This window comes from Tamandua tetradactyla, chromosome 8 (genome assembly GCF_023851605.1).
Source record: "Tamandua tetradactyla isolate mTamTet1 chromosome 8, mTamTet1.pri, whole genome shotgun sequence".
Classification (NCBI taxonomy): domain Eukaryota; kingdom Metazoa; phylum Chordata; class Mammalia; order Pilosa; family Myrmecophagidae; genus Tamandua; species Tamandua tetradactyla.
The window spans coordinates 19,023,234-19,311,591 of record NC_135334.1 but is presented as its reverse complement, the minus strand read 5'-3'; the positions used below and the strand labels follow the sequence as shown (position 1 = coordinate 19,311,591).

At 42.5% G+C, this 288,358-nt stretch overlaps 1 protein-coding gene and 1 pseudogene across 3 annotated transcripts; both read left to right on the top strand.

Annotated features, from left to right (window-relative positions):
* Nucleotides 1-75,725: 75,725 nt before the first annotated feature.
* LOC143645036 (E3 ubiquitin-protein ligase RNF113A-like) lies at nt 75,726-76,921 on the top strand (annotated as a pseudogene).
* Nucleotides 76,922-93,792: 16,871 nt separating this feature from the next.
* On the top strand, nt 93,793-274,777 carry SORL1 (sortilin related receptor 1). 3 transcript variants are annotated; one of them, XM_077112638.1, is made up of 48 exons: nt 93,793-94,143; nt 111,127-111,243; nt 117,254-117,379; nt 124,505-124,666; nt 126,514-126,581; nt 131,452-131,632; nt 148,793-148,894; nt 149,858-150,027; nt 155,435-155,627; nt 158,158-158,266; nt 158,997-159,070; nt 165,005-165,093; nt 177,995-178,173; nt 179,606-179,792; nt 182,957-183,085; nt 184,642-184,727; nt 188,020-188,192; nt 189,198-189,329; nt 191,854-191,945; nt 194,143-194,389; nt 195,051-195,189; nt 200,543-200,716; nt 202,246-202,359; nt 205,937-206,059; nt 208,770-208,889; nt 215,703-215,828; nt 218,013-218,120; nt 219,767-219,898; nt 220,564-220,695; nt 221,343-221,477; nt 222,298-222,453; nt 224,856-225,002; nt 233,067-233,198; nt 233,831-233,957; nt 234,134-234,303; nt 235,254-235,366; nt 235,665-235,769; nt 236,579-236,651; nt 240,166-240,248; nt 241,490-241,586; nt 258,102-258,286; nt 261,462-261,581; nt 262,950-263,114; nt 264,251-264,425; nt 265,861-265,967; nt 268,439-268,631; nt 273,017-273,229; nt 274,633-274,777. In XM_077112638.1, the coding sequence occupies exons 1-48, from the start codon at nt 93,859-93,861 to the stop codon at nt 274,698-274,700; spliced, it is 6,633 nt and encodes a 2,210-aa protein (XP_076968753.1). In that variant the 5' UTR covers nt 93,793-93,858; the 3' UTR covers nt 274,701-274,777. The 3 variants fall into 3 exon arrangements, with proteins under 3 accessions (XP_076968753.1, XP_076968752.1, XP_076968754.1); XM_077112637.1 differs by having other exon boundaries at nt 158,149-158,266; XM_077112639.1 differs by lacking the exon at nt 93,793-94,143 and adding an exon at nt 99,377-99,479 and having other exon boundaries at nt 158,149-158,266.
* The last annotated feature ends 13,581 nt before the right edge of the window (nt 274,778-288,358 follow it).

The window sequence follows — 288,358 nt, the reverse complement described above, 5'->3', positions numbered from 1 at the left end:
ACCACTAACTAAGTCATTAAATAGTAAGAGCAAGGAAGTATTCAAAAGTGTCTGGGATCAGACAGTTTCTGCACTTAAACAGTGAGTTTAATTCATGTTTAAATTTTTATTCATTTAAAAAATGCCTGGAAATTAAGGCAAGAAGAGGAACACATGTCTAACTCATGTCCAATGAAAAGAATTATACACCTTCTGTGCGATTTCAGAAAGTCCCAGGATTAAGTATTTATAGCCAGAGAATCCTATAGTCACTAGGGGGAGAAAGTTGAGGAAGGGAAATTTTACAAGCAGTAGAAGAAGCATCAGCCAGATTATAAACTCCTCAGGGACAGAGACTGTGGCTCCCCCCCTCTTTTTATGCTCCTCCCTCTCCCTACTAGCACTGTACCCCCCAGCATGCACATGCACATACCATGCGTGCATGATTAGGTGCACACACATGCACACAGATGCATGTACACATGTCACATGCACATATGCGTGCACACACGGGTGTCTACATGCATGTACGTGCATGCGCATATCCTTCCACTTAGCAGCCAATCTCTGGTACATAAACTGTAACTCTGCCATCCCTTTCTAGGGTTTGGGATTTCTGACTGCTGCTCCCTGGAGAGAAGAAGCAAAGTGGGCAGGACTTGGGGAAATAAGAACTGAAACCTGTAAAGCTGTGAGGAAATTCTTTTCATCATCGGATTGTAACTTCTTGGTGGAAGGACAGCCAACTCGGGGCAAAGCAGCACATGTATTTAATGCTGACCTTAGATAACCCCCTCCTTCAGCACCATCATCCCTCACCTCCCCAAAGAGAGTTGCTAAGAGTTTTGTGCATTTTTCTCTCCCTTTCTGCCCTGGTTCTTCAAGTTAAAAATTGCAGCCCTGCGAGGAAAGGAGGGCACGCAAATAAGCTGGCTGCAGCTGATGAAAGGGACTCAGTAAATAAGGCGGTGTTTTCTTTGCCAAGTCACCATAAAAACGACACAGATTCCAAAGTATTTGGGATCTAACAGTAATTTTAGTCAAAAACATTTCCAATGTGCAAATAAAACTTTGGGAAAATACAAACAGAAAAAGTTTATCGCCACCCTGTGATAACCACTGTTAAAAATTCAGAGATTATGCTTTCTCGGGGTCTTGCCCTTTCTCTAACCATCTCTTCCCCTTTCTGCCTCTCTCCCCACCTCTTTCTCTGCCTGCTCTCTCTCTCTTGCAAAACTGTGATGGTAAAGAAATAGTAATCTGTAACTTGCTCTTTAGGTTTAGTCGTATATAAAAAAATGCATGGGTTTTATTTTTTCCATTTTTAAATGCACACAGCCATGAGAAGATGATTCCACTCAAAGCTCCTCAGCCAGGGCATGTGGCTGCGATTCTTTCATTCACAAATGTCCATGGAGTGCTTGTCAGGCACCAAGGCCTGTGCTGGGCCTGGATGTGATGAGAGATGAGGTCTCATGTCCTACAGGGAGGATGGATACTGAACAAGCAGCTACCAGTGGCAAACGTGACATAGAGGGAAGCACAGGGTTCCTGGGGGTACGTAATGTCAGTTTAGAACAGAAATTAATCGGCTCGGAACTGTTTTCCTAAAAGAAGAAGTTCCCAGAGCTCATTGGCATTGTCTCTGGGCCAGCTTACTGAGCCTTGCCTTCTTGCTGAGTCACGCCGTAGGTGAGAAGCACATACCTCCATTCAGGCTATTTTTATTATTAATGGCATTGCTATTATTATGATTATTATTGTGGTAACATACATAAAATGAAATTTGCCATTTTAACCATACAATTCAGTGGCGTTGATTACTTTCACAATGTCATGCTACCACTGCACCTTCCATTACTAATTTTTTTCATCATCCAAAAGAGAAATTCTTTACCCATTAAATAATAACTCACTCTTCTTCCCTCTCCTCAGTCCCTGGCAATTTATAATCTACTTTCTATCTTTACAAATTTGCTTATTTTTGATATTTCATCTAAGTGGAGTCATACAATATTAGTCCTTCTGTGTCTGGCTTATTTCACTTAGCATAATGTCATCAAGGTTCATCCATTTGTAGTGTATATCAGTAACTTCATTCCTTTTCATGGCTGAATAATATTCCATTGCAAATATATACAACAGTTTTTTATCCATTCTTCCATTGATGGACATTTATTTTGTTTCCACCTTTTAGCTAGTGTGCATAATGTTGTTTTGAGCACTTGTGTGAAAGTATCTGTTTGCGTCCCTTCTTTCAATTTTGGGGACTGTTCTAGTTTGCAAGCTGCCAGAATGAGATACACCAGAAATGGAATGGCTCTTAAAAAGGGGAGTTTATTAAGTTGCAAGTTTACAGTTATAGGGCTGTGAAAATGTCCAAATTAAAGAATATAGAAATGTCCAATTTAAGGCATCCAGGTTATCTTTCCCTGGTATCTTGGTTCAAGAAGTCTGATGATGTTTCAGGGTTTTTCACTCAGCTGCAAAGGCACATGGTGAACATGGTGGCATCTCTCCAGGCTTCTTGTTTCATGACGCTCCACCAGGGGCATTTTTTTCTTCATTTCCAAAGGTCTCTGGCTGTGTGGGCTCTTGTGGCTCTGAGGCTTTGTCCAAAATGGTTCCAATTTAAAGGGCTCCAGTAAGCAACCCCACCTTGAAATGGGTGCCAACACATTTCCATGGAAACCATCTAATCAATTTATCACCCACAATTGAGTGGGTCACATCTCCATGGATAATCATAAAGCTCCCACCCAGCAATATTGAATGAGGATTAAAAGACATGGCTTTTCTGGAGTACACCACAGATTCAAACGGGCAGAGGGGGTGTATGTCTAAGAGTAGAATTGCTGGGTCATATGGTTAGTCTATGTTTAAGTTTTTGAAGAACGATCAAAATGTTTTCTTCGGGAGCTGCACCATCTTACATCCCCATCAGCAATACACAAGAGTTCCAATTTCTCCATAGGCTTGCCAATACTGGTTTTCTGTTTTTAAAATAATAGCCACCCTCGTAGATGTGAAGTGGTATCTCATTATGGTTTTGATTTGTATTTCCCTGGTGGCTAATGATGCTGAGCACCTTTTCATATGTTTACTGAATATATAAGTATATTTTTTAATTGGGGGGGTTTGTCTTTTTGTTATTGAGTTGTAGCAGTTTATATATTCTGGATATTAAGCATTTATCATGTATGTGATTTCTAAATGAATTTTTTTCTCTTCTGTAGGTCCTCTTTTCACTTTCTTGATAATGTCCTTTGATGCATGGAAGTTTTTAATTTTGATGCAGTTCAATTTATCTATTTTTTTCTTTTGTTGCTCATACTTTTGGTGTCATCTCTAAGAATCGATTGTCAAATACAAGGTCCTGGCTGTGTTTTCTTCTAAGAGTTTTATAATTTTTACTCATATTTAGGTCATTGATCCCTTTTGAGTTACTTGTTTTATATGGTGTGAGGTAGGATTTTACTTTCATTCTTTGGCGTGTAGCTATTCAGTTTACCCTGTACCACTGATGGAGGAACTATTCTGTCCGCATGGAGCAGACTTAGCACCTCCTTGGCAAATACTATTAGATATGTACATTGCACTGTGTTTGGTCAAATGATTGCCCAAGTTCAGTGTGAGAAGAAATGGACCCTTTCCTACCCTGAAGAATTTACATAGGTGCACTTTTTAAATAAATGTAATTTGGCAAACTGTATTAAAAATAAAATTTTTTTAATTGACTGGACTTTGATCTAGTAATTCCTTACCAAAAGCTATCATAAGAAATTAGTGAATAATGTTAGAAAAAAGTTTATAGACCAAAAATTTTTTGTACTAGTGTTTATAATAGTGGGGGAAAGGCAATAACTTAAATGCTCATTGAAATAAAAAAGGTTATATAAATTGTAGTCAATTCTTAACAGTTTAATATTGTTCAATAAATAGTAATAGCTACCATTTGTTAAGTATTTACTGTGCTCCAGAACTTGTTCTAAGCTTTCAAAATATTGTTTTCAAACAATATGTAAGTAGGAGGGTACACGGGTGGTTCAGTGGTTAGAACGCTCACCTTTCATGCCGGAGACCCGGGTTTGATGCCCAGACAATGCACTCTCCCCACCCCCCCCAAAATATGTAAGTATGTGGGAAATGATTATTATATAATCCAGAAAACAAAGTGGGAGTCAACAAGATTTTATTTATAATATGATTTTTATTTGTAGTTTATTTATATGCACATACAATGAAAAAAGAACAGGATGCAAATGATGGTAGAATTATAAGTAACTTTTGTTGTTCTTGTTTTGCTTTATTTTGTTTTTCATGGGTAGGCACCGGGAACCGAACCCAGGTCTCCATCATGGCAGGCGAGAACTCTACCTGCTGAGCCACTGTGACCTGCCCTATAAGTAACTTTTAATTTCTTCTTTACTGTATTTCTAAATTTTCTGTGATAAAGCATGTGTCAGTCAAAAATGCTGATATCCTTGTGGTGGTATGAAGCTGTATGCACCCCAGAAAAATATGTTCTGAAGTCTAATCCATTCCTGTAGGTGTGAAACCATTGCAGGTAGAACCTTTTGATGAGACCACTTCAGATAAGGTGTGACCCATCTTATTCAGGGCGGATCTTAATCCTCTTACTAAAGCCCTTTAAAAACAGAAGGAATATAGAGAAAGAGAAAGCCACGTAAGCAAGAAACTGAAAGCAAGGAAACTCGGAAGAGAAGGGAAAAAGTAACCAGCAGACACCGCTGTGTGCCCTGCCGTGTAGCAGAGGAACAAAGGATCCCCGGCAGCTGGTCTTTGAGAAGAAAGCATCGCCTTGATGATGCTTTGATTTGGACATTTTCTCAGCCTCAGAACTGTAAGCTATTAAGTTCCCATTGTTCGAGCTGAACCATTTCAAGGTATCTGCTTTAAGCAGCCTAGGAAACTAAAACATCTTCTAAGATGTATTCTCTAAGAAACACACAAATGCTATTAATGAGTCCCTTCAAACAAATGATTAAACATGTCAGGAAATAAATATCAAAGGCCAGGATATATCCATATATATTGAGGATATATATGCAGTTGATAAAACTGCAGTGGCCTGTTCCTGAAGAGCAGTGAGTTTGCCAGATGGGCACCAGATCAGATTCCACCTACAGAGGTTGAAGTTATTCTGACAACATGGACTTAACATGGAACAAACATTCCATTGGAATTCAATAGATCTGGACTTCACTCCCAATCCTCCTACTTAGGTAGACAACTGGACCCAGGACAATTTATTTTACCTCCCAAATCCTCAGTTTTCTCATCCGTAAAATGTAAATAATAGCACCTACCTCACAGAGTGGCCCAGATCCTACGAAACTGTCTCTGCAAAGTGTCTGCCCTGGTGTTCAAGGGTTAACTCTGAAGGTCCCATGCCTAGGGTTTTACTATTGGGTTTGCTGCTGAGACACACACAGTCTGCACAGCCATTTGAGTGCGGGAGGGATTATGGTTAGCCAAGGGTTTCTTCTTATGGAGGGCAGCCGGGGCTGAGTTGCAAAATGACCTTGGAAAATTCATCTGAGAAAACAGCATGGGTCAGGAAACACAAAGCTGCATGAAACTGGCGGCTGTAGCCTCTATTTAAAGGAAGTATCCCCTTTTCTGATTGGAGGCATGATTCTGCAAGTGATCTTATGTCCTCAGCAACCATCACTCATGTCTGGCTAGAAGGAGCTGGTCACTGTCCAGGTCCCAGCCCAAAGGAGAGGGTGATGAACATTTTTCAGCTGGGCTGCCCTCTGTCTGGTGGAAGAATTGTAAACTCCTGGGTTGAGGAAACTCCTGAATGCCAGATACCCCTAAGGCAGAGGCCAGGGGCAACCACAAGGGACAAAGTTAATCACCACCCTCTCTGCTGTCCACCTCTAATAGGTCATGGAGGACAGAAAAACAGAGCAGTGAGCTCTCTTGACATAAGTGCTTTGTCCCTCCACCCCCACCATTTTTTCTTTGAAAGGGCCCGGCCCAGTCTCACACACAGCTGGATAGTTCAATAATCAAGGCTTTCTGAAGTAATGCTTTTTGGAAGATATATACCACGACTGCATGTGCGTGTATTTTTACAAAAAGAAAACCTGGGAAGTAAAAGATTCTGAGGCTTGCAAAGGGTATTGTTGTGGGTAATTAATCAATGGATAGAGATATACCAGGGCCTGGCCTTAAATATATCTGCTTTGACATTTTTTGGAAGATGTACCGAGTCCTTCCTTTCCTAATGTTTCTTCTTTGGAGGTTTAGCTGGGTTGAGAATAAGCAACACATCATACATACACTTAAACAAATCAGTGTCAGTGACTTGAACCAAGTTGCAATGCTGTCAACTCTTAAATTTGTGGTCCACTCTAGCACCTGATTTTTTTCTCCTACAAACTCCGCATTTGTGCAATTAAGTTGCCCTACCAACCTACATTTGTCCCAGTTGAGCATCAAAGTGGTGGTTTCTGACTTACCACTTCTTCAACTTAATGGGACCAATTGAACCACACAGAAAGCCCACATGGCTGCTGCCCTAGAATTATGGATTTGTGGGGTATTATCCCTAAAAATAATGAGCACTCATATCCACAGGGGCTTCATATGCAGAACAATAATTTCAAAACTGCAAATCAGCAGATGAACTCATGAAACAATTTAAAATGTGTGTTAATGTGGTTGTGTGTAAAATTAACAACCCTTTGATAGCTGAGCCATAAATACCCTCCTGAGGTCAACCCGGAAGACATGGAGGAAACTGTCTTTCCAGGGCAGTGTGCAGATGTGAGCAGGAAGGCGCTGGTGCCTGGAGTGACCCATCTTAAAATTAATATTGCATTAAATCAGCCCCATGTAAATGCTATTTTGTAAGAGCTTCCTGGACTGATTGTAGGAGCAATCACCGTTGGAAAACATGCTGAGCTGTGTCTTGGGACCATTCTCCCCACTTTGATTAGTCATTGCCAAATAACAATGCCAAAACCACCTTCTTAATAATAACTGCAGCTACCACTTACTGAGTGCTAACTTAGCACCGAGCTCTGTACTAAACTGTCTTGGTACAGTCCTTCCAACATCATGGTGAAGTGAATACTCTTATAGCCCATTTAACAGATATGGAAACTGATTCTGATTGTGACTGGCCAAAGTCACAGGCAGGTGGGTGAGCTGGAATTGCTACCTGGGTCTACTTCACTCCAACAGCTGCTCCCTTAATTGGCAATACACACTTCCTCATTACAAAGAGTCAGTGGTGGGCTTCCTTCATAGAACTGAGGGGGATGTTTCTCTAGTACATCGTAACCAAAGCCCAGAAATATTTCCAAACAACAGATCAGTATCTGTTCTTCTGATGGAGGGTTAGAGGTATCTGCATTTAAGTTCTATTCCCATTCCTATATTATGGGTTGAGTTGTGTCCCCCAGAACACATAGAACCCCTAACCACCAGTTCCAGTGAATGTGATCTTATTTGCAAATAGGTTCATTGCAAATGAATTTGTTAAGTTAAAATAAGGTCATACTGGGGGGTGCGACGGTGGCTTAGTGGCAGAATTCTCGCCTTCCATGCCAGACACCCGGGTTCGATTCCCAGTGCCTGCCCATGCAAAAAAAAAAAAAGAAAGAAAGAAAGAAAAGAAAAAAGAGGTCATAAAGAAGTAGGGTGGCCATATAATATGATTTGTGTCTTTATAAGAAGAGGAGATTTGGACACAGACAGACAGACTCCAGGAAGAAAGCCATGGAGGAGGCAGAGTGATGCATCTACAAGCCAAGGAAGACTAAGGATCAGTGGTAAACACCAGAAGCTAGAGGGTTAGGGAGGATTCTCCCCTACAGGTTTCAGATGGAGCAAGGCCCTTTCGATACCTTGATTTCAGACTTTCAGCCTCCAGAACTGTGAGAGAATAAATCTGTGTTGATTAAAGCCACCAAGTTTTTGGTACTTTTGTTATGGCAGCCATGGGCAACAGAACACAGGGAGAAAAAGTAGGAGCAGCCTCCTGTTGAAATGCAGCCAAGGAGTTGGGAAAGGTCTTAAGAAAATGGATCTCCCCATGGGATGACTGAGCTTCTGTTCACTGCCCCGTCTTTCTGAACTACCTGGGATCAGGGGAGAGGCCTCTGCAATCTCATCGCAAAGGGCTGGCATCATGGGAATGGGAAGTCACCCCTTGTTTCCCCCCAGGGGCCCTGGGGAAGGGACTGGGAGACAGTGGGGGCTACCTTGCTCAGGAGTGCCCCCAGGACCCTGGGGAGCAAAGACCTGGCTCTCATGCCACATCATGTCACAAGAGTCACACCAAAGCCAGCCTGTCTGCAGAGAATCAACATCCTTTCAGAAGCAACCAGAGACACAGCCAAGAAACAAGCCCCTTCCCTCTGAAAGGGGAAGAAAGAGAGGCAATGAGTTGGCAAGGAAGGGAAGCTCCTGGCAAAAATCATAACCCAGCTCCCAGTCAGAAGACAGAGAGAAAGAACTTTTAAAAAACATTGACAGAACTTATGCTCCTCTGTCTTTTCACAGATGAGATCCCCTGGCTGACCTTTCATGCCAGCTGGGGAATCGTACAGCACATTGAGCATGCAAATGGGGCTTGGACTGTAGCTCTGGGCTACTCCCTCCACTGCCTCCTCCAAGACCTCCCGTGGCCCCTGGGCCCTCCTCAGTCACACCAGAAAGCCCAAAATGAGCATAGCCGGCTGGTGTGAGAGGTGGAGTCAAGGAATAAGGTTCAATATCAGGATGGTTCTGAGGCCCATGTGCTAAAATCTGTTCTGGGGGCATGAGTTCTATTTGCCAAGGAGACCCCAACCTCACCCCATCCCACCCTACCTCCACCCCAGCTCCATGTAGACACAAATACTGGACACACAGCACTGGGGCTCAGACCTCTCTGCTCCTCCCCCTTTTAAAGACACATAAAGAGCATACGGCCTTACAGACCACCAGGCACATGTCTTCTTGTCCTTGGGTTGTACTTCTTTTTCAGTAGCCTGCCACATCTCCATCACCCCCCAAATGCAACACCATTCAACAATCTCTACGTTTTAGCCTAAACTGACTCTCATGGTCTGTCTCCAACTACTCCCAGCCCAGCCCATCTGGACAAGTCCCCATTTCCTGATCCCTTATCGAACTTGCCATGTCTTTGCTTGAGTCATTCACTCTGCCAGGCATGTGCCCTCCTCACCTCCTCTTATCCAATACAACCCCACCTACCTATCTTTCAGAGGCCAGCTCAGCTGCCACCCCTATGATTATGCTATTCTCCTCCATCACTCCAGCCAAGTTATCTATGAAATGTGGGCAGTAGCCCTCATGCGGCCCCTCCTACATACTAGTAGATAAAGCAGATTTGCAATATTTACAATACTGCAAGTTCATTGTAGTTAGGGACCATTTCTGCTACAGCTTTGTGTTCCTTACATCAGCTAATGCAACACAGGGTAGCTATTCCTTCTCACTATTCTATCCAACCCCACTCACCCACCCTTTACAGATGGTGTCTCACTACCCGCCAACAGTGTTCTTTCTGCCTTTCTTCCTGGTCTAGGTTGCCTCTGCAGATCCCAGCACATTCAGAAGCATATGTCAGGAGATCACCCTGTGGCACCACATGGGAGGAAGTGGAGTTGGGGAGATAGGTCAGGGTGTTATATGGACTTTAAAGCAGATTGTGCCCCATGGAATTGTGCAATGTGGCTTTATGGAAGAAAGCAAAAGCTTAAGGCTAGTTAAGAGGTTTATTCAACAATCCAGGCAAGATCTATTGCAACTCTGAACTAAAGTAAAGGTGTAAAGGCAGAGGAAAAAAGGAAGAAGAGAATAAATATGGGTGGCATTGTCAAGGGAGAAGCAATAAGACGTGAGAGTATATGACGTCTTATTTTTACCAACTTTTGATCTGTTCCCGCTTCTTCTCAGAACATAACACTAATTGATCTTCCCTTGAAGATGCATCTTTACTACTGCACCCCACGTGGCTTGGGTGAGACATATCCCTCAAACTGGCCAATGAGAACACTGTATACCTGTGAGTTTTGATTTGGGGTTGGGCATGTGACCTAAGCCAGGCCAATGAAAGCCTTATCTGGGATGTTTGCTACCAGGAAGGATAAACTTTTTCTGCCAAGATGGCTAAACTAGAGAGCTTTCTGAGAATGAAGACAAATGGACAAATGGAAAAAAACAAAACCAAAAGATAGAGACAGACTCTTACTAACCTCTTTGAAACTGTATCCTCTGTGCTTCAAATAACTTCTTAATTATATGAGCCCATATATTTTCTTTTGCCTTAAATCAGTGGGGTTAAACTTCTGGTACTTTTAACTGAGAGCCCTTACTAGCATAGGGACTGCCCAAATGTAGGACATAAAAGAAAGTGAAGAGTCAAAAATGGTGTTTGGGGATTTGGGGGGAAGGCAATGACCATCATCAATTGCCACAAACACAAAAGACAAAGAGGCAATGTAAATAAATATTTTGAAAGCAATATGCGGTGCAAGCTGGAACTTGTGTACACTATTCAACCAAAATTGGTATGTTTAGAGCCTATGTTTAGAGCCAAAAAAGAAGGTAGGGAAAAGGACCTAATTTTAGCAAACAATATCACTTAGTTGCTATTAGACTTCTGCCTTCTCCATCAAGTATCTTTATAGTACAAATATTGCCAAAAGTGAAATGAAGGTGAAGATATATGATCTCGTAAAAAAGAATGTTCTCACTAAAAATGTGTTCAGGTCCCCAGGCCTATTTGGATTACAGCTGCAATAGCCAAAGAACTCGCAGGTGTGGACTCGGCCGCACTCCTGATAACTGTTAAAAAATCATGCAGAATAGGAGATAATGCCAAAAGGCAACGTCCCAGCTTTCAGCAGAGAAAAAGTGTCGGCTTTTGCAAACCTCACACTGAAAGTCTAGTCACCAGTCTCCAGTAAAATTCCGGAGCTGATTATTAAACAGACGGACATGAACACTTAACTGAATGCAAAAAAAAAAAAAAGAAAAAAGAAAAAAATTGAATGCAGTTGTCACCAGAAACTAGTGTGAAAGCACATAAAAAAAAAAAAAAAAAAAAAAAACCAAACAAGGGATTTCAAACCAACATCATTTCCAAAGTCTTTCCCATGGCCTACAAGGCCTTTAGGATCTAGCCCCTGCTTAGCTCTCCTTCCTTGCCTCCCCCATTCCTCCACCCCCCACTCACCCCGACCCCCACCCACATGTACATCTCCACCCCAAACGTCCCCACCCCATGCACATCCCACACACATCCCCTCATGACCACCCCCCACCACCAGCACGCTCACATACACACACTTAAACACAGTCCCCTGCCCCAGCCATCCTAGCCTTCATTCAGTTCCTGGAATGCTCTAAGTTCATTCCTACTGCAGAGGCGCTTCTCAGTCTTCTTGCTACCTGGAACCATCTTCCCTCTGATTTTATCAGAGGCCAATTCTCATCTATTAGGTCTCATCTCAAATATTACCTTCTGCCTTGATTTCCCTAGGTCTGCCATAACAAGGTGCCACAAACCTGGTGGCTTAAATCACAGAAACTTGCAGTCTCACAGTTCTGGAGGCTAGAGGTCCTAATTCAAGGCGTTGGTAGGGCTGAGTTCCCTCTGAAATCTGTAGGAGAGAACCGTTCCTTACTTCTGCTGGCTCCTGGGGTTTGCCGGCCATCCTTGGGGTGTCTTGACTCGTAGCTGTAGTACTCCCATCTCTGCCTCCCCCTCCTTCACATGGCCTTCTCCCTGGTGCCTCTCCTGGTGTTGGTGTCTCCTGTTCCCTTCTGATGAGGACATCACTCACACTGCAAATGCAAAGTCATGCCATCGGCTGTTGATTTGAGGTCACTAGGATAAGCTACTTTCAGAAAGAAAAAGGAAAAGCAAGTTCAAATGATTGGATTTCACTGACTCTAAGTCATCAACTACTGTGAAATGCACCACTGTTTTTATATACACAACTAAAAAGGGGGAAAAAACCACTGCCAAATAAACAAAGATACACCATTGATTGTAAGCTGTCCCTCAATTTCATACATTTTAAAATGTGGGGAAAATGTGTGTGTCTTAGAACCAATGAAATACAGTATAAAGAGTCCAGAAAAAAGAAGGCGATAATACGCCTGATAGTGCTTTAAGGGGAGTAAAGCTTCTTCGTGGTGACTATGCATCGGTTCTGATATACTTCCCAGACAGAAGAAATCAATGTAGCCAATTAAAGAATGGAGAGAAATAATGACAAGGATAGTTCAAATTCATCTTTCTGTTTGAAATATAACACATTCTAACATTTGAATATGCAACACCTAATGATATATTACAAACCCAATAATGAAACTTAATGAGCAAGAGCCAGCCCAGCAGGAGTTATAATACTTTCCAACTTTCTCTCCTCTTCTCTCAACCTCTGTTTCCTTCCTCTTTGCCCCATGCCAAGTAGGGACAAGGTATTAGACAACATAATTTCTCCACCGAACCTGTTTCATTGAGCATGCCTCTCTCAACTGTAGCATCGGATAGTATAGGTTCTGTCCTCCGCTACATCTGAACCAATCCTGATCTAGTTGTGCAAGGATGTAATCATTCATTCGATGATTAGATATTGAGCCCCTAGTTTGAAACATGCCTATTTTATGGGAAGAGAATAAAGATGTGAAGGATGTAACCCCTATTTCTTCAGGTGGAGAAGCAAATAGAGCATGTCAGTAGTCAGCCTTCCACCCAGTGTTGTTAGGAGCCCTTATTTGCATCAACCTTGCCTTAATCCCAGCCACAGATACCCAAGCCATTCATCTGGACTCCTGCTTCCATTTCTCAGCTACCCTCCAGTGCATCCATTGACACTTTAGGCCAGGGTTGAGCTCCATCTCACTTAGTTGAGGTTCTACTGACAGGTCACACCTTATTTTCTCTGCAGCCAAACCTTATACCAGTCTCCAACTAAGATTACTCTCCTGATTTCTCCTTCCTCCCACCACCCCCATCCTGTCACTTGCGTGATTTTGATGTAACTGGGGTTTCCAAGGTCTCAGTGATCTGAGGATATAGATGGAATCACAGTATCCTTAATATCTTATTTCTGGTCTTGCTTACTACTATGGATTTGGGTTCCAATAGATTTTACGGAGTTTTTAATATTTCTTTCCATTTTCACTCATGGATTTCCTACACTCCAGTAATTGTTGGACCAGGAGACAGTCTAAGAAAGTGACCGGATGCCGAACTCTCCCTTTTGAACAATGCTTTTTCCAGTATCAAGCTGGTCATGCCCAATTATTTCCTCAGGAATAATTTCTCAATCTTGCCTCCTCTTGCAAATTGTCTTCAGAAAGTGTACCTGATGAATTAACCAAATTTTCTGAAGCATGTCAATTACCTTAACATAACAGAGGCATCACATCCTTTGGGACATTTACATTGCTTCAATTCAAGCTCAAATTTGCCAAATCCCCATTTATGCCATATGATCCCCCTGGTTATCCTCCAGAGAATGGGAGGGTGGAGACTATAGCCCTGCTTTGCCACAAAACTTTGCATCAGACTTTGGTTTTTATGACCCTACAGCTGGATTATTTATTCCTGAGGCCACCTGGTCCTCCCTCCATCTCACTCTCATTCTCATGGCCAGCTGGCCAGCTGCTGCAATCCTTGCAGGTTCCCTGTTCATTCATTGGACTTGTGGTAAGTCAAAGCTTCTCAGTCTTCCTGGCTCACATCTTCCCAGAAACATGAAGAAAAGTAAGTGCATTTGTGTACAAGATTTACTCTCCTAGCACAGAGAGAAAAACAAACAAAAACAGAAATAATGTACCATCAACCATAATCCAAGATTATAGATGCTTACTATCAAAAGTACTTTTGCTGTTAAGCTGTTTGCCTAGCAATGGTGCTGATCCATCCTCTCTCCCCCACCTTCTGGAAACAGATGAGGAGATGAACTGCAACTTCAGGTCAGAGCAAAATTAATTTACCTAGGGGAGAAGGCAGTAACTTTGTGTCATTAATTAACAGATCTTATGGTGTTCTAACTCATAAAGCTCAGAATTTTCAGTTACAAATTCAGAAACCATTTCAAGCTGGTTGAGGGAAAAAAAGGAATTTATTATAAAAACATATATAAGGTTTATACTGAACCAAGGGGCAGAGGAATGTCTTTGGAACCAGAGACGGGGAAAGCCATCTGTATTCTCTACCCATCTTTATTTTCGTTCTTTCTACAACTGATCTATTTTTTTAAATCGGTAGACCAGCTTTCTTGGTGCTTCAGTCTACTTGGTGGAAATGGTTCCTGAATCCGCAGGTTGTAGGTGCAGTCATTAGTTTCCTTTCAATCCCAACTCCTAATTCCTGGTACCTGGGCATGGACTCTGATTGGCTCAGTTTCTCTAACCAGTCACATAGGCATGGTAACAATGTCCAGGGAAGACTGGAAATAGTCGATACAGTCTTCCCTTGTTCTCTGTAGGGCTCAGATGCAAAGTTAGGGGACAAGTCTTATGACAGGCAGTATGCTGCACTTAGAATAGCCTCTTTTCTGGCTATCTCTCACGCAGGGTAAGTTTCCTAGCAGGAGATTCCCCAGTTCTTCAAGCAAATAGATTCCTAGTAGCACCTATAAACCACCTGCAAAGAGAATACCCATCATCTAAGTGGGCCTGACAACTGGAGTTGAGAAGGGGTCAGGTTAGAAGTAAAAAATGGTTCTTCAAATGCAAAGGATAATTTCTCTTTCTTCATAAAATAATATTTATTGCCTGCAGAGTTCGTTTTAGACTATTTCCCACTGTGTGTGAAGTTATTGGTTCTAGATTTGCAGAGTTCCAGTAAAAGCTTTCATTTAAAACGTTCTCTTGAACTCTGTGTTTATTTATTCTTGCATGGGCAGGCACCGGGAATCAAACCCAGGTCTCTGAAATGGCAGGCGAGAACTCTGCCACTGAGCCACCGATGCACCGCCCCTGAATGCTTTATTTTTAAATATTTTCAAACTTACAGGAAAGTTGCAAAAATCCTACAAAACCCATACAGAGAACCCCAACACACCCATCCCCCACTTCTCAGGTACTCAGATCTGCCAATTTTAACATTTTGCCACATTTGCTGTATCGTTCTATCCATCTATCAATCTATCTGTGAATCCATGTATACATATGTATACATCAACCCATCTATCAATTTTCTAAACATCTGAAAGCACCTGAGAGTAGGTTGTATACATCATGCTTCTTGCACACACAATATATGTACATTTCCTAAGAAATGTAGGATATAGGATATTCACTTATGTAACCAACTTTTAGCAGTTACCAATTTCAAGGACTTTAACAATGATATAAAACTTACAATCTATATTCCAATTTTTGCATATGTTCCAAAAATGTCCTTTTGGACCTTTTCTCCTCCATTATTAGATCCTGTCCAGAACCACGTATTGCATTAATTGTCATTATCTCTTTAGTTTGCTAGAGGATAACTTCTTAAAAGAATGGGTTTAATCGCCAAATGCTTCCTCACTATTTCCTTCTAGAGAATACAGTTTGGGGACAAAGAGTAGCATCCCTGGGTCTGAATCTTGGACACACATTTGCAGGTGAAACTTGGGCAAGTCGCTCAGCCTACCTGAACCATAGGCAATATGGTTGTAGTAGTTCCTTCCTCACCGAGTTTATAGGGTTAGATGAGGTCGGCCGTGCCCAGTGCTTAATATCCTGCTTGGCTCAGTGCTCAGCAGCTGTTCATGTGATAGCCACATTTGTCGTAGTACCTCTCGCTGACTCTCTGCAGCCCTAGTACTTTCTTGCATGATTCCCCATAACAAAAATCCTCAAACATCAGGTGCAGTTCTGTTATAAACACAAGATACCCCCTGAAATTATAGTTAGAAAAAAAACTGCCAGCACACAGTTAGCTTCCCTGTAAAAGTGTAAATACCACATGGCCCTAAAGCCTGCCACTTTGGCCTTTCTGCAGCTAAGCCGAGCACTCAGAATTGGGGAAGAAGTTTAGGATGCTTTGGAGAGAAAAGAAAGGAAAGCAAAATATTATTAGCATTCTAGTAAATCAATCACAGATGGCCTTCAAAAATTAACCCAAAAGCAGAATGCTCATTTTTCTGAAAGTGCCTGCCTTCTTGAAATATTCTGGAAATGGCTAAGAACATCTCCCATGTAAACGATCCAATATTTGCTGCTTCCGCTAGAAATGGAAAAAATAAAGGAGGGGGCTTTATTCTCTCAGTCTTTGCTGCTTCTACTTTCTCTGACAATGGTAGGATAGAAAATAAAAATTTTGCCAGATATGGTCTTGGGGACCCATCTCCCACCCTGGGAATCCACTCAAATCTGAGTATCTCTGCAGGAAGGTTTAGAGAGGAGTCTCTATGTCCAAGATGTGACTGCCACCCAAAGGATACCTGGGCTGCCTTCCCTCTCCTGCCTCCCAAGGCCAGTGTTCCTTTTCCACTGAGGGTTGGTTATTGTATAATTAATGAAAGTTAATGGACCTTGCAGATACTTTACCAGGGAGCCCAAAATTTAAACTCCCCACTGATTAAGATGGATTTTTCCCCCTTTTAATCACCCAGCTCTGGAAAATGTTTTTAAAGTTCATGGGGCCTCAGAGAATATCTTGGTTTATTAATCTCAACATCTGCACACTCTTCTCTCACCAAAGGGTCTCCTAGGGGAAAAAAAACAGCCCCTAGCTTTGCTTCTGTTCAGAACTTCCAATACATGGTTAAAAATCATAGCTAATGCTTCATGGAATAAATATTTCAAAACCACTAGCTTTCTGGCCTGCCAGATGGCTGCATTTCACACTTCCAACTGTGTCAGACTCCAAAAAACTCAGCGACTCAAATTTTGTGGTGGGATTTGTGATCCCGGAATAGGAGTTGCAACGGTAGGTGGATAGTATCGGAAAGGCTTTTCTAATATTATTTCTTTAATGGAGTGAGTCCCACTTGCTTTGGTGGAATAGAATAGCCTCATCCTAGGAATATTGTTCACAGGTAATTTAGCAACAAAGAGTTCCAATTATTCAACACATTCGGTGAAAGTTTTTTTTTTTGTATTTATATATACCTCCTCCACACTGCTTTCACCTCCACCCCAAATCCTGCATCAGCTCAGCCACCTTTATCTGCTCTTGCTCGCTGCAAAGGTAGACTCAGAGAACAGCAGAATTCAAGATAGATCAACACACTTAGATTTACTTATACATCAGACACAGATCTGTGCAAGAACCAAGTCGGACTGAAAGGCAAAGTATGTTCATTTCCTTCTAGATTCTCCATCTGATTTTTGTTAGGTCCATTTTAGTTGTTTCTCAGGATTAGACTAAAAATGGCTTTGGGATATGAGGCCATTGAAATCCCTTGTTGCTTTGTGTTTATTATTATTATTATTAATGTTGTTAGCATTGTTTTTTATTTTTTATTTTTTAGGTGCATGGTCCGGGAATCGAACCCAGGTCTCCCGCATTGAAGGCCAGCATTCTACCATTGACCCACCCCTGCGCCTCTTTTCTTTTTTTAGCATTGTTTATATCATTGAGTAATAGCTATTCTTTAAAGAAAAATGAGAAAATAAGAAAGTTAAAGAAGACAAAATTCAAAACACACACACACAAACCACATTGAAACTTAAAATACAGAGAAAACATTTTAACATTTTAATGTATTATTCCAGATTTTCTCAATATAATCATGTATACACATATATGCACTCATAAGGTATTTTGTTGTATCAGGTGTCTTAGTTTGCCGGGATTGCCATGACAAACCCCATAGAATCGTTTGGCTTAAACAACAGGAAATTATTGTCTTGCAGTTTTAGAAGTCCCACTTTGAGGTCTTGGCAGAACTTGCCTTCTCCTGGAGTCTTTAGAATTCTGGCAATCCTCTGCCATGTGGTGTTGTCTCTTTCCTTGTGTCTGCTCCTCCGATTTCTGCTGAGTCTGGTTTCTTTGGTGTCCAGTTCCCTTTGCTTATAAAAGGACTTCAGTCATACTGGATTAAGCCCCACTCGACCCCCATGTAGTTTGGGCACAGCTTTAACTTATAGTAACACCTACAAAGTTCCCATACAAAGGGGCTCACACAGGACGGGGGCTGCTTGGGAAGATATCTTTTGTGGGGGACACGATTCGATCACCAATGCCTGGTCTGTGCTTTATCTACTATTTGGGAACCTGCTTTCTGCCTTTTACAATATACTGTGGATATCCTTCCATGTCCAATCAAACCCTGCTACAGGCATGTGCACATGCAAACACACACACTGCCTCAGGATGGCATGCAAATACGAGGAGAGTCCACAGACGCCAAGTTCAGTTTAACTAAGAAAAGCAGGGGAGGGACCCCCCCTGGTTCCTGTGGGTGCTTCAAGTCTCAGCTCTGGTCCATTTTGACATGCAGATTGGACAGGAAGGTGAGAATGTTGACCCCACTGAAGGCAGCATGAGAAGATGCTGAGGCCAGGCCTGCTGTATTTGCAGGAAGGCAGGGAAGACTGACACTAAATTATAGGAGCATAAACTAGAGGAACGATTCCAAAGGAGCAATCCTTGCTCTCACGTATCTTAGGTAAAGCCTGGTTTCAGCTTAAAAACATAAATCAGGTGTGTGTCAGGGGTATGCTTTGTACCTTCTGCATGATTTTTCTGTAAACCTTCAACTGCTCTACTAAGAAAAAAAAAAACCATAAATCAGCAGAGTTGCGGATACCGCCTACCTTCCCAATTAGCATGAGAAATGTCATGTCCTTGGCAGCCCCCGCTGCCTCTCTCTCAGTCCTGGAAGTCAGTTGAGAGAGTTAGCAGCCGGGAGCTTCCTGTAGCCCTGCCAACCTGCCTTTCCCCAAACCCGAGGGGACTGTCACCGTCCTCATGTTCTCTGCCAACAAGCCTGGCAAGGGAGCTGCTCTCTGGGAAGTGCCATCTCTAAACAACCTACTCCCGTGCAACTCCTCACCTGTCAGGTAAGCTGAGCTGCAAGGGACCCTCACAAGCCCTGCTCGAGCCACCAGCCTTTGCACAGAAACTGCAGCGTTGATGGGATGCACTGAAGTCCTGCCTGCGCAACTCTGGGTGCTCCACACAGAGTACGGTACGAACCTGAGGAAATCAGCCGGGCATGCATTCATCAAGCGTTCACCCGAGACCTCGTGTTTGGGCACTTCTGGGACTGTCCCCCGGAGACGGGCAGAGCCCAGGAGGCGAGGCTGTCAGAACTGCATCCTGGGCACTGATTGCCAGAGCCCCAGGGCCCGGGTATGAGTCAGCTCCATCAATCTTCCCGGCAACTTCCCCAACCAGCATGGAGTTCGTAGAATAACCAGAGGTAGCCTGGCCTCCTGAGGAGACCCTTTCTCCACTCACCTAGAGAGCAGAGGAGCTGGCAAAGCCATCTTTTTGTTTATGTTGAATTTAGCTCTAGCAATCTATCTATGCATGGAGCCTCCCTGTTCCCTCCCCAGAGTGTGCGGTGGACCCGCCCGTTGGCTTTCTGCTGGAGTCCCAGGTCTGGTTCCACTCCAGACTGCCAGGATACCAGCCTGGTTAGCTACCACCCCAATCCTGCCAGCCGCCTCCCCTCCTCAGTGGACACAACAGCTGCAGCCCAGAATTCCCTTCCTCATCCTGGTCCTGATGGTAAATGAGGCTCACTCTGCTCACTCTGCTCAGCTTGTTCCGGGACTGACAACTGGAACAGCTGTCGGCCCTGAAGGCGGGGCTCCTAGTCAGTGCCTGTCCACCCCACCCAAGTCCCACTTGCATTTGGCCACTACCCCCGTCCTCCCAACATGTTACTGGTTGGGAATAAGACTAGCTGTGCCAGTTTGAAAGGACCCCCTTTCACCCCACCCTGACCAATAGCAATTGCAAGTCATGCACCCATGTTCAACACTCCATTGCACCCGACTCGAGCCCTCTAAGTCCACATCTGAGCTCCCCATCTGCATCCACTCTGCCTCACTGGCTCAAACCCATGTACTTTCTTCTGGTTTTCTCCATTCCTGTTAAATATAACACCCTAAACTCAGTCATCCAAGCAAGAAACCTAGGGGTTTTATGAAAGCCCTCCTATTTCCTCACCTCTCTCCCTTTTCTCATCTGTCACTATGTCCTGTTCATTCTCACTCTTAAGAAAGTTATTAAAGCTATCCTTCCTCCTTGAGCCAAATTCTTCAGTAGATTTCACCTAAGTGAAGTTGATCAGGGCAGGATTTGTTTCATCCTCCATAAGGTAACTTCCCAGCTTATCTGCTTCGGGAGTGCTCTCCACCTTTTCATGTGGTCCTAGGGAAGCTACCCATCAGGACAGCCTCCTCCCCCAAGACCCGGGGGTGGGCACTTGTGCCTATTGGGTACATGCCCAACGCCTCTGTTCCAAACACAGCCAGAGTTCTTCCATGAAATTTGACATATGGATGCTGTGAGAAAGAGAGTCTCTTTCCTTCATGGATAAAGAACTGTAAGGATATAAGCTTGATAGGACTATACAACACCAACAGTGAACCCTATTGTAAACAATGGATTGACTATTGTTAATGGTACAATTACAAAAATATTTTTTCACAAATTGCTCTGTAAACCTACAACTTCTCATAAACTTTTTAAAAAAACAATAGAGATTTGAGGTTTTCAGTAACCATCTTTCCTGCCATATGGGCATAATCTGTTTGCGGTATGAGAGTGTGATTAGCACACAAAGAGAAGAGAATCAAGAAAGTCAAGAAAAAAAGAGAAATTCAAGCTGAAGTTGTTCGGGTTCCTGAACACAGCTGTGCCTGAAGTTCTCATACTGTTGGCTTTTCCTATTATATCACTTCATACACGCACACACATCCCCACCTGGCTCGTTCCCCTTCCATCTGGACTAGCTGAACTTCACCCAGTCCCCAATTGATGGGTTTCATTTCCTGCCAGCCCATAAAATTATTCGAACAAGTCAAGCACATCCTCCTATGAGAACCAAGGAGTGCCTCACCCTGTTGTCACTACAAAGCCTGCCTCCCACAGCCCCTGCTGTTCACTCTGCTGCCGAGTTCATCACCTGTGTGGCCCTGCATGACATGTGGTGTCTACTTCCTTGCTGAGTGTACATGACTAATATAGACTGTTGTTGATCTCATCAAGTGTTGAGTCTCACCCGAGTCAAAGGTGGCAGGTCCTGTATCTTTTGACCATCTCATGTGATTCAGGGCAGGGGCACCTATCTTCACCAGTGGGATGGTTAGGAGGAGATCAGAGCAAGGTGGTTGGAGGAGCAGGACAGAGAATCCAGGCATTATGCTGGTGAGGGCATCAAGCCAGAGCTATAATGATTGTGAAGGGGCCTGAGAAGTGAGGGCTCCAATAGACACATCTAAAGAAATTCATGGTAAATAGGATTATCCCGATTCAAGGAGGAAGAGAGACTATGAAAAGCCTTTGCAACTTCCTGACTCTGATGGTGGAGTATTGGTGCACTGGAACACTTGCTAGTTTTGTAACTTTGAACGAGTCCACTACTTCTCTCAACTCTGGCTTCCTCATCCATAAAATGGCAATAGTAGCACCATAGAGTGTTGGAGGAATTGGGTGAAACAAATGATGGAAAGCACAGTGCCTGTCAAATAGTCAATTTTCATTATTGTTTTCTTTATTTGCAATGCTCAGTGAGTACTGGCATTGAGTAGACTCAAAATATTAGCAGAACCATGGGATTGACAACGCCTTCCTGGTTAAAAGTGGGGGAAAGAATTGGAATAAATAAGGTATCAGTGACTGAGATGGTTCACAAAAAGTCCAGAGGCTACTCTGGAGGCTACTCTTATGCAAGCTTTAGTTAGACATTGCTACTTATCATGAGTTGCAAAACCACAAACAAAACCATTCCTATCAACCCTAAAGAACACCTAGGTCTTTATCTGAGATGCTGCAAAGGTTCCATGCACTATGATTAGTTTCCAGAAAACTACAACCTCCAGATGGATTCCTAGGCCATATAAGTCCTGAAACCCAGAGGCCCCAGCCTCTCCAGAACATCAGCTATTTCCATCGCCCATCATTATACTGATAATTTCTTTTAGTCTCCGATGTCTTGGAGTAGCAAGAAGGAAAAGCCTACATTGTGGAATTGTAACCCATACCAAACTCTGAAATCTGTTTTATAACAAATTATCGTGGTGTGCTTTGAAATTTACTGCTTTATATATATATATTATATTTTTCACATTAGCAGAAGCTACAGATAAAAGCAAAGAACAATCATTCTTTAGTCAATAAACCTTTTGGGTACCTTCCAGGCACTATTGCCACCGATAAAATAACATGGGACAAATTGTTGTACTTTCTCCAGATTTTCTTAGACCTATCTAAAGCCAAGGAGAACTCCATAGGAAAATAAATGTCTAGAACTTAAATATTAAGTGTATGGATTTTCTTAATAATTTAATGGGTAGGACTTGTCTTAAAATACCAGGCCCTTCTGGGAGAAAACAATTAGATAGTGAATTACACTGTGGAAACAGGACTTCCAAAATTGATGGCCTTTCAACAAAATTCTTTCTGAAACGTAAGGAAGGAAAACAGGTTTTACTGTCAAAACACTTCCACCTTGTCTTAAGAGATTGGCATCCAATAAATATTCTAGCTACAATAATCTGAATTATTTGGTGCATCAAAATCCTCAGAGGTGTTCACACTTCCTAGTGTAGGTACAGGAGTCAAGGATATTGCTGCATTCTACTCATGTAGCAAGAGCATCTCCATTACTCAAGCAAATCCAGATACACTGGAGCTGAGAATAAGAGTGCTGGGGAAGGGTCAGGCACCAGAAGAGACCTAGGCCAAGGGTGCAGGCTCGATTCAGTTCAGTGCAGCAAACATTTACTGAGCATTCACTATGTGTGAGCTTTTGGGCTACTCTCTGAGAATAGAAAGATAAAAAGATAGATCTGGCCTTCACAGAGCTCAGCAACTGGTGCAGAGAGAGAGACTCACAGCATAGCATGATAAATCCATGCAATAAGAAAGGTAAATACAACTCATACTCCACACTCTCACTCTTCTAAATGCAGTTCACTTTCTTCAGTGGGTCACCCCTCCCCCACTTTACCTCAATCTTTACCCTCTTTTCTGTGCCTGGGACCTTCTTTCTTCCCATATTTGCCTGGCTAAATCATCTTTTAGGTCCAGCTTAGATACACTTAAGACCTTCCCTGATCCATGAGACTAAGTTCCCTGCTGTCTGTTCTAGAAACGTTTGCTCTAAATTCCATGGCTATAGGACTGTTATATTTACTACTGGATTCCCAAATCCTAGCCAACTGCTGGTGCAGTGCTGTAGGCAAAGAAGGAGCTTAAAAATATGTGTAGGATAAATGAATGAAGAACTAAACAGAGTATAGGACTGTCTCCTAATAGTCAGTGGGCCTGTCAATGCCATCTGTCATGATCAGGTTCATCTGTCAACTTGGCCAGGTGTTGGTGCCCAGTTGCCTGGTCAGGCAAGTGCCGGTCTGTCTGTTGCTATGAGGACATTTCAGGGACTTAAATCATGACCACATTGGTGGCATCCACAGCTGATTGCAACAGCTAAGGGGAGTGTCTTCTGCTATGAGGGACACTTAATATAATCACCAGAAGGCTTGTAAGGAGGATTCAGAAGAGATAATCACTCCAAGAGGAGGCCTCCAGGAAACAAAGCCCAAGTCCTGGGGAGCAAGGCATGGCATCAGGATCCCAGCTAGGTCTGGGAGGGATTGGGAAGGGGCATCAAGATCATGGCCAACTAGTCCTATGATACAGCCTCAGTGACAACAGCATGCAATTACTAGGAGCAATATGCTGAAAAGAGGTCTGAGAATGACTGGGCTTTGCAAGGAAGAGTCAGAGAATTAACATCACTGTCCGCCATGAGACAAGCCAAGGTATTCCTGAAATGTATTGCTATATCCACTGAAGTTGGGAGTTGCAAGGACAGTGTTTAGTTAGCAATTTGATCTGTAAACCTCTGAACACAGTGCTTAGCAGGTCATGGGCACAGAATTGGGGTTAGTTCCCCCACTCCATCCTTAGGAACTGGATGGGCTGAACCTAGTTGCAGAGGCCTGGGCCTGGGAAAGCAAGGGCTGAAGATGGCATGAGGCACACTCAGCACCCATAGCTTTTCTCCAAAGGAGCTCTCTCCTGCCCTTCACACACTACCTCACCTCCCCATAAGATTCAGTTGAGTACCCAAACCTCAACTTCTTCATTTGAAAGACAGGAACAGTGATGTCTTCATGGCTAGAAGGTGTGAAGATTAAATTGGTGTTAAAATGCTTGGCAAAATATCTATCATCCAGTTGGTGCTCTGTGAATGGCAGTTTAAAAGCTGTATCTAGCTGGTTTAAAAAGCACTCTTGCAGCTGCTGTGGAAACAGTTTGGCGGTTCCTCAGAACGTTAAACATGAAATTATCATGTGACCTGGCAATCCCACTTCCAGGGATATGCCCCAAAGAATAGAAAACAGGTTCTTGAACAGATATTTGCACAGCTGATGTTCATAGCAGCATTACTCATTATTGCCAAGAGGAGGAAACAGCCCAAATGTACATCAACTGACGAATAGATAGACAAAATGTGGCATGTCCACACGATGGAATATTATTCAGCCATAAAAAGGAATGAAGCTATGAGACACACTACAACATGGATGAACCTTGATAAAACATAATGTTGAGTGAAATAAGCCAGACCCCAAAAGACAAATATTGGATGACTCCACTTATATGAGAGAAATATCTAGAATCAGAAATTGATAAAGGCAGACAGTAGATTGCAGGTTACCAGGTCTGGGGCGCAAAAGGTGCAGAGATGGAGGATGAGTTTCCTCCCTCTCTGGGTGATGAGAAACTTTTAGTAATAGATGGCAGTGATGGTAGCATCACATTGTGAATGTAATTAACACCACTGAAGTGCACACTTAAGGGTGGTTAAAATGACAAATTTTATGTTTTACATATTACCACAAAATTTTTTTTCTTAAATGCAGTCTTTAACTTTGGAATCTCACTCCTTTTGTTCTGGATCTCTTCCACCCCTGGTGCACATCCTGTGCCTTTTCTCCCAAGTGCCTCTTCTTTCATGTTGCTAAAATTCCTCTTATGGGCCCAGGTGAGGTCTGTGACTCCCATATCACACCCATCCCCAAATTGCCTCTTGCCTTGCTCCCTTTTCAGAATTTCTTATATTCAGTGAAATTTATCGTAAGTACTAGGATTCTTTGATTTAATATCAAGGCCCAAGTACATTTTAAAAGAAGATACTTGCTGATCCAAACAAATATCTTGTTTTAGTTTCTTAGGCTGCTTAAAGCAGATATCATGAAATGTTTTGACTTGAACAATGGGAACTTATTAGCTTACAGTTTTGAGGCCAATAAAATGTCCAAATCAAGGCCTCATCAAGGAGATGCTTTCTGCCTGAAGACCAGCTGCTGATGATCTTATATTCCTCTGCCACATGGCAAGGCACACGGCGGCATCTGCTGGTTGGTTTCTCTCCCTTCTCTTCAGGTTTTGTTGCTTTCAGCTTCTTGCTAAGAAAGCGTTCATGGCTTTCTCTCTCTCTCTCTCAGTATTCACTTCATTTATAAAGAACTCAGTAAGAGGATTAAGACCCATCCTGAATGAGATGGGTTACACCTTTACTGAAGTAGCCTCATCAGAAGGTTCCCCTTACAATGGGCTCATACCCACAAGAATGGATTAGGTTTAAGATGGTGTTTTTCTTGGATACACACAACTCCAAACCATCACATCTCTTTTAGTGAAATTTTAGAAGCATAGACTGGGACAGACAGTGAATTTAGGCAGCAGGACTTTTGTGATCCATTTTAATTACACTCAGCAAGTTAGACCACACTTCCCAAACCTGTCTGGGCAGCAGAATCATCTGGAAAATACTGAGGAAAATTTAGATTCTTGGCTCTACCCCAAACTTTCTCACTCAGACTCTCCAAAGATGAAGAAGAAGACAAATATATCAGATGACAACTTCACTTGCTCTTAGGAGGCTGGGCTGAGTGGCACCTCTTCCTCTACCAGGTACCTGGGCTGCTAAGGCAGTGGGCACCTGATTTACAAGTTGAGAGAAGCATGGCAGCATCAGCCTAGTGGCCTGGCCAACCTCTTTCCCTTGCATCTCTTCTCGGTCTCCAACACCACTGCCTTGGTGATGAGAAAAGCTTTTCACCCATCATCATGACCTCCACTGCAGTGTTCACTCTAACCAAATAAAAGGAGGTGGTTTTATTGAATGCATTATGCTAAGTGTTACACTCATTATTTCACTGAGTCACCACATCATCACACCACATGGTTAGATGAGGATGTTACTATTATTACCCTCATTTTATAGACAAGGAACCCGAAACCCAAAGAAATGAAGTAATATGCCTAAGGGCATACAGCTAGTAAATAATATACACGAACCTGGGTCTCTATAAATTATCCTGTCTTCTTTGTATTGCAGATGGCTGTTTCATGATATGTGGGGAATTCTACTCATTCTTACTGTGAGGGCTGGAGATGGCTTAGCAGCTTGGAGACCTTTCCTCTAACAATAGGACTCCTTATAGACACAGTCCTGAGAGTCACAGGTCCTGTCTTCCTGGGCTTTTGAAACAAGGTGTTCAAAGTGGCTCCCTTCAGGCTCAACAGCCAGTCAGCAAGTTACTTGATTTCGTAACATGAGGCCTGGGTGCTAATTCTCCAACCCAGCAATCAGTTGAATGGCAGCAAACTGGAACAATTCATTAAGTAGACAGTTTGTAGTTCCCCTCCCCCTGCTCCGGTGAACTAATGTTTGAACTACCATTGTTTTAGTTTCTCTGAGCTGCTAGCACAAACTGGTTTTGGTCTAAGCAATAGGGATTTATTGGTTCACGGTTTGGAGGCTAGGAGAAGCCCCAAATCTAGTTATCGGCGAGATTTGCTTTCTCACCAATGAATGTAGCATTCCGGTGCTGGCTACCAGCAATCCTTGGGGTTCCTTAACTTTCTCGTCACATGGTGATATCTTTTCCTTTCTCTTCTATGTTCCCCCTGACTCCCTGTTTCTCCCTGCGGCCTTCTCAACCCTGGCTTCTAGTTTCTACAGCAATATGGATTAAGTCCTACCCTGCTTCAGTTGGCCATGCCCTAACTAAGTTAACATTCCTCCATAGGTCTTATTACAATGGTTCGCACCCAAATGATTGTAGATTAAGACCACAAACATGTCTATATTTGGGTGTATAATTCAATCTACCACATTGATAAAGATCTCAAAGAGATTATTGCATATCAACTATGCTTCTTACATGGTACTTCTCGACCTACGATGCACTTTAAAATCACCTGGGAAGATTTCTATAATACCAATGCCTGGGCCCTACTACCCAGATTTTCTGATTAAACTGGACTGGGATGTGACTGAGAGTCCCCAGGTGATTCTAATGGGCAACCCAGTTTAAGAGCTTTAGCTTTAGGGGGATACTGCCGGTTCCAGGCCAAGGCTCTCTTCAAAACTTTTCTAGGTGGTTTCCTGTCCACCTTGAGAATCTTAAGTAGCTTTTACCCAATGAGGGGGAGGCAACTGTTCATTTTGAAGAGATCTTGTTTCTTTTTCCCTTACCCATTGAAACAGAGAATCTCAGCAGATAGGCATCTTAGGAGGACAGAAATGCTCCAGCTGGAGACAAAACTATCTACCCCAGCAGTCATGACCGAGAAATCTCCGTTGAGGGCCAGAACTGGGAACCCCCTTTCTTAGCCAAAAGAATAAATATAGAAATGATAGACTTCGAAGGTTGGATTGTGGAAATCGATCCTCCTAGAAGGATGTCTTTGTCCACTCCAGAAAGAGAGCTGTTTCAAAGCTATTTAGAAAGGAGACTGCCACTATTCCCTGTACTCATTTCCCCATCTCTCAATACTTGGAGGCCAACAATTTTTTTTCGCATTGAATCCAAATCCCACCTACTGCCATTAAATTATAGTTTTCTCACTTGTCCTTGTCTGAAACAAAGGACAGCTGTTCTCACTTGCACAGTTCTCTTGAGCACTGATGGAACATTTAGTAGTAAAGGGTAAATACAGAACTGTCTGACCTTGGTTTTGAGTAAACCCTCAGGTAAAATTCTTCTCTGCCTCCTGGATCTTGATGAACTGACAGAGGGACATTTAAATTGAAGATCCTAGATTAAATCCCCAGAATAAATAATGGTAATTTGGGCTTGATTATCCTGTTTGGGCCCATCCTGTTTCCTCATTTATAGAATTCAGGTAAACTTTTTTTGAGTAAGGGCCACATCGATGAACAAATCATCCTCATTTGCATTCATTTCCACTGCTCTGCCACCTCCTCCACCAAAAGCTTCACCTGAATTTTGTGAACCAAAAGGAGAGAAAGATGAAGCTGGCTTGTGAACTGCCTGTTTCCTGTAACATAAGGAAATGAGGAAAATGGGAACAGTATAAAGCTGTTGTATTTAATGCCTGTGGATTTGTTCCAAAGCACAGGTTTATGGGTTAACACACTGAACAGTTAGTCATCTGAATATCTGAGGGGACTCACCTCAAGTAGAATGTTCCTATTTGTTTGTGGCTGTGTAGTTTGTGTTCACTGCTTCTCAGTGACTCCTGGCACTAGGAGGAAAAAAAAATCCAACCTGCTTTGTGACTAATCAGTTGAAGAGAAATCTAACCTGTTGGGCAGAAATTCTCACTTGTTTCCCCCTTGCCTTGCTGCCATGCTGCTTAGATATTAGTGTCTTCTTCTAGTTTTCCCCATTGGGACAGCTCTGTTCTCAATGTTGTCTTCCGCAAATTACCAAAATAGAATTTATGATTCATTGACCCAAATTGTGTTCCCACTGACAATATCTGCAGAGATTCAGCTTAGCAGTGGCCTGCTGACTTTACAGAAAGGATCCATCATTCTCTGGAATTCGCACACCAGAGCGAGAGGAGAGCAAATTGAGTCCTATCTTCTCGAAAGTCCTTGATGAAGAACATCCTGCTCTTGGCAATTCACTGCATATTTTCAGAAAGCTTTGAGAAAGTAGGATTGTTCAGATTTTTCTGCGAATTGCAGTCAAATCCCAAGGCATCTATGAGAGACCAGTCTATACGCACAGCGACCTTGTTTTCCAAAGCCACAACTCTGAGATGAAGGTCCCATGCTTATATTGTGATCTGAGTGCCATAAGGGATCCCAAACATTTCCTTCTGCAGATATGTACAGTGCACAGTAACCAGTCTCTATCTTTGATTTCTCTTGCTCATGATCTTAAAGAGGAAGCAAAATAATTTTTTAAATGAGGAAATAAAACATATTTTACATCTCCCTTAATGATTTTTGTTTTGATGGACTGGTGTCTCTGAATAAAATAAGGTACACATTAAAACCTAGGAGTTTATCAGTTTAAATCTGTTTAGCAGAGCTAGAGAGAATCCTTGCCCCCCCCCCCAAATGCAAGCATAAAAGATAGAGTGAGCGCACTGAACCCTGTCTCTCTCTCTCTGAATGCAGCTATAAAAACTGGGGAGAATGAATGGAGCAGTGGAAAGTAAGAGACAACAAGTAGATGGGGAAAGAAGACCAGAATTTGAAGCATCACAGAACTATGTGATTTTCATCCCTTTTACTCCCTTGTTCTCCCCTGGTCTGGACTCAAGGCAGCCTGAAAACTGGAACTGGGAACCCCTTATTGAAAGACAGTTCGAAGAGGAGTCCTCTCCTTCTGGCTCCAGGAACAGAAACGGAGAATCCTAACACGGAGATAGTGGGGAAGTGGCTTTTTTTCTTTTCTTTTTTTTCCCTCTCCATTTTGTGTGCTCCATCCCCCAGACAATCCTCTGGTGGTGGAGTTAATGGCAGCAGTGGGAGCCTGCAGGTACCTAAAACTCTGACGAAGGAGAGCATCCCTTTCTGATTGGAGGTGCAGAGGTCCCAAGAGGGTGGGGAAAACCCCATTGATTTTTTTGTCTCTCTGTCCTCCCATCACTTGGCCCAGATACAGGTGCATTCATGGAGGTACACAGCACAGTGGGATAACTGAAGGCCTAGTTTTCTGGCTGGAGACCCAGGGAATTGGGAAGTCCTGGGACATTACTTGGGAAAGTTGTTAATGAACTCCCAAGTTCACCCCCAAGCTGCACATACATGGATCTCACTCCAAACAGCATGCCACAGACTTTGAAAACTCATCTATAGGATAGACCATTGCCCATGTTTCCTACTGGCGTCTGAGTCAGGGTTACATGGGGCAGCTCTGAATAGCATTGCAAAGTCTTTGAATACTGAGCTGGCACTGGGCCTACAACACATAGTAGTATACTTGGAGTGTATGGCCAAACAGGGTGCCTACTGAAACAAAAATTCCAACAGTCCCCTTAGGACTTCAGCAAGACCCAGAGTATCATGACATACTGTTCAAAATGTCCAGAATGTAATCCAAAATTACTTGGCAAGAAAATTTCACCTTGCCCAGGAAAGCATGGGAAAGATGCCAACAGTAAGGTGACACCCATGTTAAAAATTCTCAGATGAAGATTTTAAAGCAGTTATTATAAAAATCCTCCAAGAAGTAAGATTGAACACTCTTAAACTGACTAGAAAAAGAAAATCTCAGGAAAGAAATAGCATATAAAAAAGAACCAAATGGAAGTTTTAGAATTGAAGATTAAATAACTAGAATATAAAACTACACTGGTTGGGCTTAGTAGCAGAATGCAAATGACAGAGGGAAAAAAAATCAATAAACTTGAAGACAGACCAATAGAAATAATCTAATCTGAACAACAGGGAGGAAAATGATTGAAAAATAATTAATGGAGTCTCAGGGATCTGTGGGATAATACTGAAATGTCTAACAATCTTGTCATTGAAATCCCAGAAAGAATGCAGCATGTTAAAAATATTTGATGAAATGGATGACAATTCTCAAATTTGGTGAAAGACATGAATGTATAGATTCAAGGAAAGTTCAGCAAACTCTAAAAAGAATAAACCCAAAGAATTTCATACCACGACACATCATAATCAAATTGCTAAAAACTAAAGACAAAGAAAAAACATGAAAGGAGCCATAAAGAAAGAGATGGAAAAAACAATTTAAAGAAAAATAAGGAGCAGAAATCAATGAAATTGAAGACAGAAAAAAAAATAGAGACAAATCAATGAAACCAATAAGTGGTTCTCTGAAAAAAAATCAGATGTTAGATATTTATAAACATTTAACAAGACTGATGAAGAAAAAAGTGAAGACACAAATTACTTGTATGAGGAATTAAAGAGGAGATATCAGTACAGACCCCACAGACATTAAAAGGATAATGAAGGACTATCACAAACAACACTATGCACATACATTCAGCCAACTACTGAAGCTCATTCGAGGTGAAAAATATCATTCCAGAATAACTGATGCACTTTCTTCAACAAGTCAAGGACATGAAAAAAAGGCAGGCGAAGGGAGGGGATTGTTCCAGTTTGAAAGATACTTAAGCGTAATTGCCAAATGCAAAGAAGGAAACTTGATTGGATGTTGATGGGGGGAAAAGCAGTTGTAAAACATTTTATTTTATTTTATTTTATTTTTTTTGCATGGGCAGGCACCAGGAATCAAACCCGGTTCTCCAGCATGGCAGGTGAGAATTCTGCCTGCTGAGCCACCATGGCCCATAAAACATTTTTGACACAAGTGGGAGAAAACTTTGATTCTGAACTAATTAATGTCTATGATGCTAAAAATTTATTGCTAATTTTGTTAGGCAATAATAACAGCATTGGTATAGTGAAGTAAAATGTCCTCGATTTTTGGAAATGTGTACTGAAGTGTTTAGCAGTGAGATATTAAGATTTTTGTATTTAAATATATATATATATATATATCAGCAAAAAAGAAGTAAATGTGGCAAAATATTAGCAATTGTTCAACCTAGATGGATATAGGAATGTTCCATTATATGAGTCTCTCTATTTTATAATAATTTTTAAATAAAAAATAATGAGCATATAGTAATGTCATCCATATTCTGAATTTACCTAGGGATGCTTGGGCCAGTTCTTCTTCTACCTTATGTTCGCTTAAAGGTCTCACGCATCCTTATAGTGAAAACACAGCTCCAGCTCTGACAGCACTGATAAATGATATGGATATTAACTGGAGATTTTGTATGGAGACAGAGACTGCAGTTACATGACACAAAACTTCCTTAAAATTTCTAGTTAAACATCCATCTCCTCTCCTCACTACCCTCCCCTCCTCTCCTCTCTCTCTCCCTATCTTTTAAACCTCTATTACCTGTGAAAATGTCCCTCTCTCCCTCTCCCCAAGTTCAGGCTCTAGAGAGAGACAACCGCTTCTGAGTTGTCTTTGACTCTCTCTCCTTTCTCCCTCTTCTGCATTTCCCTGAACCCTATTTCCTTGCACATCCAACTCAGAAGGACGGAAACTTGCCGTTTATGGAGCTCTTTACCACTAATCCCTGCACAGGTCTCTGCATGGGGAGACTCGGGTCATCAGACCCAGTTTGAAGTATAAGAAGCTCAGAATAGAGTTGCTTCCTGTTGACTTGAGTTTCACAAGGAATTGATTCCTAGAGAAAGAGGGTTTAGAGCAGTATTCTTTCATTCTCTTTGAAGGATTTATCTAAAATTCCTTAATCCATTAAGACATTTGCATGTAAATTCTTTGCCCATTTATTCCTTTATAAAAGTGATGTAATTTCTAAGCACAAAGGATTATTGCAAGTCATTGTGGGCAAATAGTCTAGTGCAGATCCAAGACATCAGAAAGTGCAAGAACATTACCAGGTCTCCACATTAGATGTTTTGAAATTCTAGTCATCACTAACCATCAGGGTGATGGGTGATCGATTGTCATTAATTTACTGCACATTTGTTGAGACTAACTATGTGCAAAGCACTAGTAGGACTTGGGAAAACTGTTTTTGACTTATAAAAGAGGATTTATTTGCACACTATATCCTGAAAAGCGAAATGCTATCACCTTTTTCTCTAGGCTCCTGGCTAGAGCTTGGCCTTACACCAGGAAATAAAACCCTTAGTGCATTTGCATAGAAGTAGGAACATTTGAAGAGGCAAGGTAGATAGAGCGGTTTCTCTGAGGATCCACCTCCAGAGCAAACAACTCCATTCCCGGCCAGAACAGAGGTCCCACCTGAGCTCCCAGAATGACCGAGAATATGGGATGAGCACAGCCGCCAATATGGAGGGATCTTCAATGGGAGTGGGGGGAAGCCTGATCCCCCCAGGTAAAGCAGAGCTGCCACGATTGACTCTAAGCTTTAAGACCAGACAATTGCCTTTGGGGGTGGAAGTTGTCTTGGCCCCATGCCCAACCCACCCCAACTGTGCCCTGGGTCTGTCCTACTTCCTTAAGAAAGCAGTCGCTCTTTCTTAGACAGGGCAGTCTCAGGCAAGCAATCCTTGCCTGCTTGGACACTGTGGCCCAGACTTCAATGTAATATCTGTCCTCAGATGAGCTTTCTTGCTAGTCTGACCAAGCTCAGTGTCCGGCCAGACCTCGCATTTCCCACCAAGAGAGCCACTGACCAGTAATAGACTAGTTTGTCAGTGAATATTAGGAGGAAGGGGGAAAATTAGATTGGTTCTCTCTCAGTATTACCCTACCATATGTTTCTCGGTAAATCACCAGTTTAGAGTCCTTTTCAGGATCCCCATCAGAAAGATAGAATCCACAGGAGGAATAGAGTTCACATCTGACTATTAAAAGCCAGAGATAATGTTATCTTTTCCATGTCTGAGCATCAGGCTGCTAGAGCTCAGAACATTTGGTGTGTCCATATATAGAGTCGGTAAGGTCTGAGCTTCCTGGTTTCTAAATGCAGTATGTTTTTCGCACTATTGTATTGGTAGAGTTCCCAGCCCTGACGATGCTTCCGAGTCACCTAGGGAGCTATTATAGATTCCGGAAAGTCTGATCCCATGGCTTTGATGAGGCGGGGTCCAGGAATCTGTTTTTAACAACATATATGATGTGATTCTGAGGCAACAGGTGCATGAGTTAGCTTTTGGAAACAATGGCTCTGGATAAATTAAGGGCTACTTTAATTTGGCCTCGATGAATCTAGATGGTGGCTGTGTCATTTAGGCTATTCTGGCTTGTTCTGGGATCCCTAGGGATCCTGATCTCATCACCATGTGTGTCATTGTTTGTTCAAGACCCCAGCTCTGCACGCCTCCAGTTCACGTTCTGGAGCAGAACATGTGGCAGGAATAAAGTAGCGCTAGTGGAAAAGCTAATGTGAAAAATTTCGTAAGCCCTAAAGGACCCTGTAACAACCTGGCATTTCCCCAAATCTTTTTGAACAGCCCTTTAAAACCACCAAAGCGCAGCACAGCTGACTGTTTTTAATCATATCATTCTGCTCACCAGCCCCCTTCCCCATCTCCCCATGATCCCATACGGCTTCCTCTAGAGCCCATTTAGAACTCAAAGGTCCACAAATGCTGGGCACATGCCAGGAGTTGCATCTTTGTGGAATTTTCTGTTTGTCTTTAACATTGCAAGGCTACAAACTAAGACAAAGACTCCAATCAGAAGATAATAGCACAGTCCTACTCAATCCATTTACAAGGCCAAATTTTGGAATTCATCACTGTGTCACAAGTCCTCTCAAGATGACAAAAGAATACAATGGCGAAAGAATGGAAACAAATTAAATGTCTAGCAGTAGGGGACTGAGTAAATCAACTATGATACATTCATACAATGGAAAACTACACAGCCCTAAAAAAAAAAGAATGAGAAAGTTTTTTATGCCCCAATTTGGAAAAATCTTTATTGGCATGTTGTTAATGGGAAACCAAAGTGTAGAATCAAGGGGAGAAATAATAACCATCTGCATTTATTTATATCTGATTACCTGTGCATTTTTGGAAGAATATATTAGAAAATAATACTGTTTCCATTTGAGATAAGCCAAGTGGCGGGTGGATTTAGTTCACATAATTCTTTTATATTTTTCGTAGTGCATTATTTATTCAAAACATTAAATTAAAAATATATGTACACATGGACCTTTTTTAAGTATCAATTCTGATGGTGTGAACACAGGTAATCCAAAATGGGAGCTAAACTTAAAATATTTTTATTTAATTTTAGCTTGATTTTTTTCGGTTTTGCAACTGATTCACCTCCCTAATCATGTTCTGTTCACCCTAATTTTAGCCCAAGTTTGAATTATATGAGCACACACCAGCTGGACAGTAGGAGGAAGCAGATAAGAAGCCAGTCTGGGAAAGAATATTTGCTTTGGGTGACTGATATGCAAATAATGAAGAGTCACCATGGTCTGCAGCCCAGTTGCCTCCTGGAGATGACAACATTGAAATCAAGACCCATGGAACTGAACTGGAATTTGCATTCTCTCTAACGGTCTGATTCAGTCTCAGATGATGACAGATTGAGTACAAAAATGTCCCCAATTATTCCTTCCTTGTATCATTGCCCTTACAATGTGACCTGCAGCTCTTCTTATCAAATGGCAAAATCTACTTCCCCACCCCTCCACCCAGGGCTGGCCTGCTACATGCCTTGGTCAATAAAATGAAGTGGAAGTAACATGTGTCATAACCAAGCCTGGACATCAACAGGATGCACCCATTTCTGCGCCTTTGCTTGGAACCTTGCACCAGACATGAGCCCAAACCTGAGTGAGCCTGCTAGGCCCAAGCTGAGGATGTGTGAGGGAGCCAAGTCCAGCAGAACCAATCAGCTGCCCTGCCAGCTGATCACAGACCCAGAGGGGAATCTGGGAGCAAAACTGCCCAGCTGAACTTTCCCACTGCTAGGAGTTAAATAAATGTCTATTGCATTAAGCCACTGGTTTTTTTAAAAATATATTTTTATGGAGAAATTGTCACAGACATACAGTCCGTACGTGCACAATAAATGGCTCATAAGAATCATTTTTAGAACATTTGCATCACTCCAGAAAAAGAAGTAAAAAGACGAAACTCATATATTCCATACCCCTTAACCTGCCCTCTCATTGACCACTAGTATCTCCATCTATCAAGTTTTTTACCCTTTATCCCCCCCCATCATTTATTTACTTATTTTTTGGTCTTTATTTTTTTTTACTCACCTGTTCATACCCTGAATAAAAGGAGCCTCAGACACAAAATTTTCACAATCACACAGTCTCAGTGTAAAAGCTATATAATCATACAGTTGTCTTCAAGAATCAAGGCTACTGGAACACAACTCAATGGTTTCAGGTACTTCCTTCCAGCCACTCCAATATACCATCAACTAAAAAGGGATATCTATACAATGCATGAAATAATCTCCAGGATAACCTCTCGACTATTTGAAATCTCTCAGCCACTGAAACTTTATTTTGTCTCATTTCTCTCTTTCCCCTTGTGGTCAAGAAGGCTTTCTCAATTCCATGATGCTAGATCCCGGCTCATCCTGGGAGTCCTGTCCCACATCACGAGGGAGATTTACCCCCCTGGTAATCATGTCCCATATAGGGGGGAGGGCAGAAGCCACTGGGTTTTGGGGTTGTTCCTTATATAACAGTATTGTGGCAGTAGATACCTGATATAGAATTCTTTTGCTGTTCTTGCCTCTTTCCTTTCCACTCTTTTCTCACAACCCATACCTCAGGCCCTATTAAAGAGCATCTATTGTGCATCGGATCATTAACGTACTGTCCTCACCTTGAGAAACTGACAGTTAATGTGGGGAAGCAAATAGGTGGGACCAGCACATGCACTGAGGAGTTTCACGAGCCCAAACTAAAGGTTAAGTAAAGCTCACTGCCAGTGACCTCCAAGCTGTTTTAAAGGGTGAAGGGGTTAATATCCACTATATATAAATAATTTCTACAATTCAACAACAGAAACATAAACAATTTAAAAATGGGCAAAGGACTTGTATAGACATTGCTCCAAAGAAGATACACAAATGGTCAATCAGCACATGAAAAGTTGCTCACTATCATTAGCCATTAGGGAAACGCAAAACTAAACCATGAGATTCCACTTCACACCTGCTAGGATGGCTATTATTTTAAACATGGTAAATAACAGGTATTGGAAAGAATGCTGAGAAATAGGAACCTTTGTACATTATAGGAGAGAAGGTAAAATGTTGCAGGTGTGATGGAAAACAGCTTGGCAGTTCCTCAGAAAGGTAAACATAGAATTACCATATGATCCCACATTCCCACTTCTATGTATATACCCCCAAAATTGAAAGCAGGAACTCAAACAGATACCTGTATGCCGATGTTTACAGTAGCATTATTCACAATAGCCACAAGGTGGAAACGCCCAAAGTGTCCATCAACAATTGAATAAATAAATAAAACATGATATATACATCCAATAGAACATTATTCACCCATAAAGAGAAATGAAGTTCTGATTCATACGACAGCATGGATGAACCTGAAAACGCATGCTGAGTGAAATAAGCCAGACACAAAATGATATTTGCATGATTCCACTTATATGAAATATGTAGAACAGGCAAATTCATAGAGACAGAAAGCAGCTGGAGGAATGGAGACAGAAAGGGGCTGGAGGAGCTAGGAGAAATTGGGATTTACTGATTCATGGGTGCAGAGTTTTCTATTCAGAGTGCTGAAAAAGTTTTTGCAACAGGTGGTGGTGACAGTAGTATAACGTTGTTAATGTAATTGATTCCACTGAATTGCATATTTGGAAGTGGCTAAAATGGGAAATTTTATATTATGTACATGTTACCATAAAAAGAAATAAAGAAAAAGGTTGTGCATGGAATTTCCAGGCAAATGGACGATATGGGGGAAGACACCGAAGCCTGTATGAGAGCCCTGCAAGCAGGGAAGTGTTTTCTCTTTTCTCACTTTTCTTCAATGTGGATCCCTTTTGCCTTCTAATCTCCATTCCCGCTCCCTACTCCCTCCTACCACTTCTTTCAAGCTCCCCCAGTTATATAGTTCCTAACAAATCCCCTATATTCTTGCTACTCAATGTGTGCTCTGCAGACCAGCAGCTGTGACACCACCAAAGAGCTTCTTAGAAATATCAACCCTCCAGCCCCACCTAAGAACTCCAGGATGAGAACCCACATTTTACCAAGATCCCAAGGTGGCTCCTGGGCCCACTGAAGTTTAAGGAGTGCTTCATTATAACAGTGGTTTAAGGAAAGAGCGAACAACTAATTAGCCACTGGGAGACTTTTAACAGTAAGTTTTGCAGAATAGAAATTCACCAGCAGAAGGTATATTGTTTGCACCAATTACACATTTAGAGTGCCTTCAAATGGAGTATGTAGCTGTTTTTCTTAAGGGCATGTCTTATCTCCCTAATGAGATTGTAGTCAAGGTCTCTGTTTCCTTGAATCACTGCTCCTGCAAGCCTAAGAGTGAATAGGAGATACTGAGACAACAGAGACAGAAACTTTTCTTTTGGAGTCTGCAATGATTGAATAAGAGCATAAGGTTCAGTATAAACTCTAACTCAGAGCATCAAGTCTTTCTTTTTCTGCTCCTTGCCATGGGGCATCCTTGACGCCAGTTTCTTGATGCTACCGAGCCTCAGTATCCCCATCTACAAAATGGGGTAACCCTAAGCTTTATGTTCATTGTAAGGATGGAAGATGATTTGTAGAGAATGCTCAGCATGTGGCCTGGCACAGAGTTGGCACTCAGCGAATGGGGGCTATTATGATAAATAGCAATAGGTGGCATAAAAGAGATATAAGCAAATACTCTGAGAGTCCAGAAAAGGGAGAGGTTGCATTTCATTGAGGGGATCAGTACAGGCCTCTTAGAAGAAATATTACTACAAATAGCAGGTAGGCATTAGACAGAAATAGTGGTGAGAGAGGCTTGTAAGTGAAGAAAATTAAATGATTAAACACATTCTCAGGGATAAGATCATATAAGGTATATTTAGAAAACCAAGAACTTGGCTGGTTTTTACCCCTGACTTCTGAATTTATTGGTAGGCACGGTCTTTTAAAAGTAAAACAATTAGATTGCTTTTTTCATATTTATACATTTAACAAGTTGCCTTTACTGTAAGGATAAAAATGATGGGAAATATGATCTCCCAGAAAATCTGGGCCATATGGTGACTTCCTGTGGTGGTTGTACACACAGATTCAGCCGTTGTGGTGGCTGCCTGCTGCCCAGACATAGTGGGGTGAACTTGGGACAGAGCCCCTGCTCCAGCACAAATGCCTCTGCTTCCTCTTGCTCCCACATTCCCGCCGCCACTAAAGAATGCAAAGAGTGTTTGCCAGATCGGGAATGCCCGGGAATGACAGCACCATTTTGCAAAGTAAAGAGTCTATTTGGGAAGATAATGGCAATACCCAGGCCAAGCCCACCGTGGGAGAACCTTGGCTCCTAATTAGCAAGTGCGGTGCATTTTAATGAGGATGCCTCAGTAGGCCGCTGGCACCTGCCTTGACTGCCAACAAATCCGGGGCAGAAGGAGTGTTGGCAGAGCGAACATGGAGCAGGTGAGGAGAACAAAACCGAGAAATGTGCTCATCCCTTGGAAACTCTAACCGTTAATCAGAATGATCTGATTTCCCCCATTATCCTGGCTGACATACCATTAGCTAATTCTCTGGGAGTATGGCTTTTAGAAGAGTTAAAGCTTGGGGAAACTAAGATAAGCAAATGCGTCAGTTTGAGCAACCTCAAAACTATTGCTGCCATGGGCAAGCAGAGACTTAAGGGGGATGGAAACCCAGAAACTTGCTGGTACAGAGAGTGAGCATTGCACACCCCTTGAAAGACATTTAGTTAATTACTAAGAGGCCTGTGGAGAAATCTGGTTCCTTTGTGTTTTTCTAGTTAAGCAAGAGAGCAGGAATGGCTCAGGTCTCCATAAATCCTTTGGTGGTGATTTGATGTCATCAAAGGCAATTTAAGCCAGAACTTCAAAGGAGGTTGTTGCTGGATGCTGATGCTATATATTGCTGATGAACCATGTACAGAAAGCAGAACTCCTCCGCATCCTTGCTCTTTCTGAATTCTTTCTTGAGAATGATCTTTGCCCTGGAAAGGGTGCAACGGCCTATCTCAGGTGGAATAGGTACTCCAAAATGCGTGAAGGAACTGTGAGAAGAAACTGATACCTTTCTTGACTTCCAGTCTTGAGCCCATGCCACCTGCACCCCAGAGGGCCAGGAGAGCACATAAGGGAGATGGCTGAACTGTAGAGATGGTTGTCGCTGATGCATCAGGGATTCCAAGAGAGGTGCTGGAAAACCGAATATTTTCAAAAATAGAAAGGATTCCTAGAACTACAGACCTGTGAATCTGACAGTGAGCCCAAGCAAGATGAACACTGGGATGTATAAAAGAATGTGCACAGCTTGAAAAGAAACAGGTGATCTTCAGAAATAGGTATATGGTCACTTAAAAAAAAAAAAGCTAAAAAGACATGGCAGAGACAGCTAATTATTTCCCCAACATCTATGCTCATCCTTTTCTATAGGAACAGAAACTGTAGAAGAAGAAATAACTACTATATTAACTTCCTATTGATGCTGTGACCAATGACCACAAACTTAAGTCTCTGAAAAACTTAGTGGCTTCACAACAACACAAATTTATTATTTTATAGTTCTGAAGCCTAAATGGGGTCCGTAGGACTGCTTTCTTTCTGGAGGCTCTAGAGGAGAAGCTGTTTCTTTACCTTTTCTAGCTTCTGGAGGTATGAGGCCCTTGATTCATTGCCTTTCCTCCATCTTCAAAGCCTTCAAAATATAGCTTCCTCAACTTTCCCGCTCTGTCTCTCTGACCTCTGCCCCCATCCTCTGCTTTCTCTTATTCTGACCTTCTTGCCTCTCTCTTATGTTAGGTCCACCCAGATAATCCTGGTTAATCTTCCCACCCTACCTTCTTTAAAGTTAGGCCCAACTGCGACGCAAGGGAACGTGTTCACCGGTTCTGAGAATAGGGCATAGACCTCTTTAGGAAGTCATTATTCAGCCGACCACAGCTACCCACAATAAAAACTAAATTTCCCAGCTTCACTTGCAGCTAAGTTTAGAACATGTGGCTAATTTCTGGAAATGGACATGAGCAAAAGTGATCCTGCCCTTTCTGAGTCATGCCCCTAAACTCTTTGCTGAAATGTGGTGAGTGGGCCATTTGCATTGTGCAGATGTGAGTTACACCTGGGGGTGGTTGAGCAGTAAGAACCTGTGCCCCCACATTTTCTGGTGCAGAGCTGCCCTGAGTTTTCACAGTCGTTTACATGTTTAAGTTCTGCAAACAGAATTATAGCCTACTAAATCCATTATTCTTGTAGACCAGGAGACTATAATTGAATAGGTGTTTGGGGGTTTCGGCAGCATTTATCATGGTTTCCTATGTTATCCCTGGGCTCAGTTATATTAGTTTTAATATGGGTTAAAGCCAGGAATCATTAGGTGGGTTTATAACCGCTTAAGTGACCATAAGGGATGGTATTCATCACTGCACAGTGGATGTAATGGTGTGGCCCTGTGATATTCTGTGTTATGTACAGGCCAGACCACAGTGGAAATATTTTGTTTTCTTCTGAGGGCCCCACTTGAAGAGGACTAGGGACATGTCAAGGGACAGCAAGCGCATGGTGATGGGCCTTGAAACCATGTCATGCAAAGAAGGTTGAGAAATCAGGAATAAAGACATGAAAGGGCTGTGCAGTTACTTATAGAGCATTTACTAGGGTCAGGTACAATTCCAAGTGACATGGGTAGAAATGATGAGAAAGACACATCTCCTAGCCCTTGTCTAACAGGGAAAAGGAGGCATTTGTAGAAGTGTATGCAAAGTGTCTGTTTCCCAGGGCTACCATAGCAAAGTGCCACAACTGGATGGTTTAAAACAACCGAAATTTATTGTCTCACATGCATGGAGGCTACTTATCTGCGATCTATAGGGAGGAATCCTTTTTTGCTTCTTCTTAGTTTCTGGGGGCTTGCTGGCAAGTCTTGGACTTCATACTCTGCCTCTCTCCCCACATGGTGTTCTCCCCTCTGTCTGTCTGTATCTAACTCTCCCCATCTTATGAGGACACCATTTTAATCCAGTTTGGCCTCATTTTGACTGATAAGCTCTTTAAAAGACCCTATTTCCAGAGAAGGTCACATTCACAGGACAGGGGGTTGCACTTGAACATGTCTTTGGGGATTGGGAGTATAATTCTACTTATTAGACAAAGTGCGCTGGTTTGAAGCTATTATATACCCCAGAAAAGCCATGTCCTTTAATCCTCATTCAATATTGCTGGATGGGACCTTTATGATTGTTTCCATGGAGATGTGACCCACCCAATTGTGGATGGTAATTTTTGATTAGATGGTTTCCATGGAGATGTGTTTCCACCCATTCAAGGTGGGGTTGCTTACTGGAGCCATTTAAGAGGGAACCATTTTGGAAAAAGCCTTAGAGTCACCAGAACCCATAGAGACAACAGAATGGACAGAGCCCCAGGGAAGCCATTAAAGAAGCCTGGAGAGAAGCTAGCAGACATCACCATGTGCCTTTCCAGCTGAGAGAGAGCCTTCTTAAACCAAGGTCTCTCTCCCTGGATGCCTTAGTTTGGACATTTTTATAGACTTGCCCTAATTTGGACATTTCATGGCCTTAGAACTGTAAACTTGCAACTTAATAAATTCCCCTTTTTAAAAAGCCATTCAATTTCTGGTACATTGCATTCTGGCAGCTCTAGTTTGTGGGGCTCTTTTGTTCATTTTTATTTGTTTAGGTTTTGTTGTGCTAGCAAAACATTTTTTCTTCCATCCTTGGGAAATTATGATTCATCCTAAAGTTGGGAAATGATGATCCAAAAGGGTTGGAAACATTGTTTAACTCCTCCAGCAAGAGATCAGCTTGTGTTTCTAGGAATTGGGTCCCTCTGCCATGTGAGGTCAAACAAGTTTTTGTTTTGGCCTCTTGAGTATTGTCAGCCCTCTCGTGCTATGGGTGGGCTGCAGCATGCAGGAAAAACAGGTGTTAAGCAACACCATATACCAATATGGTTTCAGATGAATACCAATGAGAAAAAATAAAAAAGTACTTCACAGGCAGAAAGACTATCGATTCCTCCTTGGTTCCCAGCTCATGGGGTGTTTATTTGTCTAGTTGATAGAACTCTGGGGACAGACAATAAAATGAGACATGATCTCTTATTGGCAATGACTACTCAGAGACCCTTGCCAGCAATCTGAGCTAAGCCTGCAAGTTTCTTAAGAGCAAGAGCTCACCAATGGAATTAGGAAAATGATAATTTCTTCAGAAAAAGAATTTTCAAGTGAACCTTAATGACATTTTCCAAGTCTACAAGTTTTATGCTGAATCCTGCTGGTATTCCACAAACATAACTTTAAAGGTCCTTATTACTTGAATACTTGCTATATTTCAAGATCTTTTCATGCAGCACGTTAGGTGGACAGTATATCTCTTCTGCAGAAGGGCAACTGCAGCTCAAAGTGGTAAGTGATGTGTGTGATGTCATTTGGATTGAGCTGGAATGTGAAGTTTTGTCTGGTTGCAATGCATGCGCTCTTTCCTTGATACTTCCCTGGTAACACAGTCATAGCAGCCCAGAAAATGATCTGAGTAGGAGTCTCTTTAAAGTTCCACAGTATCCAATGCATTATGGCCCACATAATTATTTTCACACACACCCCACCACCACCACCACCACCACTCCATGCCCTGATGACTGGGAGAAGCTTCCCATCAGGCATACACCCCTGGTCCACTTACCTGCACACATAGAGGGCTGCAAGGATCCCAAGGGCATGCAATCATCTTCTTGTGTCTGGTACTTTGTGCAAAACTCTACCTTTCTGCCACACAACCCCCGCAACTTTGGCTTGAACAAGCCAAGGATGGATAATTGTTCATGGTTCTTCTGAAAAATTGCTGTCTTGAACAAAGGGTGTCCAACTGATGGACAATTGTTCATCGGTCTTCTGAAGAATTGTTTTCTTCCTCCCAAGGGGCTGGAGGCTGGTATAGACTGTTGTGAGAGCACCTCAGGCTTTTTCTGTGTACGTGGAGTATTTATAGACCCTGAAAAGGCAGAAAAGGGGTAAAGAATCCCAGGTCTTGTATAGAGCCCAATGTTCTCTTTCTAAATGGAGAATTAAACTTGCTAGAGAAACCAAGTAGATATTTGCTGAATGAATGAATATTAGGTATCCATACCATATGTAACAACCAAAGGACAGTATCCATGATCTCTTACAAGCTGAGCCAAAGTCCAAAGTTCCAAAATAGAATAGGTAGTTAGAACTATGTGTCATTGAAGGAACTGGTTTCTTTAGCTATTGCATCCTTGTGATACTGATAACAACTCTGACTTCCCTTTGCTATCAAACCTTAGACAAGTCATTTAGCATCTCTCTGCCTCAGTTTACTTGGGTGCATAGGAGTCTGGCTGGTAATCACTAAGGCTTTTTTTTCTACCTGGGTTTTTAGGAGAAAGAAATGACAGAAAAAGAAAAAAAAAAAACCTCACTGAAAAAACCTTTTTTTATTAAACTAGAACAATTTAGAAAATTAAGCATGAACTTCTCGTTCAAACTTCTGATCTTTGGAAGCAAACTGGCAGAAATGATGGTTTTAAAACCAAGAACAAAATTAAGTCATTTTACAAAATTAAAGCCTTATTCTGAGTGACACATTAATAATGGAACAAGAGTGCTGAATAAATTGCATTAACTTTGTCACTTCATAACAATAGGACACCAAAGAGGTGATTAAATTTATCTCTCTGACACAAGTGATAACTCCAGACTAAAGGCAGAATTACATTGAGCAGAAAATGTTATCTTTCCCTTTCCTGTTTTAAAATGTTAGATAATAACACGTCATTAACAGATTCCTAAACTGGGGCTTATTGAGCTGGTCAAATTAAACCTCTCTTTTTAATTAATGCTCATTTTTAACAAAGTTATAAATGGACATAATAAAAAGAACAAAAACTCAAATGGTACTGAAAGAACAGCCTAGAAAAAGCCATCCCCCACTTGCCTGCCCCCTGCCCCCAGCCCCACGCCACAGATGCTATTGCTTTCAAATTTTAAACTGTGTCTTTTGATAGTTACCGCTGTACTTCTAAACAATCTGTTTATGCTGTTATATTTTTGTTTCACCAATTTTAGACACTTTTCTATTCATCTTTCTATTTTGTAAGATGAAGATTGCATGCCTTTTAACTCCTCCCTTATCACCTTTGTCATTATTGTTAATCTCAATTTTTGCTAAAACTGTATTCAATGATCACATTGGGCTTTGAAATATGCTCCCCTGGGAAGCCTTTGCTCATCACCCAGGAGCTGAACTATCATAGCGCTAATCTCGCATTCCTGAATTGTTTTGTTCGTGTTTATCCCAGAGCCTACCATATAGGTCAACAAATAGTTGTAGAATAATTGTAAACCAGAAATATCCAAGTAGGGGTTAAATAACTTAGAGATATCATAGCATGGACCTATACATTAGTTAGGGAAAGGGCCCATTCCATTTTAAATGCTTAAATGAAAATTTGCCCATTCCCTTTCTTGTAGCCTCCTGTTCTAGTTTGCTAGTTGCCGGAATGCAACACACCAGAGACAGATTGGATTTCAATAAAAGGGGATTTATTTCGTTAGTTCTTCAGAGGAAAGGCAGCTAACTTTTATCTGAGGTTCTTTCTTATGTGGGAAGGCTCAGGGTGATCTCTCTCCAGGCCTCTGGGTTCCAACAACTTTCCCCAGGGTGTTTTCTTTCTGCATCTCCAAAGGCCTGGGCTGAGCTGCGAGTGCGGAGATGAGGAATGCTGAGCTGCTTGGGCTGTGCTACTTTGAACTCTCTCATTTAAGCACCAGCCAATGAAGTCAAATGTCATTCGTTGCATCAGGCACGCCTCCTAGCCCAAGCAGATGTAATGAGCAACAGATGAGGTTCATGTACCATTGGCTCATGTCCACAGCAAAAGAACTAGGTGCCTTCACCTGGCCAAGTTGACAACTGAATCTACCACACCTCTTTAGCTTGGTCAACTCCAATTCATCCTCTAAGCGTATCCTTTTTTTCATCATGTCACTTTTATTAAGATATAATTCACATACCATACAACTTGCCCCTTTAAAGTGTACAACTCAATGTTTTTTAGTGTATTTACAGAATTGGGCAACCAACATCACAATAATTTTTCAAACATTTTCCTTACCGCAAGAAGAAACTTTGTACCTATTATCAGTCACTTCTCATTTTCCCTAAATCCACAGCACTAGGCAACCACAAATCTAGGTTTTGACTCTATAGATTTGCTTATTCTGGATGTTTCATTTAAATGGAATCATAAAATGTGGTTATGGATGACTGGCTTCTTTAATTAGCATGTTTTCAAGGTTCATCCAGGCCGTGCCACATAGCTGAACGATAGATATTCTATTGTATAGTTGCATGACATTTTATTTATCCATTCATAGGTTGAAAAACATTTGGGTGGTTTTCAGTTTCTGGCTATTACGAATAACGCTGCCATGGGGCATTCATTGGTATGTTTTTGTGTGGATATAAGTTTTCGGTTCTCTTGAGTATACAGGAGTACAATTGCTATATTATATGGTAACTCCATGCTTAACCTTTTATGGAACTTCAGACTGTTTTACAAAGTGACCACATCATTTTATATGTTCCCATCAGCTGTGTATTTCAATTCCATCAGACCCTCACCAAAACCCTGTTATTATCGAATCTGTTTTTGTTTTATTATAGCCATTTTATGTGTGTGTGTATTGTAAGGCCTGGCCCGGTAGCCTCTGGCTGGAAGGCCCCCACCTGAACTAAAACCCGTGAATATCTGGGCATACAGCTGTTCAAACTTGGCCAGTCAGGACCTGCCCTGACAAACAAAGGACCCCACTGCACACGGCCCGTAGCTATGCCCACTGCACACGGCCCGTAGCTATGCCCACTGCACATGGCCCGTAGCTATGCCCACTGCACACGGCCCGTAGCTATGCCCCCGGCCCTAAAGCGAGCAAAACTCCTAACCTACCACAGGAGGCCCCGTAAGCATCGTCAGCACCCCCACTAGCTAGCCTATATCTAGCCCCGCGGCTCCTAGAGGGGCACAACTTCCCCGGCCTGCACCCTGAGCACCTGGACCTGGGAACCTCGCCCCGGGACAATAAACTTTTTAAACTCGGACTCAGTTTCTCTGATTTCTCAATCGGCAACTGTCTAAAACCTGACATGTATAAGTGTGTATTTTAGGATTTTCTATCTATAAAATAATATCATCTATGAATAGAGACAGTTTTACTTTTTCCTATCCAATCTGGATGCTTTTAAATCTCAATTTCTTCCCTAATCACCTTGGCTAGACCCTGCAATATGAAGTAGAAGTAAACAGCTCCACTAGAAGTAGAGTGAACAGATGTCCTTGTTTTATTCCTGATATGAGGTGGGGGGAGGGTGTCTCTCAGGCTTCCATCATTAAATATGATATTAGTTATGGGTTTTTAGATGTCCATATCATACATCCTTAACAGATTGAGGAATATCTCTTTTACTCCTAGTTTGTTGAGTGTTTTTATTATGAAGGGGTGTTGGATTTTGTCCACGGTTTTTTTTGCATCAATTGAGATGATCATGTGTTTCTGCCTTTTATTCTATTGATATGATGTATCACATTAATATCTTGTCATATGTCAAACTAACCTTGCATTCATGGTACAAATTCCATTTGTTCATGGTGTATAATTTTTATATGTTAGTAGATTTGGTTTGGTGGCATGTTGTTGAGTATTTTTGCGTCAATATTCAGAAAAGATTTGAGTCAGTAGGGTTCTGTTCTTTAGATGTCTTTGTCTACTTTTGGTATCAGGGGCTCACAGGATCAATGACAAATCCCTCTGACACTCATAGGCCTTCAATTATCGGCTCCAAGCTCCCTTTCCAAGCTCACCTCCCACATCCCACATCCCCTACTCCCACCATGTATCCTACACTTCAGCCACACAGGATTTCTGGCAACTTTCCAATTTGGATTACGATTTTTTATTTTTACACCTTAGCTCATGATGCTCCCTTCGCTTAGATGACTCTTCACCCTGCCGCCAGGCATCCGTAGCTATGGAGAGGCTCCCAGTTCTAGAACTTAGCACAGTGTGGTGCCCTTAAAATGCTTAAGGTGTGGTAAGTAAGCTCCAAGATGAATAAGAAAAGAAAAGTGGTTCCTTGACACCAATCCCAGAGAAGAGGGTAAATGAATGCATTTGATTCTGAATAAAGACAAATGAGGTTAAAATGTATGTTTAAATAAGGCAGGCAAATCCTCTTAATTGGTAGGCCTTTTTAGAAACAAACCATCAGAATGAGCCAAATATATGATCATTCCAACTTGGGGGGTTTCCACAAAATTTAGTAATTTAGTGGGCATTCATTTGTTCCTTCTATTTATTCATTTACTTATAGAATTACAAATTTTTTTCAGTATACACAAGGTTAGGGAAGTTTTGAATTGATTTATAGACTGAAGTGTCCTCTTTTCTAACTAAAGGAGACCTTTGAAATTATTTAGATTACAAACCTCAAATCTATATTTTAAATTTGCCCAAGTAATGCAGGATTTTGCCATATATCCAGGGCTGGCTTTATGAGCATATGACTTGTGCAGTTCATTGCACAGGGCCACACATTTAAGAGGCCCCCACAATTGATTTAATGCTGTACTGTGGATGTCTTGAAATTCTTATTAATTTTTTAATAAGGGGCCCTGCATTGACATTTTGTACTGGACCCTGAACATTACATAGCCAGCCCTTCATAGATCATCCTTCATGCCCCATCATGCCCTCCCTTCTTGCCATCTCCAGCCGTAAAATAATCCCAGTGGACAGAAAGAGCTAGAAAGCATTGTATTTAGAACATCAGAGGTCACATCTTCTCATCCCTCTATTCTTTAGCTGTCCTTCAGTCCTCCCCTTCTGATTCCTCCTAGGAAAGTCTAGAGAAGGTTAAGTCAATCAAAGTTCCCCCTTTTCCAAATGAGGAAACCAAGATCCAAAGAGCAGGGTCCTCTAGCTACCACTTAGGTGTCCATTTCCAGATGTCTTACCTTTCTATTATACCAAACAACTAACAGATAGCATGAAAGTGAATGAAATCAGGCAAGTTAATGATCAGTCACTTCCAATATGTCAGGATGCAAGACACAGCCTCAGATAGAGGCTGGTTCTAACCTAGGTGGATCCCTTGCCTCCTGACCTCTCTCAACCAGCAACATCCCCACTCCATCCTCATTTCAACACCAGAGATTCTGAAGAATTTAGAGGGTTTTTGAGGTTATCTAACCCCATTCCTCACCCAGGAAAAGATAACTCCTAAGTCCTTGGAAATCTTACTTTTTAAGGGGAGGCCTGTTTCATTTTTGGCTCATTTTGGATATTAGATAGTATTTCTACAAGTAACAGAAATCTCACTTTCTACAAATTTGAACCATGGGAATTAATGTTCCTACTAAATGACACATATCTACTCAATTTCTCTCTCTATACAACAGCTTCTCAAATCATTGAAAATAGCTATTACATTCACTATCTATTCCCCAAGCTTGTGCTTTGTTTGTTTGTTTTATTTTTTGTTTTGTTTTTCTATTTGAATACCCAACTCTCTGCTGTGACCCATAAGTGATGCATTTCTAAATAATCCTTCTCTCTGGCCAACCATAGAGCCATTAAAAGATCATTAGGTTATAACAAAGATAAAAATAGGACAAGGCAAATGCATTATGGCTTTTTTTCCTGATTAAAAAACCAATAATAAAGCTCCTAGAGCAGAAAAACTCTGGCCCCGATTATAGGAAAAGAGTAGAGATATGAATCAAGGCTCCCGGCCATTGATTGTATACTATGAATGGACTGTATGTATGTGAAGATTTCTTAATCAAAATATATAAATTTTTAAAAAATAAAGTTTCCTGGTTGCAAGGGACAAAATCCATCTGGGACTTGCTTAAGCAAATAAGAAAATGCCTTGATTAGAAAACAAAGGCCCCTCTTCCTTTTCAGTTCCAGTTGTAAAAATTCCACAAAAAGGCTCTGGTTGGCCGGATTGGGTCATTGCCCATCCCTGGATCAGAGAGTCAGGTTGGGTGAGATGAGGAGAGAGTCCTTTGGAGCACATGGCAGGAGCTGGGGTTGGGGGTGTGTAGGGCAGAGCATTATAAGACTGGAGGTGAGTGCTCCTCCCAGAAGGAAAGGGTGCTGGACAAACAAAAATAAATGTGCCCTACAGTGGGCAAACCATACACTTGAAAAAAAACGTTAAGGATTATTATTGAAAGCAAAAGGAAAATAGAAAGAATTGCAATAATGGGAGAATGGAGTTGGCAAGACAGCAATAATGCTGACAAAAAAATTTTTAGTTGGCTAATGAGTAACATGTATATTTAAAATTTTAAGGGAGATAAGTCATGAGGAAACATTAAAATGTTGAGTGTATTAAATTTTCTATGACATGTACTAAATTTTCTATGAGTGAAATGTATTATTTTTTGGTGGAAAATAATTATAATTAAACAGATTTTATAACACGTTTCTAAAATCTGTACTAATGATATGAGTTAATATATTATGAAAGTGCTTTGAAAATTAAAACCGAAACAAGTTACGTAGCAGTTCCTCAAAAAGTTAAAGAATCGACTTCCGGAGAAGATGGCAGCTTAGTAAGGTGCGCGCATCTTAGTTCCTCCTCCAGAACAACTACTAAATAACTAGAAACAGTACAGAACAGCTCCCGGAGCCACGACAGAGACCGGACACACAGTGTACCCCAGTCTGGACCAGCTGGACCGGCTGCAAGACTTAGCTGCGGTGAGGTCCCCGAGCGGCACGCGCTTCCTCGGGCTACGGCAGCTGGCAGCCAACCCCCCTCCCTCCCTCCTTCCCGGTCCGGCTCAGAGAGGTGAGTTTCCCAAGCCGCGGCAGCTGGTGGCCAGCTCCCCTCCCTCACGGGAGGCTTCCCGGGCCGGCTGGGAGACTCGGATCAGCAGTTCCCCAAGCCGTGGTTCACGGCACCCCTCCCCCACAGGCGATTCCTGGAGGGAAAGGAAAGAGTCTCCAACAGTAGTAGAGACTGACCCAACCTAGCACCAAAAGTGGCATTAATGAACAACTTCTGACTACTAAAAATAGGCCCTCAGCTCAGGCAAAACTGATCAAGGCGGAAGTCGCCTATTGGGCTAACTGAAAAAGAGGAAAGGGGACGAAACAGAGCCTTCTGCGGCTGTTTCTATGGAGGTTTGGTTGCCTCTGGGCTCAGCGCTGGGATTACACAGGTTGCAACTGCCCCAAACGCAGACACAGGCTGCTTTCAGGGCTCTCTAACACCTGAACCTTCCCCGCGGGAGGGGTGAAACGCAACTCAGGTGGAATCCCTCTCTCAAGGAATTCAGATCCCAGTACTTCACAATTTGAAGCCATTAAAACCAGCCTACAACCTTTCCTCTGTCTCCACCACACACCCAGCAGCGAGAGTTTTCCAAAGTTAAAGGAGCCACAACATCTTTTGCTGGTGGGACCCGCAGACAGACAAACACCACATACTGGGAAGGATAAGAAAAACAGAGCCCAGAGACTTCACAGGAAAGTCTTTCAACCTGCTGGGTCCCACACTCAGAGAAATATGATTAAATGCCCAGACGCCAGCAAAAAATAACAAATCACACTAGGAAAATTGAAAATATGGCCCAGTCAAAGGAACAAACCAATAGCTCAAATGAGATACAGGAGCTGAGACAACTAATTCTGAATATATGAACAGAAATGGAAACCCTCTTCAAAAACCAAATCAATAAATTGAGGGAGGACATGAAGAAGGCAAGGGATCAACAAAAAGAAGAAATGGAAAGTCTGAAAAAACAAATCACAGAACTTATGGGAATGAAAGATACAGTAGAAGAGATGAAAAAAACAATGGAAACCTACAATGGTAGATTTCAAGAGACAGAGGTTAGAATTAGTGAACTGGAGGGTGGAACATCTGAAATCCAAAAAGAAACAGAAACTATAGGGAAAAGAATGGAAAAATTTGAGCAGGGGCTCAGGGAATTGAATGATAATATGAAGCGCACAAATATACGTGTTGTGGGTGTCCCAGAAGGAGAGGAGAAGGGAAAAGGAGGAGAAAAACTAATGGAAGAAATTATCACTGAAAATTTCCCAACTCTTATGAAAGACCTAAAATTACAGATCCAAGAAGTGCAGCGCACCCCAAAGAGAATAGATCCAAATAGGCGTTCTCCAAGACACTTACTGGTTAGAATGTCAGAGGTGAAAGAGAAAGAGAGGATCTTGAAAGCAGCAAGAGAAAACAATCCATCACATACAAGGGAAACCCAATAAGACTATATGTAGATTTCTCAGCAGAAACCATGGGGGCTAGAAAACAGTGGGATGATATATTTAAATTACTAAAAGAGAAAAACTGCCAACCAAGACTTCTATATCCAGCAAAATTGTCCTTCAAAAATGAGGGAGAAATTAAAACATTTTCAGACAAAAAGTCACTGAGAGAATTTGTGACCAAGAGACCAGCTCTGCAAGAAATACTAAAGGGAGCACTAGAGTCAGATACAAAAAGACAGAAGAGAGAGGTATGGAGAAGAGTGTAGAAAGAAGGAAAGTCAGATATGATATATATAATACAAAAGGCAAAATGGTAGAGGAAAGTATTACCCAAACAGTAATAACACTAAATGTTAATGGACTGAATTCCCCAATCAAAAGACATAGAATGGCAGAATGGATTTAAAAACAAGATCCTTCTATATGCTGTCTACAGGAAACACATCTTAGACCCAAAGATAAACATAGGTTGAAAGTGAAAGGTTGGGAAAACATATTTCATGCAAATAACAACCAGAAAAGAGCAGGAGTAGCTATACTAATATCCAACAAATTAGACTTCAAATGTAAAACAGTTAAAAGAGACAAAGAAGGATACCATCTACTAATAAAAGGAACAATTAAACAAGAAGACATAACAATCATAAATATTTATGCACCGAATCAGAATGCCCCAAAATATGTGAGGAATACACTGCAATTACTGAAAAAGGAAATAGACACATCTACCATAATAGTTGGAGACTTAAATTCCCCACTCTCATCAATGGACAGAACATCTAGATAGAGGATCAATAAAGAAACAGAGAATTTGAATATTACAATAAATGAGCTAGACTTAACAGACATTTATAAGACATTACACCCCACAACAGCAGGATACACCTTTTTCTCAAGTGCTCATGGATCATTCTCAAAGATAGACCATATGCTGGGTCACAAAGCAAGTCTCAACAAACTTAAAAAGATTGAAATCATACACAACACTTTCTCGGATCATAAAGGAATGAAGTTGGAAATCAATAATGGGCAGAGTGCCAGAAAATTCACAAATACGTGGAGGCTCAACAACACACTCTTAAACAACAAGTGGGTCAAGGAAGAAATTACAAGCGAAATTAGTAAATATCTAGAGGCAAATGAAAATGAAAACACAACATATCAAAACCTATGGGATGCAGCAAAGGCAGTGCTAAGAGGGAAATTTATTGCCTGAAATGCCTATATCAGAAAAGAAGAAAGGGCAAAAATTCGGGAATTAACTGCTCACTTGGAAGAACTGGAGAAAGAACAGCAAACTAACCCCAAAGCAAGCAAAAGGAAAGAAATAACAAAGATTAGAGCAGAAATAAATGAAATTGAGAACATGAAAACAATAGAGAAAATCAATGAGACCAGAAGTTGGTTTATGAGAAAATCAACAAGATTGATGGGCCCTTAGCAAGATTGACAAAAAGAAGAAGAGAGAGGACGCAAATAAATAAGATCAGAAATGGAAGAGGAGACATAACCACTAACCTCACAGAAATAAAGGAAGTAATAACAGGATACTATGAACAACTTTACGCTAATAAATACAACAATTTAGAGGAAATGGACGGGTTCCTGGAAAGGCATAAACAACCAACTTTGACTCAAGAAGAAATAGATGACCTCAACAAACCAATCACAAGTAAAGAAATTGAATCAGTCATTCAAAAGCTTCCCAAAAAGAAAAGTCCAGGACCAGATGGCTCACATGTGAATTCTACCAAACATTCCAGAAAGAATTAGTACCAACTCTCCTCAAACTCTTCAAAAAAATTGAAGTGGAGGGAAAGCTACCTAATTCATTCTATGAAGCCAACATCACCCTCATACCAAAACCAGGCAAAGATATTACAAAAAAAGAAAACTACACACCAATCTCTCTCTAATGAATACAGATGCAAAAATCCTCAACAAAATTCTAGCAAATCGAATCCAGCAACACATTAAAAGAATTATACATCATGACCAAGTAGGATTCATCCCAGGTATGCAAGGATGGTTCAACATAAGAAAATCAATTAATGTAATACACCATATCAACAATTCAAGCAGAAAAATCACATGATTACTCAACTGATGCAGAGAAGGCATTTGACAAGATTCAACATCATTTCCTGTTGAAAACACTTCAAAGGATAGGAATACAAGGGAACTTCCTTAAAATGATAGAGAGAACATATGAAAAACCCACAGCTAATATCATCCTCAATGGGGAAAATTTGAAAACTTTCCCCCTAAGATCAGGAACAAGACAAGGATGTCCATTATCACCACTATTATTCAACATCGTGTTGGAGGTTCTAGCCAGAGCAATTAGACAAGAAAAAGAAGTACAAGGCATCAAAATTGGAAAGGAAGAAGTAAAACTATCACTGTTTGCAGACGATATGATACTATACGTCGAAAACCTGGAAAAATCCACAACAAAACTACTAGAGCTAATAAATGAGTACAGCAAAGTAGCAGGTTACAAGATCAACATTCAAAAATCTGTAGTGTTTCTATACACTAGCAATGAACAAGCTGAGGGGGAAATCAAGAAACGAATTCTATTTACAATTGCAGCTAAAAGAATAAAATACTTAGGAATAAATTTAACTAAAGAGACAAAAAACCTATACAAAAAAAACTACAAAAAACTGTTAAAAGAAATCACAGAAGACCTAAATAGATGGAAGGGCATACCGTGTTCATGGATTGGAAGACTAAATATAGTTAAGATGTCAATCCTACCTAAATTGATTTACAGATTCAATGCAATACCAATCAAAATCCCAACAACTTATTTTTCAGAAATAGAAAAACCAATAAGCAAATTTATCTGGAAGGGCAGGGTGCCCTGAATTGCTAAAAGTATTTTGAGGAAAAAAAACAAAGCTGGAGGTCTCACGCTGCCTGACTTTAAGGCATATTATGAAGCCACAGTGGTCAAAACAGCATGGTACTGGCATAAAGATAGATATATCGACCAATGGAATCAAATAGAGTGCTCAGATATAGACCCTCTCATCTATGGACATTTGATCTTTGATAAGGCAGTCAAGCCAACTCACCTGGGACAGAACAGTGTCTTCAATAAATGGTGCCTAGAGAACTGGATATCCATATGCAAAAGAATGAAAGAGGACCCGTATCTCACACCCTATACAAAAGTTAACTCAAAATGGATCAAAGATCTAAACATTAGGTCTAAGACCATAAAACAGTTAGAGGAAAATGTAAGGAGATATCTCATGAAACTTACAATTGGAGGCGGTTTTATGGACCTTAAACCTAAAGCAAGAGCACTGAAGAAAGAAAGAAAGAAATAGGAGCTCCTCAAAATTGAACACTTTTGTGCATCAAAGAACTTCATCAAGAAAGCAGAAAGACAGCCTACACAATGGGAGACAATATTTGGAAACGACATATCAGAGAAAGGTCTAGTATCCAGAATTTATAAAGAGATTGTCCAACTCAACAGCAAAAAGACAGCCAACCCAATTACAAAATGGGAAAAAGACTTGAACAGACACCTACCAGAAGAGGAAATACAAATGGCCAAAAGGCACATGAAGAGATGCTCAATGTCCCTGGCCATTAGAGAAATGCAAATCAAAACCACAATGAGATATCATCTCACACCCACCAGAATGGCCATTATCAACAAAACAAAAAATGACAAGTGCTGGAGAGGATGTGGAGAAAGAGGCACACTTATCCACTGTTGGTGGGAATGTCAAATGGTGCAACCGCTGTGGAAGGCAGTTTGGCGGTTCCTCAAAAAGCTGAATATAGAATTGCCATACGACCCAGCAATACCATTGCTAGGTATCTACTCAAAGGACTTAAGGGCAAAGACACAAACGGACATTTGCACACCAATGTTTACAGCAGCATTATTCACAATTGCAAAGAGATGGAAACAGCCAAAATGTCCATCAACAGACGAGTGACTAAACAAACTGTGGTATATACATATGATGGAATATTATGCAGCTTTAAGACAGAATAAACTTATGAAGCATGTAATAACATGGATGGACCTAGAGAACATTATGCTGAGTGAGACTAGCCAAAAACTAAAGGACAAATACTGTATGGTCCCACTGATGTGAACCGACATTAGAGAATAAACTTGGAATATGTCATTGGTAACAGAGACCATCAGGAGTTAGAAATAGGGTAAGATAATTGGTAATTGGAACTGAAGGGATACAGACTGTGCAACAGGACTGGATACAAAAACTCAAAAATGGACAGCACAATACTACCTAATTGTAATGTAATTATGTTAAAACACTGAATGAAGGTGCATCTGAGCTATAGTTTTTTTGTGTTTTTTTTATTTTTTATTTTTATTTTTTCTCTCTATTATCATTTTTTTCTTTTTCTGTTGTCTTGCTATTTCTTTTTCTAAATCGATGCAAATGTACTAAGAAATGATGATCATACATCTATGTGATGATATTAAGAATTACTGATTGTATATGTAGAATGGAATGATTTCTAAATGTTGTGTTAGTTAATTTTTTTTTAATTAATAAAAAAAAAAGTTAAAGAATCACCATATTTCTCAGCAATTCCACTTCTAGGTACATAACCAAAATATTTTAAAGCAGGGACTCAAATAGATACTTGTAAGCCAATGTTCATAGCAATACCAAAAAGGTGGAAACACTCCAAATGTCCATCAATAGATTAATGGATAATCACAATGTAATACATACATGCAACAGAATATTATTCAGCCATAAAAGGGGATGAAGCTCTGATACATACCACAGCACAGATGAACCTTGAAAATAGTATGCTAAGTCAAATAAATCAGACACAAAATGATAAATATTGTATGGTTCCAGTTGTATGAAATGTCTACAACAAGCAAATTCATGGGAACAGTAGATTGGAAGTTACCAGAGGCCTAGGGGAAAGGAGGAATAGGGATTTCTTCTATTTTTTTTTTTTTTGCATTTTTTAAATTATGAAAAATAGCAGATATACCAAAAAGCAATAAATTTCCAAGCACACTGCAACAATTAGTTGTATAAGAGATTTCAGAGTATGGTATGGGTTACAGCTCCACAATGGTGGGTTTTTCCTTCTAACTGCTCTAAGACACTGAAGTCTAAAAAAAATATCAATATAATGATTCAGCAGTCACACTCATTTGTTAAATCCTATCTTCTCTGTTACAACTTCTCCTCCTCCTTTGATCCCTCCCCAATCTTTAGGGGTAGTTGGGCTATGGCTATTATAATTTTTTCATGTTGGAATGGGCTGTCGATAGGGATGGGGGTAGAAATAGTTGATGTACTGGAGAGGCTGAAGCCTCTGGGTTTCAGGATTTATCTGGCCTAGGAACCTATCTTAGAGATTATAGGTTTCTAGAAAGTAATCATAGTGGATGGAACCTTTGTAGAATCTCAGATAAAGCCCCAGGTGTTCTTTAGGGTTGGCTGGAATGGTTTTGGTTGGGGTTTCACAAACCATGATGAGTAGCAATGTCTAGCTGAAGCTTGTGTAAGAGTGACCTCCAGAGTAGAATCTGGACTGTATTTGAACTCTTTCAGCCACTGATACCTTATTTGTTACAATTCTTTTCCCCCTTTTGGTCAGGAAGACATTGTTGACACCACGGTGCTGGGGCCAGGCTCATCCCTGGGAGTCATGTCCCATGTCACCAGGGAAACTTTCATACCTGGGTGTCATGTCCCATGTAGGGAGGAGGGCCATGATTTCACTTGTAGAGTTGGGCTTAGATTGAGAGAGAGAGGCTACATCTCAGTCGCAAAAGAGGTCCTCTGAAAGTAACTCTTAGGCATACCAATAGGTAGGCCAAGCTTCCTCACTACATAAATAAGCTTCACAAGAGCAAGTCTCAAGATCAAGGGCTTGGCCTATTGACTTAAGAATCCCTAATATTTGAGATAGTATCAGGGGTTTCTCCAGTGGTAAAATTTAATAGTTCTATATATTTTTTCCCATCCCTCTAGGGACTTTGTCAATACTTCTTAATCAGCTGCTCTGGGATGTATCTGGGCATTACATTAAGCTGCATAGAATTACAAGCCCTCATTCCCATTCTGGGCTTCATTGGATTGTTTAAATGATCTATCCAGACATGTTGAGCTAGATTATGTGTTACAGAAAATTTAGGTTCTGGACAAAACAAACCTGTCTTCTTTTGGTCTCAAAGAGGAGGTGAAGTTCTAAAATACAATGTCTTCCCTACCCCTGTACTCTAATTTACCTTAGCCCCACCCTGATTGGCTTCGTTCTTACCTCTAACTGGAGCCTGTTCGCTTTTTCAACTTCTTTCACAGTTGTTGTAAGTGGCAATGCTGACTTTCAGACCTGCAGAACTCCTACTCTGAGTCTTAGGAGTCACACAGGTACCCAAATTTCCAGGGAAACACCAGCTAATACATATATATAGCATAGCCTCTCAAAATCTAGAAATAATTACCGTCCCAGACAGAGTGTGACTGCTATCACAGCTTACAATCTAGACCCCCATTTTCTTATAAATATTTTCTAAATGAGGCCATACAATATTTCCTCTTTAGCTTCTGGTCTGTTTTGCATCACATAATGTCCCACAGATTCATGCGCAACACTGCATGCCTCACAACGTCGGTTCTTCCTGTAGCACTACAATATTTGGTCACCACAGCTTGCCATTCTACTTCTCAGTGCATCCTTCAGCCACCTCCATGCATTGAGCATCATGTATAATGTTCAAAGTCAACCGTCCATCAGCACTGTCAATTTTACACAATTTTCATTGCTCCCAAGAGAAAAATAACTGATAAATGCACCCTCACCAAATAGAAAATCCAAACCTCCCCTTAATTCTTGTCACGCCGCCCTCAACCCCTTCACACTATTATTTACCCCTGGTATTGCTGTGGTACTGTTTCATGTTAGGCCATAGCCTGCACGAGTAGTTTCCCCCAATACCCCGATATGATAAGGGAGATATTTTTTAATGGTTACAGAGCTTCTGTTTGAGGTGATGTAAAAGTTTTAGTAATGGATGGCAGTGATGGTAGCACAACATTGTGAATGCAATTAATGCCATTGATTTAAAAATGGTTAAATTGACAAATTTTATGACATATATTTATGATATAAACATATATAAATATATGTTGCCACAATTTAAAAAAGGAACAACTCTACCCACCTATAAGTGGAAAAGAACTAACTGGCTGAGAGACCCTATCCATCTCCTGCCCTTGGCAAGATCCAAAGGAAGTGGCACACAGAGACCCTGCTGGAGGCAGGCACTCAGGCTGCATTTCTAATGCACTTGTTTTCTTGAATGCTGGAAAAACCCAGAGGAGGACACTTCATTTGGCCAATTAAAGAAAGGCCCTCACTGAGTGCCACCTCAGAGCCCACAGACCGCAGGCAGATGCATTAGTGGCTGCGCTGAGCCAAAGAGGTGGCTAAACTGTCAGCAAGCAGGGCCCCAGAGCGGTTCTCTGTTTCCCTGTGGTTTGAGTCTGTTGAGGGAACAGCCCGAATTCTACCACACAGGCCTGTAACAGTGTGCCAGGCAGGGAAGGAGGGGAAGTTAGCCAATACTGGATCCAGGCCATTCAACCTTCTAAGAAAATGTGCCAGCAAGGGGCAGGGGAAACCCTTGCCAAGAGAAAGCTTGCCTCTTGTGACTATTTCTCATGGAGACAATGCATTGGAAGACCAAACACTCCCACCGGCACAACACAAACGCTTCTTCCTCCCTCCAAGCCTAAGTAGAGCAGCTGCTTTAGCTGGGACCTGCAGAGCTGGATTAAGGAAGATCAGTAAGGCTACCCAATAGGTCATGTGACTGGGACCCTCTGGAGAGCTTGTCTTGTTCTCTCAGGGGGCTTTGGTTGTTCACCCCAAAAGGAAAAATGCCATTCAACATCGAACCTTTCGACATTTACTTTCTAAGGGGAAACATTGTAGGTATTTTAAAAATCAATCAATAAATATTTATTGGGCCACTACTTCCTACAAGGGACTATGCAAACTGCCGTAGGTTTCACTGAAGTGGTGGGATCAAGCTGTAAGAGTAACTGATTTACTGACAATCTACCCCAGTTTATCTAGCCAGTGGATATTGTCTTCTTCAGAACAATTACCTCAGGGGACAATACTCTTAATCCAGTGTTATTGGTATTGCTTGCAGCAGATTGAGTTATGTACCCCAGAAAAATAAATATTCTTAATCTGCATGCCTGTGGGTGTCAATCATTGCAAATAGGACTTCGTGATGATACGATTTTCAGTTAGGGTGTGGCCCAACTGAATGAGAGTGGGTCTTTAACTGGAACTGGAGGCCTTATCGAGAGGACCCAGGGCAGGCCACGGTGGCTCAGCAGGCAGAATTCTCACCTGCCATGCCGGAGACCTGGGTTCAATTCCCGGTGCCTGCCCATGTGAAAGAAAAAAAAAAAAAGAGGACCCAGAAGTCACAAAAGAGAGAAAAGGGAGAACATCGCCATGGGACAGGAAGCAGGAATTCAAGCCAAAGATCCCCAAGGATGGCCAGCTGCCACATCAGAATGCTAAAGATTTGGGGGAGAAAGCAAGCCTCGCTTATATCTTGATTTTGGAGCTCTAGTTTTTGAAATCATGAGTCAATACATTCCTATTTGCTGAGCCAACCCACTGTGCAATATTTCTGATGGCAGCTTTGACAAATTAAGACAGTATTTTTAGGAAATCTTTTCTTAGGTATCACTTTCAAAGTCTATCATACTTTTTTTTGAATAGTCTCAATGTTAGCAAAGATATTGAGAGTAGAGGCAAGACAAAATTATGGAATATATATATATTCTGATAAAAAAGAAATGAAATCCACCCAAAGATTCATATGTAAAACATTCAGAGCAGCTTCATTCATAATAGTCCAAAACTGGAAATAATCAAAATAACCATCAAGTGATAGATGGATAAACAAAATGTGGCATATCTATATAGTAAAATAGTATTCAGCCAAAAAAAAGGAATGAAATTTCTGGCACTTGCAACAACATGGATGAACCCATACAATCATAAATGAAAGATGTCAGATACAAAAGGACAAGTATTGTATGATACCATTTATAAGAAATGTCCAGAAAAGGCATATCTACATGGACAAAAAGTAGGTTAGTAGTTGCCTAGGGCTAAGGATGGGGACAGATGATAAAAATAAGATAAAATAAGATTGTGGTGATGGTTGCACAAATCTATACATTTGCTAAAAATTATTGTCATACATTTAAAATGGGTTAATTTTATTATACGTAACTTATACCTTAACAAACTTAAAAAAAAAAAAAAGAAGAAATGATGTGTGATGATTATAAGGTATCCAAACCGATTTTTGGGGTGACATGTGAAACAGCTCTAAATATATTAAATAGAGAAAGTTAGAAAACCACCCCCCAAAAAGTTTCAAAGACAGTTGAGCAATGGCAACACCTTGAGAATTCCCAGGCCAATTCTCATTGACAAACCCTCTGACAGCACTGCCTGATAGGGCTGTAATAATTACAGAGCTGATACCCTTCCCTGGTTTACAATCTAATGGGGAGATAAGACATAATAAAAGCTGTGGCATCTAGCAATCAATAAAGGAAAAATATATGAATGTCAAACTAGTTAAAGCACTTTTTAAAAAAATTAAAACGTAGGCTGATTGCAGCATAAGAAATAGTGAGGCTTTCTTTTTTCATGACTAATTTACAAAATCTCTATGTACAGGAGTAAGAAACAGCAGTTACGTACAGGAGTAAGAAACAGCAGTTATGAGTAGGGGAGAACGTCCCCAAATTAGGAGCATATTGTTGTGTTCCACCCCACCTCCCACCCCCACCCCCCAAAGATCGCTGCGGTAATGGACAAACTTCCACTCTCGCCCAGGAAAAGCAGCACCGTGAGTGATACTGAATATTCAAAGTCCTAGACAGATAGAAATAATTTGCAAGCAGTAGCCCAGATGAGTGATTGCGTTTTAGATTTCAGCTGACATAGGGCTGAAATCCGTTTCTGTTTGGCTTCAGCCTCATTTCCCTAGAGAGCTGAAGTTGGAAGCCTGAGGTTTTTCTTTAGGGGATGCACCGGTGATAGCTCTCTCCTTCTTCCCCTGTTTCCTGCTGTGAGATCTCTCCCCTGAAATCCAGAATGGTTTTCCGGTTGCAGTCTAAAAGATAAACCCCATGACCTGCATGAAGGGACTGCTACAGCAAGCTCCAAGCCAGGGTGTGGAAGTGGGATTAGGAATTAACAGGTCCAATTTGTATGACTTTGAAAGGCTTAGCACACAGGGAACTGGGCTTGTTAATTACTCAGATAAATGCTAGCCGACCTATAAAATGCAGGATTACGTTAAGATCTGCTTGCACCAGCAGTGTGGGGGGATGGAGGGACTCGGGCTGCGGTTACAGTTCTCCTGAGGGATGGAGCAACGCACGCTGATGTGTACTTGAAAACCAGGTCGCCTTTCCAGGTCACAGCGGGGCCTCTTAAGGGGCGTCTGGGGAATAAAGAGTGGGCGCTTAATGAAGGTAGTTGATGAGGAAGAAGGAGTTAGTTAGCACATTACAGTCAGTTGAAACCAAGTTTTGAATCAAAATACCAAGTTACCCATCACCAAGGAGGGAAGTCCAGGGGAGAAGCTATGGGGAGACAGGACCTGGGAAGCAGTCACTGCATGTGCTCACCATTATTGCCATCAGCGACCACCAATTTGCCAATCCATATGCTTCAGTAAGTCTGATAGGAGGACAGGCTTGACCTTTAAGTTCTAAAACTTTAGCTAATTAGTATGACATGCTATAACATGTGAGCATAGTTCATGCTATTCAGCTTTGGGATATAAATATTCACAGGGCACCAATTGTATCCATTTAATATAATTGCTAGTGTTTAGCGTAGACACTACAAAGATGTTTAAACAATATTATCTGATTTTACTGACTATAGAGGTCAGCAAGCACAACTGCAGAATTAGAAAAAAAAAGGAAACAATCTCTCACCTCAGTAAAATAAACTATGCTAGTCAAGAGTGCATCCCAGATCTGTCATATAAGTCAGCAGTAAAAAATATATATCTCCCTGGCAAACTAAGGCATGGAATCAAATCCCCATGTCGGTCACCTCTTCTCTAATTACCACTTAAGCGTGACTTAGCTGGATGAACCATACATAGCTCAGGAGGGAGCGTTAAAGCATAGACATTAACCATGATAACTTCTTAGCGGCACTAAAATAGAAAATGTATCTCCAAGATTAAGCAATTGCCCGCAGATATTTTAGATTTCCTTGGAGGATTGTCTGTGGCAAGGAGAATTGAAACAGTGCCCAAGGGCAAATGAAGTGGGAGCATCCAGTACCCTAGGGATGATGCTGAGGAGCATTGGTCCTCAGGAAAAGCAAATAAATGGTCTACCAAGACCCAGCCCGTATCTGTTTTCCAGGATTCTGAAGCCCTGAGTTATGAGAAAGATGGATCAGTCTGCTTGAACAAAGGAATCATGGCTTTAGGCATGACAAAGAGAAAATTAGGAAGGAACAAAGGGAAGGAAGAGACATTTGACTCAGGCAAAGAAAGGGAGGGAGACAGAGAGAGTTTTTGTGTGGGGGGGGGCATCTTATCCATCTCTATATATTCATAAACCTAGGATAGTTTCATACATGCAATAGAGGATCAATAAATATTGGATGGATGGATGAATGGGTGGGTGGATGAGATTTTTGGTAGTTGAAAAACCATGATACACAAAGATGGACACCTTCCTGTTTCCCTTAATCATGTCTCTTCTGTAACAGAATTTACCAGTTGCAGTGATTGTATCTCAAGCTCTTCAGTGATGAAATGACTGTTTAGACAGCATTTTATTGTAAGTACACACACACACTCATGACTTTATTTTGTTCTTGATCTGTTTCTTTTTTTATGCTTCACTTCAAAAAAGCCAGGAATGAACATTCTCCTCACTTAATAAGAATAGGGAGTGTGAGATGGTTAAGTTTATGTGTCAACTTGGCTAGGTGATGGTGCCCAGTTGTCTGGTCAAGCAAGCACTGGCCTATCTGTTGCTGTGAGGACATTTCATGGACTTAAATCATGAGCACATTGGTTGCAGACATCGCTGATTATATCTGCGGGGATTGTCTTCTGTAATGAGTGACAATCTAATCACCCAAGGGCTTTTAAGGAGAATTCAGAAAGGAGAATCTCTCTCTTGGCTTCAGCCAGCCAACCTCTCCTGGGGAGTTTGTCGAGGACCTCCATTGGAGCTGCCAGCTCATTGCCTGTCCTATAGATTTTGGACTCTTGCATCACCATGGTTGCATGAGACACTTTTATAAATCTCATATTTACAGATATTTCCTGTTGGTTCTGTTTCTCTTGAGAACCCTGAGTGTAAATAGGAATCTTTGGTGGGTACTCAACAAAGATAGCAACCTTGCAGTTGACTCCCTAACTCACTCACAGAATAGTCCCTAGTCCTTACAATGATTAACATGAGACCCTTATAAGACCTGACCCCACTACCTCTCTGATGTCATCTTATACTAAGTTCCCCCTTCATCTTGCTGCTCCAGCCACACAGACCTCCTTGCAGCATCTGCAACATACCAAGCAGAGCCTTTGAACTTACTATTCCTTTGCCTGGAAAATCCCCAGACATCCATGTGGCTTGCTTTCTCATTTCCTCAGTTTTCCTTTCAAATGTCACCTTATCAGAGAGGTTTGCCTAAGCACAATATATAAAAGAGCAAACCACCCCTCTACACACTCATATACCACTTAGTATATTATGAATTTGTTTTTGCCCCCCACCCAAGTAGAATATAGATTCCATGAAAGCAGGAATTTTGCTTTGCACTTATGCCATCCCTGGCCCAGAAGAGGGTCTGGCCTATGATAGGTGTCCAGTACATGTTGGTTGAATGAATGAATGACCCAAACAAAAACACACATTTCCTTTGTTCTCTTTCTCGTGTTTTCTTTGTTTTTTTTTTTTGCAGATCCATGTGCAGAATTCCCACTGGATAATAGAAACTGGCCACTAAAAGATACAAAGATCTATTCTGCAAGAAATTTACATTTCTCCTGATATTTCTCTCACTGTTAACCCTCACCTGAGTAAAGGCACCATCATTCAGAATTCTGGATGCCATCTGTGATTCCTTCCTCTCTTCTCCTAACCCCAACACTCAGTCCATCAAGATACACTCAATCCTGTGTTATTGACATCCAGAACATACATCGCTGTCCAAGTCTCCATACTAAGACACTATCTTCTTTCATTTAGTCACATAAGTGGTCTCTTCTCTCCTATTCTTCACCCATCCTCACCCCCATCTAATTTGTATATAGCAGCCAGAGAAGATCAGATAAATAATCTGCTAAAAGCCCTTCAATGGCTTCCCCCAATTCCCTAGCATAGTCCCCAGAACTCTGCATGGTCCAGCCCTGCTCATCTCTTCAAACTCATCCTGTGTCACACTCCCTTGCTCACTGTGCTCCAGATTTGTGAGGAGCTTGAGGTCATACTGGCCCAAAACTTTCCTCCTGACCTCTTTGTATGGCTGCTTCCTAAAGACAATTCTCTAGGCTCCAGCTCAAATGTCACCTTCTGAGAACCATTCACAGACCATTCTGTCTATTAAGTAGGTCTCCTCATGTTATTTTCTTTCCAACCACTCTGTTCCTTCAAGAACATTACAATTAGAAAATTTTTTAATTGTTTACTTACTCGTTTAATGTCCATACCCACAATTAAGCTGTAGCTACCTAAGCTGGTAATTGTTAATGTATTCCCAGTATCTTAGACATGTCATTCACATTTACAAATTTATAGAAAGACTGAAAGAAAATAATGGATGAATGAATGGAGGAATGGATGGGAATTAATGTGTTAACATCTGGCTCTTTTACTGTGACAAGAGCTTCTCTTGAATCTGGTAAGAATTGGTGAAAACAAAGAACAGGCAATACTTGTACTAACTCCTGAAGTGTATTTCACACAATGAGGAAGACTTGAAAATCTCTCTCCACAGAACCTGGCATAGAATGCTAGAACTAAAGGTAGGGTTGGCTGGTATCCACAGTATTTAAGTCCCTCTCGTTGACTAGAGCAGAAAACCAAGATTAAAGAAAGAGAATGGGTCAGCTGAGAGGAACACAGCTAATTTGTAACAGAATTATGATTAGAATTCCAGATTCCTCATTGTCTTGTTACCCATGTATTTCATCACTGCTCTGTGGATGTACTTGTCCTAGGCTCGTGAGGCTCAGGGCAAAACAGTGAGTCTCACAGTGTAGGTTAGCTTCTAACTCTTCCACCATCGATATCAGGCTGTGTGAAGTGTCGTCAGCTTACGGGATAAGTGTGTAAGGAGAGACTCCCCAAGCCTTGCCAATATTGGGTAATTATTGGGCAACCTACCAGTGGAAGCACCAATCCAGAAGGTGGAGGTTGAATGAAGAATGAAACCTAGAATCAGGAGCCTGGAGCCAAGGGTCAAGAATGAGAGTAGACCTTAGATATAATCCAATCCTTTTTTCCTGTCAGAACTGGAGGAGTTAGATGTATGAATTTTGGGACCGAGAAATGGGTAAAGTTGACAATCAGAAGGGGAGAGTGACAATACAAAAATGGGGATGGTGACAAACTAGGTTAAGAAACAGGATCCCCATGGGGCCACCCTTTCAATTGGGTCCTAAGGATTACCCCTCTGAGTATTGGGAACATCTTATCAGACCAGATAACTGGTGTCTTTCTCTCCTGGTGCCCTTTCTCATCTCCACATCTAGCAAGGAGTGCCTCTTGACTGTCTTCCTCTGATCTTCTAATTCTCTAATCAAATCCTACTTTTGGGAAAAAGTCAGTGTCCATGATATATGCCATAGCATGGGCAGAAAAAAAGGTTCGATGTCACCTCCCAAACCTCAGCTCGTTGGTAGTGTCTTTTAGAACCCTGGGTTGAGAATTCTGAGGCTTACCACAGGCTGAGTGGGAAACTCCGCTTGACAAGTTATATAATATCAACCACATGTGAGAGAATGAGCAGCGATGGTAGGTGTACTACGTGATTCTCATACCCGGCAGAGTTTATCGATTTAAATTCATTTAATATCTGTCCCAAGATTATTTGTAATGTTAATCTGGTATAAAAGACTTTGCTTCTGGAAAAGAATTTCAGATGTCAACAATAAACGGGAAAGCCATTTCACAGACTCAGTAGCTTCTTCTACAATCCCGTCACTAAAGCAATAAATATTTTTAAGGCTCTACAAGCATTCTTTTTTGTTTGTTTGTTTTGTTTCTACAGTTTTTTTTATTAATTAAAAAAATTAACAAAACATTTAGAAATCATTTCATTCTACATGTACAATCAGTAATTCTTAATATCATCACATAGTTGCATATTTATCATTTCTTAGTACATTTGCATCGATTTAGAAAAAGAAATAAAAAGAGAACAGAATAAGAATTAAAACGATAATAGAGAGAAAAAAAAACCTATACCTCACATGCAGCTTCATTCAATGTTTTAACATAATTGCATTACAATTAGGTAGTATTGTGCTGTCCATTTCTGAGTTTTTATATCCAGTCCTGTGGCACAGTCTGTATCCCTTCAGCTCCAATTACCCCTTCTCTTTTTTTTTTTTTAATTAACGGAAAAAAAGAAATTAACCCAACATTTAGAAATCATACCATTCTACATATGCAATCAGTAATTCTTAACATCATCACAGAGATGCATGATCATCGTTTCTTAGTACATTTGCATCGGTTTAGAAGAACTAGCAACGCAACCGAAAAAGATATAGAATGTTAATATAGAGGAAAAAAAAGTAATAATAGTAAAAACAAAACAAAACAAAACAAAAACCTGTAGCTCAGTTGCAGCTTCATTCAGTGTTTTAACATGATTACTTTACAATTAGGTATTATTGTGCTGTCCATTCTACAAGCATTCTTAAGTGCTTTTGAATAGATACGTTATTTAGTCATCATCTAAACCCTCAAGAATTTACTCGAAAAGTAAATTCACTTTTTCATACGAGGAAAATAAGCTTTTAAAAATATTACTCTTTTTCCCATTTACGGCTATTTACGCTAGTAAATAGCAAAGCTAGAACTTTACCTCAGCTCTGGCAATTTCCAGGATCTCTCACTACACCATTGAGTTCTTCCTTTGTCTTTCCTTAAAGCAGTTGTGGGGATGAAGGGGAGAGGGAGGGGTGATTACAAAGAAACGGAAGAGCCCTGTGCCCTAGAGACATCACCTAGAAAGGAAGAGATGCATTCACATTCCAAGACCTCTGAAACTTTAAAATACATATATGAACAAGAGGAGGTGACCCTAACTGGAACTGTAGCTACAAATGTTGGCTTAGACGATGAAAAAATATGTAATTAGAGCTGGGACTGATTAATCAAGGAAGACTTCCTAAAGGGAATGATTTCAGATTAGGGTTTTGAAAGTGAACAGATGCAAGGATTGGAGGTAGCGGCGTTTGGGGATGGGAAAGTGAGAATCTCATTTATAAATTTTTAGTTCTGGTTTTTCAGGTGGCTCAGATATGCAAATGTGTTTAAATAAGAGGAGCTGTGTAGAGAAATCACTTTTTATTTCTGTCGAGTAATTCCATCAGTTTCTGTTCAAATGGCTAAAACTACAGGGGCCCTTCAGAGGTTTTTTTTTTAAGGGCCGTTCAATTAAAATGATCTAATAAATGAATTTTAAAAGCTAAGGATCAGAGGAAGTGAGCCGAGGGCTGGCCCGGGGAGGAAGCAAAGCAGGCGAGCTCGGCTGCCGCCGGCCGGGGGCAGGGGCTTGGAGACATGGAGGAGGTCAGTGGCGGCAATGACCGGGTGCCGAACCTGCGGGGCGGGGGAAAGGGGGTGCATAGTCAAAAATATTATGACCCAGAACATGGAACGGATCCTGGCCCGAGGAGAAAACTTGGATCATCTCCGCAACAAGACCGAGGACCTGAAAGCCACATCCGAGCACTTCAAAACCACGTCGCAGAAGGTGGCGCGGCAGTTCTGGAGGTAGAACGTGCTGATTGCGCCCATTGCGTCATCGTTGCCTTCACCATCCCCTTCGCCTCCGTGCCTTCAGCCACTGCCGCCAGCCCTACCCAGGGAGCCCCTGGCAGCCACCCCCACTTCTCTTTGGGGCAGCCTTTCGTAGCGGGGGCCACGTGGGGCCCTTGCTCCCAACCTCCGCACCAGGAGGCTGCTCGGTCCTCCTGCTCCCTAACCTTAGGTGCCCCTGCCCCCCTGCTGCCTGACCCCCGGGGAGCACCTCTGGAGGTGGGAGGGAGCGCGACTGTGACTGTGTTTCCCGGGTCCTCAGGGTGGGCTGGAGAGGGCCCAGCATGGGGCTGGGAAACTGTTGGTGGCCGGTGGGCAACAAAGATCCGCCAATATCCCTAAAAAAAAAAAGAAAAGAAAGAAATCTAGGGGTCAGAAAATCTCCTTGTTGAAAAGAGGGGACCATCATGGAATTTTCACAGAGGAATTATTAACACTGTGCCTATGGTCTCTTTTCCTTCTGTCTTTTTTTACTTTACCCCAAGGGAGAAAGAAAGCAGATTGGGGAACTGAGAGTACAAAAGGATAAACACAGCTGAAAGAATGATATAATTTGTGCCGAGACCCTTTGTTTTTCTGTCTCTCAGGGCGTGTCTTTAGTTGCTATCTGGGGAGGTGGGAGGGTAAGCTGGGGAAGTGGTGCAGTGCAGTGACTCTCCAAGCGTTTTTTTTTTTTTTTTTTTTTTGGTCAAGATCGTCATCTGTGGGTGAGCAGCCTCATTATCTAACGGTCCATCATGAAGTGCAACGGGGCTGAGAGTGGCCGGGCAGAGGAGATGACACCCTGGCCCGCCCTAGATGCCACCAACCTCCTTTGCCCTCCATTTCCCAAACTGAATACAAACCCAACTTAAAAACAGCTTTATCTTGGGGAGTGTAGAAAAATGTTCAAGCCAAATGGAATTGGGGGCTGTAATGGACAGTTGCTACTTGTTTTCTGTCCCCCAGGCCTCTCTTCTGGGAAATGCCTTTTCCCTACACCATGTGAGCATTGTGGGTGGATGTCGCAGGCTTCCTAACCTCTCTTCCTGGGTACAGAAAGATGGGCCTGAGGCCTCAACAGGGTCCTCTTTAGGGCTGATATTGGCTGAAAGATAAGTTAGGCTGGATATGTTCTCTTTTCTCTGAGATTGTCACTTTTAGGGATGATATGAGCCAGGGACAACTGGTGACCGTCTTTGCTGTGATATGAAGAAAATATGCTTGTAGCCAACTGCCTATAGAACTAAGATGTGATGAAAAACACAGACCTTCTGTTGCGAGTTGAACCCCTGGATCCAGCTGTACCTGAAGTCAACTCACCTCTGGATCTCTTGGTTACATGAGCTAAGAAATTCCCTTTACACTTGAGCTAGTTTTAGTTTCTATTACTTGCATCCAAAAGACCCCTAACTAATATAGTGGAGGGGACAGCGAGAAGTTAAGCAATGGGCCTATTCTATGCAATGTGATCCTATGTACTAAATGCAAAAGGTAGGACCTTATTGCTTGGGTGTTTAGAGAGTTAGCTCTCTCCCTCTAACCCCTTTCTCCTGATTCCCCATTTAACTCCTTCTTCCCTTGGAATCTATCACCTTCCCTACAAAAATGGTCAAATTGTGGCCCCCTACTTTTTTTCTTGTAAATGGTACATTTTGCAGCCTCAGCCTTTGATGCAGCAGGGAGGGCAAGGCTCCGGGGTAAGGGTCTGTGGCTTCCCCAGGAAAGGGGGTGATTCAGGCACGGCCATGAGGACATGGGGAGCAAGTGGGAGAGCAATCTGTTCCTCCCTGGGCCATGTGCCTTAGTCCTAAATGCATCTCATGAATCCAGGGATTGATTTGGTCATAAAAACCTTCATATGGTCTAAATAAGAAATTCATATTTCCCTGTTGTCATAAATTTTACATTTTCTTGAGAGCAATAATCATGCCCTCATTTTGTTAAGAAAGCATTCATCCTCTCGCTACTCTGGGTTAAACCCAACATTCGTGGACAAAGACCCCTAAATTAATAGACAATAACTGGTTCCAGGCCTAGGTCACTCCTTCCTAGCCACTCCTTCCTCTCCTAAAGTTGCTGGGGTGCGGTAAGAATAGGGAAGTGGGGTTGGGAAGAAATGATTCAGTTGCTCTATCACAATGGTAAAAAGAAAAGTAAGATCTCATTCGGGAGCGTGAGAAATAAAATATTCAAGAAAATGTATTTAAAATAGGTTTTAACCCTAAGCTGAGCTGATGCTTAAAAATCATAACTTAATCATGCATGCTGTGATCGTTAGGTTCAGGTGTCAACTTGGCCAGGTGATGGTGTCTGGTTTTGTTGCTGTGGACTTGAATCATGAGCATGTGAAATTCATCTATGGCTGATTATATCTGCAGTCAGCAAAGGGGAGTGCCTTCCACAATGAGTGGTGTTTAATTTAATTAGCTGGAGGCTTAAGAGAGGGAGGTCAGAAGATTGCTCTGCAGCTCAGCATACCTCATGTCAGCACTCGCAGCTCAGCGCAGACGTTCGGAGTTGCAGAAAGGAATCGCTCTGGGGAAAGCCATCGGAACCCAGAAGCCTGGAGAGAAGGCCAGCAGACGTAGCATTGTGCCTTCCCATGTGACAGAAACTCAGATTGACAGCTAGATACCCCTCCTCCAAAGAACTGTAAATTTTTAACTAAACAGATCCCCTTATTAAAAATGGATCCATCTCTGGTGTGTTACATTCTGGCAGCTTTAGCAAACTAAAGCACATGTGCTCAGGAAGATTTTTGACTCAGGAAAAAAAAAAATTCAGGTTGAAGTTAAATGGTTCTCTAGATGGCTTTTTTCCATTTACACCTGGAAGAAAAGCCAAAGGTAGCATGGGATGTGACGGAGAATAATTAAAAGGTAGGAAGAAATAAGTCAAATTATATATATATTTATTAAATGTTACTGAGCTTTTAATAAACACATACAGATTTTAACTATGTGCAAGGTATTGTTCTAAGTATTTTAAAAACATTGTCATTTAACTCTTACACCAACCCATGAGATAATTTACTTTAAAGTATATCATCTTAACAACAAAAAACCAATGGCAATAATAATAGCTAGCATCCTTTCGAGTTCTCTTTATATACATTATCTCATTTAACCTTCACAACAACCAAAAGAACTAAGTACAATTATTATCACTATTATATGAATGAGAAAACCAAGGCTCAGAGAGGTTAGGTAACCTTCCAAAGGCCACACAGCTAATAAGTAGTAAATGTCGATCTCAATGTTTCTAACTTTAAAGGCTGTGCCCTGAATGACTACCCTTTGGCCTTATTATTTGGTTACTTTCAATATTTTACTGGTTCATATAGTTTTAGCATTCTATACACAAGTGGGTGAAAAAACAAGCAATTCTAACACCTATACATCTTTAACAAGAGGATTACCCAAATCCTAGCATCCATTTGAAAGCAGCTTGTTCAAATTGCAGGCCCAGTGCACAGGATAAAGCTAAGAGCTTCTGAAAATTCTCTTTGCAACAATCGAAACTAATAAAGTAAGAGGATAAACTCACAGGCAATATCTAAACTTGCCTGGGGGACAGTTATTCCGATCTTCATTCCGTCTGGCAAATGCTGATCGAATGCCAGGCTGTGATGGTAAACAGATGGCACATGCAAACTGGATATTTAAGGGGACTAGATATTTTAATAATGCTACATTTTATAAAGTGTGGGAAATATATAAAGGATAATGCAGTATCCTGGACTAATAACGGTGGAGAACTCCTTTCCACGCCTGGGCTTGAAGGGACAAAGGGAAGGAACTGTTGCTGGGACCCAGAGAAGGCAGCCAAATAGAAGAGGGATGTCTGGCGGGAGCTGGGGCTTTCAGTGGCTGTGTGGTCAGCCACAGTGACCGGGCTTACCAGGGGGGCGGTAACAGAGGGCCACAGGTTAGTTGGCTTCAACAACAGAAATTTACCATCTCATGATTTTTTCTTTTTTTGGCTGCTTGAAGCTGATCTTGTGATTTATTTATTTTTTTTTTATTAGGATCATTCCGTTCTATATATATAATCAGTAATTCACAATATCATCACATAGTTGCATATTCATCATCATGATCATTTCTTAGAACGTTTGTATCAATTCAGAAAAAGAAATAAAAAGACAACAGAAAAAAATCCCTACATACCATACCTCTTATCCCTCCCTTTCATTGATCTCTAGCATTTCAATCTAAATTTGTTTTAACATTTGTTCCCCCTATTATTTATTTTTATTCCATATGTTTTACTCGTCTGTTGATAAGGTGGATAAAAAGAGCATCAGCACAAGGTTTTCACAATCACACAGTCACATTGTGAAAGCTATATCATTATACAATCATTTTCGAGAAACATGGCTACTGGCACACAGCTCTACATTTTCAGGCAGGTCCCTCCAGCCTCTCCATTACGTCTTGACTAGCAGAACTCATGATTTTTGAGGGCTAGAAGTTTGAAAGCAAAGGGTCAGCAAGACCATGCTTCCTCTGAAAGGGAGAATTCCTGCCATGCCTCTGTCCTGGGGTCTGATGGGGGGCCAGCAATCCAGGGCATTCCTTGGCTTGTGGCAGCATAACTCAATCTCTGCCTCCTTCACATGGCTGACTTCTCCTGCTCCCCCTTCCCTCCTCCTCCTCCCCATCCTCCCTCCCACCTTCCCCTTTCCTTGCTTTCCTTCCCCCCCCCTCTCCTCCCTCTTCCTCTCCCCCCCTCCTCTTCTTCTCCCCCTGCCCCTGCACTTTCTCTCTATCTGTCTTACTAATGTGTCCAAATTTCTTCTTCTTATAAGGACACTAGACATATTGGATAGGACCCATCCTAATTCAGTGTGGTTTCATCTTTGGAGATCCTATTTACAAATAAGTTCACATTCACAGCACTGGGAGGGAGGACTTTAACGTGTCTTTTGGGGAGACAATTCAATCTATAACACTCGACAACCTGAAAGGCAGGAAACCTGGGCATTAAATACCTTGACCTCAGTTCTTTGCTACAGTATGATCTTCTGCCAGTGCCTCCAATTGGCCAAAGCCAACTGGAAGCCTTAGAGATCCTGAAGGTTAGAGATCCTGCTGCTGTGGTCCATGCAGCCCAGGCTCCTGGAGTGCAGAGCTGGGTGGAAAAGGATGGGAAGCACCTTAAGGGCAGATGGCAGATATCCAGGAAATGGCTAATGATACAGATCAATCCATGCACTTTGATAAAACTGAATTCCTGGACCTGCCAAATTAAGAACAAGCTCCACGATTGGGGGAGTCCCCATGACCTGTGTATGCCTGTACTAGCCAAAGTAGTTGGTCCGTTGGTTGGCCTGATCATTTTAAGCCCTTTCTGTCTTCCCATCATTTAAATGCAAACAGGCCTGTGCCCCAGTGTGGATAAGCCCGCAGCTTTGGTCTCTTTATGCTCTTCTTTAACCAGGTGGTTAAAGTGACTTATTGCAGAATGCTCAAGGGCCCTCAGGACTTCAAATCCAACTGAGTTCACACCGTGCTCTCTCCTCCGGGTGGCCCTGTTATTGCCAAATGCTTCTTCTTCTTTTTCTTGGGGAAGAAGTTGCACCATCTGATCTGTTTAACAGATGTCTGTCCTGGGTATGCGTGGACAGGTTACACGCTTACGCAAAGTCTAGAAGAACTGGTTCCTGTTTCTAAGCTTGTGCAAAAGTGATTGTGGGACAGCGGTGCTGCCTCTTGCTCCCCGAGTGGCGGGAGAGGCGGCCCGTGGGCGGGGGCGGGGCGGTGGCACCCATGCGTGTAAGGCCGGCTGTGGGGGTGTCCCAGGGCCGCTCGTCTGGGCCGAGCGGTGCACGCCGCGCCCGGCCTTCCGAGCATGGTGAGTTACCTGCCTCCTGGCGTGGTGGACTGTGGCACCGGCTAAAGAATTGCACAGAGAATACAAGCCATTGATAGGCCAGACCTATGTAAGCAGGGAGAAGAGTTGGTTGTTTTTGAGCAAATAGCATGTCCGGAGAGAACCGCCCCATTCAAAGCTGAGTAATAAGCAGAAAGGGCCCAGCATGGGGCATATGCATAGAAAATAAGGAAAGAAATGTGCCAAGCAAAAGTAGATTAAAGACATACTTTGGAAGAAGAATCACTTCAGGAATCAGACTAGAATTTTAGACACAAACTTCTTTCTCTCAAAAAATTTAAAGAGAGAAGAGGCCCCATGCGACCTAGCCATGCAGCTAGCTGTTTCAGAGCTCAAGACCCCCAAACGGCAGCACAGCTTTCCTCAGGAAGGAATACAGACCAGGTGTGCACCTTTCTCTTTAAAAAACCTGGATGTAAAGGCACCGCAGGCCGCAGAAAGCGCCGGGTCTGGGATGTAGAGCCAGAAGAAAGCAGCAACAGTCGTGAGGAAAGCAGCGCTGTGCTCCCAGGAGAAAGGAAGCGGGTGATCCGCAATCCAGTGATGCAGAAGACTCCTGGCAGCCATAAACAGAAGGAGGCTTATAGTAGTGAGGTGGAGAACGAGCCCGAGAGGCTTGGTGTGGCCGACAAGCCACCCTCTGTGTGAACCCCCTAGGGCCAGAGGATATGGAGCGAGAGGCTTGGTGTGGCCGACAAGCCACCCTCTGTGTGAACCCCCTAGGGCCAGAGGATATGGACCGAGAGGCTTGGTGTGGCCGACAAGCCCGCCCTCTGTGTGAAACCCCTAGGGCCAGAGGATATGGAGCGACTGCCGTCTCCGACCTGGACGCTGAGAAGGAGCATGATGCACAAGCCATCTTTGAGCATAGCCAGAAGATCCATAAGGGTCAGAGGGGCAAGGAAGATGACAAAATCTATCGAGGAATCAATAATTATCAGAAATGCATGAATTCCAAAGACACATTTGTGGGCACTGCCTCCTCCGGAACGGTAAGGAAGGGCCCCATCCGAGCTCCCGAGCATCTCCGTGCCACCGTGCTCCGGGATTACCAGTCCGACATCTGTAAGGACTACAGGGAGACTGGCCTCTGTGGCTTTGGAGACAGCTGCAAGTTCCTACATGATCGCTTGGATTACAAACATGAGCTGCAGATGGAACGTGAGCTTGATGAGGTCCACGGTGGTGCCTATGAGGATGAAAGTTAGGAAATGGGAAGTGATGATGAGGAAGTACCATTCAGCTGTTTCATCTGTTGCCAGACCTTCCAAAACCCAGTTGCCACCAAGTGCAGGCATGATTTCTGTGAGACCTGGGTATTGTAGCATTTCTCTGCCACCCTGCGTTGCTATGCCTGTGACCAGCAGACCAATGGTGCCTTCAATCCAGCAAAAGAAGGGATTGCCAAACGGGAGAAGCATCACGCTGTGGGAGAGAGTAGTGCTTCTGATTTCCATGAAGACCCCAATGTGGATCCAATTTCCATTATTTAGATTTCTCTTAATTCTCAAATCTCAAAATAAATATTTTATTGTTGTTTTGGAAATCTTAAAAAAAATTAAAGGGAACATCAGCTCAATAAGGTGACATAAAGAAGTAATTAAAAAAATTGAAGGGAACACAACAGGAGTATGTGAAAGTGAGCTGATATCCACAGGGAAAGAAATAGAAGGAAAAATAAAATTACTTAAGAAATGAAAACCATGTTAGAAGTTGCATCAGTGCATCTAAAATCTCTGACAGTCCCACGTTGGATAAGTTTGAGGAAATTAAACTTATTTAATTTAATTTAAAGATACATGTGGAAAAAAATAGACATTAGCTATTAGAGATAAGATGAAAACTATGGAAGTGATTTACCAGAGTCAAAGTCTGTGTTCCTGAATAAGAAGATAGAATAAATGGAAAAGAAGGAACATTCAGAAATGTAATATGAGTTTTTTCTTGATACAAAAGATCATATAATGATATAGATATAGGGGATTAAAATGAACTGGATGGAAGAAATTCTAAAGAGTCACTAGAATGAAGCCATATCTTGGTAACCTTCCTAAATCTGAAAGATAATGAAAGAATCTTACACATAATTAAGCCAGAAAAAACAAACAAACAGAAAAATAGACCACCAATAATGGAAAAAAATAAAATCAGCTCAGTTTTAGACTTTTCAGCAATATAATTTGCCAGAAGGTATACCAAGCTTAGCTGCTCAGGCAACACTGAACTACAGTTCATTATTATCAAGCACCACTTATTAAAGAGAATGCCCTGTCCCAGGTGAGTTGGCTTGACCACCTCATCAAAGATCAGTTGTGCATAGATGAGAGGGACTATGTCTGAACACTCTATTTGATTCCGTTGGTTAGTATATATATCTGTGTGCCAGGATCATGCTGCTTTGACCACTGTAGTTTCATAATATGCTTTAAAGTCAGGTAATGTGAGATGTTCTAGTTTGAAAGGATTTATGTACCCTAGAAAAGCCATGTTTTGATCCTAATCAATCTTGTGGGAGCAATGGTTTCTTCTAATCCCTATTCAGTACTGTAGGTTGGAAACTTGATTAGGTCATCTCCACAGAGATGTGACTCAATCATTTGTGGGTATTAAACTTGATTAGATGGAAGTATGTCTCCACCCATTCTATGTGGGTCTTAATTAGTTTACTGGGATGCTATAAAAGAGGAGACATTTTTGAAGAGAATGCCTTTTGAGAATGATGAGGAAGCCATAGCAGAGCCGAGCAGAGCCACAAAGCCAAGAGAACCACAGAGTCCACAAGCCAGTGACCTTTGGAGATTCTGAGAGAGCAGAGAAGGATGACAGGGTGCTGCAGAACCATGAAGCAGAGAGTCCACCAGCTTGCGACTTTTGGAGAGGAGGAAGAAAAATGCCTCCCAGGGAGCTTCTGAAAACAAGAGGCCTGGAGAGAAAGCCAGCAGATGCCGCCATGTTCACCATGTGCCTTTCCAGCTGAGATAGAAACCCTGAACTTCTCTGGCCTTCTTGAATCAAGGTTTCTTTCACTGGATGCCTTAGATTGTACAATTCTATAGACTTGTTTTAATTGGGACATTTTCTTGACCTTAGAACTGTAAACTTGTAACTTATTAAACTCCCCCTTTTAAAAGCCAAAAAAAAAAAAAAGTGATTGTGGTAGTTGTGGTTGCCTAGGCAACGGGAAGGTAGGCTGGAACTCATGTGTTTGTTCAGGCCATGGGGTGAGATGCGGGAAAGTGTCAACATGTTGACCCAGTTCATGGTTTCCTTTTTTCATCCTGGGCACAAATGATTCATTCATCCTTCTTTCCTTTTCTTGCATGTGATTTCCTGTGACTCACTTTGATTGGGATGTTTCGCGATAATGCTTTGCTCAGCTCTTTCCTCTCCAGGTAATACTTTCTGCTCTGCTTCTTTCCCTCTGCTCTGGTCTCTGTCAAAATATATTTGTCCTGAGTCCCATTTGCCTCTAATTGAAAAAAAAAAAGAAGAAGAGATTAAAGAAAAAAAAGCTTTATCAATTTACTGTTGATAACGTAGCGATACCAGTCTCAAGGTGTGGTCTAAGGCTCTGCAGAGTCATTTCCTAATTGGCTTTGGAGGAAGAAGAGGGGCAAGAGGAAGGACAAGACAGCAAAGCCTTGGACCGCCTCCTTGTCTGTCAAAACTATGTATCTGCCTCTTATCTGTTTTATGCATTGAGGTTCCATGTAAGTTTTTTTTTTGTATGCTGTATGGTTATTTTTTCTGTGTGAGTATCCTGTTATTGCAGCACCATTTGTTGAGTTTTTTTTGTTTGTTTTGCTTGTTAGTTTGTTTTCTGGGATGTGCATGGATGGGAATTGAACCTGGGTCTCCTGCATGGCAGACGAGAATTCTACCACTGAACTACCCTTGCATTAAAAAATAATAAAAACAAACTAGTTCTTCTGTTTGGAATAAAACATCTGTAAACCACTGGCTCGAAGAGTTAGTCCTTCCAGGATATTTTCTTTTTTTGACAGGGGGTTGGAAATGCCTTTATCACAAGTCAGCTAGGCAGAATGAGGCTTAGTGTTTATCAGGATAGGCTCTGGTGCCAGACCTCCTGTGTTCTCTCCAAGCTTGGCCACTTATTAGCTCTTAGAAAAGTGTTTTAACCTCTCTTTGTCCCAGATTACCCATATCTAAAATGCATAATAACAGCACCTACTTATATTGTGAGGATTCAATACAGTGGTGTGCCGAAGCTGATTGCACACATCTCTTCCTGACTCTGCATTCAGGGACGTCAACATCAGTAGCTAGGGATGGGTGATAGTATATTTATCCTATCTACATAGGCAAATACTACAAATCAAGGCTTTTTTTTTTGTCCCTGGGGTTGCTGGTGGCAAACTTTTCCCAGCACAGCACTGAATAAATGGCTTAAAACTCACAAAGCACTAAAAACAATACTTAGCAGATAGTGAGTGTTCAATTAGGTGCAACTACCACTATTATTCATTATTGTCATTTTCCTCCAGTGGCACCTTTTGGGAAGCTGTTTATTCAGGAATTGTCCTGGAAGCTTTTTCATCACTCTTTATTCCATACCTCTCAAAACTTCTATTAGGAGTGACAGATTGTCCTCTTGTTTTCTGAATGATCAATACTCAAGCATGAAAGTCCACATGGTTTTGCAGGGATTACAAAGGGGAATATGAAAGGAGGCATCTTAATTCCTGAACTACTTGTCATCCCCCCCGCCCCCCCCATTTCTCTAGGATCATAGCTTTACAACAGTACAATGGTCTTAGACATCTTAGGCTGCAACCCTGAATATACAGGTCAGGCTTTTGAGCAAGAAGGACCCACGTGCTGGATTTTAACGGGTTTTCTTTTGAAAGTAAGGATTTCCAATAACACAGTCACATGAACCAAAGAAGAGGAAGAGAGGAGGAAGGAGAAAGGACTTCCAAGTAGGTGCCAAAAGTGTTTGATGTCCTAAACTTATTTGACCTGGTTTTGGTTTCATTTAGACACAGTGACCAAGGGGAAGAAGACTATTGCAAAACCTCAACATAACATTGCTACAGTTTCCTACAAACCTATTTCCCATGTCTACCAGATTTGTTCCTTGCAGTTTTCCTTGGCTACACCACAGCTGCATTTTACAATATATTCTACAGCCTGTTGTAATGACACCTTAATGAGAATGAGCCCATTTCCCAAACTCTTTAAAGAACATTTGCTTCCTGACCCATGCATGCCCTCTCTCAATCTCCTTTCATCTGGCTCCAGAAATCTGAAGGTGCACCAGGATGTTTAAAGTTACTAACTTCTTAATGTAGCAGTTTCTGCATCCTCTTGCATCCACTGAATTCACAAGTGTAAATGGAGCCCTCAGCTCATCTACCAATGGTAAAAGAAGAGTAAGGAGGACTCAAGTAAATACAAAGAAGAATGTACCGACTGGAGCTATTAAAAGACACTGCAACTGGTTGCCAAGAAATGCTGTGGCTCCTTCTTCCTAGAAAGCCTATGAAAAACGTTGACATAGATTGTCAGTTTGGGCTGGTGGAGGTGCTTGGAACTAAACGATTTTTGGCAATTTTTTGCCTGGAGAGAATAGAGTCTAGGATTAAGAACATGGAGTTTGGAGTCAAACAGACCTGGAAGTGAGACCCAGTTCTTTTTCTTACTAGCAGAGAAATCTTGGACACACTACTTAACCTCTCTTCAGAGGGTTATAATGAAATGTAAATAAGATTAATGGATATAAAGAGGTTAGCATAGGATCCAGCACCATAGGAAGTATTCAGCGAATATTAGCTTATTAGCATTCTGTATTTAGCCTTGAGTTTTACGTATCCCTTTCTTTCAACTCCATGTCCATGGTACCCTTACAGATCCATCCTCCTGTAGCCACTGTTCTTTGTTTCTTCATATCCAGCCACAAATCTGAAAGTTTCCAATTCTATGCCAGTTTGGCAATCGCAACTAGTTCTCTCACCAGTCAGCTGGGTTTTGGAGCTTCCTACCTAACACCAAATAGCATAGCTCCCAGGGAAAAGTGTCCTCAGATCATGTTCTATCTTTCAGTCTCATGTGGGAGCTGATGAAGATGCTACCTGTGACAACCTGACTATTTCTTTTCATTCTGCAAACCTGGACTCACACACTAAGGAACCTAGGCAAGAGACAAGGCTAGATAGAGGTAGAAAAGAAAAAGAAATGAAAAAATTAAGGAGTTGTTTTTTAAAGTTTTTGGTAATGCAAATTTCCTTATCTATGCTGAATTCTGCAAAATAGAAAGTGGAGGCAGATTTTCCATTTACTGAAACACATGACTGGTCCAGCATCATGTATATGAAGCTCTTAAAGTCTGAGATTATATTTTTAAAATTACTTAATCTGAACTCTGAATATCTTTTTTAAAATTTTTATTGACAAACCAAAACAACATATAAGCATGAACATTCTTAACATACAAACATTCCATATATGGTGTACAATCAATGGTTTGCGATATCATCACATAGTAATATATTCATCACCATGATCATTTTTTAGAACATTTGCATCAGTCTAGAAAAAGAAAGTAAAAAAAAGAAAAAACTCATACATACCTACCCCAGACCCCTCCCTCTCATTGACCACTAATATTTCCATCTACCTAATATATTTTAACCTTTGTTCCCTCTATATTTTTCTATACCCCTTACCACTTCCTTTCATTGATCACTAGTACTTCAATCTACTCAATTTATTTTAACATTTTGAACTCTGAATAACTCGAGACCACCCGTAATATCTCTGACAAACATTCAGTCTGTCTTAAATGTTTCCAATGCCAGGGAGCCTACTACTGGGAGAGGTAACTAATTTCCTTCTTTTATTTATCTTATGTTCTTTTTTAATCGAGGTATAATGACATACATTAAAATGCACAAATCTTGAATGTACATAAGAATGTTGTCCAATATACTATGTATCCAGTGGCCTAATTAAAATGTGAAAAACTATTCTCAGCAAATTCCCCCATGCTCCTTTCCAGTTAATGACCCCTCCCCCACCCTCTCCCTGCCTTCTAGAGGCAACACTGTTCTGATTTCTATCCCTGTAGATTAGTGTCGTCTTTCCTGGACTTCACATAAATGGGGTCATTCAGTGTGTTCTATTCTGTGCCTGGCTGTTTTTGCTTAATGTAATATTGTTGAAATTCATCTATGTGGTATATTTTAATGGTTTGCTCCTTTTTATTGCTGGGCAATATACCACTTTATGGCTAGACCTCAACTTGTTTATCCAGTCTCCTCTTGATGGTCATTTGCTCCGTGTCCAACATTTGGCTATAAGAAATAAAGCTGCCATGAGCATCTTTATACAAGTCTTCTGGTAGACATGCGATTTCATTTCTTTTAGAATTTCCGAATCTTAAACTAGGTGAATATTTATAAGAATATGCCCGTTTTCCAAAGTAGTTTTTGCATTTCACACTTTCTCCAACAACGTTTAAAAGATCCAGTTGTGCCAAGCCTCCCTAACAGTTGGTATCATTAGAATTTTTCAATTTTAACTGTTTGAGTGGGTGTGTGGCTGTTTCCTATTGTGGTTTTGATTGGCATTTCCCTGGTGACCTGCAATGTTGAGAATCTTTCTATTGGCTTATTGGCCATACCTACATTCTCTTTCGTTGTCCAAGTCTTTTGCTTATTTTTCAAAGTTGAATTGTTTCTCTGTTTGTTATAAGTGTTCTTTATATATTCTGCTTGAGTCCTTTGTCATATATGAGGATAGATGTATGTATATATGTATATATATATATATATCACACATATATATGTATATAAACCATTATATATTTTTTCCAGTCTGTGATAGGTCTATTTTCTTAGCAATGTCTTTCAATAATCAAAACTTTTAAAATTTAATGAAGCATATTGAATCAATTTTTTCTTTTATGGTTGTGCTTTCTGTATTCTGTCAAGAAATCCTGTGCATCCAAAATTGTGAACATATTCTTTTAAGTTTTCTTCTAGAAGATTTATAGTTCAGCATTTACTTTCCAGTCTGTGCTCTATCTCAAATTAATTTTTGTGGATAATGTGAAGTAGGGGTTGAGATTCACTGATTCTACATAATATCCAGTTATTCGAGTGTCGTCTTTTAAACACATTTCCTTTCCTCACTGAAATTCATTGGTGCTTTTGTCAAAAGTCATTTGACTTTACATATGTGGTTCTATTTCTAGACTCTATTCTGTTCTACCTGTTTGTCTATTCTTATGCCCATACCATATTGTCTTCATTACTGTAGCTTTACAGTAAGTACTAAAATTATGTAGAATAAGTCCTTCAAGTTTGTCCTTTTTCAACTATATTTTGACCATTCTAGATCCCTTACATTTCTATATACATTTTATCAGTTCATCAATGCATTTCCTCGCTTAATAGCTCAATTGTTTGACATTTTTAAAATTTGAACTTCTCTTTTCTGGCTCTCCTGTAATGTCTTAGTTCTGTCTATAAAGTAATGTGAATAAGTCTACTTCCTCTTTCACACAGTTGGCAAGATGGCACTATGGAGAAAACTTACGCCTTGGGACCAGACTCCCAGGAGTTTGAATCCTGGCTCTAACGGTTTGTCTTCTACAAGGAACTTGAAGTCTCTGATCTTCAGCACCTTTGTAGAATGAAAATAATTCCCTCCACACAGGATTGCTATGAGATTTTGAGAGGGCACCTAGAAAGCACTGAGCCCAGTTCAGTTCTTGTCATAATAGGTATTTAAAAGAAAATTTAAAGGTAGTGTCTATTATTTTAAATGTTCAAAGATGATGGCGGAGCTATTCCCCTGCCAAAATCTTCTCATTTCTGGGTTAAGTATCCCTAGCATCTTCAACTTGTTCATAAAATATGATTTCTAGATATTGCTCCCACAAGTTAAATTTGAAATCTTTCAAAATCAATAAGACAAAGGGCATTGACCACAGAATGGACACAGGTCATGGGGCAGGATTAGGGTTTGAGAGGCCCCTAGTGGGCCAGGTACTAATTAATCTTTCAGTTACTGGATTCTGGGGGAAGTCCCCAGTGTCCTGGGGGGAAGGAAGGGTGGCTGAGTGAGTGGCGCAAAGGGGAGGTGGGGGGCCTCCATGGACAAGACCAGTAAGTATTTCCCAAGCATTTTAATGTTTTTGAGCTTTCTTGCTGATTCTCAGCCCTGCTCTCTTCATTACTGCTCTTTGATTGTGGATTGGATTGGGGGTGGTTTCCCAGTTCTGGTTTTCCCATCTTCGAATGAGAATCAACTGCTTGGTATTTAGGTAGACACATGAATGTTCAGGATAAAGCTTGTACTTCCCAATATCCCTTGCGGGTGGGTCCCTGAAACTAAATTCTGGCCAATGGGATGAGAGCAGAAGTGATGCTTCTGTACTCGGAGTTTGTGCCCTTTCTCCTTCCTGCTGGCTGGAACGTGAGAATATTCGGGTGAGCCAGCTTGGTGCACACAGAACGAGGAGACACTCTCCACCACGGGCAGAGCATATGCACAGATGCTTCCGGGAGAACGGCTGGGATACAAGCTTACACTCTTATGTGTGAAACAAATAAATTTCTGTTTTGTTTAAGCCACCATTATTTTGGTGACATAGAGCTGACACTTCATCCTAATTGCACTCATCCTGAAAACTTGTGTCCCGCTGCCCCAGGGCTCACTCCAGTTTTCCAAGAGGACGACTCTATGACCACAAGTTGCAAATTGACCTGGTCACTTTGATGGTGCCCAATCATTAGTTCTTTTTGATAGATAAGAGTGGCTGACCAGTTAGCGTAAATGAAGGTTAGTTGCTCTCTCATAACCTCACTGCCAGGTTTTAAGGACAACAAATGTCACACCAGATTCTGACACACATGCAGACATTTATTAAATCAGCATTTATGTGTAACAGGTCATGTGATGCTGCAGGTCTCAAGTACATCAATCCTACTTTACTTGATCATGCTTTACTCAATGCAAAGACCACATTCCAGAGGTTGCATTCAGTTGCATTTACGCTTGATAACAGGCAACCAGAATCCTCAGACCCAAGGACAGGACGTAGGATGAGTTAGAGATCAAGATTTGGTGGTCATCCCTGAGGGTAGAGGACTTGATATATGTGTGTCCATAAAATATTCTAGATATGCTTTAGATCTTGTATATTTATGAATTCACTATGAAAGCCCATTTCTAACAATCATTAAGCTAATTAACAAGCCGCTAATGAAAATCCATTTGTAATATTTGTTATGTTGATTAGTGAAAAATCTCTGTCATTGATTGAGATTAGGAGAACCCAGATCCTTGTAACAGTTGCCTCTGGAATGTGGGCTCTCTGATTATAATGCTACCCTGAGGTGTGAATTCCTGATAGTGCAATGTCTGTCCTAGGGTGCTATCCAGGCTAAAAGGGAACTATAACACAGTCCATGCTGAAGTATTCCAAATAAGTTACAGGCATCAGAATGCCACACCAGACAAGACCCTAAGGCAATGAAGGAGAATTCAATCCATAGCCTATTCTGCCCATCCATGCTGGAAGCTTATCTTTATCCATAGTTGTTACATTGTCTGTCATTGATTTGGAAATGCTTAAATATAAACAGCATGACGTGCGTGTGTATAAATTCACTTTAATACATGCTAGAGGCTCTGTAGTAATATTTATAGCATCTCCGTCAACTATGCACGCTCCGGAGGTGTCTCTACCAGGAACTTCAAATTTCATTATCAAACTCTGAATCAGAAGATTCATTAATTAGTGGAATATATATTAGAAGTAATTTTTTCATTGGTGGAATTAGTGCTGTTTTGCAGCTGTGGTTGCATGAACGAGATGTAAGAATCCAGAACCCTGGCAGGCTAACTCCTCCAGAACAGTGCCCGAGGTTTGGAGTTTCTCTGCTCTTTCATCCCTTCATTTGCTGGGAAACTCTGTTGCCTGATTTGCCCAGGAGTGGGGTGGATCCCAGCTTCAGACCCACTGCTTCATCTGCCTGGGATCAGGCCTTCACTGAAAGGGAGAGAGAAACGCCTGAGAGAAGGGCCTGCCTTGAGCCTCCTGTAAGCTGTGGGCCTGCTCCTGTGCCTGTTTGCTAATAAACGTTTGTACATGTGCATGGCAGAGTTGCCTGTGAGACTTATTTTATAACAACATATCACTGGGAGTGAGGTAGTAGGGCTGTATACCAACTTGAATAAAAAGCTGGCGATTGCTGAGTGGCCCAACTGACTTAGCAACAATATCTACCCTGAACTTTTCTCAATAACAATAGGTATCATTACTGAAGAAGTTTTACGCGCCAGGCATTGATCCAAGCACTTGGCATGTATAATCTCGTTTAATCCCTTAACCCTGGAGAGGTAGGTCATTCATTTTTCTTTAACTTTGCAGAGGCAGGTAATTCATCTTACAGATGGGACACCGAGGCTCTGACAAGGTACATGGGATCATCTCCTGGTCTGCTACAGAGCTAAGATGTAAATTTAGGTGAGCTGGCCTCCTGAATTTCCTGCCTCTAGTACCTTTCCCCACTGGCTCCCTGGGGCAGGTAAGGCCCACTTCAACCTCTTGTTAGGACTAGATGATTAAATGATTGTGGCAAGATGAAATCATAATGAGACAGAGGTATGGGGCAGGGGGTGGGGAGGGGAGAATGTGACCTGAGTGGGCCGGGGTATGAGGGTGCCATGCTGCCCTGCTGCTGGGAGGCCATAAGGCAGGGGACGGGGGCAGGAACCCCACACCGTGCCTAGCAGACTGTGAAGTATTCCATGGCGTCATTATCACAGAATAGCAGCCTTTTAGAATTAAGAATAGTCTTAATTTGCACTTCGTTGGGTTTTTCATTTACATAACGTTAGGATGCAAAGAAAATTCATACATGAAATCCACTGCTAATTTAGCATTGAAGTTCTTATTTAAATAACCACTGAAAGGAAATGGATTTTTCACCTAGCCCTCAGTTAGAGGGTGACTGGACAGTTTTCTAAACCCTTGCATTGTGTCAAACGCTGCATGAGAACGTATTTTCTTCTGAGAAGATCTGTGACCCAAACGCTGATCGCTATTTCAATCATTTATTTGGTATGGAGGGTTTAGTAGGATTTGTTTAAGGGCTCCGAGCAAGAGTATTCCTCTATGCAGGACCTCATTAAAAGCGCTGGCATTTGACAGCCCAGCGGGAAGGGGAATTAACAGGTGTTAATTCAGCTGGTGACACCATGTCCATTTTTAGTGTGATGGAATTAGAAATGGCAGACAGCGGGAGGTAAGATCCATAGCGCCCTGTGAAGGAATACATGCATGATGAACATGAACCACTGGGTGCTGGGTGCCGTACTGGGGATGAATACAAGTGGCAAGGTAAAGCACGTGCTAAGTCCTGGGGAAGGGGTGGTAAAGCAGCCCAGGATCCCCTGTGTGCCCAACACCTGCAAACCATTGGTCCAATGCCATGGTGGTGCCAAAATGAATGAGATGAGGTGCTCCACCCAAGGTTGTGGTTCTCCCTACAGTCCTCCCTGGGGTTCCCTTGTCCTTTGCCTTCCCAACCTCCTGCAGTGATCCCACAGCCCGTCTTCCCTCTCCACTCTTACATGGAAGACTTTCTTCATTCTCTTGAGACGCAGAAAATAATTCTTGCTTCCTTTGGACACAGAGCATTTATGCCTGCCCCATGCCCTGTATACACAGTTGAAATCACTGCTTAAGAGGTTTTGGTTTCCCAGTCGCCTTCTCCAAAGCCATCCATCATCTTTCTTTCCAAGCAGAGCTCCTTCTGTGTTCACGTATTTCTGCTATTTGTATGTTTATCTGTCTTCTCATTCTTCAAGTTCCTTGAAGGGCATGGCTGCATGTTTCCAGAGAATTGAAGTCACTAATGACTAGGCAATGCATAAACCTGTGTTGCTACGAAGAACTCATCTCTTGGCCAGGCTGACCCACCTGGGGCTGATAGGACCCTTGACTGTCTTTCTAGCATCTTCCAAGTGGACACTAGGATGCCAGCTTCAGTCTTCCAAGAAGGCTAATTCGGAATTGTTTCTCCTTACAGCACCAACTGCCAAAGGATGTGAGTTGCATGGATGGGAGTGGTGTAACAAGTCCATTGGTTTCAGTTCAGCAGGATCTAAGAGCCACCTTATTAAGTGCAAGATGGAGGAATAGGTCCAAAGACATAATTCTAACTTCCCGCCCTTCAAGAGCTTACAATTTATAAAATGCGGTGAGGACCAAAATAATTACTACAACGAAAGGCAGAACATGATCAACACCTACAGAGAGACACAGATGAAAGTCTCAGGGCAGGTGGCTTCTGGGGTGGTTGGAAGAAATCTGAGCAGAGGCCTTTTAGTTGATGAGTCAACAATGGACAAAGTAGGGAGCCTTTTATCCCCATCCTGGCAGGTGCAGGAGAATGGACGGAGGGGGGTGGGATTTTTATCAGGGAAAGAAGAGCCAAAAAGCAGCGAGCCAGCCAGTCTATTTTCCCAGGGGTCTGAGAGATTGCAGGGACATCTGTTGAAATAAAGCATCACATATTTAAGTTGAGTTGAGTCTGGCTTAGGTGGCTTAAGCCGAGCTTGTGCAGTTAATGCATTGCAATGGCCCAAAGGGAAGGCTGTACAAGCCTTTAATGTGCAATTATTAAGGGGTTTTCAAAGAACCTGCAGTTTAAGTTTCTCCCTAGACTCCCCCACACCGCCTCCCATCCTTTTTTGAACCGTGGAGGATATTCCTATTCTTCTACCTGCATTGCCAAGGAGTCAATTTCCAGGCAAACCATTGTCTTTACTTGTCGGGAGGTCTGTCCTTGTGTCTACATAATAATAGCTTCTCTAAGTTTTTCCTTCACATACTTTCTTGCCACAGAGATCGAAGACTGAGTTTCTAAGAGATCCAGGCAAGCTGCGCAGTGTAAATGGAAGTGAAATGTTAAGACCAGCCTCTAATTGAACCTCATTTGAAATCAGATGCCTCATTACAGTTTATCTTCCAGAAAAGTATAGGAACAGGATTTGACTTGTGAACTCGGTAACAGTAACGCTTTTCCCCTTTTGGCCTAAACTGTGGCCCAAGGAAAGACAAATTTAATATCTCGTAGGCTGGGTCCCTGGGGCGACTGGGTGGGTTTGCAGAGGGTTAAAGCAGGGGTGTTGAGAAAAGGCTGAGGACTCCCTCTTTTCCTTTCTTCCCTGGTTGTTACTGCCCCACCACACGCAGGACTTGAAATACAGGGTCTTCCCCTCTCTTCCTACAGGGGATATCAGGTGAGACAGAAAAAGTCAGAGAAACTGAGTTTGAATCTATGCTTTGCTGTATGACTTTGAGCAGTTAGATAATCTTCCTTTGAGCTTCAATTCTCATAATCTGTAAAATGGTAATAGCAATAATGCCTGCATTGGCCGACTTCAGAGCGTTGCTATGAAAAGAAATAAGATAATGCCATTATAATGCAATGCAAAATGTAAATCACTGTGTTTTGCCAAAGTAAGTTACTGTTATTTCTAGAACTTCCTCTTTGAATTTAATTTTGTCAAGAGTTACTTATTCTATTTTCTGGTGCATCTGTACCTTAAACCTCACCAATTATCTCAGACATTGCCTCAACTAGAGGAATTTTGGGCAACAGCAAGAGAAAGAGTTATTTCTTTGTGGCCAGTGATGTATTTCCTTCTTACCTTAACTGGTGAGGTAAATGGTGGTTATTTGGTTCAAGTATATGGCAGAGGGGATAAAATTCGCCACCCCAAGTGCCGGGGCATTTCTTTTTGGCTTCAGCAACTTGGGGACTGGTTTGTGAATGGGGGAGACTGGCTTTGGGAGAAAGAATTGATGGGGGCTGATGGTGGTAAGAAAAGATCTGAAATCTAACGACACTGGCCCCTTACCCATTGTCCAACGTGGGGCCAAAGGGAGGGATGCTGCCTCTTCCCTGCAAACCATATTCTCTAAGTATCATTGAGAGCCTACCACCTGCAAAGATTGTGCTGGGCATTGGGAATTGAAGACTGGTCTAAGCAGGGTAACTTTGTTCTCCTACTGCTTGGGCTGGTGTTGAACAGAAAGATGGAGTTAATTAAGATGTTACAAGGGAGGAAGTCTGGAAGGCTATGGAGGACTCAGAAGGAGGGGTGCGTTTTCACCTACGTGCTGAGGGAGCCTCTCTGAAATCAGGCCAGGGGCCTGGGAGGAGGGTGAACAGACAGATCCCAGCACACGGGAGGGCCACGAGGTGTGAGAGAGCCACAGAAAGAAGTTCTGTTAACCTTTTGGGATTTTTTTTTTCCCTCTTCTTCTCGTGGCTGTCCGTGCTGCTATTTTAAACCTGGCTCCATCTGGTTAAAAAATGTGGGACTCTGTGACCTCTTTGTTGGTTTTCCCTTCAGCCCTAGCCAGGGTGAATCTAGGATGGGCAGCAGGATGGAGGGGCCAATTTCAAGTCTGGCTAGAGGCTCAAGACGTTTTAATATGCCACTATGAGTCTGTCATTAAACTAGCAGGCACGCTGATTTTCATTGTGATGGTGGACAGAATCAAGGGCAAGACCACGCAAATAGGGGTGAAGAGGGCCCGAGATACTTTGCCTCCACTGTCTATACCACCCTCCCTTCCCCTCCAGCTTTGATGTTATTTTGGAGAAGTGGAGGATGAGGTGGCTTGTTTACAGCCCAGAGCCGGTTTTGAAACACCTCACACATTGCACAATTCAGCTCCAACCCTGTCCTGGGTGAACTTGCCTGCGGCTGCTCCTTCCTGGGGACCCTGCCATGCCTTGGAGGGGGTCCGAGAAGGGGTAGAGAGTGATCATGGCTACTGATGAAGAAGTCAAGGCCCAGAGAGGAGAGATGACAAGGACAAAAGTATTGTGACAGGAAAAACTTTACATGGACTGTAGGATTTCACAGTTTGAGTGGTTCATGTATGCAGCAACACCCCATTCAGAAAGTTGAAGGGAGCTCACCACAGGGGTGGAAAGGAAAAGCTTATATAGGGCCAATCCAGAAGCAAGTGAGGAAATGTATTGGTTGACTGATGTTAATTTCCTATTTTACATGGCTGGGGTTGGGGGTCCTACAGGGTGGGGAGCAGATACACATTGATTAACATGGTATTCTTGCCCATCCTAATGTGCTCTCTCTACCGTACTGAAACTGATTTATCAGCAGGTGCTGCTTATCTGCAGTTCTGCAGGGTGTTTTTCATTTTCTCAGAAAGTCCCTGCAGGTCAACTGTTTGGTCTTCCGGAAAATTCTTTATCAGAAAGGGGTGCCTTCTGGCAATGCCCAGTATAGATGGTCAATTTATTTTGTTGAACAGTGCCCAGTAACTTGGTGGCAAAACCAGCATTAGAACCTTCTTACGATACTGCCACCGGCTTAGAATACTGCTATCTGGGGCTCTCACAGTTTGCATAGCTATTTTATATACATTATCTCCTTTGTTACCCTCAGCAGCCCTGTGAGAGATGCACGGATTAAAATCCTCATTTTACAGGGGGTTGTTTGGGCAAGTCCCCATGGCTAGAAGACCAGTCTTCTGACTCAAAACTGAGTGAGCTTTCCACTGTACTCTATGCTTATGAAGCACATACAACCTTCAGGTTTGCGGATTATTCACTTGAGAATGGCTTGGGAGATGATTAGAGAGGAGGGCTTTCAAGAAGGAAACCAACCATGTTTGAGCATTCTTGCCCAGTCTGCAGCATCTGAGTTGCAAATAAAACTAAATAAAACAAATATCAGTAAGTAGCTAACCCTGCTCCACTAATCTTTCCATTCGAATGGCCATCTGCATCTCAAACTTGGGGTTTGCATGGAAAAGTGGCATCTTTAAAACCACATTTAAGGAATGTATACTTGTTTTCTACTGGGACTCTGATACCTGCTCTTCTTATAGAGAAGCTTCCCATTAACATTTATGCTGACAACAATAGCAATAACAATCACATCACCTACAGGGTTCTCTTGGGGACTAAAAGGGGGTGGACAAGTCAATGATTTGCTGCAGAGAACCTGAGACTGAGGTCCCCATAAATCTGGCAGGGGGTGGGGTAGGGTGGCTCAATGCCGGATTTAGGGAGGTGAGAAAAGGCTGTCTTGTTCTTGGCAGGTTGTAGGTGGTGCTGGGTAGGGGAAGGGATCTCTGTTAACTGGAAAGTGCTAGAATGACCAGGAGTAGGAAACAAACTACTGTGGCTTGTTGGGAACAAGGAGCACCTTCCGTAAATTGAACTGAGTCCCCCTCCCCTCTCTAAATCAAGGGCTTGTATGCAACCATGGAAGCCTTGCTCTTTTTTTTTTTTTTTTAGAAAAAGCAGGATCTGAGTCCAGAGTGCAATGAAATAGAAATAGAGGAGGAGGCTGCAATAGACAGGCTTTGGGTGCACCCAGTAACCTGAAAAAATATTTGCCCTGGGTGTGTGTTAGTGGTTCCAACGACAGAAGTTTTATTTCCTTGTAGTTTAAAGATAGTCAGGATCTCCAAGTGTGTCTGGGCTCCCCAGTTTTGAAGTCTTTGGTATCTGCCCCTTCTTGCCAGCAGTGGCAAGTTTTACAACAGTGGCTGGCTGAAGGGACTGGTGAATGTTTCCATTAGATTGCTAAAGGTAGGGCAGTTCAGTATCCAGTCACTTTGGAGGGGTGGCCAGCAAGCCACAGTGCTGGGGCCCTGAGTCAGGCACAGGTTTCCATGGTGCAAGGACACACTGTATACCGGTATAATTATCCAGGTGCTGCAAATCCCTTCTCAGATTTACCCTCGCTTTTACTGCCTCTGTGCAAGGGGTATGTTTACTTTGCGTTTGGGGTGAAGAGAATTTAGGTTGTTCAAAGGTGGTTCTTGGTTGCATCCTCTATTCAGATAGGTTTGGGTGCCTAGAGTAATTGAAACTGTGTGAGTTGCACCATCGGGCTGGCTCGTCTGGACTCTAATTTGCCCACTGTGTGTGCCCGGAGGTAATTTCTTTTTGGCTCTCGCATCTTCATTAGAGGTGGAGTTGGGGCGCGACAGGGGGCTGTGCAGCCGGGAAAAGGGCCTGGCCACGGCGTAGGACGACCTCGACACGACCCTGGCTAGGAGGCCACAAACTCCAGGTAAAACCAACGCGCCCCGCGCAACTCTGAATCCCTGTGGGGTGAACGACGAAGTGCGTCCACCGGGAAGGAGACGCACCCTCGCCGGCGTTCGCTGCCTTGACTTCCCCATCCCTCGGGCTGGGGAGGGGCCGGGCTGGCGAGCGGAAAAAGTCCCACGTGACGGCGCCGCGCCGAGCGCTGAGCGGGACCCGGCGGCGGCGGCAGCGGCGGCGGCCTCGAGCCCCAGGAGCGGTGCGCGCGCCCAGGCCCAGCCCGCGTCCCTGCCTCGCGCTGCACATTCTCTCCTGGCGGCGGCGCCACCTGCGGTAGCGTTCGCCCGAACATGGCGACAGCGAGCAGCAGGAGGGAGTCGCGACTCCCCTTCCTCTTCACCCTGGTTGCGCTGCTGCTGCCCGGGGCTCTCGGCGAGGTCTGGACACAGAGACTGCACGGCGGCAGCGCGCTCTTGCCCCAGGACCGGGGCTTCCTCGTGGTGCCGGGAGACCCGCGCGGGCTGCGGCTGTGGGAGCGCGGGGATGCCCGCCGGGCGATCCGGGTGGACGAGAAGCCCCTCCGGAGGAGACGGAGCGCTGCCCAGCAGCCAGAGCCCATCAAGGTGTACGGACAGGTGAGAAGCGTTTTAACCTTCCTTCCTCCGGCCCTTTCCTCAACCCTGCACTTCCTCTCCCCCGCATCCATCCTTTGCAGTCGCCTCCCAGGTGCAGGCACCGCTGGGGACTTCCCGGCTTGCACTTGTTCCCCCCCCCCCCCCCCCGCATAAGTACAGCCGTCGGCACTTAAATTACATTAATCTTGCCTTCTTCCTGTCGGTTTTTGGCAAACGTTCCAGGTAACTCATGGGATGCAGTGCCTATTTCTCCGGCACTATTCCGGCAGGTATAGGAGAGGTGCAGCTTCATTTTACCTCTAGATAAAAAAACAAAAAACAAAAAAACGGGCTTTCTGTAGTATATCATCAGTTGGCAGTGAAAGCGAGCGCCCTGCGGTTGCAGCACACTTACACAGAACACCGAGAGGAGGGGGTTTCCACACTTAGCATTTTCAACCACAATAAAGGTGGGCAAACCTAAAAGCATGTCGACCCTCTTGGAATAGCAAAAGCAAGAGAGAGCTAGAGAGAGAGAGAGAGAGAGTGAGAGTGTGTGTGTGTAAGGACTGAATCTTGTGTGTGTGGGGGGGTGGGGGGCACCGAAGCCTACCTCTTTCACCCCCCACCTTTCAAGGTATTGACGATTTTGGACAGGAATATACCCTGTGGCACCTGGGATTTGAAAATACTGCAAGAGTTTTGGGGATGTTATGATCCAGTATGTTATTTATTTCTATCCAGGCAATGAGTTTATTAGATCATAAGTAACATTAATTTCACTTTTATGTCCGGACTTACTGCTAGAAATTGCAAACTGACTTTGTAGATTAGTTTTAGCATTGGCAAAATTAATTTGGCTGCTTTATTGCCTCATGATCCTTTCTGTCCTGCAGTTAAGATTGACATCAGCCAAACTGGAAGGTCTGTGGGGAACAAAAGCAGGGACAGGAGGAGGTGGTCAGTGTGCACATTTGCTCCAGTCAAATTGTCCCCATTTAACGTAGAAATTAAAAGGTTGGGATGAGCTCTGCTGCTCTTCACTTGTTTTTGCCTTAGCCATTTCTTTACAGAACATACAGAGTCAAATGTTAAACCCTTGGAGCCTGGAAGACCCTTATAAACCACCCCACACTATTGTGTCATTTTGTTGAAGAGAACGAAGCTGGGAAAGGCGAGGTGACAACCCCAAGGTCACACTGGCAGGATTGCCTGCTTTTTTAGTTTTTGTCTGCATCCTCTGTGAAGTCTCCGTGACCTTTGGGTGATCAAATAGTGACCCTGTTTTATACAATGCTCCTTAAAGATCTCCTTCCTAAAACAATATATCTGGTTTAAAAGGGGTGGCGGAGGGATGGAGGTTGAGTGGGTGAAAGTAATTGACTTTTTCATCCATCTTACGCTCCTGGGCAAGAGTGTGTGTGCCTGTGGGCACGGATTGCTGGGGCCGGCTGCTGCTTGGTTCCCTCCAGGGCCCAGTTCCTTGTTCCCCCCACCCCCACCCCCATCTGAAACTTCTTTTTTGTGTTGAGAAGAAGTCAGCAAGGTCCTTGCTCTCTACGGGGCAGCATCAGGCTTGTGGAGGGTGGGGAGGAAGGAAGAGAGAATCCCTTGTTCTTTGAGTCTTCCTGGTCAGCCTAGCTTTGCTGCAGGCTTAAATCAGCTTTCTTCGGGCTGGGAGTGGAAAGGGGTGGGAGATACGGCTTCCCAGGGCTCAGGTCCCCTGCTGCTGTAGAATTGGCACACAGGTGCTACTTCTTCCTTGAGTTTGGTTTGTGCAAGCTCTTGGGGATTTGTGGCAAGTTCAAGATGAACTCTGTTCTCATGGGAAGTGACTCCAAAAACCTCGGCTTTTAAGCTTCTGGGCTAGCCAGATTTTTAGATTCAGTGGGAGGATGGAGAAAGAAGTAAGCAGCCCGATTCCTTCCTAAGGGAGAATTCTTCCCCAAGGGTGAAGACAGCTTTTTTTCTCCGTTGTGACTGCTTTCCTAAGCCATTGTTCTCTGTTGCCCTGAGGTTAATAAAAACCACTGCATTTGAATGCTTAAGCATTTGAGTTAGATAGAAGGAAGAACTTCTGGGTATTGGCTTTTCTTCCACAAGCTTTATGTGGTGCAGACCATTCTGGATGTAGGTACAGGAATCAGGGACTGAAGGGCCGTGGGGCAGCCCTCTTGCTTCTCTGGAGTAGGTCACATCTAGTTTGGAATGATCGTTCTAGCTGGGGCAACTGCTTGCCTCTGCTTTCCCTGGGACAGACCCTGGGACAGACCCTGGGACAGACCCAGTCATCCCTGCTGGTTTTGAGTAGCGCCCTCTTCACTCTCAAAGGTGTCAGGACGTAATTTATATGGCCATTCTGCTTGTAGTGCAAAGCCAAACTCCACTTTACTCTCCCCCTCCTCCTTTTTAACTTTTAAACCTGAGGATTGCAGCGTTTATCTGCAGAATTGCTTGAACTGAGTGTGGTTCTGTACAGAAGTATGGGTACAGATAGTGGGGTGGGAATATGATTTCATCCCTGCTTTCAGAAAACTTACAGTTTAAGGAGAAGGTAAAGCAGATGCAGATACAGGCATGTAAACGTAGCAGACAGGAACCAATATGCACAGACACAACAAACCAGCCACAACTCAGCTGTTTATTAGCAGGCTGGATGGTATGGGAGGGCTTTGGGAAGATGGTGTGATAGGACTTGGTGGGGGGGTGGGGGGGGTGGGGGGGGTGGGGGGGGTGGGGGGGTGTCTCAGGGCTCAGATACCCTGCAGCTTCTTGCCCTCTGACCTTTGGGGGAGGCTAAGAGAATGGCTGACAGTGCTGATTAGGGCTGGAAGCGGAGCTGCCTGAATGAAGAAGCTCTACAAGGCTATTTTAAGGCCACCAACTTCAGGGACAGGAGGGAGTCAGGCTTTCGCAGGAAGGAGATACCTGCACCCACGAAAAAGGTCATCTGTGTATTATAGGCTGTGCCCATTCTTTTCCCCACTGTTTGCTAACCTATGCTTGATTTCTAGGGCCCTGTTTTGAGAGAGGCTACTTTCTGCTATGATTACTTAGAGGCATGTTTGTAATCACAAAATATCAGTCATAGTGGTGAAATAATAATTTGACATCAGATATTAGGACCGTTTTGCCTAAGTTCAAAGTTTGGAAGCCAAGTCACTTCTGAAAAAGGCCAAGCCCAAGAAGAGGGATTATGTAATACTTGTCACACTGATTGTCTTCCTGATTGCATGCCAGGTCCATGCCTCCGTGCCATCACATTTCCTCTTTCCCCTCTGCCTGAAATGGTCTCTCCCCTCTCCTGTCCTGGCCTGGAAAAACCCTGTTCCGTTCTTCAAAGTCCAGTACTGAGGTTACCTCCTTGTATTCCCAGACTCTGCTGGGGAAGTTCTTTGGAGCTTGGTCCGTGGCATTTATTGCTCTATGTTATATAATTTGCTTTCTGAAGGCATGGATCAGATCTATCTCTCCTATCTTCCCCTTAATGAATATTTGTGGGAGAGACCTGGGGGTAGGAAGAACATTAAAATGATATAAAAGGTACTTAGAAGGGGAACTGTGGTGAACCCACAAATAGGTAGTGGGAATTGGCTCCTTTGAGAAGCCCTGATTTTCCGGTCTTTCCTGGGAGTGATTTGAAATGGGGAGCTGGGTTTCTGTTGTACAGACTCCCACCTTGTAGGGCTGTCATACTGGTTTGTGCTAATGGTATTGTTGTGGGAGAAGATCCTGTGGAATGAAGCGCCAAGCCTCACGGGACTTACAGGTTTATTTTCCTTCCAACAAACTACAAACTCTCTGTTCATAATTTGGGCATCTTAGAGGACAGGGAGTATTCAGTGTCCTGATTTGAGACTGAAAATAAAGTGTCTGTTACAGCCCAGGCCCTGGGGACAAAGGGCCTCCTTTAGGGTGGAATCCTGTTTGGCTTTAGATCTCCTTTGAGTAGATGATACGCTTGCTTGGGGAAGAATTGACTGGCTGATCCTGAAGTTTGGCCACTCGATCTGTATGCTCCCAAGAGATGAGAAGGCCAAGAGGCAAAGCATTTGCCGTTTCAAATTGGCTTCTATTGAAGGTGAAGGATTGCTTGGATTTGGCTTGATAAGGGCTGTGACCTTGAAAAATTCCTCCTGGTTCCACTTGGCATCTCTTCTTATTGCAGGTGGTTCTGTGCCCAGCCTCTGGCCGCTCTTGTGGTTCATAAATAGCGTGCATGTCTTGGAGGGTGGAGGGTGAAGGTTTTAAGAGGTGGAAGGAATAGGAGGAAAGGAGACTGAGAGAAGTGAAGAGCTGAACATGAAAGGGATGAAAGGAAGAGCCATCCAATCCCATTTGGTAGGTAATACATGTCTGTGAAACAAAATCTGTACAAAAGTTTCCAGAGTGACAAGTACATTCCCCTTCTCTGATGTTCCTTATTCAACCAGCGCCCCTTCCCCATTGACAACCGGTATCGTCACCTTTTTAATATATATCCTGCTAGAAATGGCCTATGCATATGTAACATTTGTGTACGTAAAATCTGAAACTTGAGTTATCAGTGGCTTTCTGTTGTCTATAACCCCTGAGATCATGAATAATGATAATAACTCCAGTTCTTACTATATATGTATTTATAGTATTAGGACTGTGACGTGTCATGGTATAAAATAGGTTATTTTGCTACTCTTTCCCAGGGTCGGGGAAAAGAAGACCCACTCTCCTTTCCCTTTGAGGCTTCCTGCGGGCCAGGAGAGCAGCATTAGATAACTCTCTTCTGGACAGTCCTCCAGAGGCATAGAGCCTGGATTTGCCGGGATGTCTTAGAAAGTAGAGGTCATGGGTTTTAACTCATATTCCTTTGAAGAGTGTTTTCTTTATGTTCTGTAAAATGAAGTTAACAGCGTGTTTCATAAATTGCTTTGAGACCTAGGATCCAGGAGGCAGCTCCTAAGAGCTGCTAACATCCCAGAGCAGCAGGTGTGTGTGTTGCAGAAACGTTTCATTGTCAGATGGTGGCCTGTTCCTCTTAGATGGCAGCCACCTCTGTGGCGGTGTTTAATCCCAGGGCAGAGAGGGATGGAGCCAGCCTTCCACCCTCCAATGGAACAGAAGGACACGGGGGCATTCTGATAACTGGGGAGCAGGAAATAAAAAAAAATAATGAATTTTCCATCACTATATATTTAGTTAGTATTTTTTTTTAAGTGTCAATTTACCTTTGTAACTCAATTTTGCTTAGGCCAGTGTTAAAATGAGTTTGCCTTCTCCCAGCAGAAACCAGCTGATATGGGAAGTGGCCAGCAGAAATTTGCTCGGGGAAAACCGGTTTGGAGTTTTGACAATAATTCGTGACAATAATTCAGATACAGGTAATTGAGAGGCGATTGCATAGAAATATATTTAAAAGCTGAGGTATTACTTTGACTTCTCCATTTATCTGGATCTAGATTTGGTTTGGATATTCGGTCTGGGCTGTAGTGGATGGGGGTGGGGGGCAGTCCCCATTCTGATACACACAGGATCTTCTTATGCATTTCCAGGTCTACCAGAATCCATTGGCAGATGGCATATTCAGTCCAGCCACGTAGATGATGCAAAAAAAATCAATCTCCCTAGGTTCAAAATGAGCTGCAGTTAATTTCAACCTAATTTATTGGTTTATTAACCTGTGAACCTTGGGTCTTCGAAGAAGTGGCGCAGGCAGCCTTCTAACACTGAAGTAGCTGATGGTGCTAAAAACCAGGGAAGGTGGGGTAGGCTGGTGACGGAGGTGCCTCTTAGGGCTTCAGCCTATGTTGCTGTGTGACGTGAGGAATACTTTGTATATTTCATTAGAATAGAACTGCATAACCACCATGCCCACAGCAGTGAATTAAAAGTAATTACAGAATTCTATTATCCACTGGGTAATTGCCCTAATCATGGTGACAGCCAGGGCCATATCACTGGCTGTTAACCGAGAGCTGGAAGGTCCTACTTTGCTGGCCTCATGACAATCCTCGAATAGAAGGCTAGCCAGTAGAATTTGCTGGCATGTTGGAAATGTTTCTTGAGTGCACTGCCCAGTATGAGAGAGCCACTTGCCATTTGTGACCACTGAGCCCTTGAAATGTGGCTAGCGTGACTATGGAACTGAGTTTTCTTTCATTGAATTTTTCCAATTTTTTTTTTTGTTGTTGTTGGGTGCATGGTCCAGGAATCGAACCCAGGTCTCCTGCATGGAAGGTGAGCATTCTACCACTGAACCACCCGTGCACCCTCTTTCATTGAATTTTTTTGTTTTTTTAGGTGCATGGTCTGTGAAACGAACCCTCATTTAATTTTAACTAAAGTTTAAGTAGCCATGTTTGGCTGTGGCTACTGGATTAGAAAACACAGGTCTCCTTTTTCCAGTGGTGAAGCAACCATTTGTTCCATCACAAACAGGGGAAGGAGAGCAGGAGCCAGATTTGAGGGCTATAGGTGGCTGCTGACTGCCAAGTTAAATGCGGAGACAATGGCCTTTCTTTCCTTGGTAGGAAAGCCTCAGAGGACACTGGAGGGTTGAGTATGTACCTCGCAGTCTCCTCTATAAGGGAATGTTCTGGACAGTTGCCGCCGTCCATCAGCACCTCGGGTGATGGAGGCACTCTGGAGAGCTAACCAAACCTCTGTGCCTTCACTTCTGATTTGGCCTTGCATGGTCCCCTCATACCCGGCCTTGGCTGAAGTTCGTGCAAATCTTGCATGTGCTGTTTAGCAATGAAAGATGTAAACAGTGCCTTAACTGTGGGGCCATCTCCCCCACCCCTGCTCCTTTGCTTCCTGTGCTCTTGTTGACTTACCTCCGTCTTGCTGCGTCTGTCTTTCGTCCCTTCAACCCTTCAGGCTGGCGCGAAGACAAACAATACGGGCGTGTGGTCTTCATTAGAAGCCCTCCACCCCCCTGCTCCCCCACCCCTGCCTGCCTGGCTGGCCCTTTAATGTAGCATGCCACTGCAGCCGCTGCCGCTCCAGGCTTTTGGCCTGGAAAATCAGGACCCTTCACAATGATTTATCTCCAGTCCCTGGAATTAGATTAAAAACACAGCTACGAATTCTCAGAAAGGCAGGCTGATGTGATTACGTCCCAAATCTGAGTGGCACACGAGGGCAATAAAAAGATGTATGCATATAAATGCGTTTGGTGCCGTGTTGGAGCTCATGTTCTATTTGTTATCCGTTTTTGTTTTTGATTTTAAATGAAGGATGGAACTGATATCACTTCTTTTGTTTAGGGAAGTCTGTTGAGTAGAAACCCTCTTCCCCCCAAAAAACTGGGGTTGGAGGAGAGGGGGAACTTTGAGAAGGAACATGGCTAGGGAAATAGTTATGGTGAAATAAATGTGAGTTTTGAGCCAGAGAGTGGGTCCTGCCTGAGTTGGGATTTAATATGTTTGTGTGTTCAGAGGGTGGGCTTCCTTTGGTGGGCTGTGGAGATGAAGGCATAGTGTCCTGATAAGATTTTTAACTCTTTGGAAACCTCTGTGCCCTGGGCAAAGTTTGGGTGGTCTGAGAGCTTGGGCTTAAAGCAGCCCCAGTAGACAGGCTGCTTCAGGGTCTGAACCCAAGGAGATAGGAAGTGGGGGCCCATAAGATGAGGGGCTTTACCCGAAGCTGTGGGGTCTGGCATCCAGGGAGTGAGGGACCCTGCTTCTCTGCGAGCCCAGGAGATGCATGGGAGATGGGTCCTTGTGGGGCTTTGGAAGGAGCTGACAAGAGAGTGAGGTTACTGGGGAGTTGGCGAGCAGCCTGCGAAACTGGAGTGCTTGGAAGAGATTGGATGCTATAGACCTGTGCTCGATTAATGGAGCAACATGAGACTGTCTACCTGTGTCTTCCCTCATCTGTATATATTTAGTCCCCTGAAATGCTCTCACCGTGTAGTAAAAGAAAAAAAAAATCACAGTTAACTGTGCCCGTGGTTTGCTGAATTTGGCAGGGTGTGCTGACAGCGGTGGTGATGGGAGGTTACCCCAGGAACAAGGCCAAGGCATTGAAATGAAGGAGTGGATGTGGGAGATTGGTTAGAGGTGAAGGAGCTATCAAAGCAAAGTTGGGGGAGTACAGCCGTCTCAGGGGTGGGTCTGGGGGCTTCCTCCTGGGGCCTTGACCCCCTGGCAGCTCTTGCCTCTCTGTTGGGTGGTTTGGGCTTGCTTTCCGGTTCTCTCCACTAGCCTTGTCCAGAGCTTCTCTCACAGTGACGTAAAGAAGGCACATGTCAGGTCTCGAGGCTTTGGTTCTGGGATGCAGCGTTTAAATGAATGTCCTTGGCGATGAGGGAAGTGCTATAAAACAGTCTGCCCGCGCCACTGGAGCCTTGGGGGGCAGAGATCGAATGTCCCCCACGTCTCTGAGCTCAGCTAGGAAATGAGGGACAGACTCCCCAAGAGCTGGACTTAGGTGCCATTCTGAGCTTGACTCAGGCATGTGGTGTTTTGTCATTTTTCACTCATAGGCCTCTGTGCTCTGACCCTGGTGATGCTGCTCATGTTAGTTTAAGTGGTGCTGTTTTGTAAAGATTGACTTGTTTTGTAGAGGCATATTTGGTAATAGTAAGAAGTAATATTTCAGCATTTTGAAGTTTATGAAATATATTTTTGTGCAGTATCTCCTTTGGTTCTTAACAATAGTCCTGTAACGGTGGGAAGATAAGAAATCTTCAGGCTCCGAAAGGTGAAATGACTAACCCAAAGCCATCCGGCTTGGAAATTATAGAGGCCAAGACTTCTGAGTTATTTCACTTGTACTGTGGTCCATTTGCCTCCCATAAATAATACAGAGAAAGCCTTGCTTTCAGGCAGAGGTGCACAACCTTTTTGTGGCAAAGAACCACCCCCTCCCCCCCACAAAAGAATCTCCTGGAATTCCACCCTCCTCTTGGCTCTTGGTATTCTGGTTGCATTGCTTTTCTCTTAACTCTCAGATGCTCCAGATCCCTTCCATTCCTTGCCTTTGCTATTTTCTTCTCCAGGTTTGCCTTGCTCTTCTCTGCCCCACTTCCCTACACCTTTTCTCCCTATCCTTCTGCGATATAGGTCAGGTCTTCAGCAAAGCTCACTCTCTCTCTTGCCCTTGAGGTATGTCCTTTGTTTAACAACTGTAATTTAATTATTTGTGGAAGTAGTTGCTTAATGTTCATTTCTCCTACTACTTTAAGGGCCATGAGACAGGATTTAGGCCTGTCTACTCTTTTCCTAACACCAACCACCATATCTGGTATATAGTAAGTGCTCAATAAATATTTATTGAATGAACAAGGTGAAGGGCTATTTAGGGCAAGGTTGCAGAGCCAAACAGGAGAGTAAGGGAGAATGAGGGGTCTGGACCCAACCTGAAGGGCTCATAGAAATAGCTTTGGGTACATACGTCAGCTCAGCTTAGGGTGCTTGGCAGCTGGTTAGCGCTGTTGGGAGGGTGCTGCGGTGCTCCTTCTGCCTGTGCCCTGTGCTGGGGCCCTGCCTTTTCAGCCAGTGTGGAACCCCACCCCTGAATCTCTCTGTGGTCATACCTCATCTGCGAAATGTGGAAATTGACATAGACTTTTTAAAAAGATTTTTTATTGTGAAATATAACTATATACAGAAAAGCGATACATTTCAAAGTACATTTTAAACAAGGAGTTTTAGAACACATTTCAAAGTCTGGTATGGGTTACAGTCCCACAATTGACATAGATGTTCTTGAGATCCTTTCTGGCCCTGATATTTTGCTGTCTTTCTTACTTAACAACTGATAAGTAAGGGGTGATTACTTTTACAACAAAGAGATTCCTTTTAATAGAGGAGACCTCCTGAAACAGCAAAGCTTTAGTACCTGCTAGATGACAAAGCAGGTTCATGAGGAGGAAGGAATGGCTGCAAGTGGTAGAAGGTAACAGGTTCTATCTACCAAGAATCAATCAGAAAAGATGGGTCTTGGAAATGATACTGCAAGTCAATGAGGATATGGTCGTCTCCCTTTTGATGAAAAAGAAAGGAAAAGGCATAATTTTTACCTATAGGGAGTACAGGGCTCCAATGATGTGATTATAGTGTAATGCTAGGGTTTTAGTCCAAAGCTGTTCTCAGAATTGATGCTTCAGCTCCATAAAGCAGTTGTCCATCCCTTTATTTCCCCATCTGTAAAATGGGCAGACAATTTTATGCTACTACTTCTGTTTATCAGCAGTGTAGTTAATGAGCATCTTGAGCAAACCCAAAGTCAAATGAGCGAGCTGAGATGGCACAAGCAGGGGCTCTCTGCAGGGAACTCATAAACTAGATTTCACCTCTCCTTCCCAGGTGGAGAGTCCAGGGAGGCTAATGAGATTGCTAAATATAGCAAGGACACCCTGGTCTTGAAAGGAGACACCGCAGGGTGATTTTGTATACCTAACATTTAGGTTCTGCAAATGGCAGGTTTGAGAAAACCTTGTTATTCTTGGACGTCGAGAGCCTGCCTTTGGTTTCCTCAGGCCATCGTAAAGTTCAGAGGATTTAGCGGCTGCTGCCCTCGTCACAGTTGAAGGACAGGATATTTGTTTTATACTTCATTGTAGAATTTAAAAAATGCCTCTTTGTATTTCCCTGCCACTGAAAGAGAGAAGTGAACCAGACCACTTTATTTGTCCTCCTTGAACCTGCGTTCTGGCAGGAAGCTGTGCCAGAGCAGTGAGGGCTGCAGGCTGGGGCGGGGGTGGTTGCGGGATATCCTGATCTTTGGGTTTGACCAGTTGGAAAAAAATCATGGCACAGGAAATGAATGGAAATGATATGTGACCCACCCCCTTAAGGGTCTCCACTTACCTGGATAAGCCTCCAATGACTGTACAGAATTTGGTTATTTTATTATGAAGCTCTTATTATCAGTTTTGACTTACAAAACTAATTTCCTCCGAGAAGAAGGGCTGTGCGCCCTCAACAGGTAAGAGACGATTAAAGAATCGCAAAGGGTGCCTGGCACCTAGTAGGCCTTGATGCAGATGTAATTATAATTAGTAAGCACATGTGTGAGCTGTCAGCACTCCTGTAAGATAAGCAGCGTGTCTTCCCTTAGGTTTACAGCCACTGGGCGTTTCGGTTGGGTGGCTGCAGTTTCTTCCCCTCACTCTGTATGATATAATAGGAGGGAAGACATTTCACCTTTTTGGATGGCCGGTCCATGCTGGGGGGAACACTTGAGAGAGGCCCTGTGCAGTGATTTGGATCTGTTTGAAAACTATCCAGAGGTGTGTAAGGGGGTGGGTGGCGGTGATTTTCCCCAGCTGGAAGCGGGCACCAGCCCCCAGCCCGTGGCGATTCCTCCAGCTGGGGACCGCGCCATGCCGGGTGCAGACCTCAGCCTGCCTCCTCTGTGACCCGTTCTAGCTGCATATTTTGGTGGCAAGAAGAATAGAGATGAGATGAAAGAAGCCCTTCTTAAGAGTGGGAGCTCACGTGTAGGGGAGCGGCACTTGGCAAGTATCATGTTCTTTACAGGTCTGAGAGTTTTAAATAAATTAAATGAAATTCACGTGACATAAAATTAATGGTCCTAGGGTGGGCCACAGTGGCCCAGCAGGCAGAGTTCTCTCCTGCCATGCCAGAGACCCGGGTTTGATTCCCAGTGCCTGCAGAAAAAAAAATTGTACTGTTCTGAAGTGAATATTTGGTGGCATTTATGACATTCACAGTGTTGTGCAACCACCACCTCTCTCTCGTTTCAAAACATTTCCGTCACTCCACAACCCCCTTTCCTATTAAGCAGTTGCCCCCCACTCCCTCCTTCCCCAACTCCTGACAATCTGCTTTCCGTTTCTATAGATTTACCTGGTTTCTGGATATTTCATACAAATGGAGTCATGATGTATAGCCTTTGCATCTGGCTTCTTTACTCAACGTCACGTTTCTGAGGTTCATATACTCTGTACCATGCATCAGTGGGTCATAGAGTTTTTTTAAACTTTTTTTGTTGTATAGTATAACATATATACAAAGCAAGGAAAGGAAAAAGCATTAGTTTTCAAAGCACATTTCAACTAGTAGTTACAGGAGAGATTCCAGAGTTTGTCATGGGCTACCATATGATCCTCTCATATTTTTCCTTCTAGCTGCTCCAGAATATAGGAGGCGAGGGCTTAAATATTTTTTTTATCATCACAATCTTTTTTAGTGAAAAATAACATATATACAAAAAAGCAATAAATCTCAAAGCATGGCATAGAAATTAATTGTAGAACAGATTTCAGAGTTTGGTATGGGTTACACTGCAACAATTTTAGGTCTTTATTTCTAGCTGCTGTAAGAGACTGAAAACTAAAAGAAATATCAATTTAATGATTCAGCAGTCATATTCATTTGTTAAACCCTACCTGCTTTGTATAACTCCACCATCACCTCTGATCTTTCTCCCACTGTTTAGGGGTATTTGGGCTGTGTCCATTCTAAGCGGATCATAGAGTTTTAACAACCACCCCAAATACCAAAAGACAACACACACCCCAAACCCCACCCCACGCCCCCCAAAAAGCAAGTTTCTTTGGACTATTGTTGCTGAGTCCCATCTCCTACCAGGAGGCAGGGGCAGGACTAGATTCATCGTTCCCCAGATAGGCTGCATTTGAGACACCTCGGTTGTGTCGTTTAAAAATGCTGATTCCTGGGCCGTGGGCAGAGGGGTTCTGAACCAGGTCCTGGCGGGGCCTCTCAGGTGAGAACGCCTGCACCAGGTGACCTCTGGGCAGCTATTCCAGCTCCAGGATTTTTTTTGACTCTCTGACCAGATGAGCCCTGCTGCACCTGAGACACCATTTGTTATTTCGGATGCAGTTCCTGTGTGCAGAGATGTCTCTGGCATGTGATTTTTTTCTCCTGTTTGCCTTCCGAGGGGAGGCACTTGGCCCCCTCCCTGTTGCTTTTACAGTTCCAATTAAATGTGTCTCATTTATCAAGCTCCAGCTACTCCCTCCCTGTGAGCTAGAGGAGGCGAGAAGGAAGGTCGCTCAGGCCCCGGGGCTGTGGTTATAACTGACTGCACTTCAGTGTTACCTTCCTGGAAAAGCCACCTTCCTAGGCCAGCATCTTCTGGGTCCTCCCACCCTACCTCCTTCCGTAGCTGTTTATGGGTCTGGGGTGAGCCTGGCCGATGAGAGAGATCTGGGAGCCTGCAGCAGCCCCAAGGGGGCCAGTGACGGTGCTAGCTCCAGGGGGAAATCTCTGCGGATGGGAGAAGAAACAAACAGACCCGAAACCTCTGATTAAACGGGGAAGGATCTAGCCGGGGCTGGGTGGGAGACCTGTGGGTCCTTCCCGATCGCCAGAGCTGCCTTGGATCCTCTCCTCTCTCGGTCTCCTCCCATGGAGAGCTAACAGGAGACCCCTGCTTTGATGTCTTCTTCCTCTCTTTATTGTGGAAGATAGTGGTGCTGGAGGTGGCGGGGGTGAGGGTATGGGGGGGGTGGGGGGGTATGGGGGGGTGGGAGATGGAGAGAGAAAGGTGAGAGGGAAGATCTCATTTCTTCATGTTCATAGGATTTGTGGCCCTCCAGCCTGCCTGCTGGCCCTGCTTCCCTCTGGCTGCATGCTCCCCAGGCCGACTTTGGCTTGTGCTGGGGTGGGGTAGGGTGGGGTGCGGGGGGATGGGCATCTGGGCTGCTTCTGGATCAGCTGTGACTCACCCCCCCCCCCCCCCCGTGGCTCCGGCTCACCGGGGATCGCTCATGTGACCAGGATGTGTGTGCTCATGCTGAAATCGTGCCAGTCTTGGGAGCGGAGCTGTTGGTGTGAGTGCGGAATAGCCCTCTTACAAGCCATTTTCTTGCCAGGGATTGCCACTCTCCCCCACCCCCACCCCCACCACGGACTGTTGGAATTAAAGGGGCATCTAATTAAAAAAAAGTTTTTGAAAATGATTTCCAAAGGTGCTTCACCCAACCTTGCCTTCTTGGCCGGCTTTCTTTGTTGAAAACAAAACCAAACAAAAAAAGCCCTTGGCTATGTCAGTGCTTGCCCTTTGTGCTCCTCTCATCCTTTCCCCTCCGCTAGGATTGGTTGAGGGAGTCTCGTACATCTCGTTTGCTCTGAGTAGAAAGACTCCAGCAAGTCGTGTTCAGAACTCCTTCCCGCTCTGATCTCTGAGAGCTTTGTAACCAGTTCAAAGTATTATCTGATCCTTACCCGCCGCTGGAATGTCCATTTTGACAGGTCGTCTTGGAGGATGCTTGAGTTGAGTGCTGGCGGGGCGGGCGTTTTCATCCCAGACCCTGGATGAACGTGGGTGGTTCTTTCAGGTACCTTTATTGTACTGACATTTGCAGAACTGTCTGTTTATTCCTTTCTAGTTCTGAGGGTGAGGATGCTTTTGGAGGGGGAGAAGACTTCTGGCCTGAGGCAGCTGTGCTGGTGGGCGTCTGAGCCACAGATGCTTGCAGAGTTTTGCAGATTCTTCCCAGAACTTGAACTGGAAGGAAGGAGGGGGACAAGGGAAGGCTGGAGAAAGGCTTCAGCGGCTGGTGGAGATTCCCTTAGCTGTTTCTCTCTGTAGATTCTTAGTTAAATTATTTATTTTGGGTTTTTTTTTAATTGTTTTTGGTTTGTTTTTAAATTTACACTGTCCCATGGATGAGTTTAGCTAACTGGGAATGGAAAGGGACGTTTTTGGAATGTCATCTTTTCCTTAAAAACACACACACACACACACACACAAACCATGGTTCTTTTTTTCTTGAAAGAGGGCTCATTTTAAATATTTTTTCAAGAGTTTGGATTCTGGGTTAAATTAGATGCAGGTACTTCAAACCCAAAGCAAATAGTTAAGGATTAACCCGTTGGTCATTCTCTCTGCCAAGTTGTGGGCACAGGTGTTTCCCCTCTTCCTTGCAACATCTGAGAGCACCTCAAGGCGTGGGTGGGGAAAATCAGGGTGAGTGAGGAGAGAGGAGCTGTGGGGAGGGAAGGGTTTTGTGCTGCAGAGCTTTGAGAAGACAGAAAGACAGCTCAGAGGGCAGTTGGCCGAGGCTTGAAGTTTGCAGCAGTCCCAGATGAAATGTGCAGACTGTAACGTTTGGGGACTTTTTAAAATTTCCTTTTACATGTCCCAGAAGATTGTTGTGGTTGAGAAGGCTGGTGCAAAGGCTTCTCTTGGACAGGCATTCTTGATGTAGGGGGGTTTTTGGTCCTGATTCTGAATTACCCCTGCCCTCAAAATTTTCATATGTAAGGCCAATAGTTTGCTGTCCATGGAGAGAAGATGAAACGTGTGGCTTGGTTGGTCTAAAATGGTGGTGCCTGAACTGGTGACTGTAAGTGAAATAAGAGAAATAAAGGCAATGTAGTTAGTTTTTCATGAAGAAAGATAACTTAAAACAAAGACATATTCTTTATTTTAGGTTATTTCCTTCCATAGTTTAAGGTGTTAACATGTCCTTTCTTTAAAAAAAGATGGTGATTTTAGATAGTGGTTTTATCTGTCAGTAGGGCTCACTGCATAACAGATGACACCTGAAAGCTCAGTGGTGGAACCCAGTAAAAATAAAACTCCTAATTGTGAGAAATTAAAAATGAGTGTTACTCCAGTATTTACAGCAACATTATTCACGATAGTCAAAAGGTGAAAACAACCAAGTGTCTTTAACTGATGAATGGAAACACAAAATATGATGTCTCCTTTTCATGGAATATTGTTCGGCTATAAAAAGGAATGACGTTCTGGTGATGCAATAGCATGGATAAACCTTGAAAACATTATGGCAAGTGAAAAAAAAAACCCACAAAAGAACAAATATTGTATGATTGCACTTATATAAATATTGAGGATAGGCAGAAAGTAGATTAGAGGTTACCGGGAGCTGGTAGGAGGGTAGGTATGGGGAGTTATTTCTTAATGGGTAAAGAATTTCTGTTTGGGGCGAGGAACGAGTTTTGGTAGTAGAGGGCAGTAATGATAGCATAACATTGTAAAAATAATTAATGCCACTGAATGCTACATTGAAAAATGGTAAAAATGGCAAATTTTATGTTCGTGCGCGCACACACACACACACACACACACACACACAGGTGTGATAGGTTAGCGCAGCCTCCTTTCATCCTGTAGCTGTGCTCTCGACAGGGATCAGTGAATAGAGCCAGCAGATGGGAAGATAAAGCTGGATGGTGGCTGGCAGTTTCGTGGTGGTCCGGGCTGGTCGTGGCTCTGATGACCTTCCCTCGCCTGTCATCAGCTGGGACTCAGTCCCAGGGCCACCCCTCCCTGCGGGAAAGCCTGGGGAATGGGTCTGGCTGTGTGTTCAGAAGGAAGAGCAAACAGATTAGTCAAGCTCTGACTCAGTGATTTTGCTAATGCCCTACCTGCCAAAATAGAAATTGTCAACCAGTCATCTGTGGTCCCTCCTTATTTATTTATATTTAATTAGGCTATGAAATCTAGAAGTCAGGTAACTACTGTTAGTAATAATCCAAAGGTCATTTTTTTGGGGTCCTGGGAAGTATTTCCTTACTTGGGTAAGCTCACAAATAAAACTGCACAGTGATATTTTCTTTATTTCTCATTATCAGCTAAGGGAGAGCAAGGTTGCCTCTAGGCCAGAGAAAGCACCGACTTGAACAAAGGTTTCAAAAGTGTGTGTTCTTTCTGTCCTTTGCTTTTTTTTTTCCCAAATGAGGGAGATATTTCAGTGTTTTTGGCTTAAACCTTCAGTGTTTATGTCACATGTGCAGAGGAAGGATGAGGAAAACGTGATTTTTGTGGTGTCACAGAGGACAAGAATAAGTAAAATAATTGGTTGTGCTAATGAGAGCCTGTGTGGAAGATTTTCTGCAGTCTAGTTGAATCCAAAATAGCAGGGATCAGGTGTTTCTTCTTGGGGAAGTTGAACTTGGTGGGATGTACTTGGAAGAAAAATAGTCCACCCTGGCTCAGTCCTTCAGATCTAAGAATCTTAGCCATTTCCACATGACCAAGGGAAAGAGGGTTTTGATTTAGGATGTTTGTGGCTGTCACTCGTGATTCTAATTCCTGTGTTGGTCTGACCTCTTTCAGGTTAGTCTGAATGATTCCCACAATCAGATGGTGGTACACTGGGCTGGAGAGAAAAGCAACGTGATTGTGGCCTTAGCACGGGACAGCCTGGCATTGGCAAGGCCTAAGAGCAGTGACGTAAGTATTTGTATAACCCTGGGCACGCCTCTGTGCCATTAGCCTGCCTTTTTCTGACCTGCTGGGGTTATCGTGCCAGAAAAAATAGTGGGTAAGTGGAAAATAGACTGGACAAATTATAGGACAGGGAAGCAAATCTAGGGAATAATACATCCTTTATTTGCTGAACACAGAGTGGTGGAGACAGTGTGGCAAACAGATTCATATAATGCAGGATTACTTTTGTGAAGTGGTAGATATGATCATGGTTCATTGTGTCTGCTCAACCAAATACCAGGCATGCATTCCTGGGCAGAGCTGCTTGCCTGCAGCAGCGCCAGGTGGAAGCTTAAGTGGTTTGTCCCATATGCTGATTTCTTGTAACTTGTTAGAGTTGGGTGAGTTGTTGAATCTGATTCATTTCTATTTTTAATTTCCATAGTCAGCTTTTTGTGATATTCAGTGGTTTGCTGCTTTGAAGACCTAAGACCAAGGGTTACAAACCCGAGAAGCTGGTCAGGTAGACATAAAGGGCTGAAGGCACCTCTGACTTTACAACACTCACCAATTTTAATCCCATTTGGGAGAATGGGAAATATGCCATTTTTCCAATTTTGAAAGATCATACAGGTTCAAGATGTATTTCACCTCTATCTTAATTGGGATGTGATGATTGATACTTGGTCCTGGTGTTGGAGAGATGCCAGGATGGAAAGGACTTTGGCAAACTGAGAACATTTGTGGAGGGGCTGTTCCTACTTGGCCTCGATGCTTTTGTCATTCAGAAAGGAAGACCCAGCATGGCCAGATCTTCTAAGTTTTTGAGAAAAGCCCAGAAGTCAGGATTTTTATGTGAAAATTCTGAGTCTTAAAAGTTGTCAGCTAATGTGTAGCTTTGTAAAACACTGTGTGGGCCAAGTAAAATGCATGGGGGCCAGAGCTGACCCTTGAATTCCAAGTCTGCAAACTCTGCTCACACCTTCTCCTTGAATCAGGGATCTAACATCAGGACCGGGTTGGGCTGTGGACAGAAAAACATATGTAGAGCTTGGTTGCTCTACACCCTGGCTGGAGGAAACCACTGGATATATTTGTGAACACTTTCACATCAGCCTTACGGATCTAGCTGTGCACAAGTGGGTGCTGAGCCATGGTGTATGGGAACCCCCTGCAGCAGGCAGCCAGTCTGGGTGTCATACTCTGGAGTGGGGTAGACTTGTTTTGGGTGAAGACTTTGGCCCATTTATAAATATGATTAGGGCATGCAAGTGACAGGTGTAGCCACAGACCGCAGCTTCTGAATGCCTGTTGGCCTGTGAGAGGGTCTTTGTAGGCTCCTGTTGTATGTATTTAGAATAGTCACTGCCAGCAGGCATCCCTTTTGAGCACAGGAGACAGCTCTATCCTATGCCATATTGTGAAATCCTCCTTAGAGCTTTTATACATTAAAAAAATTCTTTGTCCAGATTATATATATATATATATATATATGCAAATTAGGTCTGTAATTTTTTTCTTTTCTTCATAGCTATTATTTCCATAGTTTTGCTGGGAAAGCAGGAGCCTGGAGACATTAAGTGACTTGTCTGAGGTCACTCAGCCTGTCTGTGGGGTAGTTGGAGGTGATCAGAGTTACCTAATTATTACTCAGTAGGTGAGGATGTGGTTTTGCTAGGGTGATCAACCTGTGGCGGGGTTAGCAGTAAAAGTCCCACATTCCAGGACCCCCCCTCATCGCTGGGCAAACCAGGATGGCTGGTCACTCTGAGGATTGCCAGTCTACCCCAACCCAACTCTTACTCTCTCTGAATATTTGAGTGGATCTTACTAAGAGCCTACTGAGCATTTCAAGTTGTAAGCTGTTCTGGAACGAAATGTGTGGTAAGATTATAATGGGAAGGAAACAATGTCCAGGGGTAATGAATAGAGATGGCAGAAATTTCCTCCGCTATGCAGGCTACATTCCAGAGTTGGCAGTTGAGATGTTCTGATGTGAAAAGTTAATGCAAAAATAAATGATGACTCAGAGGCAGGAGTTGGTGGTGCTGAAGTCATAACAATCCAGATTTTCTTTAAAGAAAACTGGAAGCATGGTTCCTAAGGCTCCTACAGCAGTCCAGAGGGATAAGAACTTGTGCAAATAAGGAAATGTGTGAATGTTGGAGAATGGCCAAGGTCATGCATATTGAGCATATAAAAAGGAATGGATCTGGAGGCTGGAATCTCAGAACATTTGCTCTTAGAATAAAGAATTAATAATTGTTGCCTTCTGAATTTGTTTTGCTGGTCTGATTCCATGAAGAACTTCTCCTGCAGGTCTGATCTTTTTCTGTGATAAAAGTCTGGTAGATGAAAAGAAGTAATAGATGTTATTTATCTCGGCCCTTCATGATTCACTGTTTCTGTCCTCATGAGACATATTTTTACGCAGTGCTCAGTTGCAACAAAATTGGCTGAAGAGTGATCCAGAGATAGTGTCTACCAGAAGATCAGAATCAGCCCGGGACAGCGGCATGAGTGATGGGCCTCACTTGTCTGGTACCCAGAGTGGTGCATCATTGTGATTGGTGCTCCTGCAGCACAGGCCTGCTCACCAAGGGGAGGCTGTTCTCTGGGTGGTGGTGAAGAGCCATGCCTCTGAACTCTGCGTTTGAACCCTGGCTCCACCATTTGTTAGCCGTCTGACCTTGGGCCACGTTATTTACCTTCTCTTGGTCTTCTCGTCTATCAGTAACATAATATTTATAAAACCCAAGTGTGCTGATCTGTGGATCAGTAGCCTGGGTGTTTTCTGGGAGCTGGTTAGAATTGCAGAATCTCAGGTTCTGAATGAGAATGTGCATTTTAACAAGCATCCCGGGTGAGTTGTAGTAACGTTGAAGTTTGGGAAGCATTGGTGCAAAGTACTTAGCACGGTTTTAGAGGTAGATGTTTTTGGTACATTGCAGTTCTTTTTCCCCTCCTTCCCTTCCACTTCTCCCATCCTCTCCCCCCTCACCCCACCCCACAACTTCTCTTTCTCCTCTGTGTTGTTATCATTATATGGCTTTGAAATACAGAAGAGAGAATTTAAAACACTCTTCTTTGAAGGACCATCTTTATAGGTGAGAAAATGATCTGACTAGCAACTTTGGGCAGTTTAGTAGCTCCTCCCCTAGTTGTTTTTTGTTCTTTTGAATGTAGTGTCATATTCAGGTCAGAGAGAACTAACTGGTATAGAAACCTGTTTCTGGAGAGGAAAAACAAACTGCAGGAGAACAAGATGAGTGAGTACAGGGTATTTGTCCAAATTCCCCTGGAGATCACAGTGGACAGTGAGTTGGCAGCCTAATGCTGCCATGAAAAAAGGGGACCCATACCAGGATGTACAAATGGGGGTGCAGTATGAAAACATGGAGCCTGCAGCCTTCTGCCTTCCTGAACCCTGGCAGAGACCTTTCCTTGGCTTAGTCACTGTAAAGGAAAGTGGATTACTGTGCACCAGTCCTGGGTATGACCTTTGTCCTTTGGAGCATATAGTCTGTGTGAATCAAATAGAAATCAGAATTACAAGGATCGGATAAAAATATAGCATTAGAATTGTTCAGCTTGGAAAAGATAAGGTGATGAGCAATTTATGACACCTTCAGGCATAGGATGAACTCTTACATACTTATTCTTCATTTCTGTTAATTATAAGACACAAAGAGATGAGTTTCATTTATAGGCTAGTATTAATGAAGAGGGTTTTGGTAGTGGGGGTTGCTTTACCTCCGAGTGTAAGGTAGCGTGGGGAGGGGTAAGAATCCCTGAGAGTCTCGGTACTTTGATAAGGTAGGTCATTTCTTCCTTCCATCCAGAATTCTTTTCCAGTGCCTGGCCTGATATATTCAGTGGATGACTTCCTCTTTAACAGAGAAACATAAATATGTAGAAGAGAGCGTTTGCTAGAAGATGTCTTGCAAAAAATGGAAAGAAAACTGGATTTGAAATTAGAAGAACCTATCAGAGTTTCCATCTCTTAAATGGAAATAATTATTTATTCATCAACTCACTTGTTCATTCAATTCACTGTCGTTCATTTCCTTAACACATTCCTTTACTCAGGCTTTGGTTTATCATGATATTTATTCATTCCACATATCCTCATTGAATGCCCCTATGCCTCAGGTATACTGAAGGAGGCAAAGGGGAGACAACTCAGGGGTTTTCAAGATGAAGAAAGAAGAGAATAGTGTAGAGATAAAATTCTATCCTAATGTAAATTTATTATCATCTTTTTGCCTCTGAGGAGGCAAATTACATTGGCTTATCATACTCTGGGATGTTAGAGCTGGAAAGGACGTGAGTTCCTTTTTGGAGAAGCCATTGGTTTGCTCCATGTGACTTCAGAATCTAACAGCACCTCTTAACATTCTTTCTTGGCCAGGGGATTGGAAGTGAGAATCCTCCATTTCTTATCTACTCAAATTATTTGTGAACTCTAAATTTCTGAAGTTGCTTTTGTGTTCCTGTTTAGCCATCAGGAAAACTCACTATGCGAGTGCATGTAGTCCTAATAGCATTTCTTCTGCTCTGACCTGAATCCAGGCTGAGGGTCTGCCTTCACCCTTCTAACCTTGATACCTAATAAATATTAATACCTCTCATTTCTCTCAGTTTTCTTTGTACATACCTTGTGTGGTTCATTGTCGACAGGGGATATTTCCTGCCCACTGTGGCTGAGGACCACACCCTTGATTAAAAGTCTTTGTGGGATGGGTGCCTGGTTTGGGACCTGGCTCATTTGAACCTCAAAACATACTTATTGTTGAATCAGTGGGCAAGGATGCTAATACACTTTCAGGGGTTGGTCCAGTAGTCCCCATCCTTCTTGGGATTCACTTCTCATTTTTCTTTAATGCTTTTCCCACTTCTCTTTCCTACGCATCATTTAAAAAGTAACTAATCAGTTATTATAATTATTATATTCGTCTATCAGACTTGTTTGTAGCCCAGCGATTACATGCATTATATTTCACAGAGGGTGGAGCCTAGGTACCACACATCTGACGACTTCCACTCTACTGCCCATTACCTAGGCGGTAATACCTTTTGAGACCGTGGGCTTTGGAGGCTGGCAGCCTGGTTCAGAAACCCACGTGCTACCTACTTTCTGTGTTACTTTGGGCAAGTAACTCATTTCATAAGCCCTTTTTACCTCCTCTGTGCAATGATTTTAATAACTGCATCTCTCATGTAGTGGGAAAGTTACCTGAGCTGACCCATTTGGAGAGGCTAGTACAGTATCTGGTGCATGGCGAGTACTCGGTGAACAGATGATTGTTATGTTTTATTACTGTGGCTGCCGGATCGTTGGAAATGAAGCGCAGTAGAGGGCTAAGAGCTTCTGGCTTGCTCGTGGGCTCGTGCTCTGATTCCCATACTACAGAACCATTTAAAACATCGGAGCTGGAGAAGGGACTTCCCATACCTTAGATCTAACCTCGGTGCATATTTAATCACTTCGCCCTTTTTCTTTGTCATCTCTGGGCCTCCCCAGTGGAGACCCATGAGGCTGTTTTGTTCTGTTCCTATGGACTGGCGAAAACAGCCCTCCCCGGCAGAGGAATGAAGCGTTTCAGGTTCTCTTTTGGGGACATTTCCACAGATGGCAAAACAAATCCTCCATCCCGTTCCCCTCAGGCGCCCACATTCTCTCGGCCTCTGGATCTCATTTGTTAAACACTTTACCCAGCTGTGGTGAGCAGGGGGTCAGCGTTTCCTTCAGTCAGCTTCCTGCCCTAGGGACTTGCCTTGGCTCGGCAGAGAGGCCCCTGTGTCCCAGTCGGTGGTGGGTGTGTGCAGCGCTTCTGAGCCTTCTGTCCCGCATGTGCCTAGGGACAGGCAGAGAGCTGCCCTGCCTCTGCCTCTGGTATCAGGATATTAGGGACCTCAGGGATGCATGGTCAGTTCCCTGGGCAGGACTTTTGCCAGCTGAGGCAGCCTAGGAGATCTTTCTGCCGGAGTCCTCACAAACTCTCTTCTTTTTTCCCCCTCTGCTGTATTCCAGGTTTACGTATCTTATGACTATGGAAAATCATTCAAGAAAATTTCCGAGAAATTAAACTTCGGCCTGGGAAATAGCAGTGAAGCCGTTATCGCCCAGTTCTACCACAGTCCAGCGGACAACAAGCGCGTAAGGAAGCTGCTACTGGCAATTCTTGGGACTTTACGGGACTGTATTTTGGGAAGGTTGCTGGGACTGTATTTTGGGAAGGTTGCTGCGTTATCCGAGGGGCTGGGAGACACATCTGTTTATGATCTTTGTGCCATGATTGGTAGCCGGTGACTGCTTCTTGCTGACGTTAGGGTTTGTGACAGAGCCCCACTCTTAGGGGTGGGACCTTGCATGATGAGAGAGGACACTACTGCCCAGGTGGGATTTCTATCACAGCAATGACAGGGTAAAAAAACCACGGCAATGCTGCCAACTAATAAAGTGCCTGGTAGGTGGCAACAGAGGGACCGAGTGCATTGGGACTTTGTACTTGTGCAGAGGCTGAGCTCCTGGATTCATTGGCCTTATGCGTGTGTGTGTATGTGCACACATGTGTATGTGTCTGTGTTTGTGCGTCTGTGTGCTTTTGCATGTGTGCATGCCTCCTTCTCCCCACTCTGAACTTATACTGGTACAGAAAAGAAAAACAAAGCAGCAGATACTGCAGTGCTCCTGATTTGTTTTTCCGGCTGGCTAGCCTGGGAGCTTTGTTTTCACAGTAGACCCTGGACAGACTGGATTTGGGGGGAGCATTGATGAGATTGCCCTCTGCCCTGAAGGAATTGGAAGGGGTAGGGCAAGCATTAGGAGGCCCACAAAGCTTTCCTGCCCATTCCATAGCCTTTAACTGGGGTATTTGCATTTGGTTACTTTCCTGCCCTTATGTTGCCTAGCTGTTTTCTAGGGGAGAATGGCTGCTTTTAAGAATGCTGAAAAACTCCTTAGTAGCCAAAGCTCTGCAGGGTAAGGGCAGCTGCTATTTTCCATTCATCCATAAAGGAGCAAGAGCGCAAGATCTGCAAGGTCCTCTTGTCAGGTCGTGATGGCTCACTTCTCAGCTACCCATGGTCATCTGGCAGGGGCTGTATTCAAAATACTTAGTGACTAATGTGGCATGGTCCAGCCCAAGCCCAGTGCTGGAGGCCCCCCTCGCTGGACTGAGCATTATTAACCTTTTAGTTGCTGGATTGCAGGGAGGTCCTAGGAAAGGCGATTTGGACCACCAAGGCTTTTGGGAGACGGAGTGGCCACGGATGCCCAATGGGCTTCAGGGTGCAGAAGCAATTTTTATTTTAAACAAACAACCAAAGTAGTCGTTACCATTGCATACTGATAAAATATCAGCCCTGCCTTATGCTCTCAGAGCAGATAGGCAATTAGGAACAAACACTCTCTCCTACCTGATTCTAGGGTGATAGAGCAGCATTTTTCCCCCTGAGATGAAAAGTAGGGAAAAGGTGTTGGAAGGATTTGGCCATGTAGACATTGTTTGCATGGGGCTGCTCTGATCTGGTCCTCGGGGCCCCAGACCTGGATGGACCCCACTGACCATTTGCTCTTAGTTCTTCTGAGGGAGAGCATCCTCTGGTGTCCAGTTTGATAAGGGCTAGATCTGTAGAATGCTCTGCCTCTCAAGAATCCAACGACACTTGCATTACTCACTTTCTCATGCTTTACCTAAATATTTATTACTGTGGTTATTTTTATACATTGCCCCAGAGCTAACTCTTGCTGAAGCTGTAACTGAAAGTATGTTGGTTGCTCGGATACTAGGTCCTGAAACTGCCCAGATGCCCCTTCCCACTTCCGAGAGTCTACCTTTTCAGTTTGGTTTACCTCTCCCCTCCTTCTGCCCTCCCCTAGAGTACACAGATGTCTAAGCAGTTTCCGTCTTCCTGCTTGTTGTGGGTTGTGGTGAGCAGTTTCTAATACCCTATGTCTGAAGAGTCAGAAGGTAGGGGAGATGCTGTGATGGTTTGCAGGAGGCTGTTTAGTACAAGCAGAGGGTTAGGGGCCTTTGGAGCATTAGGTCTGGAGAAGGAGTAGGATGGGGCTGTTGAGGTAACAAGGAAGATTAAATGGGGAAGATGGCATTCAAGAAATTTTAGGTGCGGCAGGATGAGATGGGAGCAGGCGTATTTGCAGCATAGGTGCTGTCCTCCTTGAAGAAGGATTCATCTAAGGCTCCTCATGGTTGAGGTAGACACATTTTGGAGGTGGTAGAGATGGAGAGTCAAGAGCACAGTGAGGGGTTGCTGCTTTGAGAACTTGCCGACAGTTGGGTCTTGGGCCTGGGGCAGGCCAAGTGAGGTTAAGGAGGCAGCATTCTCTGTAGAGTTTCTAATTCCCCAGAGAAGGCTCATGCCCCTGCCTAGCCTTCTCAGGAAGGAAATGGTAACTCTCTTGAGCGGATTATCTATGTTATTTTTTTTGTCTTTGTCTCCTGGATGCAGACTGCCCCACCAGACCTACCAGTTCCTGAGAAAAATCACACAAGGTTGGTGCCTTGCTGTCGACACCAAGGTGCTGGGCTCAAGCCAGTCCCCTGTACAAAATGTTAGGTGGGCTGAGGAGCCCAATTGGAAATGGTTGCTGTGAATGTTACACAGCTGCTCTGCAAGACTATGATGTCATGGTCTGAACGTGTGTGTGCCGCTGGAAGGGGCAAAAGAGTGCGTGTCAGATGACCATCACATGGCTTTGCCTTGTGAAGGAGATGGGATGGGGATTGCTGGTTGCAGGGTCATGTGAGTTTTGGGGTCTATTTTAGCACTCGACATCAGTCCTACTTAGATCGTCTTGTGCCCCTGTGTGCTACCTCCTTGAACCACTGTGCAGCCCTGGCTACCTGGCCATTCCTCTAGACTTGTAGGGCCACCAGTTGAATCAGACAATGTCTGAGTATGTCTAGGGCTCTTTTAAAAAGGTCACTGAATGCACACTTAGGCTTTATAACTTAGCAGAAGTGAGAGCTGACCCTGCTTTTTTCCAGGCAGAGGTTGTGTCTTAGTGTCCTTGGTTGCTTGAGCAAATACCATGCAATGGGTTGGCTTAAAGAATGAGAATTTATTGGCTCATGGTTTTGAGGCCAGAAAAGAGTCTAAGTCAAGGCGTCATAAGGTGGTGCTTTCTCCCCAAAGACTGTGGCCTTCTGGGGCTGGCTGCCAGTGAGTCTTGGTCCTGGGCCCTTGTCACGTGGCAGTGCACATGGAGGCCTCTCTTGGCTTCTCAGTTCTCTTCTGGTGCCCATTGAATTTCAGCTTCTTCTTTCCTGTAACTTTCTTTTTTCTCTTTCTGAATTTCATTCTGCTTATAAAGGACTCCAGTAATATGATTAAGACCCATCCTGACTAAGTTGAACCACACCTTAACTGGAGTAACCTCATCAAAAGGTCCTCCTTACAATGGCTTCACCCCACAGGAATGGATTAAGTATAAGACCATGTTTTACTTGGGTGTATGTGGGCCCCAACCACCATAAGTTGGTTCTAGGTAAAATCATAAAAAAAATTCTTTTTCTTGCATGCACCCCCCCACCCTCCCTACCCCTCTTAGAGGTATATTTTCTTCGCCTCCTCCCCTGCCCTTCCTTCACTCATTGGACTCTGGTGTTCTGTACTCAAAACTGAACAAAGTCACTTTGGCTACCAGATAGATAAACCCCGTAGCTCAGTTTATCTTTCCAGAGGTATTTGCATTTTAAGAGGAAACAGAGCTCTAAGCCAAAAGGTGAAGCTCCTTGGGAACATGTGAGTCACAGCAAACAGGGCTGGGGAGGTCGCGGTGCACACCGACTCCTCTGAAATCAAATTGCACAGGTCATGTAGCACCCAATAGATCAACTCTGCAGCAAACCGGTGGAGTCAGCCTCGAGTAACCTTGACGCTGAGGTACCATTAGGGCCACACAAGCAGAGTGGGGGACATCCGGTGCCTTCCTAAGACGTGCGCATGTGCCATGGTTACACAACAGCATGACGCTCCCTGTGGCTAAGTGATGAATGAACCTGCAGATAGAGCTGTGGGAATTAAATGTGTTTGGATCAGAGAAGTGAGGGTTTGATGGGGTAATTAAGACTAGAAATGGAGCTTCGAAGATTGGCACAATTTCATAGATTGGAGCGGAGCGGGCGGGAGCCTGTGAGCAGGGAGAGGGGCTTGGTGCCAGAGACTTCCAGGTGCCGGCCTGTGGTTTGTGTGCAGGACAGTGAGGAGCTGCTTCCCAGGGGTGGAGGCTTTGCCCAAGGTGCTTGGCAAAAGCTGTCAGGCCTGGTCTGAGGATGGAGGAGATCGTCTCTCACCTCCAGGACTGTGGGGAGTCATGGGAGGAGTTTTGAGCATGGAAGTAAAAGAGGAGTGTCTTCGAGGAGAATGTATCTCCTGGCAATGTAGGTGAAGGATTGGAAGGGAAAGATGGAAAGACTGGAGAAGCTTCCAGAAAGGGGACCATTGTGCTCGCTTAAGCATGCATTTGCTCAAGTCGTTCAGCCAAACCTAATGTCACCCTCCAAGCATTTCCTACCCTGCTAGGTCCTAGAGGATGCAGTGATGATTAGAACTCAGGGCCCACCCCAAAGTGACCTCTACTCTCCCCAGGGGTATGGGCCACCCTAACAACACTGGGAATAAAAAGGAAGACATCGATTTTGAAAGATATTCTAAAGAACAACATAACAGGGTCAGTGGCTGGTTGAAGTTAAGACTGGAAGAAAGGGAATGGGGTAAAAATCAAACCCCAGTTTTGAGTCGTCGGACTGGGAGAATGGTGTAGTGTGCATGGAAACTGAAGAGTATGGAGGGAGACTTGGGTTTTGTGGGGAAGGGTGCTAAACAATTCATCTTTGGACGTGGTGCAACATCTTGCCACGTCAAAGTGGTGATGCCAAGAGGGTAAAGAAGTCATGGAGGTAGAGTGTCAGTGAGAAGTTGGAGTAAGACTAGAGATTTGAAAGTCATGGAATTTGGAAGGGTAAGCCAAGTTAGTAGAGCAAAGGATGAGAGTAGGGAGTGGAGGAAGGCAAAGGAGCCAATGCAGGAGAGACAAGGACAGAGGTAGGGGGGCAGGGACAGAGATTGTGCAGTGTCCCCCAAAGCAAGGAAGGAACATATGCTGAGTGTTTAAGGAGATTGAGAGAGGAGACACATACATGAGTCTTACAGCATAGTGTAAGTAAGACCTATGAGTTCAAGGCGGAAATGCCGCCTTTTTGTTTGAAGAGTTGAGTTAAGGGTTGATGATCCATTAAGGGGCTGGCTCTGGAACCAGGTGGCCTCTGGATGTAAGTGCTGCTTGCCAGCTGTGTCACCCTGTGCAGTCAACCTATTTAAGCTTCAGTTTCCTCATTAATAAAAAAGGGGGTGACAATCGTATCTAAAGCGTTGAGTTGCCCTGTGGATTAAATGAGATAAAGCACACAAAACTCTTAGTTCTGGGTCTGACTCATAGTGCATGCCCTGGAAAAATGTTAACTGTTCCGTAGGAAATATAATACAATCTATGACCGGACACATGATCTTTAGACTCTTAGATGTGAGGCTGCAGGAATCTGTGGAATTGGATTTCTGAAGAAATGTTTTCAAACTGAGAATACTCCTTTCCCCAAATTCCAAGATGGATTGGAAGTGTGAAGATAGTTGTTTCTAGAGAGCACCTTCATGCCAAAAATTATGCTCTTAGAGTCATCATTGTTTTTTATAACAGTGCATTTACTTATGATTGTTTTTGTGTTTCAAAATGTTTACTTGGCCTTTTCGGTTAGATTTAATTAGATTTCTGCATTAGAGGAAACAAAAGAGAGAGAGAGAACACACGCTACACACTCCTGAGAAACTTACAGTGTAGATACGGGGAGAAAGTGCACAAATGAAAAAAGAGTGAGGAACACATGAAAGCATCATGCGAACAAGTGCAAAGTACTGGTCCAGGCTGAGGCCTCACATGCTGAAAGGACTCCAGACAGAAAGATGGGTCTGGATTGGGTGGAATCAGTTAGGAAAAGTGTCTTGGGTTGATTCCTGTGTGTTGGTTTATTTCTAGGATTTAAATGACTGGGTCTTGGTGGAGCTGGGTTCCCCTTGTTTTGGTTTCTGTTCCACTGTCCCAACCTCTGAGTCACCCTGGTTCTCCTGGGAGCAGGAGCAGGCCACCAGGTTTCTCAAGCATGTTTTTTCATTGCCTGAGCTTTCCTTTAGGCTCTCTAAATTAGCATCAGGCCCATGCTCTATTATTTTTCCCCTGTTTGTGCCCAAACTCACACTGCCCTAAGCTGGGAGTGTTCTTTCCCTGTGGACATCTTGTCGGCCCCCTTCCAAAGCCCACCTCTTTCACTGAGTCATTTCTGATCTCCCAAGCTGGAACTGATCTCATCCGTGCTTTCATCGGATCCTGTCCATGAATTTTCATGTAACCATATTTTCCCTTGAGTTGTAGTTAGCCATGGATGTGCCTTTCTCTCACATTAGATTGCAGGTTCTTTGAAGGGAAGGATTCTGTTTTGTCACTGTGACATCCAGGGGTGAATATGCAATATGCTTTTGTTAAGTTGAATTGACTTAGTTCTCTGCTTTAGACTTCCCTCTTCTTTAAGCCACAGCCACTTTCTAGCTAAGCGTGGTCAAAGTCAGTCTCCCATGCAGAACAAAATAAGATAAGGAAGGTTTCTGCTTGCCAGAACACTTCCTGCTCTGCCCCATAGTGGGTCTGCCATGGTGCAGCTTGAGCCCCAGAGTGGCCCTGGCACCTCGTATAATTCTAAGAGGCAGAAGTTTCCTTCCTAGATGGATGTGATTTTAAGGATTTTCCTGGAAGAAGTGCCCTGTGTCTTTCTGCACAGAGGATGCAGGACAGCCATCCCATCGTGCATACTCTTTTCTCGGTTGAGCCAATCTGAGGAGTGAGACTTCTCTATCCTGTTAGCCAGTAGCCACCTTCTGATTGTGTTGAGTAGCTAACTCTCCAGGAAGTGAGATCGTTGAAGTTTGTTGAAAGAAAAAATAGAAAGGCTTGACTGGTTTCATTACATAGTTGAAGCAGACCAATCTATGGTTTCATTAGCTCCTCTCCCCATCTTTCCCTAGGCTTTATCTGGGTGTACCAGCACCTTTTCACTGCCAGAGATGGTGAGATACCGTTGTCTCCCCGTGAGCCCTGGTGCTTCTTTAGTGCTGGCCTGTCCCTGCTCTTCGTTCACCCTCATGCTGTTTTTGGGAAAGGTTGGGGGCACTGGCCAAGCCCTACACTGAGGTTATCTTTTTTCTCTTGCAGTATATCTTTGCAGATGCTTATGTCCAGTACCTCTGGATCACGTTTGACTTCTGCAGAACTGTCCAAGGCTTTTCCATCCCTTTCCGGGCGGCTGATCTCCTCCTACACAGTAAGGCCTCAGACCTCCTCCTGGGCTTCGACAGGTCTCACCCCAACAAGCAGGTAAGAGAGCTTTGTGGAACATGGTAGAGTGGGGACTCCTCCAGTTTCCTACCCTGTCTGGGTGGATTGCATGTCCTTTGAGTGACCTCCCCTTCTGCTCTCCCCACTCCTTCTCTTTCAAGCTTATCCTTTGTAGTTACCCTATCACTTACTGTGGGTGAGAAAAACTATATCCCCCTGGCACTGTCCATCGTATCCGAGCCAGGGATCGTCACCCAGTACTTGGCAGGTCCTGTTAGTTAAACATCAGGCCTTTCTAAGTGCGCATAAGCCTTTGTAGGTCTTGGGGTAAACCGAGGCCCTGGAATTTAATCAGAGAGAGCTAGTGAAGGGAAGTCTGAAGTCTGAGCACTGCTGGGACCTCTTGTCAAATTTCTGTTTCTGCCTTCCTTATCCTCCATTTAAATATCCTGTTGCCTACCATTTGTTTGACACTATCATTAACTTTAACATTTTTCCTTTGTGTGTGTGTGTATAATATAAATGTATGTGTTTTCCTCCTTTAATATGGGGTTAGGAGCAAAGAGGAATGGTTGGGGAGAGAACCTGACTAGGATTTATATCTCAAGGCTGAAATTTGCCAAGTCAAGAATATTGGTCTGGCACAAACCTATGAAACCTGCAAATCCTGTTTGATTGGATTGCTGATGAGCTTTGAATGTTTGTTTTTGTATGTGTGTGTGCAGTGGAACCTCGGAACATTTCTTTTTCTCTGCGGGTTGTTTAAGTAAAAACATGATCTGTTTACCTTTGCATGCCTTAGGGAGTAACCTAAGTCTGGGTTGGGTCAGTTTACCAGTGTAGGTGGATTCTTGTTATTTTGGGTTTCATACTAAATACATGGTTAAAGGCCAAAGGAACCCTCATGTGATATCTTTGGAAGTTGAGGGGTTTTGGCAAAGATCAGCAAGTTAATTATTCCTGGTCATTCCCCACATACTCAGTTGGTTCCTGTGGTAGTTAGATTCAGTTGTCAACTTGGCCAGGTGAAGGCACCTAGTTCTGTTGCTGTGGACATGAGCCAATGGTTCGTGAACCTCATCTGTTGCCGATTACATCTGCAGTCGGCTAGGAGGCGTGCCTGCTGCAATGAATGATGTTTGACTTAACTGTCTGGTGCTTAAATGAGAGAGCTCAACGTAGCACAGCCCAAGCAGCTCAACACACCTCATCTCAGCCCTCGCAGCTCAGCCCAGGCCTTTGGAGATGCAGAAAGAAATCACCCTGGGAAAAGTTGTTGGAACCCAGAGGCCTGGAGAGAAGGCCAGCAGAGATCACCTTGTGCCTTCCCATGTAAGAAAGAACCTCAGTTGAAAGTTAGCTGCCTTTCCTCTGAAGAACTAATGAAATAAATCCCCCTTTATTAAAAGTCAGTCCATCTCTGGTATGTTGCATTCTGGCAGCTGGCAAACTAGAACAATTCCTTTCACTTGGTCTTTGACCCTGTACTTAGCCGATATCTCCTCCGCTCTATTTTCAGTTTTTAAGGACCCTGTTTCCCAGGCAAGAAGTGGTCAGTGTAATCCTTTTGCTCTTACCATCACCTGGGGGGATAGGCTGAGTAAAATGTAATTTCTGCAGTCCACAAATGGAAGACAAGTTATAATCATTTTTCCTTACAGTTACTATTTAGAGTCTTAGTAACTCATGGAGAAGAATGCAAAGGTGGAAACTGTTCCTTCCGTCCCTGCCCTTTTTTGCTTTCAGAGTGACCTAGCTGGCTTTGGTGACCTTGCAGCTGGTTTTCCTAGACAGTATGTTACATAAGGCAGGATTTTAGTGGGTATGGGATGGTGAGGGGATCTGGGTTGCGTCACTAACACTTCTCAACACTTTGATCTTTGCAGCTGTGGAAATCGGATGATTTTGGCCAGACCTGGGTCATGATTCAGGAACACGTGAAGTCGTTTTCTTGGTAAGCTGGACCATCTAAGAAATGTTGTCTTCTGTCATCTCTGTTTTCCAGTCTTAGCTCCTTTATTGTGGACAAACCTGCACGCACTTGAAATGTGAAGCATTTGGTTTGGAAAACAAATTTTCCAGGTCCTAGAATTATAGCTTTAAGTATGATGAACTCACTGGGGGCAATGAGAAAGGAATATTATTTGTGAGAGAGTGATAGAGAGCTGCATTTTTCAGTTCAATGGGGAAGGTAGAGGTATCTTGGAGATCTTGCATGTATTAGAGTTTCTAAAGACCTTCATTTCACTTTGAGAGCATTATATCAGAAGTAGGCATTTTTCTCTATATAAAATACTTTCATTTTTCATTCATTTTATATATATATATATTTGAGTGTTGAATATAAAACATACTAGATACATTAGGGTATAAGAATTTGAATAATTTATATATATGGTCATTGAGAAAATTATAGTTTCAGAGGTAAGAAAAGGCATTCGTGAAAATAACGCATTATAAAAGAAGCACAGAAGTAAAAGGCATAGTCTGAGAAGCCAAAGGAGGGCCACAGTCCTTCCAGATGGGATCAGCTTCCTGGGGAGATTGCTGTTGGTCCAGGCTATGCACAACAGTAGGATACAGCCGAGGAATGGAGGACAGGGAGTCTGGGAGAGGAGTGGAAGGACCAAAGGATTGATGAGACATTGTGGTGCCAGGGTGGAGAACACCGAGTCTTATTTTTGGACACCTGTTGGGTTCAGTTTGGAAAGGAATTTGGCATGGAATGTGCAGTGCTTGGTGGAGGAATTTGGACTGAATTCTAAGGCAGTTGGGAGCCGTTGTAGGTTTTTTAGAAGGACAATGAAATAAACAGGGCTGGGCTTCCAGGAGTCCAGTTGTTTCTAGTTATACTTGCTTCTGATCATTTGCTGTTAGATGATGCAGTCTATATTCTTGAGTATATGATCTTGTATATGTGCAGGTGACTGTAGGATAGATCCTAGGAGAGGGCTTGCTGGATCAATGGGTCTATCTAACTTATACTCCATCCCTCTACATGGGTGACGAATAGACATTGCAAATTTGATTCCTCCCAAATTGACTCTTTATCATCACCTCCTTCAAAACACCTCCACCCATAATCTTCCCCATGTCCATTAATGGCAAATCCATTTTTCTATTTGCTCAGGCTGAAAAGTTTCGAGTCATCCTTGATTCCACGTTTGTTTCATCCTTCACATTCAATCTGTCAGGATGTCTTGCTGGCTCCACCATCAAAATATACCCAGAATCTCCTACTCCACAACCATTTTATTGCTCACCCCCTTACCTCATTCAAGTGTTTGCTCAAATAACACCTTCCAAATAAGGCCTACCGTGAACATCTTATTTAAAATTATAGCCACTCCCCTGCCTGTTCCCAATTGTCTGACCCAGCTGTATTCTTATTATACCTAATATTTCCAGTATTCCCTATTATCATACCTATTATTTGCCTGTCTCTCTTCAATAGAATGAAATCTCCACAAGGGCAGGTATTTTTATCAGTTCTGTGCACTGATATATTCCCAGTGAAGAAATTACTGAATTTTTTTAAACTTTGGTAGATATTATCAGATTTTCTATAGAAAGTGTTTAATTTTCTCAACACCATAGAATAATGTCTTTCCACAGCCTGTCCTCTAGGTAAGAAAAAGTATCTCAGTGTAATTATAGTTTGCATTTTTCTTACTATAAATGAGTTTGAACATCTTTTTATTGGTTCAAGTGTCATTTCTACTTAGTTTTTTTGTGTGACATCTTGACAGTCTTTTTGTTCTTGATTTATTTGAGGTTAGCCCCTTGTCTTTGATAGGAGATAGGTAAATATATGTGTGTACAATTACCTTTATAGTTCTGAGTTTGTCATTTGTCTTTTGACTTATTCCCCATTATGTATAATAACCAAACAAAGTTTAGTTGCTGTCCATGTTTCCTCTAGCTATTCCTTTGAAAAGAAGCATCTTTGTGTTGGTTTTGCTTCTTTAGTAAGTGAGAGCTGTGATGATGAATGGGCTGCAGGGGCCTTACAGCCAGGTATCTCCAGGCTCCAGCTGGCCTCCTTTTCGTAGAGAGCAGCTGTTTCTGACCCTTTTATTATTTTACTTGGTCAAATATTTGGTGGTCATGGTGAAATTACAAACCACAGTCTCCTTCACCCAAGGAATACCATTATAACTTCTGCTTTATTTGAAGTTTAAAGAGGCAGTTTGCTCTTTTACCTTGTTTGGGAACCATATACTAAAGGGACAACCAATTAGGATTAAATAAAGGAACTTCCAGTTTGGGAATTTGTGTGCTGTACCTTCTGCTTCAGTGCAGACATGCAGATATCTTAGGGGAAAGGACCGACCTATCTTATTTGAAACAGTTTCATGTCTAATGTCAGGGGATTTTAGGCTATTTTGGGGGTTGAATTTCCTTTGGGATCCCCAAATAAATGAGAATATCATCTCACCTCTCACAGAATGATGGTATAAAGTTGTTTAGCAATGAGTGGCAGCCCAGCAGCAGTGGGAATGAAGACGGCTGATGTTGCCCAGGGCTGCAGATTGGCAATGGATGGTGGCTTGGGGTAGGGGTGGGGTAGAGCGTGACTCAAGGATGCCTCTGGAGCATCACTAAAGGGTTGTGTGGAAGGCGGGTAAGGCCAGGTGGAAACTGTGCTCAGAGATGAAGCAAGGATCAGAATTTCTGAATGAGGGTAAAGAGAACAGGAAGCTGTTGTGAGTGAGCATAAGAAGTGGGAGGTCAAGTGACTGCAGAGAAGAGCTTGCAGGTGGAGTAGCTTTCAAAAGTGGGGGGTCCAGATATTGGAACTGTATATGGATTATGGAAGAGGAATGGGATGGAAGTCACAGATCTTTCTCTGTCAAGATGTTTGCTGCTGCTTTGGGGTAGGTGGAAATAATAGAGGTGAGCTGGGTCCCAAAATATCTGAATAAAAGTTCTTTCCCCTCCCCCCTTTTAAAAATACCAGGCAGCCTCATTCTGATTTGCATATCCTCTGGGCTAGAGGAAGCACTTTACGCAGTACTTCTAATTGTGGAAAAAGAGAGAACATGTCGCCACCCACGCCCTCACGCCTAGATGGTGAAGAAGGGTTGTGAACCGCTCAGACCAAGGCCGCTGGTCCTAGTAACCACCCTAGTAACACTCCAGATTGCAGGGCAAAATTCCAGTCTTCACCAGCTGTGAAAGGAGGCCCTTTTTCTCCCCACTGTGTCTTGTCTTCCTCCCTCCCTTCTTCCCTTCCTTTCCTTTTGTTTTCTTTTTGAGAGAATGCTCTTGACATCTCGAAGGACTTTTATTTCATTACCTGCATTATTCTGAGAGCCATTGTGAATATGGAACTGTACAAAGGAAAGTACACAAGCGAGCCCTTCTGTCTTTCCTTGGGTCATCACTTTGCATCCTCACTCTGAAGCTGTCTTTCCTGTTTATTTTCCTAATTATTTTTCCCACTTGCTTGCTTGGTCCTTTGCACTCCTTGTGAATGTTAGGAAACCTGGGGAGGGTGAGTCATCTCACCAAAGCTGCTATTAGGGTCTTGATGTGGAGGGACATGAGCCCCGAGATCCTCCTCCTCAGGAGCTGGACCTAGTCATTCTCCAGTCTTAGTTTGGAAGAGCTTTTGGTCCCAAAGCAGCAAGTACTGATTCAGCTAGGACCCCTGTGCAATGCAAAAGAAATATAGGACATGGCTTTTAAAGGCATCTGTCCTCTCTAGGAAGCTCACACAATCACAGTATATAGTGAACGATATACTACAGTGTATAAGAAGTGCTGCTGTGTAAAGTAATGAAACTGGTTCCAAAACCCACCCAACCAATCCACACCTTTGTTTGAAGTTAAATCTCGTATAAAAGGTGTATGGTATTGAAGGCTACTGAGGAGCACCACCTGTGTTGGGAGTAGGGATGAGCGCATGGGGAAAGACTCCCAGAAGAGGGGAGCTTGAACTTCACCTTGGAGGATGAGTGGGAGTTAAATGACAGATCAGAGTTGCACATGGGACACATCCCGAGGGAGAAATGAGCCCTTCATTTCTGAAGGACATTGAGGAGATCAATATGTGTAAGAAAGAGTTTGTGAAGTGTCTCACGGGAATTGAAGTTGCACCAGTATGGTGAACCCAGGTTGTACAGATCAGTGAACTCAACAGGGGACAGACAGAAAAAGAAAGGACTGGATCCTTTGGAAAGATCAGGCTCACAGATAGAGAAAGTGGTTTCCACTAGTGCTGTTCTTCTGGGAAAAGAATGTCTTGGGGGAAATAAGCAGTCTCCTTAATTCCTTGAGGTCCATAGCCTGAGGCCAGAAACCTCCTGCCAGCTTTAGGCAGTCTGTTGCTGACAGCAGTGTGGTTATTTGTTCTGAAACACTCCACCTTTTCTCTTAATTTTTTTCTTTTTTTTTTTTTTGGTGTGTGTGTGGGCGGGGGGTGTGGTGGTGGCAGGGTGCCTGGTCTGGGGACTGAGCCGGGTCTCCTGCATTGAAGGCGAGCATTCCACCACGGAACCACCTGTGCACCCCTCCACCTTTTCTTTTGCTTTTTCTCTTTTACTGCTTTTCTCAATCTTGGTGAGAGCTTGTCTGGAGCTAAACCCAGGATGCTTTGAAAAAAATAGCAGAAATGCAAAAAATGCTCTACCAATGGCAGTTACTCCTTTTCCTTTATCCCAAGCTAAGAAAGAAGCAAAGGGATAGGTTTGAGGCCCAGAGAGTACATTTGGAGGTCACTTTGCCAGCTCTAGATTCTAGCTGATTGCCCTTATGGTATAACCTCCATGCCTCAAATGATTAAACATGGAGATGATAATAACCGCTTTTTCTTCTCTCAGGGGAATTGATCCTTATGACAAGCCAAACACCATCTACGTTGAACGCCATGAACCTTCTGGCTACTCTACAGTTTTCCGTAGTACAGATTTCTTCCAGTCCAGGGAAAACCAGGAAGTGATCCTTGAAGAAGTGAAGGACTTTCAGCTTCGGGACAAGTACATGTTTGCCACAAAGGTGGTGGTAAGTTGAACAAGCCAAGAAATAAACTGCTTTTGATTCTTCTTTCTGGGGTTTGACATTTTGTGATAAAACAAATGAGTTTCCACAAGCAAAGGGTTTCAATGAATATGTTAGAGGGAGTGTGACGGAAAGATGCTGGGCATTTGTGAACAGTCTCAAAGAGCCTGAAAGGTCCTGGGAGGTTGGGGAACTGGAGAAGTTTAGAATAACGTCTCCAAATGTCTCTAGGTGCTAGGAATTTGGTTGCTTCCTGGCATCTAGGCATCTGTAACAAGCACATGTTTCTTTGAAATCCCTAGTTGAAAGAAAACAGAACTTGGTGATCTTTTTTTTTCCCTTTTCTTCCTACTGCCTGATTTCCTTTAAACGTAGGCCGATTTCTCTGAGATTTTTTGGACACGTTAATTTACATAGCTAATAGAATGTGTAGTCATTGGCTAGTGGGAGTGGGTGCTCTAAGAAAAGCAGTAATTAAGCTTCCAGCTGTCAGTAAGTAGCTTAACTCTCAGCCTTTGGGAAAATCCTCCCCTTGATTTGATGTGTAGGAGCCAGATGCTGAAATGGAGGGTTTCCTCGTTTAAAACCAGTGCTGATTATTTAACAGGACTTGCCTAGTAGCTGTGTCTAATTCCCTCTTTATCACTCTTGTATTAAGTTTAAAAAAAAAAGGCCTGGCTGAGACCTGGTTAGGCTGCCATTCTGAAGGGGCTATAACATGCTTCCTTAATGGTGACCCTTCCCTTTTTGACTACAGGCTCTGGTGAAGGCCTCTGGTAACTGGAAGATTGCTCTGCTCTCTGTCACTGTTAGCCTTTAGGGACTGAAATAAAATGTAATTGTTTTCCTCCAGCTTCTCATTTATTCATATGTGATTGGAAGCAGGTCAACTGTCTTGGTAGGATTCTTGGGTAGAAAGAGGCCTTCCTCCTCTGGGGAAAGCAGGGAGTAAAGTTTGAATGAAAGAGAAGATGTGGTTGGCTAAAAGCAAGGGAGGTTCCCCATCACATGTGTTGTAGTTTGCAAGTTGCTGGAATGCGATGTACCACAAATGGAGCGGCTTTTAAAAAGGAGAATTTATTAAGTTGCAAGTTTACATGTTCTAAAGCTGTGAAAATGTCCAAATTAAAGCAAGTCTATAGAAATGTCCAATAAAGCATCCAGGGAAAGATACCTTGGTTCAAGAAGGCCAACGACATTCAGTGATTCTCTTTCAACTGGAAAGACACCTGGCAAACATGGCGAGGTCTGCTAGCTTTCTCTCCAGGGTTCTTGTTTCATGAAGCTCCCCTGGGGGTGTTTTCCTTCATCATCTGCAAAGGTCTCTGACTGTGTGGGCTCTCGTGGCTCTGAGGCTTTTTCCAAAATGGTTCCCTTTTAAAGGGCTCCCGTAAGCAACCCCACCTTGAATGGGTGGAGATATATCTCCATGGAACCCATGGGGCTGAGAAATCAGGCCTAAGCATTGGTGTATTATGACATCAGGTTGAGAAATACTGAGTTACAATGTCACCTAAACCTCCAGTTTTCCAGTTTTCTTATCTTTTCTATTTTTGTTTCTTGGGCCTGAATTTGTTTGTATGATTTTAATTTGATAATTCTAAGACTCTGATTCCTAGATTTGTCCTTTTTGCCTGATTTGAGGCTGGGGAAGATAGCTGTTATGCATTTCTCTTAATCCCATTATTCCTATATCTCCCACCCAAGAATTTAAGTTTATCTCCAGTAGAGTTTAATGTGTCCTACATTCAGTCTAATAGCTATGTTTATTCTTCAGAGATAGCTGCTTTACACAGTATCTATGGTGAAATTTTAATTACTTCTGGCTGGTAGTAAGATCAGCCATCATGTCTGTTTTGATCATTGCTGATAGACTGCTCAGTGTCTTGTACAATGCATTGTACTTAGCAGATAGTTTTGTTTTGTTCTTGTCACAACTATGTCTTTAAGTGTTGTGTGTCCAAAGTTATAGATTCAGCATTACTTCTTATGCATTTGCATTTGAGAATCTGTAAGAAGTATAAAATCTACTTATATATCCAAACGCACTACAGTAGTTGTGGCATTTCTAATTCCCCATGTGGTTACCTTTACTGGAGATCTTTATTTCTTTAATCCACTTTGTTCTACTGTCTATTGTCCTTCCCTTTAGTGTTATTTGTAGGGCAAATCTAGTGGGTTGAACCTGCTCAGCTTTTTTTTTTTTTTTTTTTCACCTTGAAATGTTTTAATCTGTTCTCCAATTTTGAAAGACAGTATTACTGGATATAAAACTCTTAGTTAGCAATTTTTTTCTTTCTGCACTTTAAAAATTTCATCCCACTTCCTTCTTGCTTCCATGGTTTGTGATGGGAAATTGGTACTTAATCTTACTGGAGCACCTTTATACATGCCATGTTGTTTCTCTCTTGCAGCTTTTGAGATTCTCTGTTTTTGGCATTTACAAATGTGTTTGCTTGTGGCCGTCTTTGAATTTATCATGTTTGGGCTTCATTGGACTTTTTGGATTTGTATATTCATGTCTTTTGCTATATTTGGGAAGCTTTCTGCCATCATTTCTTTGGCTATTCCTTCTGTCCCTTTCTTTCTTCTCCTTCTGGAACTCTCATAATGTGTATATTGGTATGCTTGATGGTATCCCACAACTCTCTTGGGCTCTGTTCACTGTTCACTATTTTTCTTTCTCCTCCTCAACTCAAATAATTTTAGTGGTCTTATCTTTGAGTTCACTTTATCTTTCTTCTGGCAGCTCTAATCTTCTGTGGAACCCCTCTAGGGAATTTTAAATTTTAAATTTCTGTTTCTGTTATCTCTTTTTTTTTTTTTTTTTTTTTTTTTTTTTTTTTTTTACATGGGCAGGCACTGGGAATTGAACCCGGGTCCTCTGGCATGGCAGGCAACCATTCTTGCCTGCTGAGCCACCGTGGCCCTCCCTGTTTCTGTTGTCTTAAGCTCCAATTTCTTTACAATATTTCTATCTCTTTGGTGATATTTTCTTCATGTTCATCTGTTATTTTCCAGATTTCCTTTAGTTCTTTGTTCATGTTTTTGTTTGGCTTTTTGAGCAATTTAGGACCATTTATTCAAATTGTTCAGTATTCCAAAATCTGTTTTTCTTTGTTGATGGTTTCTGATGTTTTATCTTGTTCCTTTGAATGGACAGTCATTTCCTGTTTCTTTGTTTGCCTTCTAATCTTTTGTTTTGTTGCATACTACATTTTAATATTTTAATGTATTAACTTTGGAATTTAGTCCCCAAGCTGTTTTTAAATATACATCTACCTAATGATACAAAGAGATAACTTCGAATGTCAAACACTCAAGTCAAAGATACCTTTCACAGTCTTTGCACATTGACTCTATATTGGCTGATGCACTCCTTTGGAACTTCATCCTCCTACCAGCGAACTTAAAGATTAGTCCAATGTGAAAGTACAGGGTTTTCTCCAGTCTTTTCTGAACATGCTTCTTGGCCTAGGCATGTGCTTGTGACCCTATGAATTCCCCTATTGAAGGGATCCGAATGCCCCCTCTTCTTCCTTTGAAATAGTCTTTCCCTATCCTGGGTACTCTATTGTACATCTTAGAGCTGGTAATCCTTTACCACAGGCTACTGCATTTTGATTGTTTCAAACGCCGATTTAGCTGTCTGCAGGCTGCTCCTCTTCTGTGTGCAGGGCACATTCTGGGTAGTGAGGTAGAGGATATCCTGATTCAATCTTTTAGGCTAACACCAGATATATTGGCACAGACATACATGCACACCAGTCTATACAAAGGGGTTCCTTTGCTCTCTCTGGAATGGGACGAGGACCCACTATGACAGCACAGGTTGACTCGCAGTGATTGGGAGGAGGGGTTAGCAAGAGTGCCATGAGCTTTTCCTATTGTATTAAAGTTTTCTTTTTCTTGATTTGTCCTTTGCCCAATTACTGCAACCCTTTAATTGTTTTCTGGAGCCCTGAGGAAGATGGCTCTGCCGGTTTTTGCTAGTGGTTCATAGATTCAAGTGGAACCCTGGAATGTCTCATGCTGCCATCTTGGTTGACCAGAAAACTATTTCTTGTTTTTTGACATGAAGTGCACTTACTTGTCTTAACAGTCACATGAAAACAGTTGGGCTATTAAGGGAATAATGTGGTTGCAGAATTGACCCACATGAATTTGTTAATTTGGTAATACTCAACTGTTAGGTTCTTTCTGGTAATAACAGTAGTTACCAAAAGGTACAAGGTACAGGATTAACTACTCTCATACATCTACTACCAGACTGTCTTGAAATCCAGTCTCAGGCATTTCTTGCACAAATGTGTATCTGTAAGGAAGGAGCTGATCTGTGGGCTTGATAAATTGTCCTCTCTCCTTACAGATGATTCAGTCACACCTTGCATCATGTGGACATGATATTCTAGAGCCGAGATTGATAAACTGTAGCCTCTCCTGCCCCGATTTTGTAAATAGTTTTATGGAAACACAGCCATATGCATTTACTTATAGTTGGTCCATCCATGGCTACTTTTTTTTTTTTTTTTTGTTAAATGTTAAAATAAATTTAATAGATTGAAATGCTAGTGATCAATAAAAGGGAGGGGTGAGGGGTATGGTATGTATGAATTTTTCTCTGTTGTCTTTTTACTTCCCTTTCCGAATTGATGCAAATGTTCTAAGAAATTATCATGATGATGAATATACAACTGTGATGAAAAAAAGAAATCCTTGCCTAGCCCTAGATCCCAAAGGTTTTCTTCTATATTTTTTCTAAAGGCTTTATACTTTTACATTTTACATTTATAAAAACACTACAATGGTCCATGATCAATTTTAAGTTAATTTTTCTATAAGCTGTGAGACTTAGGTTGAGGTTGGCTTGTTTGTTTGGCCTGTGGATGTCCAGTTTCTCCAACACTATAATTTGAAAAGGCTTTATTTCGTCTATTAAATTGCTTTTGCACCTTTGAAAAAAATCATTTGGCCCTATTTGTGGGGAGCTATTTCTGTTCCCTGTTCTGTTTCATTGATCTGGATCTCCCTCTCCACCATTATCATCCAGTATTGATTAGTGTAGTACTAAGTCTTGAAATCATGCTGATTGATTTTAACAATTATTTTAGCTATTCTAGTTCCTTTGCCTATCCATATAACTTTTTTATTAATTAAAAAAAGAATTAACAAAACAATTAGAAATCATTCCATTCTACATGTACAATCAGTAATTCTTAATGACATCACATAGTTGCATATTCATTTCTTAGTACATTTGCATCGATTCAGAAAAAGAAACAAAAAGACAACAGAATAAGAATTAAAACATTAATAGAAAGAAAAAAAAACACAAAAAACCTATACCTCACATGCAGCTTCATTCAGTGTTTTAACATAATTGCATTACAATTGGGTAGTATTGTGCTGTCCATTTCTGAGTTTTTATATCCAGTCCTGTTGTAAAGTCTGTATCCCTTCAGCTCCAATTACCCCTTCTCTTTTTTTTTATTTTTTAAATTAACGGAAAAAAAGAAATTAACCCAACATTTAGAAATCATACCATTCTACATATGCAATCATTAATTCTTAACATCATCACATAGATGCATGATCATCATTTCTTAGTACATTTGCATCGGTTTAGAAAAACTAGCAACATAGCCGAAAAAGATATAGAATGTTAATATAGAGACAAAAATAAAAGTAATAATAGTAAAGTCAAAACAAAACAAAATAAAACAAAACAAAAACCTATAGCTCAGATGCAGCTTCATTCAGTGTTTAAACAAGATTACTTTACAATTAGGTATTATTGTGTTGTCCATTTTTGAGTTTTTGTATCTAGTCCTGTTGCACAGTCTGTATCCCTTCAACTCCAATTGCCCATTATCTTACCCTGTTTCTACCTCCTGCTGGACTCTGTTACCAATGACATATTCCAAATTTATTCTCGAATGTCTGTTCACATCAGTGGGACCATACAGTATTTGTCCTTTAGTTTTTGGCTAGACTCACTCAGCAACATGTTCTCTAGGTCCATCCATGTTATTACATGCTTCATAAGTTTATCCTGTCTTAAAGCTGCATAGTATTCCATTGTATGTATATACCACAGTTTGTTTAGCCACTCTTCTGTTGATGGAGATTTCGGCTGTTTCCATCTCTTTGCAATTGTAAATAACGCTGCTATAAACATTGGTGTGCAAATGTCCGTTTGTGTCTTTGCCCTTAAGTCCTTTGAGTAGATTCCCAGCAATGGTATTGCTGGGTCGTATGGCAATTCTATATTCAGCTTTTTGAGAAACCGCCAAACTGCCTTCCACAGTGGTTGCACCATTTGACATTCCCACCAACAGTGGATAAGTGTGCCTCTTTCTCCGCATCCTCTCCAGCACTTGTCATTTTCTGTTTTGTTGATAATGGCCATTCTGGTGGGTGTGAGATGATATCTCATTGTGGTTTTGATTTGCATTTCTCTAATGGCCAGGGACATTGAGCATCTCTTCATGTGCCTTTTGGCCATTTGTATTTCCTCTTCTGATAGGTGTCTGTTCAAGTCTTTTTCCCATTTTGTAATTGGGTTGGCTGTCTTTTTGTTGTTGAGATGAACAATCTCTTTATAAATTCTGGATACTAGACCTTTATCTGATATATCATTTCCAAATATTGTCTCCCATTGTGAAGGCTGTCTTTCTACTTTCTTGATGAAGTTCTTTGATGCACAAAAGTGTTTAATTTTGAGGAGCTCCCATTTATTTATTTCCTTCTTCAGTGTTCTTGCTTTAGGTTTAAGGTCCATAAAACCGCCTCCAGTTGTAAGATCCATAAGATATCTCCCAACATTTTCCTCTAACTGTTTTATGGTCTTAGACCTAATGTTTAGATCTTTGATCCATTTTGAGTTAACTTTTGTATAGGGTGTGAGAGATGGGTCTTCTTTCATTCTTTTGCATATGGATATCCAGTTCTCTAGGCACCATTTATTGAAGAGACTGTTCTGTCCCAGGTGAGTTGGCTTGACTGCCTTATCAAAGATCAAATGTCCATAGATGAGAGGGTCTATACCTGAGCACTCTATTCGATTCCATTGGTCGATATATCTATCTTTATGCCAATACCATGCTGTTTTGACCACTGTGGCTTCATAATATGCCTTAAAGTCCGGCATCGCTAGACCTCCAGCTTCGTTTTTTTCCCTCAAGATGTTTTTAGCAATTCGGGGCACCCTGCCCTTCCAGATCAATTTGCTTATTGGTTTTTCTATTTCTGAAAAATAAGTTGTAGGGATTTTGATTGGTATTGCATTGAATCTGTAAATCAATTTAGGTAGGATTGACATCTTAACTATATTTAGTCTTCCAATCCATGAACACGGTATGCCCTTCCATCTATTTAGGTCTTCTGTGATTTCTTTTAACAGTTTTTTGTAGTTTTCTTTATATAGGTTTTTTGTCTCTTTAGTTGAATTTATTCCTAGGTATTTTATTCTTTTAGTTGCAATTGTAAATGGGATTCGTTTCTTGATTTCCCCCTCAGCTTGTTCATACTAGTGTATAGAAATGCTACAGATTTTTGAATGTTGATCTTGTAACCTGCTACTTTGCTGTACTCATTTATTAGCTCTAGTAGTTTTGTTGTGGATTTTTCCGGGTTTTCGACGTATAGGATCATATCGTCTGCAAACAGTGATAGTTTTACTTCTTCCTTTCCAATTTTGATGCCTTGTATTTCTTTTTCTTGTCTAATTGCTCTGGCTAGAACCTCCAACACAATGTTGAATAATAGTGGTGATAGTGGACATCCTTGTCTTGTTCCTGATCTTAGGGGGAAAGTTTTCAATTTTTCCCCATTGAGGATGATATTAGCTGTGGGTTTTTCATATGTTCCCTCTATCATTTTAAGGAAGTTCCCTTGTATTCCTATCTTTTGAAGTGTTTTCAACAGGAAAGGATGTTGAATCTTGTCGAATGCCTTCTCTGCATCAATTGAGATGATCATGTGATTTTTCTGCTTTGATTTGTTGATATGGTGTATTACATTAATTGATTTTCTTATGTTGAACCATCCTTGCATACCTGGGATGAATCCTACTTGGTCATGATGTATAATTCTTTTAATGTGTTGTTGGATACGATTTGCTAGAATTTTTTGAGGATTTTTGCATCTATATTCATTAGAGAGATTGGTCTGTAGTTTTCTTTTTTTGTAATATCTTTGCCTGGTTTTGGTATGAGGGTGATGTTGGCTTCATAGAATGAATTAGGTAGTTTTCCCTCCACTTCGATTTTTTTGAAGAGTTTGAGGGGAATTGGTACTAATTCTTTCTGGAACATTTGGTAGAATTCACATGTGAAGCCATCTGGTCCTGGACTTTTCTTTTTAGGAAGCTTTTGAATGACTAATTCAATTTCTTTACTTGTGATTGGTTTGTTGAGGTCATCTATGTATTCTTGAGTCAAAGTTGGTTGTTCATGTCTTTCCAGGAACCCGTCCATTTCATTTAAATTGTATTTATTAGCGTAAAGTTGTTCATAGTATCCTGTTATTACCTCCTTTATTTCTGTGAGGTCAGTAGTTATGTCTCCTCTTCCATTTCTGATCTTATTTATTTGCATCCTCTCTCTTCTTCTTTTTGTCAATCTTGCTAAGGGCCCATCAATCTTATTGATTTTCTCATAGAACCAACTTCTGGTCTTATTGATTTTCTCTATTGTTTTCATGTTTTCAATTTCATTTATTTCTGCTCTGATCTTTGTTATTTCTTTCCTTTTGCTTGCTTTGGAATTAGTTTGCTGTTCTTTCTCCAGTTCTTCCAAGTGAGCAGTTAATTCCTGCATTTTTGCCTTTTCTTCTTTTCTGATATAGGCATTTAGGGCAATAAATTTCCCTCTTAGCACTGCCTTTGCTGCATCCCATAAGTTTTGATATGTTGTGTTTTCATTTTCATTTGCCTTGAGGTATTTACTAATTTCTCTTGCAATTTCTTCTTTGTTGAGCCTCCACGTATTTGTGAATTTTCTGGCATTCCGCCTATTATTGATTTCCAACTTCATTCCTTTATGATCCGAGAAAGTGTTGTGTATGATTTCAATCTTTTTAAATCTGTTAAGACTTGCTTTGTGACCCAGCATATGATCTATCTTTGAGAATGATCCATGAGCACTTGAAAAAAAGGTGTATCCTGCTGTTGTGGGATGTAATGTCCTATAAATGTCTGTTAAGTCTAGCTCCTTTATAGTAGTATTCAGATTCTCTATTTCTTTATTGATCCTCTGTCTAGATGTTCTGTCCATTGATGAGAGTGGGGAATTGAAGTCTCCAACTATTATGGTATTTGTGTCTATTTCCTTTTTCAGTGTTTGCAGTGTATTCCTCACGTATTTTGGGGCATTCTGGTTCAGTGCGTAAATATTTATGATTGTTATGTCTTCTTGTTTAATTGTTCCTTTTATTAGTATATAGTGTCCTTCTTTATCTCTTTTAACTGTTTTACATTTGAAGTCTAACTTGTTGGATATTAGTATAGCCACTCCTGCTATTTTCTGGTTGTTATTTGCATGAAATATCTTTTCCCAACCTTTCACTTTCAACCTATGTTTATCTTTGGGTCTAAGATGTGTTTCCTGTAGACAGCGTATAGAAGGATCCTGTTTTTTAATCCATTCTGCCATTCTATGTGTTTTGATTGGGGAATTCAGTCCATTAACATTTAGCCTTATTATTGTTTGGATAATATTTTCCTCTACCATTTTGCCTTTTGTATTATATATATCATATCTGACTTTCCTTCTTTCTACACTCTTCTCCATACCTCTCTCTTCTGTCTTTTCGGTTCTGACTCTAGTGCTCCCTTTAGTATTTCTTGCAGAGCTGGTCTCTTGGTCACAAATTCTCTCAGTGACCCTTTGTCTGAGAATGTTTTAATTTCTCCCTCATTTTTGAAGGACAATTTTGCTAGATATAGGAGTCTTGGTTGGCAGTTTTTCTCTTTTAGTAATTTAAATATATCATCCCACTGTCTTCTAGCCTCCATGGTTTCTGCTGAGAAATCTACACATAGTCTTATTGGGTTTCCCTTGTATGTGATGGATTGTTTTTCTCTTGCTGCTTTCAAGATCCTCTCTTTCTCTTTGACCTCTGACATTCTAACTAGTAAGTGTCTTGGAGAACGCCTATTTGGGTCTAATCTCTTTGGGGTGCGCTGCACTTCTTGGATCTGTAATTTTAGGTCTTTCATAAGAGTTGGGAAATTTTCAGTGAAAATTTCTTCCATTATTTTTTCTCCTCCTTTTCCCTTCTCTTCTCCTTCTGGGACACCCACAACACGTGTATTTGTGCGGTTCATATTGTCCTTGAGTTCCCTGATACCCTGTTCAAATTTTTCCATTCTCTTCCCGATAGTTTCTGTTTGTTTTTGGAATTCAGATCTTCCATCCTCCAAATCACTAATTCTATCTTCTGTCTCTTTGAATCTATCATTGTAGGTATCCATTGTTTTTTCCATCTTTTCTACTTTGTCCTTCACTTCCATAAGTTCTGTGATTTGTTTTTTCAGTTTTTCTATTTCTTCTTTATGTTCAGCCCATGTCTTCTTCTTGTCCTCCCTCAATTTATCGATTTCGTTTTTGAAGAGGTTTTCCATTTCTGTTCGTATATTCAGCATTAGTTGTCTCAGCTCCTGTATCTCATTTGAACTATTGATTTGTTCCTTTGACTGGGCCATATTTTCAATTATTTGAGCGTGATCCGTTATCTTCTGTTGGCGTCTGCGCATTTAGACAGATTTCCCTGGGTATTGAATCCAAAAGTTTGGAAGATTTTTCTGTGAAATCTCTGGGTTTTGTTTTTCTTATCCTGCCCAGTAGGTGGCGCTCGTGGCACACGTTTGTCTGCGGGTCCCACCAGTAAAAGGTGCTGTGGGACCTTTAACTTTGGAAAACTCTCGCCGTCCGGGAGGTTCGCTAGCCGAAGCGGCTTGGAAGGGTTCGAGCCGGCCCGGGGTCCAAATGCGGGGAGGGTTGCTGGCCGCCGCAGCCCGGGAAAGCGCCCGTCCGAATTTCCTCGTCGCCCGGGCGACAAGCGTGGCAGGAAGGCGCCAGCGGCAGGGGCCCGCCCGGGAGAGTGCACGTTCCCGGGGAGTCACGGGTTTGGAAGGGGCCTCCCCCACCCGTCACCGTTCTCCGCGGCCTGGGGATTTCCGATCCAATTCTCTCAGTTGGTCCGGGGGGCTGTGCATGGTGTGGGCGCCAGCCGCCGCGGTTTCAGGGGACCGCCTCTCCAATTCTCCCAGCCGGCCCGGGAAGGGGGAAGGGAGTGACTCCGGCCGCTTGCCGCCCCGTCCGGTGAAGCCCGCGCGCCTCGGTGATCTCACCCGAGCGGCTTCTCTCAGCCAGCCAGCCGTTCCAGGATGGGGTACGCTGTCTTTTTTATCTCTGTTATGGCTTTGGGCGCTGTTCTTTATCGTTTCTACTCCCTTAGTAGCTGTCCTGGAGAAGAAACTAAGATCCGCGCGTCTTACTAAGCCGCCATCTTCTCCGGAAGTCCCCATGGTACTTTTGTGGTTCAGTGGCAGAGTTGAACAGTTGTGACAGAGAACTTACGGCCTACAAAGACTTAAATATTTACTCTCTGGCCCTGCACAGAAGAATTTGCTAACCCCTGTTTTAGTAGCAGGATTTGGTTATTCTTTTCAGTTGGCATCAGGCTGCCGGAATCCTCTAGTGCAAGGGCTTTACCCCTAAAGGTACAGGTTACAGACCTCCCTAAGTTGTTATGCCCTGCCCGTTCTGGGGTGAAGTCTTTAAAATATTGTACCCATTTCAGGTTCTTTAATTCTGCTGATCGTCAAAGTGAGAACCCTTTCTCGCTTTCGCTATTCTGACTAACCAACCCCTAATTTCACTATTGAAAACTCAATTTCTAACCTGCATTATGCTAATTAAATCTCTAATGTTGATCAGAGATAGCAGCAAACTTAATAACTTCCTCAAGATTGTGGGCTTCCTGGTGACCAACTGAGAACTGAATTCCTGATTAGGAAAATTGACTAAGACAAAATGTGGACAAATAATTTTTATTATAATGATGCTTATGCTTATGCAAGGGTAAAGCTAGGTGTAAGCACCTTATGCTTACAACTCATACACAACAGTAAAGCCAAAAACTTTTGCACACGATGTTCATAGCAGCATTATTCACAGTTATTAAAATATGGAAACAACCCAACTTTCCATCAACAGGTGAATGGATACACAAAATGAGGTATATATACATACAATGGAATATTATTTGGCAGTTAGAAGTCATCAAGTCCTAAAGCATGCAACAACATGGATAAAGCTTGAGGACATTATGTTGAGTCAAGACACAAAAGGACAAATATTGTGTAATCTCAGTAATATGAACTAATTATAATATGTAAACTTATACACAGAGAATCTAGAATATGGGTTACCAGAGATAGAATGAGGCTGGCTAGAGAAGAGGGAGAGATTGCTTAAGATGTCCAGAATTTTTGGTTGAATTCAGACGAGTGGAAATGGATACAGATAGCACATTATTTAACTAACAGTGCTGAACTGTGTGTGGATGTAGTTGATGGGGAAGTTTAGAGTGATATATATCAGCAGAAGGAAAGTCAGAGGTTAAAACATGGAACTGTACAGCTCAGTAAATCTTGTGGTGGATGATGACTGTGGTTAACAATATAACTATAAAATATTTCTTCCATGAACTAGAATAAATGTACAAAACTATTGCAAGGAGTTAATAAGAAAGTGGTATATGGGGAAGAAGCACACAAATTGCGAACTATGGACTGTAGTTAACAGTAATGTCTTATTATTCTTTCATCACCAGTAACGAATGTACCACACCAATGCTAGGGATCAGTGATGGGGGTGGATAAAGGCTAGGGGATGGTTTTGATTTTCATGCTCTCTCTTTTTTTCTTTTTCTTTTTGGGTAATTAAGATGTCCTCCTAAAATTGATTGTGGTTATGAATGCATAATTATGTGATGATACTGTGAACTATTGATTGTATACTTTTGGGTAGATTGTGTGGTATGTGAATATATCTCAATAAAATTGCATTAGAGAAGAAAAAAAACAAAAACTACAGATTAAAATATGAAACCAATAAAATTTAACATTTTTATAATATCTGAATTGGGATATAATTTACATGCCATAAAAATCATTGTTTTAGAGTATACAGTTCAGTGGCTTTTAGTATAGTCAGAGTTTTGCAATCATTGCCACTACCTAGTTCCAGGACATTTTCATCACTCTAGAAAGAAACTGGTAACCATTAGCAGTCATTCCCCGTTCCCCTCTTCCCTACCCTCATGCAGCCACTAATCTACTTTCAATCTATGAATTTGTCTATACTGGACATTTTATAAAATGGGAATATATGATACATGGCCTTTTGTGACTGGCGTCTTTCATTTAGCATATGGTTTCAAGTGTCATTCATATTGTAGCCTTGGCATTACTTCATTCCTTTTTATGGCTGAATAATATTCCATTTTGTGTATATACCATTCATTTATCCATCCATCAGTTGATGAGAATTTGGGTTATTTCTACTTTGGTATATTATGAATAATGCTACTATGACCATCCACTTTCAGGTTTGTGTGTGAACATATGTTTTTAAATTCTCTTGGGTTTATATGCCCAGCAATGGATTGCTGAATCGTATGTTAATTCTGTGTTTAAATTTTTTGAGGAATTACCAGACTGTTTTCATAGAAATGTACCATTTTACATTTCTACCCGCAGTGTATTAGGGTTTAAATTTCTCTACATTCTCACTAGTAATTGCTATTGTCTGTCTTTTGAAGTGGTGTGAAGTGGTGTTGAAGTGGTGTGTCATTGTGGTTTTGATTTGCATTTCCCTAATGATAATGATGTTGAGCATCTTTGCCTGTGCTCTTTGGACATTTTAGATCTTCTTTGGAGAAATGTCTTTTCAAATCCTTGGTCCATTTTTTAAAACATTTTTATTATGAAATATGACACACATATTATATTAGCTAGCATTCGCTAGAGAGACAGAATCAGCAGGAGATATCTGTAAATATAAAATTTATAAAAGTGTCTCACATAACCATGGGGAAGTAGAGTCAAAGGTCTGTAGGGCAGGCTGCAAGCTGGCAGCTCCGATGAAGGTCCTCAGTGAACTCTCAGGAGAGGCTTGGCTGACTGGAGCAGGAAGAGTGATTGTCTCTTCTGAATCCCCCTTAAAAGCCACCAGGTGATTAGATTAAACATCACTCATTGCAGGAGACACTCCCCTTAGCTGATTGTTGATGCAGTCAGCTGGATGCAGCCCATGTGGTCATGATTTAAGTTCATGAAATGTCCTCATAGCAACAGACAGGCCAGCACTTGCCCGACCAGGCAACTGTGCCAAGTTGACACATGAACCTGACCATGACACACATAAAAAAAGCAATAAATTTCAGGATGCATTGTAACAAGTAGTTATAAAACAGATTTCAGTTTGGTATGGGTTACAATTCTGCAATTGTAGATTTTTCCTTCTAGCTGCTCCAAGACACTGGAGACTAAAAGAAATATCAATATAATGATTCAGCAGTCATACTCATATGTTAAATCCTATCTTCTCTGTTATAATTCCTCCTTCTCCTTTGACCCTTCTTCCAATCTTTAGGGGTATTTGGGCTCTGCCCTTTCTAAGTCTTTCATGTTGGAAAAGGGTGTCAGTAATATGGATGGGGGATGGAACTAGCTGATGTTCTTGGAGAGGTTGACCCCTCTGGGTTTCAGGAGTTACCTGGCCTAGGAACCCATTTGGAGGTTGTAGGTTTCTGGAAAGTAATCTTAGTACTTGAAGCTTTTGCAGAATCTCAGGTAGAGCTCTAGTTGTTCTTTTCCTTTGTCCTTTTTTAAATTGGGTTATTTGTCTTTGTATATTCTAGATAAAAGTCCCTATCAGATATATGGCTTGCAAATATCCTCCCCTTCTGTGGATTCCTTGATGGTGTCATTTGCAGGACAGAAGATTTGTTTAATTTGATGAAGTCCAGTTTATCTATTTTTTTCTTTTGATGCTTGGGCTTTTGGTGCTGTATCTAAGAAACTATTGTCAAAGCCAACCTTGTGAAAATTTACTCCTATGTTTTCTTTGAAGAATTTTTAGTTTTTCCCTTACATTTAGGTCTATGATCCATTTTGAGTTAATTTAAGGATATGGTGTGAAGTAGGGGTCCACTTTCATTCTTTTGCACATGGATACCTAGTTGTCTGAGCACCAGTTTTTCAAAAGACTATACTTCCTCCATTGAATTGTCTTGGCACACTTGTAAAAAATTAATTGACCTGAAATGTAAGTGTTTATTTCTGACTCTCAGTTCTATTCCATTGGCCTATATGTCTATCATATACTGTGTCCCAGGGTATCTGCTGGAACACTATCCTTTGAATGTTATAATTTTGCTGTAAACTATTTTTTCACTCAGATAAACCATTTTGTTATTTTAAATAGAGTCAATAATTTCTAATGGTCCCATACTGAGAGTAAGCCCCTGTCCTGGTTTTCAGGATATTGTTTTGGAAAGACAATCTTTTACACCTTTCTGCATGGATTCTTTACAACAAACTACTTTTAAAAGTATTAGTTCAATGATGGTTTGAATATGTATCCTGCACAATGAATGAAAAAATAACTTTGTATTCCATCAGCTTGTACCTCACATAGAATTTATTCGGCATACATGAGCATAAGGTATTTGTTTATTTGCTATATCACAATTAGGATAAATTGGTATATTCTCTACTCTGTAGGAATTTACAATCTATAAGGTAGCAACGTAGTTAAGGGTAAATGAAGCCAAACTAAACCTCACAGCAAACAGAGTTTATGTCTAATAGTTATTTTTGTGATTATGGTGCCATATTTCCTGATTGACGTACAGTGTCTACCATCATTGCCGAGTCATAGAGCTGAGAATAAACCATGTAGAGACTTTGTTGTAGTTTGTTTCCTTTTTTGAGTCAAGGACTCCTTAGCAAATATGTTAAAAGCCATGTACTGGGGGGTGCAAGGGTAGTTCAGTGGTAGAATTCTCACCTGCCATGCAGGAGACCCAGGCTTGATTCCCTGCCCATGCATTTCCCAAACAAACAAGCAAACAAACAAATGAAAAACCAAATAATAAAAAATTCAGCAAATGGTGCTGCAATAAGGGGATACTCACATGGAAAAAGAATGAAATGTGATCCCCGCCATACTGCATATTAAAAAAAAAAAAAGAAACAGCCATGTGCCTTCCCTAGCAACAGGAATGCAGTTTATTTCAAACCAGGACAGGGGCTTACTCTCAGTATGGGACCATTAGAAATTATTGAATCTATTTAAAATAACAAAATGGTTTATCTGAGTGAAAAAATAGTTTACAGAATACTTTACCTAAATGTTTAGGGAATTCCTGGGCCCTTTAAATGTGTCCAAAGAGGAGTCTTCATCCAAATAAGCTACTAACTTTATAGATGGGTAAACTGAGACCCGGAGAGATTTAATTATTTTCCTCAAGTGGTAGAGCTAGTTCAGTCTACTCTAAGAAGCAGTACATGTCATCAACATCATGACGATGGTATACCAAAGAAAATGTTTTCTAGCAAAAGACTTTAATTTTATTAATTAATGAAGAGTCCCTCGAGCCTTGACGCAAGCAAAATCCTTGGGACTGGAGTATCCTTGTGGTATTAACACAGAAGTAGAATAAATGCTGTGTGGTTAGGAAGCTGATCTCACCAGAGACGTGGTGTGGTGAGGTTTTGGTTTTTTCCCCACAGTCTCTCCAGCCTCACCCCACAACTTTCCTTTTTGCCCACTGTGGTTAAGCTCTGGCAGCCTCCACCCCCTTCTCCAAGCCCTCTTAGAATTCTCCCATCAAACCATCATCCTTCCTCCTTTTCTGATATTATATGGAGTCCCTGGTATATTATAGACCAGGCATCTAAGATAGAACAGCACAGTCCAAGCTGCCCAGTGATGGCAGATTTTGCAGAAATGTGAATTTGAGGCAACATTCTCTATTTTGTGTTTTTAGCAGAATTGGAATGGTCTGACTTGTCTGTTTCCTTTTTTTGCCTGTTTTGAGTGGCTGAAATGTGGCATGATTAATTTTTTTTCTCTTTCTTCTTGGCAGCATCTCTCGGGCAGTCAGCTGCAGTCTTCTGTCCAGCTCTGGGTGTCCTTTGGCCGGAAGCCCATGCGGGCAGCCCAGTTTGTCACCAGACATCCTATTACTGTGAGTAGGGTCACCTCGGGAGTGGGCAGAGGTGTTGCTGTCCCCATGCAGAGGTCAGAGGAAGGGTGTCCCCAGGATGTCCTACTCGGTCGTTTTCCAGAGAGTTCTTTGAAGGGACCCATTAGCTTTTGGCCTTTTGGTCTGCTGTATCCCTGTTCACTGTGTGAAATAATTCTGAACCCGGAGGCTTAATTTGCTTTAAGTGGAGAAGGATTGCAGAGAAGTTTGAAGCCAGAGAGCGTGGGCTCAGTGTGCTAGTACTGAAGGAACTGAAAGCTGGGTCACTGCAGTGGGTATCTATTAAGTAGCTGCTATATTGCTCACACATGACTAGTTTCCAAAAGGGGAGAAGATTTGGGTCCCACCTTTTAGAAACATACACATTGGAGAGACTGAACACTTAGTGAAGGATAAAACCGTATACAGGCAAATGCTTGAATATATAGTATGTATGACAGCATGGAGAGTGATATCAAGGAGAAGTGACACAGGAGGTGGCGTTTGAAGGTCCTGATGTTAGCAGTTAGTTTGGCAGAAAATTGGTAGCTCAGAGGGGCATGTGGTCCAGAACATGCTTTCTGTGAGTTCTGCCATTCTTCAGCCATGTTAGGGAAACTGAAAGAAAGTGAAATGCACATTAATCTGTATAGTACTTTGTAGTAATGAGAGGCATCACAGGAAAAAGAAGGAGATGTTATTAACTAAAATGAGGTTTTTTTGGTCATTTATGGAGTTCAGGGACCCATTCTTATTTTGCTCCCCATTTGCCAACCAAAGGGCCTGCTCCAGCAGCAGCCAGCTTTGGGTTCTCCAGTGGGAAAACCTTCAGAGCTTCCTTGCCAAGATCAGGGAGTTTTGTCAGCTCACTGGGACATTTGGAAGTCATTGCTTTAGTATGTCTAGGGAAAGCACATAGGGCTCTTATGTTTGGTGACATGCATTTTTTGGCTTTCGATTCCCAAGGAATATTACATCGCAGATGCCTCGGAGGACCAGGTGTTTGTGTGTGTCAGTCACAGTAACAACCGCACCAATTTGTACATCTCGGAGGCAGAGGGCCTGAAGTTCTCCCTGTCCCTGGAGAACGTGCTGTATTACAGCCCAGGAGGAGCTGGCAGTGACACCTTGGTGAGGTAAGGCGCTGTGGCCGTCAGCCCCCCTGGTTTAGAGCAGCTCGACCAGAAAACTCCAGTTCAGTGGTTTTCAACATTAACTGCCCATCTGGACTCCCTCGGGGAGTTTCAGAAACCCTGATGTGTGAGAGTTCGTAGTTTAATTGATTTGGCGTGCGGTCTGGGCATTGGAATTTAAAAAGCTCCCAGGAGATTCTCCTGTGCAGCCAAGATTGAGGACCTTTCCTCTAGGGGACGTTTCAGGTCACGTCCGCCCTGTTGCCCACTCGCTCCCATGGGCTCCCTTCATTCCGTGACCTGGCTTTGTAAGCTCTTGGCCACTTGTGTGAAAAAGTGCTTGGAGAAAATCATCAAATCAGAACGAGCTGGCATCCTTTTCCTGTTATGCCCCTCATGACAACAAAGTACAGTACAGCTGCCAAATGGCTCGGGTGAATTGGCATCTTTGCTCTTTTTTCTCATATGTAATTGCAGTGACTTCATTCTCTAGGAAAGACACCATTGTCATTGATCCTTTGTCAGTAAATCCCAATGCCGGGGCTGTTTTCCAGTCGCAGGGATGGGCTTTCTCTGCGCCACCACCCTGCCCCCCATCAAGGGGGCTGGGGGTTTTGGGTTCAGGAGGGAGGGGTAAATTCTGAGGGTCCTTCTGGTGCCATGAGTCCATTTCTTCTCCTTTGCTGTGTTACGGATCAGCCTTTTGTGAACTGTGGGGCTGTGCTAAGGATTCCTCTCTGCTTAGGGAAAGAACCATCCATATGAGACTGATGGATGGGTCTGGAATGAGGTCCTGCTGCCTTCCCTCATGCCATCAATTCATTCATTTGTCAGTTCATTCAGTCAGTACGCTACTGTTATTTGCCAGGTTCTAGTTACAGCACTGAAAGGACACATGCAGCAATGACAGATCCAAGCAAAGTCCTGGTTCCATGCAGCTTCTATTCTAGTTCAGAAAAAAGAGGATGCCAACAGATATGTAATCTGCCTGGTAATGGTGAGCACCAAGAAGTTAATATGGCAAATAATGGGACAGGGGATTACAAGGGTGTTTTTTTCATAAGCTGATTATGAAAGGCCACTCTGGGGAGTGATATCTGAGCAGGTACCTGAGTTCATGAGGATGATAGGGGGAAGAGCGTCCAATGTGGAGGGAATAGCAGGCATGGTGACTCTGAGTTGGGACTGTGCTGGTGTGTAGGAGTAGTGAGCAGGCCAGGGTGGTCCGCACAACCGAAGGAGGGGAAAGATGTAAGAGAAGATCCAAGAGAGCAGAGAGCTCAGATTGCAGAAGGCCTTCTAGAGTGTGGAAAGATCTTTGTTTTTCTTCTAAGCAAGAAGGAGGGTTTGACATCATCTGACCTGCCTGTTAATTTTTATTTAACATTGAAAAATTGTGAGTTGCCCCATATATAAAGAAAAGTGTATAAAATGTAAATACACAGTGTGGCAAATAATTGTTGGTGAACACCTGCGTGACTTATCTGTTTTAAGAAGTTATCCTTGATGCTGAGGGGAAATCAGACTCAAAGTTTTAGGGGGTCAAGGATGGAAGCAGAAGAGTAGTTCTCAAAGTATTGCAAAATTCCAGACTAGTGGGGGCTGATGGCAATAGGGAGCCGTGCAAATGGTTAGAATGGTCACGTTTTGGATCTATTTTAAAAGGAGAGCCAGCAGGAGTTGCTGATGGATTGGAGATGGGATGTGAGAAAAGAACAACCAAGCAATCTCCCCCCCCCCGCCCCCCGCTTGGCTGAGCAGCTGGGAGGGTGGTTGCCCCTGAGTGAGGGACGTCTGGGCCAAGGCCAGCAGTAGGGAAAAGGTGAAGAGAGTGGGCATATCAGGTTGGAGAACCCTATCAGATCTCCACGAGGAGACCTTTCTGCCTTGGGCTCTTATAGAGACTACTTCCAGTTTCTTCTTCAGAGGTACTGCTGTCTTTTATTCCGTAATTGAAAATAAATTGAAATCATGAGCAATGATCCTGCAGGCCTTCCACCTGACTCTTTTTAAAAATATGTTTTTTCCTGCCTTTGAGAGCCTCTGGTTATGGGTGAATAAGCCCCAATTTGCCAAAAGGTTTCCTGTGCTGCTCATTTGTTGGATATTCAGGATAGGACAGAGCAGGAGCTGGAGGCTGGAGAGCGGCTGTCCTGGAAGCAGCTGGCTCACTGCAGGGTCCCTGGCCATTAGACATCCCCACCCCCACACCCCCACAGCACTTTCTGAAGTAGTGAATGTCTCTCCTCTCCCTGTCTGAGCTTACGGTACCATTAGGAAATCGAAAATAAATTCACGCAAAGAATTATAGACCAGCATCCTTGCTCTACTTTCCTGTTTTTTTTTTCTTCAGGTTTTTCCCCCAGGACTAGAGATGCTTGTATTTGCACAGTTGAGTGCCCTTTTTGTCATCTGCATCTCCATCTCGGCAAGATGAAATGGGATAAGGGTGAATTAGCAGATTACATGGGCAGGCTGCTTTAAAATAAACCTCTGTGGTATTTGAAATAAGCTCTTCTTTGAAGTAAATGGGACAGTGTGGTGCCGAGAAACTGGTTCTAATTTACCTAGAGAAATGAGGAAAGAACTTTTAATGCAGGAGGAGCCTTGATGGTGATGTACCAAGTAGAAATCTTGTGGAAAGCAGTGTTTGGATGGTGGGTACTTGGAGGCACGATGTGCCGAAGAGATGTTGTCAGGACATCTGGAGGCAGCTTGAGGAGACCTGGCTCCCTGGCCCGGGCGTGGCTTGGGTTTTGTGTGTAGTGCAGCCGAGGGGAGCTGCCTGCCGAGTCTCACCCCAGGGGCACTCAGGGGAGCAGGGGAGAAGCTCTATGGGGAGGGCTAGTGGAGGGTAAAAATGGAAGAAAATGGATTCTCAGGGAGAATCTGAGACGGGGGACTTGTTGCCGGACACCTCAGGGAGGAAATGAAAGGATGGGCTAGGAACTAAGAGCAGAGGCATGTGTGAGGCACAGGAGGGTGAAGTCAAAGATAAAAACTCAGGAAACTGACCTGGGCTTGTCTCAGTGAGAGAAACTCAGACCTCCCGCATATCTGAAAGAACCCAATAAACCCAAGAACGGCCAACGCCACAGTGATAGATTCTAAAGCAGTGGAGTTGGGTGAGTAGAGAGCAGGACAGCGATTGGCCTTGAGGAGATTCCTGAGTAAGTTACTATAAATGACTAAAATAGACCTGAGGAAACCACATATCGGAGAATTTGCTCAACTCGGGTGTTTTACTTAAGATTTTGCCCAGTCTCTCAGTCTGCAGTACGTACTGTTTTCCGTCAGTGCTGCTCATTTCTTTTCCTGCCATGGGGGTGGTCGTATGCATCGTTCTGTCTGAGGTGGCAGGGCACTTACCCAGCTAAAGAGGATTTTATAGCAGGCAATGGAGAAAAGCAGTTTCCTGCCTTATTGCTTAGTCCAGAGAATGAGACCCCCCTAAATAAAGGGCACCCTTCCAATTTATTTATTTATATATGAAACATAACCACATACAAATGCAAACATTCTTACCATTTGATCATTCCATACTTGTTATATAATCAATAACTCACAATATCATCACATAGTTGTATATTCATCATCATGATCATTTCTTAGAACATTTGCATCAATTCAGAAAAAGAAATAAAGAGAAAAACAGAAAAAAATTCATACATGCCATACCCCTTACCCCTCCCTTTCATTGATCATTAGCATTTCAATCTATTAAATTTATTTTAACTTTTGTCCCCCTATTATTTATATATTTTTAATCCATGTTTTACTCGTCTGTCAATAAGGTAGATATAAAAGGAGCATCAGACACAAGGTTTTCACAATCACACAGTCACATTGCAAAAGCTATATCATTATACAATCTCTTCAAGAAACACGGCTACTGGAACACAGCTCTACATTTTCAGGCACTTCCCTCCAGCCTCTCCATTACACCTTAATTAAGAAGGTGATATCTATTTAATGCGTAAGAATAACCTCCAGGATAACCTCTCGACTCTGTTTGGAATCTCTCAGCCATTGACACTTTATTTTGTCTCATTTCGCTCTTCCCCATTTTGGTCGAGAAGGTTTTACCCTTCCAGTTTTAAAAGCCTCGGGTGGGTGATAGCTACCGTTTCTCCAGGTTTCATTCTGTCTGTAATCTGTGTGCCGTTTTAGTGTGGCACTGCTCTCTGGTGAACTCACGGCATCCTAGAGTAGCAGGTAAAGTCTTGAAGGGCTCCCTTCTCTGCTCCACTGTTCACAGGTATTACCTTAAGTTTTCTAGAGCCTTCTTTACTGTGTCCTGCTTCTCTGGGAAGGACTGCAGGATTCTTCTCGGCTTCCTGACAGAAACCCAGGGGGCCTCCATCTGAGCAGGGTATTGGATAATGAGGCTGTTAATGGTGGTTTAACCCTTAGCTGGCTTTCCACAGATTAGGTTAAATTGTAAGCCTCCTCCCTCTTCTATCCAAGGTTTAGCATTTCCTGATTGTCAACACTCACAGGAAATTTGGGGTCAGTTTTGATAATGAAGGAATAGATGTGACTCTCAGGTCATTTTTTTTTTTTTTTTGTACATAATGTTCTTGGACGTTTTATTCATAATGGCCTAAATAGGAAATAAGTAAATGTTCATCACAACAGATGGCTGAATAAATCAATTGTAAAATCCACACAGTGGGCTACCATTCAATATTTCAAAGAAATGAACTATTAATATATACGTGTATGAATTGTAAAAAGCCTTATGGTGAATAAAAGAAGCCAGACACTGAAAAGTACATCCATTTACATTAAGTTATAAAGCAGGTAAAACTAATATGTAGTGGCAGAAAGCAGATCATTGATTGCCTATTCTTTGAGAAGACAGGGATTGTCAGGTCAGCCTTTATATATTATGTTCACCAGCCCAAACCCCCTGCTAGGAGTTATTGATTAAGTAAGCATCTTGGCCCTCAAAGTTAAACAGCAATCACTTAAAAAAAAATAGCTGATTACTCAGCCATAGACATGACTGAAAAACCGATCCATGCTGCAGCATTGATGAACCTTGAAAACATTCTGCTAAGTGAAAGAAGCCTGGCACAGGAAGCCACATGTTACATGATTCCATTTATGTGAAATGTCCAGAATAGGTAAATCCGTAGAGACGGAAAGCAGATTAGTGATGGGGGTGGGGGGGAGACGGGGGGAAGGGAAGCGACTGCTTTTGGGCACAGGATTTCCTTTTGGGATGACGAAAAGGCTCTGCATCTAATAGTGGTGATGGTTGCACAACACTGTGCGATATATTTAATGCCACTGAATTGGTCATTTTAAAGTGATTAAGATGGCAAATTTTATGTTGTGTTATTTTCTACAATAAAGAAATCAAACAAATATCAATTCAAGCTCACTGCTGTTCACTCTCTTACAGGTATTTTGCACATGAACCGTTTGCTGACTTCCACCGAGTGGAAGGGCTACAAGGAGTGTACATCGCGACTCTGATTAATGGTTCTATGAACGAGGAGAACATGAGATCCGTCATCACCTTTGACAAAGGAGGCACCTGGGAATTTCTCCAGGCTCCAGGCTTCACGGGCTATGGAGAGAAAATCAATTGTGAGGTATAGATGCTTTAATCTTGTTTGGGATTTTAACACAAGGAGAACAGCTGTGGTCTGGAGTTGTCTCCTGCATGTAGTGTTTACTGGAAAGATGCAGGATCACACAGCATTCCATTCATATCGCATGGACCACGCTTTAATCTGTATTTCTACTGTTGTGGTTCCCAAACTTGGCACCAAGGTACCCTGGGGTGCTGTAGGGAACTCAACAGGAGTGCCTTCTGGTAGTTGAGCATTTTAAAGGCAGCACTGCTGTACTCGAAACTGTTGTATACCATGTGAAGTACTAGATTGGGTTCATTCCCGGTTTCAACATTAGATCATGCCATATTTCTTTTGATGACATCATATCTTTGGGAAGCTAACTTTTGAGCAGTTGGTATGATAAAAAGCAAACGAGAAAATAGTGGTGGTATAGGACTTGAGAGTGGCGGTATTCACTATGATCCCAAAGGCTGGGAGGTTGTGTAGTGCTCAAGAGGTGCACAGGTCCCATTAGTGATTAATTGTAGTTATTGAAGAATGAAATAAAAATTTTATTTTTTCTTTCAGTTTATGTATATACTAAGTCATTTGTACTTAACTATTTAAGAAAGAAATGTTAGTCTTTATTTTGGCCTGGGAATACTAAGAACATTCCTGGGACACCATCGCACCATGAACCAAGAAAAGTTTGGGAACCTCTGCCATAAGTTACTGTTTCTGTGGAGCTTCTTTCAAAATTCCATTCTGAATACAGCTCAGGGTTCTACGATTTTCCCTGACTATGGTAGCCTCTGAGAAGTTAAAAAGACTGACATGTGTTGTTTGGTCCCACTCTAAGTGTCCCCATAAGGCCCAGCAGTTCCTTCTTTTCCCTTTTGGAAGAATAGTCTGTGGACTGAGGTTCCTGTCTTTATGTAACACCCCCCCACCTCTGTTCCTCTTTCACCTCAGGGATTTAGGGCGTGTCAAGGAGAAGGGCAGAAGGAACACAGAAAAAAACCAAGTAGTATCGATTTTCAGAGAAACTGTAATATTGGACTGAGACCTGGTCTTTTGGATTTTTGAATTTTGTTTGTCCATTGGTGCAGTGCGTTCACTCACCCCGTATGCTGTATCTGAGGACCTTGGGAACGTTCTCTTGGGGTCCTTGCTTGGTAGCGCCCTCTAGTACCTAGAAGGTCTTCTTGATTATTCTTCCCTATTTGGAGACAGTTTTGAATTTTTTTTTGGGGGGGGGGGGGGGACATGGGCAGGCACCAGGAAGACAGTTTTGATTTTACCACATCCAATCTATTTTTGGAAAGAGGCAGGATATAAATAGTAATAGACAAACCCAAGGTGCTTCCCCAACGCTCAGTAGTGTCTTTTGGATCCCAGGGGTCTATATTTTCCTGGTGTGAAGGGGGTGAACATTTCTGAACGTGACGTGTGTATAATTCATGATTAAAATTCCAAGTTTTACTTCCCTCAGAGATCAGTTTATGAAGTAGAGGACAGTTCATCAGTTTTTTTAGTTTCTACTTCTGATTTTAGTTGGTGAAATGAATGTGCAGGAATCATTAAGATATGATTGCCTGAGGATACAGGAAAGCTTAAATGAATAGACTTCCTTGCAGGCAAAAAATGCTTTAGAAGAGGAGAGCTGGCAAATAAATTCTTGAGACCCAAACTCAGTTGCTCCACTTTTCATTTGCCAACCTGTAAAGCTAGCAAGAGGGATATGTATCAGAGAAGTCCTATTGTGACAAAAATAAATATACCTAGCAAGCCAGGCCATGCATATTACCTGTCCCATAAGTACACACAGAGTCCCCCACCCCATCCCCACTTCCCCTAGATCACTGGACACAGATTATTTGATAATCACTTTCTGGCCAGAAGAATCAGCATCCTCATGTAGCAAAAGGTCTTGTCCTTTTTATTTACAGAAGAACTGTTAAATCCTGAACATAAGTGATGATGGCCAGTTTGGATAATGTGAAGCTTTGCAACAGACACCTGCATCTTTGTCCAAATGCAGACTACTTTAAAAAAAAAAGTTAATAAGAATCCTTTGGGGCTTGTGTTTTGTATGCTGTATATCTTGGAGCTTATCAGTGAAATTTAATGACATCTGATTCTTGGTTTGACAGAGTTGCTTGAATCATATTGGAGTCAACTCTCCACTGACTTAGAAAATAAATACCATGAGACCATTTCATTTCCCATTTGTTCCAAGCCACTTGAGAAACTTTCTGGGTGATAACAGCCAGAGTGAAACCTTTCCTATCTACTGGGATTGACAGTGATTCCTAATTGCTGTTTTTTCAGAGCCTCAGAAGGAATTTTCAAGTTATTATTTCCCCCTTTTCTTTGGTGAGAGACCTTTCCATGGGTTCAAATTAGTGTCTTGATTTGAAAAGTGTGAGACAGTCAGGTTTTGAGCCTGGCTTCCCATGGACCAGGTTTCCTTCCTCTCTGTCCAGCTCCTGTGTTTACTGGGGACATCTAGACATCAGAACACGCCCTTATGGTGCCTGAAACTTTTGTTCTGCAGCTTTCTCAGGGCTGTTCCCTCCACCTGGCCCAGCGCCTGAGTCAGCTTCTCAACTTCCAACTCCGGAGAATGCCGATTCTCTCCAAGGAGTCGGCACCTGGCCTCATCATTGCCACAGGTAAGTTGGCTGCCCCTCAAGTTCCAGCTTTGGGGTCAAGCTGTCCCGTTACGTGCAGCCAGTCCTGGAAAGACCACTGCATCTCCTGTGGTAACCGCTGTCTGTGGCTTTGAGATGGGCCCTAGTTGTTAGATGGGATTTCTACTTGGGCCAGGGTATCATCGGATAGATTCTTTTTTGTGTGTGCTACTACAACACAATTAAAAAAAAAAAATCATTTAATTCCTCACTGTCAGAAGCGTGCTGGGTCCCCAGATCAGGTTCCCTTGAGCTTCCCCAGAACATAGCAGAGTCAGTCACAAGCCCCAGTTTTTTTGTTTTTAACAGGACATGATGCTCTCATTGGCTGATTAACTATTTTTTAAAAATATTTTCATTGTAAACCTTAAAAAATATACAAATATTCTTGACATACAAACATTCTGTACATGGTGTTCAATCAGTGGCCTGCAATATCATCATGTAGTGTGTATTCATCACCATGATCATTTTTTTTCAACATTTGCATCTCTCCAGCAAAAGAAATAAAAAAGAAAAAAGAAAAGACTCATCTATACACCATACCCCTTACCCCTCCCTCCCACTGACCACTAATATTTCAATTTGCAAATTTATTTTAACCTTTGTTCCCCTCATTATTTATTTTTTTATCCATCTTTTTTACTCATCTGATCTGACAGATTCTTGAAATTCTTGAAATTAAAAATGAATTATTCCTCTTGCATTTTAGGTTCGGTGGGAAAAAACTTGGCAAGCAAGACGAATGTGTACATCTCCAGCAGTGCCGGAGCCCGGTGGCGAGAGGTCAGGGGCTCCTTGGGTCTTGTTTGTGTGAGATCGGGAACTGTCCCTCAATATTTCAGGGGCGTGGATGGTCTGTGGTGGAAGCTGGTGATGAAAAGTGTGACTGTAAAGTAAAGAGAGGTGCCTGACGCCGCACACGAGAGTCAGCTGCACTGATTTCTATTCACACCTTGTAATGCGGACTCAGGATTTTGGTGATGATGTTACTTTTGACTTTTTTAAAAAAAAAAACGCAACTGTGAATTTTCCTAAATGTTCCAGGAAGGCAAAGACAGTGTGTCTTTTGCCTACTTCTTTATCCCCAGGACGTAAAAGTGCCTGGCATGGAGTGGGGCGCTCCGTAAATATTTGCTGAATACACCAACAAATTGCAGCGTAGATTCTGGTGGCATCTGTTCTTGAAACTGTTTTTTGATGTTATTGAAGTTGAGGTCAAGCACGTCCTCAGTAGGCTGTGCTGTAAAGCTTCTTTCACCTTGTTCTGGGCTATAGAAGAAGGCTTTTTTTTTTTTTGACTTGTGTTTGTATAGCTAGTTTAGATCCTCAGGCACTGGTTTTACCAATTCTGAAGGTAGAGCTAGTTCCTATTCCTGAAATGCTAATTCAGCCTTTCACATCCTAGAATTCCCAACTTTGTAAAAAATGTGTTTATAACCTCCCATGACTGATGTTCAGGGAAGTGCACCTGGTCGCGTTTGGTGGGGTTGCATTCTGGGGTGCTCTCCTGCAGGTGCAGGATGCCGGCAGCACAAAACTCTACAGATCACTTGGCGAGAATTCCTTGGGCTCCCTCCCCGGGTGAGCACCCCATCAGGATGCTGTGGGACTCTCAGGAGAGCTATCGTGGCCGACAACTCTCCTTACTCCCAGCCCAATGTGCAGTCTGTACGCGTTCCTATGCAGACATGGCTGTGGAAAGGAGCAATGCTATCTAGCGTCCATTTGGTTCCTTACAGTTTACAGAGATTTGTAAATACCTTATTCCATTTGTGGTTCATCCCTCCATCCCTCCAGCTGAGAGACCTGGGATGCAGACGCTCTGTGTGTGTGTGTGTGTGTGTGTATGTATGTCTGTGTGTATGTCTGTGTGTGCGTGTGAAAACTGAGGGCAGCACAGTGTGGTAGAGAACATGATTACACACATGAAGGAGTTCTTAAGGCCAGTGTAATAAAAAAAGTGCGAACCATTTGGAATTTTCAAGTCCTCCTCATACTGTCCCTCCAAGAACGATTAGGCAGCTACTCTCCGCTTCCTTGGAGCTGGATGTTCCTTTAGGAATTGGGTGTTCTCTCCTCTGCAGAGAGGCTGGTGGTTTGTTTGTACCTTCTGGTGGTGGTTGTAATCTGCGATGTGAACATCTGCAAGCCATTTCCTTCTGAGTAGAAAGCAGTGTCTTGTTCTTCATGCAGTGAAAATGGTCGTCCGGCTCCCGTGTGTGCTCGGTGCCTGCCAAGAAGCACGAGGGACCTTCTTTTAGGGGATAGCAGAGAACTTTCTAGGGGATCACAGGGATGAGCTGTGTCTGTGAATGGACTTCTCGCCCCTGTGGCAGCCTTCACTTCACAGGCACAGTCAGGTGTGTGAGCTGAGGGGATTGGGGTGTAGCAGTGGGAGAGCAGGTGGGAGGGAGTCAACAGAAGGCTGCCTGGAAAACCTGTGACCATAATTCTGGTTCCCTCTTTACTTGTGGATAGTTGTACAAATTCAGAGTTTCATTTTTGTGCCTTTTTTTTGCCTTAGCAAGTGTATTGAGGTATAATGGAAGTAGAGTCAACTGTACTTATTGTAAGTGAGCTATCTGATCAGAATTGACATGTTATACACCCAAGAAACCATCACATACATCATCAAATAAACATGTTCATTATTCCCAAAAGTTTCTTGTGCCCCTTGTTACTCACCCTTGTCCCTGTATATTTCTGTCACTGTAGATTATTCATTTGGCATCTTCTATAGTTTTATGAAAATGGTCTCTTTTTTTTATATTTTTATTTCTATTTCTATTATTTTTTTGGAGCAGTTGTAGGGAGCAGAGAAATCCTGTTGCAAGTGCAGATTTCCCATTCAGGCACCCTCATGTACATTTTTCCCTACTGGTAAACATTTTGTATTGGTGTGGTAACGTTGTTACAACTGATGAAGCAATATTATTATGATTATAACACTGTCCAGAGTTTACATTCAGGTTCACTCTTTGTGTTGAACAAATCTATGCGCTTTTGTTTGTTTTTTTACTTTTATTCTGATAACATATATACAACCTAAAATTCCCCTTTTTTTCTGCTTTCAGATATACAATTCAGAATGCTCATTACCTTGACAGTCTTGTGCCACATCACCCACATCCATTACCAAAACTTCTCCCTCATCCCAAACAGATACTGTATACCAATTAAGCAGTAACTCCTCATTGCCCATTTCAACCCTGGCCCCCGAAAACCTGTGTTCTAGTTTTTGACCATGAATTTGAATATTGTACATGTTTCATATAAGTGACATCATACAATATTTATCCTTTTGTGTCAGGCTGATTTCACCCCTAATGCCTTCAAGATTCATCCATGTTGTAGCATGCATCAGAACTTCATTTCTTTTCATGGCTAAGTAATAGTCCATTGTACTTGTATACCACATTTTGTTTATCCATTTTGTCTGCTGATAGACATTTAGGTTGCTTCCACCTCTTAGAGCTTCTCTTTATGCCCGGCTTTAGTCATTTACCTTGGTGATGATGAGATTTATCCATGTTGGTTCCATGTATCAATGGTTCCTTCCTTTTTATTGTTCATTAATATTCCATTGTAGGTATATACCATCATTTTGTCTGTCCATTCCCCTGCTAATGCAGATTCTTCTTTTCCCCTTCCCTCCATCCCCTACCCTCTTTCCTCTCTTCTTCCTTTCCTTTTCCCCCTCTCATTACAAAGGCTAGGACCTCCGTACCATGATGCCCAGAAGGAGTGAAATTGGACATCTCTGCCTTGTTTCCTGTCTTGGGGAGAAACATTTCAAGCTTTCATCATTAATTATGATGTTGGCTATAGATTTTTCATAGATGTACTTTATAAATGTTGGGAAACACCCTGTTATTCCAAATTGGTTGAGAGTTTTTAATCATGGTTGGGTGTTGAATTTTGTCAAATGCTATTTCTACATTTTTTAAAATGATGATGTGGATTTTCTTTATTATTCTCATATGGTGTGTTATGTTAATTAATTTCGAGTGTTAAACCAACCTTGAATTATTAGGTTAAACCATACTGGTTATCTTTTTTATATGTGGTTGGGTTTGACTTGATATTTTGTTAAGGATTTTTGCATTATTCAATGAGAGGTATTGGTCTGTGATTTTCTTTCTTTCTTTTTTTTAATGCCTTCATCAAATTTTGATGTTAGAGTTAGTGACATAAAATAAGTTGAGGAATGATCCTTCTTCATCTGACAGAGTTGGTGTAAGATTGATGTTATGTTTTTCTTAAGTAATTGAACAGGGTAACTGAGCTTGGAATTTTCTTCTTGAAAATGTCTTTGATAAATTGTGTGTCTCTGCTGATATAGGACTATTCAGATTTTCTGTTTCTTGTGTCAATTCTGGTGAGTTGTGTATTTTAAGAAATTTGTCCTTTCCTTTAAGTTGATGAATTTGTTGTCTTGAGGTTAGTCATGCTATTTTGTTATTATATTTTTATGCCTGTTGGATGTGCCATGATAGCCTCTTTTCATTCCTGATATTCATGATTTGTGTTTTTCCTCTTTTCTCCCAAATTAGTGTTGTTAGTAAGTTTGTCCATATTGTTGATCTTTCCAAAGAACCCACTTTTGGTTTTGTTAATTTTCTTTATTGTCTCTTTGTTTACTTTTTGTTTGATTTTTGCTCTTAACTATTACTTTTCCTTCTATTTACTTAGATTTTCCTTTACTATTCTTACTGTTGCTTCTTAAGGTAGAATCTCAGAATATTGATTTTAGGTTTTTCTAATATAATCACTTAAAGTTGTAAGTTTTCCTGTAAGTATTCTTTAGCATTGTGCTTCAAATGTAAATATGTTATATTTTTGTTGTCATTTAGTTCAGAATCTTTTTAATGTCTTTCTGTTTAAATTGAGATAAAATTTTCACACCATGAAGCTTCATCATCTTAAAGTCTACAGTTCAGTGATTTTTAGTATATTCAGCAAGTTATGCAATGATCATCAGTATCTAATTCCATTTTTGTTATCCTATAATGTCCCTTTTGAGTTGTGTCTCTGATACATTATTTTGAAAAGTGTTTACTTGGACTTTTCATAGGTCTTATAATTATTGGTTTCTAATTTATTTCTGTTGTAGTAAGAGAATATTCCTTGTATGATTTTAATCTCTTTAAATTTATTGGGACTTGCACTATGATCCAACATATGATCTATTTTTGTGAATGTATCACGTACACTAGAAAGAAATATGAATTCTGCAGTTGTTATAGGTAGTGTTCTGTAGATGCTGTATGAAGGTGGTTGATAGTGTTGTCTAAATCTTCTGTGTTCTCACTGATTTTTTTTGTGTGTGTCTAGTTCTCTAAATTGCCAAGAGTAGTAAAATCTCCTACTGTGATTGTGGATTGTCTATTTCTTCTTTAAATTCTGTCATTTTTTGTTCTATGTATTGTGAGGCTCTGCTACTAGAAACACACATTTATTATGATCTCTTCTGATATGTCCCTTTTATTGTTATGGAATGTCCCTCTTTAGGATGATACCCTATTTTTTTGGAAACCTATTTTATCTGATATTAAAATAGTTATTCCAACTTCCTGTGCTTATTTGCATAGTGTGTATTTCCCATTCCATTTACTTTCTACCTATCTGTATCTTTATATTTAGAGTATGTCTCTTATAGGTAGCATATAGTCGGGTCCTGTTTTTTTATCCATCCGTTAAGCTCTGCTTTTTAATTGAAATGTTTAGACCATTAACACTTAATGTAATTATTGATAATGATTGGATTTAGTACTAACATTTTACTGTTTTCTTTTTTATTCCTCTTCCTCTTTTTCCATCTCCTTTTGTATTATTTGTTATACTTTTTAGTATTCTGTTTTTATTTGTTATCTTTGAAATTATATCCCTTTGCATTTTAATCTAAGGATTACAATACAAGCACTTAATCTTTCAGTCTTCTTTGATTCAATATTGTACCACTTAATAGCCAATTTAGACACTTTTCAGCCATTGAAGTACCTTTTCCACCCGCACTCCCCATCATTATGTTGTAGTGGTATAGATTTCTAGATGATTTCATGAATTTTTTCCTTTTTCAGCAACTTTGGTATGATGTATCTAGGTGGAATTTTCTTTGAGTTTATAATTGTCTTGGTTCATTGGTGTCCTTGAATCTATAAATGTATGCTTTAACCAAATTTGGGTAAATTTCAGCCATTATTTCTTTAAACATATTTTTTTTGCCCCATACCAGGGGTCCACAACTGTAAGTGGCTTTTCCAGATTTTGAATTCCCTCTATAGGCTGTTTCTTTTGTTAGTTTCAGCAGCTTCAGGTAGCTTTTTTTTTGTTTTTGTTTTTGTTTTTGTATTTTTTCTGGAGTTTTTGGTACAGTCATCAGGAAGGATGGGCTCTAGTGGGGTTTCCACAGCCATGGGAGAGCTGAACTCCCCTTGGCTAGCTTTATATCCCTGGTTGGTGAGAATCAAGGTGTGGGTTGATGCTGACTTCGGCTCTTTACAGCCTGGCACTTTAACCTGAATCCTCGTTTCTTCATTTGGATGTGAGAACTGGCTCACCCTATCCTAGGACTGTGTGTAGCAGATGAGATATGAAAGTGAATGTGCTGTGTAAACTGCATAATTGTATTCAAGTGGCAGGCGCTTGCTGCCTTGTGTGTGTGTGTGAACAAATCACCCACCGCTGCAGGGGCTTCACCTCTGGTTTCCTCTCCAGGCACTTCCTGGACCTCATTACTATACCTGGGGAGACCATGGCGGCATCATCGTGGCTGTAGCCCAGGGCATGGAGACCAACGAGCTCAAGTAAGGGTCTCTTTTAACCTCATCCTGTCTTCCTAGAAATTTAAATTTATCATTGTAAATGGACTGTCTCTCTACAACACTAAGTTTTAATTCCTGCTGTCATTAGCCTCATTTGTGACTCAAGGAAATTGATTTAAACTTCCCTCATCTATAAAAGGGGAATAATAGCCCACTCTTTCTACCTCGAAGGCCAATAGTGAGCATCAAATGAATGAATCAATTGTACTGATTTGAAAAAATAAATTCCATATAAACATAAAGAATTAATAATGACTAAAAAATTAACTATAGAGACTCTTTAATTTCTTTGTGCAAGTGTGAGTGATATGCATAGAGATTGACACATAGAGCTACCGCTAGAACTTGATAGTCAATTGATTTTTAAAAATTGTTTATTTTGAGATAATTTCAAACTTACAGGAAAGTTTCAGACATAAGTACTATAGAGAACCTCCAATATGCCCCCACCCAGATACCCAGATTTGCCAACTTTTAACATTTTTCCATATTTATTTTATCATTCTCTCTCTTTCTGTATCTGTATCTGTTATCTCTCTATCTCTCACTTATTCCTCTGTCTTATCTATCATCTCTCTATCTTCTAAACCTTTGAGGATAGATTGCATGCATCATGTACCCTACCATTGACACTATTTCCTGAGAAGAAGAATATTTACTTTTGTAACCACATTAAGTATAATCGTCAAGTTAAAGAAACTCAACATTGGATATCCAATTGACTGTTCCTGTGATATGTTGTATTTTGAGGGTTCTTGTAGAGAATTACAGCTGGAAGGGACATTTGGAGTTAACTGCCCCATATTACAGATGAGAAAATCAAGGTTCAGCTAGGGGAAGTAACTTGCTCAAGGTAGCCCATTTTTGCTCTGCTAAGCAAAAATGTCAAGAATGTGTGTAACCTTCTACTTCCTTAGGTCCTAACTTCAGCAGGACCAGTCCCTTGATTGCTTTTTTCTGGGCTACTGGGCGACTGACTTTATGTCACAACAGAATGGCCCTCACTTCTCCCTGCTTTTGAGATGACCCTGCTGGATGGGTTACTGCAGAATGTGGAGAGGGCTGCTGTGAGCATCTTGTTTCATGCAAGGAGAAAAGCATTCCCTTCCTTTGCTCCTTTTAGAAACAAGCCCAGCAGCAGGGGAGAAGTGGGTGGTTTGGAAAAGGAGATCTCAGCAGCTGGCTTTTCCCCTGTGGTTAATTTGACATGTGCTGAACAGCCTGGCCTCAGAGAAGCAGCAAGAGGCAACATACTAGTGCTCAGTGTTTGCTGGCTCTTCTCTCTTCTGAGTGGCACCAGGGAGCTTCTTTAGGACCAAGAGTCAGACATGACCCTGTTTGAATGGAATAGGCTGTGTCCATATTTAGAGTGGCATTTACTCAGGCAAGGATAGTCACAAAACTCAGTGCTGTTCACATCAATGCTGTGGTTAATTTATCTATTAACTTATTAATTCCTATCTCACACATTCAGCAGGAACTCATGGGTGCCAGGTACTGTATATCCAGAGATAAACAGGATGCCCCGCTCTCCCTTCATTCTTCTGCTCTGTAGTGGTAAGAGAAATGAATAAACATTTCTTATGTTTTGGGACAAGACTATGTGGGAAATATACTTTGGAGACATAGTTTGGCTTCCTCAGAATACATTTCGTTCTGTGTACTGCATGAAGGGTTGAGAGTCGATTCTCGATTTTCCTTGTTTAACTTTTCTAAGATTAAATTTGCATCCCACACTGGCTTCTTTGAAGTAGTTGGTGTGATTCTAGTCCTCTTACACCATCTGTTGGTGCATATGTGCTCCAAGAACACAGCGTCATTGCTGTACTAGCTGCAGCAAAACATGATCGGCGAAAAGAAAGCTGCTGCCAGAAAATCTCACTGCCCTCCGCAGGCATTTTAAAGTAACTTTGGGCTGTGAATTTGGGAATGACAGACACTATGGTATCCCTCTATTGGTGTAGGTCACTCTGAGCTGCCTGTATGTTCAAATAAACATGTACTTGACATTTACATTTGCAAATGTAAAAATATGTCTGGGCCTCCTGTTGGCAGGTGCATGTGTCCCAAATGTCAGTCGGAGCTTGGCCTAAATCTGTGTCACCACCTGGCATTTAAGCAGAGTATTGGTCATGGAGGTTGTCTGCTTCTTCTGTGGTTTGCTTTTTTAAAAATTTTTTTTTATTATGATCATTCTGTTCTACATATATAATCAGGAATTCATAATATCATCACATAGTTGCATATTCATCATATGATCATTTCTTAGAACATTTGCCTCAATTCAGAAAAAGAAATAAAAAGACAACAGAAAAAATTCATACATACCATACACTTTACCCCTCCCTTTCATTAATCACTAACATTTCAATTTTAAAATTTGTTCCCCCTATTATTTATTTTTATTCCATTTGTTTTACTCATCTGTTGATAAGGTAGTTAAAAGGAGCATCAGACACAAGGTTTTCACAATCACAGTCACATTGTGAAAGCTATATCATTATATAGGCTATAGTTCCCTCCAGCCTCTCCATTACATCTTTTTTTGTTGTTGTTAATTTTTAATTTTTTTTAAATACCAAAAAAAACAGTAAACAAACGCAAACATTTGTAACTTTTGATCATTCCATTCTACATATATGATCAATAATTCACAATATCATCACATAGTTGCATATTCATCATCATGATCATTTCTTGAAACATTTGCATCTATTCAGAAAAAGAAAACAGAAAAATTCATACATACTATACCTCCCACCCCTCCCCCTCACCGATCACCAGGATTTCACTATAAATTTATTTTAACATTTATTCCCCTTGTTATTCATCTTTGTCCCATATGTTTTACTCACCTGTTAATAAGGTGGATAAAAGGAGCATCAGACACAAGGTTTTCACAATCACACAGTCACATTGTGAAAGCTGTATCATTATACAATCATCATCAAGAAACATGGCTACTGGAACACAGCTCTACATTTTCAGGCAGTTCCCTCCAGCCTCTCCACTACATTTTGACTAACAAGGTGATATCTATTTAATGCATAGGAATAACCTCCAGGATAACCTCTCGACTCTGTTTGGAATCTCTTAGCCATTGACACTTTATTTTGTCTCATTTCACTCTTTCCTCTTTTGGTTGAGAAGGTTTTCTCAATCCCCTGATTCTGAGTCTCAGCTTATTCAAGGATTTCTGTCCCATGTTGCCAGGAAGGTCCACACCCCTGGGAGTCATGTCCCATGTACACAGGGGAAGGGCAGTGAGTTTGCTTGTTGTGTTGGCTGGAGAGAGAGAGGCCACATCTGAGCAACAAAAGAGGTTCTTTTGGGGGTGACTCTTAGGCCTAATATTAAGTATTTGTGGAGATAAGTTTCATATGAACAAATCCCAAGATTGGGGGCTCATCTTGTTACTTTGGTTGTCCCCACTGCTTGTGAGAATATCAAAAATTCAACTTGGGGAAGTTGAATTTTCCCCTTTTCTTTCCATTCCCCCAAGGGGACTTTGCAAATACTTTTTTATTCACTGTTCAAATCACTCTGGGATTTATGGGGCATCACTCTGGACAAACCCACAAAATCTCATGCCCTATTCAAGGTTCCATGTATTTATGATGTTCAATTAAGCTGTCTACAAAGTTATATTAGGAAATGCACTAGTCAAAATGTAAATTTTGTACCAAATAAACATTTTTTGCTTTAGTCTCACACATAAGTTAAAGTTTTAAAATATTAATTACCATCTATTTTCAACACCCTGCAGTAATGACATTCTTATGTTCTTCCTCATGCAAAAGCATTTTTAAAATTTGTACATTTAGGCACCATCATTATGCACTCTAGGCATTCCTAGATTATACCATTTCAGTCTTTATCGTCTATCTTTCTTTCTGATTTCATTTGTGCCCCTAACCCTCCTCCCTCTATCATTCTCACTTTCAACTTCATTCAGTGTTTTAACATAAGGGTATTACAGTTAGGTAGTATTGTGCTGTCCATTTCTGAGTTTTTATGATCAGTCCTGTTGCACAATCTGTATCCCTTCAGCTCCAATTACCCAATATCTTATGTGGCTTGCTTTTGACCTGCCTCTGTGTATGATTGGCTTCATCCAAAGAGAAGCAGGAGATGATAATGAGGTACAATTAGTTCATCTCCTCAAACCACAATTCCAGTTTACCCTATTACCCCGGCATGTTCGGAGGCTGTTGTTGGTGAACGTGGATTTCTGCTGCTGGTCTGTGGCTTCAGACGCCTCTCCGTCTGGCCTGCCCAACTGCAGGGTCCTCTCTACTTGAGTCTCCTTGAGGCTTTTATTGGCTGTTCTGCTAAGCTGCCATTGATCATGTACTCATCCCTCCTGTTAGTTACCTTTTCATTATAGGTCTGAATTCCTTGACTCATTAGTAAGGTCTCTGTAGGCAAGTATTTCTCTTCTACCTAGGCTAGCAGGAGGCACACGGTAAATATTGGATCGATCAATAAGTAGGTCATGCACGCTTGATCCTCGGAGATTGCTTATTTGTTTACTAATTTGGTGCTGCCAATTGCATGGCTCCTGCTCTTGGGAACTGCTCTCACAGTGTCCACGTAAATGAGAGCCCCTGGAGCACAGGCACGAAGCGGTGCTCTGGACGGGTACAACTTGGTGGCCCCAGAAAAGTACCAGCAATGACCCAATCCACCTCCCCGTTTTTCCTATGAAGTAAAAGTGTGATTTGCTGTTCTTAGGTTGGGTCCCAAGCTGAAACTAGAGCATAATGCTGTTAGAAATCATTTCAGGTCAATTGCACAGACCTTTGTTGGACTTCTGTGAACCTGATACTGAGGGTGCAGAGGTGAGTGAGGAATTGTTCAGGAGCTGCCCTTAGTCGCTTTGTCCCTGTGATGTGTTTGAGCCAGCTGGAGAGAGAGGTGAGGGAGGGGAGGTGGGTGAAGGGCTTGTTTCCAAGAGAGCTTTCTGACCAGAGCTTACCCATCCTTACAGAGAATAGTCCAGTCACGTAGCTTCAGTAATTCTAAAACGAGGTTTAGAGGGAAAAGAGGTTGGAATAATTCTCAAAGTGAGAATTAAGGTTTGGTGTTTTTACGGTTCTTTTAAATTATTCATGTCTTTCTGTTGCTCATTAGCAACAGATAACTAAGCGTTGACAGTTATTCGTTTCAGCTTCTGCCTGCTTCTCCGCTGAGACTGTTACCTTTTTTATTGTTAATTGAAATTGAGAGCAAGCAGTGGAATGCTTTGTTTTGTTGTGTCTACCTGTCTGAAAGGAGTAAATAAGAGCCTGTGCTGGGATTCATTTATTCACTTGTTCAGCATGCCTTCACTGTGAACCTGCTTGTGGAACAAGTAGCAGCAGTTGCTTTTTCTCGCGCCTGATCGGTTTCCTCAGAGATGGGGCAAAGGGGACATCATGAGTGAGCACGGAATGTGCAGCTCTTCAGAGTTAATAGAATACAAATTGCAAGGTGGGTGGTGGTGAGGAATGAGGCTAGAGGTAGGTATATGGTTAGGAATCTAGAAGGCTTTGCATGCCATACCAAAGAGGTTAACTCTGTTTTTTATTGTTAAGTGAGAAGGAACCATGGAGATTTTTTAAATTTAAGTTTAAATTTTTATTGACATATATTATGTATTTATGTACCATGTCATCATCCAAAATATATAATCAGTGGATCACAGTATCATCGTATAGCTGTGCATTTATCATCACAATCAACTTTTTTCTTTTTTATGAAGAATAATATAATCAAAAAAGAAATAAATTTCAAAGCACATCACAACAATTAGTTGTAGAACAAATTTCAGAGTTTGGTATATTCCCCAATTTTAGGTTTTTACTTCTAGCTGCTCTAAGATACTGGAGACTAAAAGAAATATCAAATAGTGATTCAGCAGTCATACTCATTTGTTAAACCCTACCTTCTCTGTATAACTCCACCATCACCTTTGATGTTTCTTCCACTCTTTAGGGGTATTTGAGCTATGCCCATTCTAATTAATTCATGTTGGAAGGGGCTGTCAATAATATGGGATGGGGGATAGAACTGGTTGATGTTCTGGAGAGGCTGGCCCCTCTGCGTTTTAGGACTTAATCTGGTCCAGGGACCCATCTGAAGGTTGTAGGTTTCTGGAAAGTTATTCTAGTGCATGGAACCTCTGTAGAATCTTATATAATGCCCTAGGTGTTCTTTAGGATTAGCAGGAATGGTTTTGGTTGGGGTTTAGCAAGCTGTGATAGGTAGCAATGTCTTATTGAAGCTTGTGTAAGAGTGACTCCCAATGTAGCCTCTCGACACTATTTGAACTCTCTCAGCCGCTAATACCTTATGTGTTACATTTCTTTCCCCCTTTTGGTCAGGATGGCATTGTTAATCTTCTGGTGCCAGGGCCGGACTCATCCCTGGGAGTCATCTCCTACACCGCCAGGGAGACTTTCACCCCTTGATGTCATTTCCCATGTAGAGTGGAGGGCAATGATTTCACTTGCAGAGTTGGGCTTAGAGAGAGAGAGAGGCCACATCTGAGCAATACAGGAGGTCCTCCAGAAGTAACTCAGGCATACTTAAAGGTAGGCCAAGCTTCTCCACCACATACATAAGCTTTACAAGAGTAAGCCTCAAGGGCGGGCCACGGTGGCTCAACAGGTAAGAATGCTTGCCTGCCATGCCCGAGGACCCGGGTTCATTTCCCGGTGCCTGCCCATGTAAAAAAAAAAAAAAAGAGTAAGCCTCAAGATTGGGGCTTGGCCTATTGATTTTGGGTGTCCATAATGTTTGACACAGTATCAGGGGTTTCACTAGTGTTAAAGTTTAATAGTTTCATATTTTTTTCCCCATTCCTCAAGGGACTTGGCCAGTATTTTTTGATTATCTGCTTAATGTACCCTGGGATTTATCCAGACATTACATTAAGCTGTACAGAAGTAATGGCCCTTATTCTTATTCTGGGTTCCCTGTGTTTGGATTATTTAGATTATCTTTCCAGACAGGTTGAGTTAGATCATGTGCTATAGAAAATTTAGGTTCGGACAAAATAAACCTTTTTCTTTTGGTCTCAAAAAGCAGATGAAGTTCTACACTACAGACAATGTCTTCCTTACCCCTGTATTCTGAATTACCTTAATCCCAAGCGGATCAGCTTCATTCTTATCTCTAAACACCAGGTTATACATATAGATAACAGCCTCTCAGAATCCATGGAGAGTTTTAAATAGGAAACAAAATGGCTAGATTTGCATTAGGAAAGATGGTTCTGGCAAGATGGGAAGGATAACTCTAAGGAGCAAAACTGGAGACGGGGAACTCTGTAGGAAAATAGGTTGCCTAGTTTGAGAAATGATGGGGAAGATGATGATACCAACTCACAGAGAAGGGGCTATGGGATGTCCAAAGGAAAATGTCCAGCAGGAATCTGGGTTTCTTAAATTCCCGGTTCAACCGTCCACCACCTCCTGCAAGAGTTTTCTCTCTGCCATCTGTAGATAGATGACCATGCATTCTTTGCTTGACCAATTATGTGCGCTAGGTCTCAGAAGCTCCACTGTCCAGGTTCTTCTAACACCACAATGTTGGTGTCTCAAGATGTGGAGCCCAGATCTGACTAAGATGGCCTGAAAGATGCAGAGGACATTGGGATTAATTAATACCTACCTGATTCTGGATACTCTATTTCTATTAATAAATGCCTTAAGTTGCATTTGTGTTTTTTGGCAACCACCTCAAACCAACTATTTTTTTTTTTTTTTAAAGTTCAGGTATCATTTACTTACCATAAGATGCCTAGATCTTAAATATGTCATTTAATCTGTTCTGAAGGGTGCAGGTCAAGATGGAGGGATTTCTATCACCCCAGAAGATACCTTGTGCCCCTTCCCAGTTAATGCTCCTCCCCCCCCCCCCAGTAAACTTGGGGCAATTGCTGGTCTGATTTTATTTTTTCATCATATTTGTTTTACCTGTTCTAGAATTTCATATATATGGAATCCTACCATTGGTACTTTTTGTATTTAGCTGCTTTTAAGCAGTATCATTATTTTGAAATTTATCTATGTTGTAATATGTATCAGTAGTCTCAGTTCAATTTAATAAAAAACCCAGAGGATTCTTTTTTACAGATGTTTATTAAGATACCTAAGTTCTCCATCCTACATTTGAGCAGGGTTTTGAAATGAAGTGTAGAACTTTACTTTTAGTAAATTCTGCTCATTGTTTTGATGTAATGAAAGCATTTTGAGTCCTGTTTTTAGCATTTATTATACTGTCTGTAAATTAGCCTTGTGCCCTTTACAGATTTGATAGTGTTACCTCCCTGTCATTATCCAGATCATCCACTGATGTGAGGTCTCATTTTGGAATGAGCTCAAGCCATATGTTTGCACATTTGGGATTTGTTTGTTTCACCAGCAGTAAATCTTATCAAACTGTGTGGCCCACAAAGATTTTAATGACATAAAGAATTTTCTGTATCATTATATCTTCTGTAAGTCAATTATCTATATCTTCTGTAAATCAATAATTTCCATCAGAAAAAGCAATGAGATTGGTTTGTTGTGACTTGCCTGTGAAGCCATGCTGGTTCCCAGCCTTGACTTCATTCTTTCCTAAGTGTTCTCAAATCAGCTGTTTAATAATCCTTGCCCTCTTTGGGGAAATAGAACAATTTTCCCTTTTTCAATCTTCTTTCTGTCCTCATATGAATCATTTAGAGATTACTGAAATGGGCTCTGCAATCATATTTTTAAGTCTAATTCCCTGGAATATATTTTGTTTTGTACTCATTTTCTTTTAACCTCCCTGTTTTTTTTTCTGCTTTGTTCAGTTTGAAGATCATTCTCCTTGATAAAGATAAAAGCAAAATAGAAAGTTGCTTTTCTTTGACCAAAAAAAGGTCATCTCCTACTGTGTGTGCCATTGGCCATTAGAACAATGATCCTCTTCCTTTCTAATTCTATATAGAACTTACTAACTGACTTTTCTAGTTTGCTAGCTGCCAGAATGCAATATGCCCGAAATGGAATGGCTTTTAAAAAGTGGAATGTACTAAGTTGCTAGTTTACAATTCTAAGGCTGTGAAATTGTCCAAATTAAAGCAAGTCTATACAAATGTCCGATCTAAGGCATCCAGGGAAAGATACCTTGGTTCAAGAAGGCCGATGATGTTCAGCTTTTCTCTCTCAGCTGGAAGGGCATGCGGCAAACATGGCGGCATCTGCTAGCTTCTTCTCCAGGCCTCTTGCTTCATGAAGCTCCCTGGGAGGCATTTTCCTTCTTCATCTCCAAAGGTCGCTGGCTGGTGGACTCTGTGATTCTCTTGCCCTTCTGTCGTGGTTCTGTGGCTCTTTCCTCGTTCTCAAAAGGAACTCTCTCCAAACTGTCTCCTCTTTTATAGGATTCCAGTAAACTAATCAAGATCCACGTGGAATGGGTGGAGACGTGTCTCCATCTAATCAAGTTTATTACCCACAATTGATTGAGCCACATCTCCGTGGAGATAACCTAACCAATTTTCCAACCTATGTTACTGAATAGGGATTAGAAGAAACCGTTGCTCTCACAAGATTATTAGGATTAAAACATGTCTTTTCTAGGGTACATAAATACTTTCAGACCAGCACACTGACCCCACTCACCATTTAACCAAACCACTGATCTGCCAGTTATTTTGGTAAATTGAAGCATAATCCTTGTATCATTTTGAATTTGAGTTGTCTGGACTATTTTCATTTTTTGCCGCTCTTTCATTTTTTGCCCTTAGTTATGTGACTCTCTTCCCATCTTGAACATATTCTTTAAAAATCTAAATTTATCATGTATCTTTTTGTGCAGTTACACATTACTATTTTGAGTTGGGTATTTACCTCCTCTTTCACCAGTAAATGTATTTGTAGTCATATTCTGCAACCTTCCCATTCCTTTTAAGGGTTTTTGGCCATGGGATTATGTAATTTTTTTTACCCGAACATTTGGATTTTCCTTTCCTGAGATCTGAGGCCCTACATCTTCTTTCAAGACCATTAGGAGTACAAATTAACTTGATATTGTTTTCTTGCAATATTCTCATCTGTTCTAGTTTGCCAGCTGCCAGAATGCAACACACCGGAGACGGATTGGCTTTTAATAAAAGGGGATTTATTTTGTTAGTTCTTCAGAGGAAAGGTAGCTAACTTTCCACTGAGGTTCTTTCTTACGTGGAAGGCACAGGATGGTCTCTACTGGTCTTCTCTCCAGGCCCCTGGGTTCCAACAACTTTCCCCGGGGTGATTTCTTTCTCCATCTCCAAGGGCCCGGGCTGAGCTGCAAGTGCTGAGATGAGGAATGCGATCTTTCATTTAAGCACCAACCAATTAAGTCAAACGTCACTCATTGCAGCAGACACGCCTCCTAGCCGACTGCAGATGTAATTGACAACAGATGAGGTTCACGTACCGTTGGCTTATGTCCGCAGCAACAAGATTAGGTATGCTCACCTGGCCAAGTTGACAACTGAATCTAACTAACACACTCATCACTTTCACTTCACCAACATAAGTTCTCCTTTTGGGTCAGAATTAGGTCCAGAATAGATACTCCCTTAATTGTTGAGTTGGTAATGTGACTGCTCCTTCCTTGAAATTCTGAAAAGACAGTATTTTCTAAATGAGCAGTTTATTTCGAGATACAGGGTTGTGCTTGACCATGCAGCTGCTTGCTGGCTTCATTAATGGATTATTCTCAGAGTCTTCTGAGAACCTCTCAAGAAATGGGATGATTCACTTCTTGAGATTATGTTGAGTTTGGGGAGCTCTTAAATGGATTTAACTAGGTGGTGTACAATTAGATAGATTTCCAGAATTATAAAAGAACAAATGGACAGCTACCACCGTCACGTTTTGTTAGCAGGCCAAATCTGCTGGATCAGTTTGCTGTAAAAGAGGTTCTAAGCCTTTAACTGATCACCTAGTAAAAGGAGCTGATCAAATGAGTTAATTTATCCCCAGTCTGCTTCAAAACTAGCTTTAACCAAAAACATATCAGCCAGATGAGAATTTCTTCTTCTTTTAAAGATCTGTAGAAGGGATACTTAGCCTCCCATTGCCATTCATTATGTTGCTTAGTAACCCCACTACTTGCTTTAATGCATAGCCTTCTTGTAGAAGTATTGATTTTAGTAATCTCAATATGAGAGGAAGCATTTGGATTGAGTGATGTTGTGAAAAGGTTTATGTCGAGTATTACTCCTTAGAGAGTAAAACAAATCTCAGAAACATTGGGGAGGAGAAAAAAAAAAGGGAGTTTTATTTATAATTAGTATTTAAGAAACACCTGCTATCTCTGGGATCCTAAAGAAAGCTTGAATTGGATAATTTTTCATGCTGAGAACCTCACCAGCTCACTGGCTGATGAAGCAAGTATTGGGTAGGTTGTCTTCTTCTTCTTTTTAAAGATAGTACAGTTGCTTCAATGTTGCTCATTTTTTCAAGGACTTTCTTGTTCTGATACAGTCTGCATTGGGGATGCTGGTTATGTTATTTACATTCAACTCTTTACTTTTTTTTTTTTGCATGGGCAGGCACCGGGAATCGAACCCGTGTCTCTGGCATGGCAGGCGAGCACTCTGCCTGCTGAACCACTGTGGCCCGCCCAACTCTTTACTTTTTAAGTAATTTTTAAGACCAAAGAAAAGTTGGCAGAATGAATTCCTGTGTAACCTTCACCCAGGGTCACCAGTTCTTAACATTTTGCCAGTTTTCTTTACGTCTCTCAAACTATCTAACTTTTTTCTGTTGAATTGTTTGAAAGGAAGCTGCAGATATCATGTCCTTGTACAGCTAAATACTTAAATACGTATCCCTGTAAATAAGAGCGTTTTCCTATATAATCCCAGCGCCATTATGCTCCTAAGAAAATGAAAATGCACTCATTGATATTATTTATAGACGATATTTATATTTACTCAGTTGTCCCATATTATTTATACCTGCTTCACCCCCACCCCCAATCCAGGATTCAGTTAAGGTTTACCCATTGTGTTTGATTGTTACACCTGTGTAAATCTACAGCAATCCTTCTGCCTGTTTTGTTCGCTTGTTTCTCATGGCCTTGACTTTTTCGAAGACTCCAGACTACTTGTCATGTAGAATGTCACACATTCAGGATTTGTCCAAGTGTATAACATTTTACATAGATAATGTGTTATTATTCTCTATAGTCTATTTAAAGAGGTACAGAATATCAGATGGGCCCATTGTTGGTGATGCCAGATTTGGTTAAGATTGTGACCTTCACATCTTCACAGTACAAAAATATATCCCCCCCCGCTTAAGATAGTATTTAATGAATAATCAGTCTGTGGGTTCATACCTTTAGACCATGTGAATATCCTGGTCCCCACAAATCACCCACCCATTGGTTTTATTACCTAGTGATGATCTATGTCTGATTCAGGCATTACAGTGGGGGTTGCAAAATGGTGAGTCTTCTCATTCTGTTAGTTTTTTCATCTTTATTAGGTGGCTTTCTAACATAAGAAAAAAATTCTACTTTTCCCCTTTTCTCGTGCTCTCTTTTAGACTCATTAGATACCCATTGCATGCCCTGTTTTCATCCAGTGAAAATCTGTTATAATCTTTTTTTTCTTTCTTATGTTTGAGTTTTCCTAAATTTGGCCAGTTGGAGCTCCACCCAGCTGGCTCCTGTGTCCTTTTGAAATGACTGACCACATTAACGTCTGAGCACTTCCTTGCTTTCTGACATACTCTTAAACTTCCCCTATTTTAGCTCAGGATCGACCGTTTCTCCAAAGAGGCCTGGTTCCTTTTACTGGTGAATGTTATCTGGAAACCAAACCCTTGTCCTCGAGACTTTAACTGCAAGGACCCTCTTTCTTGCACTTGGGCAGATACAGCACCAATGAAGGGGAGACCTGGAGAACATCCGTCTTCTCTGAGAAGCCCGTGTTTGTGTATGGTCTCCTCACGGAGCCTGGGGAGAAGAGCACTGTCTTCACCATCTTCGGCTCTAACAAAGAGAGTGCCCACAGCTGGCTGATCCTCCAGGTCAATGCCACGGACGCCCTGGGTGAGCTGCTGCCTCGCTGACCATTTGTGTAAATATTTATTGACCTCCTGTGAGGTGCAGAGCCTCAGCTTCTGCACTTAGCAGAGCTTGTGATCCACTCAGGGAGATGGCACATGAATCAGTTAGCATGAAACCCAGGGGAGTAAAATGAAGGTTTACTTAGGCAATTTATCTTAGTAAGACTCTGCTCTGGTCTTTGCATCCTCATTTCCTTGTGCAGTCACTGGCACATGGTAGGTTTAAATGTATTTCTGTTGAACACATCAATGAGTGAATGACAAATATTCTTCCAAATCAGCAGTTCCAAGTTGACAAATTCAGCGAGTATCTCCTACATGTAACGCCGTGTGGCACATGATGCAGAATCCTCTCAAAACCATATAGGAGCAGCAAGATCTACTAGATTAGGCACAGGACTAGTAAGCAAGCAGGAAGAAAACCCCCCTTTTCCTACCACTCTGCCTTGGCTGACATTATTTCAACTGTCTGGAATGCCCCCTGTGCTCTCTCATTCCCACCTGTTCATACTCCACTAGTATCCAGTGCAGTTCCTGCCAATAGAAGACATCTCCCCCCAGAAGACATCTCCCCTCTTCTCTGTGCCTGGGGCTGTGCCTTATAAGTGTATGTGTATGTACCTCATCTCCCATCAACTGAATCACTAGGGGCCTTAAAACCAGGAATGTATTGTCATACATGTTTATGCTCTACCCACTGGACAGCCTGATAGCCCTAACCATAAGAGTGTGATAGATATTTGCTGATTTAAATGGAATTGAGTTGACATTGTTCACCAGCTTCAGGTAGAATTTAATCTGACTGTGGACACATCTATAAAAAAGACATAAAGTACCAGTATAGACATAGGTATACTCTGGCATTCCTATGGAAACTACTCAAGCTTTCAATGATCGTGGGTTGAGTGATCTCCCTGTGTTATCTTAGGCTTTCCCAGCCTCCTTCCAGGAAGACCCTGTGCTTTTTGAGTCATGAAGGTGAATTCTACTGCCCTTGGCCAACCACCTCATGTGTCCTTGGGCAGGGAACAGTGATCCTGAAAGATACCATCTATGAATTTCCCTGGGAGTTAACCCCCTCCCGCTACCCATTTCTAAAGGGAACAGCTGAATCTTCTAAGATAATTCAGAAGCTGAGACCAGGCTGATGGGCTGAAAGATGGTGTGCATCTTCTCAACTTTCTCACATGTGTTTCATTGTCATTTGCACTGGTGCTCTCTAGCCCCAGAGCCAGCTGACCAGAGATGCTCGTGCAACCCCAGAGCAGCCTCTGGGTGTATTGGGTCTGTGCCCTTGGTGAGCAGCAACAGGACGGTCAGAGTGTGGGAGGCTGGGCTGAGAGGGGTGGGTGGAAAGGGGGCCCCACAGAGACCCCCCCTATATAATGGGTCTTGTTGCATTTCTTTCTCCCCAGGGGTTCCCTGCACAGAGAATGACTACAAGCTCTGGTCCCCTTCAGATGAGCGTGGGAATGAGTGTTTGCTGGGACACAAGACCGTTTTCAAACGGAGGACGCCCCATGCCACCTGCTTTAACGGAGAAGACTTTGACAGGCCGGTGGTGGTGTCCAACTGCTCCTGCACCCGGGAGGACTATGAATGGTGGGTTCTTCGATGGTCAGTGATGGAGCCGGAGTTTCATTCGGTCAACAGTATGGGGCGCACTGGGTCAGGGTGCCTTCCCCCGAGGAAAGGAAGGGAATAGAAGGAAATACATTTGTTAGGAAGCATTGTTCATGGGCCATAACTGTGCTGGGTACTTTTCACCCTAGGTTATCCCGTTTAGTTTTTTCAGCCATGTACCCTGGTGTGGGGGTTAAAACCTCGGGAAGCCACAGTAACAGATAACTGTGGGAGACATGTCTATTTGGGTAATCCAGAGAGGGTATGTAGTGAAGGATCCGTTGGAGAACCTCCCTTTCTGTAAGAGCTAGAGGTGATTTATTTAGTGATCTGAAACAAGGGGATGTGAATATAAATTTCTACATAATCCGTTATGTGAAGTGAAATATTCAAGGCATGGTTGAGAATGTTAAAAGTACAAGAAACAACATGTGTGTGGAGAGCCCTGCCTCTCCCTAGTGCCTTGGGAGAGGCTGGGCTGTCTTTATTGTGATGATTGAGAGAAAGGGGGAGGTCTGTGATTTGCTGTTGGGGAATCAGGAAATTTCTGAAGCCAGCACAGTTTGAGATGGCCTACAGGAAGTACCTGGATATATGAAAAGAGAAGAATTCTAAGAAAAGATGTGGAGGCAGAAAAATGTTGTAGGTGGAGATTTCAGTATGTGGCCTTGTTGGGCGACTGAAGTGGCACAGTAAGTGGCCATGATTCTGAAAAGGTAGAACCCAGGAGGGAGGGGAAGAGACTTTGTAAAGCAGTAGGAGCTCTTTGAAGGCTTTTGAGAAGGATTGATAAGCAGAACAGAGCTTAGCTTTAGGAAGAGGATTCTGGCAGTGTAGTAATAGGATCTCAGAGCCCATGTACAATCCCTAGTGTCTGTAATTCAGTATGAACTGTGGTTCTTCCTTTGCCAGGGGTATCAGTAGAGCATAATAGTTAAACATAAAAACATCACTTGAAATTCAGTGTTGCTGAAACACAAAGGGACTAGATTTTGCTTTGGGCAGCTACACTTCTCATGACTAAAGCCAGAGCCCTGTGAGATGCTGGAAGAGGGATATATATATTCTTTATATATTTTATAGTTTGTATTTTCAACATTGTAGGCCATGCAGTCCCATCTACTCAATTATGCCCATGATGGTAGGAACCCAGCCGTCTGCCACTAGTGGGCACAGCTGTGATCTAATACAACTTCATTTGCGAAACCAGCCCACCAGATTTGGCCAACTCCTGTTCTAGACCAGTGCTTTAATGTGCATATAAATCACTTGAGATCTTGTTAAAATGCAAATTCCAACTCAGTAGTTCTGGAGATTTGCATTTCTAACAAGCTTCCAGGTGACACAGATAACTGCATATTCCTTCCTTGAAGTAAGTAGTAAGGTTTTTGATCAAGACACTCATTCTGTTTGAAACCTGTGTGGTCCCAAGAGGACAACAGAGATGCATTAATGGGGAAAACCCCAGAGCTATTTGACATTTCCAGTGAGCCATTTCAGTGCCCCTTTACCTTCTTCTGGTTTCCCTCACGTGCCCCTGAACTGTACTTCTGCTGAGAACGTTGGCTACCCTATCATTGGTCTTTTCTTTGCTAGAGCTGCTAGGAAGGAGCCAGCCTGACTGCTTGGCTCCTGGGAATGTTTAATGTGGCTGGACTATGGCAGGGAGCGGGTGGTAAGATGGTCTGAAGATGGACAGCAGGAGACAAAATGTCTGTCCATTTAGTTCGGTTCCTAAATGACAACCGCATTTGAAGGTAAGGTTACTCTGACAGTCTTTTCAGACCACACTGGGCAGCCAAGCTCTTAGCCTATACCTGATTTCAGGGGTGTTTTTTTTTGCATCTTTGTGCTTTTCCTCATTGCCCAAAAGTATGGCTTTCATGCTCTTGACTGCAACCCCTGGTACACAATACATTGTACATCACGATCCTCTGTCTACACACATATGTAGATACAGACACACAAACATAGTTGAAAGAATAGTTTTATGAAACTTTTGCTCTTAAGTGCGATGCATTTTGCAATGCTCTGTCCTTTGCAGGGGAGGGGAGAAAGCTGACCTGGACCTCCCAATTGCTCTCCCGGTCCACTAGGTGCTGGCTTACAGTTTGAAAAAGCCTGCTAAGAAGGATGCTTTGCTATTGGATGCAAATAAGTAATAAGCTATTATTTCCATCTATTCCCATTAATTGACTGAATGGCTCAGATCTATTTGATACAGAAATAAAACTGTTTCCTTTTGAATAGTTCTCTGCAGATTGTTTAATGTGAAGTATGATATAATATATACATAAGCACTTTGCCCTAAATCTGTCAATACTTTTCACTTCGTAAATGTGAAATGAATATTCACTGAATTGAATTAAATAGGGTAAATGAGGCCTTTCTGGCCAAGCAGATCAGTGAGAAAAATTCTTTTGAATTACAGAATTTACAGCTTGGGCGGGGCCTTGGACAGGGTATAGTGCAGCTGCCACGTTTTCAAGCTGAGTCAAGTAAGGTCTAGAGAAGTCAGGCAGTAAGTGGGAGGAACAGAGTGAGGCCCAAAATTCATGCTTCCTGTTCCAGGGTGCTGCCCGCTGAGTTCTGAGGGTCAGCAGAGATGTGGCCCCTGATCGAATACGTCCTTGTGGACCAAACCAGTGTGTCCAAGTTCAGGGTTGAGGTCCTCTGGTGATTTTAGGTAGTGTGTGTGTAGACATGGTCTTAATTCTCATTGAGTCTTTAGAAAAAAAATTAAAGTTTATTTCCATTTTAATTCTTCGAATTATGCCAAGGAGAAGTATCCTTAGGTGCTACTAATTCTTTAACACTTGCTAATCCCTTTTTCATAAAGAGAGGGCCAAAGTTTTGGGATAGAAAACTGGATGTAAAGCTAAAATGAATTAGTTTGTTTTTGACATAATGATTTGTATCGTTTTTGTCTATTTGTGGCATATGGTGCTGGCTTTCCGGTGGTGGTTTTGATAACGAGTTTCCTTTGGAAATGTATTTATTTTAGTGTAAAAAGGTGAGCATCCTTTGAAAGGACATGTTAAGGAAGTATGCAGGGCTGTAAAGTCCCAAGAGCAGACGCTGAGATGCCTGAAGTGTGGCATTGTTAAGATAACGACCTTAACAGACCCCAATTCTCTTCTCAGCGACTTTGGCTTCAAGATGAGCGAAGACTTGTCATTGGAGGTTTGTGTTCCCGACCCTGAGTTTTCTGGGAAATCCTATGCCCCTCCTGTGCCTTGTCTTGTGGGTTCTACTTACAGGAGGACAAGAGGGTACGTATCACCAAAGTTCCCAAGTTGTCATTTTATCTACTCCCTAAAGCTTTATGTAACTTACTGTTTTTTTTTTTTAATTTTTTTTCCTGCATGGGCAGGCACTGGGGATTGAACCCGGGCCTCTGGCATGGCAGGTGAGAACTCTGCCTGCTGAGCCACTGTGGCCCGCCCTGCAACTAACTTACTTTTAAGATGTGCCCCTTACTCCTTGTGAATCCGTTAAGAGTTAGTAGGTATAGTAGAACTTCTTTTGATAAATATCCCTTCTGCTTGTCTTTGCTTTTGTTTTTCGGGCAATTGCTCTCATATTGGCTTTTATTTCTCCAGAGCCCCTGAGTGTGGGAAGGAAGGGAGGGCAGGCCAGGCAGTACCTCCCCTCTTGACACCAAAGCCCACTGTGGTTATTTAAGTTGTCTGGGGTCTTCTGGCAATCTCCCTCCGATTTGGGGCTCTTTATTTTAGGTTCCTTAGTAAATCTGTGATTGTGTTAGACTATGTATTGGGACTGTATGGATTAAGCCTGATTTTCATAGTTTTAGGGTGTCATTTCTCCTTATTTCCACCTTGTATGTGCCTTGTTATACTCAGCAACACATTCTCAGTTATAAAAGGGAAGGAATGAGTCTTCCTCTCTACCTTAAGCTTTCCGACCTCCTTCCCTATGCCACCGTGTCTTTAGGGAGAATGTCTTAGTGGGATGTGGTCCTGGAAGGCACCTGCCCTTACCCTGATGCCTGGGACCAGGGATCCCAGCTGTGGTCTGTGTGGCCTCCACTTGACCTTGTAGCACCTCCCCAAGTAGTGTACTCCTGCCTCTTGGCTTTCCCTGGTGGAGCTGAAGACATCCTAAGGTCTTAGAGCTGAGTTTTGAAGCACAAGAGATGTTCTATTTTTCCTCATTCTCCAGAGGGAACTAGCTCATTAGGTATTGTTCCACAAGGCAGAGAATCTGTTCCGAAGAGGCAGATTTTGAGAATGATAGACCAGGTAGATACTAATACCTGACACTGGGGATGTTAAAGGAGATACTGAACGACCATCATTCAGGCACAGAAGGAAGCTATACATGGTGGGAGGGCATAGAGGGCTACCTGGGTTTCTTTTGTATTCTGATGTCTAGCTTTCCAAATTAGCAGGTTCCAAGGGGCATGGGCAATGTTTTAAATTCTGAGGTCTGCAAATTCACCAGCTCCCAATTAGGAGTGAAAAAAATTACAAGTCCATGAGCTGCTTTTGGCAACTCTGCGAGTATCTGAGGTCATAGGCTTCGGCCAGGACACACCTGTTGAGTCCTGTTGCAGAGGAGTCTGTTGAAGAGATAGAGTTAAAAATCTTGCCCAGGCCAGTGCCCCAAATTGTTCAGGCCTGCCTAATCTAATTATAAATGGAACTGATTCAGAATGACTACACATCCTCTTTCTAGTTCTGTAGGGAAATGAGTAGATGGAATCTATTTTTGCTGGATAGGAAATGTGTTCCACATTGGGATACCTTTGAGAATGATCATTCTTTGTTGTTTCTGACCTTCTGCTTTTGGGACCGGAATATGACAGCTACCGGAAGATTTCTGGGGATACTTGTAGTGGCGGTGATGTTGAGGCACGACTGGAAGGCGAACTGGTTCCCTGCCCCCTAGCAGGTAAGAGAGGTCATTTCTTTCCTTTGACTTCTTCACACTTCATTGATGCCTTATGATCTCACCTTTTTCTCTAAGTCTTGATATCTGTACAAAATTTCTGTATAGACTGATGTCTTTATAGGAATGGGAAATATTTCCTGTCAGCTCAGGTTTTTGAGGGAAACCACTTTGCTCGTTGAAAAGTATTGATTCAGCATCTTTTGTGTGCTAGGCAGTAGTGGAGGTGGTAGAGGATGCTGAGAACTGCCCGCAGGTCTTTTATATGATTCTTGATCTGTTTGTCAAGTGGACTATAAAGAGACTTGTGGCTTCTTAGGAAGTAGCTGAGCGGTCTATCTTAATTTTATAATAATAATTATAACTAATAGTTTAGTGGGATTTTATAGATATTATTGCATGTTTGCATATGTTGCCAATTTAATCCTTTTAACAACTTGTCAAAGCAGGTATTATCAACTCCATTTTTTTAAAAAATATAAAGAAACATGTTTAGAGGAGAGGAGAAAATGACTTATATAAGGTCACACATTTGGTAAGTGATAAAGTTAAAATGGAGACTTTAGGCCTATACTCTTTTTTTTTTTTTTATTAATTAAAAAAAATTAACTAACAACATTTAGAAATCATTCCATTCTACATATGCAATCTAGGCCTATACTCTTAATTGAATATCCCACAGAGGGCAGTGTCATCCCCTTTGTTTTAGATTATCATTGTGCTAGCTAATTAAGGAAAAGAAAAATCCTTTGGCTCTGTAAGTTATAGGGTACTCCAAAGCTTGTTTTAAGTTGATGTAGTTATGATGTAACATATTGAGGTATCTGTAATATTGACATGAAATTCTGGTAACTTAAAAAATAGTTACTCTCTTTGCGTCTTTTCTTTCTTCACTAATGTTTCAAGTTCTTACTCATTTAGGGCATCTTTATTTCCTCTGAGTGCTTCCTCCTGCTCATATCTCTCAGTAAAAGTAAATGATTGGAGCCGACATCCTTCAGCTTATGGTGTTGTTGTAACAACCATAAGTGTCAAGCGAATCCTGAAAGAAGCACACCTTTTTTTTGCAGGCAGGGGAAAACCGCCCTTTCATTTGTTCACTGCTTGCCAACCTGCCCTGGTGTTCTTCATGCTAAGCTCATTAGTCCCTTAATTTAATCTTCCATCATTACCAGAGTAATTAACATACCTCACTGTAGAGACTTAAAAAGAGCACAGCTTCAGCAGATTCCTGCAAATGAGCAGGAAATACTCAGATATTCCTCTCCAAGAGCTGTTTTGGAGGACTTGGGTTGATGAGGTTTGAGTGATTGCTGGTAAGGGGCTGGGAAAACATACTTCTGTAATAAATATTTCTGAAGATAATTCAGCTAGGGACAAAAAAGGTAAACAGTCTGTACTGGAGGAAGGCTACTCTGTCTTCTGGTAGAGGAAGACAGAACAGGGAATGAAGTGGAAAAATCTCATTTACAGTCTAGGATGACCCCTAAATATTTTTTTTCTCAAACTGGGTAGACTAGAAGGCAAGGGTGCAACTAGAGAAGAAGATGTTTTCATGGGACTAATGGGAGTCACAACATCTTTGCAAAGATGAGATAATCTAGGCATCTGGAAGAATTTTTACAATTCAGTAAGTTTTCTTCCTTTGTTCTTACTGTAATAACACAAATTACTAGATTATGCTCTCATCTGCTTGGGTTGGCCAAGAATCCTGTTTCTTTTCTAGATAACTTGCACGCTGACCCGTGGCTCCATGCCTAACCCTAAGGCTCTGCTATAAAGGCATTAGTTTCTTAGAAGAGAAGTCCAAACCCACAGAATGAGGGTTATAGACATTGGTGGGGAGCAATGTGGGTGCAAGGCTTGCTGCTGTGGCCGTACTCCCTGGGGTTCCATGAGGCACCTTCTATGGGGGTCCTTGATTTTGATACCATTTATCAGTTCAGCAGCTCCTTTGTATACCGTGCATCTTGACTATCCCCTTGCTGGGAATGACTGGGAAGATTTCCTTGAAATCCCAAAGGGATGATCAGTTATCATATGGTGTTTGCTTTGAGCCATTTGAAGTGAAGTGAGGCCAAAGGAAAAGAAGGCAAACTTACCTTCATTTAAAATTTCAGGTGGGTTTATTTTTTTTTGCGTTCTCTATATCAAATCCTTTATAAAGCAAGTTAACTCACTGAATAAATGAAGTGAGAGAAGAAAATAAACAAGCTAACTAATCCAGACCTCCTGCAAAGATATCTAGTCCCATATGCAATTTATCATCAAAACAGATAGTTTGGAAATGGATGTGATATGCTGTGCATTGGCTCTCCCTTGGAAGAATCTGGATGTTTTCCAGGTGCTTTCTTAAATGGAAGGGAGAGAGCACTAACTTTTCCAGTTACTAGCTGTGTCTAAAGTACTATAGGACTCTATCTTTACTTGTGAAAAATAGCAACATTAGTATCTATATCATGAGAGGCAGCCTGGTATAGTGGTTACAACATAGACTCTGGATCTAGACTGCCTGGATTTAAATCTTGATTCTGCCACTTACTCAACTGTGTGACCTTTGGCAAATTCACTTGACCTCTCTGGTCTCAGTTTTTTCATTTGTAAAATTGGCTTGATAATGGTTCCTACATCATACAGTTGTTATGAGGATTAATCAACGCCTCTAGGGCCTTACAATTACACTCTGTAAGCATTTGTTAAATAAGATGTTTGTGAAGATTGTGTTTGTGTAACGTTTTGGAAATAGTCAAGAGCGAATGTATTTTCATTGCTCTGAAAATCTGATAGGTTGAAAAAATTTTCATAGGTCATTGTGGACAATATTAAATGGGTGAACAAATACGTTAGAACACTTAGTAACAAGTCTTAAGGGACTAATGGTCTCTAGTCAACAAGCTGGACCACGGTATGAGAATGAATGAATTACGGTGCCATGTGCTATAGTCCTGGGATTTGGGAGAACATGCTGAGGGTGTAATTGGTTTGTCCTGTGTGACCAGGAAGACTTTGGATGTTGCAGCCTAGAGGAATCTAGATTAAAAACAAATGTTAGGGGGTGAAACACTTTGCAGATAATGAAACTGAGATAAGCAGAAGTTTAAGGAACTCGCCCAAGGCAGAAACAGGATTCCCTTGCAGGTACCCTGGCCTTTGATCCCGGGCCCCATCCATCTGACCCACACAACGTGCCAGTGCATCTGAGATGCATGTGGGAGAAAAAAGTAGGTCAGACATGCTAGGACCCGTTACGCATCCCCACGTCCAACCTCTCTGCTGCTTCTGTCCATCCGCACAGAGGAGAACGAGTTCATCCTGTATGCCACACGGAAGTCCATCCACCGCTACGACTTAGCCTCAGGGGTCACGGAGCAGCTGCCTCTCACTGGGCTGCGGGCAGCTGTGGCCCTGGACTTTGATTATGAGCGCAACTGCTTGTATTGGTCTGACCTGGCCTTGGACATCATCCAGGTGAGTCAGTCTGGGTTTGGGCCCGAGAGCATTGCCTGTGATGACCCAGTCCCGAGAATCTGTTCCTCCATTTAGAATGGCCCAAGGAGATGGTTAGTTAGAGCTATGTGTATGTTTTCACACATCACAGGGCTGACCCATGAGATGTTTCAGTTTCTCTTTCTGCTGTATTTCTTTCCCTGCCTACTTCTGTCCATGTAGTAAGGACAAAGCAAGTACCATGTCGCTTTTCCAGCTAGAAAGGTTTTAGGATTAGGAATCACTCCCATCACACCTACTGCCTCTTTAGCATCCTTTTTCCCAAGTCATGTAATAGTCACACTAGAATTATGATAGTTCACATAATTATCTTCTTTTGCTATTGTGAACAGAGACAAGAACCCAGAAATAAGCTAGAAAAATCCCTGGACAAGCCAGGTAGATATCCATGCATTCAAATGTATGCATTTTAGGGAGAACTATTTGATCTTTATTTGTTACCCATTTAATTCTTTGAAAGAAGCAATTCCAACAGAAATTTTTTTAGTGCCTGAGAGTGTTGGGATGGTGGATGGTGGTGACCATTGACTGAAGCTGCCCCAGCAGCTGTCCCCGAAAGCAGGAGCATCACAAGTGGGGAAAGGCTATAAAAAGCCGGCACAAGAACCTCAAAATGCCAGCATTTTGGCTTCATTTATTCGAAAAGCAAATTGACTCACTCATCTCAGTGATCTCCAGCCTGCTTGTAATACAGCACAGTCTAGCAACCAGTGTTCATAGTGATAATACAGAGTAAGATGGGTGGTTAAATTCTGTTTATTCTGCTTAAAATGGGAAACTGTTATACATCTTAGAACTGCTTCTACTAAAAAAAAAATGGCTTCGTTTATTTGGAAACTAATATGAAGCACGTTGTCCTTTGCCAAAGTCAAGCCTTGTAAATAAAGTGTTCTGAGGTAGGGGACTGATTTGGCAGGAGGTCATTTGAGCATTTCACAGCATTTATCGCTAATTTTCTCTCTCCAGCGCCTGTGTCTCAATGGAAGTACAGGGCAAGAGGTGATCGTCAATTCTGGCCTGGAGACCGTGGAAGCGTTGGCTTTGGAACCCCTCAGCCAGTTGCTTTACTGGGTGGATGCTGGCCTAAAAAAGATCGAGGTGCGTGTCTTTCTGGGCTGGCCTCATAAAGCAGGCAAGTGGAGCTCCTGACCTTCGAGCCAGATTTGACCCAGAGGCGGGAGCCAATGTGTTCAATGACTCTGGAAATTGTCGAGGAATTTCTAGGGAATGGGCTGGCCAAGGCTCTGGAGAAGCGAGGAAAGGGGGATATATCTTCTCAGGATGATCGTTCACTGCCAGGAAGGTCCCCGATGAGAACGCCATGCCCAGAACCTGTCGCGGAGATTTCTTTTAGATATCTGGAGGTTGGTTATTTTTCTTGGCCAGCGGAAGCATAGAGTAGTAACAATGATAACATTATAGTATTACTGCGTTGCTATAAGAGCCATGCTGAGGTGTATGATAGTCTGTTAGGTCACGGTGAGAGCCTTATCATTACTATCATAGCCATCATGAGCACACACCATGTGCCAAGCCCTGGCAGTACCTTTGCGTGAATTGTCTGATTCAGTCCTCACACCTTCTCTGTAAGGTGGGACTTGGCATTATTCCATTTCACCTATCTGGAACGTAGCTACCTGGTGTCCTGTCCTGCTCCTGTATACTCATGGCAACCTGAGGGTAATAAACAGCCTCTAAACCATCCAAATTGTTGTCTGAAGGAATAAAGACAGATTCAGGTCTCCTGCCTGTGATGCAGAGGCCCTGTGCCAGTGACTCTAGAGGCACCTCTCCACACCGACTCTGCAGGGAAGTGTGATGTGCTGCATTTATGGAATCAAACAACAGAAGCAGGGAGACGCCCAGAGCCAGGAGAAGTTGCCAGACAAAAGGCACGTCCTTGAGAGACAGACCTGAGGGTTCACTCTTATCTCTGTTAGCTAAGTGACTTCAGACAAGCTACTTATCTCTTCTAAGCTTCAGTTTCTTCATCCGTAAGATGAAGATTTGTTTCTTCACTCAGACTGTCATTCAACAGGTGCTTTTTGAAGGTATGCTATGTCAGGTATGGTTTTAGATTCTGATGATACCATGGCAGGCAAGAGAGTTCCTGCTCTGATAGCACTTAAAGTTTAGTGGAGGAAGGAAGAGACTAAGAAAATAAATAAATCTGTCCTGTTGGCAGTAAGTGCTGTGAACATAAAACAAGGCAGCATGATAGTGCAATTGTGATGTGTTTTAGTTTGCTAAAGCTGCTGGAATGCAACATACCAGAGATGGATCGGATTTTAATAGGGGAATTTATTTAGTTACAAATTTACGGTTCCTAGGAGGAAAGGCACCTTTCATCTGAGTTTCTCTGTCACACGGGAAGGCACCTAGCAGTGTCTACAGACCTTCTATCTTGGCCTCTGGGTTCCAAAAGTTTTCCCTGGAATGTGTCCTTTGCATCTCCAAACATCTGGTCTGAGCTGCTGTGCTCTTTCCTGACCTCCCTCTTTTAAGCTTCTGCTAATTAAATTAAATGCTAGTCATAGTGGAAGGCACCCACCTTAGCTGCTACGGATGTAATCAGCCATAAGTGAATTTCACATGCTGATGATTTAAGTCCACAGCAACAGAACTGGGCACCACCACCTGGCCATATTGACACCTGAACCTAACTACTGTGGTGTGATTGGGGTTGACGTTAGAAAACATGGTCAGGGAAGGCATCTTGCAGATATGACATTGGAGCTGAGCCCTGATTGAAGAGAGGATGGTAATAGCACTCTCCTTATAGGGGTGCTGAATGAAGTGAATGGAAAGGTGCAAAGTGCCTGACACTTCCTGAATACTGCGTAGGTGATCTTGTTATGACTATTTCTTTCCTTTCATTAATCACGTGTGGCCAGCACTTTGCTCGGTGCTTAGAGGATGCAGATAAAGCCAAAGACTCCACCTTCTCAAAGGCTTGTTGGGGACAGGTGTATAACAAATACTGTGTGTGCAAAATGATGTAAGATGAGCCAACAACAAGAGCTATAGATGCTTACTGATCAAGGTGGGTCAGAAGTGTTAGGAAAGGTGGTGAGCCTGGAGGTGAGTCTTAAAGGAAAGATACAGCTTGGTTAGAGAGAGTGGTGGGGAGGGCAGGCCAGTGAAGGCTTATGAAAAAGGCAGGCAGAGGTGAGGATGCATCACGCTGAAGTATCATGAGTATGAACTGACATGGGAGGAGGTAAGGTCAGAGAGAGAACGTGGGACCAGTCTGTGGCTACTCTTAACTGCAAGGCAGTGATGTGGAGGACTTGTTTTCTGGGCAGTGTAGAGCCACTGGGAGCTTTAGAGCATGGGCTAACATGGGTGGGTTAGATGTGGAGACACAGGTTGGGTTCTTACTTTGTGCAAATCATCGTGCCCCAGGAACCAGGGAGGTAGAAGTAGTTCTAGTTCCAGTGTCAGACCAAGCGAAACTTGGAGGCCAGGGAGGGTTTCCCAGGCTCAGTCTGGTACGGGGAGAGAGTCAGGTTTAGAGGGGATATTTTTTTGTAGGCAGAAAATAAGTAGGAGACTTTTTGCCATGTGGGTCTTTTAAAGAACTCAGATGCATCTTGGGTTATTTTTTCTCTTTTTTTGCCAGGTAGCTAACCCAGATGGCGACTTCCGACTCACCATCGTCAATTCCTCTGTGCTCGATAGGCCGAGAGCTCTGGTCCTTGTGCCCCAAGAGGGGTGAGTGTGGCCTCAGAAAGAAATCAGCATTGCATCAAATGCTGCAAGGCACAGGTTCTCGTGGGAAGGGAAACCACTGGGCACAAACTCTGTGTCTCATGATTGTGCTTGAAATAATCTATTAACTGAGATTTTAAAAATAATAACTTAGTCATTTTCATCAGGTAACCCCATTCCCCTTTTTTTCCGAATGTTTTTTATTGTGAAATATAACGTATATACAAAAAAGCCTTACATTTTGAAGTACGTTTTAACAAGTACTTGTAGAATAGATTTCAACGTTAGATATGGGTTACAGTTCCACAATTTCAGGTTTTTCCTTCTAGCTGCTCCAAGGCCCTGAAGAGTAAAAGAAATAGCAATATAATGATTCAGCAGTCATAGTCATTTGTAAATCACATCTTCTCTGTTATAACTCCATCTTCTCCTTTGACCCTTTTCCCAGTCATCAGGGGTATTTGGGCTCTGTCCATTCTAAGTTTTCAATGTTGGAAAGGGGCTGTCGATAATATAGGAGAGGGGGATGCAGCTGGTTGATGTTCTTGACGAGGACTAGGTTTTAGGACTTATCTGGCCCAGGGACCCATCTGGAGGTTGTAGGTTTCAGGAACGTAAACTCAGTGCGTGAAACTTTTGTAGAATCTCAGCTAGAGCCCTGGGTGTTTTTTAGCTTTAATAGGAATGGTTGGCATTTGGCAGATCTTGGCAGTGAGTAGCCTCCAGAACAGCCTCTCAACTCTATTTGAACTCCCTTAGCCACTTATTTTGTTATACTTTTTCCCCCCTTTTGGTCAGGATGGAATTGTTGATGCCACGGTGCCAGGGCCAGGCTCATCCCTGGGAGTTATGTCCCATGTTACCAGGGGGACTTTCACCCCTGGATGTCATGTCCCATGTAGGGGGGAGGGTAATGATTTTCCTTGCAGAGTTGAACTCCATTCCCTTTGTTATTTTTATTATTATTTTTTTACATGGACAGGCACCGGGAATTGAACCCGGGTCTCCAGCATGGCAGGCAAGAGCTCTGCCACTGAGCCACTGTTGCCCGCCCCCCCATTCCCTTTTTATTAGTAAGTTTCAGAATCTCTTTAAGCACCCAGATGTCTTGTATCTGTGGAGTGTTTCTCTGGAAAAGGTAATATTAAAAGAGAGTCTCTGTAGACATAATGCTATGGATAATGTGGGAATTCTTTATCTTGAGGTTTGTGCATGGTACAAACATTGAATCTGTTCCAACTCTTCCCCCCTCCCCCACAGTATGTGTAGATTTCTTTTTTTTTGTTTTTTCACACTAGCAGTTGGTGTGCCCTTGGGGAATGCAAAGGGGCTTTTTTATTAACTTATTAACTGAAGTGAACATAACTAAGAGGAAAATTCTGCATTAGCCTTTCTACCCTCTGTCTTCTCTCGTAGCATGTGTGATTGGGAATCAGTATTTATTAAAAGAAAATTATAAAAGTAATATATACCTGTAGTTAAAGCTACTAAAAGGGAACAGAAGTTTATGAAGAAAGTATGTTTCCTTCTTTCTCACTCTTAACTCTCACGCTCATACTTTCTAGTAGTAATTACTATTAATAGTTTCTTGTTTATCATTCAGAACATTTTTTTAATTCATGTGCAATCACATATCCTTAAAACACAACAGATAGTTTATTTACTAATCTGCGTCTTTCTTTTTTCTTAAACTTAGTGTGAGTTGGGGATCGTTTCATGTGAGCATATGTACGCTTCTTGTTATTTCTTTTAGGCTTCATAGTATTCTGTTGTATGTATCATAACGTATCACTTCTATGGATTAACATTAGGGTAATATATATATTATTAGGTTATATATTATGTATTAGGTTTATATATATTGTTAGGATGAATAGTACCATGCTTTGTACATTATCTTTCCATAATTCGATTATGTATTTAGCTTGATTCATAATATATTTTTTGCTAATATAAACAATAACGTACTTTGTACATTATCTTTACATAATTTGACTATATCCATCACATAAATTTCGGGAGAGGAATTTCTGTATCAAAGAATTAAGTGGTTTTAACGATTGCCGTTACTGATTATAATAATTATGCTGATACAGCTGGCCTGACTGTGCTAGGCGGGTTCCTTAGCTCCTGGGGTAGGACCTGAGCTCCCATTTCTCTAGTTCTGACGGGACGTGTATTCTCTCTTGATTTGGACCAGGATCATGTTCTGGTCTGACTGGGGAGACCTGAGGCCCGGCATCTATCGGAGCCACATGGATGGTTCCGCCGCCCGTCGTCTCGTGTCCGAGGATGTGAAGTGGCCCAACGGTGTCTCTGTGGATGGCCAGTGGATCTACTGGACGGACGCCTACCTGGACTGCATCGAGCGCATTACTTTCAGTGGCCAGCGGCGCTCAGTGATCCTGAACCACCTCCCCCACCCCTATGCCATCGCTGTCTTCAAGGTGAGCCTTTGGGTTCCCATCGCTGGGCAAGCTGTTAGAGGGGGTGTAGAGCATACCGAGACGAAGAGCCTGCTGCCTCTGGGTTTTTGCAGAGATGCTTGTCTAACTTCTGGAACACTGGCTTATTTCTGAATGCAAGACAGTTTTTCAGCCCATATGGAAGGCTGCCAGGCAGAGGTGCCAGGGGCCAGGCTACTGCCTCCTTCACATTTCAGAGGTCAAATGTTGAGGCTTCTTCATGTGAAAATTCCTGGTTTGCTCTTCAGTCTTGGTAACCTTGTCTGAACTGTATCTTGCCTCTCATGAGTCTTGCCCATTTCATTCTCTGTTGACCTAAGATGAATTCTGCACCGTCTCTATTACCTTTCACTGTTGTTTTCAGGCTAGAGGATAAAGTGGTCCTTCCTGACATCATAGAGCAGATTTCGAACTGGGGTCATGGCTAAATGTGAATGTCTGAGATAGAGTTTCTTTTGGGCAGTTCCTTCAGAGTTGATATTTGATGAAATTTGGATAAAGTTGCTAACTCTCACATTTAAGTGGAATCTTGATCAGGCTAATCGCGCAGCCTTTAAATGTCAGAGGTCCATTGCATAGGAGATCTCTCGTCTTTATGGAAGGTCCTGAAGAAAGCATTAATGAACACAGGTTTTCATTTCAGAATGAAATCTACTGGGATGACTGGTCACAGCTCAGCATATTCCGAGCTTCCAAATACACTGGGTCCCACATGGAGATCCTGGCAAGCCAGCTCACTGGGCTGATGGACATGAAGATTTTCTACAAGGGAAAGACCACCGGTGAGACAAAGTTGCCTCCTTCATCTCAAGGAAAGGGATCTCGGTCGGGCAAGGGCTGGGTGTGGGCCATCTCTGCTCAGAGCAGGGTCTGGCAGCCCTGCGTCCTTGTTGTCACAACAACATGCCCATTATTTAATTTCTTCCTAATGACATCTTAATTTCTTTTCTAATGATACACAAACAGCTGGAAGACAACATGTTTTTGCCTGCCTGGAGTGTCAGTGCTGGATGGGTAATTACAGCAGCCCCTGGTTCCTTCCTGATTGGTGGGGTGTCTTCTCTTGCAGCTGTAAGAGTCCCAGCATGTGGTAATCCTTATTTGGCTCACTTACAGGGATCAACACTGGGCAAGGTGCTCAGAGAAGAAGAATTGTCTCTCTCATTCTTATTCTCTCGCTGCCCAGATGACCTCTTGCTCATTGGACGCCTACCTACCATTGTGACGCCACACATATTTATGGGGTGATTAACCTAATTTATCCCCATCGTGAAAGTCTAAACCCTGTAGAGGAAGAGATCGTGTGTGTTTTTTTGGCTCAACCATTGTACGGGTGCCAAGAACAAAGGTGCTCAGTGCATATTTGTTGAATGAAGAAGGGCTGGAAAGGGAGGGAAGAGTGGAAAGTGCCTTTACATCATAAACTTCTTCAAGGTCCGTTGGCTTCAAGAACTATTGAGAGGCTTTAGCCTGATGGTTATAGAGTGGAGTCCTAGACTGGTCAGCAGAGAGACTTCTTCCTTGTTCAGCTCTCCTTTATCTTTATTTATCTCCCCGTCATATTATCGGTTCTAGAGGAAAGAGAGCAGGATGCCACCCTCAAGAATAGTCCTTTTAAGAAGTGTCTGTTTTATCTCAGCAGGATTAAATAGCACCCTGGGTCCGCTGACTTTCCTTTGTTGACAAACTGCTAGGTTTCCTGTTTTGAGCTAAAGTGTGGATATTGTTTTGCAGTTCTTGGCTGGTCCTGGGCTGAGAAAATTGACAGGGGACATGACATGGTTATTGATATCATTGTTTTCCTTTGGGGGCCGATGAAAACAGTATGTGTGAATGCCTTTAGGGAGCTGTAATGTATCCTGCTGGCGTAAGGCTGTGTGATTGTTATATCTTCACAGCTAACCCGTGAGGGCTGATACGATTATGATCTGTGACTTACAGATGAGGGAAGGAAATTGCAGATCTTCATGAGCTTTCCCAGAGTGCCCTCACTGGTTTAAGAGCTGGGCTTTTGCTCCAGTTCTGCCACTAACTGAAGAGGGCATTCTTTCTTAGAAGTGGTGCTAGTTTTTAAAATGGGAAGAGATGAATGAATCCTGCTCCTCAGCTCTGGTGACTCAAATCTCAGGCCCTTTGTTTTGGAGAGCATCCACCTCTGTTGATGCACACTGCTTGCCGGAGGGAATTTTCCAGCAGTTTTTATGCACTGGAAGAGCAGGTTTTCATGCTTACAAGTGCTTGCAAGCATGTGACGGGTGAGCATGTGACAGATTCTGAAACACTGTGTTCAGATGAAGGCGGCAATCTCTGGGCTCACTGCCCCCCAGTTTTCACTGGCTGCTTCATGCCAGCAGTTGCAACATAACTGATGGGCCCTGGGAAGCAGATGTGGTGCTGGGGAGTTCATGGCTGAACCTGTGCATATGTGGTCTCCTGGTGCTACACCTTAGGTGTGAAAGAGCTACCTTCATTTCAACTAGCCCCAATGATTCCGGGGGCCACAACGTGGTGTCTGGACACAGGAAAGGCTGGCTAAGAAGGGAGGTGCAAATTGGATTAGGGACTGTGCAGGGTCAGATATACCCATCTCTTTGGGCCAGTATCAGTCATTGCCCTCTTTGGGCTCGTTTCTCCAGCTACCTCTGGGATTCTCTCCTTTTCTTCTCTGAATGTGAGTGGGAATTTTCCAAGGCTGCGCCCTTCTGCCACCCCCCAGCCCCCACCCCCAGACACACATACGTGCACGTGGCCAGAAAAGCAAGTTTGTAATCTCTTGGACAGGCCTCTTTGGGTTAAATCAAAGCTTTTGCCGTGGCGTCTGGCCACCCACACTGTCTGTGTGTACTGCAGGCCTCAAAGACTTGCACTTCTTGGCTTCAACTTGCCTGCCTTTTTGGGCACTTGAGAGAGTGTTGCAATTTGACAGTGCATCTCGACAACCCCTCATGCCAATCAGTCTTTCTTATTTTCGCTGTCTGTTCCGATCACTCGGTGACCTTTCTGTTAGCCAAGTGTAAACCAATAATAATGAAAATAACTGTATTTATTCAGGGTTTACTGTGTCATAGGCACAGTGCTTTATGTGCATAAATCCATATATACTATTCTTATTCCCGTTTTATAGATGAGAACATGACAGTCAGAGGTTCAGGAATTTGTCTCCTTCCCTTATTTAGTGAGAGGTAAGAATTTGAACCATGACTTGGAACCTTGAACTTTAGTAAAATCCATTCGGCTCTTCTCCCTCTGTGATTTTCTGCTGTTGGAAGAACAGTGTTGCCTAAGTTATATGACATTGATGTATTGAGAAATACTAGATATTTTAAAAATATTTTTTCTATTAGAGCAATTGTAGTTTACAGAAAAATCATGCAGAAAATGCAGAGTTCCTGTATGCCTTCCCCTGCTATTATTAAATGCATTGCATTAGTGTGGTACTTTTGTTAAAAGTAAGAGGAGGATGTTATTATAATTGCACTGTCAACTGTGGTTCATTGTTTACCTTGGGGGTAACTGTGTTGTACATTTCTATGAGAAGTACTAGATTTTGGTGGATGCTGGTTTGCGATAAAAATGTTGTTCACTTGGAACATTGGTCAGTTTGGGATATTTGGTTGTAAATGGATGCATTTCTTGCCTTCTTACTTGGCTGATTTTTGAATAGCATCAGTGGAATTTATTCTTCATAAATACTGCTTTTCTTTAAGGAAGTTACTTTGAAAGACTTAATATGTTCATTTGATGATGCAGTGGCTTAAAATATTTTGGAGCTCTCAGAATTTTCTTTGAGGTGGCAGTAAGCACATGTTCATGAATATCTATGATGCGGGCAAATATTCGATATTTAGGATTTTAATTATTGCCAAGTATATAGGTATTGGAGTGCGAGAATCACATTTTTGGCTCCCAAACTAATTCTGGAGGTGTTTTCCAAAAAAGAATTAAGAAAATGTTCTGGATATGCCTAGCGGAGACATCATGGGACTGAATGCTTGACCACCCAAAGGGCCACCTTTGAAGATGTAGCTGTTGTACGTTCACTGCTCAGGTCGGGGTGATGGTCTTTGTGTTTCCGCCTCCCGTGCCCAGGACTGTTGGCCTTCTGTAGAAAGGTTCTGGGGCTGTATTCCCGTGGTTTTGGGGGCTTTGCTGCTTTCTCCTTCCGTTGCCTTTCAGTTTCTCTGTGACTCAGTGCTCCCGTTTTCTCTGCTGTGGCTTCCTACCAGCCTGCCGCCCCTGCTCTGCCTACCTATTGGGGTCAGTGACTTGGTCAGACTGCTTTGGGATCATCAGCTCCTGGCTTGGGGGTTGCCCCTGGCCACTGCCTCTTAGATTGCAGCGGGACATATCTTTGCCTAGGTCACCCTCCTGCAATGCAGCACGCCTGGTTGGGTCCTGTACTCTTGCCTTTTGTTTGGTTGGGTAGTAAAATTTACTCCGCTTGCAAAAACATTCATCACATCATTTCATAGGCACGACCTAGTGAAAATGTCATCCTGTAATTGAGTGTTTCAAAATAACAGCAGATTCTATTATTTTTCAGTTTCTTGGAACATTGAGTGAGATGCTGTCTTTGAATACAAAGAACAGGTTCCAGGTCCTTTTTGAGTTATTTTTCATTAGGGGTAGCTCTGTGTCAATTCTACATTCCCGCCTGTGGCCAAGTGTGTACATATTTGCTTGAAGGAGCAGTCTTTACCTGTGGAACAGATCAAATTCCAGTCAGCTGCTTATTCTTCTCTGCTAATCCAGCCTTTATGGCTGATGCAGTTATTTGTTGAAATTTGAATGCTTCTTCATAGCGCTTTCATGTGGATATCTATTTTATTTCTTTGGTAATACCTCATACTTTTTGTTCTTAGTGTCAAAGCAACACTGTTGCTATTCATCGTGGTTTTTATTTGTAGCGCTAATTAAAAACTGTTGAGTGGCCAGCACACCCAAAGCTGCTGAGTGTGCTTTCACACATATCAATGCAATGTCATGAACAAATTCCCTTTTTCAGCCAGCAGGCCAGGATAGGCATGGCATGACTAAAATTTTGGCTGGATGGAAACAGGTGCCTTAGATAGAGTGCTGGTATGTTTGGGGCCGGGTGGCGAGAAAGGGAGGGGACTTTGTGAGACAGTACAATTGAAGAAGTATTATCAAAGTTTTCTTACATTTTTTCCATTTTATGAAATATATGTCACAGTTTGTGTGACTTTTATGTCAGTTGATAGTTGGATCGTGTTCTCAGCTGTTGCAAAATGTTTTTTTATCCCCACCTGGGAAAGATGTAGCGGATAGGAAAGCTCCTTGCAGTAATGGATTTTATGGATTCTATCTGGCATATTCTTTGGTAAGCTAGGCCAGAGGAAAGATAGGAAATAGTGGGCTAGATCAACACTAATTAGCCTTTAGTTAGCTCTGTCCCGTGGCAATGGCTTGCGAGTCCTGAACTCAGCAACCATCCTCTGACATAAAGGAATTGCCAAGGGAGACCTGGATATTTGTCAAGGCCCAGCCATTACCCAGATGTATGTTCTAATTAGGGTTTTTTAGGTCACAAGGAACTGAAACCCATTTAATAGCTGGCTCAAGTAAAAAGGAAGATAGTAACGAACTCAAAGATAGTCAGTATAGCTGAGCTGTATGGGAACTGGAGCTGGGAATGCCAGGCCATCCATCATACCCTTCCCTCCTTTCTCTCTCCGTAGATTTGCTTTAGTTTTCTGACCCTCTCTGTGGGCTGACTGTCGGCATGCTCAGGCTTTGCTTCACCACAACTTTGAGTTGCATGAGTTTCTGGCTGTCCACGCCCCACCTCTTACACCCATGTGACGGGTCCTTTCTTCCAGCTCTAACTCCTCTGGTTCCTTTCCTGGTCTCTCAGTGTCCTGATTCCAGACTCTTGGGAGGAACATCTCATTTCCCTCGCTTGGCTCTGGGGTGACCTGGTCTAGCCGAGGCCTGGAAGCTGGTCATTGGTATACCATGGCCCTGCCGGTCAGGCCCCCCAAAGCTGGCCATATCCCCCCTGAGCATTGCGCCGTCTTGCCTCTACAATGAGGAGGTTGCATTGATGTCACCCTTCCATCAGATGCCTTGCGTTGTTGACTTACCTGCTTGCTGCTGTGTGTATCTTTTCTCCAGGAAGCAATGCCTGTGTGTCCAAGCCTTGCAGCCTGCTCTGCCTACCCAAGGCCAATAACAGTAAAAGCTGCAGGTGTCCTGAGGGCGTGTCAAGCCATGTCCTGCCATCTGGGGACCTCATATGTGACTGTCCTCAGGGTTATCAGCTCGAGAACAACACCTGTGTCAAAGAAGGTATGGCCCTCCTCCTTTTCTGCCCATCTGCATCCCTCCCCTCTTACCTCTTCCCTCCCAGTGCACTCTACTAGTTCACCTTTGGGTTATTTTTTTTTAAGTCCAACATAAAGATAAAATCTACTAGGTTCCTGCAGACATCCAAGTTCAGAGTCTAAGGCTCCTTCAGTCCTCTTCCAGAACAGACCTGAGCTGTTTATGCAAACATAATACTGGTGATTTTCCGTTTAAGTTCAATGACACCGGCCTCCCTCAGGGTCTGCCTTTCTGTTTTTCTGCTTTTCCTTTTCTCACCTGTCCTCCACATCTAGGATCTCTGACTTCTGCTTCCCGGCGACTTGGAAAAAGTAACTGGTTTGGTGTCTTCCGAGTCCACCTAATCTCAGGTGTCAGTGGTCCCCCTACCCCAGACATGCCCTGACATTTCATACCAGTGTTTGCAGAGGTTTTCTAGCATCTTTGCCTCCCACCGGTAACTGAGTGGCTGTAGCAGCCTCATCCACTCCCCCTTTGAATTTGAATGTGTGACTTTAAAAATTTGCCCTCTGAAGACCTGCTTAATTTTTCTTTCCTGGCTAAATCTTACCAGCCTCCTATTTCTGCCAGTGAGGTAAACCCTGAGAGGGGAGTCTCTGCTGGGAAACACCTGGATGAATGTCCACGAATCCCTGCATTTCCTTATTCACAAAATTACATTTGCTTTATCATCTTAATTTCCCTTCTTATGCAGCCTTGTAGTCCAGGGCAGCTAAATACATGACAGTAACCTCATAATCTTCCTTAAGACAATCCAGATGGAAAAGAGAGGTGCCTTTCCTTCTTGAACCTGGAGATGTTCTTGCAGGCTCTGGATGGCATCTTAAGGTGATCTGGAATGGAAGAGATAGCATCAACACCAGATTCCAGGAGAAGGGGGAAAAGCTAGTCCGTAGCCCCCATTAGAATGCTGTTGAGCTTCCAAATAAGAGGCCAATCACGCATCCTTGAGCTAGTTACCAAATAGTACATTTTCTCTGATTGAGAAATTAGGTCCGCTTCCTTTAAAGAAGTCATGGGGCAGGAAAAAAAATCATCAGTATGTAGAGAAAATCCTGGTAACCTATTTGTTGATAAATTGGTAAAAATTATGAATTGAATATATATATATATATATATAGGATATGTGTCTTTTAATACCATGTAGACACAGCGGGATGTTCCTTGTATAATTCATATTTTATAATGTTTACGTCTTGTCTTCTCTACACGATAAACCACACTGACATCATCACTCTCCTTTTTCAACATTGTCTCTACCTCAAGCACTCCTTTCAGCTCACCTTTTCATTAACTTTAATTAGAAGGGAAAGAAGGAGGCACCATCAGTTGACTCCTTCCCTGTAAGCACATGGGCTTGCTGCCCCTCGTCCCCCCTTGAGCAGCTGAGGTGTGTTATTTGGGGAAGGGAAGTGGAAACTCAGAGAGAAAGTCCCCTGGCCCCGCACTGAGAATAACGTTGGTGTTGTTTTCTCCCACCGGTCGGCGGCTAGAGAACACCTGTCTCCGCAGCCAGTACCGCTGCAGCAACGGGAACTGCATCAACAGCATCTGGTGGTGCGACTTTGACAATGACTGTGGGGATATGAGCGACGAGAGAAACTGCCGTGAGTCTCCCAGCATGGCGGGCTTGCCGAGAGGTTAAGTGCGGCTACTCAGAAGGCTGGGCAGTTCCCCTGGGCTCGGGCCTTCAGTGATGGTCACCAGGGATTGGTGACACCCAGCTCATGGGGCTTGGATAACAGAGAAAGCATGTTTCTATAACTAGTTATGCTTGTTCTTTAGATATATACTATTTGTTTTTATAAATACACATAAGTTCAGTACTCATTGCAAGAGTCTGATAAGTAAGTGTCACATGGCTGAAACTGAGCAGATTTAGGATCAGGGCAGTTGGTTCTAATCTTGGCTTTACTCCTGAAACAAAGCAGGTGACCTTGTGTGGGTGATGGGGATGGGTGGTTAGGAATGAGTGACCTGGGGCAGGTCACCAGGTGAAGATCTTTGATTTATAAATTCAGAGAACGAGACTGGTGTTATCAGGTGACATTGGCTGCAGGCTCAAGAGATTACTCTAATTGATCAGTGCTGATGCCTGGTTTGGCCTGGAATGTGGGGACGGTGGTACACGTGCCATAGAAATGGCCCCTTTGGGCTTTATCTAGTTTGAGCTCCAACGACTGAAATATATGACTCTGCTTAGCTGACTTTAAGGAAAGCAAGCAACTAGTTATAACGCACAGTTTATTTACCCCAAGTGTTAGCTACCCATCTTTTCCTCACTTAAGTTTTAATAGCGTGAAGGTCATCTTGTAAGGAGGCCCATCAGTAATCCATTCATACACTGGCCCAGTGAGTGTGTATTGAGAACTTTAGTTCCAGGCTCTGTGCTGGGCATGGGGCTCTAATGGGGATCAAGGTGGAAAGAGGTTTATAGTCTGATGGGGAGTCAGAAAAGGAAGTAGGCGATTACTGTCAAGAAGGGCATCCTAAGCAACCTTGGGCAGGTAGCAATGAAGAGCCCCAAACGGTGAGTGGGGGTGAGCCAGGCTGAGGTGGGGAGAACGTTTTAGGTGAGGGAGCAGCAGATGGGAAAGCCCAGAAGTCAGGGTGTGTGTGGCACGGACAGGCGTGAGGAGGCCTGGTGTGGGGCGTCAAGAGAGTGTGAATGGGGACAGGGGACGAGATGCAATTGGCTGGGTGGGACGCAGATGGGCAAGATCCTTCTGAGCTGGGTAGGAGATTGGGGTTATATCGGAAGAGCAGTCGAGAACCGGCACCACGACATGGTAAGATTTTGGCTATGGGAAGAATGAACTGGATGGGGAAAAAGACCAGAATTGCGAAAGTGAGAAACCAGGCAGAAGACTTTCTTTCACATGTTGGAAATCCAGAGGCTCGTTTATGAGTCTGTAGTGTGTGAACAGATGGGTGGTGGCTGCAGGTACTCTCCTGGCTCCTGGTGGGTGTGTTTAGCCAGTTGTCCGTGGGACCCGTGTGTGGCACACGTGCTGCTGCGCCCAGAAAGCAATCTGGGAGTCGATAAATTAAACTCATCTGGGGCCTGTAGTCCTCAGCATTGCCATTTGTGGTTTATTGGTGGTTATTTACCAAAACCTTTCCTTAATCCTTTTTTTCCCTTGGCTGCAGAGGCTGTCTTTCATACTGAGGGAAAAGAGCCCACCAAGTAGAGTCCTTTGCAGAAAGGACACTGGTGAAACCTCCACCCACCAGGGTCTAAGGAAGATGGGATATTTGTGGGAGAAGAGCCATGGCTCCTTAAATATATTAATACGTTTTAGTAACAGTATGGAAGCAGAGAGGAGAGTTGTATCACATCAGGAGATGGGAGGGGACACTTCTTAGAATGAATAAATGCAAGGAAGATTGCCCCGATATAATTGGGCATCCTGGAAGTGGACAGGTAACAAATTAGAGGACCTCATGTCCAACCAATAACTAGAGATATAAGACGTCTCAGCATTCCCCCTAGTGTCCTGGGGCTTTGGTTTCAACCAGATGGATGAACTGGGATCTCCTGTGGTTTCAGTGTTTTGAGAAAAGACATCCAGCCTCAGGGAACCTGCTCCCTGCCCAGCCCTGGGCTTTGTTGCTGACCCCACACAGAAATTTAAGTTTTTCCTCCAGAAGTGTGGACCCGATGCTGACTTTTTCCTGTTTTGGTATAAATGTCAGCTGAGATTGACCTTCCCGCAACCCTGAGACTTTTTTCTGCCCTCCTCCTGCTCGGTTCCACTTGGCTGAGGTCCCCACAGGCCAGGTGTGATGGGGGGTAAGGGACCCGTGCTTATTGTGTCTTCCCAGCATCCCTCATCCAGGACATTGGGTCTCGCCATCTCTACCGGCTCTGTGCACAGCTGCAGGGGGGGATGGACATGACGGGGTGCTCCGATGGAAGCTCAGTGAGGCATCCTGGAGGCTGCCAGGGGGGAGAAGATGGAGGGCAGTGAAGGGAGACACAGGAGGGGTGTTGTCAGATTTCCCTCCCTCTCAAACAGATTCGGCCAGTGGGTGGTTGTCAGGCACTCAGACTTTGACGTGAATTCCCTTCAGTCTTGTCATTTCTGCTTTCATCCGCTTCCTCCCACCAAGAGCTCAATTACAGTAAAGAAATGGAGCCTCAAGTAAGAGCTGCCGGAAGGTCTCTCCCAGCGGTGCTGCCTGGTTTCATCTCGCGGCACGCCCACGCCCTCTATCCCAGGATTCTGTGTTGTCAAATCACCCCTTACGCGTCCACCCTTCAGTGGCATCTGAGAAGTGCCCGTCTTGCCAAAGCCTCCCCAGGAGGCCCTTCCCCGGGTCCAAGGGATTCTGCTTCAGCCCAAGAAATGGCTATTTAGAAAGGGAGGAGATGCAGTTCTGTGTTCCTTCTGACACCAGAGGGGCACTGACATTCATTTCGAGTCTGTTATATTTAGTATCCTATTTAATAGGTCCTGGCCCCAGGCTTCTTTTCTTATTTATCTTTGTCATGATGCCGCAAAGTAGGTGTTGCCTTCATTTTTCTTCAGAGGCACAGAAGGGGGAGGGTAAATAGGTTGTGGGTCGGCAGAGTCAAGATTTAAATCTTTGTGTTTCCAACACTGACCATAAGCCCTCGGCCACGTGGCATTATCTTCATTTTAGTGTCAAGGACACTGAAGCTCAGGGAGGTTAAAAGGAATTACCCAGGGAAGAGGCAGAGGCAGGATTTGAAACTCAGTCTTGGACAGAAAGCAAAGTCCATGAACCTACTACAGAATTCGACCTCCACTCTCCCTTCATCAGGTTCACGAGGAAGCGCCAGCTTCTCGTGTGCACAATTGGCTTCCCTGCTGAAGGTATCTCTACCACTTATTTAGGAAGAAACCTTCATCTTTGCAAACCTGAAGGGCTCCTAGAAGGTAATCCAGCCCGTCACTCTCCAAGCCAGGCAGCAGTTTCTCATTTTCCCCAGCCTTGTTCAGGTCTGGACCCGTACCACGGGAATATATGCCCTTATTTCTCTTGGTTGTAAATTTCCAGTCCTCATGCAATGCATATCTTCCATGCACATGGATTTAATTTCTGTGGCGAATGATTAAACTCTGCTTCCTTTAATTTTCAAATTGGTTTTTCCGTGGCAGGTCTGTGCCGGGGGAGAATGCACTGTACCTAACGAGTATTTTGTCTCTCCCGTTTTAGCCACCACCATTTGCGATCTGGACACCCAGTTCCGTTGCCAGGAGTCTGGGACGTGCATCCCACTGTCCTATAAATGTGACCTTGAGGATGACTGTGGAGACAACAGCGATGAAAATCACTGTGGTGAGGATGTGATGCCCGTGAACTCTGTTCACACGTGTTCTCTGGGAAGTACGGTTCAGCGGAGCAGGTTGGAGATGGAGGGTTCCTAACAGGCATTTCAGGATGGATTATATCCCAGCTGTAGAACAACCCCACTCATATGGTGGGGTTGATTTATTTCCTTTTCCATTTAGTTCCTGGTGAGCTCATTGTTTGCTGTTTTTTCATGAAGATCCAGTTTCCTTGGAAACATCAGATCCCCAGTAAATGGTCAGAAGAGATGGAGCTTAGCTTCAGGCCCTATCTCTTATTTAGTTTTTGATCTGCCTGTGTTTTCTAATCTGTAAAATGGGTCATGGACTCGGCTTTGCCTTGGAGAGATGCTATGAGTATAGAATGTGATAGGAAGGAGGTTCCAAGGTTGTTGAACGGTATATAGAAGTGGCTCACACCTCTGAGTTGCTGCAGAAATAGCTTCCTGAAAACACATTGTACCTCCCTGAGTTGTGCCTTTTAACCAGTCTAATTTGCTAAACTCTGAAGTCAGCAGATAATATCAGCCTTGAATAAGTGTATCCTGAATGGAAATATTTTATATCTAGAAAAACTGTGTTAGAATAGTAAGGAATAATCAGGGTTCTCTAGTTCTATCTTCAACTTCCAGATTAAGTCACTGTCATCTGTACAGGTCGAGGGACTTATTTAAGGTGACACAATTAACTTATTGCAGACTGGAAAACCAGAATCCATTTCCCCTATTTTCTAATTCTGTCCCTTTTCTGTTGCACAAGGCTGTCGTGTCAGTTTCCTGAAGAACTAATCCCAATTAATAGACTCTGGTCCCAAACTTGCAGTGGCTGACTGTCTGCATCAGGACATTATGCAATACACAAAGCACACCGGATTGGAGGAACCAGGGGCATTAGGGGAAGTTAGAATGAGACAGATACCAGACATAGTGATGAGTGGGTGTGGCCCTGGCTAGCTCCCTCTTCCTGTCTCTGAGGCAGGTACTTATAAGCTGTGCTGCAGGCCTGCTTTATTGTGGGTTTGCAGTTTGTCTCATAGGGACTGAAATAAGGGGTGTAGGGGCTGCTCATCTTTTTTTTTTATTAGAGAGGCTGTTGGTTTACAGAAAAATTATGCAGCAAATGCAGTTTCCATAAACTTCCCCTGCCCCCCTTCTCCCACTCGCCCCCCACCCCCAATTTTCTTATTGTTAACACTTTGCATTGGTGTGGCCCCTTTGTTACAATTGATGAAACAATATTATTATAATTATACTATTCACTTTAGTCCACAGTTCCCATTAGGGTTCACTGTTGTACGGTCTTATGGCTTTTTATAAAATTTTTTTATTATAGTACCATATACACAACCTAAAATTTCCCTTTTTAATCACATTCAAATTTATAATTCAGTGGTGTTAATTACGGTCACAATGTTGTTCTCCCATTGCCACCATCTGTTACCAACACTTTTCATAGATACTCTGACCGTGATTGCTCCAGTGGCACACCCAGGGCCCCTTGCACGCAGAAGATGTACCCAGCCAGGCTCACGGAGGAACTTTTGGGGATCGGGGTTAGGTACTTTCCCTTCATCTTTGTGAAAATGTAAAGCATGAGAAAACATGTCCATGGGATTCACAACTGATTTCCTTTCATTCTCACTGTTTCCTCCCCAGCCCAGCCCAGGCAAGTCTGCTGAAGTACATAGCTGTGCTATACTGGGAAAGAAACTCCACAGAGTGACATGATTTTGGGGGTCCCTGGCTCACAACCTGGGCACCGGTTTGATTATTCAACCATTTTACACATCCCCCTCAGACCATCTGTTTCAGGCCCCTTTTTACTGATCAATCCTGAATCCACCCTAAGATCCCAGTCAGTCTGTTCTCAGGTCCAGTCTCTAGACTGTTCCCCCAGAAATTTCTGAATCACCAGCACAGCCGTCAACCTGCCTCTTAGGTCAGACAACTGGGGCATCCGCTCAGGGACCCATGCTTGGCTAATCCTATTTTCTGAGAATCCATAGAATTTAATTTGCAAGTTCTCTTTTAATGATATCCCAAGAGTCTGTGAAAGGCGTTGCTGGGGCAGCCTCCTTTCAGGTCTTGGTTGACTGCCTTGGTTCATTTGTCCCCAGACCCCAGCCTCCTGGAGACAGCACACCAGCCGGCATCCTGGAGCTCTCCTCACAGCCAGTTCTTAACTTGTGTTTCTTCTTTTTTGGAAGCTCAGCACTAATTGTGCTTTTCCTGAGCTGGGCATCTCAAATTGATCAGCACTCCCGGAGCTGCCATTACTTTTTTCTGAAGCCACAGACTCTGTTTCTAGAAGTCATTTGTTTCTTGAGAGTTCTACTCCCTAGCATCACTGGGCTCCTAGGTCATTGCTTCCCTTCCAGTAAGCATAGAAAATATTTGTGGTGTGCACTGGGAAAAATAGATTAGGCTGCTCTTGCCTAGAGACAACCAGCTGCAGGAGTTGGAGGGTTTGAGTATCTCAGCACAGCTGCAGTGCATGCATAGCCCATCACCTGCAAAAATCTCCAAGTTGATCTTACACCCCTGGTTAGAGATCTCTTCATCAGTGCTTTCTGGGTAATGAGTCCATCTCTAACCTTGATGAGCTTTGACACCAGAGACAGAATGCTGAGCTTTGGGGATCATTGTTTTGATGTTCTAGGGCAAACTTTTCTCCTTACATGTCTGTGCTCTCACCTGCAGAAACTCACCAGTGCAGTAGCGACGAATACAATTGCAGCTCTGGCATGTGCATCCGCTCCTCCTGGGTATGTGACGGGGACAACGACTGCAGGGACTGGTCTGATGAAGCCAACTGTACTGGTCAGTACTTCTTGGGCTCAGTAAGCAGTATTTATCTGCTAGTGTACTGGCTCACCTCGCAACCCTACATGGCTGTAGAAGCTAGACTCTGACAATTGGCTTGGGCCTTAGAAATGACTAGTTCAGTCCTTTGCAAAGAGCTGATCTACTGTAAGGTAAGGAGCTTATGCCACAGTGTAAATCAGCACATCTCTCTTCATTGAGAAAGCCTTGTTATGAAAAAATGCCAGCTGAACTGCACAGTGTCCTTAGTGGCAGAATTGATTTTCATTCTAGTTCAGGCTTCTCATTTCTTTAGAACACATTTCACAGATTGGTCCCTGGTCTGGGGGCCACACTGTGAGTAGCACTGAACTAGCTCCTGTTTTTCAAATGGAGCGTTAGGGAGTTTCCCGAACAATGAAGCTTTAAACTGCATGTGCACCTTTCTGCCATGGGCAATAAAGAGTAATGCCAAACGAATATAGGGCAGAGACAATGTTCTAATTCTTCGGTTGGGTGATGGGTGCACTCATTTTCATTGTATTATTTTTATGTATGAGTGAATGAATGAATGGGTGCCGTATGCATTATGGTGGTATGGGAAGTAGCAAGGAGTTGGGGGTATGCAGAGAAAAAAAACAACAACAAACAAATCCCACTATCAGATGAGTAGACCCTCTTTGCATCCTCTACTAGAAGCTATCATTTAGTTTTGCTTAAACCCCTCCAGTGCTGGGGGTAAAGATGTTTAGTTTGACCATTTTATGGTTGGGGTACATGTCTTTCTACCCCCTGATAATTCAGGCTGTGTTTTAACACTTGCTGTTAGTCGGCATCTCCATCATCTAGTGTGGATTGTCATTCTTGGCAGTTCTTAGAGTGACTTTTAATTCCCTGCTGCGGTCTTCCTTGCCTGCAGAGTACCCCAGCAGTCCCTACACTGCCTGGCATCTTGGAGCTCAAAGAATGTCACCTGATTTGTAAAAGCCAAAATAAAGAAGGTAGATTTGGTATTGCACCCCAGACTCAAATGATAACTTTGGGTTATGCTTCAGTGTAAATTGGGTTCCTGAAGGGCAGAAATGACCTTGATTTAACCCCTTTGCATTCTCTGCAGCATCCAGTACTCAGTAGAGCACATGCTCAGATAATCTTTGTTGACTGGATAATTTTACACAATTGTTTCCCTCCGTTCGTTTTGGTTTAGAGGTGACCATATGTGGTAAATGGATCCCCTCCTGGAAATTGTGCAGGAACATGCTTCTCCCTGTTTTATACGTATGCCCCCTCAGAAGGAGGGAAAGCCAAGGTCCATGGAAGAGCTGCCATCAGACCAGGAAACACAGAATGATGCTGTTTGGAAGCTTTGAGTTTGGGTAGATAATTAGTTGATGAATTAAAGGAAAGTGCTTCGACGTTTCAGTTTGTAGATTGCAATGTGATTGAATATCTTGTTAGTACAACCGTGCTAGTCGAACTTGTGTTTCAGCAGCATATGCCAGGCCTCCACAATGAATTAACAACTCAGTTTCTATAAGCAGCTTTCTCATAAACTTCTGTTTGCATCTCTGGTTTACTCCTGGCAAGCTAACTGGGGAAAATGTATAGTCTTTGCTGCCCCTTGTTTTAATCGCTGTTCTTCCAAACCTTTTGAAGATGATTGTCCTTATCTGTCCCCAAATAGTTGAAGGTCAGATGTGAGCTCATTAAGTTGTGTGGCATGAGGCTTCATTTCCTCTCTTAATAAATTAAGTTATTACCGCAAAGCCAGAGAAAATAGGCCAGGGCCAGCTGACCTTCCATTGGCCTCAGCAATCTTGCACTCTCTGTGTCTCACATTATTTTTATTTATTTATTTTTGCTCTTCCCCTCCCCACTTTTGCTTTCTAGGGGGCGGTTTGAATCTTCTTTGTTCCCCTCCACCCTCCATTGGTTTTGAAGTTATGTGTTTGATTTCTGTCTTTCAGCTTTTACCTTTAAACATTTTATGTATGTTCTTAATATCTCTCCCCTCTTCTAGACAATGTGCGGACTTTAGAATGCTTTCATTTCCAAGTTATTGCTATTCAGTAATATCGTATTTAGTAATGTACTATTTGATATTTTAGTTTGATGTTTTTTTTTTTTTTTTTAAAGAGAGAGGGAGGAAGGGAAGGAAAGACAGAGAGAAGGAAGGAAGGAAGGGAGGAAGAAAGGGAAACATCTTTTAAACATTTTCTTGTTTTATTGTATTTTGTTTGTTTGTCTGGTTTTTACATGGGCTGGGGCCGGGAATCGAACCGAGGTCCTCCGGCATGGCAGGCAAGCACTTTGCCCGCTGAGCCACCGCGGCCCGCCCAGTTTGATGTTTTTAAAATCTTGAAATTAGTCATTATTATTTTTTAATAACTAAACATATTTATAGGTACCTACATTTTTACCAGCTCCCTTTGCTTCTTGTGTCCGATTCCTTCTCTGGATGTACATCCTTCAGGTATTCTTGCAGCAGGAGTCTGTGAGTGGGAGATTCTTGACTTTTTAATAGTAAAAGCAATCTCCATTTTATCCTCAGTCCTGAATTCAGGTGGTTCTGGATTTCTAGGTTTGTAGTAATTTTCCGTAAGTATTTTGGTAGAATTATTCTGTTTCATTCTGACTTTTCCTGTGCCAATTTGCATTCTGCTGTCAGATCATCTGGTAGAATGACAACAGGAAGGTGTTATTTTCTCTGAAATTTTCTTTAGGATTTTTTTTTTGTCTTTTTTGTTTGTTTTACTACCTAGGTATGAAATTATTTTTACTCATCCTGCCTGGGGCTTGTTTTCTTTCTAAAATCTGATGATTTATGTTTTTCATCAATTCTGAGAAATTATAGCCACTATCTTTTCTGTTTGCTACTTTGGTCTTGTCTTCTGTAATTACTGTCAGACATTTGTTGAATCATCTCTTACTCTTTATGTCTCCTGTTTTAATATTTACTCTTTATGACTGTGTACTAGAATCTGAGTTACTGCCTCAGATTTATCTTCCAGTTCAATAATTCTCTTTTCACTGGAATCTAATCTGCTATTTTCACATCCATTGAGATATTTTTATTTCCATGACTATATATTTTTTATATCTAGAATTTCCATGTGGTTCTTTTTGAAATCTGTCTTTTATTTCTCAGTATCCTTCTTTCATGTTTTATGTTTCTTTTTTAGTCAGTCATTCAAATTGCTTTTAATTAGCATTGCTTCCTAACAGTCCAATGCTTTGTCAGAAATGAGGCAGTGCTTACCTTGTTATAGTAATTAATTCATATATCCTGTCCTACTTATGTTTAGTTAATGCTTTTGTTTAGGTATTTCAGTGGTACTTGCTGAGTCCAAGTCAAAGAGGAAGTCATAGGATAATGGCCTGTATTAAATATTCTGGTTACTTGGTTCTACCTTATTCGCCCTGCCATTGCTTTTTTTTAAGTATTTTTATTGAGAAATCTTCACGCACATACTGTCCATATATGGTGTACAGTCAACGGCTCACAATATCATCACCATGATCATTTTTAGAACATTTGCATCACTCCAGAAAAAAGAAATAAAAAGAAAAACTCATACATACCATACCCCTTACCCTTCCATCTCATTGACCACTAATATTTCCATCTACCCGATTTATTTTACTCCTTATCCCCCCTATTAATTTATTTTTAATCCATATTTTTTACTCAACTATCCATCCCCTACATTAAAGGAGCATCAGACACAGGGTTTTCACAATCACATCGTCAATTGTAAATGTTATATCTTTATACAATCATGTTCAAGAATCAGAGCTACTGGAACACAGCTCAGCTGTTTCAGGTACTTCCCTCCAGCCACTCCAATACACCGTTAACTAAAAAGGGATATCTATATAATGCAAAAGAATAACCTCCAGGATAGCCTCTTGACTCTGTTTGAAATCTCTCAGCCACTGAAACTTTATTTTGTCTCATTTCTCTCTTCCTCCTTTTGGTCAAGAAGGCTTTCTCAATCCCTTGATGCCAGGTCTTGGTTTATCCCAGGATTTCTGACCCACATTGCCAGGGACATTTACACCCCTGGGAATCATGTCTATGTAAGAGGGAGGGCAGTGAGTTCACCTGCTAAGTTGGCTTAGAGAGAGAGGTCACATTTGAGCAACAAAAGAGGTTCTCTGGGGGTGAATTTTAGGCCTGATTTTAAGTAGGCTTAACCTATCCTTTTCAGGAATAAGTTTCATAGGGGCGAACCCTAAGATTGAGGGCTAGGCCTATTGGTTTGATTGTCCCCACTGCTTGCAAGAATATCAGAAATTCTCCAAATGGGGAAGTTGAATATTTGCCCCTTACCCCAAGGGGACTTTTACAAATACTTCTTTATTCTTTGCCCAAATTATTCTAGGATATATCAGGGCATCACCCTAACCTGGACAAACCAACAAAGCTCACGCCTGATTAAAGATTCCATGTACTTACGGTATTCAACTAAACTGACCATACAAGTTAAATTGGGGAATGCACTACCCAAAATATGAATTTTGCACCCAATAAACATCTCTCCCTTTAGTCTCACACAGAAGTTGAAGCTTTAAAATATATAAACCGTATTATCTTTCACCCTGTATTCTGATTTACTTTAGTCCTACCCAAATCAGCTTCATTCATATGTCTACTCGAAGTATGATCACTTTTTCAACTTTTTAGATAGTTCCTGTGTGGGATACTGCTGACTTTCAGAGGTTCAGAACTGTCCCTCTGAGTCTTAGGTTCCATAGAAGTACCCAAAGTTGCTGTTGCCCTGCCATTCTTTAGTCATCATGCATTTTCTTTCCTGGAATTCTATTTTTTTTGGTGGGGGGTGGGGCGGGGAGCGGTGCAGGGTCCAGGAATCAAACCCGGGTTTCCCACATGGAAGGCAAGCATTCTTTCTTTCCTTGAATTCTTTATTCCGGATTACAGTCAATCTCTTCCATCCCTGTACTTAAGAAAATATGTTTACTGATCACTCTATGTTGGAGATCTAGTAAGTTACCCAGAAGCCAGAAAAAAATCTAGAAACAGAGCAGATGGTGAAAAGCAAAGCCTCAGAGTTGTGCATTCTGGTCATACCCTGCCAATGAAATGGTGCAGACCAAATGGTCTTCCTGACTTCAGCTTCCGTGATAGGGCCTGAAGAGCTCAGCCATTCCTCTCAAAATTGTCACTTGGAAACTTCATTAGCACTCTAAAATTGGTTTCAATGAAAAATGAAATGCATAGGCTGAATAATAACAATTAGATGAGGATGGCAGTCAGTCTAGGCAACTTCATTTTATAAGAGAGCACAAAGCTTAGGTGAGGAATTTTTCAAAAGGCTTTCAGACGTGGAATCAGAAGTATTCTAGAGGATAACTGTTGTTGAGGCAAAAGCTCGTGTAACATGATTGTGCATTTATTCCTCTTATTGGAGATAAGTATTTTAAAAAGATGTTTAATGGATTCCAAGTACCAAAGGTTGTAAAATATTGAAACTTCCTGTAGGCTTATTTACATGCTACCAAATACTGACTCGATATTCAGAGAGTTAAGAAGATGCAGATAATGGCCCACCACTTGTTTTAAAGTGGTTTGAAAAAGCAGGTTCTGTGTGCTTCCCACCATTTCAAAAACAGCCTCAAATTCAGTAGAAATGTTAGTAGTCATTGTAAGCCAATTTCCTGAAACCTTGGGTAGCTTTTTGCCGACTGTCTCAATTGAGTAAATAATTATAGTTTGCATTCAACAACCCACTCTTGTTTGTTTTGCCTTCTTCTGTTGTGAAGAAGTTACACCAGCAGAGAGCCCATCTATCTAGGTTATGTTATTCTATGCCTGTTGTAAACAAGGCCAGTACTGGCTTTCGTTTAACAAAGAACAGACATAAAAACAGCTTTCTGTTTAAGAGCAGGAAGGGGAAATCTGATGGAGAAAACAGTCTGGAGTGTTGGTTGGATTTGAGGCAGATATTATGCATTTGAACTCATCTTTGACCGAGGTTTTGAGTTGTTTCTAAATGACTTCCAGGTGGCCTTGGTCCTTGTATACAAATGAAGCTGTTCATTTAGAACAGTGACTCTCTGTTTCACTGGCCCTTTTTTTCTGGTAATGATTGCAATGGATGCCATGTAGGTTGGCTCTAAATATTGCTCTTGACTCTGCAACAAGTCAGGAAATTCTGGGTTTCTGGAGCCTGCTTTCTTTGCCATTTTGGACAAATCTTTTATGCTCTTTGGGCCTGAGGTTTGAAATTGGATAGTTATTTAGAATTAGAAAGTCATGGCCTTTCAAAGCTTAGAAGGGTCCTTAAATAGCAGTAAACAGATGATGAAATCAAGGTCCTCACACAGTGGCTGGACTGAGTTTCCTGAGCCTGTGTGGCTGTCCGTATCTCACAGGCTCCGGAGATGCAAGAGGATTTGTGTGAGAAGGTAAAGTAGCAAGGTATGGAGGAAGTTCAGGCTTGGGAGCCGATGGGCCTGTTACTTAATTGTCTGTGTGAACGTGGGCAGGTTTCTCAGTGTCTCTAAGCCTGCTTCCCATCTGTTGAAAGGGGAATTAATACTTACTTCAGGCTGTTGTGGAGATTAAATGATTTTTTTGACATGTGTACCCGTGCCTGTGCAGTGACCTGTATACCTTTAGGAAGCATCACTGTGCCTTGAGGTCAGCCCCAGGTGCTTATATCCTGGCCGAGGAGAAACTGAGACACTCTGTTCACACCTTATGATCTCAAGTCTTTTCAAGGCAGCCAGCACTTTGATAGTGGTGAGGGGGTGGGGGCAAGGGGGAGAAGGGTGGCCATGACAAGCTGTCTTCTTGTTTCCCGGCAGCCATCTATCACACCTGCGAGGCCTCCAACTTCCAGTGCCACAATGGCCACTGCATTCCCCAGCGCTGGGCGTGTGATGGCGACATGGACTGCCAGGATGGCTCTGATGAGGATCCCGTCAACTGCGGTAAATGCCGATGCCCCCCACCCCGCCCCCTCCCACCCAGCTCTTCCCCAGGAAAGGAGGCGACAGATGGGCCAGGAAATCAAACGCTGTTATACTGTATCTGTGTACCCCCTCGGACCCCTGAGGCCACCCTGCCCAGCTGCTTCCTGCAGCATATAGGGGTGCATTCCGTAGTCTTCATTCCCAGACAGGCAGGTTGCCTTATTGCTTTTCCATCCCAACCTTAAAAAAAAAAAAAGAAATGGAAATCAAATAACTCACCCAGACTGCCCACGACAGTCATACTTCCGATGACCAGAAATGAGCCAACTGTTCCTGTACAGGCGGCATGTTTAATGACCAAGAGTTACCTGTTATGGTCCTTTGGAAAATGGCTCCATACCGCAATGATAGAGCTCGTTTAGGAAGAATTCTCAGTTATTTAATCACCTTTATACTAGAAAATAACCATAAAATAGCACCCATACAAACAAAATAAACCAAGTGCATCTTGACATCAAATATTTATTTGGTTCTCTATCCTTTTCTTATCCTGTTGCCATAAATGCCACATTTTCTTGGGGTTTTAGTCATTGTCTATATGTTGTTCTATATTCTCCTCCTTTCATCTTCCAGTATTAAATATAGATGTTTCCACATATCTGTATTTATTGTACTTGGCATTTTTATGAAGGATGCATATTCATCTTAAATTACTATAACCTAGTTTACTTATTCACTTCCTGGTTGGGAATTTGGATGTTTTTAGTTTTATTCTGTTATACAAAGTGAAACTATTTGTGTCCTTGCAAATATTTGGAAGACTGGTTTGTCTCTTGAGTTATTTCCTGGGTTCTGTTCCTCAATACAGAACTGCTGGGTCAAAGGTTCTGATCAGTTTTTGATTCTCATTTTTCCGGAATTCATTTCTAAAGGGTTACACGAAATGCATCTCTTCCATTAATCTATTACGTGCTTCCCCAAGTCTCCTTCTATACCATTTTATCTTTTTAGTGTTCACTAATTTAATGGGCATAAATTTTTCTTGTGTAATTTTAATTATACTGTTTTAAAAACTTTTTATGCATATAATGTTTCTCCATGTACCCAGTACTTAGTTACGATTTCTCTTTGTTTGTTGCACTTTGACTAATTGCCTTGAAACGATGACTTTTTACAGGATTAAGACACATTTAGTTGCCTTACACCATTGTGCCAAGAGTCGGGTTTGTGAAGGCTGTGCCTGCCCCGTGTGGGCTGGTCTTTAAGCCTTGTATCTGGTTGTAATTCTCTGTTCAGTTGACAGGAGGAACTAAAGCTTAGAATTCTGAGTTAGTCATCAAGAGACCTTAGACCTAATTACATTTCCCTAGGACCTCTTTGCAGAAAACCTCAGACTCTCTAACATTTCTAGGACTTGCTTTCTCCAAAGGGACTTTGAGTTTAGAATTCTGGAAGAATTAAGGTGGTGATTGATGTAAAACTGATTTGGAAGAGCAGAGGTAGATTTTATAATCAGGACTGATGTCCTCATTTCTCCATTCACCAAGACTTTTCTTTTTAAAAAACAAAATTAGATATACTTAATTTTTTGAGTAGGTAATACATTCATGGGTTCAAAACAGAAAAAATATGAAAAGTATTCAGTACAACAATTTTCTCCCTATCTGCCCAGTCCTCCTGCCTTCCTTTCAGAAAGCTATAGTAGTGTATACTTTCAGAGATGTTTTGTGCATATACAGACACATCTAAATATACTGTGCATTTTCCTATTTTACACAAATAATATTATACCACGCACACTGTTCTGTACCTATTTTTTTCAGTTAACAGTGTACCCAGGACTGTTCATACCTAGAGATCTTCAGTTTTTTCACAGTTATCCAACAAGCCAGAGTGCAGTAACTTGCTGAATAGTTCTCTGTGGATAGACTCATAGGCAGTTTTCAAGCTATTACAACCAGGGTTGCCACAAAATATCTTGTATATAAATTATTTTTCTTTTGTGTAAGTAGAATACATTTTCAGAATTGGAACTGCTAGGTCAAAAAAAAAATATATATATATATATATATATATGTCTGTAATTTTGATAGCTATTGCTGAATTGCCCTCGTTGGGCCTGGTCCACATTTATTTCCCGCCCGCCCCCTAGCCACGTGTCTCCTCACAGCCCTTCTTCTCTTTCATTGAATCACATTTCAGAGAAGAAGTGTAATGGGTTCCGCTGCCCAAATGGCACTTGCATCCCATCCAGCAAACACTGCGATGGTCTGCACGACTGCTCGGACGGCTCCGATGAGCAGTTCTGTGGTGAGTCCCCCCTCCCCCCAGCCCTGACCGCAGGAAGCACCGAGGCCTAGGCGGGTTGAGTGAATGGCCTCTGTTGGCCTAAACCCCTTCATGTCCTCCCTCCCTAGCTGCCTATGGGTAGGTTGGGCTGAGCCCAGCCTCGAGTGCTCGGCTCGGACTCTGAGGGTGATCGTGGCAGGTGGACATGGTTTGGGTAAAGGAAACCAGCAGTGAAGGGGTGGTGTGGTGATTGTGGAATTCTGGTTTATGTATTGTTGAATGTTACTGTTTAGTTTCACTATGTTCTATGAAGGGACTCATTGTTCCGAATTGGACAATTGTTTCTCCTATTTTATTGGTTTCATTAGTAATGTTGATTATTACTCAGGAAGCATATTTAGACCAGGTGAATCTGTTTATCCCCCTTTTTATTAGACTCAGAAAGATTGTTTTCGGTCAGTAGTTCTCAACCTTGTTGGTATGTTAGAATCTCCTTGGGAGCTTTAAATGATCCTGATACCTGGGTCTCTCCCTGGAAATCAGTTTAGGGTGTGGTCTAGCATTAGAATTATTTTTAAGTTGTCTTTTTAAGAGTGATTGTAAAACTGATTCCAGGCTGAGGACCAGTGCATTAGGGCAGGGTTGGCAAACTGGCCTGCAGGCAGATCTGGTCTAGAGTCACCACCATTCATACACATACTGTCCTTGGCTGCTTTTATGCTGCAGCGTCAGAGCTGAGTAGATGCAGGAGAGGCTGTGTATCAGTCAGAACACTCAAGAGAAATGGAATCAACAGGTTCTGTGCATATATATATATATATGTATATATATGTGTGTGTGTGTGAAGAGACCTTATTATGAGGAATTTGCTCAGGTGACCACAGGGCTCGCAAGTCTGAACTCTGTGGGACAGGCTGCTGCAGGCTGGAAACTCCCGATAAAGATGACGTTGAAATCCTTCGTTCATATTCCCCTAGGGAAGCTGGCTGGCTGGAAATTCCAGCAAAAAACAATGTTGAAGTTGAGGCAGAAATTCTTCGGGCCTCTAAAATTCTCAATTCTGGTATTGAAGATCCCCAACTGATTAGATGGGGAGACTCCCCACAATGCTGAGGGCAGTCTTATTTGTTAATTGTAGATGCGATCAACTAATTATAGATGCACATCCCATCTATGAAATACCCTCACAGTGACACACAGGTGTGCTTGATAAACTACTGGGCACCATAACCTAGTCAAGTTGATACGTGAAAGTAACCATCACAGACAATTTGGCTTGCCAAACCCAAAGTATTTACTCTCTGGTCCTTTATAAAGCCAACCATGTCAGTATTTTATTGATGGTGATTAAGATCATGGGTTTTGATTCCAGTTTAGACTCCCCCTTACCAGCAGTGTGCTCTTGGCACATTACTTAATGCTGCCAAACCCTTGTTTCCTCATCACCTGGACAGTAATATTTCTTACAGTGCTGCCTTGGTGACTTGCTGGTACATTCTGTGTCAACTGTGTTAGCTTAGGACTGAGAGCATAGCAAGTGCTCAATAAATAGCAGTTGCTGTTTGCCTGGACACACACCTATTCTGAAAACCAATCGCTCAGGGCTGAGGAGTGCTCAGGCAGCCAGAGTGCTCATGGCCTTTTCTCCTCCCTGGGGATGCTTCCAGAACCCCTCTGTACACACTTCATGGACTTTGTGTGCAAGAACCGCCAGCAGTGCCTGTTCCAGTCTATGGTGTGCGATGGCATCATCCAGTGCCGTGATGGATCCGACGAGGATGCGACCTTCGCGGGGTGCTGTAAGTGGGACAGGCAGGGGAGGGGATACACCACCCCTGGAGAAACTGCAAGGGGACTGGGACACCATGGAGGTATACCTCCATCTAGAGCGCAGGTCTTGATTGAGTGTTCCATCTTGCCTTTTCTGGGAGAGATCTCCTTTTGAGGCTTAAGTATTAATGTTTTTCATTGTTTGTGTGTGCACTGAGGTGAGGTTGGAGCATGACGGAGAACTTGGCTCCGTGTTCCCGGAGCTGGGGCCTCCCGTGCCGTTGCTGTATTGAACAGCACACCCGTCATGCTCTAAGCCTGCACACATGGCTTTCAGGGTCCTGTCTGCACTTTAGCCACTTTGCATACTCTATTTTACTGTCTGTTCCTCCACTAGAATGTAAGCTTCATGAGTGCAGGAGGTTTGTTTCATTTGCTACTATAGCTCTATTCCTAGAACACTTGAGTCCCCGCATACAGTAGGTGCTCAATAAATATTTGTGAAATGGTGTCATTACCCAAATGTGTACCCTTTTAAGTTTAGTTGAGCCTTTTGGTGACAAGGAATCCTGAAGTTGGAAAATCTCTTGGAAAGGGCGCTTGCCCTCTCTTCTCATTTCTGAGCGACGCTACTATTTAGAGCTTTTCAGTATGGAGTTAATCTGGGTTTTATGGATGTTTGTTCCTCCTCTAGCCCAAGACCCGGAATTCCACAAGGTTTGTGATGAGTTCAGCTTCCAGTGTCAGAATGGAGTGTGCATCAGCTTGATTTGGAAATGCGACGGGACGGATGATTGTGGCGATTACTCCGATGAAGCCAGCTGTGGTAAGGAGACTTCAAACCTGCGTCCTCTCATCTCCCCTCTTCAACTTAGAACATCCAGCTTGGATGGCGGACAGAGGCTCCCTAGACCACTCACGTGCAGGCGTTTACTTCTTCCTCGCCAGTAATTGCTGCCAGTTCTTGTATCCCAGTGTGAGGCAGTGAGTCTTGAAGCTGGATCTTGGCACATAGTAGGTGCTGGGGAAATGTTTATTCCACTTCCTTTTCATTCCCCAGTTGGGAAGATTACATTATGTATAAGAAATATGGTAGGTCAGAAATGATGGTGAATGCTTTGGAATGTGACACCCCCCCGCTAAAAGTGACAGCACAACGTAATAGAGCTGTCCTTAGCCAGCAGGCTATTATCACTAGGTAGGCTATCCCATGGGTCCAATGTCAGAATTAAACTCAAGTGACCGTTCACAGGATATAGACGTTTAGGGCAGAGAAAAAGGAATTGGGGGCCTGGAAAATGGGGACTTTGCTTGAGTTTGTGGATGTAACTTTGATTCATCGGCTCTGAGGAGCTGACTTGCCTTTCTGTGGTAGGGAAGTGCAGGTTAGCCTGGGGTTTGGGTGTAGAGGTTGGAACTTTGCGGTCACATCTGTGTAGGGAAAATGACCGATGGTGTGGTTGGCCTCCTCAGAAAACCCCACAGAAGCCCCAACCTGCTCCCGCTACTTCCAGTTCCAGTGCCAGAACGGCCACTGCATCCCAAACAGGTGGAAATGCGATGGCGAGAATGACTGCAGGGATTGGTCCGACGAAAAGGACTGTGGAGGTAAGAGGGGCTGGGGCTCCCGATGCCTCCCAGATGCACACCTTTCTGGACAGAATTATTTTGTTTCTTCAGTGCCTGACTTCTCCCTTCATTTTATTTTATTTTTTTTGGAGGGGGTATAACTCTCTGAGTTCATTTCCATCCCACCTCGGTCAGTTTCTCCTGTTCCCAGAATTATTCATGCTATATTTTGCAAGGTGCAGTGAAAGCTCCCTGTAGAACCTTGCTGCTGCAAGTGTTGTCCAGCAGTGCTCACATCTCCTTGGGGGGAGGGGTGTTAGAAATATGGAATCTCAGGCCCCACCCCAAACCCCTCGAGTCAGATTGTGCATTTAACAAGATACCCTGGTGATGTGCGTGCAGGGATGCATTTGAGAGGCTGTCATGTGGAAGGCATGCTGGTCCCTTTCCTTTCTGCTATTTTCATCTCAATGCCGTGGTTTGGGGTAGCTGCAGTTGAGTTGTCCAAAATAATTTAGCCTCAGAAGGAATTCTCCCAGCTGTCCTCTGCCCTTCCAAGTCCCCTGCCCTTTCCATCAGCCTGCAGGAACCTCTGCAAAAGCAAATTCATCTTGATATTAGCCTACATCAAGTAGAGTAGAGGAGGCAAATCTGTCCCTAAAAGAGTAAAGGGTAATATCTATTCTCAGCCCCAATATAAATGATTTTTAGATAAGCTATGGCTCAGAACCCTGCCTGTCCCTTGAATGGTGCAGCTAAAACTGAGACTTCTGCTGCAGATTTAGGACATATTATGGGCTGATATCAAGCTATTGTAACATTTTATCTTTGCGTTTCCCTGTTTGGTGTTTTTCCTTAGATTCACATGTTCTTCCCTCCCCTACTCCTGGGCCTGCCACCTGTCTGCCCAATTACTTCCGCTGCAGCAGTGGGGCCTGCGTGATGGACAGCTGGGTGTGTGATGGGTACCGAGATTGTATGGATGGCTCGGATGAGGAGGCCTGCCCCTCTCCCGGTGAGTCCTGACCCCAGCCCTCTCCCGTGGTGCCTGCTGCTCATGGAGAAGACCTGAGTGGATGCCCCGGGTGCAGACTCAGTCTAAAAAGAAACACATGTGTACCACCCTCTGGGTGCTCTGTGCTCTGCAGCCAGCCTGCTTCTCACCAACAGTGCACCTCCAGAGCAGGGAGCCATCAGGGCTTCTCCCGGATCGCAGGGCCATGGAAAGTTGGAACTGGAATATCTCAACTTCTATAATAACTACTACCCTGATCTTCCTGCAAGCAAAGACCAGCCACTGTGCTTCCCGCCACTGCTGGAGTTGGGCTACTTTTGCTACTTCCCCAGCGGGAGATTACAACTGGGGAGGATTTTTGTGTGTCTGTTAAGCTCTCAGGGGAGTAAGTCCAATTTTCCTACTTGCTCGCCGCGTGGCCCAGTGCTGCTATAAAAAGGGTAAGCACTGCCATCTAGTGGCTGGACATAGAGAGGCAACTGAAGGTGTCTGCAGCAGCCGTATTGCCCGAGATGGGCGGTAGACCTGTAAGCCCATTTTAGTTCATGCCCCGAACTGCATGCAGAAGAGAGCTGAGGACACTGGGTCCCTTTCTGTGAAGGATTCTATTTTTGAACTCAGTTATAGTAAGAGAATAAACTGTTGTTTGCTGAGATTTGCACAGTCCTTTTACCCCACAGACTTCTTGGTTAACAGTCTAATTTTCCTCCTTTAAGATTATTTTCATCCCACTGCTTCCCTGCTTAAAAGGATCAGTGGTTTCCTCTTCTCCAGAAGATCACATCTTGACCCTTGATTCCTATTTTCAAGACCTTGTGTGAGCTGATCCCTCCCCACATTCCTTCTTACATTAGTCAAGCTGAACTCCTCATAGCTCTGGACAGACTTGTTTCTTTGCTGCTTGTGCTCCTTCACCTGGGTTTTTGCTCTTATCAGAAATTTCTCTCTTTCTCCTTTGAGTTTCCCTGTCTGTGACACCCGTCTTCTATCAGGGCAAAGGGAAGCGAGGCTTTTGTAGCTTCAGAGGCCTCGAGACACCAATATTTCTCAAAGTATGGCACAAAGGCCACCCTTAATGGAATTGCTTGATGTTTATAAAAAACGCAGAATCAGAATGTCAGGGTGGAGCCCAGGAGTTCCCCGTATGACTCTTGGATTCATTAAAGTTTGAGGTTCCTGCTCTAAGCAAGTGGTTCACAATTATCCCTTTAATTCTAGCTTCCATGGGCTTTCACTGACTCCTTTAGCCGATGTCAGTCTCTTTTCTGGTCTCATTGAACTTAGCTGTTGTTCCTTTGATTCTTAATTATGCCCTGCCATATAGTGCTTCCTGATTATTTCTCACACATACGTTTTTCTTCCCATTATGGTTGTGTGGATCTCGTGTTTGGGGATCATGCAGCATACCACTTTGGAATCCCTAACTGTGCCTGTCACAATAATAGGCATCCTGGAAATGCTTCTCAAGTTTAAATGAATCGTAAGCAACACAAAACCTTTTGTTTTCTCTCCTTCCCCCCAAAAGGCCCATGTGTCCATTTGATAACTTGATTATCTTTCTCTCAAAACTGATTTTGGCTATGAGAACTAATAAATGATCCCTCCTGGGCATGGGTCTGGTCCTGGCACCATGGGAACAACGGTGCCTTCTGGGCCAAGGGAGATAAAGAGATGTAATGAAATAAGTCATCAGGGGCCAAGAAAGATCAGATGGAGTTCAGAGGCTATTCTGGAGGCAGCTCTTATACAAGCTTCAGTTAGATAGTGCTGATTGCCGTGGTTTGCTAACCCCCAACCCTCACTCCTGTTGACCCTTGAGAACATCTAGGGCTAGAACTGAGACTCTTTAAAGGTTTCATGTACTAGGTTTGCTTTCCTGGAACCTGTAATTCTCAGAGGGTTCCTGGATCGGATGGGTCCTGAGACCCAGAGTGACCGGCCTCTCCAAGATTATCAATCAATAACACCCCTTATCCTGTAGTGTCGACACCCTTTCTCAACATGAAAAAGTCAGAACGGGCATTGCCCAAAGGTCCTTATAGATTGGGAGAAGGACAGAGGAGAAGGAGGAGGCGTAACCGAGAATAGGATTTGGCAGATGAGATGAGTATGGCTGCTGAATCACAGCGTTTTGAAGCAGCTGGAAGGAAAAATCTGAGATGGAGGAATGATAGCCCACGACAGACTCTGGGATCTGTTCTGTAACTACTTTTGAAAATTGTTGCTTTTTTCTTCCTTTGCATTGTATATATGTTATATTTTACAATAAAAAATATTAAAAAATATAAACAAATAATCCCGTCAACATCCCCAAAGCACCAAGATCAGTGCATTGAATTGGTTTTGGAAGTTGCCCAGCCCTTTTGTTACGAAAAGGTCAATTAAAAATATCTCTTTCCTAGCAAATGTCACTACCACCTCCTCCACCCGGCTTGGGCAGTGTGATCGATTTGAGTTTGAGTGCCGGCAGCCCAAGAAGTGCATCCCCAACTGGAAGCGCTGTGACGGTCACCGGGACTGCCAGGATGGCCAGGACGAGGACAACTGCCGTGAGTATTCGAGGGGCACTTGGCCCCTGGGGCGGATTTTCGGAAACATGATGTCCGTGGCTTATGCTTCACTTCTGGACCTGCGCGCTCAAGCGTGTGATTCTGTGCACTCAGGTGTGACCAGTTTTTTACTAGACTCTCACACAGGAGCTTTGCCACTGGATCCATGTCTTTGTGATAAGTCACATTCTTTTTAAGAAGTTGGCTGCATGTTAAATACCAGGAGCATTTCCAATTGGAATACTCACTGAACGACTGAGGAAAATATCTTAAATAGGTTTTTTTGTTTGTACTACTGTAGACGTGTTCAATTGTGTGCTGGTTCTTTTGGGAAAATTTAGTGAACATCTGCTGGGTGTAGAGGCTGTACTATTGAAAGAATTGCATCCAGCACCCAGATAAGAATTTCTGTCTCACCTCTTAGGGTGATTCTTGTTGGTAAGATGGAATTTATACACTGGAAACACATGGAGGCTAGTGAGAAGGCCGTCTGAGCCAAGTGTGAAAGGAGACACGCATTGTGTATGTGCTGGGAATGGGCAGTTGTCACGCGCAGTGGGTCCCAGTCTTGGTGTCCGCTCCTCTGGTAGACCCAGGGGGAATCTGTGAAGTAGGAATGTGCAGCAGTGTGATGGAAGGGGATATAGCCCTGCCAGACTGGACCATCGAATGGCTCTCTTGAGGCAGGGTGTGACAGCAGATGACCTGTAGGTTGGAACACAGAGACAAGGTCATGCCTGGTACTCTCACGTGGACCAGTCAGCTCGTTTGGATGCTGGCTGCAAGCTGAGTCCACTTCTGCCCCGATGGGTCCTGCTGTGATGTGCAGGCCCAGGGCTGACCCTGCACCACCACCATCAGAGTGGACCACGGCTGTCATTGGGTGGCCCCTGCTTTAGGGTTTGCCCCTCCATCCTGATGATTTGTTCAGCTCCGTAAAGCAGGCAGCAGATGCTCTAACCACTTAACCTTTTATTGTCAAAGTGGGTGTTTCTCACATGCTGATCTATTTCTGTCCTGGTGATGGTGGAGGAAAACGGCAATGTCCTTTTCACCTCTCTGCTGAGAGCCTTGCTCCAGCCCTAACCTCAGGCAGCAAACAGCTCTATTCCTCCTCTTTATCCCTGTCCTGGCCCCACTTGTTTCTCTTAAAATACAGTCTCTACTCGGAAATTTTATAGAGACAGTGTGGGATCTAATGTTGATAGGGTTAACAATCCCCCTATTCCTGTAATTCAGTAGTTTTGACATTTACGTGATTTAGAAGGAGCACATGGAAGAGGGCGTATAAAAAAGTATAAACTTGGGGGCTTCACCTGGGACCAGTTGAAGCAGAAGTGATGGGGGAGGGGTACTTGGGAATCCATACTTCTTTAGAAATATCCTTACTGATTCTTAGGATCAGGAAATATAGCTCAGCCCTACATGTTTCACCAGCGAGGCTTGGGAGGAAAGGAAACACGAATAGGCTATGCCTTGTACTGTAGCCTGGTTCTCCATAAGGCTCCTGTCTGCTTAAGAGGAAAGGGTGTGTGCCCCATAACATCTCCGGTAGGGTTAAACAGATGTTTTGGTCACACATGACATGGCACAGATCAGGTTGCAGGAGATACAGATTCTAGTGGGAGGACCGAGTCAGTAGGTATGACAGAGGTGGTATGGCCAACCCTAGAAGTGTATTGATGGAACGACAGTTGTTCAGGGGTGGGCATGCCCAGCGTTCTTGAGATGGGGTCTGGCGTCCAGCAAAGGCATCAGAGCTGCTGACCCTGGCAAGGTTTTCGTGGAGAATGGTGGGGCAGCTGGAAGATGATGTGTGCCCTGGTCATGAGGAAGTGGCTTACACAAAGGCTCAGAGGCATGAGACAACTCCGGAGAGTGGCTGTGGATGGGGCGGTGAGCGTGTGCAGAGAAGTACGCAGGGGACTAGTGTAGGGCCACCACGCGTGGACTTTATCCTCCTGGCATGGGGAGCCATTGCAGAGTTTTAGGGAGAGGGGCTTTTTGTATTTTAGATCATTTGGACTTTATCATTTGGGGAGGGGGAGGAGACCTTGGGGACCAGAGTAGTTGGGGGAGACTGTGGTGGGAGTGGAGGTTGAAAGGGGGGAAGGGCACGTGGTATTTTGGAGGTAATGGTAACAGAATCCAGTGATTCATTGGCCTTGGGGGTCAGAAAGGAGAAGAGTGGAGGTTTTTCCTCTGGCTGACTGGGTGATGGATGGTCATGCTGCCAGCTAAGCTGGGTGGTGCTGAAGGTGAGGATTTGCACGTTTCCTTGCAGGGAGATGGGTGGGGAGGGATGGTCATGGGTTCATTCATTGGCATGGTGAGTGACTTAGATTTCTTCAGGGAAACAGAACTGACAGGAAAGGTAAATATATGTATATAAATGTATATATATGTGTGTGTGTTTGTGTGTGTGTGTATGTGTATATGTATGTATATAAACATTACAAGATTCATTGAAGGAATTGGCTCACGTAACCATGGGGATTGGCAAATCTGAATTCATTAGACCACAAGTTGGGAACTCCAGTAAAAGTTTCTGTGAATCCCTTAGGAGAAGCTGGCTGCCCGAAGCAGCTTTTTTCTGACTGCTGAAATCATCAGTTTCCTGTTAAGATCTTCACCTGCTTGGATGGGAGTATTTGCTGAAGGCCATCTCCTGTTTTGATTGTAGATGTAATCGCCTAGAGACACAATTAGCTGGCAAATGATTTAAACTCAGAAGCATCCTGAGAGTAACAATCTGATCAGGACTTGTTTGACCAAACACTTGGATGCTATAACCTGGCCATGTTGACAGATGAACTTAACAGTCCTCAGAGGGTCAGTGGGTCTGAGGTAGCACAACCATGCTGGTGGGGAGGAGGGCAGATCAGAAACTAGAGGAGGCATTTTCTTCCTCTTCATTTCACAACGTCTCTGTCCTTCTTGGTGATTGTCACCCTTACTTCATTAGTGAATCTTTGCCAGTGTTTGCACTTCTACTGTTTTCTCTCTGTATGTAGCTATAGGCTTTGGGTGACAAATTTCGTTGGATCCAGATATGCTCTGACTCGAGAAAAATCATCTTGGCCAAGAATTTAACTTCAGGAACAAAGTCCATGTATTTCCAAATGTGTAGTTTTTTTTGTCCTAATGTTTGCTTTTCTCCAGTTCAAGGGGCCCCCAGGGTTCCTTTCATCTCTTTAACTGTCAGTGCTGCTTTTGTTTTGGCTGTTGGAATGATTTTCCCTTGTCTAGAAGTTAGGGGATTTGATAAGTTGCTACCTTAGAGGTCTTTGTTCAAGAAATACCCCTTTAAGTCTTTGAGTCTTTCTATTTTCTCAATTTCCAAGCTAAGGTGGTTTTTTGTTTTGTTTTGCTTGCTTGTCATTTAGTTTAGAAACACCAAATACTTGCTGCCCGAAATCAGGAATTGTGTAGATTCAAATGTATTGGGGGCGTGTGGGGAGGGGTGTGTATCAATCCCTCTGTATTTGTATATGTGATACTTGTTATCTGGAACTCATAAACCAAAAGGATTCACATAAGTTACTTTCTTACTACTTATATTTTCCAATCTTATAAGTAAATAAACTAAACTAATTCAGATAGGAATATTTTTTATTTCTTGGTTTATATTACCACATTACAACCCTTTCCCATATCTTTGTTACTTCTATATTTGTAGGGTTAAGCTTTTCTTTTTATCAAAATTAATGAAGGTTTTGCTCCCACTTGTTATTGTGATTTGGATTGGCAGTTGGAGTTCATCTTCAATGTCATTAATTCTTTGGCTGAGTGTCAATTTCATTTTAAATTTCTTTAGTGTGTAACGGGGAGCTGTAGCCTGCTCAATCTTTAGCAGATCTTTCCCGCTTGTCCCATTGCCTTGCATATAATTTCTCAGTTACATATGTACATATTTACTTGTTTTCTGACTTTTTCCCTCAACAGAAGGTAAGTTCAGTGTGGGCAGAACTTTGTTTTATATATTCCCATATTCTCAGACTCTGCAACAGAACCTGATAGTAGGTCTTCAGTAAATGATTATTGGATGGATGGATGGATGATGAATAGAGGGTTGAATTCTGTCTTGGACAAGGCAGACCATTATAGTGATGGTTCGCAAGCCTTTTTTTAATACCCAAAAGCCCTCTCACCCTTTCCTCCCAAAGAAAAATCATTTTTGACTGAGCAGAGATGAGGGATTTTAGTTTCACACTCAACTTCGATATTTCCCTTCTCCCCATTGAAAGTTCCTGTATTAGAAAACTCTTTTAAGAAAGTGAAGTATATGGGCAGGCCATGGTGGCTCAGCAGACAGAGTTCTCACCTGCCATGCTGGAGACCTGGGTTTGACTTCTGGTGCCTGCCCATGTAAAAAAAAGAAAAAAAAAGAAGTATGTTCCTCCATCTTAGAGACTCATGCAAAGTCTTAATTCGTCTTTCACATGAAAACTCGTCAGTTGTTAAAACATTCCGCCCCTCTACCCTTTATCTTTTCATCTCTAGGAAAATATCTTAGATCCTTTATCAATTTCTCTTGATTATCTTGGCTCTCTCATGTGAATATTTTCCAGTTTATCTGCTTTCAGCTTGATGCATGCTTTGCAGAAGAGGATTCAGGTACAAAATAGGATTCCCTGGCCTATTTTGATGACCAATGTAGAGCTTGTAAAAAGTATACATAGTCAGTTCCATGTTTCTCAGTCGGTAACTTGGGGGCAAGTCCTAGGATTCCAGTTTTTAGAAGTTCCCCAGAAGACTGTTAAGAATCCCTGCTGTAGATTCTTTACTCTCAGATTGTTATAATGGTCTAGTGGTCTCTTTGGCATTTTCTTTTGGTATTGATATCCTGGGGATGTAACTTTCAGGGTCTGCTTAAATGAATTTATTAAATCCATTTTAGATTAAAGGGTTTCAGTCTAGAATTCATGTATGGATAATATTGATAGGAAATTGTATCACTACTGTATGGAAAAATTGGGTGTATATATTTCAATGGCAGGGGGCATCAAGAGCTAGGAAAGGGTTATAGCTTGAGTCCCAGTGGAGAAATTATAGTTTGAACTCAGAAAATCAAAACATAACCCCCAATATAAGATGTGGGCAAATACAGAGGTTAGAATGTGTATTCGTTTTTTCTTTTCACTGGTGATATCAAAATACCACAAACTCAGTGGCCTAGAACAGCACACATTTACTGTTTTGGTTTGCTTATACTGCTGGAATGCCGTAGACCAGAGATGGAAAGGCTTTTAAAAAGGGAATTTATTAAGTTACGTGTTTACACTTCTAAGGCCATGAAAATGCCCAAACTAAGGCATCCAGAGAAAGAAACCTTGACTCAAGAAAGGTTGATGTCTGCCATGTAGGAAGGCACGTGGCTGGCATCTGCCAGCCCTTGTTCTTTGTTACATTGCTTCCAGCTTCTGATGCCAGTGGTTTCCTCTCTAAGTGTCTGTGGGCCTTTACTTAGCTCCTCCACAACTCTGTATTCTGGCTTGCTTAGCATCTCATGGGAAAGCACATGGCGACGTCTGCTGGGCTGTGAATCTCCAACGTTTGCTTGGATCTCCAAGCATCCACATCTGTGTGTCTGCTCTCTCTGTCAGCACTCCTGGCATTTCCAGATGTCTGTGTCTCTGTCGGCTCGGTTCCTGTCTAGCTTCTGTCAGCTTTCTCAGCTCCTGGCGACTCCTAGGGCTCCTGCATTTCCAGACATTTGTCTGCATCTGCATCTGAGGTTTCACCAAAATATTTCCCGTTTTTTAAAGGACTTCAATAAACTAATCAAGACCCATCTTGAATGGGCCAGTCACATCTCCATCTAATCAAGAGGCCACACCCACAATTGGGCATGCTGCATCTCCATGGAGTAATCTAGTTAAAAGGGTTCCACCCTACAGTATTGAATCCGGATTGAAGGACATGGCTTTTCTGGGGTACACAACACTTTCAAACTAGCAAATTTACCCAAATAGATACCTGTACACTGATGTTCAAGGCAGCATTATTCACAGTAGTCTGAAGATGGAAATAACCCACTTCATCAACCCAAGAATGAATAAACAAAATGTAGTCTATCCATATGATGGATTATTATTCAGCCACAAAAAGGGATGAGGTTCTGATGCACAGTACAACAGGGAGGAACCTTGAAGACGTGATGCTGAATGAAATAAGCCAGACATATAAGGGCAAATATTGTATGATTCCACCTATATGAAATATTCACCATGAGCAAATTCTTAGAGATAGAAAGTAGATTAGAGGTTACTGGGTTGAATGGAGGGAGAGTGAGGAGGAGCCTAATGGGTACAGAGTTTCCCTTTGGGGTGGTGAAAAAGTTTTGGAGATGGATGTTGGTGATGGTAGCACACCATTGTAATTGTAACTAATAACACTGAATTGTACACTAAAAATGGTTAAAATGGCAAATTTTATATCTATGCTGCCACAATTAAAAAAAAACAAACTCATACATTTATTATCATACAGTCTATAGGTCAGAAGCCTGACAAGGGTCTCCCTGAGCTAAAATCAAGTTGTCAGCAGGGCTGCATTGCTCCCCATGGACTCTGGCAATGGTTAGTTTCCTTGCCTTTTCCAGCTTCTAAAGGCAGCCCATATGTAGCTCCTTTTCTCCATTTTTATAGCCAGCAACATTGGTTCTCTTTTATCCTTTTTTGTCTTAGCATTTTTCTTTCTTCATAGTTTTCTTTCCTGACCACAACTGAGATGCTTTCTCTGCTTTTAAGAACCTGTGTGAGGGGTTCCAAGGATGCTCAGTGGTAGAATTCTCGCCTGCCATGTGGGAGAGCCTGGCTTTGATGCCCGATCCATGTACTTCCCAAACAAACAGAGAAACCAAGAAAAACAAACAAACAAACAAATTCAACAAATGGTGCTGCAATAACAGGATAGTCACATGGAAAAGGAGTGAAATGTGATCCCGCCATAGAGCATACGAAAGCAAAAAACAAGAGAACCTATGTGATTAGATCAGACCTGCCTGTATAACCCAGGATACTCTTTTCATGTCAAGATCCTTCACTTATTCACTCCGGAAATCCCTTTTGCTGTAGGTAAAACATAGGTAGCATATGAACAGATTCCAGGGATTAGGGACATGGACCGCTTTGGTTTAGAGTAGAAAGATTCATTTTAGACCCTCCTGGCTGGTGAGTTGGGTTTCTGGTGTAGCCGTTTCCTTGGAGCTGCCATCCTTGTGCAGGATTGGCCGAGGACTGGGCAGGTGGGACCCCTGACTGGCTTGGATCACAGGTTTGCTTTCTTTAGCCATTCCCTTTTTTCTGTCTTTTTAGGATCATTTGCACTATAGTGTCTTAACTTCCTTTCTGGATCCCTCATCCCGTCTTCCTGTTTCAGAAATGAGACCATCAAACTATGGTTAATAACCCAGCCATAGGATTGCATAACCCTTCACTTCCCAAAATTCTTTATTTGCATCATCTTGTTTTATGTAAAAATGCTTTGAAAACCTGTACAATTAAAAATACTATTGTAAGGGAGGCATAGATGTTATCATTTAGCTATTACATTATTACCCAAACTGGAGTGTCATGGCAAGCCGCAAAATGGCGGTGATCGTAGGATCTGTAGTAATACTGTCAGGTCACAGGTACAGTTTGTTAATTCACACTGTGAGTCGGGTGCTTTCTCAGGTGTTCAATCTCAGACCTTTACAGACACAATGGCCACGGAATTATTAACCCAATTTTATGTAAAGGAGCTGAGCTTTGGAGATATTAAGCAGTCTGCTCAAGCTCACACAGGGCAAGGGTTTGAACCCAGGTTTGTTTAACCCAAAGCTCTTGCTCTTCTTGAAGGCTGATTCCAACTCTTAATGTTAGATATGATGGTATCAAGTTCCGTCCTAAATCTCCTCCAGCCTCATTCCAGAGGCATATTTAAAGCAGAAGCCGATGAGTTCTGGGAAGCCAAACCGCTTTTCCTGATCATGAGTGAAGACTGAGGTCCCCCTTTAGGACCATTGCTTTTCGACCTGGCCACTCCCCTGTGGGTTTATGAAGGTTCTCTGTGTTTCAGCCACACACAGCACCCTGACGTGCATGAGCGTGGAGTTCAAGTGCGAGGATGGCGAGACGTGCATTGTCCTCTCTGAGCGCTGCGACGGCTTCCTGGATTGCTCGGACGAGAGTGACGAGCGGAACTGCAGTGGTGAGTTCTGGGTTCTGCGCTGGTCATCTGGGCCATGCCCTCCCTTTACCTGTCCTGTAAACACACCTCCAGCTAGAACCCTTTGCCACTGTTGCTCACTTTGAAAATGAAATCGATTGGTGCCCAACTTCTGTCCATTGAGTGAGGTGAGGTTAGCCTGACTGTGTTGTGACTTACAGCCAACCTCCTTCCCATTAGCAAAAGGCCAATCTTAGGTTTGTTTTAAATGGACTTCCCATCCCATGTTGGTGCACTGGCACCCTCACAGAGCCTCGGGCTTTGTGGTAAGGTTAACTAAGTCACTTCTGGCTATAGTTCATTTAGAAACAGATCCTGCCATGGCATTGTTCTTGGACTTAGCATTTTGTATTGAGAAACAGACTTCAAGGGTCACAGGCAGGAAGGAGGTGAAAAGCAAGGAAAGATTAGGAGGGCCAAGTAACTTAGGAGGGCCAGGAGAACCCTATACAGGGAGATTTCAACTGTATTTTCTTTTGAGATGATGTTTGTGTCCCTCTGACAGTGTAGATCACTAGTTGTCCTACCTAAAAGCCAGATCCACTTGGGTCCTTTGAAATCTAAGGATTTGTAATGTATAACCTTCTTTTCACTTTCCCCCTTAATCTTCCCAGATGAGTTAACTGTATACAAAGTACAGAATCTTCGGTGGACAGCTGACTTCTCTGGGGATGTAACTTTGACCTGGACGCGTCCCAAAAAAATGCCCTCTGCTTCTTGTGTATATAACACCTACTACAGGTGGGTCACACCTTTACCATGAGAGAAGAAGATGATGTCCTTCATTGCCATTGGGCCATTGGATATTCCGTTAACTCCATTGTGGTGTGCAGAGTGTGGCTCTTTAATAAGTGAGCCCTGCAGCCCTGCAGCTCCTGATTGCTTCTTTGTGATGAGATCTTTATTTTCTTGGCCAGGGTGGTTGGAGACAGCATCTGGAAGGTTCTGGAGACACACAGCAATAAAACCAACACTATCTTAAAAGTCTTGAAACCAGATACCACTTATCAGGTGAAAGTGCAGGTCCAGTGTCTGAGCAAAGTGTACAGCAGCAACGACTTTGTGACCCTGAGAACTCCAGAGGGCTGTAAGTGTCATGGTTTACCTTTATGGCACAGGCGAGACCTTACATGGGATTTCCAAAGATGCTTGGGAGTGTGGGAATAGAGTCCCGTGTATGCGCTTTAGTTCTCTTTCTTTTTTGTTTTGGGGTCGTGACCAAGCTGTTGAAGATTGCCTCTCATTATATCAGATAATGATCTTGTATTTTAAGAAGTTGATTCCAGGTTCTCCCCACCATTGCCTTCTTTTTCCTTTCTCGTCTCATTTCTGCCTCCTACTTTCCTTCTGTAGGTCCTTCCCAGTACTTGATATTTATGAGCTCATCATAATCAACATGTGAGACATGTCTAGGAAGTATTGTGGTTAAGTTTTTATGAAACATACTGAAATCTACATGTCCAAGAAAGTTTCCTGCTTCCTTGTCCCTTCAAAGTAGTTGGCATTGGGTGATTATCTGCTTATTCCAGCTGTGCCATTGCCTGACATATTTTGCAAACTCTTCATTTGTCATTATCATCAGAGCCTACAGAACTAATGTTTGAATTATTCCAGTTCATTCGTTCTCACTCCACAGATATTAGCTGAGCAGCTACTATTGTCTGGGTAGTATGTTAGGTCAGACCTCCTCGTGCCCTTGAGGGTCTTACATCCCCTATTGTTGGCAGATAGCCATCTTCTCTGGGTTGTCCACATAGAGAAATACTCTCTGCAATATTCAAAATGAAATTTGATTGTCAGGTATTGTAACTGGCTTCCCTCTGTGGGTTTTGGCCTGCCTCTGAAGGTGATCCCAAAAGAGAAGATCCAGAAGGGTCTTGAATATGCCAGCACCCAACTCATTAGCGAGTCTGATTTAAGGTGATCACATTCATTTGGATCTGGAAGGCCCCAAAGCCGTCTCCTTTAAGCTTATGGAAATTCCTCCAGTGACCCCAGATGCTGATGAGTTTTAACTCTGGGGTGACTCTTTTCTAGTGCCAGACGCCCCTCAAAATCTCCAGCTGATGCTCCACAGGGAAGCCGAAGGGGTGATTGTGGCCCACTGGGTTCCGCCCGCCCACACCCACGGCCTCATCCGCGAGTATATCGTGAGTATCTTCCAGGGGCTGGCTGGGGTGTCAGGGGGCAAGGGAGATTTTTGGGTGTGTTAGGGCAGAATATGTATTGTGTGAACAGCACTAGATTTGGCACAGCCTCGTTAGCGGTGGCCCTTCCATCAGAACATAATGAACTTTGAAATGTATCACTTTCTGGGTATTTCACAATAAAAAAATATTTAAGAAAAAATATTGCCCCGCCTTCCCCTCTCTCCTCCGTCCTTGGAAGGAATTTGAGTTCCCCAGCCTTTGGTTGCCATTTATTAATATTTTTCTCTTCTCACTTTAGGTAGAATGCAGCAGGAGTGATTCCAAGATGTGGGCTTCCCAGAGGGCTGCTAGTAACTTTACCGAAATAAAGAACTTGTTGGTCAACACTCTATATACTGTCAGAGTGAGTATTTATTGTCCATTATAGCCATCTGGGCAGTTTTAGAATTTAGCGATGTGCTTGTCATTTTGTGAGTGCTCCGTGTGTACCTTTATCTGCTGCATGTCAGTAGGTGACAAGATACTGAAACTCCTTGCTCCAGGTATTATGGTTTTCTTTCAGTCTCTTAAATTGATGCCACAAAGAACATGAAGTCAGACTTACTCAGATAACCAAGAACTTATAGTAATGCAGCTTGTGCCTCCTTATAACCCAGATATTCTGCTAGTTTTCCAGCGTCTATACTTTTGTACCCATCTCTTTTCTGCTTGTCTTTAACTGCAGAGTAAAGCAAGGCAGGGTAAGTGGCATTTATAGATTGATGTGTAGGGTTCTTATTAAATATATCATTGCTATTTTTTTAGCAGAAAGGGGAGATCTTGTGCAAAACAGATTTGTTGAGCCCGTCAAATGCACACACCAGAGACTCCCTTACACTGAGAATTTCCTCAGTTCCCTTCTTCATATATGTGTGTGTTCACATGTGTGCATAGATAACACATTTATACACACACCTGCCCCTTAGACAAAGCTTGACACCTATGAAACTAGAGATTTTATGATCTTAGCACTTTCATAACTCCCTTTGCCCAGTTTCTACCGTTTGTCTTGTTTCCATCTCATTTCTGCTGCTGAGGCTTCTGAATATCCTGGCTCACTCTCATGTTGTTTCCACCCTCATTGCCAAGGTCTCACCTCTTTATTTCATTCAGAATTCTTGCTGTTTGGTCTATTGACTTTTTTGATACTAACTCACACTCTGATTTGAAAAGGTGGCCGCGGTGACAAGTCGTGGAATAGGAAACTGGAGCGATTCTAAATCCATTACCACCATAAAAGGAAAAGGTAAACAACCCCAGCATTTGCAGATTCAAAGAAGTTAGAAACCCTTTTGGGAATAGCTTTCATATGACTGGAAAATGAAGCAGCAGAGATTAGAAAATGTCCTGTGATCCCCTTGCCCCGGCACACACACATTTCTGGGTGTCTCCAGATTTCCCAAGGCCAGTGTGCTATCCTGTGTTCCCGTGCAGCGCGGTGCTCACGATACCCCAGACAGAAGGAGTCCTTCCTTCTCGGTAAAGACAAAGCTGATCTGGTGCATGTTCATCAAAAGTTTTTTTTTTTTTAAATATTTTTTTATTGTGAAATATACAGAAAGTGATACATTTCAAAGTTCAGTTTAACAAGTAGTTACAGGACAAATTTCAAAGTATAGTATGGATGACAGTCCCACACTTTCAGGTATTTCCTTCTGGCTATTCTAATATACTAGAAACGAAAAACATTAAGTATCTACATAATGATTCAGTCCTACTCATTTGTTAAATTCTAACTTCTCTGGTAGATGACTCCTTCTCATTAGATCTTTCTCCCAATCTTTAGGGATATTTGGGCAATGACCATTCTAATTTTTTCATGTTGAATAGGGGTGTTGACAGTTTGGGGTGCAAGGATGCAACTGGTTGATGTTCTTGGAGAGACTGGTACCTCTGGGTTTAGGCTTGTCTGGCTTAGGAACCATCTGGAGGTTTTAGGTTTCTGAAAAATAAACTTAACAAGTAAAACTTTTATGGAGTCTTGGATAGAGCCCTGGATGTTCTTTAGGGTTTTCAAGAATACTGTTGGTTGGGGCGTGGCATACCATGCAATTAGCAATATCTGGCTGTCTCTGTGAATAACCTCCAGAATAGCCTCTTGATTTGATCTGGACTCAGCCACTGAAACCTTATTTTGCATCATTTCTTTTCCCTCTTTTGATCAAGAAGGCATTGTCGAGTCCCCGATGCCAGGGCCATGCTCATCCCTGGGAGCATCAGTGGTGTTTTTTAGAAAGCAGCTCTGCTGGCAATAGTTGCTTCTCCCATCAGCACTGACAAACTTTGCATAGGTGTTCATCTCAGGTACCGCAGACTGGTAATCAGTAGTGCCTGGTTGCTTGCCAAAGGCCAGGCACCCTGCGGTGCCCACTGCTTGGTGTACATTTAGCTCATAAGATCAAGCCCTCATGACAATTATGAGAACAATAGATAAGGAAGCAGAGAGGTTGTGTCATGTGCTATAGGTCACAGTCAGTCGATGGCACAACTGGGATTGGAAACACAGCTTGTCTCTTAAGCATGAGCTCCATGGCTTTCCTCCGAGCCAAGACACCTGCCCCATGGATTGGCCCCGTTCAGTTCAGGGAGTTGGCTCTTCATCCTGCATGCATGCTTCACCAGGGCAGAGTTGCTCTGTCTGTTTATCTCCGCTTTATCACTGGTATCTAATAAAGAGCCTGGAAGATAGGAACTAATGAAATAGTTGATGAATGAGTGAAGTCAAGCAGTCGAGCAATGAAGACGAAGGATTTTGGCACACTTTGGGAGATTGAGTGCAGCATGTCTTCTGAGTGGTTTCCCATACCTTAACCTCTGAACTTTGTGCTTTTATTTCTGGACTTGAGGGTATTAAAATCAAGCAGCACTGTGGCAGGAAATGTGATTTAGGGGTTTGACTTGAACCTGAGGTCTGTGAGAAATGAGCTCTGGGACAGGGAGAGTCCTGTCTGGTTGCCTGTGACATCTAGAGTCCTTGGAGGAGTCAGGGAAGACATAGTGCTGGTCGGTCTTTGGAGCAAGAATATTTGCAGATGTTTGAGAAAGCTTGCCGAATTCACATTCCCTTCGAGGTGTTTTTTTTTTTAATCATTTCCCTTCTACAAAATCAGGGTCAAAAACAAACTGATAATGTTTATGGAAAACAAGGGAGATTGGAAGGTCAATTAAAAACATTTGCCTTGAATTCCATACACACCAATCACACCTGCCCTTGAAAGTCTCAGTGGGAGGTTGCTTCTCTTAAACTTTTATATGATTTTGATGTTGGCTCCATGCATACGTTTTCGTTTGGCTGTTACAGAGGATACCTGTGCATTGCGTTAGAAAGTATTTGTTGGGAAATATCTGTGACTTCATATCTTCAATAGCATAAGAAGAAGACTGGGGCAAAAATAGCAGTGCTGTCAGCCAGAAGCACCAGTTTGTTTTAGTTAACTTGGTGGATTTATAATAACAACGAGAAAAGCCACCATTCTTTGAGCACTTTTTATACGAAATGCTGTGCTTGTTGTTTTACATAAATTGATGTCTTGTAGTCCTTGTAAACACTGTGAGATAGGTATTATTATCCTCATTTTGCAGCCAGGGAAGCTGGGGCTTTAGAAAGGATTGTGGCTGATCTCCAGGTCTCTGGGATTTAAATCCAGGTCTGTTTTATAACAGCACCTGAGCCGTTGCTGCTTGGATTCAGCTGTCTGATAATTCTAACATCCTGTCTGCCTTTGGTTACTTCACTTTCCTTATCCCAAGGAAGTTTTGTTACATTGTTAATTGAATGAAATCCAGCTCCTCCAGATTTTGACACATTCTCTTTTGTCACCAAATCTTAGCCAACTCCTTTGAGTCTCTCTTGCTTATCTGTGTGGGACGCGTACATGCTAAGGCGTCTGATATACTAGTTGCCACTTAAGTATTATCTGCTAATAATGTTTGTCCCATTAAGCCCTTTTACATTATACCATACAGAGTTCTGAAGTTCTGCTTTCTTGTGACAGAACTTCAAAGCAACAAGTAGGGTGCTTATTACTTGAACAGAGAGGGGTCCTTTCCCTCTGCCACTTTCTCTTTACTCCCTCAGTTCTTAGTTGAGGTTCAGGTCTTTTTTGAGAAAGCCAAATGCTTTAATATTTCTTTTATCTACCGTATGGGGGAATGTGGGACTTTATCAGACAGGAAGAAAGGGGCAGTGGAATACTTTTTGAGTGCTAGGCATTTTTATCCATTATTTTAGTTCATTTTCAAACCTTTATGCCCCAGAATAAGTACATTGCCCGAGGTTACACAACGCCTAAATGTCAAAACAGCAGTTCGAACTCAAGTTTGTCAGACTCCAGAGACTTTTTTTTTTCCATTTTGCCAAATGCCAACCTGTGATTTATGATTTCTACTCCTGCCAGCCTTCACAAAAAGTACTTGAGTCTGCTGGGACTTTTTTGGGCCAGTAAAGAAGGCCCTCTCTGTGACCCCTGCACCTGCAAGAAGCAAGCTGGGGTTGGGCTGTTTTAGCCATTTTCATAATGGAACTTTTCTGCCCAGATTCATTGCCAGGAGAGCTGACTGAGCCAAAGAGTTATGTGTTTACCAAGCAACTGTGGACCCAAACTCAGCTTCAGGAAAATAGTGGTAAAAGAGATAGATGGGTGAAGTCTGCCAAAGAAATGTCCTTTCTTTCCAAACTGAAAGGTAGCTTTGTCTATTGAGTCTTGCCTTCCTCACTTTTCATCACGTGTTTTGTTTTTCTTTTAATTCTTTGTTTTTAGCAATCCCACCACCAGATATCCACATTGACAGCTACAGTGAAAATTCTCTAAGCTTTACCCTGACCATGGATAGTGACGTCAAGGTAATGTTGAAATTTCAAAGGAGCAGCTGGCTGGGGCTTTACATTGTGTGGGAATTGGTACCACCATAGTACAGCAAGTCAGAAAAATTAACGACTTGTTCTGGCAAAGCTGAAATACCATAACTAGGCTGGTACCTTTGCCCAAAGAGAACAAACTTGAGTCTTCACGTGTAATTATTCTGCCTCAGCCTGGTGCATCTTTTTTTTTTGAACCGTATAATTAAATGGTTCACAGCTACAGTGCAAATGAAGAGTTGGTGTTAACAGCATACGTATGCCCTGTAATTTTCAGCTTTATTGGATTTCCTGGTGCTAAGCGCTAACGCAGAGGTTCCCGCAGTGAAAGAGCCCCCTTTCTGTGAGAGGCCCAGATACCTCGGAAACATGCACCTTATTCCAACCTCCTAGTCCTCTCTCCCAGCTCCAAGGTCCCCTCTCCTTGGGGTCCACATCGCCAGCTTCACCAGAGTTGTCAGTGTCCGTGGGTTTCCCATGCTGAGGATCCACCTCCCAGAGTGTTCTTTGCGGTCATTTTGATCCTCCATTCCCTCCCTGTCCATGAAGTTTTGGTGATAAAAACATCCTCAAGGTCCTTATGCTGACATAAAACCTGTTTTATCGAATTCCCTTTGCCAAACTAAAAACTAATGTGTTCTCAGCTTCAGAGAGGGATCCTGCAAGATGCGGCCATATGTGGACCTTGTCTGCAGTCTTTGGGGTTGAGAATATTTTAATTTTGTTTTTTTCTTGTATTTAAAGATCTTTGGACCTGATCCTTCTATGAGCTCGGGGCTTGATAAAGGTTCTCTTTCCTGATGTAGGGATATAGTTGCTCCTGTTAGACAGCGAGCACTAAGGAAGCTCCCTTGGTATATCTTCTTGGAAGGAAAACCGAAGCTAAGATTTACCATAGCTCTTTTCTTGCCTAGTTATCTTCCCAGTTTTTCCCCTTTCCGCATCCAGTAATTGGTTCATGTCGTTTTATTCTAAATTTTTTTGTTTTATTAGCTCTGTATTTTATATTATAAGCTATCTTGTTTTTAGGAGGTAGAGTACAACTAAATATTACTTAATAATTACACAAATTGAACTAGTTTAAAAATCAAAAGAAACCAGTCTATGGTAAGAACTGAGATACCTAAGGGCAGAACAAAAATGAGGTGCTTTTTTATGTGCCTTTGTCACCCAGCTCTCCCCTGCTGTGCAGCTCTTCACGCGGCATGGTTTTTGGTTCTTGGCAGGTAAACGGCTACGTGGTGAATCTCTTCTGGGCTTTCGACACCCACAAGCAAGAGAAAAGGACCTTGACCTTCCGAGGGAGCATACTGTCTCACAAAGGTAACACGTCGGAACTAGTGAGTGTGTGAGTGGGAAGGGGTAAGGAAGAAACTGAGGCTTCCCTGGCTTCCAGGCAATACAGCTGGTACAGGGTGCTCGGGTCCTCTCCGGAGGTCATTCTAGTTGGGAGATTCTTACCTGTTGGTATAATGTAAGACGCCAGGTAGAGGGATCCACTAAGTGGCTTCTCAAGGCCCCATATAACCTGTCTGGTCATCATGGAAGTCAGGGGCTAAAAAGGGGAGGGAAATTGGAAATGGGGCCCGTTTAACCCTCTCCAGGTGAATTTGGGGTTCCTAGATTGTTACTTGTCACTCTTTTCTGGTCTAATTTGCTTCTACTTTGCTATTAGTGGGGCTAGCACTGGGCCTGGTGCATAATTGATGTTCAGTTAAATTAAATGAATGTATGGACAGATGAACTGAGGAAGGAGGTGATCCAGTTTTTCTTACTCCTGGGCAAGTACTGAACCTCAATGAAAGTTCTCAAGTCTGAAAAGGCTCTAAGGGAAGCATTTTCATTTATTTCCAAAACCAAACCTCCGATGGCAAAGGTGCCCTTTGAATGTTGAGAATGACGCCAGAGCTTTTTTCTCTCCCCCTTTTCAAGCTTGGGTTGGGTATTACTTTCTTATTAACTCTTTAGTGTTTGTACAGCTTGCAAAGCACTTTCAATTATGTCTTGATTCAATCTTTGTTATAGCTTTATGAAGTATAAACTTGTTTCTACCATTATCTTTTTTACCCAAGGAGGATGTGCAGTAGTAGAAATAACTTTGAGCACCTACTGTGTGCAGGAACTTACTTAGGCATTCTGCATATACTCTTTTGCATAATCCCAATACGAACCCAGTTGGTGGAGTATGCTTATTTTACAGATGAGAGAACAAGGTTCAAAGATTAAGTAATTCCCTTAGAAGGTGGCAAAGTCAAGATTGAAACCCACGTCTTTCTAATTCCAAAGCCTATGACCTCATTGCCTCAGTGTCAAACCAGTAGAAACTGTCAGGGTCAGGGACAAAACCAGGAACAAAACCCAGGTCTTAGTTGCTATTGCCTGAAACGTAGCAGGAGCCAGCTCTGTGCCAGGCATTATGCCAATACTTTACTAGGATTTTCATTTTTAATTATTTCAACAGTCCAAACTATAAGTGTTCTTTATTTTATCTATTTTACTAACATGCAAAGACTTAGAGAGTTGAAGTACTTGCCACAGCTGTACAAACGCAAAGCAGAGAGTCAGGCTTTGAACCCAAGGTTCATATCCTTCCTTTTATTGGCTGTCTTTTTGCTTTTTAATAACATTTCCCCTAGTTATGAAAGGAACATATGTTTCTTACTGAATATTTAGAAAACACACTATAAAGAAAATTAACATTCCCTATAGTTTCACTTCCGAAATCGGATTTATGTTTTGGATATCTCCTAAGTATTTGTCTGTGAATTCATCTCTTTATGTATAGTTATCTCTTCCACATCGTGACTTTCCCCATTGTGGTTTCTGTATATCACGTGTCGGCATAAGATATTAAGTGGGAATTTTGTGGGAGTTTTGTAGAAGCCGTAGGTGACATGCATAGGCTAGCAGGCAGTACCAAAAGGCTAGAATGCGCAGGATTGTTATTAAGAAGGCTGTAGACTGTGGCATCATATGAGAAAACGCTAAGTCCTTATGTGATTACCTAAAGGCAAATGAAAGGGAAAGGTCTGCCCCTAAGGATTTTCAGGCCAATGAAGGCTGGTTTGAAATTTTAAAAAATACATATTTAGCCTATGCAATGTAAAAGTAACGGGAGAGGCAGCATCTGTTGATCAAGAGGCATCTAGAGGGTTTTCTGAAATCCTGGGAAAAAATGTTTTACATGGATTTTCCAGATCACAGGACTACTGTCCCCCTAAGCCCCATGATATGAAATGGATAACTGTAGTTTTTTGTAAGATCAGAATAATACCATATGTAGTTTTATACACTGCCATTTTCACCTAACAGAAAACTGAGAATTTTCCCATATCATTATATATTCTTTGAAAACACCACTTTCAGTATCTACATAAAATGACATGCACTTGGTAGCTGTGGTTTAGCTGTCACCCTGTCTCTGAGCAGTCAGGGCATGCATAGTTTTTCTCTACTGTAGAAACTCTGCGATGAACATCTTTGTTCCACACTTTTTAAAAATATATATATTTTTTTAATTGTGAAAAATAACATATATACAAAAAGGCAATAATGTTTCAAATATATTTTAATAAGTGGTTGTACAACAGATTTTAAAGTTTGGTATGGGTTACAGTCCCACAATTTCATTTTTTCTTCTAGCTGCTCCAAAACACTGGAGACCAAAAGAAATATCAATATATTGATTCAGCAGTCATACACCATTTGTTAAATCTTACCTTCTGTATTATACTCTTCCTTCTCTTTTTTTTTCTTTTTTTGTGAAATATAATGTATATACAAAAAACAGTAAATTTCAAAGTACACCACAACAATTAGTTGTAGAGCAGATTTCAGAGTTTGGTATGGGTTACGGTTCCACACTTCTAGGTTTTTACTTCTAGCTGCTCTAGAAGTAAAGGGTATACAACACAGTGAGGGTATACAACAGGGGCCTGTGGGGGTTTGGGGGAGGCCTCCCTTCAGAAGTGATTTGAGAGCTGAAGGATGAGCAGGTGTTTGCTAGATAAAGAGAGGGGGGTGGGGAACAGTTTTCCAAGCAGAGGGAACAGAATGTGCAAAAGTCCTGAAGGAGAAAAGTGTGTAGCATGTTTTAGGATCTGAAAAATGGCCATTCCACCCCTTTCTAGGGATTATCTCATTTATGTACATCCCCACCCTAAGAAAGAGTGGGAGCAATAGGGTTTATTCTACCCATTCTAGAAATGGAAAACTGAGGCCCAAAGAGGGTTATTTAAGCATTGTGGTGCCTAGCCTCATGCACCAGCTTTCAGTACCCATCCTTCTCTGTTTTAGGTGTGACCTGTACCTTCGATATTTGTCAGTAAGCAACTTGAAATTCTTGACAGGCCAGAGAGAAGGCACGTAGATAATCCTGCCCACCTGGGGCAGACGCTAGAGTCAGAGGGGCTGAGGGGACAGGTCAGGGACCTCACCTTGACATGCAGGTTGCTGTCCAGGAGGATGTTGCCCGGCTTGAGGTCCAGGTGGAGCAGAGGCGGCTTAATACTGTGGAGGAAGTTCATGGCCAGGCTGGTCTTGTGGATGATGCGGAACTTGAGCTGCCAGCAGAGGCTGTGGGTGGGCAGGGTCTTCTCCGGGGAGCCGTTGGCCATGAACTCCATCGCAATGCCAAGGGGCTGCTTGCATACCCTGTAGATGGAGACGATGTGCTGAAACTTGATCTTCTCCATCTTGGCTGCTTCTTCAATGAGACAGTTCACATCAGTGCTATGGCAAGGGGGAAGCAAGAAATGGCAGAGGGTATCCCGTTAATTGCCAAAGCAACCAGCAGAGCACACAGACTAGGTAGGATGCAAGGCTGTGCAGACCCAGGGAAGACTTGGGGGCTTGTATGGAAGTAGGGGAGGAAAGAGAAACATCCCCTGATGATCAGCAGGTAGCACACATTAAGGTCCAGATACCTGGCATGGACAAGACAGGAAGGAAAGGAATTTGTGGGTGTAGGAGTGAGTCCACTCTGGAGAGGTGGCCGCAGAAAGCAACACAGCACAGCCTGTGCTACTTGTTTATGTGTATACCTCCTCTGGTACACTGCAAGCCCCTGGAAGGCCAATATTATGCCTCATGACTCCTTTTAAAATATCATTTATTGTTGTTTTGATTATAAAGTAATAATATACCTCATAGAAAGTCTAGGGAATGCACAGAGCTAGAAAGAAGACTATTAAATCATCAGTAATCCAACCTTCTGGAGTTAGCCTCTATTAATATATACATTTTTTTATCACATAGTTGTATATTCATCATCATGATAATTTCTTAGAACATTTGCATCAATTCAGAAAAAGAAATAAAAAGAAAACAGAAAAAAAATTCATACATACCATACCCCTTACCCCTCCGTTTCATTGATTACTAGGATTTCAATCTACTAAATTTATTTTAACATTTGTCCCCTCTATTATTTATTTATTTTTAATCCATGTGTTTTACTTATCTGTCTGTAAGTTAGATAAAAGAAGCATCAGACACAAGGTTTCCACAATCACACAGTCACACTGCAAAAGCTATACCATAATACAATCATCTTCAAGAAACATGGCTACTGGAACACAGCTCTACATTTTCAGGCAGTTCCCTCCAATATCTCTATTACACCTTACCTAAAAAAGTGATATCTGTTTAATGTGTGAGAATAACCTCCAGGATAACCTCTCGACTCTGTTTGGAATCTCTCAGCCATTGACACTTTATTTTGTCTCATTTCTCTCTTCCCCTGTTCGTTCGAGAAGGTTTTCTCAATCTCTTGGTGCTGAGTCCCAGCTCATTCTAGGATTTCTGTACCACATTGCCAGGAAGGTACACATCTCTGGGAGTCACGTCCCACATAGAGAAGGGGATGGCAGTGAGTTAGTTTGTCATGTTGGCTGAGAGACAGAGGCTACATCTGAGCAACAAAAGAGGTTCTCTTGCAGGTGACTCTTATGCCTAATTTTAAGTAGGCTTAGCCTATGTTTGTGGGGTTGAGTTTCATATGAACAAACCCCAAGACTGGAGCTCAGTCTATTGCTTTGGTTGTCCCCACTGCTTGTGAGAAGATCAAGAATTCTCAACTTGGGGAAGTTGACTTTCCCCCCTTTCTCATCATTCCCCCAAGGGGACTTGGCAAATACACTTTTATTCATTGTTCAAATCCTTCTGGGATTTATTGAGGCATTACTCTGGACAAATCTACAAAATCTCATGCCCTAATTAAGGTTCCATGTACTTATGGTATTCAATTAAGCTGTCCACATAAGTTGTATTAGGAAATGCACTAGTCAAAATACAGATTTTGTACCAAATAAACATTTTTTGCTGTAGTCTCACACATACGTTAAAGTTTTAAAATATTAATTACCATCTATTTTCAGCACCCTGTATTATTGACATTCCTTTTGTTCTTCTTCATGAAAAACATTTTAAAATTTGTACATTTAGTCACTATCATTATATTCTCTAGGCATTTCTAGATTATACCATCTCAGTCTTTGTCATATATCTTTCCTTCTGATTTTGTTTGTGCCCCCAGGTCTCCTCCCTCTATCATTCTCACATTCAATTTCATTCAGTGTTATAACATTGTATTACAGTTAGGTGATATTGTGCTATCCATTTCTGAATTTTTACAGTCAGTCCCGTTGTACAAACTGTATCCCTTCAGTTCCAATTACCCAATATCTACCGTATTTCTATCTCCTGATGACCTCTGTTCTTAACTGAAATTATTCAAGTTCATTTATTAATGTTAGTTCATATCAGTGAGACCATACAGTATTTGTTCTTTTGTTTCTGACTAATCTCACTCAGCCTAATGTCCTTAAGGTCCATCCATGTTGTTACACACTTCATAATTTATTTGGTCTTACAGCTGCGTAATATTCCATTGTGTATATATATATACACACACACTTGTTTAGCCACTCGTCTGTTAATGGATATTCTAGTTTGCTAGCTGCCAGAATGCAGTATACCAGAAACGGAATGGCTTTTACAAAGGGGAATTTAGAAAGTTTCTAGTTTGCAGTTCTAAGGCCGAGAAAATGTCCCAATTACAAGTCTATAGAAATGTCAATCAAAGGCATCCATGGAAAGATACCTCGGTTCAAGAAGGCTGATGAAGTTCAGGGTTTCTCTCTCAAGTCAGAAGGTACATGGCGAACACATTCACAGTTTCTCTCTTGGCTGGAAGGGCACATGGCGAGCATGGTGTCATCTGCTAGCTTTCTCTCCTGGCTTCCTGTTTCATAAACCTCCCCAGGGGGCATTTTCCTTCTTCATCTCCACTGGCTATGTTGTCTTTACTGCTCTCTCTGAACCTCCCATTCTCCAAAATGTTTCCTGTTTTATAGGACTCCACTAAAGCAATCAAGACTCACCCAAATGGGTAGAGACATATCTCCCCTAATCCAGCTTAACAACCACTCTTGATTGGGTTACATCTCCAGGGAGATTATCTAATTACAGTTTCAAACATACAATATTGAATAGGAATTATTCTGCCTTTACAAAATGGGATTTTGATTAAAACATGGCTTTTCTAGGGAACATACATCCTTTCAAACCAGCACAATGGATATTTGGGCTGTTTCCATCTCTTGGCAATTGTAAATAATGCTGCTATAAGCATGGGTATGCAAATGCCCATTTGTGTCTTTGCCCTCATGTCCTTTGAATAGATACCTAGCAATGGTATTGCCAGGTCATATGGCAGTTCTATACTTAGCTTCCAAGGAACCGCCAAACTGCCTTCCACAGTGGTTGCACCATTTGACATTCCCACCAACAGTGGATAAGTGTGCCTCTTTCTCCACTTCTTCTCCAGCACTGTCATTTTCTGTTTTATTGATAATGGCCATTCTGGTGGGTGTGAGATGATATCTCATTGTGGTTTTGATTTGCATCTCCCTAATAGCCAGGGAAGTTGCACATCTTTTCATGTGCCTTTTGGCCATTTGTATATCCTCTTCTGAGAAGTGTCTGTTCAAGTCTTTTGCCCATTTTGTAATTAGGTTGTCTGTCTTTTTGTTGTTGAGTTGAACAATCTCTTTATATATTCTGGATACTAGACCCTTATCTGATGTATCATTTCCAAATATCGTCTCCCATTGTGTAGGCTATTTTTTTTACTTTCTTGCTGAAGTTCTTTGATACACAGAAGTGTTTAATTTTGAGGAGTTCCCATTTATTTCTTTCTTCAGTGCTTGTGCTTTGGGTGTAAGGTCTAGGAAACTGCCTTCTATTATAAGATTTATAAGATATTTCCCTACATTTTCTTCTAACAGTTTTGTGGTCTTAGATCTAATGTTTAGGTCTTTGATCTATTTTGAGTTAATTTTTGTATTGGGTATGAGATATGAATCCTCTTTCATTCTTTTGCATGTGGATATCCAGTTCTCTAGGCACCATTTATTGAAGAGACTGTTCTGTTCCACGTGAGTTGGCTTGACTGCCTTATCAAAGATCAGTTGTCCATAGATGAGAAAGGTCTATATCTGAACACTCTATTCTATTCCATTGGCCAGTACATATATATCTTTATGCTACCAGGCTATTTTGACCACTGTAGCTTCATAATATGCCTTCAAGTCAGGTAGCATGAGACCTCTGGCTTCATTTTTCTTTCTCAGGGTACTTTTAGCTATTCGGGGCACCCTGCCCTTCCAGATAAATTTGGTTATTGGTTTTTCTATTTCAGAAAAGTAAGTTTTGGGGATTTTAATTGATATTGCATTGACTCTGTAAATCAGTTTAGGTAGAATTGACATCTTAACTATATTTAGTCTTCTAATCCATGAACAAAGTATGCCCTCCCATTTATTTAGGTCTTTTGTGATTTCTTTTAACAACTTATTGTTTTCTCTGTATAGGTCTTTTGTCTCTTTAGTTTATTCCTAAATATTTTATTCTTTTGGTTGCAATTGTAAATGGAATTTTTTTCATGATTTCCTCCTCAGATTGTTCACTACTAGTGTATAGAAACACTGCAGATTTTTGAGTGATGATCTTATAACCAGCCACTTTGCTGTACTCATTTATTAGCTCTAGTAGTTTTGCTATGGATTTTGGGGGTTTTCGATGTGTGATATATCATCTGCAAAGAGTGAGAGCTTTACTTCTTCCTTTCCAATTTTGATGCCTTGTATTTCTTTTTCTTGTCTAATTGCTCTGGCTAGAACTTCCAACACAATGTTGAATAACAGTGGTGATAGTGAACAACCTTGTCTTGTTCCTGATCTTAGGGGAAAGTTTTCAGTTTTTCCCCATTGAGGATGATGTTAGCTGTGGGTTTTCATATATTTCCTTTATCATGTTGTGGAAATTCCCTTCTATTCCTATCCTTTGAAGTGTTTTCAACAGGAGATGATGTTGAATTTTGTCAAATGCCTTTTCTGCATCAATCGAGATGATTATGTGGTTTTTCTGCTTTGATTTGTTCATATGGTGTATTACATTAATTGATTTTCTTATGTCGAACCATCCTTGCATACCTGGGATGAATCCTATTTGATCATGGTGTATAATTCTTTTAATGTGGTGTTGGATTCGATTTGCAAGAATTTTTTGAGGATTTTTGTCTCTGTAGTCATAAGAGAGATTGGTCGGTAGCTTTTTTTTTGTAATATCTTTGCTTGGCTTTGGTATGAGGGTGATGTTGGCTTTGTAGAACGAGTTAGGTAGCTTTCCCTTCTCTTCAATTTTTTTGAAGAGTTTGAGCAGGATTGGTACTAATTCTTTCTGGAATGTTTGGTAGAATTCACATGTGAAGTCATCTGGTCTTAGACTTTTCTTTTTGGGGAGATTCTTTTTTTTTTTTTTTTTTTTTTAATTTTTTTATTAATCAAAAAAAAGAAAAGAAATTAACACAACATTTAGAAATCATTCCATTCTACACATGCACTCAGTAATTCTTAGTATCATCACATAGATGTATGATCATTTCTTAGTACATTTGCATCGATTTAGGAAAAGAACTAGCAAAACAGCAGAAAAAGATATAGAATGTTAATATAGAGAAGAGAATTAAAATAATAATACTAATAATATATATATATATAAAAAGGAAAAAGAAAAAAACAAAAACAAAAGATACAAACACACAAACAAACAAACAAAAAACCATATTTCAGGTGCAGCTTCATTCAGTGTTCCAACCTAGTTACATTACACTTAGGTATTATTGTGCTGTCCATTTTTGAGTTTTTGTATCTAGTCCTGTTGCACAGTCTGTATCCCTTCAGCTCCAATTACCCATTATCTTACCCTGTTTCTAACTCCTGCTGGTCTCTGTTACCAATGATATAGTCCAAGCTGATTCTCAAATGTCGGTTCACATCAGTGGGACCATACAGTATTTGTCCTTTAGTTTTTGGCTAGACTCACTCAGCATAATGTTCTCTAGGTCCATCTATGTTATTACATGCTTCATAAGTTTAGTCTGTCTTAAAGCTGCATAATATTCCATCGTAGGTATACGCCACAGTTTGTTTAGCCACTCGTCTGTTGATGGGCATTTTGGCTGTTTCCATCTCTTTGAAGTTGTAGATAATGCTGCTATAAACACTGGTGTGCAAATGTCCGTCTGTGTCTTTGCCCTTAAGTCCTTTGAGTAGATACCTAGCAGTGGTATTGCTGGGTCGTAATCCATTCTGCCATTCTATGTCTTTTGATTGGGAAATTCAGTCCATTAACTTTTAGTGTTATTACTGTTTGGATATTTTCCTCTACCATTTTGGCTTTTGTATTATATATATCATATCTGATTTTCCTTCTTTCTACACTTTACTCCATACCTCTCTCTTCTGTCTTTTCGTATCTGACTCTAGTGCTCCCTTTAGTATTTCTTGCAGAGCTGGTCTCTTGGTCACAAATTCTCTCAGTGACTTTTTGTCTATAAATGTTTTAATTTCTCCTTCATTTTTGAAGGACAATTTTGCTGGATATAGGAGTCTTGGTTGGCAGTTTTTCTCTTTTAGTGATTTAAATATATCATCCCACTGTCTTCTAGCTTCCATGGTTTCTGCTGAGAAATCTACACATAGTCTTATTGGGTTTCCCTTGTATGTGACAGATTGTTTTTCTCTTGCTGCTTTCAAGATCCTCTCTTTCTCTTTGACCTCTGACATTCTAACTAGTAAATGTCTTGGAGAACGCCTATTTGGGTCTATTCTCTTTGGGGTGCGCTGCACTTCTTGGATCTGTATATTTAGGTCTTTCATAAGAGTTGGGAAATTTTCAGTGATAATTTCTTCCATTAGTTTTTCTCCTCCTTTTCCCTTCTCTTCTCCTTCTGGGACACCCACAACACGTATATTTGTGCGCTTCATATTGTCATTCAGTTCCCTGATTCCCTGCTCAAGTTTTTCCATTCTTTTCCCTATAGTTTCTGTTTCTTTTTGGAATTCAGTTGTTCCATCCTCCAGTTCACTAATTGTAGCTTCTGTCTCTTTAGATCTACCATTGTAGGTATCCATTGTTTTTTCCATTTTTTCTTCTTTGTCCTTCACTCCCACAAGTTCTGTGATTTGTTTTTTCAGATTTTCTATTTCTTCTTTTTGTTCAGCCCATATCTTCTTCATGTCCTCCCTCAATTTATTGATTTGGTTTTTGAAGAGTTTTTCCATTTCTGTTCGTATATTCAGCATTAGTTGTCTCAGCTCCTGTATCTCATTTGAACTATTGGTTTGTTCCTTTGATTGGGCCATATCTTCAATTTTCCGAGCGTCATCCATTATTTTCTGCTGGTGTCTGGGCATTTGATCAGATCTCCCTGGGTGTGGGACCCAGCTGGTTGAAAGGTTTTTCTGTGGAATCTCTGGGCTCTGTTTTTCTTTTCCTGCCCAGTAGGTGGCGCTCGTGACGGTCGTTTGTCTGCGGGGCAGTCGGCCCGGGAAACCGCGCGTGGAGGCGGGGGTCGCTGGCCGTGGCTTGGGGGAGTGCCGGTCCAAATTGCCCAGCTGGCCCGAGACGCCAAGCGTGAGGGGAGGGCCCCGCTATCCAATGTTCCCAGTCAGACCGGGGAGCCACGTGCGTGGAGGGGACCCCAGACGCCAGCCACCCCAGCCGGGAAAACGTGCACCCCTCGGGTATCTCACAGCAGTGGATTCTCCCTACCCGTTCAGCCGTTCCAGAATGGGGTACGCTGTCTTTTTTGGTCTCTGTCGTGACTCCGGGAGCTGTTTTGTATTGTTTCTGTTTCTTTAGTTGCTTTTCTGGAGGAGGAACTAAGACCCGCGCGTCTTACTAAGCCGCCATCTTCTCCGGAAGTCTGTTTGGGGAGATTCTTAATGACTGATTCAATTTCTCTACTTGTGTTTGGTTTGTTGGGGTCGTCTGTTTCTTCTCAAGTCAATGGTGGTTGTTCATGCCTTTCTAGGAAGTTGTCCATTTCATCTACATTGTTGAGTTTATTAGCATAAAGTTGTTCATAGTATCCACTCATGACTTCCTTTATTTCTGTGGGGTCAGTGATTATCTCTCCTCTTCCATTTCTGCTTTTATTTTTTTACATCTTCTCTCTTTTTTTTGTCAGCCTTACTAAGGGTCCACCAATCTTATTGATTTTCTCATAGAACCGACTTCTGGTTTTTTGATTTTCTTGATTGTTTTCATATTCTCAATTTCATTTATTTCTACTCTAATCTTCATTATTTCTTTCCTTTTGCTTGCTTTGGGGTTAGTTTGTTGTTCTTTCTCTAGTTCTTCCAACTAGAAGAACTAGAGAAAGTTAATGGACTTTCTCTATTAAGTCCATTAATATATCAAGGACTGTTAATTCATTGATATTTGCTTCTTCTTTTTTGATATAGGCATTTCGGGCAATAAAATTCCCTCTTAGCAGTGCCTTCGCTGCATCCCATTAATTTTGATATGTTGTGTTTTCATCTTCATTTGCCTTGAGATATTTACTGATTTCTCTTGTAATTTCTTTCTTGACCCACCGGTTGTTTAAGGGTGTGTTGTTGAGCCTCCATATATTTGTAAATTTTCTAGCACTCTGCCTATTACTGATTTCTAACTTCATTCCCCTATGATCTGAGAAAATGTTTTGTATGATTTCAATCTTTTAAAATTTATTGAGATTGGTTTGCAATCCAGCATATGGTCTATCCTTGAGAATGATCCATGAACACTTGAGAAAAGGTATATCCTGCTGTTGTATGGTGTAATGTTCTATAAATGTCTGTTAAGTCTAGCTCATTTATTGTATTATTCAAATTCTCTGTTTCTTTATTGATCCTCTGTCTAGATGGTCTGTCCATTGATGAGAGTGGGCAATTGAAGTTTCCAACTATTATGGTAGATATGTCTTTTTCTATTTTCAGTGTTTGCCTCATGTATTTTGGAGCATTCTGACTTGGTGTATAAATATTTGATTGTTATATCTTCTTATTGAATTGCTCCTTTTATTAATACATAGTATCCTTCTTTGTCTCTTTTAACTGTTTTACATTTGAAGTCGAATTTGTTGGATATTAGTATAGGTACTCCTGTTCTTTTCTTATTGTTATTTGCATGACATGTCATTTCCCGACCTTTCACTTTCGACCTGTGTTTATCCTTGGGTCTAAGATGCGTTTCCTGTAGACAGCATATAGATGGGTCCTGTTTTTTAATCCATTCTGCCAGTCTGTGTCTTTTGATTGGGGAGTTTAATCCATTAACATTTAGTGTTATTACTGTACAGGCAGTACTTTCTTCTACCATTTTGCCGTTTAGATTTTATATGTCATATCTAATTTTCCTTCTTTTTACCTTTACTGATAGTCTTCATTTCTATACTCTTCTCCACACCTCTCTCTCCTGTCTTTTAATATCTGTCTCTAGTGCTCCCTTTAGTATTTCTTGCAGAGCTGGTCTCTTGGTCACAAATTCTCTCAGTGATTTTTTTGTCTGAAAATGTTTTAATTTCTCCCTTATTTTTGAAGAACAATTTTGCTGGATATGGAATTCTTGGTTGGCAGTTTTTCTCTTTTACTAATTTAAATATATCATATCACTGTCTTCTCACCTCCATGGTTTCTGCTGAGAAATCTATGCATACTCTTTTTGGGCTTCCCTTGTATGTGATAGACTGCTTTTCTCTTGCTGCTTTCAAGATTCTCTCTTTCTCTTTGACATCTGACATTCTGATTAGTAGGTGTCTTGGAGTACATCTGCTTGGATCTGTTTTGTTTGGGGTATGCAGTACTTCCTGCATCTGTAATTTCAAGTCATTCATAAGAGCTGGGAAATTTTCAGTGATAATTTCCTCCATTAGTTTTTCTCCTCCTTTTTCCTTCTGGGACACCCACAACACATATATTCATGCACTTCGTGTTGTCCTTCAGTTCCCTGAGTCCCTGCTCATTTTTTTCCCATTCTTTTCCCTATGTTTTCTTTTGCTTGTTGGATTTCAGATGTTCTGTCCTCCAGTTCACTAATCCTATCTTCTGCCTCTAGAAACCTGACATTGTAGGTGTTCTAGTTTGCTAGCTGCTGGAATGCAATATACCAGAAATGAAATGGCTTTTAGAAGGGGGAATTTAATGAGTTGCTAGTTTACAGTCCTAAGGCCAAGAAAATGTCCCAATTAAAACAAGTCTGTAGAAATGTCCAATCTAAGGCATCTTTCCAGGGAAAGATACCTTGGTTCAAGAAGGTCGATGAAGTTCAGGGTTTCTCTCTCAAGTGAGAAGGCACATGGCAAACACAGTCAGGGCTTCTCTCTCGGCTGGAAGGGCACATAGCGGACACGGCATCATCTGCTAGCTTTCTCTCCTGGCTTCTGATTTCATGAAGCTCCCCGGGAGGCGTTTTCCTTCTTCATCTCCAAAGATGCTTTGGAGATCATCTCTGCTTCATGGTGCTGCAGCATTCTCTGCTCTGAATCTCTTTCATTCTCCAAAATGTTTCCTCTTTTATAGGACTCCAGAAACTTATCAAGACCCACCCAAATGGGTGGAGACATGTCATTACCTAATCCAGCTTAACAAGCACTCTTTACTAAATCACATCATCCAGGGAGATGATCTGATTACAGTTTCAAACATACAGTATTGAATAGGGATTATTCTACCTTTATGAAATGGGATTTTGATTAAAACATGGCTTTTCTAGGGGGCATACTACCTTTCAAACCAGCACAGTAGGTTTTCATTGTTTCTTTTTCATCTCTTCTGCTATGCCTTTCATTCCCATAAGTTCTGTGATTTGTTTTTTCAGACTTTCAGTTTCTTTTTTTCTTGTTCATTCCTTGCCTTCTTTACATCCTCCCTCAATTCACTGCTTTGATTTTTGATGAGATTTTCCATGTCTGTTTGAATATTCTGAACTAATTGTTTCAACTCCTGTATCTCATTTGAATTGTTGGTTTGTTTCTTTGACTGGGTCATATCTTTAATTTTCCTAGTATGATTCATTAATTTTTGCTGGTGTCTAGGCATTTAATTACCTTAATTAATTTATTCTAGGTATTGTTTTCACTTTTTTTACCTAGGATTTTCTTGCTGGATGACTTTGTTGTCTCTCTGTTCTTTGACATTCAGTTTAGCTTATTCTGGACCTCTAGTTTAGGTTTTGTTTAATGGATCAGAGTTTTTCAGTACTTGTTTCTTGTTTCTTGCCCTGCCTGTATAGTGCCTTTTTTCTCCCCCCTTAGGAGGGTCTACTTAGGTATTAGAGACTCCAGCCAGATTTTCCCAGACGAAGCTGTCCTCCTGTCTGTAGGAAAGAGTCACCTGCGTCAGTTTTCCCTGATTGTGAGACCCAGCAGATTGAAAGACTTTCCTGTGATGCCTCTGGGCTCTCTCTGTTTTTCCTATCCTGTCCAGTATGTGGCACTTTTCTGTCTGCATGTCCCACCAGCATAAGGTGATGCGGTACCTGTAACTTCAGTGTGGTGGAGACCGAGGAGAGGTTGTAGGCTGGTTTTAATTGCTTCATTTTTCTAAACCCTGAGGTTTGAACTCCTTGAGGAAGGGATTCCGTCTGAGCTGGACCCCACCCCTCTCCTGGGGAAGGTAAGGGCTCCAGACAGACACTCAAACAAGCTTAATTCTGCCTATGCCTGGGGCAGTGGAGCCCAGGAAGCCTTACAGCTGTATCCAAAGAGCAGTCAAGCCGTAGAAACATAGCCACCAAAACAAAAGAGAAAAACCTTTTTCAGAGCAGGACCCCCGTTCCTCAGGTTTGCCAGTCAAGAGCTGAAGTTGGTACATTGCTCTATGTATCTCCAGGTCCTATGTGCCCCCTCCTTTCCTTCAGGGCCCAAATTTTTTCAAATCCAAAAAACCTGTTTCCCACCCCACCCCACCCCCATTTTCCATCAGCCCTGCCCCCTCAGTGCTGGGATGAATACTAGTGACCTCTGCTTTTCCTGGAGGTTCAGCTGAGCTGGGGGCCTATTTTCAGTAGTTACTATTTGTTAATTAATTCTACAATTGGAGTTTGGTTGTGCTCAGCCCCTGCTGCTGGTAAACTCTCTTTCCTTTCCCCCTGGGAAGCAGCCTGTGGGGGAGGGGCACCGGCCATGGCGGTTTGGGGAACTCACGGTTCTGGGGGGTGCTTGCAGCTGGTCCAGCTGGTCCAGACTGGTGCACGCTGTGTGTCTGGTCCGTGGTGTGGCCCCAGCAGTTGTTCTGTACAGTTCCTGTCTATTTATTTAGCTTCTCTGGAGGATGAACTAAATCCCACACCTCACTAAGCCTCCATCTTCGCCCTCCTCCTGTCTGCCCTAGGTGTTCTTTAGGGTCGGCAGGAATCATTTTGGTTGGGGTTTGGCAAGTTATAGTCGTAGCAAAATGTAACTGCAACTTGTGTAAGAATGACTTTCAGAGTAGCCTCTTGACTCTCTCAGCTACTGATACCTTGTTTGTTACCCTTCTTTTCCCCTTTTTGGTCAGGATGACATTGTTAACCCCACGGTGCCAAAGACAGGCTCATCCCTGGGAGTCATTTCCCACACTGCCAGGGAGACTTTCACTCCTGAATGTCGTGTCCCATGTGGGGGGGAAGGCAATGATTTCACTTGCAGAGTTGGGCTTAGAGGGGGAAAGGCCACATCTGAGCAACAAAAAGAGGTCCTTTGGGGGTGACTCTTAGGCATGCCTATAGGTAGGCTAAGCTTCTCCACTACCTACATAAGCTTCACAGGAGTAACCTCAAGATTGAGGGCTTGGTCTATTGACTTGGGTGTCCCTGATGTTTGACACAGTAGGAAGGGTTTCCCTGGTAGTAAAGTTTAATGGTTCCATATATTGTTTCTCCCATCCCTCAAGGGGCTTTGCCAATAGTTATTTTATTTTATTTTATTTTATTTTGGCATGGGCCGGCACCAGATATCAAACCTGGGTCTCCGGCATGGCAGGCATGAATTCTGCAACTGAGTCACCGTTGCACCGCCCTGTCAATACTTTTGATTATCTGCTTAATATACTCTAGGATGTATCCAGGCATTACATTAAGCTATATAGGATTAAAGGCTCTCATTTATTCCACACATTTTTAAGCTTCTCTCTCTCTCTCTGATTTGGGATAACTGGATTGAAGGGCATAAAAATTTTCAAGGCTCTTGTTACATAAGCTACATGGCTTTCAGAGAGTGTTGTACTAAGTTATATCTCTCAGTGATAAACTGAAAAGAAATTACCCAGCACCTAGCCTGTGTGTCAGAGAGTAGCCATCAGTAAATCCCTTGCCTTCATTTGTAAACTAATGAAAGTCCTACTGCATTTGTGACTCTGACATTGAGAAACTACATTCTACTTTTTAAAAATAGATGTGTATATCATGGCACCTATTCTTGACTAACCCCCTTGGCTTCCGCCTGGCATCTTCTTGTCTGTGTTTTCACAGTTGGCAATCTGACAGCTCATACATCCTACGAGCTTTCTGCCTGGGCCAAGACAGAAGTGGGGGATAGTCCTTTGGCATTTGAGCATGTCATGACCAAAGGGACCCGGCCCCCTGCTCCTAGCCTCAAAGCCAAGGCCATCAATCAGACTGCTGTGGAATGCACCTGGACTGGGCCCAGGAACGTGGTGAGTCGGCCGAGATGATCATCACAAAGTGAGCCCAGACTCCCCCCTGTTGCCAGGCCTCAGGCGGTCCCAGGGCTTCCTCCTCCTCTCACCCCAGGCACAAGCTCCCCCTCAGTCGTTTCTGGATTGTCTTCTGGAGGCCCCTGATGTCTCATCCCCAGCATCCCACTCCACACCCTGAGAGAGAGTAGCCCGTGTTGCTTGCTGCTTAATAGATCTTGAGTGCAAAGAGGGTGGCACCTTCCTGTGCTCAGGGACTGACCTTGGGTCATGGTCTCGCTGAGATGTCTGCAGCAGACACAGTAAGTGTGATGACGAAGTCCTAAAGTAAGATCTTATCCACAGCTCCACCAGCCCCTTCTTACTTTACACAGTTCCCCATCCCCACCCCGGCTTGCCTTCTCAGACCAGGTCCTCCCAAACAAGCACCTCCCCATTCACTCTAGGGTCCACAGCATTTGTGTACAGCTCTTATTTACATTTTGTTTTTGTGTATTCATGATGACGTGTTTGGGGCTTTGTTCTGAGTCTTGCTTTCTACCTCCCGCCCTCCCCAGCCTCCTTTAGTTTCTAGGTTAGCCTTCCCCAGGTTCTTGACATGTTCCATTTTTCTTTTGCCTCTTCCCTTGGCTTATGCTGCTCTGTCCGTGGAGTCCTTCCATCCTTCAGCTGTGCTACATAAATCCTACTCTCTGCTACCTGAACTCTTTCCTTTATGAACTAAAATAATTGTGGTCTGTAACATGCAGTGTGATGTTTCATTGGACACTGCTTTGTCCTATTTGGTATTTTCTGCCTGTTGCTCTTACCTAAATGGTTTGTAAGTTCAAGAGCAAAGATTGTGTTCTGGGTTTTCCAATTTTACGGGCTTGTAGAACTAAGCACACAGTTGCACACAGGGCCTGAATAAATCCGTAACGATTGATGCATGGGAGAAATGGCCTGTGTCTTGTCTTCTGTGAGTCCCCCCAGTGCACATGTGGTACAGGATGGTTGTGGGGGAGTAGCCAAGGCTTGCATGCAGCTGTCTAAGATCAGACATGAAGAAGCGAGGGGAAGTAAGACTCACTAAGCACTCACGATGCAAAACCCTTTATACACATTCTCCCACTTAATCCTTTCATCAGCTCTATGGGATAAATATTCCTATTTCACCATTGAGGAACTTAAGCTTCAGAGTAGCTAAGTAACTTGCCACAGTTGAAGTTCTAGCAAAACAATAGACTGTGAATTTGCGCTCAGGTCTGGCTAGCTTCACTTTTGTATACTTAACTTTGTTTATAACTTTTATATACTCCCTTTGTGTAGTCCTGATTCTGAGACAGAGGCTGTGATGAGAATAGCCAGAGTCACCCAAGACTTCCTGGGGTAGACTTTGTCTTTCTCCCTGTTTATTTACCCACACAGGGCATACCCACCACGAACACGGAGTGATGTAAAGATCAGTGGGCTGTTAATTTATTTTAGGGTCTCTGATTGTGTGTGAACTTGTCTGTGCCTCACCCTTGCTGATATAACTGGTACATTCATGTTAGAGAAAGCAGATTGGAGCTCCCAGCTCCTACCCATCTTTTGTTCACCAAGGACGCGGGTATCTGACCCATGCTTTTTCCTCCACCATGATAACTGCCGTCGTCTGGCTGTCTTCACTGTCCTCGTGGGGGGGCCCTCCTGACACCCTGCCCCCCCCAAGTCTCCTTTCCTTGCTGTAGCTACTCCATCCTCTCTAATGTCAGGCCCACTCTGAGCTCAGAGCCCCCTGACCACATTGTCCCAACTCCTGCTTTGCGGCTGCCTGATTTATTCCCTGATTCCCATTCCATTTGCACTTGCCTCTTGATTCTCTTCTCTCTCCACCTCCATCCAGTTTATCAGGGCTCCCTTTCCTCTTCTACCCACACCCTCCCCTCTCTGGTCCTTCTGGCTGCTGAGCATGCGGGGGGTGGGTGTTGGGTTGGGGGACCACGCCACTATCTGGGACTTGGAAGTAATTTGCATATCCCTGATCCCCTCTTTCTCTGTTTCCACGACTCTTCCAATTTTGCACAGTTCTCTTCAAGCCCCCTGTCTTACCTGCCCCTGTGCTCTTGGTGAAAATGCTTTTTTATTGTTTAGAAAATGCTTTTTGATTCTACCTTGTAAAGAAAGTTTCTTCTCCTTCTTACCCTCCTGTTACAAGCTCCCTCAGCTTTCACCCTCCTGCCACAAGGTCCTTCAAATCCCCACTTCCCTGCTTCAGAATCCCTCAGTTTCCCATGTATGTGGGTTAGGACTAAGAATAGCTGCTTATAACAGGAAGGAACCGAGAGTAAAAGCAGTTCCACATCATTAATTTCTCTGTCAATTAAATGATGTTTGGCATTCAGCAGCCCAGGGCTTCTGTAGCAGCGGCCTGGTTTGATCCTGGCCTCCCGCCCTGCCATCTTCCGCATGTGGCATCTGAGTTCAAGGTCACCTCCTGGTCTAGGAGGAACCTCATCCACCATCTGAATCCCAGGCCGCAGGAAGGAAGAAGCACTCGCCCATCTTGTGATGAGCCACTGTTGAGACCCCATACATGTCAGTGGCCAGAACTTCACCCTGTGGCCACTTGTAACTTCATGCGAGGTGGGAAATGTAGACCTTTTTCCAGGTGGCAGTTCTCATTAAAAGTCAGGGTTCTACTGTGAAAGGAAGAGTGGGTATTTACAGGGAGGTTAGCATTGTCTGCCATCCGCCCTCCCTCCATATGCTTCCTGACTCCACACTCACTACAAACTCCCCCGGCTTTCCACCTCCCCCAGCACATCCGCTCAGTCCCCACATCCAGGCTGCCAACTGCTGGAGCTGCCACCTCCTCTCTTCCCTGACTCACGGTACATCTAGTATAGCACCTAGTGCTCTGTGCTTGCATCTTGTCTTTTATAATTACATCTATTTTTCTTCTCTTCTTGCCTCTCTCCAAGAATGAGCTCTTCGAGCACAGAGACCACATTCTGTCTCTCTCCATAGGTGCCGATGTAGCACCTAGCCACAATGGGCACCTCGTCCGTAAATGCTGATTGAACACATTTTGAACGAAAACGTTTCTCTGAGCTCATTTGCAGTGGTTCCCCAGATTTTAAATTAGGGATATGAGAAAGTAAGATCATTGACTAGTGAGTTGAGGTTGTTTTCCATTCTCTGTTTTTACCAGGTTTATGGTATTTTCTATGCTACATCCTTTCTCGACCTCTATCGCAACCCCAAGAGCTTCCGGACATCTGTGCACAACCAAACCGTCATCGTCAGTAGAGATGAGCAGTATTTGTTTCTGGTGAGTTTCTCCTACATGTAGTTTCTGTTCCTCAAGTGATGGTTTAATTTCTAGATTTCTGAGCTCAGAGAACCATAAGGTGAGGAGCTGGAGATGAACCTCTCATGTGTGCGCAGAGCAAAGCTCCTCCGCTTTGCAAGCATCAGGTTCCTGCTTGAACCGCAGTACAAGCAGCCACTTAAGCAACTGCAGCTCCCTTGGGGAGTATGAAGAGTCAGGTGACTGGGTCCCAGGAATGAATAAATCAAAAGCATTTGTGGGATTGCTATGAACTTAGCTCTCATACTTTTACATGTGTGCAAAGAAACATGTCAAAAGATTTGGCACACTGTTGTGTGTAATAGCAAAAGATTTGAAACAACTTAAATGTCTATAGAAGACTGGCTGGCTCTTCTATATGGCTAAGCCATGTGTTCTAGATATGGCTAAGCCATGTGTTCTAGTTTGCTAGCTGCTGGAATGCAACACACCAGAGATGGATTGGATTTCAATAAAAGGGGATTTATTTAGTTAGCATATAGTTCTTCAGAGGAAAGGCAGCTAACTTTCAACTGAGGTTCTTTCTTACATGGGAAGGCACACGGCGATCTCTGCTGGCCTTCTCTCCAGGCCTCTGGGTTCCAACAGCTTTCCCCGGGGTGATTCCTTTCTCTATCTCCAAAGGCCTGGGCTGAGTTGTGAGTGCTGAGATGAGGTATGCTGAGCTGCTTGGGCTGTGCTACATTGCACTCTCTCATTCAAGCACCAGCCAATTAAATCAAGCCTCATTCATTGCAGCAGGCACGCCTCCTAGCCAACTGCTGATGTAATCAGCAACAGATGAGGTTCACATGCCATTGGCTCATAGCCACAGCAATATAACTAGGCACCTTCACCTAGCCAAGTTGACACCTGACTCTAACTACCACACCATGCAAAAGAAGATTGGGCAACCATCCAAAAAAAATACAATTTCAAGTACCACTATAGAAAATCTCTGTTTTATTATTAAATGAAAGAAGCAAAAAGTATGATAGACTGGGTACTGCTTTTTAATTTGTGAAAAGATAAAGAAAAATAGCTACATGTACACACATACAAATATATGTATGATGTATATATGTGTGTATTTACACACATAGACACACACATCTGCTTATAGATTCTTAGGACATTACTGGAGTGAAGCCAAGAAATTGTTACCTGTGTTACCTATGGGAAAATGAATTAGAGATCTGGGGTAGGTAGGGAATTATATTTTATATCTTTTTGTACCAATTACATTGTTATTGGGTACATGTGTCACTATTTTGTTGAACAGTTAGTCAATTAAAGATTGTTCAAAGTCCATGCGGCATTTATTTTTCTGTACATGTTCTTGGGCCGTAGGTCCGAGTGGTGGTGCCCTACCTTGGACCGTCCTCTGACTATGTGGTAGTGAAGATGATCCCAGACAGCAGGCTTCCACCCCGCCATCTGCATGCCATACGTACAGGCAAAACCTCTGTTGTCATCAAGTGGGAATCGCCGTATGATTCTCCTGACCAGGACTTGGTGAGTGGGCCAGCCAGGAAATCTTGCTTGGGTTGGGGAGAGGAGAGGGTGGGGGTGGGTTCTATACTAGGGCAGGAAACATGGACCTGGTGTTGAGAGCTCAGCAGAGGTCTCTCTTCCATTTCTGTCTGGTTCTTGTAGGTGCCTCTTCTAATTGACATTTCTCCACTATGCCTGGCTGCCATATTGGCTTGTCTTTCCCTCTTCTCTGCCTTCTCACATCCTGTTCCCTGACCCTGTAAAACAGGGATTGGTGTAGTATGGCTTTCAGACCAAATTCTTCTGTTTTTGTAAATAAGGTTTTACTGGAACCAAACCACACCCATCTGTTTATGTATTATCTGTGACTGCTTTCATGCTACAAAGAACAGAGTTGAGTAGATTCAATGGAGACCATCATCTGACCTGCAAAGCCTGAAGTGATTGCTGCCTGATCCCTTAAAGAAAAAGTTTGCTGACCCTTGCTCTAAAAGAAGGGCCATTGGTCCTAGAAAATGGTTCCCCTTTTCCATTGTTCCAGACTTCCTGACCTCTCCCAGCTACCCCACGACTACCACCTACCCATGGGGTACTTGGCTTTAAATGCATGGTTGCTCTGGTAAATGCTAAAACTTCTCTTGACTCACCTCCCTGATGATTGAGTTTGTTGTACTTCCTACATAGCTTTATTTCCACCTTGTCCATATATGTAAGAATTACACTGGTAGGAAATAAGTATAACTTTTTGTCCTTTTGAGCTAGTATTGAACAGTATTATTCATTTTCTATCCACTCACAACATCCCTGAACTGTTGCCATGATGGAGATACAGAAGTTGGATTTTGATTTTGGGTTTTTCTTTGTCTGCTTCAACCTACCTGCTGATGTCACGATAGCTGTGGTTTTTACTAGAATTGTTGTTGTTGTTGTTTTTGCATCTGAATGATAATTCTATGTACAATTCTGGGGATGATTATTTATTATGAAATTGGGCATGGCTACCCCTAAGGCTTTCCAAATGACACAGCCAGGCTTTGGGGCTCAAAATATGGCCGCTGTGGATCACAGCCACTAATATTATTGTCCATCACTAAACTGCAGAGAGTAAAGAATGCAGATTGCCTGCTTATCATTGCAGTGTCTTTTTCTTGCTCCAGTTATATGCAGTTGCAGTTAAAGACCTGATAAGAAAGACCGACAGGAGCTACAAAGTAAAATCACGCAACAGTACTGTGGAATACACCATTAACAAGCTAGAACCTGGAGGGAAATACCATGTCATCGTCCAGCTGGGAAACATGAGCAAAGATTCCAGCATCAAACTGACCACAGGTGAGCAGGAGAGAGAGGAGAGGCCTTCTCACCCAGCAAGGCCCTTCACCCCGAGGCAGCTGGGAAGGCTCTAGACATGCATTTTCTATTAGGAAGTGCACAAGACAAACGTATACCATCCTTCAGAATCCACGCTGGGGTCGGGCAGGGAGTCTTGGCCATAGTGGGGTGGCCAGGGCACTGCAGCCTGGGGAGTGGCTACTGTTTCCCAGATTCTCTAAGTCTCTTATAGTCAATCCTCTTCTAGCTGCTTTTGACATTCCTAGGAGAGCCAAGGAGAAAGGCCCAAGGGAGTGAGGCAACGAAATTGAGTGAGTACCTGCTGCTAAGGCCAAGCATTGCACCTGTGAACCTGGTTTGAAGTCACAGTGGTTCCTTGTGGCATTAGGACATACAGAAATGGAGAGGGACCAGGAACTGGCTGGAGATTAAAGGGCCTTGCTGCCTTTAAGATTGGCTTGAACAGGTAGCAGGCTTGTTTATTTGGACAGCAGCACAGTCTCAGGTCTATTTGGGCCATGGGAGCAGTGGGCCTGGGGCATATGCACATGCCATCCAGTGCTCTGGCTTCAGGGAGAGCTCCTTACCCCTCCCTGAGGCCCCGAGGCTCCCAGGACAGTACTAAGGAGAACCAGAAAGGACCTGAATTAGAGCAGAGGCCCAGGCAGAGGCAGGCACACCAAGGAGGCTTTGAAACCATGGTCGTCCCAACCTTTGCTTTCTTTCCTCCCATCCTCACCCCATTTGTGTTTGGCCATTTATGGATCCATAGACTTCCAACTCAATACATCCAAATTTCTGGGCTAAAGGTGTAACAAGAACAAAAGTGCTGCCTGTCAAAGAGGATCAACTCCCCATCTGTATTAGTTAGGATTCTAGAGAAACAGAATCAACAGGGAACGCTCAGAAATATAAAATTTATAAAAGTGTCTCACGTGACCATGGGAATGCAGAGTCCAAAATCTGCAGGGCAGGCTGTGAAGCTGACAATTCTGATGAATGGTCTGGATGAACTCCACAGGAGAGATTTGCCAGCTGAAGCAGAAAGAGAGCCTGTCTCTTCTGAATCCTACTTTAAAGGCTTCGCGTGATTAGATTGAGCATCACTCATTGCAGAAGACACTCCCCTTGGCTGATTACAAATAGAATCAGCTGTGGATGCAGCTGATGTGATCATGATTTAATTCTGTGAAATGTCCTCATTGCAACAGACAGGCCAGCACTTGCCCAACCAGACAAACAGGTACCACCACTTGGCCAAGTTGACACACGAACCTGACCATGACACCATCCCTGGTCCTATGCCAAGCAGTATACGGGGTGGTTTTATTTCTTCCTTAACCCAGCCTCTCAAGGTTATTATTTCTCTTCCCTTTACAAACAAGAGAATGGAGGTTATCTGCTAACTGCATCTTATTTCATTTTTAATTTTCAGTTTCGTTATCAGCACCTGATGCCTTAAAAATCATAACAGAAAATGACCATGTTCTTCTGTTTTGGAAAAGTCTAGCATTAAAGGAAAAACATTTTAATGAAAGCAGGGTAAGTCCATCCCTCATTCTCAATGACTTTAGAAATTGAATTGAATGTTGTTTTAGAGATGAGCTCCCTCGCAGCACTCCTGTACTGATAGAGTAAAAAAAAAAACCAGCAAAAAAGAAAGGAAGTGAACTTGAGAATTAAAGCACCGTTTTTCTGTGGGATTGCTAATTAGTGAAATGTTTATACTGCCCATTAAAGATGAGAATCTCTACACTCAGCACTTTACAGTCCTGAACTTGTCTTCCCCTGAAAGAAATGGAAATGGACTGGAGCCCTCACTGATTCCCGAAGCTGATGGGGCCTAGCGTCCAAACCGAGAGCCCTACTGTCCCTAAACCCTCTGTGAAGCAGTGTTGGGTAGCTTCGGTGTAGGAACGCAGGCCTGCCCTCTCAACCTGCCATCTCACCAGTCTCTTTCATTCTAGAGAAATTAGAGGGAACAGGAAGTACTTGCAGATACTGTACTCTGTTGGCATAATGAAAACTCTTGTTGTTTTATTTACAGCCACAGCCAGTTACTGTATTCACAACAGGAAATAGAGAAAAAGAGCTGAGACCTGGGAGTAGATTGGCTTGATTGACAGCAAAGCATTAGTGAAACAGAAACACAAGGAATGAGCTGTACCTAGAAGTACAGTGTAGACAAACAGCTCTGCCGTTCAGAATAATCAAAGGGTAATGCCAAAAACAAAACTGAACAAAAACTAGAAAATTCTCACAACTCCATGAGGATTCTCACAGTTCTCACAACTATGACATCTAAATGGTTTATATTGTTAAATATAAGGAGAATTTTCAAATCAATTAAAATCATGAGTACTCTAATTTTGAAAAGGCACAGAAGGCTAAGTAAAAAATTCCAGCAGCTGTTAAAAAAAAAAGGAAAATGAAAAACTAACCTCACCAGTAATTTAAACAACAAAGAGATAGCACTTTCATGTTAAACTGGCTAAGATTCTTTTTTTTAAGTGGTGGTGACTATTGCCACTATTGGCAATAGTTGAAGAAATCGGTGTTCTGGGAATATAAATTGGCTCAATCTCTGGCTCAATTACATTTTCAGTAATATGTATCAAAAACCTTAAAAATGTTCACACCCTTTGACCCAGCAATTCTTGGAATTTAACTCAGGAGCTAAGGTGAATAAAGAATTTATGTTCAAGGCTATTCAGGACAGCGTAATTTATGATAGCGAGAAATATGAACCCATCTAAATGCCCCACATTGGGGGCCTGGTTAAATTATGGGTGACTGATACTTATATAATTCAATTCTTTTTCTTTATACCTTTATATATTTTGTAAATATTCTTCACTACACATATGTTAGATGAAAAATAATAAGTTCTAGTTTTTATAAAACACTGCAGGGATGGGATTCGCAGCAGGTGATACTAGGAGGTCTGGTTTGGAAGCCAGTTGACATCAAGGGATCCTTCCTGGGTACAGAAGCCCAGCTTTTAAGTTGGGTTTCCAAGTCAGAATTCCATTCTTCTGAGAGGGTCCTGACATAGACATGACATGTGTTTCTTCCCTCCTGTTGACCTTATTGGGAGCTCAGAAAAGGGCAGATTAATGGAATGGGGACAAACATCAAAATTATGAACTAGAGCCTAGTATGTGGCTGGGACATAAGGCATGAAGTCTGGTTCTTTTTGGAGTGGGGGTGTGGGGGTGGGAGGCAGGTGACCTCAGTAACCTTGACACTGGAATGCTTGGAGATAAGCAGAGAAGTCTGGTTGTCCACCTTGTTCCCAGCCAGCATCCTGAGTCATGGCTCTCCCAAGAGTGATTCATCCCAGCACAGGAGCCAGGACACTTCCTGAGACATTCTGAGGAGAGATGATTTCATATTCTCCTCTGGTGAATAGAAGCCTGAGCCTGCTGAAGTGCTTCTTATTTCAAGGCCAGATTGAGGCTGAGATCAGCTTGAGGGGCCAGAAGGCAGGAGACAAGAAGCGAGCTGTGTTGGACAATGGTCTTCCTACCCATTGTTCTGAAAAGAAATGTCCTGTCTTTTCTAATACCAAATTCTTCCCCTTTCTTACCCCACTGCTAGAGTCCACTGTGACCTCAACTTATTGTTAGTCAAATCCCAGTATAGCAAACTATTGCTGAATTGTCCAGAGTCCTTTGTGCTATTTAATATTGTTTGGGGACTAGTAGATGGCTGACGGGAGCTTTGAGCACGTACCCAAATATTTATTAAAATGGCTTTTGTTAGTACCACCCTTGTCGTTTCCACTCTTTAGCTCAACGAATGTATCAGTTATTTGGGATGTGAAAATTCCCATTTTCTGAATCCTGTGTCTCAGTGGTAATGTATGAAGAACTAGTAAGGAACTCAGAGTGATGTTTTATCATCTGTAAAAGCCTACAATAAGGACCTCGTGTAAAGTTGCAACCCCTGATAGAAATTGTCAGACTCCTGATTCAATTTCCTGAGCTATCTTTCTGTGTGTGTGTTTTCAGGGCTACGAGGTACACATGTTTGATAGTGCCATGAACATCACGGTTTACCTGGGGAATACTACTGACAATTTCTTTAAGATTTCCAACCTGAAGATGGGTCATAATTACACTTTCACTGTCCAAGCCAGATGCCTTTTTGGCAGCCAGATCTGCGGGGAGCCTGCTGTCCTGCTCTTTGATGAATTGGGATTTGGTGAGTCTGTGGCTGCCAACTTCTGTCTTCTGGGGAAATATCAAGGTTGTAGTATGGTTTCATGAGCATGGAGCTTTCCAAAGTGCACTTAAAATATGCTCTCAGCTCAAAAAAAATGTAATGTATGTGTCATTTAATCAGTTGCTAGTTTATTTAACAGATACTTTTTGAGCCAGGCAAAGTGCAAGGAGCTGGAATTGCAAAGGTGACTGTATTCTGAATGCAAAACTCAGTTGTCAGGAGGAAGGCTGATGGGTTTTTATTTATAAAGGGGTCCTACTGGGTAAGCACTAGGGTAATAAGAGATTGGTAATACATTTTTTCAATGCAGTTTTATTGAGAGATAGTCACATAGCATAATCACCATCCAAAGTATACAATCGCTGGTTCACTGTATCATTATATAGTTGTGCATACAGCCCCATGACAAAATTTAGAACATTTTCATTACTCTAGAAAAGAAATAAAAAGAAAACGCTAATCCTTCCATATTCCTTGCTCCCCCCATATGATTGACCCCCCCCCCCATATTATTGACCCAAAGTATTGGTGTGGTGCGTTTGTTACTGTTGATGAAAAAGTATTAAAATATTACTGTTAACTATAGTCCAAAGTTTACAATAGGTTCATTTTTTCCATGTATTCCTCTATTATTAACTCTTCTTAATAGTATCGAACTTTTAAATATTTGTGCAGTTAAGCATGGGCATTATCTACCACGGGATTCACTGTTACACATTTCCATGTTTTAACCTCCAACTTTCCTTCTGGTGGCATACATGACTCTACACGGGTGGTACATTTTTTTGTAGAACTTCTCAGAGCCTCTAACCTGCTGCAGTGCCCTTGATTCTCCAGTCATGGTGGCACTGACTTAGTAGCCCTCCTCTTCCTCTTAGATGTCAGCCTCAGATCAGAACTTGGTTTGACCTGGCAGCTCTGACTAATGGACAGTCACAGATACAAGCACTGGTGCATGCTGGTGGCAGATGAGAGAATATTCCATTTACCCAGAAAGTAATCTCCACTTACAACATCCTAGCTTGGTCAGGAGTTCATGAAACATTTGTTACTGGTCTTTTTAGTTCCACTTACTCCAAACCAAGAACTAATCAGGGATCAAGCCACAATCTTGCCTTAGAATGTGTTCTGCTGGAATACTTATCTTGGAGCCTCCCTAAAAAAGGGGAAGCATTGAAAATCACAGCCCCTTTCAGGACTCATGGAGTATATTAACACAGTAGAGGCTCGGGAAGTCCTATAAAAAAATCAGGCAACCCAACTCTTGTTAACCTAGCTGGGATTGAGGTATATTCACACAGCATAGGCACCATCCGAAGTATACAATCACTGGTTCGCTGTGTCATCATATAGTTGTGCTATGGCCCCATGACCAAATTTAGAACCCGTTGTAAACTGTGGACTATGGTTAACAGTAATATTTTTTTTATTAATTTTTAAATTTTTTTTAAATACTAGAAAACACCAAACAAATGCAAACATTCATAACTTTTGATGATCCCAGTTCTACATATATAATCAGCAATTCACAATATCATCACATAATTGCATATTCATCATCATGATCATTTCTTGGAACATTTGCATCTATTCAGAAAAAGAAACAAAAAGAAAACAGAAAAAAATTCATACATACCGTACCCCCCATACCTCCCCCTCACTGATCACCAGCATTTCACTCTAAATTTATTTTAACGTTTGTTCCCCCTATTATTTATTTTTATTCCATATACTCGTCTGTTGATAAAGTAGATAAAAGGAGCATCAGACACAAGGTTTTCACAATCACATAGTCACATTGTGAAAGCTATATCATTATATAATCATCTTCAAGAAACGTGGCTACTGGAACACGGCTCCACATTTTCAGGCAGTTCCCTCCAGCCTCTCCACTACATCTTGAATAACAAGGTGATATCTGCTTAATGCATAAGAATAACCTCCATGATAACTTCTCGACTCTGTTTGGAATCTCTCAGCCATTGACACTTTATTTTGTCTCATTTCTCTCTTCCCCCTTTCAGTCAAGAAGCTTTTCTTAAGCCCTTGGTGCTGAGTCTCAGCTCATTCCAGGATTTCTGTCCCACATTGCCAGGAAGGTCCACACCCCTGGGAGTCATGTCCCACGCAGACAGGGGGAGGGTGGTGAATTTGCTTATTGTGTTGGCTGGAGAGAGAGGCCACATCTGAGCAACAAAAGAGGTTCTCTTGGGGGTGACTCTTAGGCCTAATTTTAAGTAGGCTTGACCTATCCTTTGTGGGGTTAAGTTTCATATGAACAAACCCCAAAATTGGGGGCTCAGCCTATAGCTTTGATTGTTCACAGTGCTTGTGAAAATATCAAGAATTCAACTTGGGGAAGTTGAATTTTCCCCCTTTCTCATCATCCCCCGAAGGGGACTTTGCAAATACTTTCTTATTCACTGTTGAAATCACTCTGGGATTTATCGGGGCATCACTCTGGACAAACCAACAAAATCTCATGTCCTACTCAAAGTTCCATGTACTTATGGTGTTCACTTAAGCTGGCTACATAAGTTATATTAGGAAATGCACTAGTCAAAATATAAATTTCGTACCAAATAAACATTTTTTGCTTTAGTCTCACACATAAGGTAAAATTTAAAAATATTAATTACCATCTATTTTCAGCACCTGGCAGTAATGACATTCCTTTGTTCTTCCTCATGCAAAAACATTTTTTAAATTTAACAGTAATATTTTAATACTCTTTCATCAACAATAACAAATATATCACTCCAATACCATGGGTCATTAATATGGGGGGATAAGGAATATGGGGAGATCAGCAGTTTTTTTTTTATTTTCATTTCTTTTCTAGAGTAATGAAAATAGTAATTCCAAATAGAACCTTACAGAACGCCATATAAATAATGACATGTACTTCTTATAAATCTGCTTGGAAAAAAAGTGTTGGAGGACACCTGTGAGCCAAGTTCACCAGGCAGAAAGACTCTCTTGGTTAGACCTCTTGGCCTCCATCTTGCCCCCCAGTGGTCACCTTCCCCTGGGAAGTGGGGATTCAGGGTGGGAACTCACTAACTCCTATTGCCTCCACCATCTCTTTATTGCTCCAGCCTAAAGCATTCCCTTAACTTAACATTGCAGTTGAAATTAGGTTGGGGACACAGTGCATAAGATTTGGCAATAGTTTTTTCCTAGTGATGATATAATGAAAGAGATATAAACGAATAAGTGAATACCGAGTTGTTTGATTAGGGCATATGAGAAATGGCTTTTCTCTGGCCCATCTTTACAAGTGTCCTGCCAGGATGGCTTTCTGGGCAGCTGCAGAGCTGAATCCACGTGGCAGAGGCCTTGCCTACGTTTCCTCCACCCATACTGGGCAGCAGCCTCAACTGTCTTGAGGTTCCTCTTGGAGACCTGAGAGCAAGCAGATTCCCTTCTGCTTCCCTAGATAGGAAACTGCCTCCAAAGTTCCATTTTCTTGCCTTAGGTTCATCCTTTTCCCAGGATTTTTTTTCACATGGGCAGGCACCGGGAATCGAACCCCTAGGTCCTTTGGCATGGCAGGCAAGCGTTCTTGCCGCTGAGCCACCGTGGCCCATTTTCCCAGGATTTTTGATATGAAAAGTTCACTTCTTTCAAGGAGACCAGCCCCCAACCCCCAGCAGGGCATGGCTTTGCCCTACAACCCCAGTCATACAAATCTATGAGTAAATCATATCATAAAGCTAGCTATTTGTTGAAGACAATGGGGAAGGTATTATCGCTATGTTTTAAGCACCTGAGTGGCTTTGCCCTGATTTAAAAAATGTTAAACGCACATGGAAAGGTTATCCTTCTCTTTTTTTAAAAATTTAAGTGAAAAAAAAAATCTCACAAAACCTCATGAGCTGTTAAGTCAGTATTCTAGTGAAGGAATCTTGTTTGTATCCCTTAATGGAGCTTCAGGTAATTGCAATTCAGAGCGAATTTGTGCCAAGTAGGGGGAAATAATTGCAATCTCGTTAATTAATGGTCTGATTTCACATCCTCTTATGTAAGGCAAGCAAGTGGTCTTAAGTAATAATGCTAATGAAATCAATGTTGATACCCCAACAAAGGTCTCCCTTCCAAGAGATTAAAGAACCAACAAGGCAGTGATTAGGAGGCTAATGTAATTACCGTATTTGCATGCGCAAAGCCGTGGTCTACGGGCTCTGTGGCAGGCAGGCAGCAAGCGTCCGGGGCGTCACACGCAGAGCCATGTCGCACCAGGCGGGCGGTCTCGGGAGCTGTTGCAAACCCTTAGCCCTTTTGGTGGGCAGGGCCTGGTGGGGCCGTCTGGTCCGTTCTACCCTCAGGCGGCAGGCTCATTGGTCGGGCTCTTGCTTTGGCAGGTGGGGATGTGTCCTCATCTCAGGCCACCCGATCCACCGATGTGGCTGCCGTGGTGGTGCCCATCTTGTTCCTGGTCCTGCTGAGCCTGGGGGTCGGATTTGCCATCCTGTACACAAAGCACCGGAGGTTGCAGAGCAGCTTCACAGCTTTCGCCAATAGCCACTACAGCTCCAGGCTGGGGTCAGCGATCTTCTCCTCTGGGGATGATCTGGGTAAGTGGGGCAGGGGATATTGGCTCTTCCTCCCGGCGTGGACCCACACAACGCCAGTGAGTTGATTAGGAAATACCTGCCTTCAGTCCATCTTTTGACGCTGGAGCCTTTATATCAGATTAATTTCATCAGTCAATGATCAATTCCTCTGCTTTGGGTTAAATCGGTTGGAGTCCATAACTTTTTACTTTCTCCCAAACTGAAATACCGGCAGTAATCTCTTCGACAGTAGCATTCTGACCTGAGACAGGGAACAGTTAGTTCTGCAGAGGAACTGGTGGGTGCTAGCTTGCCTGGCACAGTAGGATGGATGGGAGCATCCTGGGCTCTGAATACTCCAAAATTTGGGGAAATTGCCAAGAGTCTCCAGCCTGCCTCTCATAGTCCTTTGAATATCTCTGGAGATGCGAGTCAAGATAAAAAGTAACACTTTCCCAGTCAGCTTCTTTCAAATGATACCCCTCCCCTCTTGATATTTTTCTTTCCAATTGCTCTTGCAACCTCACCAGCCATTCTTTTAGGTATCAGAAACATAGAATGAGAAAAAAGAAGGAAATATCCCTTTTAGGAATGCCTGTATACTCTGATTATTAAATGCTAATATAGCTAGAAGACTACTTAATGTTAAAGATGGTTATGGTTAAAAGGCTTTTCCAAGCTCATATACCACTGAATATGAGTTTATATATTTATTTTTTCAATAAAATTAGCTTTAATTATTTTTCTTCGGGTATAAAGACACTTATGTATTGTCAGTCACTGGCCATTTGATGTTAGTTCTGTTCCATTTTCTGTCAGTTTCCTTTTTTGCTTAGTAAGCAAGCACCTGCCCTGCCTTGCATGAATGGGGTAGGTTCTTTGCTTCTGCTGTTGGGGACAAAACGAGTGGACTCGTGGCACCATACAGTAACCCCAGAAGGTGGGTCGGCTCTTAGCCGGCCAGGAAGGGAAAACTATTAGTCTGGGAAGCTGTCTTTAAAAAGCTAAAAGCCCTCCAGAATCCTTTTCCTCAGAACAGTGGGAATTCAAAGGAAAAGCAGACAGTGAAGTTAACTGTGCTAATTTAGGGTGTAGATAACCCAAACTGGAAAATCCAAACTACCTATTTAGCTTTTGGATAGGTAATAAGGTTCTTCTTCCCAAAAGATTTACTTTCCTTATTTAAGCTTAAGTTACCATTAAAAAGACGTGGCCACCCATTGCTGGAAAGAAGGTGACTCAAGAATGGCAGAGAGAGAGAAGCTGGGCTAGGTTTCAGAATTGACTGTTAACGCTTGGCGAGCCGAGCTTGTTGGCTATTGATTAGGATGGTGGGAATGGTGGAGGGAATGGACATTGGGGTGGAATGGGAGGTGGGCAGAAGTCCGCTGGAACTCACCCAGGACTAACTGTTTTGCCTTTAGGGGAAGATGATGAAGATGCTCCTATGATAACTGGATTTTCAGATGACGTCCCCATGGTGATAGCCTGAAAGAGCTTTCCTCACTAGAAACCAAATGGTGTAAATATTTTATTTGATAAAGATAGTCGATGGTTTATTTTAAAAGATGCACTTTGAGTTGCAATATGTTATTTTTATATGGGCCAAAAAAAAAAAAAACAAAAGCAAAAAGAAAAACAAAGGAAAGAACCGAATGAATAAACTTTGTGGTGATCAACTGTGAACTTCAAACCAGGTTGATTTTAGTAACCAAATTGCTTTGATCTGACATTGATGTAGTCTTACAGGGCTGTGCTTGCTGGCATGCTTTTAAGTCTGTGAGATAATTTTGGTTCAACAAATTGGCCACTCTTTATTTTTTTCTAAAACACAGAAATATATTTAATAGAATCTTCAAGAGAGGTTGATGGGTGGAATCCCTTCTCCTTGAAGGTGTGATCAAATTTTGACTTTTGTTTGGGTTTCGTTTATATTAACTTGTTTGGGTGTATTATGGGGGAAGGTTCTTTGATGTTGTTTTGTTAATTTATTGGGACTGTTTGAGGCCAGGATTTAGTGGGCAGCTAACACTGCACATGTTAGGAACCCCTGTACCATAGAGTTGGGGAGTGGGGAACAGAAGAATTTTTGTTGCCATTCCAGAAACAATCCACTTTCACTCACTACTGTATCACATAATGGCATTTGACAGGAGAGAACATTGAGTCATTGCCCAGTCTCAGTTAAATGGAGCCACAGCTTGGGAAACCTGGTAAGCCACCAGCTTTCTCTCTCTTATGTTCATATATGGATATTACTGTATATGCCTCTGTACAAGATGTAGCTTTGAAAGCTACAAAATGATAACACTGCTTTATTATACACTGGTAGAATTGTCATTGCAAAAAATTCCTCTAGTTGTGACAGAGAGTTCTCAGATCTGTAGATCTGTGTCATGACACATCATATGTGCTAACAGAGATACACTGGCAAATCTAGAACCTATATTTTGCATTGTAGAGATATATTTTCTTTAATTTACCATTGAAGAATCTCAATTTTTCTATTTGTGTTGAGGTGGCCACTTGTTGTTCTTCAAAATCCATACTGCTGTATGCAGTCATTTTGAATTGGGTCAGTGCCTTCTCTCTTTTTTCTTTTCCTCCACCTTCCCATCTCCTGCCTTCCACCCATTCGAAATAGACAGTTGCTATTCACTCTCAAAGAGATACGGGAAATCTACAAAGTCTTGAGTACTGAGACCTGTAGTAATAGCCACACTAGAGTTGGTCTTTTTATTACCTTTGCAAAATATGCCATGCTTTTTCTCCTGCCTTGAAAATGTCACCCTGTGTTCAAATCATGGCCACGGGCCAGTTATGCAGAACCCACTGTGGACTGATGGCCACTCCTTAGATTTAGTGGTGTAGGGACCAGAGTCCAGCATTGTTGTGACTGTGCCGGATGCTGTCAGCCCAGCCACGCAGCAGTGAGCCCTGGGACTATTCCAAAGTCATGCCTCTGAATGTGTAGCCTTTATATGCAAGCTTCCTGAAGCCTCCATTTCCCCTCGATGCAATGTATCACCTTCTCACAAGTATTTGGTTTCTTTTAACCAAAAGTATCATTCTTGGGTGAGAATCTAGCTTCGTTCTTCCTAAGGATTGTTTGGAAAATGAAAAAAGAGCCAAGTAAAATATTTAGTTTTTAATTTTTATTTATATTGTGTGTAGATGAAGAGTATTTTAGACTGTAGAACTTTATGCCACTAGAGTAAGGCTCTCTCTCTTTTTTAACAAGAGGTGGTAAAAAGTGAGCCTACTTCCAGCATATTTTCTCCTCTTTCTATCACTTGCCTTTTTTATGTTTTAAAGACTGGAATTTCATTGGCTTTATCTTGACTTTCCTTGGAGTTTTCTTTTTTTTTTTCTTTTACCACCACCCTTTTAATAAGCTTTTTAAGAAGCTGAAAGGTGAATAATCTAGTGGGAGGAAAGTCATTTAATTGAACCACTAGAAAGTCTATTTTCTCCTCTTTTTCTGCCAGCCTTTTGGTGGCATTTGTAAAATGTTGATGTAAAAGGCTCTGAGAAATTGTTTTCCATTATTCCATAGGCAAGATTTTTTATAGCGCATATGTCTCCAGTTGGCAACTGGAGAAATTTTTGAGAATCAAGTTCTAGTTCCCAGTGCCTCCCAATGCTTAGTACATAGTACTGTATAGACTGGAAAATGCCACTGTGCTGTATGGGAAAAAGCAGCCTTTTAGGGCTAGAGTATTTTATATAAACAGAAGAGCTAAGTTCCTGAGGACTAAGCTAGATAGATGCAGCTATGTGTAAATTGTATATTTTTATGAACTTTTGAAGCACGCACTCTCTTTTTTTCTCTCTGCATCGTTTTGTGGGGTCTTGATGTATCCGTGCCATCTGCTGGAATCCAGAGGTTGGCGTGACATTAGAAAATGAAAACAAAACTCCGTCCAGCCTTTGAAGGTGACCAGTCTTCACTGTGCCCAGTTGGAGCCCTTGGTTGTTTTTGAAGGAAGAGCTTTCGTACCTCCTTGGAAGTGGCCACTTCTGTAGTTCACTCTGTGGAGGGAAAAGAGTTTCTTCTCTCCCAGGGTACAACACAATATCAGAGGCCCACATCCATGTGGACCACAGTGGACCACTAATGGACCATTAAAATTTGGTGGGCAGGCAGATTGCATATGAGAGTTCTTTGGAAGCCAGTTTTGCTCCTTTATGTATTGACTGCCCCTTGAGAGTACTGCAGAGAAGGCCAGGGAGAACCCCCATCTACACAGACCTGTTTCCAGAGAGCTGGAAAGCTGGGTACATAGTTTTGATGCTGGTTCACTGGTTGAAACTTCTGACTGATGGAAAAAGGGGGTTCTGAAGGGCTGATTCCACCTCTGGTAGCATCCCTAAGGATGTTTGGGTGGAACAGATGCAAGACACAACAGCTTCCTTTTCTCCCCTGCCCATTGTGTGTGGTTCAATAGATTAAGCTCTTGTTTTCAATGTAGAGAACATAACTGTTTCTCAAAGCAGTGGCCATTTGGGGGACAACTGGGGAGAGTGATGGTCTGATTTGGTCCTTACAGGTAAACACCCACTTGACATTTGGAGAGTCCTGCCTTTAGATATCCATGCAGTGGTCACTCCATCTAGTGGGATGTTTCCAGGACTTCCTTAAGGGTAGAAATCCCATTCTGTCACCCCCTGTCAGAAAGTTACGGTGAATCCCTAAGAAGAATTTTCTGTGTTCGGCAGAGTTGGGGGTCCCTCAGAGAAGGGATGGAGGGATACAACCAAACTGAACACCACCTCCATATCAATTTTAGGAACTGACTCCAAAACTCGGTGCAGAATCTTCACTTGGGATTGTATCTTGGCATTCCTACATGTTATTTTTCTTAACTGGAGTGTGTGCTGCCTTTCAGGTACAATTTTTGTGTAATAAAGCCAGTGCATTAAGTTTATATATACTAATTTCTATGCAAGACTGAGATATGGAATAGAAAGCAAGAGATATGTACTGTTGGGTACATGGACAGCATGTGTTCAGAAGAGGTCCCACCACCCAACGTGAGTTGAGGGAGGATAGGTCGTAGATATGTTTCTACCCACTAATGCTGAGCAGCCATAGTACGGATTAAATCATCAGAGCCAAGTAACCCAAGAATGGTATCAGTTTCATGTGTAGAAGCTTGAGTGGGATAAACATGAATGCTGAAGTGGAACATTATTCTCAGATATTCCATGTCACTTATCATTTAAAGACTCTTAATATGAATTATTAGAAACTTTAGGCAAAATCAAAAGTATTTGCAGCGAGATAAAGGCCTAGTCTGCTCTTATTTAAAGTGAAACACTGTATACTTGTTTCTCTCCAAAGTGAAATTTAGGTATTTATAATTTCAATTGCCTTGATAAGTTTTCAAGTCACTGATTTCTGCTGAAGATTTTACTATATTGTTGCACAATTTTAAGATGATTTTGTCTCAATGTCTACTTTTTTCACTGAATAAAAATTTAACTGGGTCAAGAAAACATCTGTTTAAAACTCCACTTTCTTTGCGTGACCTGAGTTGTTATTTTGAGTGCAATAAAGATGGTTAATACAGTCTCTGAACACCATTTGATTGGTCTATCTTAGAAGAATGCTTATTTCATCAGTGAGAGAACACTTTAAACCTGGAATAATTTTGTTAGTAACGAGCTGATGTCACAGGACGGGCCCTTGAAGAACAAGATGTCTTTGTGTTGGCCGTGGAGTGGGGAGGTGTGTTGGTGGTGGCTGTGTTGAAGTAAATAGAATTATTCCGTAGGGGCAGTTACTAAAGTGCCTCCTTTGAACCTGTAACTACACGTGCCAAGAAACAATTGGCTAAGAAGGCCATGTTCAAATCAAAGAGAATAAAGCATAGCAGTAAAAAGATCGTCCAGGAGGTTTCCATAGCAAATGAAGTCTTGGGAAGAATGCTGCCCTTAATGTGTAAGTAAGTGAATGGTAAGTGCATCTGTAAGCGAGGATTAGAGAACGTGAAACTGGGTGAGTGGGGACAGACTTTTTAAATTTAGTGGGTCTTCTAGTTTGCCACTTTTGTTTAGATATTGACCCAAAATGAAACTGAAGTACTGTCATCCCATTTAGGGATGAGAAAAAAGAGGCTCAGAGAGGTTAAGTAATTTGAATAGAAGAAACCAGATAGTAAATGGCAAAAACTAGCCTCCAGTGCCAGTGTTTCTGACCTTCGATCTTGTAACCATTCAGTATAGAAAGCAAGTACTCCATCCAACACCTTCACCAAAGGCAGTACCCAAGAGGGATCATGGATGGGTGCCACCTGGTGAATTTGCCTGGTCATGGCCTAGGCTTTAGTTTTTCCAACTTGGATAGTTTGTTTCATCAGCTCACGATAGTGAATTATTCTCTCCTGGACCAGGCTCATGAGATTGGCATGCCACACCACGAGGTCCATTCATTAATTTTAGCATGAGGAGTGCTTTCTCCCCCTCTAGGGAGACCTACTCTGGAAGCCAGTCACAGCTGCAAGGTTTCCTGGTGAGTATGGATGCGGGGAAAAGGAAATGGGAGGGAATGAATGAAGGAATGATCGGCAATCCACAATAGGAATAATCTCCGTACACGTGACAGCTCCCTGCATCCATTCTATTTAAGGAAGTCTTGCCAGTAGGTCTGATACTTGAATTCCATTGCCTGAGCTTCCTCAGCACAAGGTGTGGACACTGCCCATATGTTCCACTCTGTCTCATATTTCTCTGCATTTTGTGGTTGAGCAAACCCTCCTTCTCCCTAAAACATTGTGTAGCAAATATTTATGCATTCAGATGTTTTCAGTGAAGGCTTCCTGGCCTGAGTACCACTGTATCTCAAAGATTGTTCTGTCTTGCTGTGTGTTGATTTTCAAAGTTTAACTTGGAGAAGACAATATTTTTTTAGTCCTAGGAGGTACCTCGGTCAGCTAATTAATAGCCCACAGCAAATTAAAAATGGAAAGAGGCTACTAAAGATGAACACTGACAACAAAAAAGACAAAGCTTCTTACAGTTAGATTTACCAGAAACCTCTATTAGAGATAAAGGGGATGAGTGAGCCACAACTTGTCGGGGCCATTTAGTATGGGGAGAAGGAGTCCTACACGTTAAGTAACCACTCAATTAGAATAAGAAGAGTTCCCTTCTCTAAAAATGATTCTATGGTTTAGGTATTATTCTTTGTTTTAAAAAAAAATGAGGAAAATTAATCTTAGGGAAGGTTGAGTAACTTCTCCAAAATGTGGCAGAATCAAAATTCACACCTAGATTTATTCCATCATTAACTTTGTGTTTTTAATCAGCATGCTCTTTTGCCATTTTGGTACAATACTAGATGTTGTAATAGTGATACTGTTGAAAGAATTGGGGGACACAGGTAACACATTTTTAAAAGCTTTCCGTCAGAACGATTAACAGTGAACTTCGGGGGACATAAAGTATGCTTAAATTTCTTTGCAGAATCATTTGTGTGGAACACAACATTTCACATTGATACTGGATCAGTGGAGCCCTTTTTATTTTTAATTAGAAAATGTTTTTGTTAAGAATTCAGTAATTAGGAGCACAGAGGATTCTTTGACTTTGCAACAATCCAGTTAGATTTTATTAAAATCCTTTGCATCTTGGGAAAAGCATGTTGAGCGCGCATTTTATTCATTTTTATGCACGCAGCAAGGCACACTGTTGCAACATGTTCCATTAGGGCGATAGCTGGGTGAGCAGGAGACCATTAGGTCCCCGGCAACAGGAGGTGGCTGCCATTTTTTTCAATCAGCCCTCACAGGCTTTGATGTCAGTGCCCCATCATTTTTTTTTTTCTTTTAACTTTAAAAGATTATGTACAGGGTAATTTGAGTCTGCAACAATTTACAGAAGAACAATGATTTTATGCTTTGAAACATGATAATGTTATAATTGTAATGTCATAACCCTATTTAATGCCAAAATGAACAACTGGTAATGTTTGGGAATATTTGTATAAAAACAATGACATTTCACACTTAAAACTCGGCATCAGCAAACTCTGAGGAAGAAAAAAAGACTCGCATTTAAATGTAAATCAACCTTTCATGAAGTTTGTCCTTTGCTTCCACCACAGTCCAGAAGGCCTTTTCAAGATCGATCAAATGAAGAGGTTTCATGATTAAAACTTATTTCTCAATCCCTCGCCCACAGAAGTAGAACCTATTTGTTACCCAGCGACTGATCAAGCCCTAGACGATGCTGAACCACGTGTGGGAGCGCAGTGCATGCGTGCTTTCCCATGGGCTGCTTCATAGCAGTAGATGAACCACCCAAGAGCACGAAGCTCTTGACTTTATAGGGTCACCTTCTTTTGGACCCCGAACAGCTTGATTGGTCCCATGAATGAGTTTCCTTCAAAGGAGAACATTTTATCCTCAATGACATAATTCAGAGATGTGTTTAAGACTCTGAATATGATATTCTGCAAAGGTGGCCCTAAAATATTTGAGCAATGGCAGCCTCATTGCAATAAGTAGTAATAGCAAAGATGTAATAATTTGGGGGCAGGGACTGTTCTGAGGTCTTCCTATGTATTCACTCAATTGTGGGGACAGCCACCCTTTAAGAAGAGTATTATGTAGTATTCCCACGTTATGGATAAGGAACCTGAAGCACAGGAGGTGAAGCGATTTGCCTAAGGTCGCAAAGGCAGAAGTGACATTTGAACGCAGGTAGACTGGCTCCAGAGTCTGGGCTCCTAACTGTTTCACTCCACAGCCTCTCCAAGTGACCATTCTGACAGCACCTATTTGGGTATATACGTTTGGAACTTTTTAAAACAACCGCCTTTCCTTTTAAAATAATATTTTTTTATTATAAAAGATATTTATCTGCTATTGAAATTTTGGAAAAGTAAAGAAAACCATCAAGAAGAAAATGAGATTTCCCAGTAATTCTAGAGATAACCGCTGTAAATATTTGCTGTGTGTCCTTTGATCACTACGAGCAATTGCATCTGGTGACAATCCTGTTGTGAATATTATCGAGTCTGGCTGGGGGAGTGCATCAAACCCTTGCTGCTTCTGTCAGGTCCTGGTTCCAACCACAAAGGCAAGTCTGAATTCAGAAAGCAGAAGCAGAGTGATGTTCTTTTGCTGTATGGGCCAATAAATAGTTTTGATACAGGCTTCCATTGAAGATCAGTGAGTCCAGGGGCTTGTCACCATGCCACCTGCTACCGCTCCCCTCAGTCGGTCAAGTGCCTTGGCTCATCTTCCATTCTAACGATTCGCATAGGGGGATTCTTTGTTATCTCTAGCTCGCCAAGGTTTGCCCTATTCAGTGTTTTGCTGCTTGGAAGATGGGAAGAACAGGGAAGGAAGTCGAGAGCTTTGGGACAGAAGCTCGGCCACCAACATGCTGCCCCATGTATGCATGTTTGGTGCAAAAAGGATGTGTCTGAACTCTGGGGGAGGGAAGGAGGTGGTCTGAAGATGGCTAAAGGCTGGGGGGTGAACCCCAAGAGTGGGAGTCCCCTCCCTCTGCCTCATTTTTTAGACAGTCCTGGAATTGCTGGGGCAAGCAGCTGTATTCTAACCACCACATTGCCTGGTGATGTGAGTGTAGCATCATTCCCCAAGGAACATCTAAGAACAGGGAATGGAGTCCTGCTCTGTGTGCTTCTGTATGTCAAGTTCTTTAACGGGAATCATGGCAGGATGGATGCTGAGAAATGCATCCTTGTACCTAGGCTAGCCCCTCACCATATGCCATTCTTCATTTAAAGGGCAGCTCCTTTCTGTTAATCCTTGACCATACTTAGGCTATGTGCAGAGATGACACTCATATATACCTATATACCTATGTCCTGAGAAGGGATACAGTTTATCGTGAAAACAAATCACACTGGAAGAGCCATTAGAGAATTAATTTTTCCTATTGCAGGGATCCATTGCTATTGAAACTCTCTGAGGGGAATCAATTTTTCCTTCTTACCTGGTAAAAATTTCCATAACTTCTCTTTTTGGACAGTGCAACTAAGTTCTTTAAAAGGAACAACTGTAGCATCTCCTATTATATTGCCCACATATCAACACTGTTCTGAATTTAAGATTATTTTGGAAATGTTTGTTGGGTGGATGTATGAGTGAGTGCATAATAATTTACTCTCCCATTTATTGAGGACAGTAATGTACCAGTCACTGCCATTTCATTTACTGTTAAAACTCCTTTGAAATAAATATAATCATCCCATTTTATAAAGGAGAAGGTAAAGTCAGTTTCTGAGCCCAGGTCTGCCTGATCCAGAGATCAGTCTCCTATACTGTGGTCGATAGAGGGTCACTTGTGTTTTGAATGTTCCCTGCCAGAGTCCTGGAGGCTCCAGAGAAGACACAGGAAAAGGAGAATGCAAGTAAATGGGTCTTAGAGGAAACAGCAAGACATGGAGGGAAGAATGAGTCCAGAATTGTATGTGACCTCCCTATATCCACATTACAAGAGAGAGAGAGAGAGAGAGAGAGAGAGAGAGAGAGAAGCTAGACAACCTGTAATATTTCTTACTGCTCCAAAGTTTGATGATACATTGGACAGATTAGAGAAGATGGACAAACTTCCAAGATATAGCAAACTTTTTGCTTTTGACCACAAAGATGTATGGGCCAGAAGTTGCTCTGATAGCCAAGGGATGCTAGAGAATGCACCAAACCTGACCTCTTTGTTTCAGGAGCATGAGTCAGCACTGCCCATGGAAGTGATGACCCTGGAAGGGATAGCACAAAAGTGGGTGGACTGTTGTGAAATAAAACCCTGTCTTTCATTAGCCCTGGACCGTGGGTGCAGTTTGGGGTAAGGTATGGGTGAAGAAGTAGAAGACACAGAATCTTATAGTTGTGAGCTTTTGTTATATTTCCACAAAACTTAGAAAAATCCTTGACATTTAGTAACTATTTGATGAATGAGTGTTCTTGAAGAATAAATCAGTTAGTATGAGGTTTAGCTAAAACCTAAATAGCAGTGGTTTTAAAAGAGTGGGATTCTATGTATGATTATTTGGTTTTGTGTAAAAGAAAACTTGGGCTGGTATAGAAGCTTCAGTCACTAAAGATCCAGGGTTTTTATTTGTTTGTTTGTTTTCCTACCTTTCTGCACCTTAGTATGCCTTTCCCCCTGTTGGATCGGTAGTGGGTTGAATTTTGAATGGTGGGCCCCAAAAAGATATGTCCATGTCCTAATGCCTGGAAACAGTGACTATTACCTTATATGCCAAAAGAATGAATATTACCTTATATGACATAATATGTGATTGAGTTAAGGATATTGAGGGAAAGAACTTATCCTGAATTATCTGCATGGGTCCTAAGTCCAATCACAAGTGACCTTATAGGAGAGGTAGAGGGAGATTTGACAGAGAAGTGGAGGGGGCCACAGGCACAGGGAGGCAGAGGTTGGAGTGATGTGAGCACAAGCCAAAGAATGCTGGCAGCCACCAGAAGCTGGAAGGAATAAGGGATGGATTCTCCTTTGAGCCCATGAAGGAAGTATGACCAGCCAGATTTTGAACTGTTTTTGGGCCACCAGGTTGGCTGTCATTTGTCACAGTAGCCACAGGAAATGAATACAGGTGCCCTCCTGGTCTGCGGTCTGCAAGGAGCTGCAGTTCCAGCCATCACATCCCAGTTCTTCCAAGAAGGAGGAAGGGGTAAGAGCAAGGGTATCTCATAACTAAGTCAGCTCCTTTGAAAGAACTTATCCAGAATCCCCACCTATCTACTTCCGCTTCAGTTTCACTGACCATCACTCCTGGCCAGGGAGTGGGAAAAGTAGCTCATTCAGCTGAGTTCTTTGCTGCTTCCAGTGACAGGACTTCTGTTGGAAGGTCCAACCCAGAGGAAGGTGTATGGAAGGGAGCACAAGCCGAGGAATCAGACTGACTCCCTCTGCCTGGCTCAGCAACTTACTATGTGACCACCAAGGCAATTCATCACAACTCTTCTTGTCCATAAAATGACATAACAGAGCAGTGCGACGGTGGCTCAGTGGCAAGAATTCTCGCCTGCCAAGCCAGAGGCCCGGGTTCGATTCCCGGAGCCTGCCCATGCCAAAAAACAAAAACACAAAAATAGAAAATGACATAACGTTAATGCTGACATCACAAGGTTGTTGGGAGGTCTGAAGGAAATAGATATGCAAGTGCTTTTAAGTTGGAAAGCACTGTACAAATATAGCTTTGAAGGGTGTTCAGGGGAAGATTGCTTTCAGAGAATGATCATCTCTTTTGTGATTGGTTTCACCGCACATATCATTCTTTGTGCCAGCATCATCTAGTCTTGAATTTTCCTCAGCGCTTTCATCCGTGAAAATTTTTTCTCCCCGGTAAGATTGTAATGGATCTCCTTGAACACAGAGGCCAGGGCCACTGCTTTGCAAAAGTACAGGAGGCGCATTTGCAGAGAACTCGACGCAACTAGCATTGTTCCTACTAAGTGGGACGGTGCAAAGGGGAGACTGAGGTTTAAGATGGCTTCAACGTTCCCAGCCTGTCAAACTCAGTGTGACTGAGGCTATCAAATGGGATAAGAAAGAAAGGGTGAAAACAGGGGCTGGAGAGGGATGGTCGGTGAGTTCTGCCTTGGATGTGCTGAATTTGAAGGGCTGGTGGCACGTCCAAATAGTTTTTTTCATTAATAGCACTTCTTTCATTTAACATTTATTGACAGATTAATGTGCCACCTTGCTTCAGGTACTAGAGAGACTGCTGTGAGCAAAACCCACAAAAATCCCTGTCTTTGGGGAGCTTACACTTAAGTAGAGGAAGACAAACTATAAGTACAAGAGTTTAGTGCATTACACAGTATGTTTGAACTTGGGAAGTGCCATGGGGAAGAATAGATCTTGGAAAGGAGAATTGGACACATAGGAGCAGTGAGGGGAGGTTTAGATGGCTTTTGGAGCTCAGAGACAGGTCTAGGCTGGAGATGCATGCTGGAGAATTCCATCTATAAGGTATTAGAGGGGTGGGCAGGGCTAAAAGTGTGGAGAGAGACTATGTCAGTGTGAGAATTCTCAAAGTAACACCTACACTTAAGGAATGGTCCAGAGTAGAGGGTCCTGGAACAAGCTGCTTTTGGAAATCCAGAGAGGTAGGTGGAGACAAGAGAGCTCGGGTGGCCAAGGGACAGAAAATCTGGGGAGGAGTGTTCATTTCTGCAGAATTCCACAAGGGAGCCCAAGGACGACTGCCATCCGCAGACCACTTCTTCCAGGCCAGGACCCTTCCAGGCATGTGATCAGGAGCCAGCGCTCTGGGGTCAGACCCTGGGTTTGAATCCCAGCTGATACTCCAGAGATATGTGACTCTGGGGGAGCCTTAACCTTAATTGTACTGCAGTTACCTCTCTGTAAGTAGGTCATTTAGCACCTACCTCACAGAGGTGTTTTGAGGATTAAATGAGATAAATAAATTAGATCATGCATATAAAATATCATGACTACCTGTGAGAGGGGCCTTTTTCTCTTTCTGTAGCCCTATGATGCAGGTTTTATTTCTACAGGTGAGAAAACCATTGGTGTCCTCAATAAAAGGTTTTGGTAAGCATGAATTTCATGAAAATCTGGCTGGTATGGGTTGAGTAGGCAAAGGGACTTTAAGATGAAATTAGGAGGAGGGAGAAATAGGAAAGAAGGTCAAAGTGGAAGAAAAGATCCAGGGATGGGTCTTTTAGTTTGAGGAAGACTTGGGCATGTTTGATGGGCAGTGAGTAACCAGAGGAAGCATGAGTGTCCCACGGAGAGCTGGGGTTGTTTGACGGGAAGCAGGAGGCTGGCCCTGCAGCCTGTCCTTAGGTGCTGCAACATCTCTCTGCCACCTCTGAATTCTCAACTCCGCTGCCCGCCCCACCCGTCTGCCTCAGAGAATTGTCATCTTTTTCAGACATTTCCTAAAGGAAATGGAGCTGGGTCCAACCCTGGCACAGTTTTCAGGCAGATGCTTGCTATACCACCAATGTTCGCTGCTCCTACTGAAAGTGCAAAAAGAGAACCCAAGGGTCCCAGGTCATTATGACACAGGGGGATTCAATTAGTTAACAGGGCACCCGATTGGGAGCCAGAGGGAGAGGTGGGACATCCCCTCCCTTACCCCCACACTGAGCTACAGAGAAGGAATTCCATTCTTTGTCTCCAAGCATCAGACAAGGACAGGCCTGGGAGAGGGGTTGCCAGCTCCCAACCATGACTCTGTTACAACAGAATGGAAGGGGAGGAGTCCTGCTCTCAGGAGGCTTCCCTTTCCGTGCAGCTTTCACTCAGCACCGCTGCTGAGCATCAGGCTGCCCTCCATCCTCACGCTGGAGTACAACGTGCTCAGTAGTACCAAGTGCAGGGACAGAGGTAGGTACACAGCGCTGTGGGGATCTAAGTGTGTGTGCTGGAGGGTGTGGGGATGGGGCGGGGGAAAAAAGCCGAGGCCTGGGGGATTGGGTAAGTCTTCAGAGGGAAATAGGCTTCCGATCGTGGGGAGGGGGCGTGGGGACTGAGTAGGGGCTTGCCTGTTGGAGAACTGGTGAGAGTCAGAAGTGTGAAGTTGTAGTCACATGGCTGTCACTGATCACGTGCTGGGAGCAGAGGTCAGAGGGTCTAAAGGGACCCCCCTTCCCCATCGCTTCCGGGAAACAAAGATCATTACAATGGCTGGGAATCAAAGCTCCTAGAACTTCTTATCTAGCTTGTGTAACTCACCCTTTCATTTTACCCTGGAAGAAACTGAGGCCCAACATGATAGGCTAATACATGGCAGAGCTATAAACTTCTGGAAAAGTTTATGTCAGGAGCATCTTCCAATTCTAGAAGAATATTTGAGTGAACTCCTGCTCCTCTCACCCAGGAAGCCAGCTCTGGACTCAGGGGAACCTGAACTTGTCCCACCCCTGGGAACCCCCCAATATCACAATTTCTGCCAGCCACTTTCCCTCCTCTTATGGTAAGAGCATGTCTGAGATTTTTCAAGATGGAAATGTGGATAGGGTGGGTGACATAGCTTGGAGTGAATACAAATGCACCTTGTTTTATGCCACAGATGCATTCTGGAAATTGGTATGTCAATGTGTTTTTGCAAATTCAATAGAACGTTCAAGAAATTAGAGGAATTGTCATTTAATGGAGTTCAAACCGGTTTTG

Coding starts and splice junctions, on each gene's coding strand:
- SORL1 (XM_077112637.1), top strand. CDS start 93,859: ATGGCGACAGCGAGCAGCAGGAGGGAGTCGCGACTCCCCTTCCTCTTC. Junction 159,071..165,004: donor CCGGAGCCCGGTGGCGAGAG/GTCAGGGGCTCC, acceptor TTTCCTCTCCAG/GCACTTCCTGGACCTCATTA. Junction 195,190..200,542: donor CTACAAGGGAAAGACCACCG/GTGAGACAAAGT, acceptor TCTTTTCTCCAG/GAAGCAATGCCTGTGTGTCC.